General features: G+C 38.0%; 1 long non-coding RNA gene across 1 annotated transcript; it reads right to left on the bottom strand.

The window, feature by feature from the left end:
* Positions 1-61,128: 61,128 nt before the first annotated feature.
* On the bottom strand, positions 61,129-240,378 carry LOC125964781 (uncharacterized). Its single transcript, XR_007478057.1, has 8 exons — positions 239,988-240,378; positions 230,880-230,949; positions 198,612-198,682; positions 144,826-145,000; positions 132,488-132,618; positions 111,240-111,347; positions 67,611-67,747; positions 61,129-61,275 (listed from the first exon to the last, which is right to left on the bottom strand). It is a non-coding gene; the product is annotated as an uncharacterized LOC125964781 (long non-coding RNA).
* Positions 240,379-280,132: the final 39,754 nt, after the last annotated feature.

A 280,132-nucleotide genomic window follows, 5' to 3' on the forward strand; every position in this document is an offset into this window, starting at 1 on the left:
TTTGTTCCTGTCTTTGATTGTTCTTTGGTGCTGACTTAGGGGAAACCAGGAGCCTAGTCACAGATGGGGCCTTTCTGTAATAGCCTTTCAAGAGCAGAGTGAAATATAACTTTATTAAAAATGGTGAAATCAGGGCTTCCCTGGTGGCGCAGTGGTTGAGAGTCCGCCTGCCGATGCAGGGGACACGGGTTCGTGCCCCGGTCCGGGAAGATCCCACATGCCGCGGAGCGGCTGCGCCCGTGAGCCATGGCCACTGAGCCTGCGTGTCCGGAGCCTGTGCTCCGCAACGGGAGAGGCCCCAACAGTGAGAGGCCCGTGTACCGCAAAAAAAAAAAAAAAGGTGAAATCGGACACACTGAAATCACTGTCCAGGAGTGAGGATTAGCCATATTATATGAAAAGAAAAAATTACAAGATATTCCCACATAAATGTGTAAATTTTTTAAAAATTATGATAGTTAATATCAAGGTTCAAGTCCCCAAATAAGTAAAATATCGTCTTTAACTTTCAAAAACATGCACTGTGATGAGGTATGTCATGTGCCTGTGTGCAATGAAAACATGACACATAACACAGTGAGACACAATCATGATGACGGTAAATATATTTTTATAACTCCCCTCAGGCTCCCCTCAGCTGTTGGTACCCACTACAGTAATTTACTGCTCAAAGGTGATTGCCCACCTGTCTTATGAGAGCTGCTATTTGTTTTCTGCCCCCGTTGTTTTGATTTCCCAGAAAGGCTTATAAAGGGAATCATTCTTGGGCTTCCCTGGTGGCGCAGTGGTTGAGAGTCCGCCTGCCGATGCAGGAGACATGGGTTCGTGCCCCGGTCCGGGAAGATCCCACATGCCGTGGAGTGGCTGGGCCCGTGAGCCATGGCCGCTGAGCCTGCATGTCCGGAGCCTGTGCTCCGCAGCAGGAGAGGCCACAACAGCGAGAGGCCCGTGTACCGCAAAAAAATAAATAAATAAAAAATAAAGGGAATCATTCTTATATTGCTTTCTGAATCTTGCTCACCTAAATTAGCATAAAGTATTCCACAATTATCTATGTTAACTATAGCAGTACTTTATTCCTTTGTATTGACAAATAGCAGACCACTGCATAAACGTACGAGTTAGTTTATCCATCTACCCGTTGAAGGACATTGGGACTTTGAGTTTTGGGTGAACGTGAATAAAATTGCTCTAAGCATTTGTGAAAAGGTTTTCTGTGAATACGAATTTAAATTTTATTGGGATCAATACATCAGAGTGAGATTTTTGGATCATACAGCAATTGCATGCTTACTTTTATTTATTTTCTTAAAGATAATATTGTTTTATTGCCCTGTATAAAGTTAACCAATCATATATAACATGGACTTTTGTTTAGCTTTTACATGAGGTTTAACACATATATAGAAAAGAGAACTTATCATGGACAGTGAATTTTGGAAAAAGTTCAAATTTTATGAATGAGCTATGATACCACTGAATATCTGATGGACATCTGGGTACTTTCTACTTTGGGGCTATAATGCACAGAGCTTTTCTGAATATTCTTGTGCACTTGTATGAGTATCTCCACAGTTTGCCACTGGTCAAAAGCTGGGGATTGACGTTTCTGTGCTATAGGATCTACGTGTGTTCTTTGATAGCAGATACTTCCGAGAGCTTCTCAAAGTGGTTTTACTCTTATGTTCTCCCAGCAGGAACAGTTGTGAGTTTCAGTTGCTTCAAGTCTTTACCAATTTGGTATTTTCTTTTTCACTTTTATAATTTTGCTCCTTGTGTCCTGGTATCTCACTCTGCCTTCAACTGCATTTCTCTGAGTGTGTTTCCTTTTATGAGATGCTACAAATTCTTTGCTCAAATGGCTGTTCCATTTTAAATCCACACCAGCAATGGATGACTGTTCCCACTGTCTGCAGCCTCTCCAGAAATCGGTGTCTGTCATTTTCTTTACATCCCATTGTGATGGTGTGTAATAGTATCTTACCTTGGTTTTTTATTTGCATTTCCCTAGTTACCAGTGATGGTGAATACCTTTTCATATGCTTCTCTGGTGAGGTGTCAAAAACCTTATACCTATTTTTAGTCTGATATTTTACTAAAATTGAGGTTTGTAATTTCTATATTGATTCTTGATAAAAATTCTTTATCAGCTATATACTTTGCAAATATATTCTTCCAGTCTATCTTATTTTATTCCTTTCAACAATGTTTTTTTAATCATGAAAAACTTGTGATAAAGTTTTATCTTTTTTCTTTTGTAGATCACATTTTTCCTATCAAGTGTAAGAAATTTTGCCCAACCTGAGGTTCCAAGGAGTTTTCTCTTATTTTTTCTCCTGGAAGTTTTGTAGCTTTAGGTTTTCATTTAGGGTTATAATCCATTTTGAGGTAATTTTTCTATTTGATGCAAGGGATGGAGCATTTTTCATTTCTTTTTGCATATGGATTCAAATTTTTCCAGAATCATTAACAAGTTAAGAAAAATTCCTTTCCTTAAGATTACATTATAGAGAGAGAAGTCAATAAACATTAAATACAATAAATAACTGTTTTATGTGGTATATAAGATTATAAGTCCTATGGCCAAAAGAAAACTACACATAGAATAGTATAAAAATATAGAGAGTAGCAAAAAGGATTTCAGATTTGGATGAATTAATTAGATAGGTTTATAAATGATGGAATAGATATCTGACCTAGTTCATGAGAGATTTTTCACCTTCTATATTCCCTCTAGGTATCATAAAATGTAAGAGTAATACTATATTACTTCTGACAAAAAACTTTGACTGTACTAAGAAAAAAATTAAATAATGAAATGTGACTTATTACCTCATTATTAACATTGGGTGGAACCCAAGTAACAATTGTAGTTATGGGTTTACACTCATAATAATGACTTATTGAAAGTCCCTTTATGATTCATTAATATGCTATAATATTCACAATCCAAATTCCTAAGGGCATATTTAGATTCTGAAATTCCTTAAAAATTGATTTCTTCTTTTTAAATTCCAAATACATTGAAGTTTTAATAAGTAAAATAGTGATAATACTGTAGACATATAAAAACCCACCTACTAAACATTGCATCTTCTCTGGTTTTGGTATCAGAGTGATGGTGGCCTCATAGAATGAGTTTGGGAGTGTTCCTTCCTCTGCAATTTTTTGAAATAGTTTCAGAAAGATAGTTCTTAACTCTTTTCTAAACGTTTGACAGAATTTGCCTGTGAAGCCATCTGGACTTTTGTTTGTTGGGAGTTTTTTAATGACACTTTCAATTTCAGTGTTTGTGATTGGCCTGTTCATATTTTCTGCTTCTTCCTGGTTCAGTATTGGGAGATTGCACCTTTCCAAGAATTTGTCCATTTATTTTAGGTTGTCCATTTTATTGGCATAGAGTTGCTTGTAATAGTCTCTTATGATCCTTTGTATTTCTGTGATGTCAGTTGTAACTTCTTTTTCATTTCTAATTTTATTGAATTGAGCCCTCTCCCTCATTTTCTTGATGAGTCTGGCTAAAGGTTTATCAATGTTGTTTATCTTTTCAAAGAACCAGCTTTTAGTTTCATTGATCTTTTCTACTGTTTACTTAGTCTCTACTTCATTTATTTCTGCTCTGATCTTTATGATTTCTTTCCTTCTGCTAATTTTGGATTTTGTTTGTTCTTCTTTCTCTAGTTGCTTTAGGTGTAAGGTTAGGTTGTTTATTTGTGATTTTTCTTACTTCCTGATGTAAGATTATAAACTTACTTGCTATAAACTTCCCTTTTAGAATTGCTTTTGCTGCATCCCATAGGTTTTGGATTGATGCGTTTTCATTTTCATTTGTCTCTAGGTAACTTTTATTTACTCTTTCTTCAGTGATCCATTGGTTGTTTAGTAGCATATTGTTTAGCCTCCATGTATTTTCACTTTTTATAGTTTTTTCCCTTGTAGTTGACTTCTAATCTCATAGCATTGTTGTAGGAAAAGATGTTTGATACGATTTCAATTTTCTTAAATTTACCTAGGCTTGCTTTATAACCCAGCATGTGATATATCCTGGAGAATGTTCCATGTGCACTTGAAAAGTATGTGTATTCTGCTGCTTTCAGATGGAATGCTCTGTAAATATCAATTAAGTTCATCTGGTCTAATGTGTCACTTAAGGTGTGTATTTCCTTATTGAGTTTCTGTCTGCATGATCTGTCCATTGATGTAGGTGGGGTGTTAAAGTCCCTCACTATTATTGTGTTACAGTCAATTATTCCTTTTATGGCTGTTTGCATTTGCCTTATATATTGGGGTGCTCCTATGTTGAGTGTATATATATTTACAATTGTTATATCTTCTTCTTGGATTGATCCCTTGATCATTATATAGTGTCCTTCTTTGTCTTGTAACAGTCTTTAATTTAAAGTCTATTTTGTCTGATATGAGAATTGCTACTCAAGCTTCCTTTTGATTTCCATTTGCATAGAATATCTTTTCCCATCCCCTCACTTTCAGTCTGTATGTGTCCCTAGGTCTGAAGTGGGTCTCTTGTACAAAGCATATATATGGGTCTTGTTTTTGTATCCATTCAGCTAGTCTATGTCTTTTGGTTGGAGCATTTAATTCATTTACATTTAAGATAATTACTGATATGTATGTTCTTACTGCCATTTTGTTAGTTGTTTTGGATTTGTTTTTGTAGGTCTTTTTTCTTCCTTCCATTTTGTTCTCTGTTCTTGTGATCTGATGATTATCTTTAGTGTTGTGTTTGGATTCCTTTTTCTTTTTTGTGTGTATACCTATTGTACATTTTTGGTTTGTGGTTACCATCAGCTTTTGATATAGTATATATATATATACTATATATATACAAGATTGTTTTAAGTTGTTGGTCTCTTGATTTCAAATACATTTCAAATATCTTGCATTTGTGCTCTCCTCTTCTCATGATTGTTGGTTTTTATGTCATATTTGTGCATGGATAATTTCCTAACTTTACTCTATATTTGCCTTTACTGATGATACCACAAAAAAGAAAATTACAGGCCAATATCACTAATGAACTTAGATACAAAAACCCTCAAAAAAATACTAGCAAACTGAATCCAACAATATAGTAAAAGGATCATACAACATGATCAAGTGGGATTTATCCCAGGGATGCAAGCATATTTCAATATCCACAAATCAATAAGTGTGATATATCACATAAACAAACTGAAGAATAAAAACCATATGATCATTTCAAAAACTGCATAAAAACCTTTGACAAAATTCAACACCCATTTATCACAAAAACTCCCCAGAAAGAGCATAGAAGGAACATACTTCAATATAATAAAGGACCTATATGAAAAACCCACAGCTAACATCATACTCAAAAGTGAACAACTGAAAGCATTTCCTCTAATCAGGAAAAGGACAAGGATGTCCACTTTCACCACTTTTGTTCAACATAGGTTTGGAAGTCCTAGCCATGGCACCAAGAGAAGAAAAACAAATAAAAGGGACCCAAACTGTAAAAGAAGAAGTAAAGCTGTCACTGTTTGTAGATGACATGATACCATACACAGAAAATCCTAAAGATGCTACCAGAAAACTACTAGAGCTCATCAATGAATTTGGTAAAGTTGCAGGATACAAAATTAACACACAGAAACCTCTTGCATTCCTATACACTAACAACGAAAGATTAGAAAGAGAAATTCAAGAAACAATCCCATTTACCATCACATCAAAAACAATAAAATACCTAGGAATAAACCTATATAAGGAAGCAAAAGATCTGTACTCCAAAAACTGTAATATGCTGATGAAAGAAATCAAAGATGACACAAACAGATGGAAAGATATACCATGTTCTTGGATTGAAAGAATCAATATTGTCAAAAGGCTATACTACCAATCAAAAGATTCAATGCAATCCCTATCAAATTACCAATAGCATTTTTTCTTGCAGATCTAGAACAAAAAATCTTAAAATTTGTATGGAAACAGAAAAGACCCCAAATAGCCAAAGCAATCTTGGGAAAGAAAAATGGAGCTGGAGGAATCAGGCTCCCTGATTTCAGACTATACTATAAAGCTACAGTAATCAAAACAGTACAGTACTGGCACAAAGTCAGAATTATAGATCAATGGAACAGGATAGAAAGCCCAGAAATAAACCCATACACCTATGGTCAATTAAACTGATAAAAACAAATAGTAAAAAATGGGATCTAATTAAACTTAAAATCTTTTGCACAGCAAAGGTAACCATAAACCAAACAAAAAGATAACCCACAGAATGGGAAAATATATTTGTATACGATGCAACTGACAAGAGCTTACTTTCTAAAATATACAAACAGCACATGCAGCTCAATATAAAAACAAAAAACAAAACAACCAACCAAATTAAAAACTGGGCAAAAGATCTAAATAGAAATTTTTCCAAAGAACACACAGAGATGGCCAAAAATCACATGAAAAAAATGCTCAACATTGCTAATAATGAGAGAAATGCAAATCAAAACTACAATGAGGTATCACCTCACATTGGTCAGAATGGACAACATCAAAAAGTCTACAAATAGGACTTCCCTGGTGGCACAGTGGTTGAGAGTCCACCTGCCGATGCAGGGGACACGGGTTCATGCCCCAGTCCGGGAAGATCCCACATGCTGCAGAGCGGCTGGGCCCGTGAGCCATGGCCGCTGAGCCTGCGTGTCCGGAGCCTGTGCTCTGCAATGGGAGAGGCCACAACAGTGAGAGGCCCACATACCGCAAGAAAACAAAACAAAAAAGTCTACAAATAATAAATGCTGGAGAGGTTATGGAGAAAAGGTAACCCTCCTACAGTGTTGGTGGGAATGCGAATTGGTACAACCACTATGGAGAACAGTATGGAGGTTCCTTAAAACACTAAAAATAGAGCTACCATATGATCCAGCAATCCCACTCCTTGGCATATATCTATAGAAAACAGTAATCTGAAAAGATACATGCACCCCAATATTCAGTGCAGCAATATTTACAATAGCCAAGACAGGGAACAAACCTAAATGTACATTGACAGATGGATGGATAAAGAAGACATGATATATATACAATGGAATATTACAAAGCCATATAAAAAAGAATGAAATAATGCCATTTGCAGCAACATGGATGGACCTAGAGATTATCATACTAAGTGATGTAAGTCAGACAGAGAAAGGCCAATATCATATGATATTACTTATATGTGGCATCTAAAAAATGATACAAATGACTTATTTCCAAAACGAAAAGAGACTCAACAGGTACAGAAAACAAACTTATGGTTACCAGAGGGGAAAGGGAGAGGGATAAATGAGGAGTTTGGGATTAACATATACACACTACTATATATAAAATAGATAACCAATGAGGACCTACTGTATAGCACAGGGAACTATACTCAATACTCTGTTATAACCTATATGGGAAAAGAATCTGAAAAAGAATAGATGTATGTATTATTAAATCACTTTGCTGTACACCTAAAACTAACACATTTTAAATCAACTATACTCCAATATAAAATAAAAATTAAAAACATAATTTCATCTTCTTTAATGAATAGTCTCCAGGGAAAAGAGTTATTCAAAGAGACAGTCAAATTATGTTTCATATTAGAATGAAAACAAAAAGTCTGGCATGTATCTATTTTCATTTATCTATGTGAATTAATAAGAAAAGATAAAGAGTATTGTGTATATTGTTTATATGCCATCTAGGGAAAGTAACTTTGTAATTACTTGCTTATATTTTTTGAAAAAAAAAGCTAAAATATATTTGGAAAATTAAAGGCAATTACAGTAGAGGGAGTTAATATTTCACAATAAAAATATGTTGGTCTCACTAATGAAGAAAGAAAATTTTCTTGCTTCTAATTTGGACAGTAATGCATTTTGTTGTTTCTTTGAATTAATAATAATTTTGTTTATAAAGTCATTCCAATATTAGACTAAAATAGGATGATAATAATAAAAAGAGCATCATGCTCTGTTGAGAGCAAATACCTATCTCATTTTTAATTACAGATCATTGAATCAAGTTACACATTAATCAATGTCTTTCTTTTAATGATACTGTGTAACAGGTGAAAACATTTCTATTGTTTTTCCTCAGAAAATATAATAAACATTAAAAAGATTAGGACTGTAATGTTTACTGAAAATGTGATTAACAGATTTTGAATATTCAATGTCCAAACTGACAAGTCCACAGATACCAATTGAAGCCATGGTGAAGGTGCCTATTGCTAATGTTGAAACTATGTGAAAACTTTAGTTTTCTTAATTCTGTGAGATATGACAGATTGACCCTCTTTCCCTTTTCTTTGAATACCAAAAAAATTTTTAAGTCTATATTGTCACTACCCAAAGTTGATGAGGTATCTGCTGAGAAACAAGTAAAATATAATTATCAAGTAAATCATCAGAAGCAAATTAATGTAAATGTTGTAATTGACAATTAATGTGAATATCACAAATTTATACTAAATAAAACAATGCATTTGAAAATGTACTTTATTAGCCCAGACATTTGATATTTTCTTTTAATAATGAATTATTTTAATTATTTCATAAGAGTACTACTGAAAATAGAAGTTTTTTTTAAAAATTTAGGTGCATTTTACTATAGCTCTCTTCCAAAAGACTGGTAAGTATAAAGATATAAAATATACAATGAAAGGACTGAAAGCATTTATCAAAATAATTTAACAGTGATATATCCATTGAGTAAAATGCATTCATTAAATTCTAATTATCAACCTCACTAAAATATTTTGTCTAGTTTTCCACTTCAGTTTACCTATGTATGTACAGATAGCATGTATAAAAATTTCAATTCAGAAAAAAATGAAATTGGATTCTGTATCTAAGGAATCTTTTGGAACAGAGGTCAGAAGTCTGGTTAAAAAGACCATGATTTGGATCACTAGGGTAAAAAAAAAAAAAAAGCATGGACTTAGATTTATTTTTCATATGTTAATCGTGGAATACATGATTATTCTTAATGGAAAATGGTCTTGTCAGAAATTAATTTAAGAAAATATGTGAGAAACAGATTTCTGCCTTACCATGATTAGTGATGAATGATGAAAGTCTGGTATATTTACTAAAACTTTCTTGCATGAAAATACAAATTATCTACATGCAGTGCTTTCAGTGTGCATTATTTAGTGTCTCAATTTTAATCAATCAAAAACTATTATTAAATATTGTGTGTGGTGTGTGGTTGTGGAACATGGAAGGTAAGTGCAACATATCTTTAGGAGAATTAATCATTTTAGGGGAGGAGATCAAGATGGTGGAGTAGGAGGATGTGGAACTCACCTCCTCCACAAACACATCAAAAATACATCTACATGTGGAACAATTAATTCTCACTGAAAACTAACTGGAGACTGGCAGAAAGACTCTTGTCCAGCCAAGGCTATAAAAAAGATACACATGGAATTGGGTGGAAAGGGAAGAGAAGCAATCAGGTCAGGACCTGTCCACTGGGAGGAGACTCAGAAAAGGAGGAGGATTATAGGAGCAGAGACCCTCCCTGGGGAGTGAGTCGTTCCAGCCACAAACTGGGCCTCCCAGTCCTGGGGTCCAACATAGGGAAGACCAGCCCCCTTGGCTGGTTGCAGGGCCAGTGTGACCAGCAGGAGGGCTGTGGGAAGCCTTGAATCCTCTCGTGAGGAGTGTGTGCACACACTTGCTTACTCCCAAAACAGGGCAGAAGGTGGATCGAAACTACGTGGGTCTCTGGGTGGTTTCCCACAACAGCCCTATAGCACACACCCCAGCCTGAGCCGAATGATCACTTTGGCCCTGCTTGTTTCATGACACAGCTCCATGCTGGGGAGAGGACGGCAGCAGATGAAGGAGGAGCTCAGCTTTGAGGCACAAAGGTGGATCAGACTCAGAGCAGCATCTGAGAAGGGTGGGGCAGCCATTACTGGTGTTTACACAGGCAGTGCATCCCAAGTGGTCTGGGCCACTGACTGGCTGCAGCCCACATAACCTGTGCCCAAATCCATGTCAAGCACCCGCATAAGCCCCTCTTGTTCCAGCAATGCTCCCCTCTGGGGCAAGGGTTCCTGGGATTCTGGGATATGGGGACAGTTAAGGGGACAGATCCAGCTTGGACTTGACCCTCAGGGTTTCTGCGCCAGAGACAAGGAAACTGGCCCCACCCCTGATAGATTGGTGACAACCACCGAGCTGAAGAGAAGCTCTATCTCACCCCTGGCTCTGGTTCTAGCCTCTCCATCTCCAGCTTCACTTCCTACCAAGGAGACAGCTGCCAGCACACTCTGAGCAAAGCCATGACTTGTGTTCACGTCAGATCTAGGTCTCCCACCAAAGCCACTGGGCACGTGAAGACTGTATAGGCACGGTCCCCCACAAGGACACCCCTTTAAGACTTGGGTAGGTAACTGTTTCACCTAATTTCATAGAGACAGAGTGTTAGGTAAAATGAGAAGACAGAGGAATTTTTTAATTGAAAGAGCAAGAGAAAACCCCTGAAAAAATAAATAAAAAAACAGAAATCAATATTGTACCAGATAAATAGTTCAAAGCATTAGTAATAAGAATGCTGAATTAGAGAAAAGAATATATGAACTTGGTGAGAATTTTAACAAGGAACTAGAAAATATAAAAGACAATCAGAACTGAAGACTACAATAACTGAAATGAAAAACGGGAATTAACAACAAATTGGTGATAAAGAAGAATGCATAAGTGATCTGGAAGATAGAATAACAGAAATCACCCAATCAAAACAGCAAAAAGAAAAACAAATTAAAAAATGAGAACAGATTAAGGGATCTCTGGGACAAACTCAAGCATACCAACATTCACATTATAGCCAGAAGTCTAAGAGAGAGAGAAGGGGGTCGAAAATGTATTTAATGAAATTATGGCTAAAACTTCCCAAATCTGAAGAAGGAAACAGATATCCAGGTACAGGAAGCACAGACAGTCCCAAACAAGATGATCTCAACTGGACCCAAATCAAGACATATCATAATTAACATGGCAAAAATTATAAATGAAGAGAGAATTCTAAAGGCAGCAAGAGAAAAACAAAGAGTCATGTACAAGGGAACCCCCATAAGGCTATCAGGTGATTTTTCTGCAAAAACTTTGCAGCGTGAAGGGTGTAGCATGATATATTTAAGGTGCTGAAAGGGAAAAACCTGCAACCTAGCAAGCTTATGATTTAGAACTGAAGGAGAGATAATGAACTTTTAAGAAAAGGAAAAACTGAAAGAGTTCATTAATACTAAACTGACCCTAAAAGAAGTGTTAAAGGTCTTCTCTAAATGGAAAAGAAAAGGCTATAACAAGAAGTAAGGATCTATGGGAAAGGAGTGATACCACTAGTAAAGGCAAACTTTTATATAAAATATAGTAAAGGCTGAGGATCAATCACTTAAATAAGCAAGTACAAAAATTAAAAGACACAAAAAAATGTAAGACCAACTATAACTACAATACTCAGTAAAGGGATAAATATCAAGACTTAAAATATGACATCATGAACACAAAATGTCAGGGAGTTAAAAATGTAGCTCTTTCAGAATGTGTTTGAACTTAAATGGCTACCTGTTTAAAACAAGTTGATATAGTTATACATCAACATATATATGAACCCCCTCGTAAGCAAATCAAAAACCTACAATATACACAAAAAGTAGAGAAAAAGGAATACAAGTATACCACTAAAGAAAATCATCAAACCATACGGGGAGAAATTAAAGAAGAAAAGACAAAGAACTGCAAAAACATCCAGAAAACAAATAACAAAATGGCAGTAAGTACATACCTATCAATAATTACTTTAAATGTAAATAGACTAAATGCTCCAATCAAAAGACAGAGCTGCTGAAGAAATAAAAAACAAGACCGCACTTCAACAAGAGTCTCACTTCAACAAGAGTTGGACCTACAAAAGACTCCAAATTGCCAAAGCAATCTTGAGGGAAAGAAAAGAAACAAACTTGTATGTATACTCCTCCCAGATTTCAGACTATATTATGAAGCTACAATAATCAAAATAGCATGGTCCTGGCACAAAAACAGACACACAGATCAATGGAACAGCATAGACAATCCAGAAATAAACCCACACACTACAGTCAATTAATCTACAACAAAGGAGCCCAGAATATACAATGGAGAAAAGACAATCTCTGGAGTCAGTGGTGCTGGGAAAACTGGACAGCTACATGTAAAAGAATAAGATTAGAATATTTTCTCATTCAATATATAAAAATAAACTCAAAGTGGATTATAGATCTAAACGTAAGACTTGAAACCATAAAACTCCTAGAAGAGAACATAGGCAGAACACTCTCTGACATAAATCATAGCAATATTTTTTTGGATCTGTCTCCTAAGACAAAGGAAACAAAAACAAAAGAATTTTAAGCGGGACAGAATTAAACCTAAAAGATTTCGCACAGCAAAGGAAGTCATTGACAAAAGGAGAAGACCACCTACTGAATGGGAGAAAATATTTGTAAATGATATCACTAATTGATATCCAAAACATATAAACAGCTCATACAACTCAATATCAAAAAACAAACAACCCATTTAAAAGACGTAATAGACATTTTTCCAAACAAGATATTCACATGGTCAACAGGCACATGAAAAAAAGCTCAGCATCACTAATCATCACATAAATGCAGATCAAAACCACAATGAGGTATCACCTCACACCTGTCAGAATGGCCATCATCAAAAAGATCACAAATGCTGGAGAGGGTGTGGAGAAAAGGAAACCCTCCTACACTGTTGGTGGGAATATAAGTTGGTGCAGCCACTATGGAGAACAGTATGGAGGTTCCTCCAAAAACTAAAACTAGAACTACCATGTGATCTAGCAATTCCACTCCTGGGTATATATCCAAAGAAAACAAAAACACTAATACAAAAAGATATGTGCATCCCAATGTTCATAGCAATGTTATTTACAATAGCCAAGATATGGAAACAACCCTAAGTGTCCATCAACAGATGAATGGATAAGGAAGATATTACACAAACACACACACATACACACATGTATATTCACAGGATTACTCAGCCATAAGAAATGAAAGTCTGCCATTTGTAACAACATAGTTGGACCTAGAGGTTATTATGCTTAGTGAAATAAGTCAGAGAAAGACAAATACTGTACATTATCACTTAAATGTGGAATCTAAATAATAAAACAAACAAATACATATAACAAAACAGAAACAGACTCACAGATATAGAGAACAAACTAGTAGTTACCAGTGGGGAGAAGCCAGGGGGAGGGGCAAGATATGCATATGGGATTAAGAGATATAAACTACTATGTATAAAATAAATAAGATATAAGGATATATTGTCCAGCACAGGAAAATATAGCCATTATTTTGTAATAATTTTAAATGGAGTATAATCTATAAAACTATTGAATCACTGTTGTACATCTGAAGCTAATATAATATTGTAAAACAATACTACAATTAAAAAAACATTTATTATTTTATTAGAGAAACAACATGAGAAAATGTGAAGCCATTGGAATAGAAAGCAAACAGTACATAAGACAGAATTTAAGTATGTATGTTACAGAATAAATGTCATATAAATTTAAAATGAATGATTTAAAGTCTATTTTGTTATAAAATGCATCTGTAATTTCTGCTTCTTACAGTGAATAGAAAATAATCCAAGAGTCTATGATTTTGTGAATGTTTTCATTTTATTATTCAGCTATCATGGATTTTGGCACTGCCATGCGTGAAAGAAATTGGCCTGGTAAGGAGGGAACAGCTGAGTTGAATTGGAAGCTTCAAAATATTCTCCTTGAATTCCAAAGAACTCTGAAGAAAACGAGGGTACATGACAGCAACAACAGTAACAATACAAGAACAAATTCACAGACCCTTTTCAAATCAGTGCATCTTTCGAGATTATTTTAATGTCAAATTTATATATGTAAATTTTAAACAAGGTATAAATACACACGTTAGCGAGAAGATGCATGGAAAATAACACTTTTACTTTAAGTGTAGATAATATTAGGAAAGCTATATCCTAATAGTTAATTCACACTTACCTCAAATGTGTAAATTAGTTAAATTCTCAATTTAAGGATTTGTTACCCTTACATGCATAGCAGTGTAAACCGATACTTTTTCTAAAAAAAATAAGCCAGAGTGCAAAACCAATGCCAGTTGTCAGGTTACTAAAGTATAGTGGAAATTTTTATTTAAAAATTCTTTCTAGATTTTTTTTATCTTAAAAGTGTTATATCAATCAAAATATTCCACAACTGCCTGAGGAATACATCACATCCAGCAGAAGAATTCAGCACTCAGAAAATTAAATTGGAGCCAATGGGGAAGGGGATGATTTATATGCCATTTATAAATAAATTAGGCTCTTTATAAATCATGAGTACTTTAATCTAAATAGCTCCCATATATCAACAACAAAAACTAAGTCAATTTTTCATTTTGTCCCACAGCTTTGGAGCATACACAAAATTAAATTAGAAAATTTGCCATTGATAAAAAAAATAATACGACTGTTATATATTTTAAATCTTTTATATTTACACATTCTCCCATCATTTCAACAGTTTTCTGCTTTTTTGGTTTGGTTTGGTTTGGTTTTGCGGTATGCGGGTCTCTCACTGTTGTGGCCACTCCCGTTGAGGAGCACAGGCTCCGGACACGCAGGCTCAGCAGCCATGGCTCACGGGCCCAGCCGCTCCACGGCATGTGGGATCTTCCCGGACCGGGGCACGAACCCGTGTCCCCTGCATCGGCAGGCGGACTCTCAACCACTGCGCCACCAGGGAAGCCCCCAGTTTCCTGTTTTATAGGACTCCTTTTATCATGTTTGTTACCATGCCTGGGACATGAGTGCCTGAGGCATTGCAAAGTAATTAGAAGTGGCCCAAGAATACACTAAGACGCAGCTCTCTATATAGATACAATATTAGTTTTCAAAAATACTGACTATATAAAATGCAGAGGGCGTTGAAAGATACACTGAAGTCACTGTAGTTTTTTGGTTGATATGTATTTTCTTCAATAGATACAGAGTGTATAACTAATTGCCATTAATTTCATCTTCAAAAATTTTAACAGTAACTTATAAAGAGGTTCTTATACTCAAAATGGCTGAAGGCCAATATTTTAGAATTTTAAAAAATCCATTAAATGCTATAAATATTTTTACGGGAATGTGAAATTAAAGTAGCAACGGTTTCAATTAATTCAAATTTGGCACTGGTTCTCCAAATATTGCATCTTGGCAGATAAAGAAAAATTAGAAAATATTTAAACTATTTCAAAATAAATCCTTTAAGAGTTAGACCAGTCCCTATTTATCTATTTTGATTGAGAAATTTATTAATGAAGGAAATGTCAGTGCTTTCTTCTGAGTTACACAGTATATAAGCTTTGTGATAGAAAGTTTTTTTGAGTCCTCATATAATAATCTGCTTACGAAACTGTTAATTTGCCGTGCTTTTCATAAATCATAAAAATACTCTTCCCCATTCCTACTAAGCACGAATATCATTTTTTCTATCAAGTGTTGCTTCTTGATTTGGTAATGTGAAGTCTAGGAACCTGGGAGAATTCACGCTACTCCCTAAACCTTAGCTCAGGTTTGGTGGGTGGTCACTTACTGGCCTCTAGAACCTGATTCACGACATCAGATTCATCGTGTACATTATTCTGCTGTCCTCCCCATACCAACTCCAGGGACAAGAAAACACAGCATATGCATTACCTCTTACAGTCCGTCCTGCTCAGCAAAGACACACTCTGAGGTCTAGATGTTGGGATTGGAAGGAAGATCTAGATGTTTGTGGTGCCTTACCTGTTCTCGCCAGAACTTTAGTGAAGATGGCTTTAGGGTGTGCCTGCTTGATGTGTGTGTTTTGGAGATCCGGGAGAGAACATGTTTGAAATGGATTTGGAGATTAATGGAAGTTGGATTTTATTCTCTTTATTTTTGTGTGAGTTGGTATGACAAATAATTCATGCTGAACCTTTGCACAGCACTGAGCAATGTAAAAGATTTTCCTTTAACTAGGTTTTACTGTGAGATGGGAAAACTGAAGTCCCATGTTTTCCTGACGCTGTTATGGCACAAGAAAGGCTGTGCTGTCACTGGACCGTTGCTTTAAAATACTTCCTGCTTCCCATCTACAGCCCTCCTCAAAGTCTCAACCACCTCCATCAAAAAGCTGATGTTTCCTTTTTATGAAAAGAAATTTTAAAAATCACATAGTATCCAACAGGCCAAATACAGCAATAGATTAAAATATAAAGAAAGGCAGGATATATTCAGACTGTAGTCATAAAGAGCAGATGGATAATACACGAAAAGATAAAGCAGTGTGACATTTAAGACCTAGACATTTAGAACTTACCATCAAAATGGACAAAGCGAAAGAGAAGCAGAATTTAATGATATTAAGGAAGAGTTACTTTCTTTAAAGTGCATTTGATGCAACCGTGTTTAGGTTCACACTGTTTCTCAGTTTGCTTTAATCTATGCGGCATTGTGATGAGCGTGAAACCTCACATCCCCATTTAATCATATTTAACAGTTCCAAGTGAATGACATACTGTACACAAATCTTAAAAACATAAAATACTGATACTTTTTTCAAAATGATATGTGCCCCTACTTTATACTGCCTTATTTCCTTGACACAAAAAAGAACCAAACCCAAATATATCAAAATAAAAGTAAAGGGAGGGGCATGAGATAATCCCAAAGGAAGAACTATTATTTATTTATTCATTTTTAATAAAATGCAGTGTGCACATATGAATTATAGCAACCCTCTGCTCTCATTAGAGTCCTCTGGGATTTCATCTCTATCAGGAGGTGACCGCTTTGACAATTTGACACAAAAACTCAGAAAAGTGGAAATAATTATTGCAGATGTGAAGGTTAACCCTGAGGACTTGGGAAGATTATTAGAAATGAGGAAATCTGGTAAAAGCAATTATAAAAAAAAAGAAATGAAAGATACGGTATAAACTCAAACTAGCTAAAAAGAGCCTAATGATAGTAACTAACATTTAGAGTGTAGGTAGTTTGGGATTCTCCTGGTATATGAATTTTATTATTCAATCTTCAAAAGAATGCATTAAGTGAGGAATCACTCTCATTCACATTTTATTGATTGGGAAATAGTACTGAATGTAGCAGGTAATCTTCCCAAAGTATCATAGTTAGGAACTGGTAGCTTCAGAGCTCACACCAGCTTCCTCAAGCTCGGTGCAGCTCTCTGGAAGTTATAGGTTATATAGCAATTGATCAACAAGACAGAACCTCACTGGATGCACTGTGGCTTGTCTCTTACATGACATTTTATAATCATTTGATTCTTCCATGAGGTTGACGATAAGTGTTGGTGGTATACTGACACAACCACAGACTCAACATCCTGTCCACCCCCTCCTGCTATGTACACCCTGAATTAATGAAAACTTGCGTTTTTCCTTGGCATGGTTAGGCAACGGTATGCTGGCAGACGTTTAATAACCAGCTCTTCCATATGTTTTAAAAAGTCCTTACTTAGGGTATTTGCTGATTTCCATGGTGCAAAAACTCCCACAGGGGCTGCCTTCAGGCCACCAAAATTACGTAATTAAAGGCAGATTTGGGAAGCTGGTGTGAGTCAGCGTTCGCACACTACAACAACATGAGGTCTATCTGTTATCCTTCTGGTGATTATCATTCGGAAGGAGCTTCACTTGTCAGTAATGATATTGGTACCGGTGAAAGACAAGCAGGGCTTCAGGCAACAAGTCATTAATATTAACCCAGAATATCTCATCCAAAAAACTGATATGCTGATCACATGTAGAAACCATTCTAATAAAAGTGCTAAGGTAAAAATGATAACCCCAATATTTCTAATGATTTTATCATCCTAAAATATTTGAGGGAGAGTTGTCTGGTTTTGAAATTAATGCAAATGCATAATTAAGTGCAGATTTTAGTCCTAGATATTATACTTTGGATTATTCCAATTATGTTTGTAAACCACAAGATAAAATATCCATCAAAACATTGCTGGGTCCCACTGGAAAGTGATCTTCCTAAATCTATTATTCCTTCTACCAAATCTCCTCATCTAGTGGTAAAACCCATTGTGCACTGTAACAAATATATAAAAATACTCCACAGTGATTAGTAAACCACAAATCACAAAAATGAAAAATATTTTCAAATTGAGATATAGTCATACCAGTCCATCAACATCACACCAAATGTCTAAAACCTTTCATATCATGTTATTCATTTGATATAAAGCAAAGTCAAACTGCTTCACAAAAAAAGTTTGGTTCTGGTAGGAAAGGAATGGAGTTTATTAACTACAAAGTAAGGGCTATAAAAATGTTTTAAGACTCTCGGGAAAACTCAGGCAGCAAAAATATCACTGAAAAGCTTTATAAGTAATACTCTGTTTCTATCCATTTTAATTAAAATCATAAATCTTACATTTTCCTGTTTCCTAGGTGCCTAAAAATATGCTTACTAAGCCATGCTTTATTTCTAGGTTCTTTACAATTTAACTACAGCTATTGTGATAATGTAATCAAAACCTTTTTAGGACTGCCTAAATTTTAATCAGACTAAATTTGTTTTTGCAAATGATGTTACTTAGATACATAAGAGTATATATTAAGGCTTATTACAATTATATATGAGGCCACAAGCTGATTTTGTAATTCTGATGCTATTCAGCAATGCAAAGTAAAAAATAATTACTACTGGAAAACTTTCCATTGCTTATGTCTAGATATACAAGCTTCTTTTATTGTTTTAAGATATAGAGACTGTTTCCAAAACCAAATGTAAACCTGGATGAGAATGCTTATAATGCTATGTGCTTTGTTCGCTATATATACTACATCAATAATGCTTCTTTGAAACAAAAACTTACAAAACAATGGGAGTTTTACTAACTTACTGCTTAGAATACTTTAATCTTCCCAAATGTCTACTAACTCACTCCACTTAATCATGTGTTACACAGTCATACTTCAGCTCATTCTTTCACACAGATTTTGGGCAACAAAAAGCAAATATATAAACTTTTTTTTAAAGGAAGATTTTGTTTCATTCTTTTTTATGGTAGAGTAGTATTCCACCATCTATATATATGACATCTTTTTTATCCATTCGTCTCTTAATGGACACTTGGGTTGCTTCCATATCTTGGCTATTGTAAATGATGCTGAAATGAACATTGGGGTACATGTATCTTTTCAGATTAGTGTTTTTGTTTTTTTCACATATATGCCCAGGTGTGAAATTGCTGGATCATATAGTAGTTCCATTTTTAGTTTTTTGAGAAACCTCCATACTGTTTCCAACAGTGGCTGCACCAATTTACATTCCCACCAACAGTGTAGGAGGGTTCCCTTCTCTTCACATCCTCGCCCACAGTTGTTATTTGTGTTCTTTCTGATGATAGCCATTCTGACAGGTATGAGCTGGTACCTCCTCGTGGTTTTGATCTGAATTTCCCTGTGATTAACGATGTTGAGTATCTTCTCATGTGCCTGCTGGCCATCTGCATTTCACCTTCGGAAAAATGTCTATTCAGGTCTGTCCATTTTTTAATCAGGCCATTAAAAAAATGAAATTTTGCCATTTGCAGCAACATGGATAGACTTGGAGGGCATTATGCTAAGTGAAATAAGTCACACGGAAAAAGACAAATACTGTATGATATCATTTAAACGTGGAATCTAAAAAATACAACAAACCAGTGAATATAATGAAAAAGAAGCCGAATCACTGACATAGAGAATAAACTAGTGGTTACCAGAGGGGAGAGGGAACGGGGGAGGGGCAATATAGGGGTAGGGGATTAAGAGCTATAAACCATTAGGTATAAAGTAAGCTACAAGGAAGAGCTTCAAGACGGCAGAAGAGTATGACGCGGAGATTACATTCCTCCCCACAAATACACCAGAAATACATCTACACGTGGAACAACTCCTACAGAACACCTACTGAATGCTGGCAGAAGACCTCAGACCTCCCAAAAGGCAAGAAACTCCCCACGTACCTGGGTAGGGCAAAAGAGAAAAGAATAAACAGAGACAAAAGGATAGGGACGAGACCTGCACCAGTGGCAGGGAGCTGTGAAGGAGAAAAGGTTTCCACACACTAGGAAGCCCCTTCTCTGGTGGAGACTGCAGGTGGCAAAGGGGGAAAGCTTCAGAGCCGCGGAGGAGAGCACAGCAACAGGGGTGCGGAGGGCAAAGCGGGGAGATTCCCACACAGAGGGTCGGTGCCGACCAGCACTCACCAGCCCGAGTGGCTTGTCTGCTCACCCGCCGGGGCAGGCAGGGCTGGGAGCTGAGGCTCGGACTTTGGCCGGAGCGCAGGGAGAGGACTGGGGTTGGCTGTGTGAACACAGCCTGAAGGGGGTTAGTGCACCACGGCTGACCAGGAGGCAGTCCGGGAAAAAGTCTGGACCTGCCGAAGAGACAAGGGACTTTTTCTTCCCTCTTTGATTCCTGGTGCATGAGGAGAGGGGATTAAGAGCGCTGCTTAAAGGAGCTCCAGAGACGGGCACGAGCAGCAGCTAACAGCACGGACCACAGAGACGGGCATGAGACACTAAGGCCGCTGCTGCCACCACCAAGAAGCCTGTGTGCCAGCACAGGTCACTGTCCACACCTCCCCTCCCAGAAGCCTGTGCAGGCCGCCACTGTCCGGGTCCCGGGATCCAGGGACAACTTCCCCAGGAGAACACATGGCACGCCTCAGGCTGGTGCAACGTCATACTGGCCTCTGCCACCCAGGTTCACCTCGCATCCGTACCCCGCCCTCCCCCTGGCCTGACTTAGAGCCCCCGAAGTAAGCGTCTCCTTTACCCCCATCCTGTCTGGGTGGGGAACAGATGCCCTCAGGCAACCTACATGCAGAGGCAGGGCCAAATCCAAAGCTGAGCCCCTGGAGCTGTGAAAACAAAGGAGAGAAAGGGAAATCTCTCCCAGCAGCCTCAGGAGCAGCAGATTAAATCTCCACAATCAACTTGATGTACCCTGCGTCTGTGGAATACCTGAATAGACAATGAATCATCCCAAATTGAGGAGGTGGACATTGGGAGCAACGATATATATATATTTTTCCCTTTTTCTCTTCTCTTGAGTGTGTATGTGTATGCTTCTCTATGTGATCTTGTCTGTATAGCTTTGCTTTTAGCATTTGTCCTAGGGTTCTGTCTATCCATTTTCTTTTGTTATTGTTTTATTCCTTAAATTTTTTTTAATTATTTTTTTATTTTAATAATTTTATTTTACTTTATCTTATTTTATTTTATTTTATCTTCTTCTTTCTTTCTTTTTTTTCTCCCTTTTACTCTGAGCCGTGTGGAGGACAGGCTCTTGGTGCTCCAGCCAGGTATCAGGGCTGTGCCACTAAGGTGGCAGAGCCAAGTTCAGGACATCGGTCCACAAGAGACCTCCCAGCTCCACGTTATATCAAATGGTGGAGATCTCCACCTCAATGCCAAGACCCAGCCCCACTCAATGACCAGTAAGCTACAGTGATGGACACCCTATGCCAAACAACTAGCAAGATAGGATTACAGCACCATCCATTAGCACAGAGGCTGCCTAAAATCATAATAAGGCCACAGACACCACAACACACACCACCAGACATGGACCTGCCCACCAGAAAGACAAGATCCAGCCTCATCCACCAGAACACAGGCACTAGTCCCCTCCACCAGGAAGCTTACACAACCCAGTGAACCAACCTTAGCCACCGGGGACAGACACCAAAAACAACGGAAACTACGAACCTGCAGCCTGCAAAACGGAGACCCCAAACACAGTAAGTTAAGCAAAATGAGAAGACAAAAAACCATACAGCAGATGAAGGAGCAAGATAAAAACCCACCAGACCTAACAAATGAAGAGAAAATAGGCATTCTACCTGAAGAAGAATTCAGAATAATGATAGTAAAGATGATCCAAAATCTTGGAAATAGAATAGAGAAAATGCAAGAAACATTTAACAAGGAACTAGAAGAACGAAGAGCAAACAAACATTGATGAACAACAAAATAAATGAAATAAAAAATTCTCTAGAAGGGATCAATAGCAGAATAACTGAGGCAGAAGAACGGATAAGTGACCTGGAAGATAAAAGAGTGGAAATAACTACCGCAGAGCAGAATAAAGAAAACAGAATGAAAAGAATTGAGGACAGTCTCAGAGACCCCTGGGACAACATTAAATGCACCAACATTCAAATTATAGGGGTCCCAGAAGAAGAAGAGAAGAAGAAAGGGACTGAGAAAATATTTGAAGAGATTATAGTTGAAAACTTCCCTAATATGGGAAAGGAAATAGTTAATCAAGTCCAGGAAGCACAGAGAGTCTCATACAGGATAAATCCAAGGAGAAACATGCCAAAACACATATTAATCAAACTATCAAAAATTAAATACAAAGAACAAATATTAAAAGCAGCAAGGGAAAAACAACAAATAACACATAAGGGAATCCCCATAAGGTTAACAGCTGATCTTTCAGCAGAAACTCTGATAGCCAGAAGGGAATGGCAGGACATATTTAAAGTGATGAAGCAGAAAAACATACAACCAAGATTACTCTACCCAGCATGGATCTCATTCAGATTTGATGGAGAAATCAAAAGCTTTACAGACAAGCAAAAGGTAAGAGAATTCAGCACCACCAAACCAGCTTTACAACACATGTTAAAGGAACTTCTCTAGGCAGGAAACACAAGAGAAGGAAAAGGCCTACAGTAATAAACCCAAAACAATTAAGAAAATGGTAATAGGAACATACATATCGATAATTACCTTAAATGTAAATGGATTATATGCTCCAACCAAATGACAGAGACTGGCTGAATGGATGCAAAAACAAGACCTGTATCTATGCTGTCTACAAGAGACCCACTTCAGACCTAGGGACACATACAGACTGAAAGTGAGGGGATGGAAAAAGATATTCCATGCAAATGGAAATCAAAAGAAAGCTGGAGAAATAATTCCCATATCAAACAAAATAGACTTTGAAAGAAAGACTATTACAAGAGAAAGAGAAGGACACTACATAATGATCAAGGGATCAATCTAAGAAGAAGATATAACAATTGTATATATTTATGCACCCAACATAGGAGCACCTCAATACATAAGGCAAATACTAACAGCCATAAAAGGGGAAATCGACATAACACAATCATACTAGGGGACTTTAACACCCCACTTTCACCCATGGACAGATCATCCAAAATGAAAATAAACAAGGAAACACAAGCTTTAAATGATACATTAAACAAGATGGACTTAATTGATATTTATAGGACATTCCATCCAAAACCAACAGAATACACATTCTTCCCAAGTGTTCATGGAACATTCTCCAGGATAGATCATATCTTGGGTCACAAATCAAGCCTTGATAAATTTAAGAAAACTGAAATTGTATCAAGTATCTTTTCTGACCACAACGCTATGAGACTAGATATCAATACAGGAAAAAATCGGTGAGAAATACAAATACACGGAGGTAAAACAACACACTACTTAATAACCAAGAGATCACTGAAGAAGTCAAACAGGAAATTAAAAAATACCTAGAATCAGATGACAATGAAAACACCACGACCCAAAACCTATGGGATGCAACAAAAGCAGTTCTAAGAGCGAAGTTTATAGCAATACAATCCTACCTTAAAAACAAGAAACATCTCAAATAAACAACCTAGCCTTACACCTAAAGCAATTAGAGAAAGAAGAACAAAAAATCCCAAAGTTAGCAGAAGGAAAGAAATTATAAAGATCAGATCAGAAATAAATGAAAAAGAAATGAAGGAAATGATAGCAAAGATCCTTAAAACTAAGAGCTGGTTCTTTGAGAAGATGAACAAAATTGATAAACCATTAGCCAGACTCATCAAGAAAAAAAGGGAGAAGACTCAAATCAATAGAATTAGAAATGAAAAAGGAGAAGTAACAACTGACACTTCAGAAATACAAAGGATCATGAGAGATTACTACAAGCAACTTTATAACAATAAAATGGACAACCTGGAAGAAATGGACAAATTCTTAGAAATGCACAACCTTCCGAGACTGCATCAGGAAGAAATAGAAAAGGTGAACAGACCAATCACAAGCACTGAAATTGAAACTGTGATTAAAAATCTTCCAACAAACAAAAGCCCAGGACCAGAGGGCTTCACAGGCAAATTCTATCAAACATTTAGAGAAGAGCTAATACCTATCCTTCTCAAAGTCTTCCAAAATATAGCAGAGGGAGGAGCACTCCCAAACTCATTCTACGAGGCCACCATCACTCTGATATCAAAACCAGACAAAGATGTCACAAAGAAAGAAAACTACAGACTAATATCACTGATGAACATAGATGCAAAAATCCTCAACAAAATACTAGCAAACAGAATCCAGCAGCACATTAGAAGGATCATACACTATGATCAAGGGGGGTTTATCCCAGCTATGCAAGGATTCTTCAATATACGCAAATCAATCTATGTGATACACCATATTAACAAACTGAAGGATAAAAACCATATGATCATCTCAATAGATGCAGAGAAAGCTTTTGACAAAATTCACCACCCGCTTATGATAAACACCCTCCAGAAAGTAGGCATAGAGGGAACTTACCTCAACATAATAAAGGCCATATATGACAAACCCACAGCCAACACTGTCCTCAATGGTGAAAAACTGAAACCATTTCCACTAAGATCAGGAACAAGACAACGTTGCCCACTCTCACCACTATTATTCAACATAGTTTTGGAAGTTTCAGCCGCAGCAATTAGAGAAGAAAAAGAAATAAAAGGAATACAAATTGGGAAAGAAGCAGTAAAGCTGTCACTGTTTAAAGATGACATGATACTATACACAGAGAATCCCAAAGATGCTACCAGAAAACTACCAGAGCTAATCAATGAATTTGGTAAAGTAGCAGGATACAAAATTAATGCAGAGAAATCTCTGGCATTCCTATACACTAACGATGAAAAATCTGAAAGTGAAATTAAAAAAACACTCCTATTTACCACTGAAACAAAAGGAATAAAATATCTAGGAATAAACCTACCTAAGGAGACAAAAGACCTATATGCAGAAAATTATAAGACACTGATGAAAGAAATTAAAGATGATACAAATAGTTGGAGAGATATACCATGTTCTTAGATTGGAAGAAAAAACATTGTGAAAATGACTCTACTACCCAAAGCAATTTACAGATTCAATGAAATCCCTATCAAACTACCAATGGCATTTTTCACAGAACTAGAACAAAAAATTTCACAATTTGTATGGAAACACAAAAGACCCTGCATGGCCAAAGCAATCTTGAGAAAGAAAAACGGAACTAGAGGAACCAGGCTCCATGACTTCAGACTATACTACAAAGCTACTGTAATCAAGACAGTATGGTACTGGCACAAAAACAGAAATATAGATCCATGGAACACAATAGGAAGCTCAGAGATAAACCCATGCACATATGGTTACCTTATCTTTGATAAAGGAGACAGGAATATACAGTAAAGACAGCCTCTTCAATAAGTGGTGCTGGGAAAACTGGACAGCTACATGTAAAAGAATGAAATTAGAACACTCCCTAACACCATATACAAAAATAAACTCAAAATGGATTAAAGACCTAAATGTAAGGCCAGACACTATCAAACTCTTAGAGGAAAACATAGGCAGAACACTCTATGACATAAATCACAGCAAGATCCTTTTTGACCCAGCTCCTAGAGCAATGGAAATAAAAACAAAAATAAACAAATGGGACCTAATGAAACTTAAAAGCTTTTGCACAGCAAAGGAAACCATAAACAAGACCAAAAGACAATCTCAGAATGGGAGAAAATATTTGCAAACGAAGCAACTGACAATCTCCAAAACATACAAGCAACTCATGCAGCTCAATATCAAGAAAACAAACAACCCAATCCAAAAATGGGCAGAAGACCTAAATAGACATTTCTCCAGAGGAGATATACAGATTGCCAACAAACACATGAAAGAAGGCTCAACGTCATTAGTCATTAGAGAAATGCAAATCAAAACTACAATGAGATGTCATCTCACGCCGGTCAGAATGGCCATCATCAAAAAATCTACAAACAACAAATGGTGGAGAGGGTGTGGAGAAAAGGGAACCCTCTTGCACTGTAGGTGGGAATGTAAATTGATACAGCCACTATGGAGAACAGTATGGAGGTTCCTTAAAAAACTAAAAATAGAACTACCATACGACCCGGCAATCCCACTACTGGGCATATACCCTGAGAAAACCATAATTCCAAAAGAGTCATGTACCACAATGTTCATTGAAACTCTATTTTCAATAGCCAGGACATGGAAGCAACCTAAGTGTCCATCATCAGATGAATGGATAAAGAAGATGTGGACATATATACAATGGAATATTACTCAGACATAAAAAGGAACAAAACTGAGTTATTTGTAGTGAGGTGGATGGACCTAGAGACTGTCATACAGAGTGAAGTAAGTCAGAAAGAGAAAAACAAATACCGTATGCTAACACATATATATGGAATCAAAAAAAAAAAAGAAAAAAAAATGGATCTGAAGAAGCTAGGGGCAGGACTGGAACAAAGATGCAGACTTAGAGAATGGACTTGAGGTCACAGGGAGGGGGAAGGGTAAGCTGGGACGAAGTGAGAGAGTGGCATGGACACATATACACTACGAAATGTAAAATAGATAGCTAGTGGGAAGCAGCCACATAGCACAGGGAGACCAGCTCGGAGCTTTGTAACCACCTAGAGGGGTGGGATATGGAGGGTGGGAGGTAGGGAGATGCAAGAGGGAAGAGATATGGGGACATATGTATACGTATAAGTGATTCACTTTTTTATAAAGCAGAAACTAACACACCATTGTGAAGCAGTTATACTCCAATAAAGATGTTAAAAAATAAAATAAAATAAGCTACAAGGTTATACTGTACAACATAGGGAGTATAACCAATATTTTATAATAACTATAAATGGAGTATAACCTTTAAAAATTGTGAATGACTATATTGACACCTATAATATGTAACATTGTACATCAACTATACTTTAATAAAAAAGAAAAAAAGAAAAATGTTATATGCCTATTCAAAGTTTTCAGGAGTTATTAAATTTTTTTCAAGCTCCAAGTCTGATGGCCAAAGGAAGGTATCTTTGCTCACTACTCTATTTCCAATTTCACTGAGAAAGTATATTGAGAAATATTACTGCTTTATTCAAAGAAAAAAGAAAGGGACAGAACTACAACTCTGTAACTATAAAGCTCAACTCACCACTGGTGTGTAGATTGAATAATAAAAGGCCACAAGCTTCCAGAGGAAACAGCTTGTATATGGTGTTAGAATAAATCCTTGTGAGGCCTGTAGGGCAACCCAGCTACCTCCCCTCCAAAAGAACATGACACTCACACACTCACACACACACACACACACACACACACACACACACACCCCACACGTGCACCTGCCCTACTTCATAATCACACAGGAGTTCATACCTGACCTAGCCTGACATCAGCTCAAAAAATTGCAAAAAAAAGAAAGAAGAGAGAGAAGCATAAACTAAAGTTAGATGAATAAGACATAATAAATGTAGATAATCAATAAAATGCATGACTATTTCAGAGAAGAAATGTAAAATTCCAAACACTTTGACTTCTCTATGAACAACAAAAAAATGTAAAAATGAGGTACAAGGGTTGAGAGAAGAGATTATGATACAGCAAACAGAGATTAAAATGAAGTTGGTCTTACTCAGGGTAGATGAGACAAAAACAAGACATGCAGAGAAGAAAATCATCTTAGAAAAATGAAGTGCTAATAACCATGACTAAAAAGAGGCATTGTAGCCAAACTTTAAAATCCCCAGGAAACAAAATAGAAAAAAATTCATGTATAAAAATGATTTGGTAGAAGAGGATTGTTAGAAAGGCAGAAAAATGGAGTTTAACATACATAGATGCTGGTCTTCTTAAAGCAGAGATCTAAACAAATGGAACACCAGGCAAATAAATTGTGCTAAGATAAATGCAGGCATGCTTTCCTGAAATAAAGGAAAACTTAAACTTCCGGATAAAAACTGTATAATATTTGCTAGGAAAAAGTGATTTTAAAAAATGATCAACTTCAAAGCTTATACTGATGATATTACTGAACTTTATGACTAAAAGATGTTCTCTTTTAGTCATAAATAGAGATGTTCTCTCTCTATTTGCCAAACATAAAAAGGCAAATAATCTTTGAAGTTTGGATCTAAACGTCTTCACAGCAACATAAAACAACAAAATGTACGGAACAATGTCTACAGAGATGTGTGAGCAATACAGTGACTGTCCAAGGTGTCTTCAGCATGAAGCTAACAAACCAACGTTCTCAAACACATGAGAAGTCAGGGGATATACAGCACATGTGACTTTCTGAATAAAATGATCTGATAATGAAATGCAGACTGTGAGATGAAGGAAATTATACATCCTGGAAACGCAAAAATTAAACTACATTTAAATTAAATTCCTTTAAATATAGAACTGAGACTCACTGACAGAGGGGATTTATAGTAACAATACAACATTTAAAGTTTGACGTGGTAGGGCTTCCCTGGTGGCGCAATGGTTAAGAATCCGCCTGCCAATGCAGGGGACACAGGTTCGAGCCCTGGTCCAATAAGATTCCCACATGCCGCGGAGCGACTAAGCCTGTGTGCCACAACTACTGAGCCTGCACTCTAGAGCCCATAAGCCACAATTACTGAAGCCCGGGCCCCTAGAGCCCGTGCTCTGCAACAAGAGAAGCCACTGCAATGAGAAGCCTGCACACTGCAATGAAGAGTAGTCCCTGCTCACCACAACTAGAGAAAAGCCCCCGCGCAGCAATGAAGACCCAGTGCAGCCAAAATAAACAAATTAATTAAAAAAAAAAAAGTTTGACATGGTAAAATGTATAATCTAGCTTAAAAAAGACGAGAGAGATGGAGGTGGGAGCATGTATAATTGTGTCTTTGCTTATTTCATCATCTAATGAAGCAATGAGTCTGAATACACCTAAAATGGAAACATGTAGTGAATAAGAAATGTAACCTACCACCACTTAATATTTTCAGCTGTACCAGGTGAGCATATGTGCTTGTATACTCCTGTGTATGCACACACACACATACATATGCACACATGCTTGTGTGCATGTACTAGTTTTTAGTAGTTACATCTTTGTGGTAGAAAAACATTTATATGAAATTTAGCAATTCCTTCATCCTGGATTCTTTTTTAAGTTAAAATAAAGTAAAAATCATTCTCTCATTGTGGTTAAGATCTGCATCTCTCTAATGATTAGTGATGCTGAACTTCTTTTCATGTACATATAGGCCACTTATATATCTTCTTTGGATAAATGTCTATTCCAGTCCTTTGCCTACTTTTTAAATTGGGTTGTTCAGGTTTTCTTGCCTGTTGAGGTTTTTTTTTTCCTAAGATCTATTTGCCCAAGATCTGTTCTATAAGATCTATTTGCCTTGAAAGCTTTCAAATCTTGTTTTGTTGTTAATTATATGCCAATACACAAAGCAAAATGGGGTAAGAAATTTAAAGGCAGAAATTCACAAAATCCTCTAAGCAAAAGAACACACTTCATCACTTTATACATATTTTTCTCTAACAATAAATGTCTTAATTATCCAATTTTTAGAAATAAGATTTTGGGAAAAATAAATTAAGTATGAGAATAACATAAAATAAAAATCACTCTTACTAGGATCATTTAAAGTAATAGAAATACATTAATTCTGGCATAAATAAAAATATGTTTCGTGGCTGTGCAAGAAAACAATGGAATTGAAATTCTTACTACCAGTTTTGTCTGTTCTTAAAGCTCTAAAATTTTAAGTTGCAAGAGTGCTAATCTATTTTGGCAAATTTCTGAAATCAGAGATATGTTTTGAAGTTATCTCTTTTGTATTTGCTTTTAAGAAACTAATAATAATTTAGCCTCTTGTCTTCAAATAATCTTAAATTTACATTTCAACATCTGATTTTGAATGAGTATATAAAGATGTAGGTAATCTATAAGCTATGTTGAGCAATGCAAATTTACTCATCTTATTATAAAGGGACTTTGACCAAAAAAATTAATTTTACATTGGTTGCAGTTAAGTGGTATGAATGCTTTGTATTACTTTAAAGACATTAATTATTCTTTTGAAATGGTAGTTCATAATATAAGGTATATATATATATGTATATGTGTTTATATACACACATATATATGCATTTATATGTGTATATATACACAAATATATTTTTGTTATGTAACATACACAAATGTCTGTATGTGGGCATATAGAGTCTCTCATTAAGTAACTCAATCTTCTTTAAATCATTTTCATCAGCAACTGAGAGTTTACCTTCAATCATTCTCTTTTGAAAGTTGTAATTATTTTTATGTTTTTCATGTACTGGAGACTTGGGATATTTGGAGGGAACAAAACTAAAGGAGGAGGAGTTTGGCTTAGTGATCTGAACTCAACAGCTAGGCATAGGTCACTCAAGATACATGCTGAGTTTGTAAACAGTGGCTATGGATGGCATTAACCCTGCCACCCAAACCCAAAGTTACTTATAACTTGACCTTGACTTGGGAAAAACAAGTGGATGAAACGAGCTCTATCATTTGGGGATTAGCAATGGAAGAAACTCCTGATTTATCAGCAACTATATAGCAAACTTCATTGCTTTAATATCCATCTGTGCTTGCTGACTTGTAGGCAGCCCTAGTGTGGCGGTTACATCTGCAGGCTCTGCTCTTGGTGGATCCAGACTGTTTGAGTGGGAACCCAAGCCCCACCACTCACTAGCTGTGCCATCTTAAGCAAGACATCTGAACTCTCTGTGCCTCAGTTTCCTCACTTGTAATGCTGCTACAAAGAGTACTTGAAGGCTAACAACAGTGATATTCATACAGTCTCAGGATGGCATCTGGCACATAGCAAATGCTATAACGTACCTTAAATTAATGAAATAATCAACATGAAAATTATAGAAAATAATATCTTTTTAAGCCAAAACCACAAAGTTTTAACAGTAATTTTTCTGTCTCACACAACAGCACAAAAATAACTAGATAAACTCCTGCTTCGTGGTGACACCCTATCAAAGGCCCATCTGGTAATCTTCTTGTCATTGTTTGTTCTCACTTTTTAAAATTGTTGACATGTAATGGAAAGTTCAAATAGAAAGAGACTAAAATAAAAATGATCTTTCAGACTAAAAACTCTTAATATATTGAGATAAGCTGATGATTACCAAAAATATATATTCAGTAGCTCAATTTTGTATTTGTATTTTGCAAAAAATCACAAATCTATGTTATAGTGTGGTAGTCCCCTATGTAAAAATGCCCATGTCCTAATCCCCAGAACCTGTGAAAATGTTACCGTATGTGGCAAAAGGGACTTTGCAGGTGTAATCCAGTTAAAGACGTTGAAATGAGGAGATCATTCTAGATCATCTGATGTGTCCAATGTAATCACAAGGATAAACACCATCTATGGCAATATAATATTTTTGAACAGCTCTTTATAATTATTTTAGATACACAGTCATGGAAAAGACTAAGTTAATAACAATTATAAGAAATGACAAAAATGAGAAATTTAAATTTTTAAAGTTTTTTTTCATTGACTATTGGGATAATGTTCACTTCACATAGACAATAAGCCATCAGTATTATTTGATTACTATGCTCTTTTTAAGAAAAGTATTTTCATATGCAAATTATATCAATAGTTCTAGGGCTTATATATTAAATGAATTTATAATGTTACCTACTTTTATTCATGGACTTAATCTCAAATTAAAAATAAAGCAAATGCAATTGTTTTTCAGGATTGTCTACAATGTTACAAATTTGAATGTAGTCAATTTCTCATGTATTACACAACATCTCACAAATAACTAAACTCTTAAACATATTAACACTAATTTCATAAGATTACCAATCACACAGGTGTTATTAAAATTCAATATCACATTTTTAAAGCTGGTTTGTTCATATCAGGATTCACAATCCATTTACTGAATTTGCTTCCTAGATTTCTCTTTTAATCTAGATCCCCTCTTTTATTTTCTTCTTGCTATTTGTTATGGAAGAAACCAAAACATTTTCCCTGTAGAATGATTTACCATCTGGATTTTGCTGATTGGATCCCATTGTTTGCATAATATGTTCTATCCTCCAATAAAGTGACATTTCGATGGAGAGGCTCTGTCAGATTTAGGTTTGACTTTTGTCAAGGATTTATCATACATGGTGCTATATACTTCCACTTGCATCACATCAGAAGACACATAATTCAGTTCAGTTGTGGCTCTTTTCTTGCTGGTAATTTTGACCAGTGGGTTCAAGTATTTCAGTTTATTGATTGGGTTGGCCAAAAAGTTTGGTCCGTAACAGCTTACGGAAAAACCTGAAGAAACTTTTTGGCCAACCCAATATTATAAAATTCCCCTCCTATGAACACTTAATGGGGGCTTCCCTGATGGCGCAGTGGTTGAGAGTCCGCCTGACGATGTGGTGGGACACGGGTTCGTGCCCCGGTCTGGGAAGAACCCACATGCCACGGAGCGGCTGGGCCCGTCAGCCATGGCCGCTGAGCCTGCGCGTCCGGAGCCTGTGCTCCGCAAAGGGAGAGGCCACAACGGTGAGAGGCCCGCATACCGCAACAATAAAAACACTTAATGGTTTTAGAAACCATTGAAGATATATTCTATTATCTTATTCAGTGTTCTGAAAATGCTATATTCTAGTTGTATCATTTATTAACAAAATTCTCCTATAAAGAAGACATTCTCTCATCAACTTTTGTTGCCCAAGGTACAGTTCACATAGGAAAGTCAGCATAAATGCATTCTCCTTTTCCTTTATTGCATTGCCCCGTCTTTGGTGAATCAGAGCCTCTTCAACTTGACAGCTATACCCTTTTAAGATGAAATCAGTAATTTTTCAAAGATTCATTGATTTCTGAATAATAATATCACTCAGTTTCAGTTGTATATGCCTTGCTCCAGATCTGAAATCAGCCACCTATCTAAGAAATAATGGTTCCCTTGAATGAGAAATGGTCATTAGAAACCACAGTGTAGACATCTGGGGTAATCAGTGCTACTGAGTTATCATTTATTCTGGATCTTTGTAGTGGGGAGTAGAAAAGTAAGAAATGCACACATACGTATGCATATGTATATAATGAATATCATATATAATTTTACATGTTTATTTTGTTATTTTAAATGAAAATACATCATGAATTCATACTTATATGTCTAATTCAAACTTAAAATTACCACATTTTATCTATTTCAATTTTAATTAACATAATTTGTTTTTCATGTTTTTCTCTTGTAAAACTCTTATTTGCTAATGGCAGTAATATAATTACTTTTTCTTAAATTCATATATGTGTATATATGAATATGCATACGTATACACATATATATGATTCAGAGGTGTACATTTATATATAGATTAATGCACCTAATATATTCAGAGTAACATCACTATTATTACTAAAATATGGTTATAGAAAATGTGTTAGTCTTATCTTACAGTTCATTTTGTTCTTATATTCCACTAGGGATCTGCAAATTACTCAGCTTTACAATATCTGGGAACATTTACTCTGTGTGCCTAAACCATTGACTCCATACACACCTGGGGAAATGCACTTGGTTCCGTTTGCTTTGGTTTTTAGGAATCACTTTTTTAATGTTGATTTCATTTTTGTTTTGTAATTGTACAAACGTTTATTCAGTTTCAATGTCAAATAAAAATGTATATTCAAAGACACTGAGTTACCATCCCTTTTTCTTCTGTATATATAACACATTTTCAATTATTCATTTTATCCACTGCATTTCTTTTTCTATGAATGCTGTACTCCTGTTACTTTTCATTTTTCCATATGACTGCTAGTCTTTATAGTATTCTTTGTTAATAAAGTTCTTATATATTAGGAATAATAATTTTCTATGATATAAATTGCAATTATACCCAGCTTTTTCCATTTATCTCTTTTATACTACTTACGGAGTACTTTTGCTAATCAAAAATTGTGGCTGTTTTTCAATGAACTTATCTATGAAACAGAAACAGACTCATAGACATAGAGAACAGACTGTGGTTGCCAAGGGGGAGGGGGGTGGGGGAGGGATAGGTTGGGTGTTTGGGATTAGCAGATGCAAATTATTATACATAGGATAAACAAAAAGGTCCTACTGTAAAGCACAGGGAACTGTATTCAATATCCTGTAATAAACCATAATGGAAAAGAATATGAAAAAGAATATGTATGTATATCTATATATGTCTCTGAATCACTTTGCTATATGACAGAAATTAACACAACACTGTAAGTCAACTATACTCCAAAATTCAAAAATACTCATAAAACACACACAAAGTAACTTGACCTTAATTTTAGAGTGTATGTTATGATGTGGACCAGATCACTGAATCATCAAAATAATGACCAGTATGGCAGTGCCACAATGGACACGGTTAATCTCTCACTCTTGGTACATGCTTGCTGCCAAATTATTTCTGATGCTCTGCTCACCAAATCCAATTCACAGGAGAGTATGAAAATAGAGGTCCACAGTGATGCTCTCCTGGGTGACAAGGTAAGGAAGGTCCGCTCATCTAGAGAAGACAGTTAACCGCAGAGAGTGGATTTTCTGTATATCCTCCCAGGTGGATTGGAACTACTACTTTTATACTCTTTCTTTTTGGAGACTAGAAAAGAACACATTTTCCAAATGAATAAAAACTTACCAAAAGGTATACTATGTATCGATCTCTTTTACTAATGATAATTGCATCCAACACAGAACTGCAGTGAGGTTTCCATATACTTAATTTTATGGTGGTTCTCTGCCATCTGTTTACTTTTCAAAACTCCTTTAAATGAATTACATGGAGGCCATAACAGAGATCGACACCACTGAACTCTTTGTGTCTTTGAGGCAGCATTCACCTTCGGTATCCCACTCAGGAGGTCATTTTGCTTCTGACTATATTTTCTAGTTGAGGTGGATGTGGAGTTTTAGGGTTCCTCACATCTCCCTTTCTTCCATTATGATTATGCCCCAAAGATCATAAGATCATAGAACCAGTGTGAGGTTGTGCCAGCTGCTAAGTGTATTTATCCGTATTATGTACTTAAGTCCTGGGGGTCGGGGGGAGGAGGGGAAGTTAGGTAGTTTACAGACCCATTGGATCCCCTTCAAGAGGAACTTGGATCAATATTGCACTTATCATCTGGCCACCATTTACCTTCAGCCCAACAGTTAAAATATAATGGCACTTTGGTTCTCCTAGAATCATTGTCAGCTCAGGTCCTGTATCTAACAACCCTGAAAAGATCTGGGTTGTCCCCTTCCTAATACATAGTCATACAGGTCACTGGCTTTAGGTCCATTGGAAAAAGACTGGGGAAATAGTAATATACAAATCCAGAGGTATTTTAGGTTTTTTTCCACAGGAGAACTGGGTTATTCTTAAATCAACAATATCTGGGCATGAGAAATGCTCGCTCTGGATACTAGAAAACAAATTATGGTTTTCTACTGTGGAGCTGATATTGGTTTCCTGTCCGCCGGATTTTTATGATTTTTGATTATAGCCTTTGCCTCCCCATCAGTCTCATCCACAGGACACAGCAGTCTCTTAGTTATCACCACAGATTCCTGTGCATCACAAGCTACTGGTTGCCATGCAGGGCGGTGGCCCATAATGGTAAGTAATTAAATCCACCTTGTTCCTGATGCTTAGCTAGCAGCCAACCTCTCCAGTTTGATGATATCGGGGATGGTTAATTTTATGTGTTAACTTGGTTAGGCCATGGTACCCAGACATTTGGTCAAACATTATTCTAGATCTTTCTGTGAAGGTATTTTTTTAGATAAAATTAACATTTAAATCAGTAGACTCTGAATTAAGGTAATTACTCTCCATAATGTGGTTGGGTTTCACCTGATTAGGTAAAGGCCTTAAAAGAAAAATGACTGACGTTTTCCATGTTTTTTTAATAAACAGAACTGATTGTCTATCTACCTATCATCTGTCTCTCTCTCTCTATATATATATCCCATTTCTCTGTTTCTCTGGAGAACCCTAACCAATACCTAATATAATATCCTAAACTTACAATGCTAATTAGCAAAGCCTCCAGTGTTGATTAAGAAAAAAAAAGACAAAAAACAAACTAACTTCCTGGGCATATATCTAGAGAAAACCATGGTTCAAAAGGATATGTGCATTGCAGCGCTGTTTACAATAGTCAAGCCATGGAAGCAACCTAAGTGTCCATCGACAGATGAGTGAATAAAGAAGATGTGGTATATATATGTACAATGGAGTACTACTCAGCCATAAAAAGAACAAAATAATGTCCCTTGCAGCAACATGGATGGACCTAGAGATTATCATACTAAGTGAAGTCAGACAGAGAAAGACAAATATGATATCCCTTCCATATGGAATCTAATAAAAAATGATACAAATGAACTTATTTCCAAAACAGAAACAGACTCGCAGATGTCAAAATCAAACTTACGGTTACCAAAGGGTAAACGTGGGGGAAAGTGATAAATTAGGAGTTTGGGATTGACATATATACACTACCATATATAAAACAGATAACTAATAAGGACCTACTGTATAGCACAGGGAACTCTACTCAGTACTCTGTAATAACCTATACGGGAAAAGAATCTGAAAAAGAATGGATATATGTATATGTAGAACTGATTCACTTTGCTGTACATCTGAAACTAACACAACATTGTACATCAACCATACTTCACTAAAAATTAAAAAAAAAACAATGAACTTAATTGCCATTTTGGAGAGGAGCCTCATATATATGGGAGAAAAATGGCAGAATTCCTTCCATCTTGAAGTGTGTGTGTGTGTGTGTGTGTGTGTGTGTGTGTGTGTGTGTGTGCCTGTGCGTGTGGTGAAACTGGGGTGAATTTAATAGGTAAAGATGGCAGGGATTGTGGTTGTTATAAGTTCTGTCTACCATATATTTTCACTTCTTTCCTCTTCCAAAATACAGCAACAATGCACCTTCTAATCCTTTTGTGGTTGGTAGAGCTGTGACTCGTTTTGACCAGTGAGCTTGGAGCAGAAGTGACATTTCTTATTTCCAGACTGGATAGTTAACTGTCAACACAATATCCTTCTTTGTTCTCCTTTTTCCCTCTCCCGGTAGTATTTGAAACGTTCATTCCAGTTCTTCACCCTGGAAATCTGGGGACCATAACAACCACTGCTGTAGGTGATGGATACAATTTACAAGGAAGAAGTTGATGTTTGTGGATTTAAACCACAAGGACGTGGGAATTGTTTGGTACCACAACACAAAATAGAGTATCCTGACCAACATAGTATGTGCATGCCACTGCATACTTACAGAATTTCTACCTCAGGAGAGCACAGGGCAGTGTCTCCTATAGGAGACAGCCAAGCTCCAGCACCATGAAATCTTAAATGAGTGCACAATCCACACCTAACCTTTGTCCGTGAATTTCACGGGTATTCTTATAGTGCCGCACGAAATGAAGAGAACTTATATTTAAACTAGGTTGTGGACATCATACAATGATCTAAGTCAAGATCAATTCACTAAATTGTATGCATCAAACATTTTGAATAATGTTAAAGTACTTTAATTAAAAAGTGGAAATATGAAATTTATTTTGAACATGTAAATCATTTTCTTTTTGTTGGTTGAATAAAGAAGACTTGTTTGATATACCTTTATTCACTATAGAGTTCAGCCTTCACTGCATGCAGAATTGAATGTAGAATTGTGATTTCCAGGACACACAGATACCATACCTCTAAAACTCTTATTTTGTAAAGAGAAGCAATTGACAAATTATAGACATTGACAGGAACATGAAAGGTCTATGTGATTTGTACACTAAACATGTGCTAACATAAATTGAAAATAAGTCGTTATTTAAAATTCATTATCAAAGTCAAAAATAAAATTAATGATTTTACTACTGCTTATTGTATTTATCTACTCTTATTTACCACTTCAGAGCAATTGCAATAAAATACATTTTTTCTTTTTAAAAAAGTACCATTTCTTTTTTTCCATGTATCTAGCAAGGTTATTTTGAACTCAAAAGACATGCAATCCCCTGATAGAGAGCTCAATTTTGGCATCAGTTGTAATACACCAGTCCATCTATCTAAAAGAAGCTTCACATAAGAGATAAAAGTGGTTTCAATGAAATTGTTAGTGAAATCCACCACTCTAATACATATATATATATATATATTAGTCTTTAAATTTTGATGACTTAGTAAGCAATTGCTTTATGAAATTAAATTGTCACAAGACTTTTTAACTTTTCTGGAAAGCATAATATCAGGATGATAATTAAATTTGTAGTCTTTTACTTGATGGTGTGCCCTGTTATCTATATAGGAAAGATATAGATAAAATTCTCTGTGAATGAGTTTAATGATTCTGAACACTTCTCATTTTGAACTCATCAAATTTTCAATATTCTTTTTCCTTCTTGTAAGTTTTCTGGCCATCGGTTTTCTATTACAAGTAAATGAATAACAATTCTAGAAGTCATCAAAGCCATTTTAGCTGATGAAAGCAAAAATGGATCTCTTGCCTGGCTATTTCAAAGTTATTTGAGTGTTTCATTGAGATAAAATACTCATCTTTTCTGATTTTTATATTCCTATTCTATGCTATATGTTTGAAAAAAAATTTTATACACATCAGGCAATGGTTTATTGTATTGTAAAGTTTTTTAAATATAGAGAAACCATATAATAACTATTATAGATCAATATTTTGCCTGTACAAGGGTGCTACATAATTTAGTTAACCACAGCTAGGGTCCTACTTACATAGGATTATTACAATTACTTGTAGAGAGTACATAAATACTGCTAGTTTTAGGTGACCTAAGGCAAGTGTATGCCATCTGCGGACATTTAAGGGCTGAACTGCGTCCCTTCCAAAATTATCATGTCGACGTCTTAACCCCAAGTACCTCAGAAAGTGACGGTGTTTGGAGACCAGGTCTTTAAAGAGGTAATTACATTAACATGAGGTCTTTAGGGTAGGACCTAGTCCAATAATGTTGGTACCCTTATAAGAGGAGGAAATTGGCATGGACCTGGGGCTCTGCCTTTATTAGGGCCTGAAGATTTCTGTGGGTTTACTCATTGGTGAATTTAAAACATAAGAGCCGGAATTAGGGAGCAGGAAAGGAGAAGTGGGGTCACTCAAGCTGTCAGTTACACGGTTCGCCCAGGGTCTTCTAAAAGAGGACCATCATGGGTAGGGGGACCTGGTTCCATATTTCGTTGGTTCTTAGTAGCTGTGACAGTCAACTGGCAACACGTTTATTTGAGATGGATGTCTTTGAAATGGATGGCTTCGCAATCAAAAACTTAATGTCAGGCAGTTACACTACAGGAGTGCTGGCCTCATAAAATGAGTGTGTGAGTGTTCCTTCCTCCTCAACTATATAAAACAGTTTGAGAAGAATTGGTACTAATTTTTCTTTAAACGTTTGGTATATTTCACTGCTGAAGCTATCTGGTCCTGGGGTTTTGTTTGTTGGGAGATTTTTTTTTTTTTTTTTGCGGTACGCAGGCCTCTCACTGTTGTGGCCTCTCCCGTTGTGGAGCACAGGCTCCGGACGCGCAGGCTCAGCGGCCATGGCTCACGGGCCCAGCCGCTCCGCGGCATGTGGGATCTTCCCGGACCGGGGCACAAACCCGTGTCCCCTGCATGGGCAGGCGGACTCTCAACCACTGCGCCACCAGGGAAGCCCTGTTGGGAGAGTTTTGATTACTGCTTCAATCTCCTTGCTCACTATTGGTCTATTCAGACTTTTTACTACTTCAAGATACAGTCTGGGTAAGCAGTGTGTTTCTGGGAATTTATCTATTCCTTCTAAGTTACCTAAGTTGTATAATTGTCCACAGTAGTCTCTTATGATCTTTTTTTTTTTTTTAACTTCTGTGGCATCAGTCCCTTATTTTTTTATTTTTTGGTCACAGGATCTCAGTTCCCCAAACAGGGATCAAACCCGGATCCCAGCAGTGAAAATGCCAAGTCCTAAGCACTGGACCACTAGGGAATTTACCCCTTATTCCTTCCATATTTTTGTTATTAGAGTCTTTTCTATTTTTCTAGTCTACTTGAGGGTTTGTCAATTTTGTTGATCATTTCAATAAACTTCTAGTTTCATAGATATTTTCTATGATCTATTTTATTTCTGTTCTAATCTTTATTATTTCCTTCATTCTGCTAACTTTGGGTTTAGTTTGAAACTCTTTTTACAGTTCCTTGAGGTGTAAAGTTAGGTTGGTGATTTCAAATCATTTTTTTTTCTGTTTGAAATGAACATGTTATAGCAAACTTCCCTCTTAGTACTCCTTTTTGCTCTATTCCATAAATTTTCCTATAGTATGTTTTGAATTTTATTTATCTCAATATATTTTCCAATTTTAATTTCCTTTTTGACACATTGATTGTTCAAAAGTGTGTTACTTAATTTCCACATATTTGTGAATTGTCCATAGTTTTCCTTTTTCATATGATCTATCCTGGACAATGCAGTACGTGCACTTGAGTTGAATGTTTACTCTGACATTGTTGGGTGGAGTGTTCTTTGTATGTCTGTTAGGTTCAACTGATCTACAGTGTTCTATTCCCATATTGATCTTTTGTCTGGTGAATCCCATACTGAGAGTGGGGTATTGAAATTTCCAACTAGTATTATCTTACTGTCTGTTTCTCCCTTCAAGCCTGTCAATGTTTGCTTCATATATTTGTGTGCTCTGCTGTTAGGTGTAGATATGGTTATAATTCTTACATCTTTTTGGTGAGTTGACACTTTCATCATTATATAATGTCCTTCTTTGTCTCTCTGACTGTTTTTGATAGTCCATTTTGACTTGCAAATCCATAGCCACTCTGGCTCTCTTCCATTACCATTTACATGGAACATCTTTTCCCATCATTTACTTTTTTTTTAATTTTAACATCTTTATTGGAGTATAATTGCTTTACAATGGTGTGTTAGTTTCTGCTGTATAACAAAGTGAATCAGCTATACAAGTACATACATCCCCATATCTCCTCCCTCTTGCATCTCCCTCCCACCCTCCCTATCCCACCGCTCTAGGTGGTCACAAAGCACTGAGCTGGTCTCCCTGTGCTATGTGGCTGCTTCCCACTAGCTATCTGTTTTACACTTGGTAGTGTATATATGTCCATGCCACTCTCTCACTTCGTCCCAGCTTACCCTTCCCCCTCCCTGTGTCCTCAAGTTCATTCTCTATGTCTACGTCTTTATTCCTGTCCTGCCCCTAGGTTCTTCAGAACTTTTTTTTTTTTTTAGATACCCTATATATGTGTTAGCACATGGTATTTGTTTTTCTCTTTCTGACTTACTTCACTCTGTATGACAGTCTCTAGGTCCATCCACCTCACTACAAATAACTCAGTTTCATTTCCTTTTATGGCTGAGTAATATTCCATCGTATATATGTGCCACATCTTCTTTATCCATTCATCTGTCGTTGGACGCTTAGGTTGCTTCCACGTCCTGGCTATTGTAAATAGAGCTGCAGTGAACATTGTAATACATGACTCTTTTTGAATTCCCATCATTTACTTTTAGCGTATGTGTCCTTAAAGTTAAAGTGAGTGTCTTGTAGACAGCACATAGTTGGATCTTGTGGTTTTTTTCTCCATTTAACCACTCTATGTTTTTTAATTTGGTTGTTTAATCCATTTACATTTAAAGGAATTATTGATATAGGAGGACTTACTATTGTTACTTTACTCAGTGTTTTTAATGTCTTATAGGTTTTTTTGTCCCTCTTACTCTCTCTTCCTGTCTTAATTTGTGTTTTATTATTATTTTTTTTGTAGTGACATGCTCTGATGACGTTCTCATTTTCTTTTGTGTATCTTCTACAGATATTTTCTTTGTAATTATCATGGGATTACATAAAACATCTTATCACAATCTATTTCAAACTGATAACAATTTAATTTCAATCACCTGCAAAAACTCTACTTCTTTACAGCTCCCCTCACACATGCTTTGTGTTACTGATATCACAAATTACATCTTTTAATATTTCATATATATTAACATAGTCTTAGAGGTATAGTGATTGTTTGCTACTTTTTTATGGTTTTGTAGCTATTTTACCTTTTAAACTCTATTCCAGAATTATTATAAAAGCGATTTATACACCACCTAACAGTAATACAGGATCCAGTATCAGTCTGTATATTTACCTTTACCAGATAGCTTTATATTTCCATATGCTTTTGTGTTGTTGTCTAGTGGTCCTTCATTTCAATTTGAAGGGCTCCCTTTAGCATTTCTAGCGGCAATGAACTCTCTCAACTTTTTATTTATATGGGAAGGTCACTATTTCTCCTTTATTCTTGAAGGATAGTTTTGCTGACAATATCATTCTTGGTTGACACTTTTTATTTCTTTCATTACTTTGAAAGGGCTCTCATTCCACTCCCTTCTGCTGAGAAATCCACTGACAGTCTTTTGGCAGCTCCCTTGTACATGATTTGTCACTGTTCTCTCCTCACTTTTGACAGGTTAATTATAATGTGTCTATGTGTGGGACTGTTTGGGTTCACCCCCAATGGAGTCTTTTGAGCTTCCTGAATCTGGATCACCATTTTCTTCCTTTAATTTGTGAATCTTTAGGCCATTATTTCTTCAAATAGGCTCTCTGACTCTGTATGGTCAGTGCAGGCTGCTCTAATGGCATACCACAGACTGAGAGGCTAAGAAATAGCAAGAACTTATTTCTCACAGTTCTGGGAGCCAGAATTCTGACATCAGGATGCCAGCATGTTTGGGTTCCGGTGAGGGTCCTCTTCCAGTTACACACTGCAATCTTCTCATTTTATCTTCACAGGGTAGGAAAGGGTGAGAGAACTCTCTGGGTTCTTCTTTGTAAGGGCAGTAATCTCATTCGTAGGGGCTTCACTCTTATAACCCAATCTACTCCAAAGGCTCACCTCCTAATACCACTCATTGGAGGTTAGGACTTCAACATATGAATTTGGGTGGGGGCACAAACATTCAGTTTATAACAGTCCCATTTTCTGTCTCTTTTACTTTTGGGACTTCCCAAATGTATGTATTGGTCCTACAAGTCTCTCAAGCTTTCTTCATTTTTTTCCATTAATTTTTTCTTATTTTTCCTTGATATTTCAAATGACTTGCCTGCCAGTTGGCTGATCCTTTCCTCTGCTTACTGAACTCTGCCGTTGAGCCTAGCTACTGAATTTTTCAATGCAGTTATTTTATTCTTCAGCTCGAGAATTTCTATTTAGTTATTTTTATAGCTTCTGTCTCTGGACATTCTCACTTTGTTCAACCATCATTTTCCTGATTTCACTGAGTTGTCTCTCTGTGTTCTCTCAGTACCTCACTGAACTTCTCTGATTATTTTGAATTCTTTGTCAGGTAATTCACAGTTCCCCATTTTTCAGGTTGCTTTCTGGAGATTGATTTTATTTTTTTGATTAGACTATATCTCTCAGTTTCTTTGTATGCCTTGTTACAGTATTTTATTTTTGTGTTGCATTATATCGTATTGCTTGGATTTGGGCATTTGAAAAAACAGCCACCTCTCCCAGTCTTTATGGATGGGCTCCATACAGGAGAAGGCCTCCATCAGTTATCCTGGCCAACGATTCCTGGGGCTTCTCAAATATTTTTTGGGGAAGCATCATCCAGGGGGTGTGCCTGTAATTCCTCAATGAGAGGGGTCTGCAGGTTTCTTTTTCAGGAGCTCTTCATCTCTTGCCCCCTCTGGTATCTGCCTGTAGTACCACAGTTTCTCTGGTCCCTCCAGAGCTGGTGAACTGTCCTTTGCCCTAGACTGCCAGGCATGGAAGGTATGCTGTTCCCCATCAGTGCTTTGAGTTGGCAAGACAGAAATCAATCCTTTGGGAAGTCTTCCTAAAAGTGGGAATTTGGGGCACACATTCCACTCTTTTTTTCCCTTCTGTTGAGAGTCTGGCTAAGCTCTTCCATGGTATTGCTGCCTCAGCACCCATTTCATTTGGCCAAGCAGCCTGAGAAGACTTATATTGACACTAGCCCCTCACACAAACACACTCCCTAGATAAAAGCCTGCAGGTGAGTTCCTGATGTGACTCCTCGTGATAAGCAGTCCCGCCACCTCCCAGGGCCTTCCTCTTGTGCCTCTTCAATAAGACTACCACAGAGCATATCAAACCCCACTCTTCTTGGCTTGAATTGACCACTCTGGCCTTAGCCCAGGAACCCCAAAGCACTCCACTGACATACCCTAATAAAGGCATGCGCCCCAGGATCTGTCTCTTTCTGCCTGCACCAGCCTTGACCTTGACCTTCCCACATGGCCTCCCAGGAGGTGTGCCATGCATGTCCTCCAGTACCTGTGAGTAACAAACCTCTCTATTTCAATTTCCCTGTGGTCTGTTGTTGAACCACTCCTCACCATCCAGCACCCTGGTGCTCTACTTAACAAAGTTAATTTAATAAAATTTTAATACTTCCAAAGGAAGAAGATACAAATTGGGTATTTTCCCCCCACTGTACTGAGTTGTGCTGACTTTGTGGAAGGGCCACAAAAAGTGAAATACAATAACTTTTTTTTTTTTTTTTTTTGGTACGCAGGCCCGTCACCGTTGTAGCCTGTCCCATTGCGGAGCACAGGCTCCGGACACGCAGGCTCAGCGGCCATGGCTCACGGGCCCAGCCGCTCCACAGCATGTGGTATCCTCCCGGACCGGGGCACAAACCCACATCCCCTGCATCAGTAGGTGGACTCTCAACCACTGCGCCACCAGGGAAGCCCCCAAAATACAATAACTTTTATTATCCATTTCAATGCATTTATTCTGGCTTTGCACTTGCCTTGGGTACTATGACTTCGTAACTGGTTTCTGGAGTTCTCAAAAGGGTTTATGGTCATGTATTGTTGTTAAGTCAGTGTGTCTATGGGGGAATGAGGTTTGGGTCTTCTTATTCCACCACTGCTCACCTGAATTACTAATTTTTAAGGAAAAAAAAAATGTTAACAGTAGCCAGAGAGACTACCTTATGGGGAAGAACAGTTTGAATAACAGCAGACTTATTTCAGAAATGATGGAGGCCAGAAGGAAGTGGCACACTATTTTACAAATGCTATAAAAAAAATGTCAACTCAAAATTTTATATCCAGTGAAAATATTCTTCAGGAATGAAAAGAAAATCAAGACATTCTCAGTCAAAGGAAAAGTAAAAGCATTATTCACAATCAGACCTACCCTAAGAAAGTGGCTAAAGGGAATTCTTGAAACAGAGCAGAAATTATAAAAGAATAAAATTGAAAATCCAGAAAGTGAGCAAAACAGTGCAAAGAGTTCAAGTATGGGTAAATGGAATAGATCTTTCTTCTTCTCTTGAGTTTTAGTAATTATGTTTGGCAGTTAGAGCAAAAGTTAACTTTATCTCATTCGTACAGAATGTGACTAGAATATTTAAGACAATTATATTTTTACTAGAAATTGCTGTGAGAAATTCTTATTGATTTTTTAAATGCAAGGATGTAAAAGTCTATATTTAAAACGTCTGTCGTTAAAGGAAATTGAGGGTCTACAACTAGATTAAGGTTGATTTATTCTCCTGCTCTGAATGAAATGGCTATTATAGTTACATATTATATACTTGATTTGGAATTGCTCTGACTGAATATTGATTGGTCAACTACTTAATAAACATATTTCAGAAAAAATGCATGATGATTTTTAGAGAATTTTAGACTAATTTGTAGTACATTCTAATTTACCTAACTCTTTGCTTCAATTAATTCAGCAGGCTCCTTTTGTAAGGGTCATGGTAAAATGTTATGCAAAAAAAAAGAAATAATATCAGGAATATTTTTCAGTCCATTAACATGGAAAAAACTTGTAATGAATCCATGGCAGCTGAGGAAAGATGAAAAATACGAAGGCAGATACAATTTTTATGGGAAGTGAGATTATCAAAGGCCCACAAAGTGGGCGAAATGTAAATCTAGCACATGAACATTATCTGCTACCTTCCCACTTACTATCCAACTATAAACCTGTCGTTCACCATCTGTCGGACTCCATGTATGAATATTTCTTTCCATGATAAATCACTGCAGGGAGTCATCAGTATCACCATGACTTGACTTAATGAGACTCCTGTCCATGTACCTGCCTAACAGCTTGTGTCCAGATCATTCCTTACTGTCAGCCTTCAAACCAATGACAGGAGCCTGCATCTTATACAGCCATTTCTTTAGAAGATATAACAAATGCTGCTTCTGATAATTTATATAAAGAGAGTCCATTCTTCTTCCAAGCTTTCACCAATGGATATGCTGCAAAGGTTTGATAATATCACTGCAAATGTACCCTTTTACAAAACGTGATATCACAAACTGTACTTCAACTACCAGGATGATATTTATACATAAAAAGATCGACTAATCCTACAATGTGAGTCTTGTTCAAATGAACAAGATGGTTCTTCTACATTTTTTTTTCTTTTGCGGTACGCGGGCCTCTCACTGTTGTGGCCTCTCCCGTTGCGGAGCACAGGCTCCAGACGCGCAGGCTCAGCGGCCATGGCTTACGGGCCCAGCTGCTCCGCGGCATGTGGGATCTTCACGGACAGGGGCACGAACCCGTGTCCCCTGCATCGGCAGGCGGACTCTCAACCACTGCGCCACCAGGGAAGCCTGGTTCTTCTACATTTAATGTCCTGTTCTTTTCACACCCACTGATGCAAAACCTCCCATAATTCAAGCCCATATCAGATTTTAAACTCATCTTTAGTACTCATACATTATAAATGTTCAACTAATAAATAAAGAATAGCCATTTCTTTCTAATCCATGTTATTGGGCTAAAGGCTTGTGATTTCTGATATAATGTATTCTCATTGACAGGAGAGCATTCTTTGGGAACTGCTGATAAATTGTAGAGCTAAATAATTTAAGAGAAAGGGGAGATTAAGAGTAAATCACTCTCTTCATAGTGCACCAACCTCTAAAAATTAACCAATCACATTAAAGGAACATATACACCCCAATAATTCATGGGCGCTAATGGATATTCACTAAAAGTAATGAAAAAAATCAATGTCTTATAGACTGAACAATATTTTTGCTACATCAATCTCTCAATTGTCTTAGTTTCTATTAAATCTCATGACAAAATAGTGCTTTGTCCTTTTGCTCCAAGACTTGAAAGCTGAGGAATTCATAGATAAAACTTCAGTGGGAGTAGGCATGCACTGCCATGGTAAAGAATAACTTTTGAGGAATGAGCCTTTAGTGAGCTGAGGGCCTTTGTGAGTTTACATATAAGGGAGTATATGAAACAAAATAAGGAGAGCACGGGTGAAACTTGAAAGTATCTTAAGGGAGTTTTCAGAAGTAAACTCCAAAGAGGAAAGCAAGCTGCTTATATGCACTTAAAGATTGTGCTACGTCTATTGATCTTTAGTACAGGAAAAAATGAACATGAAGTAGTATTAAAGAAGGTAGATACCTGTGTCTCTATTCAGATTTTCTGCTTCAATCCAATCATTTTGTAGAGAAATTTTAAAAAATTTAATTACTTTCACCTATCAGTTAAAAAAAAAAAATGAGTGCAGACTGTATACCCGAATCTGTCCTATGTGTCTGAGAATATGAAAATTTTAGATACAGCAATATTCAAAATTCTCTGTCTAATTCTATGCTTTCACTTATTGCCATGCTGTGCCTACAGGAAAAATAAGAATTCAAAGGAGAGTACCTGGGATGTGATTTTATACTGTATGCATGCCAAGAACTAGTAAAGTATCAGTATTCAGTGATAACATAAAATGTTTGCACATTTTTAGAATTTTGGGCAAAAGATCAGGCATTTTTTTAATGCCACAGTAAATGAGGAACAGGAACATTAAAATAAAGAGTAAAAATATGTTTAAAGCAGACTGAATCCATCCATTCAACCTTTAGGAGCCCTTAGAGTAGACAACCGTGTAAAGTCTTTACTGTGTAAATGTCATCTTGAGGAAGATGAGATTTAGTCGGACAGACAAATGAAAAAGTGTAACTTGCCATGAGTACAGAAATAAGCACACTAATGCCGCTTGAGAGAACCGGCAAGGATTTCTTGGAAGATATTAATTTTGTTCTGTAACTTAAAGCATGAAAAAGTTTACTGGTTAGAAAAAAATTATTATACTACTTTTTACTTAAATTGTAAACAATATTTCTGCCCAGTGGTCTGTTACCCAAGAATTCTGGAGATCTATTTTTGTGTTCTGTAGATATAAGTTTTCTAAAATTTAAAAAACAAACATATTTATAAAATTAGAAAATAGAGTTATTATCTTATTTAACATTTCTTTATATTGAGTATTTAATGCCCATGAATTACTCATTGAATTAATATTAAATAAGCATTAAGTATTAAAAAATATTAAATTTCAAGGGAAAATTCAGATGAAAGTCTTCTTCAACGTTAGGATACCTAAAATTAATTAACTCAAGCAGGCTTCGATTTTAAAGAATATAGGATAGGTCAAGCTGTACTATAAATTGAATAAAGGGAAACATTGATTTTTGATAGAGTGCAAAATTCAGGCACGCCATCTAAATTACTATACTCCACATTGATTCTTTGTTTTTATTTATATACATGACTCAGAAATCAGAACAGTTTGATAACATATCAAAGAGAAATCAGCTCTTCGAAAATCCCTGCTGGCAAAAAATAGCCAGTAGGTAGATTTATAAAAGTATCCATCTGAAGCTACTGAACTTGGAAGATAAAGCTATTGAAGAATAAAAATAACTATTTCAGGGCTTCCCTGGTGGCTCAGTGGTTGAGAGTCGCCTGCCAATGCAGGGGACACGGGTTCGTGCCCTGGTCCAGGAAGATCCCACATGCCGCGGAGCGGCTGGGCGCATGAGTCATGGCCGCTGAGCCTGCGTATCCGGAGCCTGTGCTCCACAAGAGGAGAGGCCACAATAGTGAGAGGCCCGTGTACCGCAAAAAAAAAAAAAAAAAGAAAAAAAAGAAAACTATTTTATAAGACAAGGGTTAAGTAAAACTCTAATGTGGAAACAAAAAAAATTTTAGAGTATAAATAAAAAGAACAAAAACAATCATTAAGTAAGACGTGTGCTAAAATGCCTGTTATAGTAAGAAGCACACTGCTTACTAGGTATACAATCATACTGAATCAATTAATTTTTTTAGAAGATGCACTGTATTATCATACCCAAACTTGGTAGATTAATGCAACAAAAACATTTTGCATTGCTCACAAGTCTGTGGGTTGAGTGGGCACTGGGCACTCCTGCAAATGCAGGCCACGGTTGGTTGATCTTAGCTTGGCTCTCTAACGCACCTGTAGACGGAGGGCCGTTTGGCTGAGGGCTGGCTCCTGCAGGAGAGCCTGCTGTGTCTGGGGGTTGGCTGTCTGTCTGCTAGGACAGTGGGGGTCTCTCGGCATCCAACAAGCTAGCCTGGGCTATCCTCACAGTCCTTGGGCAGCATTCCAAGAGAATGAGGTGGAGCATGAAAGCCCTCGTGAAACATATGTCTCTCCCACTACACGCTGTTTGTTAAAAGAACTCAAAAAGCCAGCCCAGACTCAAGGAGTGGCAAACGCATGCAGACTCCATTTCTTGATAGGAAAACGTGAAAAGTCTCATTGCATCTATGAGTGATTACAGGGAAGGAAATTATTTCAGCAATGTTTTCATGTGCCCCTGGGACTCTGCTGCCTCTACAAAGCCTCATTTATCTGGTGAAGATGGGAGGAGTTGGGCAGAGCTGAGACTTTCTGACTACCTGGCTGTAGGCAGCCCAGGTCAGTGGACCATCGGTCCACCCCCAGCCTTTGGAGTGGCAGCTGTCTATCCAACCCAGCAAGCCCTAGGCATTAGGCATATTGTATGTCCCTGAGATTTTGTGATGCTCAGCTTTGCAACATTTCTATAGGAACAGCCGGTTCATCATGGCCAAATGCCCACCCAATTCAGTATTTTACTTCAGCAGGTATGGTCAGCTGAAATCATTTTATAATGTGAATTCTTCAAATTAATCCATGCAGTATGAATAGGCACATAAGCTTATAGAGACATAGAGAGCATAATACAACACTCTGCAAAGATCTGTGTTATAAAAGAGGATACTTCATTGACTTCTGAGTACTGCAAAGTACAGTATTTAAGACCCAAGCAGCAGAGTTTGGATACAACACTAAACAGTTTTTAACCTGTATCCTGTTAAAACACAGCTGATATTATTTCTGTATTTTGAAATTAGACACAAAATTGTTCTTGTATTCAAATTTCACACATAAAATCTGAGTAGAAATAAAGATATTATGATCAGAATTAATAAAGCACTGTGGTATACAGCTGCAGTTTTACTCCCTACATCTGGACCACGAATTTAAATTTCCATATGTGCTTTCACCTGGAGCTTTATCAAGGACACACAAGACATTTTTCCATAATACATTCAACTTAAAACACAGCCTTTTTTGCATTATTTATGTAGAGCACGTCATGCATGCAGAATGGAAGGCCACCTACCCAGTGTCATTTAGAGACTTGATGATGCCAGAGACTGCTCCCCCACTGTCTTATTGTAAAGATTGAAATTACACCTATTAAGAGTCACTGCTTTGGGTGAAAGCACTGTTCTTTGACAATCCCTTAACAATATGTCTGCAAGAAGAAAGCTGTGAACTCTGTTTGCATATTAACAAGCATCTCAGGGCTTCCCTGGTGGTGCAGTGGTTAAGAATCTGTCTGCCAATGCAGGGACACAGGTTCGAGCCCTGGTCCGGGAAGATCCAACATGCCACGGAGCAACTAAGCCTGTGTGCTACAACTACTGAGCCTGCGCTTCAGAGACCGCGAGCCACGACTACTGAGCCCACGTGCCACAATTCCTGAAGCCCAGGTGCCTAGAGACGGTGCTCTACAACAAGAGAAGCCACCACAATAAGCCTGTGCACTGAAATGAAGAGTAGCCTCTGCTCACCGCAACTAGAGAAAGCCCGTGCGCAGCAACAAAGACCCAATGCAACCAAAAATAAATTTAAAAAAAAAAAATCCTCAGTCTCAGCATCCCTGTCACACTCACCTCACAGTTGGGTCTCTTTAAAAAAAAAAAAAAAAAAAAAAACAAGCATCTCATCATCATCACCTGGTGCCGTGAAGCGACCCCCCCCCCCCAACCCCCCCCCCCCCCCCGGCCTCCCAAAGAGGTCCAGGTCCTCATGCCTGGAACCTGGGAATGTGATGTTCTGTGCAAAGGGGTTCAGGAAGCAGTTGATTTCAAGAGAGGGAGAATACCCTGGTCTTACCTGGCTGAGCCCAGTGTGTGTGTGTATCTACAAGGGCCCTTAAACATGGCAGAGGGAGGGAGGAGAGTCAGGGTCAGAGCAATGCACATGGGAAAGAACCAAGCAGTCCCTGATGCCCTTGGGGATGGAGGGGCAGAACCAGGAACCCAGGGGGCCTCTAGCAGATGGAGGATTCCGGGGAGCATCGCAGCTCTGCCAGCACCAGGTAGACCCACTGTGGGCTCTGACCTCCAGAACGGCAAGACAATAAACATGTGTTTTTCAAGCCCCTGGCTTTGTGAGCAGTAGTTATAACAGCGATAGGAAACTAATGCACATGCGGGAGGGGTGGAAGCCTGAGGGGCAGTTCAAGGTTCAGGTAACAGCTGAAGGAGGTGTAAGAGGGTCAGTGATATGGGCTGGAATCTGAGACAAGGTCTGCAGGTTGCTGCAGTCAAGGCCAAACCAAGAAAGGATTTTAGCACAGCTCTGGGTGGCCGTTCATGCAGTAGTTCTAGGAAGATGAACAATGAGAGAAGGAAGGGCTGATCTGAAAGGGAAAGAAGTATGAAAAAGTAGAAGTATAAAAGACTAAATGAGTTGAAACTGTAAAAGAATGAAATTATTCTTACTATGCAATATTGTTGGCGATTGAACTTAAATATACTTGTATACACGCACACAGATACCCACCAGGATTCGAAATATATTGATTAAACTAACTATGCATTTAAAAGCAAAAACAACTATAATATATATATATATATATATATATATTTTTTTTTTTTTTTTTCTTTTTTTTTGCATTACGCGGGCCTCTCACTGTTGTGGCCTCTCCCGTTGCGGAGCACAGGCTCTGGATGCGCAGGCTCAGCGGCCATGGCTCACAGGCCCAGCCTCTCCGCGGCATGTGGAATCCTCCCAGACCAGGGCACGAACCCGTGTCCCCTGCATCGGCAGGCGGACTCTCAACCACTGCGCCACCAAGGAAGCCCAAAACAACTATAATATATTTTTATAATCTAAGAAGCCTTGCAGTGTTTTCAGAGCATATATTATGTATTGCTATGAGATAGCTCAGTGACAATATAACTGAAAAATAGATATTGTTATGCTTTCTACTTCTTAGATTATAAAATTCAGTTCAGAAAGGTGGAAGGACTCTTCCAAAGTTTCACAATTATTAACTAGGAAAGCCAGGATTTCTGACTGGGAAAGGCCAGGTCTGCCAACAGCCTTGATTCATCCAAGGGAGTCTAATTATGGAAATTAGGAGTCCAGAGACAGAAATCAGTGGGCCCAGGAATGCGAATGAGAAATTGTGCCTTTGTTTTTACTAATATCTAACTGAAATTTAGTATTTTTCTATTAATGAATCCAGGCAACACATCACAGTAGTATTATGAGCACCTGTAATTTTGTCAGTAATAGAAATTACAGATAATTTTATATGACTTTTAAATTATTGCAAAAATCTCAAATATCATTTACCTTTACCACTAGTTTAAAATTATCAGAGCCATGGCTATACCTCACTGGGTAATGTATTACTAAAGATTTATATATGCTACTATACCACACATTTATGTTTTGACATTTATTTCAATAAACATAGCTGCCTTCATAATTTTATATTTTAGTTTATGCATGTATATATACATATGTTGTTGTTATTACTATTAACCACTATTCTGATTATTCTGAGATTGGTCACTAGGCTTTACCAGGTTGCCAAATGCATGAGGGCAAAAACATAAAACCATCAGGGGCCCCACTCACCAACTTATCTTTCTAGAATATTGCTTGACTATTATGCAGGTGTTACATTATACTAAGTATTTGTTTTTGGTAACTTGGTTCATTACTTTACAAAATGAAAATGTTTCCATTTAAATCATTCTTAAATGCAGTCTTAGTTCTATTTGGACAAGTTTTGTTTTGCCTTTGTTCAATTATATGCATATAAATTACCCATTCATCATTATCATGCACATGTAAAAACTGATAATCAAATATGCATCTGATAAAATAGACATTAAATAAAACCCTCCAGACTCATTTCTCCAATCTTAATAAATACAATTCATCACCATCCATTGGGAATTATAAACATATGAAGAATGACACATAGTAATAAGTTATGTCCATATCAGAGATAAAATAAATAACACATTCCACATGAGAATGACAATATTATGGAAATTTGGGAAATGGAAATTTTTTCAGATAGCTATTCAATGCAGTTGTAATCTCTTCTTATTTTCCCCAGATATGGTAAAATAAGCAAATGACTGCCTTGATTTCTTTGACATCATCCACTACCCTGACAGCAAAGGTTTAAACTTTGCTTAGTAATACAGAGCAAACATCGTTTGATAAGAGACCTAAAGCAATTTAACCACTAATCAGCCTCACATCACAGAAGCTGATCACAGAAAGGTTCCCCTTTCATTCCTCTGCTCTGTTTTAAAGCCCATTCACTGAATAACCTCATGATAAAAAGGGTCCCCTGAAACTCATTCCTGGTCACCCTCTGTCACAGGTAAGTAAAGCAGATGCTTTAATTCAGAGATCCCGATTACTGTTTCCTCCTTAACGCATAAAGAAAATGGGCAGTGCATTTCTGTTTTCCCTTGGCCAGCTGGGGCTGCTGTGAAATTGGCCAGAAATTTTATTTTGACTGTTCTTTTGTTCCTCTCTTCTTTTCCCATACTCCCATTTTAAGCTGAATGTGGAAGGAAATGTGTCCATTGTGTCCAATGAAAAGACACAAAAATGATTAAGGGAAGGATGATTTATGAGCAAAGATTAAAGAAACTGAAGGAAGGCTGAGAGAAAAGTGAATAATTGTTTTCAAGTACTCGGTGAACAATTATGTGAATACTGATCACCTGACATCAATAGACATAGATCCCTATTTCGGTATAAAAATATACTGTAAATAAAGCGACATTTACCTTCATTGCCCTCACCCCCAGTGTTAGCATGCTTCCTAAAGAGAAAACTTGTCAATGTGGACCCTTCAAGGCACCCAAGGGGATGGATTAACAGGGTATTCACACAGAGGAAAGAACTGAGGGTGTTGACTGTATCAGGTAAAATAGCTTTGGCTGCACCTCAGTTAACTTGGCATAAACAATGACAACACACCCTGTATTTTCTCAGACAACCAGGATACAGAGTGGCTGGCTACAAAGCTGTTGGGTTCAGTAGCACCAAGATGTCACCAGGGCCCCTGCTCCCTTCCATCTCTGCTGTTCTCTGCAGGCAGCTGAGTTTCTTTAAAGATTGTCAAGCACCACAGTCATATGCTTCTGAAAGCAGCAGTGCAGGGACTGCTCCATTTGGTGTCCTTCATTTCCAAGAAGGCCTTCAAAAACTTGCACCTACTTATTGGTCAGAATCGCATTGCATGCCCACATCTAAGTCAATCAATAGCAAGGAAAATGCAAATCCTATGACTCATCTAAGTCACCCTCCATGCAAGTTGTGCAGTAGAGGATAGATTCATTAAACTTTTACTTTGCTATTAGAGAGGAAAGAGAGAGTTATGACATTGAAAAACATCAGCACTGGCTAAGAAGTTGCTTATAAACAGCAACTATGGGCAAATTGGTGGCTGTAAGACCTTTCTTCTCACTAGGAACATCTTCCAATAAAATTTAGAGATATATTTAATTAATTTCCTACTAGGTGCAGGCAATGCTCTCATTATTGTGCTCACATTAACAAACTCAATCTTCACCATTACCCTTTGGAAGAAGTACCACTATTATCTCTATTTTACAAAGGAGATACTTAAAGCAGAGATGAGTTAGGTACATTTCTCAAGGTCACACATTAATAGATACAAGAACAAGAGTTTGAACCCAAGTAGTTTGCTCCATAGCCAAAGCTCTTAAAGACTCACTGGGTTATATATCAAATAGCACGTAGGTATATTTATTTACAAGTTTTATATTAAATGCAGGATTTCAAATTAAACAGTTGGGAAGATAGAGACCCTTTTGCTTTCAAAGTTTAAAGTATGGCTTACTTTGGAATAATATTTTTGCCTCCAAAAGCTAAAAATATAAGAAATGTACAAAATATAAGAAATGTCTGCTGGAGGGCATTGGAGATCCAACAAGGTAGTGATGAATTACTGATCTGGGCAGAAGGGATAAAGATGGTTGTCCAGGGCCAGATTGGGAATGTGTGGTTGAGGCACAAGAAAGATGGCACCCCAGGATGTAAGTAAAACAAGAAATTATACAAATGTTCACAGGGATTGCATTTTAGCTACAAATAATCTCAGCTCCCGAGAGTGGGAAGAGTGGGAGGAGTATTCCAGCTATTTCAGGGAGGGGGTGGGGATTTCCAGGAATTGGGCCACCACCCACTTGTTGACTTTTTATGGTTGGCCTTGGAATTGTCATGGCACCTATGGGTGTGTGATTTAGCTGATGTGTTATAATGAGTGTATACTGAGGGTCAAGGTCTAGTGGAAGTCAACTCTTCCGCCATCTTGGACCTCATTGGTTCTAATCAGTTTATGTCGTGTCCTTGGGCTATGGCATTCTTTTAAGGGTTGTGCCCTGCCCCTTTCCTGTCTCACAAGCAAAAGAAAATCTCTGGAAGATGACAAAGTCGTTCTACCTAAATTTGAAAACAAATTATTTCTATAATAATTTTGAAAAAACAATGTTTAGAAAACAATACAAACATAGAAGTGCACATAAGGAGTAAACCAACATGAAGTGGAAGGAGCAGAAACCACAGATACAGAAATTTACACACAGGGAAGCAGATGGTCACTGACACTAGGGACATGACTGATTTAACGGCAGACTATACAAATGTATCCATTTTCCACAGCTGCATAACAAATCACCACCAATTCTGTGGCTTTAATATAGCACCCACTTATGATCTGGGAGCCCTGCAGATGAGAAGTGTGGGTACCGCACGACCCAAAGGGGTCTTCTGCTTAGTCTCCAAGACCAAAATCAAGGTGTGGCTGGGCTGTGTTCCCTTATGGAAGATCTGGGGATAAACTCACTGCCAAAGTCATTCAGGTTGTTGGTCAGATTCCACTCCTTGGGGTTGTAGGACTGAAAACCCCAGTCCTTGCTGCTGTCAGAGGGCTGCTGCCCTGAGATGCTAGAGTCCTCTGTCTGGCCCATGTGGGTCCCCACATTTCAGAGTCAGCAACAGCAGGTCAAATCCTTTTTGTACCTCAAATCCCTCAACTTCCTCTGCATCAGCTTCTCTCTTCTGTCTAATCTCTCCTCTGTTAGCCAGAGAAAGTCTTCTGCTTTAAGGTCTCATGTGATGAGATTGGGCCCACCAGACAATCCAGGATAATCTTCTTATGTTAAAGTCTGTGACTTTATTTCCATTTGCGAAGCCCCTCTTGTCATGTCAGTAAAGTGTTCACAAATTCCAGGGATTAAGGCACGGACATTTGGGGGGCCATTCCTACCACAGCAACTGGAGGGAGAATTATTTTCAGTAGAAAACATCCACATGAAATTATAGAGACAACAGGAGGGAAATGGGAATCGGGGCACATGGCATAAGGCAGAGAGGACCACAAACACCTAGTCAGATGCTACAAGAAGAGGAGAGAGAAGCTGTGTTTGAAGACATGGTGTCTGAGAGCTTTCCAGAGTAGCAAAGGCATCCAGGCACTTCTCTGAGCCCCAAGAAAGGGAAAGAGAAGGGAGGTCACAGGCAGGCACAGCACAGCAAGACTGAAACCAAGAGAAAATTCTGGGGGTGTGCAGAGGAAAAAGAGATGTACATTCGGAGGGTCAACAACAATAATGAGCGTTGATTTCTCAACATAAAAAAATGGAAGCCAGTAAAACAACCGCCAACCTAGATTCTCCAACACAGCAAAAATCTTCAAAAATGAAGGTAAACATCTCATTTCAACACAAGTATAGAAGAGTGAAGCCTGATACTGGGTAAACCTCTGACATGAGGCTGACTTGCAGAATAATCTTTTTTATATTAAATCAAACCCATTCACTCACAAAGAAGGAAGGCTGAAGGAAATGAAAAAGATAAGAGAATAAAAGAATAAGATAAAAAAAATGAAATAAAGAAGACCAAAAAAGCTTAAAGTTGATTCTTGAATGTATTATATAAATTCAATAAATTATTGATGAGACTGAACAGCACAAACAAAAACGTGCACAAACAATAAACCTCACTGATAAGAGTGGAAAATCAATACAGTTTCTACGAATATTTAATGTTTATAATGTCCTTATAAAATAAGGACATTATAAACAGTTTTAAGGTAGTAAATTTGAAAAGTTAGAGGTAATGCTCAAAGGCCTAGAAAAACACATCCTATCAAAATTCAGAGCAAAAAGAGAAAAATTACACATCTTACACTTATTAAAAATATTAAATTTCACAATTATAAGCCTTCCCTTAATTTCAGGCTCACATGGCTTCACCAACAAATCTTATCACTCACCTAAGAAAGACATATTGCCGCCTTAATAATTATTTCCAGAGACTATAAAAAGTGGAAACACTTATCCATCCATTACATGAGGCAAGCAAAACTTTGGTATAAAAATCTCTTACAGTTCTAAGGAGAAAGTGACGCTCAGACAAATCTCTCTGTAGACATAGATTCAAAAATCCTAAAGAATATATTAATCAATGATGGGAAGATAAAGAGGGTTGTTTAGAAAAATCAGTTACATTTCTAAGAGGTAAAGCAAAAATAGACCTTTTATAATTGAGAGAAATGAATGTGGAGATATACTATATACCATAATTATTGATTAAAATACTTAATATTTAGAGATGTCAATTCTCCCTGAACTGATCACTGTAAGAACAACAATTCCAATCACAGTACCAGAAATGTGTTTGCTCTGGGTGGCAACTGACATGCTGATTTTAATATAATTATGGCAATACAAAGGGGAAGAGTAGATAAAACATTCTGGAAGAATAAGAGGGAGGATTGGCTATAAATGATATTGAGAGTTGTTTTAAACTTGCATAATGTAGGCAGTGGGTCCTGGCTCAGTGACGGACAGGAGAGACAGAGTAAAATAGAGCCCTGGACAAGACAGATGTGTGTATAAACCCAGGCAGCACTGCACAGCCGTGAGGAGGGACACATCTTCAAATGTTATCTTGACAATGTGATACTCCTTACCTTCTACCCTCAAAGGAGAAAGAGAAAAAAGTAAACACCCTCGACCCACCTCGACACACACAAAAACTTAATTCCAGGTGAACACAGATCTAATATAAAAGCAACACAAAGCTTTTAAAATATAATATAGGAGAATATCTTTACTATTTGGGTGGAAAATATTTTTTAAGCTAGACACAAAGTTATCAACCATAAAGGAAAATATGATTAATTATACTATATTCAAAATAATAATTTCTATTTATCAAAAGATACCAGTAGAGAAGAGGCAAGCCAAGAGTAAGAAATGATATTTCTGACACAGGTAATCAACAAATGTCATCTAAGGAAATAATTTATGAAGAACTCCTCCAAACCAACGTACCCAAAGGAAAAACGCTTAAGAGAAACGTCACTAGATGATGATTAACCCTAGCCTCTTTGTTCCTCCCCTTTAAAAAACTAAATAACAGCTACAGACCAAGGGGGAGTGGGTCTGATGCTTGTCTCTTAGTCTCTTGCTTGGCACCTGCAATAGACTCTTACTTTGCTGCAAATGCCCACTGTCAGGTTGGGTTTCTGCACCTCCAGCACATGAGCCCTTGCTTGGTTACATTAGTCAAAAAGAGATGTTCAGTCTAAATAATAATTAAGGAAATGAAAACTAAATCCATGAAGCAATCCTACTACCCATTAACCATAACTGCTGAAAGAAAGAAGTGATACAACAGAGACCCACCTACAATCCTACTGGGTAAGTAACCTAGTCTGACCGTTGTGGTGAACAGTTTGGTAATTTATATTTTCTCTATTTGGTGATACTCTTATCTTATGACCCAGAAAACCCACTCCTGACTATAGACCCATCAGAGATACTTGCACACGTGCACAGAACAAGGTGGGCAATTCTCTAAAATGTAATACTGAGCTAAGAAACAACTGCAGAATTATCCATATGCGTATAATCCCATTCATTTTAGTTTTTAGGGATACATGTTTAAGAAAAAAAGATCCTAAAAATCAGCAAGAAAGTGATTAGCATGGAAATCAGAATGAAGTTTTAGCGTAAAAAAGTAGTGTGAACAGTGATCAGAGGGAAGTAAGGGGGCACTTCCAGTATACAGGTAACTTTGTATTTTTTTTTACCTTGCTGGTGATTATGCTAATGTTGTAAGTAAGTTGGCGGGTGTACACTTTTGCAGTAGATTTTACTGGGTATACATCTCTGTATACGCCATCTATCACGATACAGGTGTGACACAGGTATCACGAAAATAGTTGGGGGGACAGCCATGTCCTATATAAATGAAGATGAATTTAAATCACAGTGGAGGTTTGGTTTATAACTGTGGGATGTCATATCTCAGCGGAATCTTGGAACTCATAAAATCAACCTCTCTTAACATTAAGAAAGTTACATGCTTTCCAGTGAGTATTGGTTCTCTATCGTTGAAGCAATTATATACAGCAAAAGTACTCCTTTTTTAGTTATCTGATTTATTTCAGGATTATTTCAATCATGTTGATTGAACCTCTGCATACATCCTAGATTAAAGAAATATTTTTCTATGACAGGATGCCAAAAACCCTGCTGTCTGCTTCGAATTCCCCATTGACCTTTTGTTTTGACTCCTTTTCCACAGTGACTACACAGCTAAATTCCGGTATTTTTATTCCAATGGAGAAAACAGGTCCTTCTAGCTGTGACTTACTGATTTTTCACCATCACTCGGTGAGTTTAACGGTTCCTGTCAGTAGAGATTTCAGTCCCTCATCTTGAAAATGTTTGACTCTATAAACGAGGAAGTGTCAACCTTGATTTGTCTGTTACCCTGAAAGGGTTTCTCCAGTTTACTTGTAACACTTGCTTCTACCCAGCCGGAATGACAGCAGCTTTGGCACGAACAACAGCTTATTTGGCATTCAAGTTGTATTAACGTAAAGTAAACACGCAGTGGGAAAGGAACAGGCAGGGACACTCAGTAAATTGTCGCAGTGTTGGCATGAAGAGATGCCTGGGTCGGCACATGGCCTGCTGAGGGAGCCTCATGGTAGACAATGACACCTCCTGCCATTTGGAAACTCTTAGGGCACCTCCATTCCCTTAGTCACTTCTAGTGCAAAGCCTTCCAGAAGGAGGCACGCCCCGCCCAGAAAATGTAATGAGCCCTGAGTCCACACACTCCGCTCTATGAACAAGACTACAGAAACAGCAGTTCGGGGGTGGCTGACACCTACAGCAGTTAGTGACGTTTGAAGAAAATGAAAAGTCTGAGAGCACATGCTTGAGTGGAACTTGACATTAGGGGAATTCCACCCTCAATTCTAGTTGAATAATAAAAAGAGCAAAGGAGACTATTATTGACTCTCGTATCACTGTTAGAGCTGCCATAACAGCATACTACAGGCTGGGTGACTTAAAAAACAGAAATGTATTTTCTTACGGTTCTGGAGGCTGGAAGTCCAAGATCAAGGTGCCTGCAGGGTTGTTCTCTGGTGAGAGCCCTCTTCTGGGCATGATGACAGCCGCTTTCTCTCCATGTCCTCACGTGGCCTCTTCTCTGTGTGAAGAGAGAGATCTCTGATGTCTCCTCCTCATTCTATCAGGACAGCAGTCCTATTGGATTAGGGTCCCACACTATGCCCTCATTTAGCTAAGGTCCAGCATCTCCTTAAAGGCCCTATCTCTAAATATAGTCACACTGGGGGTTAGGATTTCAACATATAAATGCTGGAGTGACACAGTTCAGTCCGTAACACAAGAAGAGAGGAACAAGCATGACAAGAATTTTTTATCCCCAGATTTTGATATGCATTTGAATTTTGATTAATATATTAATGGATTTTGATCTTTATTAAAATAAAAATGTTTACATTTTTGTGTGTATTTCCTAAAGAAAGGTCAATACAAATATTTCTCAAGAAAATATTTCTGCAAATAAAAAAGGAGCATTGGACTGGCTATTAACAGAACGTTGTTCACAGGTTTTCCTACCACGAACAGGGCTCAGAGAAAAATTAGAAGCAATACCGGAGTTTCCCTTTCCTGGATTGAATGACAGTTTTATGATGTGACTCAGCTACAGTCAATAAGCTGTGGTTCACCACAATATCACCCATTTCCTCATCTCTTTTTTCTTGGCTTTATAATCTAGGAGTGTGATAACCACTGATCACATCCTCCGTGCCGTCAAATCTGGCCTTTTACCAAAGCCTAAGTAGTTTAAAAAACATTGTGCTTTAATGTAGAATTTGGAAGCTGATACTAAATATGAACAAATCAGAGCATTGTTCAAATGCTCAGTGTCAGGTAGTTCTGTGGCAAATACGATTAAAAATCACCAAGTTCTTGATAAATTTTGTTTGCAAGGAAGACATATAAAATAGTGGGGTAGGGATCTATGAAATATTATTATTTACCTTGTTTTATTTTGAGTCTGGCAAACTCATCTTCATTATCAAATGTTATTCATTTTTAACAAATAGTTATTGAATACTCATTCTGTTCCAGGTACATTCTAGATACTAGAGCTAACAAAAAACGTAAAGAGAACACATTCCCTGACATCATGAGGCTAACTTCTATCTCTTGATCAGTAACTGAATGTATTATGATTGGTAACATGGAAAGATGCAATGCAACTGTAGGACCTGTTCCCTACTGTAAAGGGTCTAATATAAATGAATTATATGGAATGGAGGCAGAGGAAGGTAAATGACTTTAACAATAGTTTATGTACTGTCTAATCAAGTACTGTCTGTCCTAAATATGAATATGATTTTTTTTCTATAAGCATTGTAGGGGAGCAAATTTTGCCACCCTAAAATGTATTTCTTTGGCATGAGAATTATGTTAGGCTGATTATTTTTAAGAAACAGAACACTCAGGAAAGTTTTCTTTTTAACCTCCCCTTAACAACTTAAAATAATTTAGATAGGGGGGATGCATCAGGAAGAGAGCTGTCACCTAAGATAACTTTGTTTTACCTGAGAAAGACTTCTCCACAGGACAGGGCAACTCTTGTTGACCAAAAGTTTCCTCTTCCCTCCCCTTCAAAGAGGGTATTCCTCCCTCTTTGAAGTCCCTATTAGCTAATAGCTATAGAGTCAGTTGCCTAACTCTCCTGAGTGCTTTATATTCTAATGGAGCCCCCTTTCATATGAAATTAAATTTGATTTTCTCCCTTTAATGTCTCATGTCAATTGACTTATTAGACCAGCCAGAAGAACTGGGAAGGGTAGAGGAAAATTTTTCTTCCCTGACACCATACAAGAAATGTATACATAATGTATACTGTTTATAAACAAACCTAAATTAACTATAGACTCAGAATTTAGAATTGAATGAGTCCAGGGCTTCCCTGGTGGCGCAGTGGTTGGGAGTCCGCCTGCCGATGCAGGGGACGTGGGTTCGTCCCCCGGTCCTGGAAGATCCCACATGCCACGGAGCGGTTGGGCCCGTGAGCCATGGCCGCTGAGCCTGCGCGTCCGGAGCCTGTGCTCCACAACGGGAGAGGCCACAACAGTGAGAGGCCCGCGTAAAAAAAGAATTGAATGAATCCATAGTGGAAATCTCCTTCAACTTTTATGAAGTACGTTTTACCATTCCTAGGAAGAGATCATTCACAACTTCCTGAAAATATTATCTGACATGTAAATAACTCGTAATTCCCTGGGTAAAATTATTTCAAAGTTGTTTCTAAAATATTACAAATAGATTTTTTAGAATATTAAATGAATTCATGCTCAAAATTTAAAAGATTGTACGAAAAAGATGTGATGTAATGTACTGTGTAACAAAAAGTATTACCCATAATTCCTCCAGAAAAATACCATTAGAATTTTTTGTATATCACAATGGATCTTACATGTATGTATGTATGTATACATGTATAAATTTTATTTTTAAAAAAATTTAATCATGACATTCATATATTTTCATTTTCCTCTTATAAAATATTAAAAATTCCTAAATATCAAAGATATAACCAGATAAATATTTTGAGTGGTTTATGATTCCTTTTTCTAAAAAAAAATATTAATTAACCAAGTTCCTTTAAAAAGAAGACTTTGGGTACAATAAGCAAGTTTTTTCTATGGTCACTTTTTGTGCTTGTCTTTTTACATTTTAGCTAATAATTTTCCTGTATCATTTCTTAGAAGTGGAACTGGTCTTAATGAGACTAATTTTATTTTGGCGTTGTATTATTGATACATGTTATCAAGATTTTCTTTAGAAATATACTAGTTTTAAAAACTGTCAGTATTGTATGACAGCCTGTTTTCCCACATTGTAAAGTACACAGGGAATGAACTATTTTACATGCAGTAGATAAAAATAGTTCATTGAAATTTGTAGTTTCTCTTTGATGAACAGAAATTTTAATGATGTTTTGGCATTTTTTTCACTTGAAATGCCACTTATATGACATCAACTCACTTTACATTCCATGTGATTAATCTTACTCTCATTTTGTACTATAAGCCACTTCATTTACTTACTGTTGTTCCACAAAACACTTTACGATATGGTTGGGAAAACGTCTACTATTTTTGCCATAGAGCTGCTTTAACTATTTCTCCTTTAAAAGTTACTTTATAAATACTGAAATCCAATTGAAATTATTTTTGAGATTATATTAAACTTATGTATTTGAAGAGAGCCTACATCTGCATAATACTGAATCTTCTTACTGATAACTTGATATGTATCAAAGATTTTATGTGTCTCAAATATTTTATTTATCAAAGATATACTGCAGGAGAAATTAAGAATAAATCCAATCTGTTGAGGTAGTTCGGGAAGGAGATAAGGAGTGTTGGGCAGTGGCTGAAGTACAAAGAACTTACTTTGATAGACACGGTTAAAGGACATGGTAAATTTAAAGTATAAAAGTTATAGGGCTTCCCTGGTGGCACAGTGATTGAGAGTCCGCCTGCCGATGCAGGCGACACGGGTTCGTGCCCCGGTCCAGGAGGATCCCACATGCCGCGGAGCGGCTGGGCGCGTGAGCCATGGCTGCTGAGCCTGCGCGTCCGGAGCCTGTGCTCCGCAACGGGAGAAGCCACAACGGTGAGAGGCCCGTGTACCGCAAAAAAAAAAAAAAAAAAAAAAATTTAAAGTATAAAAGTTATAAATATATATGAAGTCCCCCTTTTTGAGTTACTTAACAAATCATTTTTTTTGTGCATGGTGTAGGCAGTAGTCAATGTAGTTAAGATTATTTAAGGATGGCTCTCCTAATGGCAAGGCTTCAGACAGACTTGGCAACTACGGTGTGTATTCCAAATGTACAGGTTCAACAAAGTAAGTTCAGCTAAAAATGGAAAATAAATGATATCCTAACGTTTAGCCTGTAGCTAAAAGTTCAAAAATATATGAATGCGAGCCCACACTTCAAGCTAAAAACCACTGATGCTAAGAGGTCAAAGGGAATGAACTAGGTCTACATAACCAAAGAAGACAGCCCAAGAGAAAAATGAGCTAAAACTTGAACAAGTAGCTTGCAGGTATCCAAAATGTCATTAAACACATGGAAATGTAAATTTAAAAAATGAGAGGTTCCAGACTTTGGTAATGGTGGAATAGATCGTCAGACTAAACCTCCTGTGGACAATAAGGATAAAGCCTAAAAAAAAAAAATCTATTTGAAAGCACTCTAGTGTCACCAAAAGAAGGGAGAAACTGAAGAGTCTACTTGTGAAAGACAGAAATGGCAGTGAAGGACATTTACGCGTTTGTAGTTTTCTGCCTGAGGGCCCTCTGCAGTGCTTACAGCTGGGGCGTCAAAGCAAGGGCCTTAAGGACTGGAGGTGTCAGTAACCAGTGGAGAAGCACAGGACAAGCACACTCTCAGTGGAGTAATCCTGCAATGAGGAGAAAGCTCCGGAGACTGTAGCCCAGAGGGATACTCACCCTTGCAGAGGCCACAGAGGTAGAGCACACACACCACAGCTGGTCTGGGCCCACTGAGAGCATGTGAATTTGCAGGGAGCCTGCATAAAAGATCAAGGAGAATGCCAGGTGAGGCACCTACTGCCTCCGATTTCCCAAAACTTCCACAGGTGTTGGGTCTCCTTCTTAGTGGTGGGGATTAAGTCTTCCCCGGACTGCTGGAGGGACCTTGCATTGGGAATCCACCCACACAGTCCCGGCGAACTTGATTTGGTGAGCAGATCTGCATTTTGTCAGGGTTTCTCAGCCACTCCTGCTGGTAGATTACGATAACATCACATCTAGACCTTAAGACTGAAGTTCTGAGTTGCTGATCGATCGGACATCACCCACACAGTGAAAATGCTGGATATCGGAAGTGTCCTATATCTTGACCCATCACTGGTGGCCAATGGCAGGGGAGAACTGCAGACATCTATTGGAGGCCATGCCACATGCATGTGAGTTAGTGTCGGTCCCTCGTTGCCAGGGGTACAGAATATAGGGCATTGGTAATGTCCAAGACAGCGACCGAGGGCCCTCACCTGTGTGATGGTTCAGCCCCACCCCCAGCATCTAGAAGAGCTGGGACACTAGGCCCAAGGAGTGAATTCAGTTCAGGATGACCCTCTGTAAGGCTGTAGATCCAGCTGCTCCTTTTGATTGGCACACAGGGCTACTGCCAGGAGATATTGTCTCTGGCATTAGGAGAGTCATCCTTAAATAATCTTAACTACATTGACTACTGCCTGCACCAAGCACAAAAAAATGATTTGTTAAGTAGCTCAAAAAGGGGGACTTCATATGTATTTACAACTTTTATACTTAAAATTTACCATGTCCTTTAACCGTGTCTATCAAAGTAAGTTCTTTGTACTTCAGCCACTGCCCAGAGATGTTATCACATCTCTTCTTAACCCTGCTGCCTTTAGGTCTTTAATTAGGGCTGTGATTCCCCATCTTTCCCAAATTGTTTCTGTTGGACCACCTAGGAGGAAACAGGAGCCAGTAAGGAACTATATGTCCCAATAGCACTTCTCAAAGGTTGCATCTAACCAATTTGGCACTTTGGGATGGAGAAGTACAAGCATATGACACATTAATTTCCAGTATATATTCAGGGGTGGAGGCAACAACAGCAGAGCACAAAACTGGCCCAAAGGGCTCCCCCTACAAGGTCACCTTATTTCTTTGAGAACCCTGAGGAAACCCCATCCCTCAAATCCAGATGAAGCAGCACCGTCCCCACCCCCTACCCGACACTGGATACAGTAGTGACTTGAGTCCCTGTACCCAGTGGAGTCATAAAAGTTTGAGTTCTCCTCTCCCCAAGTGCCTACCTATTTGGACAGGTGCATATGTCATCAGCTCCCCTTGGACACAGACAAACCTCAGCTCTGTTCCAAAATGTTCTCCCTAAAGCAGCTGAATTAAAGGCACAAGTGTTGAAAGGGATTCAGGAGGCTGAGGGAGAGAAGGGCTCCGTGTCATCAGCAAGGGAAATTACTTCCAGTTTTTTTGTTTCTGTTTTTGTTTTTTTGCGGTACGCGGGCCTCTCACTGTTGTGGCCTCTCCCGCTGCGGCGCACAGGCTCCGGACGCGCAGGCTCAGCGGCCATGGCTCACCGGCCCAGCCGCTCCGCGGCATGTGGGATCTTCCTGGACCGGGGCACAAACCCGTGTCCCCTGCATCGGCAGGCGGACTCTCAACCACTGCACCACCAGGGAAGCCCCAATGACTTCCAGTTTTGAGAGGCTCAATGGCTGCTCACAGCTCAAGAAAAATAATTTGCAATGTTTTTGGTCGACACATTTCCTGTATTCTCATTGCCAATACCATTTATTTATCTTGCTTCCTGAATTGGTTGCATTTCACTTTGTGAAAATTTATCAAGTGTATAATTTGTGAAACATCTCATTCAACCAGAAAAGTATACTTAAAAAAAAATCGATTGGTACTTACTGAGCTGTATTTCTTCCATTTGCTTCTATTCTTCTCTGTACTCTACCTTCCTATGTCCCAGGAGGCTGAGCTATAAAGGTTGTATACATGCATCCTTTATCCTCTAGCTTCCAGGTAAGTTTGGCCAGAGGTACTCACTGGTAGAAGATCCAGAGGGAAGGAAAAAATGGGAGAGTAAGGTCAGTATATGTAATACGAGTCCCTTCATGCAAAATTCCTCATGTGGTCTGTGTCCTCCACTCAAGACCAAGTCTCTGTTAGATAGGCCTTTCAACCTACTCTTTCTTTCTTTTGTGGTTACTAGCCCTGGATCGCCACCCTTTGCCATGTGGTTTTCCTAAACTCTAGCCACTTCTTTGTCAATGGTCTTTCGTAAAACCTCTTCCAATTACCCAGGTGAGAGGACTACCTCTTCTCTGCTATAACACTGAATGCTTACACTTTTCCTATGAGTAGGGCATATTTTACTCATTTATATATATAAATGTAACACCCACTGTAAAACTTTGAAGGAAGCTTGATCTCAATGTTGGTTCTAATTCTATGCCTATGTTCTTTCTACTTAATAAGTATGGTGACAGTGGATTTTTCTACCTTAGCAGCAACATGAAGTATATCAATGCCGTTACATTTAGATTTTACTTTTATTTTATAACTTCTCTGAAATACATTAATGATGAAATACCACAAATAATTATAAATTAAATATTCAAAGTATAGCATGTAGAAAATAATTCTTAAACTTTACAAACCCTAGACTATACTTGAGCCCCTTTTTTAATACTCAGAAAATTCATAAAATTACATTTCTTCTTAGATAAGAATCATTTATTTGAGATAAAGAATGTTAAACGTGTTTTTCCTTATTTGCTTTTTAAACATCCAGGTATGATATAGTGTGATTTAAAATTTTAAGCGACAGTATCGTGACAATACTATAAACTATAGAAAATGGAATGCAAATGCTGAACGATTTTGCTTTAGATTTAATCACTTTGTATATAGCTGATAATATTGTTGTTCTAACCCTGTTTAAATATCATGTTTATATCCAAGCACTTTTATTTCAATCATATATACTTTCCCCAAGGAATAGTGTTTATACTGCTATCTAGTTTCTGGTTATTATAGTTGTTTTGAATTCTGACACAAAACACTGACCTCTGAAGCCCTTTTTTTTTTTTTTTAATTAAAGATGGCTTGAAACTTCTTTCTTCCTATTAAATTAAATTAGGATTTTACGTCTTCAAATATCATACTAGTGTGTATGCCTGGCAGTAAAGTTTCTGTTCTATGCTCAAAGGATTCATAGCTTCAAAAAACGAACCTAAGAAACAAAACCAAAACTGACTGTCAAGGGGACAGTATGTGAAGCTACGAAAGGGGATTTCATTTCAATTCTTTAATGCCTCTTTCCAGCCAACCTAGTAAGCACTGAGGAATCTCAGCGGATATGATCATTCTATTTGTTCTTCCGGTAATTTAATTCATCTTCTTGAACTAGAATGAAGAGAAGTGATAAGCTAAACCATAGGGATTTTTTTAGATATCAAGTCACAAATAAAATCTGATTATGTCATCTCATCTCTGTCTTTAAAATGTATCAATGGTTCCACCGGCTCTTAGGACAAAGATAAAATAAAATCTTCCCCAAAGCTGATAAGCATCTTGGCTCTGCATTTCCCCTCCCGAGTGTTCTTCAGCTCCAGGGCTGTGCAGTGATTCTTGCTAATTCAAGGTCTTTGCATATCCTGTTTTTCCATCTGGAATTCTCCACCTGTTCTCCAGTTAAATTTTTATCATCTTCTAATTTCAACTCAAGCTTTTCTTTCAAATAGTAGTTTAGATCATAGCCCTTTGTTCTAAGCGCCTGTAAAACCACGTTTCATATTTTCAGAATACACATCTCAGTTTGTACACATTATTGGTTTAATGTCAGTTTCCCTGTCTGGTATGTAAGCTCCTTGGGAAAAGGTACGCATCATTTTTCTCTAGCCCTTTATCTCCAGAAACAATAGGCTGCTCCTTACAATGCCCTAAATGCGTTATGTTGAAACTGCACAGTCTGAGGTGAAGGGCGGGTATTTCTGAAAGCTCATTTTTCTCCTCAAAATCAGGTCTAAAATTCCCAGCTTGCCCTGATCCCTGACCTTGTTAATCAATTACAAAAAAGGGAGAGAGATATAGGAGAAGCTGCTCAGAAAATAAATTACTTGTATTGTCTCCTTACTCTGGGATGTCGTGAGAAATTCTATGAAACTATTTTATAATTATAATGCCAACGTGCTCTGGGGTGATCCAGAGAACGAACACTTGAAGGGTAAGTCATGAGAACTCCTGTTTCTCAGTTGCAGGTCAGATATATGGAGTTCATGATTGATTTCTGGGTCTAATGGGAAAAATCATTTCAGCAATAAATCTTATTTTAATTATTGTCTGTGTGCCAAATACTAGGACACTTGTTGTATAAAAGCAAATCAGAAAGACATGTTATGTTACAGCAGGAACAGGTAAATACAGATGCAGAAGTCAGTTTATTTCCTAAGGAAAGGTACAGGGTGAGGAAATGCTTTACAGGTAATGTGATATTTAAAGTGAGACCTGGAGATGTTCAGAAGATAGACCTAGGGGGAAGGCTAGGAAGGCTGGTGAAGGGTCTTCCAGGCACGGTGACTAGTATACGGTGCATCCAAATAAGAGCCTGACAGATAAAGTTTCCGGGAAAGAGCCAGGTATGTGAGGAATGTACTGGGCACAGCAGAGAGTGGCCTGAGTTGCAGCTATTAGAAACACCGGGTACATCTTTGAAATGAAAGTCTCTTAGAAGGTATTCTTGTACATTATGATAGGAGTTTGCACTCGTTCTGATGCCTAGAAAAAGGCATTGCTTTATTTTAAGCAAGAGAGTGAAGTTACTAATCCTTATTAAATATTTCACTCTGGCTGCTTTGTGAAGAATACATTAGAAAAAGCAAGACTGAGGGCAAGGAGAGCACACACAATTCTGTCACTTTCTTCCTTGCGAGATGCTTGTAACCATGGAGAAATCGTGGCAATGAGGATGGATAGTAATGTGTGTTTGTAGCAGATAATTGGGGGGTAGAAGGACAAAACTTAGTGATTGGGCAATGCTGGGTCCTCCCTGAACTTCTTTCATAGCCAAACACTGAGGAAGTTTAGGTTGCGTATAGCAGCCATCCATAACACCAAACAGCATCGTGCTAAAAAGCAAGCATTTTTATGCTATTGAATATACATTTGGGGCGGTATTGGTGGAGATCGGTTGTTGAAGAGGAAAATTTCTTTGTGGAGGAAGCATAATGATCTCTTCCCTCCAAAATAAAAAAAAAGGGAGTTGGGGAGTTGGGAAAATTATGAGCCATTATATGAAAGCACTTAGAACATCTAGACACAGTAAACAGATGGATGATTATTTCACAGACCTGTAAAAAGGTCAACTTTATTAGCTAACTTGACTCTAGTACTTCTTTCTCTCTTATTATTATTTCTACTCTTTATTGGTGACATTTGGGGTCTGGGGTGTTATTTGTCCTCTAGAATATTTATTATATTTAGCCAAAGCTGATTTTTGCCTTTCTTTGGATTTTATCTTTGCACACACTTTACCCTATTTTTTATTTTATTTATTGAAGAGGAGAAAAAACCCCACTATGTATATAACTTTATATTCCCAAACCTGATGGTTAATTTCTTCATATCTGATAAATGAGACTGTTAGTATAATTATTTTAAATGTTTATGTGTCAAATGCTTGACTGACAGACAATAATAAAGACTATTGTTGTTCAAGAAAATCCCAGGAAAGGATATAATAGGTATAGTAAAAGAATAAATAAAATACTCTGAAACTGGTGATGGGGTATTTGGGCCATATTAATACTCAGTGTTCTTACTGCTTTCATATTTAACTCACGTAAAGTTTCTAAGAATATACTGTTTTCTTCATTCAACAGCTGAAAAATCTAAGGCACAGAGATATTTGGTAAATTGTTCCAGGTCAAAACGCTAGTAGGTGATAAACTCAGCCTGCCTAATTCCAAGCCTGTATTGGCAACCTAGACTAATTTATGTTTACTACTGTTAAAAAACAAAATTCAGCTGAGTACATTTTAAAGATCTTATAGACTTTATTCACCTATTCGTGATACAGGCAGCATCCCATCTAGCAGGCAGAAAGGAGCTCCTAGGAGCTGTACAAAACAAAGACTTTTATTGGCAGAAGGGAGCAGAGGCAAGGAAGTTATACCAGCAAACAGCGGACTGGTTGTGTCAAGGTCACCCTCCTTTAGGGGATGGGAGGGGTCTCTCGGGCAGATGACCTCGCTAACTGCTGACCAGGTGATTCCTGATCGACCAGTTTCGGGTTCTATTTCTGGGAAAGCTGAAACCATAATCAAGCTTCCATCCGGTGGGGCTTAGAGAAGTGACTCCTGGGGCCTGTTGTCTTGTTTTTAACACAATATATTATAATACTATGTGTTGCAATACTATAGTTTTAGTACTGTATATCGCAGTATGTTTAAACACCTTCCTAAACGCTCCACAGAAGGTATGTGCCAACTGCTGAATTCAAGTCAATCAGTAGAAAAATGCCATAGAAAACCCTCCCAAGGGAAGATCTCTGGAAGCATTATAACATGAATTCTGTGGCAAGAAATGCATCAATGAATAATATTTCAGAAAGTAAATTAGATTTTATTTTTCTCAACTTATTATATTGTATTGTTTTGTCTCTAGTATCTATAGGAATGTAACTCAGAAAATCTGTCCTAAAGAGAATAATTAGAAAAGCTGTTCTAAGAAAACTAATATGTTTAAGAAAATATGGTTGAGGCCTCAGAGAGCTTAAAAAAAAAAAAAGCACTGGAAATGTACAAAGCAAAAACTAGAAGAAATAAAGAAGCATAAAATGCTAAAGGTCACATTTGGTGTCACTTACATCCTCGAGCCAAATCAACACTCCTCGTGAGGTGCCCAGAGAATTGAAAAGCTGTGCAGAACTACCAAGAAGTTCATCATAGGACTAGGAAGGCAAGTTGAAGTTAGGGCCCACCTACAAAAAGCACATGTAAATCACCCCGGTCTACCACCTTTGGTTTGCGACCCAGAAAGGTTGTAAGATAGGAACAAAAGTGAACTGGAAATAAATTGGCCCTTGCAAAGACTGCAGCCTGATTGGATTAACATAATCCGGAATTGTCAGTAACTCTAGTTTCTTACCTATAGCAAAGAGAAATCCTTTAAATGATAAATAACACTATACTAGGTCTCAAATGATGTCTGTATTGTTTTCACATACAACATTAGGGTTGCAACTTAAAAAACTCAGGCATATGAAATGTAACCACAAAACAAGAGACAAAAAATAACTAAAACAGACACAAACTGAACTGTATTCAGAAAAGCAAAGTGTTTAATATAGACCTTAAATATTTGTGGATATGTAAAATAAGTCCGATAATATTGGCAACTAAATAGAATATATAAAAAGCATAACACACAGGAATTCTAGAACTAAAAATTCAGAACTCTAAAATGTTCAGAAGTTATTGAGTGGGTAGAGATAGATAGGGCCTAGCCTAGTCAAAAACAAGATTAGTGAGCTTGAAGACAGATGAGAAAAATATATATTGAGAAGTCCAGAAATACAGAAAAATATAAAATACAGAAAATAACCCAAGGGACACAAGTGTCATAATATAAAAGTCAAATGTATGTGTAAAGGAAATCAAGAGTAACACGGGAGAGACAGCCGGATTCAAGCAATTGAAATGATAATGCAAAAGATAACAAAGCAGAGATTTAAGATATTCTGCAAATACCCAGCAGGAAAAAGAAAAAGAAAAAAAAAAAACAAAACACCTAGGCATATTATAATTTAAAAATATATCTAAATATATCTAAATATATATATATATATACACACAAGATAATATTTTTAAGAGAAAAAAGTATTTTTACAGAGTCAATAATGATGGATAGTACATTAAAACAATGTAAATCAGAAGATCACAAACTATTATTTTCAGTGTGCTCAAAAACTTACCTTCTAACAAGAATCTATAGCCAGCTGAAACAACCAACAAGTATTAAGGTGGAGAAAAAAAAAAGAAATGTTCAGAAAAACAAAAATGTAGAGAAGCTGTTACCAGCAAAATTTATGCTAAAGAAAATATTATAATATTCAGAAGAAAAATGATCCCAGAAGGGAGCACGGAAATGCAAGAAAGAATAAAGAATAACAAAAGTTAAATATGCATGAAATAGAAAATGCATTGTGTAGTTAACTAAAATAAAATATTTTTGTAGAGTGAGTTAACGCCAATATGTGACTATTTTTCTTCTAGCTCGCTGGAGTAATCTCTACCAAAGCAAGCTTCATGCAGATAATAACTATTCCGAACAAAATACACAAACTTGTTTATGCCTTTTAGCCTAAGGGAGGATAAAAATCCCATATTAATCAACATTTCAAGAACCAAAGAATGTGACCCATTCTCAACAGGAAATAAAATCAACAGCCCAAGATGCTAAAATTAGCAGTTAGCAGGCAAGAATTTTAAAACCACTACTAGAAGTGTGCTTGATGAGGTAAAGGACAATAACTTCTCAGTAGGACTTCTACTTCCTGAGTAGGAAGTCTCAGGAGAGAAACAGTAACTATGAAAACTATGAAAAAGAATCCAATGGAAATTCTAGAGATAAAAAGCACAATTTCTGAAATTTAAAAAATATCATTGGAAGTATATAATAATTGAAAGGAGATAACAAGAGAACAAACTTAATGAATTTGAAGAAAGACCAATAGAAATTACCTTATTTAAAGAAAAGAGAAAAATAAATGATGACTGAGGGAATTGTTGAACAATATCAAAACGGTGAACATGCATGCTTATGCACTTGGCGTTCTAGAGAGAGAACAGGGAAGAAAATTTGAAAGAAGACCACCTGAATGTTTCCAAATTTCGTGAAAAAAATAAGTATACACATTTCTAAAGGTTAGCAAACTCCAAGAATAGTAGATATGAAGAAATCCATGCTTAGTTTCACCATACTCAAATTGATAAAAACCAAAAATAAAGGGAAATTTTTAAAAAGCAGAAATAGAACACGACAGGGAAACGATAATTCCAAATATTTGCTCAATTCTCATCAAAAACTTTGGGAGCCAGAAATCGGCAGAACTACTTCTCTGAGGTGCTGAAGGAAAAAGTTTGTCAGTGTAAAATTTTATCAAGCACATATTCAAGAATTAATGCAAAGTAAAGGCATATTCAGATACACCTGTGACTAATGTAGCTATCGTCTATTCCTTTTTCCTGCCTATTGCACTGACTAGAATCATATTATAAGATTGAATAGGAGTATGAGAGCAAATGTTCTTGCCTTATTCCTGTTCTTAGGGAGAAACATATATAGTATTTTTAAAGTGTCAGCTCTGGGTTTTTGAAGGGGCCTTTGTCAGGTTGAAAAAGTTCCATTCTATTTCTAGTTTGAAAAGAGTTTCGATCAGAAATAGTTGTTGTATTTTGTTAAATGATTTTTCCATCATCTGAGATAATCCACAATTTTACTTCTTCAGTCTGTTAAAATGCTGAAAAATATTTATTGTTTTTTAGATGTAAATCATTCTTGCATTGCTAGCATAAACCCCATTTGGTCATGATATAGTATCCTTTTTACAAATGGTTGAATTACATTTACATAAGTATTCTAAATCTTTTAAGAAGCTATAAAGAATGTTTTTACTTGTGCTCATGAGGGATATTGGCCCATAGTTTTCTTTCCTTGTAATATTTTTGTCTGTTTTTTGATATCAAGGTAATGCTGGCCTCATAGATGAGTTGGAAGCATTCATTCTACTTAAATTTTCCTGAAGAGTTTGATAATATTTCATCCAAATGTTTTTGTATAATTCATCAGTAAAGCCATTTTGGTCTAAAGGATTTTTGTGGAGGGTTTTTAAAGTATTAACTATTATTTGTTAGTGAGATTTGGTTACACGTATCTTTTGAGGAACATTTTCATTTCTTCCAAGCTACTGAACTTATTTACCTAAATGTATTCATAATATTTTATTTTCCTTTTCCTATCTATAAAATCTGCGGTGATATTAACTCTCATTACTAACATTGGGGTGTCCTGACCTTTTTCTTGATCAGTCTGGCTTGCAGTTCACCAATTTTATTTATCTTCTCTAACAGCCAGCTTTTGACTTTCCTTGTTTTTCTGTTATGTTTTCTTTCATTTTTTTCTCATATCTTTATGCACTGCATTTCATTTGCTCTCAAGAAATTAGGGTGAAAATTGAGGCCATTATCTTCTTCTTTCTGCACATAAGCCGTTAAGTGCTATAATTTTCCATTTAAGTACCACTGTAGCTTCCCCCCACCACTGGAAGAAGTTCAGTAACTTCATTTAAATTATAATTGTTAGGACTCAAACTGAGAAGAAACCTGCAATCCACAGTTCTGTTTACACAGGCAACAGGGTAATGGCCCAACTCCTCTTGCTTTTCCAAATGTTACTCTTATAATTACCCTGCTGATTTTTCTTTCCTTAATTATGATTTTCTAATTTTCTGATCTTGGAGATTTTCAGGAGTTTCTGGAGAAACATACACACACAACTCATAACTTGGGCTCAGTTAGCATTCATAGCTTTGAGATGAGACTTGGAATTCGCAGAGATTCTTTTCACTAAAGTCAGAAATGGGCTTTCTTATCCACCCGTTTACATATTTTATGGTCTAGGGCAAGTATGGCTGTGTGGAAGGTCCTTGGAAGAGCAGAGATCTCTGTAGCCTCATGGTCAGTTCACTTGGAAGAGATACAAGTCATCCTCTGGTTACTCTTCACAAATTTATCAATCAAGTAACCTACTCCACTCCCTCAAATTAGTAAAAGAGTAAAGAAAAGACAGGAGTTGCACATTATTGCGTGTCACACAAAAGAAAGCATCAGGGATTGAGAAAAAACATATTTCCAAGATTTCCTAGTTGTTTTCTCTATGTACCTGTTGGGATTAAATACCCTGTACCTGTTGTGACTCTCTGGAAGCAGAGGTGGTCACTCCTGGCCTCACCTTCCTAAATCCACACTGCCAAAACCAGTAACTTCTCTTTTTATATGTCACTGAGATTATCAGTTACATTTTGCCTTAAAAATCTCCGAAATGCATCTGAACAAAATACGAATCCTATTAACCTGAAGATCACTTCATTTCCCAGCCTCTAACTTCATTTCCTGTTGTATTTCTCAACTCATATCATGTTATGCTCACGATACAGTATGTCCACCAGAGGTTTGACAATATCAAATGATATCATAAAGACACTCTAATAAAAGTGCACAATGACACTGTAGGAATACAACAGCGGCTACAAGATGCCCCAAATCCTAGAGCAAAATCAAAGCCTGAGAAGCAAACTCTTCTGCAAGTAAAATACCAAAGAAAGTAAATCCTGAGATACAGTAAGTCCCCTACATATGAACATGTTCCATTCCAAGAGCGCAGTCGTATGTCCAATTTGTTCATAAGTCCAACAAAGTTAACCTAGGTACCCCATTAACAGAATCAGCTATATGGTACTGTACTGTAAAAGGTTTATAATACTTTTCACACAAATAATACATAAAAAACAAACACAAAAAATAAACACAACATTTTTAATCTTAACAGTACAGTACCTTGAAAAGTACAGTAGTACCAGCTATTTGCATCACGGCTGCCTTTATGCTTGCTTCCAGACATCCTGGGCTTGAAATAAAGATACTGTACTACTGTACTCTACACAGTCCTGTACAGTGAAGTATACAAAAGCACAACTACTTGCAGATGATGCATGCATGTGACAATGTACACCAGACACATGAACTAACTTATGTGATTGGACATAAGAATGCAAGTTCGCATCTTTGAAAGTTCGCAACATGAAGGTTCTTATGTAGGAGACTTACTGTAAAAGATTTTCCTTTGTGAGTTAATAAGACCTTGGTCCCTTTTGCTCCCATCTCCTATTTTGCTTAGTTTCTGCTGGAGAAGTTCTGTGTCCCCAGTTAGAAGTGGGATGACTGCACCTAGGACTTCATAGATTTGGCTGTTCTTTTCAGGCAGCTCACTTCTCACTAACTCAACGTTCAGTTTCAAATGGGCTTTTATTTTAAAGACTCCAAATAACTATTAGGGTATATACAATATCAAAGTACTGAAAACTCTCAACCATGAACTTTAGAAAATAAGCCAAATGTCGATCCTTAGAATTTGTATCCAGTAATATTTTATGAACTCAGCAGTTAATGTCAGCAAAGACTGTTGCAAAAAGTCAAAGGTAAATCAGGGTAGATGGAAAATATTTTGTTTACATTCACTAGGCTCCCAGCCACTTAATGCCAGTTTTCTAGCATTAAAGCCAGTAAATATAAAATGAAATAGGAGGAAAATCCTAGAAAAAGTTTATCTTGGTATATACAAACCTTTTAATCTTCATTTCACCTTCGAAAATCTGTTTTTTTTTTTTGCACTGAGCACTAAATTCAGTATGAGATCTGCTATAATGTTTCTGCCTTACATATCCAATAGAAACCTCACGTGTGTTACAGGGAGTGGGCCAGTGGTAACTCTTGAGCTACATTGAAAAACGGAAGAATTCAAGGTTATTCCCTCCATTATTCCCCTAGTGTTCTCTGACAGCTACTCAAAACAACATAATTAGGGCAGCCTAGTAATACCTCATATATTGTTTGCCACCAAAAATGTCAAGTTAGAACTTTGCATCTCACACACTTGTGCTCTGTAATACATATATGTTGTACTTAAATACATGACTTATCTATTTAAAAAAAAACCTCTGGAAGACCTAGACAAGAAACTAATAATAGTAGCAAACGATGTTCAACCCTATAATGTCTAAATTCTTGGATACGGAAAGTCTTTTTTTCCCCTATATTTGAAATTTGTCTTTCTTATGCCTCCTTAGTCTGGACTATACAACCTCAGGATTCCTGAGGCACAAAGCCTCGAAAGTTAAAAACTAAGTAATATTAAATTTGTATAACCTAGTATGTCACAAAGGGCCACAAACATTTAGTTTCCCATCCTGACCATGCAAGAAGCCTTTTCACCTTGCTTATGTTTGCTTTCCCAAGTTTTACTCTATTTATTTCTTTCTTATGGCTGACAGGCTGATTTACTAGATATTGGGGCCTTTTATGTTAGGCTCAGAAAGCGGCGGCTTACCTGCCTTATTCCAAGGATCAGAGCATGCTGCTGCAAAATTCACTGCTTACAGGAAAGCAATGGGTATTCCATGCTGTCTCCTCTTCTTCCTTGCTTCCAAAAGAGGAGGGTTTGGCCCTCCAGCAATTCTGGCCTAGCGTTGGCTACCCCACAGTAGGGGGCCCTCTGAGACAGGGCGGTTTTATGAAGAAAGGAAACAGAGGATATACCAAGCCATTTTTTTCCCCTCCAATTTACCTACTAGAGAAGTCTACTGCTTCTGGTAGAGGAAGTGAAGGGGCCATGAAATGCTAGAAATATTGCACTAACTGAGCTTCTACAGCGTGGAAGGACAAACATCCAGAGAGAAGATGTGTTCTCTCCAACAGTGGAACGGTCTTTCGATTGAAAGTTTGGAAGCCAAAGACTAGATCAAAGATCCTAAGGCACAGACACATAACTACATCATCTGGAAGATTAAAGACCGTAGATACATCGTATCTAGCAGTGGGGGGTAGAAGGCCTTCACATACACTTTCTCTAATGCAAGGTATTAGTATATCTTGGACTGTGACTCAGTAATCAACTCTTCTTGTTCAGGATTCTTTCCACGGCACCATGCTGACTCATAACAGTTCAGCATGCCTTAGCTACACTAGAAGCGTAATGAGATTACAAAACGCCTCATCTGGTGGCGTGCTCCATCATGAAGCATGCTATAGTCAGAGTGAAGAGCATCCCCAAATTTATTAAATCCGTTGAAAACTTTCAAACGTATTTCATTCATATGATAAGAACTACCCCAAATAGTGTAGAAAACGAGACGAGTCACAAATTAGCCAATTACGAAATGATGGGAATAAATAATCTAGAAGGAATATCATGCATAACTTTAAGGTCCTTGAAGAACTGAGAGGGAACTAGAGAAACTGAGAGCCTATATCACATTTTAATCTCCTATTTTAGTTAATAAATATCTTATCTGAACAGAAAGATGTAGAAAGACACTAAATATAGATAATGGAAGATTCAAGTTCCTAAATGTATATTCATATACATATTATATATAATGATGGGATTATGTCTTCTCCTATAGAAAAGGTGATATTTTATAAATATAAGAAGACATATTTCAGGAAATTTTATCTTTATCAAGATGATTTAAATAAGAAGTTGAGAAAAATTCTGTGGGAAAACAGAACAAAATAAGTGGAAAAAATCTATCAGTAATAATTTAGTGAGTAATAATAGAATGAGCAAAGATTTGAGACAACTGATTTGATATTGACAATCGGATGAATTCGCCTTTTCCCTGAGTCCTTACTGAGCTACAGAATGAGGGATTGTGTATTCTGTTTATCATTTTTTCAGAGCAAAAGTTTACAAGTTTCTGTGTCCTGCTAGCTTCCTTCCTCAACTTCCAGAAATAACTTAGGAGAATATCTCATGGTTTTAAGCTACCTTAGGAAATGGACACATGGTTTTAAATTGGGTATATAGCAGCCCAGAATAAATATTAAATTTTACAGATTCTGTTAAAGCTAGATTTGGCAATATGACTAAGTTGGATGAAAGGGATGAAAGCATGTGTGTTCTATGCCACTTTGAAGAAGTGTCTTTAAAGGGAAAAAAAACATAAAGGGGGTCCTGGAAAGATAATATTGGTGATATAGCTTTTTAAATCTGCACAAATACAACAATAAAAACAGGAAAGGAAAACTGAATAACAAAGACAAAAGCCCATATCAAACATCCACAGAAGATTATGAAGCAAGATTTTTCCTCAAATCCCCCAATATGAGGTCATGATAATGAACCACCATTATCTTTCATGATACTGACTTTCATGATAACAGTTACAAGAGTCTATGGTAAAGAAATTGTGCAAGAAGACTCAGATACACAGTATTGAATCTGTCGGGCCTGAGAACTCAAAAAACAAACAGGCATTGAATCAAAAGTTCAGCAAAAAAAAAAAAAAAAAGCGAGGATAGCAGCTGAAACAGCAAGGAAATCATACTTAAGGTCAGTTAAGCATGACACCAATTAGCCAATGAATTCTCAAAGTCAACCAAAGTGCCATTCCAGGAGAATCTCCACAATGAGAGCAACTTCTGCTAATAGAATCCACATTGAACAGGATGAGAGCAAGAGACATAAAGGAAGGAAGGGTAAGATAAGAGTGGGGAAAGGAGCAGCTACATGAAATGTCTAAGAGTAAGCCAGCGTATTTTTGTATATCCCTTATTTTTGAAGGATAATTGCACTGGATATAAAATTGTTGGTTGGTAGTTTGTTTTTTCAACCCTTTAAACACTTCATTTCCTTCTGGTCTTGCTTGCATGATTTCTATCTAGAAGTTCACTGTAATTTTTATTCTTCTTCACTCTGTGTAAGGTGCTTCTCACCAACAAATTCAAGATTTTCTCTTTCTTTTTGGTTGTATGTGTTTTGAATAAGATATGCCTATTTTTTAATCCTATTTTATGTTCTTAAGGTTTAGGATCTGAGTTTTTGTCTCATATTTCAACTATACATGTTATATATTTTGAAATTGTCTCAAAATTTGTTCATACTCTATTCTTTTTTCCTCCATTTTTTCTTTTTGCATTTAAGTATGGGAAGTTGCTATAGACCTATCTTGAAGCTCACTGATATATATATATATATATATATATTTTTTTTTTTTTTGCACAGCTGTGTTGAGTCTACTGAAGAGCTCATCAAAGGCATCTTTCTTTTCTGTCACTCTGTTTTTTATTTCTAGCATTTCCTTTCCAAGTGGTTTTCTTGCTCTCCCCATGCCAGAGCCAGAAGGGTGCCTTTCTCAATTTTTCACCATGAGAACCTGATGCATTTCGTAGAGGGAAGGTCCATGAAAATGTATCGTGCCCCTAAGACTGGAGCTTGCAGGAGTTCACTCTCACGCTGGCTCCCACTTAGCCTTTATCATTCATCAAAATTAGTATTTAAATGTTTCCCCCATTTTAGGGCTCTGCTGCCTCCTGAGCTAGGTGAGAAGATACCTGGAAGCACCTGTCACTTCAGGTTTCAGGGAGGCAGTTTACCCTGAGACTTCAGTTCTTTTATGGGTCTAAGAAAAGTCACTGATATTTAGTTTGTCCAGCTTTTACTGGACAAAGCAATTCAGGAGTGTCGGGAGTGACGGCATCTAAGGACTTTACAGGCTGAAACTGAAACCAGAAGTTACTACCGTGTCGTTGATCTTTACAAAAATGCAGGAGAAGGAACTCTGGAGACTTTCAATTTAAAAAGAACCAACCTATCCTCTAACATGCCTCATTCAAAAAACTTAGCTTAAAAACAACAAAGAAAAAACAAAAAAAATTTAAGTTCAATCTCCAAAGGTCTGGTAAGAAAGAAGAGACTATTATAACAATAGCATTCCTATATAAGATGAAATCATTCCAGAAAGATACAGCTGAAAATAATAATCTAATATTTCAAAATGAGATTCAAAATGTTATGAAAATATTAAAAAAAAGAAACACCAAAAATGTTTTATTGCATTTTAGGAAGCAATGAGAAATGCAGGAAAAGTATCATTTCAGAACTGAAGATCAAACTCGAAGGAACCATACGAGCAAAACAAAACAAATGCTATAAAAAATTATCAAGTAATAACAAGATGAAAAGTTGATAAGTTTTAAAAAGAAGATTCAAGGATGACAAAAGATAAAAGGTAAAGAAGTTTCAATATGTGTAATTGGATTATCTTTAAAAAATCACAGCAAATGAAGAGAAGGAACACTACAGACTACAACTCAAGGATAGCTTCCTGATAGATAGATACATACATACGTACAATACATAAATACATAGCTTATATGCTACATACACACATGGTTTGAAAGGGCTCACTCTGCTAAATCTTCATAATCAGTAATGAAATCAATTCTAGCAAAATGATTTAATATTGAAGAATATAAGAATAAATCCTAAATCTTTTCATCATACAGACAGAAAAACCAAGTCATTTATAAGGGATATAAAATCGGTTTCCATTAGTCACTTTGTAAACGAAGCTTTTTTTCAGAAGAATATGGAACAATATACTTAAGATAATCAAGGACAAATTTTTAAATGAATGATTTAAAACAGTCAAACTGATTTTCAGTTCTAAAGGCTAAAGACAAAACTTCATCACTATGCGAGAACTTAGTAAATACTTTGTCCATGAATTGAACTTGTCTTTATTACCTAAATGTTTTCATACTGGATATCACACATTCAAAATAACTGGAAATGCACTGATATAGAGACTGATGGTAAGCCTCAGATATACAATTTTACACACAGAACTAAGATTACAGAGACATGTATATGGAAGGGTGTATAGTTTGTAACAGCTATCTGCTCTGACAATGTAGATGAGTACAGCTGTGAAAAAATGAAGTGAGAATGGGAAGAACATATGTCAGTCATCAAATATTGGTGTTTATGAAAGTGTTATTATCTGGAAAATTTTACCTGTAATATGAAATAAAACTTATCAGTAATTACGTGGTAGTCCAATATTCTTCTTCACAATGTTCTTTAAAAAAAACAGATGCTCTGTTTGGATTTTTAAAAAATCCAGTTTCAGGATTGAAGAAATTAAGGAAACCCCTGCAGTAGTGAATTTGAAATGGACATAAAATTTTGTTCTCATGAGGTTCCACTATAAAGACCTAGAAATTATAACTGATCCAGTAGACATCAATCCATAGTAGCCTGGTACTGATCTACAATTTCCACTTCCACTAAAGGAAATCAGGGTTTCTTGGGGAAATGACTGATTTTAGGAATAGAGCAAGGAATATACAAGACAACCTGAGTCATTTTGTGGCACCAGAGAGATAGGAAACTATCATGGAACATTGGGTGAAGGTCTGAAGGATTTGGGAATCAACTATAAGAGCTTCCACTGGCCAAAGGGTGGAAAATGTAAACATCAAAAGCTAATACCTGGATCAAAACAAGTCAAATATGCTTTAACTCATTACCCATTAACTTTTCAAAATAATACTGAATTGGTCACCTCTGTACTATGCTAGGCAACCAATTTTATTTTTTTTAACTAGTAAATAAAATTATTTAGTGTTTGTCTTGCCTTTCCTATTCAGACTTTACCTCTGGGTAACCAAATAGTGGATGAGACACAATTTCCCTTAATAGAAGTATTCTGGAAGTTAAATGAAGGTAGAACAATGGAATTGTAATACTGCCGTTGTGCAACTCCTAATACATTAATTAACTGTGTGTACCAAGCATCAACCGGCATTGTATGCTTCCTAAGGAAAATAACAGCACCTGGCCAGTCCTGGAAAACCATTATTCCCGAATCAGACTCAGCCTCTGGATTCACTTAACAATTCACATGAAACTCAGAGGATGGGGGAACATGTTAAACCGTACAAGGGAAATGCAACCCGCAAAACTTTGACTGTGAGAAACCCGACGAGACATCGATGTTCCTCAACAAATAAACTGCAGGCAAAAAAATTAAAAAGTAAGAGAAAGACAGAGGCAATTACATTGATTAAAATCAACTAATATAGTTGTAAAAGTAAATTATAATGAGTTTAGCTGTATTCATTTAAGAGTTAAATCTGTGAGGAAAAGTAAGTTTATAATAAAAGTCAGGTATAATCACTCAGAGAGGGAGGAGAGGGTTGGGATTTGAGGTGACAAGTAGAGGGCTTCTGTGACGTATGGCAAGATTATTATCTCTTAATTGGGTGATAGTTACAATGCCTTATGGTAATTTATTAGTGGTATATTTGATTTATGCAACTTTCTGTGTATCATATTAATTAAAAATAGTTTAAAAGGCAGAGAGATTTTCTTTATCCATCTTTCTTCATGTTGGCTGCCTGGAAAGCAGAGATGGCTATTACTTGAGAAGCCAAACAGAACCAAAGGATGTTACCAAGACCAGAACTATTGCAAGATAACTGCATCCCTTATCTGCCTACGTTATGACTCCTTTAGGACAGACCGGATTAAACTGATATCTTGCTTGAGCCACTGTTACGCTACATTTTCTAATTATTGAAGGCAAACCTAATTCCAACCAGTACAAGTTCTTTGACAAAATTAAATAATTGAAGGAAGGTTCTTACAGTTTGTAAAACAATTCAAGTGGGAAGAGTATAAGACATATTTAGACCCTTACTGTCTTCCTATAAGGCACAAATATGGGTTATTAAGCAATAAATGTGACACAATAGATCTCTTACCAATGTTCAGTAGAAAGGGTGTCAGAAATATGTAACTAAAGAAAGGATACATTTTGATCAGTAGAATAAGGAGGATAGGAAGAATAAAACAGTATATCAGAAGAAAAATCCATTATTCAGAATGCCTGTCTTTGAGAGTAGAACCTTGGTATAAGGGTATTTTGCTCTATCGACAAGGCGACATGGAGCAATGATAATGTTACGGGCACATACCAACATTTAGAACATTTATGATTAGAGATTACAAAAATAAATAAATGAATCCGTTTAGTAGAGCTAGGAAGATCTCAAAATATGTTCCGGCAATGCAGTCATAATTGGTCCAATTGTGAACAGTATATCAATATGGTTACTCCAGAAAGCTCTTCAGTGGGCTTTTTGTTTATTTGTTTGTTAAATGCTCACAGGGGATTAATAGGCTCTCACCACCAGAACAAACAACAAAGCCTTGAGCAGCCCTATAAGAAGACCGCCAGGCAGCTGAAAGAAGTACTTACTTAACTGAGGCTTACAAAATACTGTATCACAGAAATATTTTTATAGTGTTCTCAACTGAATCAAGTATATAGTAAGAAAGGAATAAGTTAAAATAATCTAATAATATTATACATTGCATACTACACAATACTATATTAAAATACTGAACATGTGTCTCTTCTCTGTGAAAGATGATTTTTAAACCGGGAACTATGTATCATTGTTATTATAAAGACACTGAATCCAAAGAGCAGTGAGATAATCAAGCACATTGAACATAGGTCTCTTCTGGATCCAATAACGTTCCATTTGATGGCAACTAAAGTACTTCTACGTGTGAATTCCAAATCACTGTGCTTAAACACGGGTAAAGTATGCACGCTGGTAGACATTTCAGAGCACAGATGTGGGCAATATTCACCCAAGCGCTCATCCTCAAGGATGCAGACATGCAAATGTGATGCTCATTTGCAATCGTACCACATAGAGTTTTAAGAAATTTCTTCACTTTTCATGTGCATGTCTCTATTCCATTTATTCTTCAAAAGCATTCTTTTAAAGTCTGCATTTCCCTGAATATCCATAATTTACTCAGCAATGTAGGAATCCTGTGTCGTACCATCCAGATCCCTCCTTCAGGACTAAGCACTTCGTTGCCCATCTCTGCCCATGTTCATGAAAGGAGGACCTTGAGGGGCACCTGGGTACCAAAGCCTTTCTGTGTCCCCCATTTCCTGCTGGCAGGAAATAGGCTTCATTCAGCCTCCATGACCTTCCCTGAGTTCCAAAGGTCAGGTTCAAACAGCTGCTAATCAGGGAAGGGAGAGGAGGGGCAGTCAGAAAAAACAGTAGTGCAGCCTTCAGGCAGGGTTCTGGTTCCTCACCCCACCCCCGCAAGGGATATATTTACATAACAATATCTTTGAGCTATTTTGCAGAGGCTAAAGCTCACACCAGGTGGGAGAAGTTAACTACATGCTGCCCACAAACACAGAGACCTCAGACGGGTTGGAACCAGAAGGCTGATGATGCTGACACCTGATTACCTCACCGCCAACCAATCAGAAGAATGACCAGAGCTGAACCATTACTATAAAACCTCTCACTACCCCCTCCAGGGTTGGGACAGACTGTTCTGAGGGCATTAGCCCGCTGTGGCCCCCTCTGCCTGGCAAAGCAATAAAGCTATTCTTTCCTACACCAAAAACTCTGTCTCTGAAATTCAACTCGGTACCAGGATACAGAAGCCAAATTTCGGCTACATTCGTGACTGAAGGCTCTCAGCTGTGTTCCTCTCTGGACAGTACATTCAGCCCAAGGGACTTGCTTCATCTAAATCACACCCCTCCCTCTGGGGGCAGTCTGCAGCTAACGACTGTTTAATATGCAGTATAAAGTACCGGTCCCTGACCTTGAGATGGGACAACTCAAGGGGGTCATGTGGAATAACCTCAGCCCTCGACTATGACCACCAGGATTCAGAAGCTCTCAATCTGCTTTTCCCTCTACTCTGCCCCCACCGATATCGATCCTGAAGGTACAATCAAATTTCTAAGGCTGGGCTGCCTCTGATCTCCCCGATATTCTAGGTATAGATACATGACAGAATGCCCAGTAAACGGAAGGTTTCTGGGGAAACTTTGCTTTCCCAGTAGAGATATAACCTCATAGTGTTCTACCTTCTTTCTTTTCTTTCCATACTTATGATTCAAATCCTGGAGGAAAGTAGTCACTAGCAATCATGTAGCACCAAACATATGATAGTAAAAGTGCAAAGGATGGAAGGGCTGGTTATACAAACAGCTTCGGTCCTTGTAGGACTGTTGAACTGCCTGCCTTTGGACGTCTAGTTAAGTTAGATAAAATAAGTTTATATTTGCTTAAGCCAAAGTAGTAGGGGTATTTGTTGCATACAACTATATACACTTATAATTGAAATCCTTTCGTTTCTTAGATATTGAATTTTTCTCAAGTTTTTTCATAACTAGAATTAGAAGCGTTGAATAAATCGTGGTCATAGGTCTACTTCTGAAGATGTTGTTATTTCCTCACGATACACTGTTAAGTATCAATAAATAAGTGACTAAGTTCAAGGGTGTAAACGTTTTAATGTTTCTAAATATGTACTGCCAAAAATGTCTACTGCAGCGATTCATGCTACCTCCTAAAGTTCATTAGAGTTCCGTCCCACAAAACTATTGCCAGCACTAAGTATTGCCATTAATATTGGTCATTTGATAGATGAAAAATGCTATCTCAAAACTTCAAATTGGAAAGTCTGCTCGTTGCTGAAGTTGAGAGCAAAGTTTTTGTGTGTCTTGGACTTTCCTGAGAATGAATGAATGAGTGAATGAATGTATGCCATATGTGTGGCAGGAACTGTTTTCATTTCTGGGATTATAAAATGGGCAATACAAACACAGTCCTTTCATCATGGCGTTTATATTATACTGGGACATATCCAGATAGACATAGTAACTCCAACGATGAATAAAGTAGTGGAGGGAGACAGAGTGATGACGGGGTTGCTGTATTTAGGTACAGCGATCATGGAAAGCACATCTCAGGAAGGGATATTTGCTCAGAGAGCTAACTGCAGTGAAGGAGTGAAAAAGGGAAGACAGGGGATGCACTATTCCTGGCAAAGTGAACATCGTATGTAAGACAATGAGATGGAAATGAAACTTCCGGTAAAACAAAACAACAGAGGTGGCAGCAGCGGCAGCAACAACCAAGTTCATTATGTCTAAACAGAGGGAGAAGGGGAGAAGATGGAAGGACACAGATCAGGCAGGAAGGACCAGCTGGTGTAAAACCTTATATACCATGTACTACAGGTTGAACCGTATCTCCCCGAAAAAGATTTCTAGAGTCCTAACCCCCAGTACCTCAGGAGGTGGCCTTATTTAGAGATGGGGTCTTCACAGAGGTAATCAAGTTAAAATGAGGTCATTAAGGTGGGCCCTAATCCAACATGACTGTTGGCTTTATTAAGAGAAGGAATTTGGGCACAGAGACAGACACACAGAGGGAAGATGATGGGAAGGGGCCCAGGGAGAAGATGGCCATCGACACAGCCAGGGAGAGGAACTTGGAGCATATTTTCCCCTCACAGCCCTCAGAAGGAACCAACCCTTAATTTCAGACTTCGACCCTCCAGACTGTGAGACAATCATCTTCTGTTGTTTAAGCCCCTGAGTACCCTATATGCAGTAATAAGCCGTAGGCTAACCCTGAGCAGGAGAATGATACAACCCACGTTACAAGGTAAAAATAAGGATCATTTCTGTTTGCTATTTGGAGGATTAAAACAAAAGCAGAAATTAGGAACCGAAGGAGGGGAATTATTGGGCAGGAATCGGGATAATCTCAGTGGAAGTGACGATGTCTTGAAAAGAGTGGCAGAGTTAGGAATTTGAGAAGTGGACAGATTTGAAATTGATATTTTAAGCTTGTTAATATGGGCTGTGAATAAAGTAAGGATTCAAAATTTGACAGCTACATTTTTGTTCTGAAAATTTACCGGGTTAGGAAAATTTGGGCAATTACAGATGGATAGGATCAAAGTTATTATTATTTTTGCTTGCGGTACGCAGGCCTCTCACTGCTGTGGCCTCTCCCGCTGCGGAGCACAGGTTCCGGACGCGCAGGCTCAGCGGCCATGGCTCACGGGCCCAGCCGCTCCGCGGCAAGTGGGATCCTCCCGGACCGGGGCACGAACCCGTGGCCCCTGCATCAGCAGGCGGACTCTCAACCACTGCGCCACCAGGGAAGCCCCCAAAGTTATTTTTGACATGCTATATCTTTTAAGTGTACAGATGGCTAATGGATAATGTCAAGTGGGCAATCAGATAAAAAGGTCTAGAACTCAATGACAAGGTCAGAGCTGTAGATATAAATTTCAGAGCCACCACTGTATGTAGACTTAAAAGCTATTTGACTTATATGGAATTACCTAGGAAGAGTAATTACAGCAAAAAAAAATACACAAACAAGAGCAGTGAACTACATCTTAGAGCGCTACAAAACGTAAAGACTGGTAAGAGGACACAGTAAAGAAAATTGAGAAGTAAAATAATGCTTTTGCCTCTTTAGCATATTGGGATCCAAATTGATTCCAAGGAGTCAGATCACCATCTTGCAAAGGGTAGCAGTGAAAAATAAGAGACAAAGAAACAAGTTTTTATGAAGAAGGCGATGATTCAAAACTTCAGATCCTTAAGAGATGTCAAAGAGAATGAGAGCTGAAGTAGATATTTGACTCAGCAATTAGGTGACCATGTCTTACGTAAAACAGAACAAAATCCGCCGAACGACGGGGGCAGAATCCAGTCTACTGTAGGGTGTATGAATTATGAGAGAGGTGAACGCAATTGAGGTTCACAAACCCTTCTTCAGTAAAGGAAAAAGCAATGTGTGTAAATTAGAAAGACTTTCTACTCGTGTGTGTGTCTGAAGATGTGAGCATCTTCGGAGACTGAAGGTTTCAGCAGGCGAGCACATTTACCTTTGTACAACCTTGAAAGAAACAGGATCTCATCTTTCTCTCTATGGGGCATTCATTCTCTGATTCATTTATTTATTGATTCAGAAAGCATGTAGAGGGCCCACTGTATGTCAAATATTACTTTGGGGGCTGGGGATATAAGGAAGGGAGACACGAGCTTCAATTTTGATTGAAATTGTGTGCGTGGGAGGAGGAGTACTTTTGCTTCCCTGCCACCCACACTGGAAGATGTGAACAAACACTGACATGGTTTCTAACAGCTCAAGGCTGCGTTCCTAGGATGATCCTTTTCCTTAAAAAGTACCTGCCTGAGGGCTTCCCTGGTGACGCAGTGGTTGAGAGTCTGCCTGCCGATGCAGGGGACACGGGTTCGTGCCCCGGTCTGGTAAGATCCCACATGCCGTGGAGCGGCTGTGCCCGTGAGCCATGGCCGCTGAGCCTGCGCGACCGGAGCCTGTGCTCCGCAACGGGAGAGGCCACAGCAGTGAGAGGCCTGCGTACCGCAAAAAGAAAGAAAAAAAAAAAAGTGCCTGCCTGAGAAAGCAGGCACTTTTCCAAATATGGAAAAATAAGTACCATATTTACCCTCTAGCCTATAAAAAAGAACCAGACAAAATTGATCAAGCAACAGTTTACCAGAGTCAGAAAAAACACAGCGAAACAGAAGAAATAGAGGAAACACAGGATAGGAAGCTTGTAATTGCCCACCTTACCTCTTGGAGTATCTGCGGTGCCCCAGGAAGGGTATGCCCGGGGTTAAGCCTGGTGTTCTTACAGAGTTGAGGAACAGAGTAGATACAAGGGTGCCAGGGTGGCCAGGGTGCACCAGGCAGACTGCTGGACAGGAGAAAGCTGCGGCCGGGAGAGCTCTGTAGTTCTGCTGGTAGCTCTCCCTGCATCTCCAGACAAACAAGGAAGCGGTGCATCTACGAGATGAAACCAAACGAGACTGGGGAGAGCCCCACCTGGAAGAAAAATACCCGAGGCCAAGAGTTTCTGAGCTCAAGCCCAGCTGGGAATAGTTTGCATTTCCATCAGCTGTAGAGGAAACACCTGTCATTTGAGGAGCATCAATTAAGCAGAAAGTCATTGCTAAGCTGTGGTGCAAAAAGGTAGCCTTTTCTTAAAGACTGTCCTGGCCCACACAGTAAATAAGAAACAAGAATTATCCGAAGAGGACAATTAAACAGTTATTTTAACTGTATTCCACATGTTCATGAAGCTGGAGGAGACTGGACACAGCACCAACGATAAACAAAGCCAGACACTAAAATGGTCAGGACAGATTTTAATTAGAATATTTGGTGCACTAGGTAAGAGGGTCCAGCACGAACTGAAGGCAGCCTGCATTTGTACAGAAGAGACTGGATGTTTTAAAGGGAGAGTGAGGGAGCAGGGAGTGGGAACTGCTGGGGTTTGAACAGAGTCAGGTCCACAAGAAGCCCATCTGGGTTGCAGTCCGGAGTTGATCAAAGTCAGGCCCCTCCCCACCCACAGAGGCTGGGAGAGGGGCCCTCCCTGCAGGTGTTGGCTGGAGCGTCCATTAAGTTGGCAGCTGTGAGTTTTCTCAGGCAGGCACTTTATAAGGAGAAGGATCATCTTAGGAACACAGCCTTGAGCTGTTAGAAACCATGTCAGTGTTTGTTCACGTCTTCCAGCGTGTGTGTGTGTGTGTGGTGGACAGGGAGAGATGGACAGGTCACTGGGGCTGAGGGGCTGCAGTTTCATCTGCCAAGGTGGAGGCCCAGCTAGGAGAGGACTGAGAGGGTCCTGGCAAGAGTTTGGTGAATATCGAAATGGAAGATTTTTTTTTCCTTTAGGAGCCAAATCAACTTCCTAGAAATGAAAATCACAGTGTCTGAGATTAAAAATATATATTAGATGGGATTAATGTCAAATAATACATAGACAAAAGTAAAAATGTAAAAATTTGAAGGCATCAAAATAGAAACTACACAAAATGAAACACAATGAGAAAAATGAAATAAAGCATAAGTGAGCTGTGGAACAGCCTAAAGTGGCCTAAAATATGAGAAATTTGTCTCCAAAGAAAAATAGGGAACTTGGTAGATAAAGGTATTTTTGAAAAATAATAGCAAAAATGTATCACATTTGATGAAAGAAGTTCCAAGACGTTCAATGAAACCCAAAACAAGAAATATGAAGAAAACTATAAAAAGGCACAGTATAATCAACTTCCTCAAAATCAGCAATAAATCATAAACAAGGTCATAGAAAAATGCACATGAAGTATAAAAGAACACAGTAAATCCTAACGCTGACTTCTTACCGTAATCCATGCATGAAGCAACTCTTCTAAAGTTATGAGAGAAAAACTGTCAGCCTACAATCCCATATGCACTGGAAATATCTTTCAAACATAAAGGCAAAATTAAAATTCTTTCACTGTAAAATTTGAAAGAAATGATTGTAATCAGTCCTGCAGTATGAGAAATACAAGTTCTTCAGATAAAAAGGAAATGATACCCAAAGGAAAGCTAGATCAGCTCAATGGGATGAAGAGGATGGGAAATAGTAAAAATGAAATATTTTTAATAGTTAAAAATAACTGATGGTGTAAAAAAGTAATAATGTGGCATATATAACAAAGTTAAAAGTAATTACAAGTAAAACATGACAATAACATCAAAAGGTTTAAATGGAAGAAACAGAAATATAATATTGTAAGGTTCTTATATGTAAGGCAGAATAATAATACTTGAAAGATACTATACTATAGGATACTATAAATCCTAAAGCAGGCACAAGAGAAATAAAATAGAGTTGGAACTAGTAAGCCGAAAGAAGGAGATAAACTGGAATCATAGAATGTATGTAGGAGTCACTAAATAGATATTGACTGCATAAAAAAGAATATACTAGAAAAAGAAGATACGGTATATATATACAATGGATTATTACTCAGCCATGAAAAAGAAGGAAATAATGCCATTTGCAGCAACATGCAGCAATCGTTTACTCTTTGTTCAGACTTCATGTCTGGTGCATTATTAGTCCTCATCCAATGCTGCTCTCATCACAGGCACTGTTGGCAGTTACTGAAGAGAGAGACAGACCTGGAGGGTCTCACACTGGGAATGAAATACTGAGCCTTCCACATGCAACTCTTGGTCCAGACTGCTGATAGTTAGAGCAGGTTAAGGAAAGAAGAATAAGACATTTGTTACATACGCAATGACGTATTATTACTCCATGGCCAGCATGGCGTACACAACGCAGATGGCAATGTATTGATGGAGGAGGTTATAGCCTTAGGTGTGACGATGGGAGTGATTTTTAATGTTTTCACTTTCCACGAAGTTGCATTTGTTATTCTCCTCCTCTAAAAATCTTAATTACTTGAAATGAGAAGATTGAAGAACAGTGACTTTCCATCAAGCCAGCACATGTGTGAAAAATTATAAATATTTATGTAATCATACTTATTTTTATGTAGACTATCTTTGGAAGGATAAGAAAGAAACTTTTACCGGTATTCTCTGGAAGAGGAAAAACTTGGTCAAGATTTGGGGAGAGAAAGTCTTCTTCATCACTGAATACTATTGTTAATGGTTTGAATTTTGTCTTAAGTATATATTACTGTTTGGGTTGAATTGTGTTCCTCCAAAATTCATATAGTCTTATTCATATAGTCATATAGTCTTAATTAGTCATATAGTCTTAATTCATATTAGTCTTAACCCCAGGGCCTCAGATTGTGACCTTATTTGGGAATAGGGTTGTTGTAGATGTATATGTGTCTGTGTCCCAATTTCCTCTTTTGTTGCAAGAACACCATTAATACTGGACTAGGGTCATACTTCAGTATGACCTCATGTTGCAGTACTTTGTTATGGCAGTCCTAGCAAACGAATACAATTACTCGTTAAAATAGAAGCATTAAAAAAAAAAAACAGGTGGATAATTAATGTTCAGAATCCAGCCGTACCTCAGAGGGAATAGAATCAAGAGAACATGGTGAGTTGTTCTAGGGAAGGGGATGGGGTACAAAACTTTGACAGCGATGGAAGGGAAAACTATAAGGAAGAATAAGGCAGCAAAATCGTTGGCCTTAATTGAAAGAATTTATAGCTGAACCATGAAGACACACGTTTGTCTAGACTGGGTTTTGTTGTTGGATGTGTGCTCTGTGTCAGCCATGTTACTTGATTTTTAAATTGACTGTAAACTTTCACAGGGCCATCTCTGTTCATAAATGTTAGATGTTTGGCATTCATAATTCTCCAATAGAGTTCTCAGACACAGAGGGCTCGTTGGATTCAGTGTGTGCCTGAAAGGAAAGAACTAGAACATTGGGCCGGGAGTTAGAACACCTGGATTGTGTTCTGACTTTTATCACTTGGTTGAATTATTTAAGTGTTGGAAATTGGTAACTCTTTGGAAGCTATTAAAATCTGTGCAAATATTTCTGCTTAATGCAAAGGGTTTATGGTTTTCTGTATCACTGTCATTTCTTTATTTCTCTGAGTCATTGGTCGTTGTTTCTTTATCATATTTGTGTTATCTGTGCGTGGAAGCGAGAAGATAGGGATGGAGCCACTTATGTATTTCTTAGCTACAGTGAAGTGTGCTCCTAAAATCAGCATGAACTGCTTTTTTGTTGTTACCTACTGTAAAATCGTTAGTGCTCTTCCTGGTATTAATGCAATAATATACTTTGAAACAAAACAAGATATTTCACTTCTTGGAGAACTTGACGATAAGCTCTTTGGCACTATGATAATCTCACTGTTAGCTGGATAACTGTTCCAAAGCTCATTTCATCTATTGCTTACTTGCCTCAACTATTTTAAAATTACTTTCATGCTGCAAAATTTGCTGCATGTCTGTGTTACTGCCAAGTTATGTTTGTGAAATGTTTTTTAAAAGAAGGGATAAAAGCAAAATACCCATTACTTAATGATTACTTCTCCAACTACCTATTTATTATTTTTCACAATAAATGAGGTTATACATTGAAAATGACAACTTCGTTTAACACTATTGCATAAAACACAAGGAAGTGAAGCTCACTTAGAGAGAAAACCTCTAAGCGAGCTTCAGTTAGTTCAATAATGAGTATTATTGTCAACATTTCTCCCAACTGCAGGTTTGAAGAAGAATTTGAAGAAATAGCACATGTCAAATTAAGGAGACACCTGTCCCTGGTGAATAATGGTTAAGGTAAAAAGCTTAAAAAGAAAGCAACAAATGGGGAGATACAAAGTGCAGTTCTAACGTGAAGATCTATTAAGAACAGTTATTTAAGACCGACGTGTCAGAGGAGATTTTAATTCCAAAGATTAATTTTCTTATTCCTTCAATGTGAATATGTGAGGTCAAGAAAAATGCCTGCCTTTCTCAGGAAATGGGCCTTGTTTCTGGTTTCTCTTAATATCACTGGAGAATGACCTTTCCCAGATGATTAGGTTTTCCTGTTAACTCAAGTCTAACATTTTACTGCATCTGAATGCTGTTTAATAAAATGAACTTTGAAGTTTCTTTCCTTAATAAAGTACAGCTGAAATCAACTAAAACTGCAATCCTCAGGGTCAGAATTTTGAAAGTCAGTTTGGTATTTTGCTCACTCTAAGACAGGAGATGTTGATACTATAGGACCTAAGGGTGAATGTTATCTAGTTCAAGAAGATGATCTGAAATGTTACTTCTTTAAATAAAAGGAAAATTTTTGTGAGATATTAGGACTTTTCTCATTTCTTTAATCTTTGTCACGTTAGTGTAATATTTCTCTCTGCAAAATATTGTACAAATATGTTGTTGAATTAGGAACAAAGATGGTTTTTTGCAAATTTCTGCTAGGTGCTAATATTTAATGAGACTATCACTGTCATTCTAGAATACAGTAATGACTCCTACGCTGTTGAGGCCGTGTAGGGAACTTCACCTTGGCAGGGATCTTCTGTGTTGTTCACTTGTATATCCAGAATGCGTAGAATAGTGACTAGCACACGACTGAAGTTGACCCAATATTTTTTGGACCAATGTTCTCCATAGTTTATCTGTCAGCTTCAAATTTACTGTGCCGTTTTTTTATCTGAGTGTCTATGGGTCAGGTATTTAACCTCTCTGTGTATCCCTTTCTTCATCATTAGAGTGGCGATCATGGTAGTTCCTATTTCATAGGGGTATGGAGGGGAATTATTGTGTTACACATGCATGCATTCATGCATTAGAATCCTATGTTGCAGACAGGAAGTGTTAAAATTATTAAATATTTATTCATCATTATTGAATAGCTTAGGTTTTTCTCTCAAATGTCCCAGGAGAAAGCATAATGCATGGTCCTTCTACCACTAATGTACTTTGGGGGACTGTACAGCAAAGGCTTTGGGAGGGATAGATGGTTAGAGAGTTGCCAGTGTCACAGTACTGTGGAGACATTTATCTTCTTTATCTTCACTTGGCCTTTCTCTATTCTTCTCTCATGGTTCTTGTTGCTAACTGCCCTGGCTCTGAACCGCTTTTCCATTCTTTTGGACTCCTTTCCTTGGAGTTCCTAGGGTTTGCTGTTTTTCTTTGCTTCTCATTTGTTTCTCTTCCTGACATTCTTATCACTGTTATATGTCAGTCCTATGCACTCTGATGAAGCATATTGCCAGAAAGTCAGTCTTCAGATAAGTGAGGTCTTCCTGCACATAAGTCCTTCGGGGATTCTCAGATGATGGCTCCTGGCTTTAGTTAGATGGGCTGGTAAATCATTATAGAGCTATCTGATTGTGGGCTAACATCAGGTTACTAGCATATAACATAATTAAATGGTTTCTCTGTATTTTAACAACCAGATGCCCTAATGAATCCTGAAGATGGTGCATACAGACACACTAATTTATTTCTTAATGCACTTTTTTTATGGCAGCCATTGCAGGAGGCTGGAATGGGTCCTGACTGAGTGCATTTGATGTCATTAAAACATAATAGAATTAACGAATAAGCAGTACATAAAAGTCCAAAACTCAACACGACAAAATGGAATAATATAAACATAGTATATTTGATACATTCTCATTTCTTTACTAATAATAACTCTTACCTAGTCTGCAGAATTATAGGGCCAAAAGTTTGTCTAACAAAATAAAAGTTATCGAATGCTTTGAGAGACTGATTTTCAGTAGAGATGCTCCTCTTAATCTATCTCTCCATCTTTCTCTCTCACCTAAAAGCAAAACTAATAGAAGTCAGTTGGGTAGTAAGATTTAAAGTGAGGTTTGCACACTGCAGAAAGTGCCCAAAAAATGTCCACTTGTGAGCACACAACAAAAATATCAGTAAACGTCTTATTTCATTTGAACTTATATTTTGAGGTACTTAGCACTGTGTTATATTAATGTGCTAATACATCTACATAGTTTATAAATCAAAAACATTTATGTCAGCATATATTAAATATTTCCTGGCAGCGTACACTATCAAAAAGATTCAGATATCAGTAAAGTAGGAATAATTGAGAATTACAATATGTTGTTGATATGCAGCAGTTATTTATTCCAAAATCCTTTCTGAGTTTCCATTATCATGTATATGCCCTTGTTTCTGGGCATGACTTTAATAGAGGCAAATAAGTAAAGAATCCACGTAGACCACAGGGGAGGAAGAAAAATGTAATGGGCTCATAAAAATAAAGAAGTAGCCATCTATAAATAAAACGTAGTCTGCCGAGAAATATTGACACATCAGGAAAATCAGGTTCTTTAATTTTAATATTAATATTTTTCAATGTTTTACTATGTTAACTACAAAATATGTGGATTAAAAGAGCATAATACTATCTCTTAAGAAATTCTTGTATAACACTTATTTCATATTTTTCACCAAAAATGATTGAGTAGTGGAATCCATTCATTCATTCAACTATACTTGGTGCTGGTGATAAGGATGACTAAGCCTAACTGTCTTCAATGAGTTTATAGGCTAGATACTGTGCAGTATGATGAATATAACAATGGTATTTATAAAACAATATACATATAATTTGTAAAAGAGTTATGAACAGTATTATTTACTTTTATATAATGCCAACATATAGGAAATATAAGCTTGGAAACTAAGAAGTCAAATTCGCCACCATTATAATTTTAGCAAATTCAAGAATTGGTCAGTAACCACAGAGGTGAGTAGTTAATGGATTTACCAACAAAATAAATATATGCAAATAAAAGTGCAAACTAACTGATTGCTTTTTGACAACATTTTCAAATTTTGAGATAAACCCAATTTGAAAGTAATTATATAGGAAATATGATACAACCATTTTATCTGATATTTTCTACATTATTAGAACACTTATATGTTTTTGATCACATTAAATTCTGTTTTATGATCCAGGAAACTTATAATGTTGTTTAAAAAGACAAAGACTCATGAGGAAAGTTAAAAAATCTAAGATGGGGCTTCCCTGGTGGTGCAGTGGTTGAGAGTCTGCCTGCTAATGCAGGGGACATGGGTTCGGGCCCTGGTCTGGGAAGATCCTACATGCCACGGAGCAACTAGGCCCATGAGCCACAACTACTGAGCCTGCGCGTCTGGAGCCTGTGCTCTGCAACGGGAGAGGCCGCGACAGTGAGAGGCCCGCGCAACGCGATGAAGACTGGCCCCCGCTTGCCACAACTAGAGAAAGCCCTCGCACAGAAACGAAGACCCAGCACAGCAAAAATAAATAAATAAATTACTAAACTCCTACTCCCAACATCTTCAAAAAAAATCTAAGATGACTATTACCAAAAAAAAAGACAAAGAGTGTAGATGAGGATGCAGAGGAAAAGGGAATCCTTGTTCACTGTTAGTAAGAATGCAAAATGGTGCAGCCACTATGGACAACAATACGGAAGTTCCTCAAAAACTACAAATACAGCTACTATATGATCCAGCAATCCCATTTGTGGGTACTTATCCAAAAGGATTGAAATCACGGTCTCAGAGAAATATTAGCACTCCCATGCTCATTGTGCAGTATTCACAGCAGCCAAAAGGTGAAACAACTTAAATATCCACTGGCAGATGGATAAAGAATATGTGGTCTATACATACAATGGAATCTTACTCAGCCTTAAGAAAGGAGGAAATTATGCAATATGCCACAACATGAATGTACCTGAGGACATTACATTATGCTAAGCAAAATAAACCAGTCCCAGAAGTACAAATACTGCCTGATTCTACTTACAGGAGGTACCTAAACTAGCCAAACTCATGGATCCACAGAGTAGGAAGGTGCTTACCAGGGGCTGAGGGGAGGAGGACATGGGGAGTTGCTAGTCAAGGGGCATGTGGTTGCAGTTCATGTGAGATGCATAAGAGTGCTCCAGGGAAACAATCAATAGTAAGATAGATGATCGATAGAGAGATAGATAGATAATAAATAGATGAGTAGATAGATGATTCATAGATAGATGGATAGATAATTAGATGATTGATAAATAGAAAGATATATGATAGATATATAGATGATAGATAATAGATGAGTAGATAGATGATTCATAGATCAATGGATAATTAGATGATTGATAAATAAATAGATAGATGATAGATATATAGATATAGATTTACTATAGGAACCGGCTCACATGATTATGACAGACGGATGGATAGACAGATGATTCATAAATATTAGATGAGCCAAAAAGTGCCTTTGTTTTTTAAGTAAAAATAAAAGACACATTTTTCATTTTCACCCAGAACTTTATTGAACAACGTATTCACCCTTTTGTTCCACTACCTTTTGCCATTTTTCAGGCAACTGCATAATTCCATCTTCCCAAAACTTTTAATCTTTTTGAGCAAAGAACTGTTCCAGGTGCCTTTTACAGTCTTCCAGGGAATTGAAATTTTTTCCATTAAGAGAATTCTGTAAAGACCAAAATAAAAGGAAATCCGAAGATGCAATGCCTGATGAATACAACGGATGAATCAGAACTTCCCAGTCAAGCTGTAACAGTTTTTGCCTGGTCATCAAAGAAACATGCGGTCTTGTGGTATCCTAATGGAAGATTATGCAGTTTCTGTTGACTAATTCTGGACACTTTTCGTTGAGTGCTGCTTTCAGTTGGTCTAATTGGGAGCAGTACTTGTTGGAATGAATCATTTGGTTTTCCAGAAGGAGCTCATAATAGAGGACTTCCTTCCAATCCCACCATATACACAACATCACCTTCTTTGGATAAGACCGGCCTTTGATGTGGTGGTTCATTTCACTAGCCCCACGATCTCTTCCATTCCACATTGTTGTACAGTATCCACTTTTCATCACCTGTCACAATTTGTTTTAAAAACGTATGTTTTAGTTATGTTTCAGTAGAGAATCGCATGTGGAAATATGGTCAAGAAGGTTTTTTTTGCTTAACTTATGTGAAACCCAAACATCAAAGTGATTCACATAACCAAGTTGGTGCAAATGATTTTCAACACTTGATTTGGATATTTTGAGTATGTCGGCTATCTCCTACTTAGTATAACGTTGATTGTTCTCAATTATTGTTTTGATTCGATAGCTATCAACTTCAACTGGTCTACCCAAGCGTGGACCATCGTCCAGCGAGAAATCTCCAGCACGAAACTTCGCAAACCACTTTTGACATGTTCAATCAGTCACAGCACTTTCTCCATACACTGCACAAATCATTTTTTGCATTTCAGTTGCATTTTTACCTTTCTTGAAATCATAAAACATAATACACCGAAAATGTTGCTTTTTTCTTCTGTCTTCAATATTAAAATGGCTACACAAAAATTCACCAATTTTGATGTCTTTTTTTAAATGCACGCTGATATGACAGCTGTCACACACAATCTAACAAAATTGTTTTGAATGAAGTTAAAGACAACTAAGTGCTACCAGAGCCACCTTACGGAGAAAACCGAACAGGGACTTCCCTGGTGGCGCAGTAGTTAAGAATCCGCCTGCCAATGCAGCAGACATGGGTTCGAGCCCTGGTCTGGGAAGATCTCACATGCCATGGAGCAACTAAGCCCATGCACCACAACTATTGAGCCTGAACTCTCGAGCCCACGAGCCACAACTACTGAGCCCACCTGCTGCAACCACTGATGCCCATGCACCTAGAGCCCCGTGTTCCGCAACAAGAGAAGCCACCGCAATGAGAAGCACGTGTCCTGCAACGAAGAGTAGCTCCCGCTAGCCACAACTAGAGAAAGCCCGTGCGCAGCAATGCAGCCAAAAATAAATAATAAATAAAATTAAAAAAATTTTTAAATATTTAAAAAAATACATGAACAAACCTTTTGGCCCACCCAATAGATAGATGACTGATAAATAGATGGATAGATAGATACATAGATGATTGACAGATAGACGATAGATAAATAGACAGAGTTATAGATTTACTATAGGAATTAGCTCACCTGGTTGTGGACGGCGAGAAGTCCCACAGTCTGCCATTTTCAAGCTGGAGGTGTAATTCATTCTGAGTCTGAAGGCCTGAGAATCTGGGGGTCAATAGTGTCTAAGTCCCAGTTTGAGTCCCAAAGCCTGAGACCAGTAGCAGTGATGTCTGAGCATAGAAGTTGGATGACTCAGTTCAAGCAGAGTGAATTTGCCCTTCCTCCTGCCTTTTGTTCTGTTCACCCTCAGCAGATTGGATGATACCCTGCTGCATTGCTGAAGACCATCTACTTTACTCAGCCTGCTGACTCAATGCTAACCCCTTCCAGCGCTGCCCTCACAGACACAGCAGGAACGATGCTTCACCAGCTATCTGGTGTCAAGTTGATATGTAAAATGGACCACACACTGGATGGCTAAATTCTAAAAATCTGCTGTACAATATTGTGCTTACTGTACTGTACACTTAAATCTGATGAGAGAGTAGACCTCATGCTAAATGTCCTTACAATAATATAATAAAATAATTTTTAAAATATAACACAACTTTACAAATGAAACCAAAAATTTCAATGGCTTATCAATATATATGTATATGTATTTTTAATAGAAAAATCTAAATGAGATAATCTGACTGAAGGCAAGTTGCCTCTAAGAAAGATTTTGTGGACCAGACACCTATTTTCATCTTGTAGAATTGTTGTTTCCAAGATGGGCCCTCAAGTTTGCCCTGCTCATCTGTATCCATCCAGCAGAGGCAGTTAAGGACAGGGTGGGCTGGGCATGGGTGGATTTCATTGGCCAGCCCTGGGTCCAGGACCTAACTAAGTCCCTGGCCACGTCTAACTGAGGGGTTGGCAGGGAAATGCTGTCTGGTTCTGTGTCAAAGAAATAGATGGACAGGGAGCCCATCTCTGTCACAAACCTTTCTCAGTACAATTAAAATTCAATGTAGGTTTTCATGGGATTGATTTTGTAAGATTAAACTTATCATAGGACATAAAGGTTGCCTAAATACGAAGTAATTCTCCATAACCATTTTAATGTATCTGATAGCATTTTTATAGTTCCTGACCTTTTAACTCTGGGCGAAGCAAGAGCAATATTGGGATTATTTGTGATTGTTAGTAACTGATACAACATCCTCCTTGGACATATTAATACTTTAGGGAGTGAGGTGTACTGTACAAAGGATTGACTATTTACAATAATAAGGATGTTTTGATTTACTTAAAAAATATGAATATAACATTAAGTTGGTGATAGAATCATGAACCTTTTATTTAGGTAAATATTTTCTTCCGTTGTTCAAACTCCCTCTGACTTGCTTGGCTTATTTTCATATGATGCACATTTCTCTAGTTGAATCACAAGGTGGCGTTAAAACTCATATTGATAACTACATTAGGAAGAAAATGGAATTTAGTCAAAATTAGGAATTTCTCAGGGAAAATAATTAAAATCACTCTGAAAAGAACAAGGGCAAGTGCTACTAAATTTGAAAAAAAGGGGTGCATTTCAAAATAAAATATGAAGCACAGATTCTAGATTATGAGAAACGAGTTAGGGAAATTCATGGGACTGTCTCTGACTACTGAAAATGGAATAGAATATTTTAGAGATCTCTATTGAAATAAGAATAAAACCCAGATAACACTTAAACCTCATTTAGCTCAAATGCAGTTCCTGAATGTATTACCTTTTTTTTTCAGAAAACGTTGAACTAGTGGTAGTAAAAAATGTCCAGTTCTAACCCATAATTCTAAAGCATGCTACAAGAGAACACCTTTGCATTTGGATAGCAAAACAGATTACAATATCCCAGCTTTGTTTAAGAAAAAGTAATGGCAAGTTCCACAACAGGTTATTCGTTGCTTCTCTTACAGAAAAAAATACAATATAGTCGCAACCTACTACTTTAATCATCTATAAGGGATATAATACTTTTAATAAAGATTCACTTGTATTTTGGGGGTATTTGGTGGTGCTGATAAGGAAGAGAATAATAAACATTTTTAAGATACCTGCTTTTCTTTCTAAATATGGGAAAATGTAAAAGGAGGAACAAATACTTGACTATATGCTTTTAGTCATTTACATTAAAAGAATTACCTTGAATATCTATAATTGAACTCACATGGTTTCTTGAATCCCTGACTCATGAAATATTTTAATTTTAGGGTGTCTAATGACAATTCACTGAATCTGTGAATTCCTTAGTAATTATACAGTTAAATATTTTTGACATGATTTATATGTAAGAGTTGGATTTTTAGCTCACAAAATTTTTTTATAAACAACAGAATACCTATCATCTTCTTTAAGATTCCTCCTAAAATTTAACCCCTCTTGGGACCCTTACCAACCAACCCATCCATCTGAGAATTAATCCATTTCCATTCTACTCATCAATGTTTAAAGTAATTTGACCAATAAATCAAGGAATCGTGCCTTGTTCTACCTGTCATAATAGTCTTTAATAATTTCCCATTAATATCCATCACCTTTATAACGTAAGGACTAGGGCAACAAGGCATATGAGATACAGTGCAATAATCGGAGTCTATTTTTATTTTGTTTTATTTTATGTTGGTATGAACACAACATGAGATCTACCCTCCTAGGTTTTTAAGCGTACGATACAATACTGATAGTTACTGGCACAATTGCCACTCAGCAGGGTCAGCGACTGATAACGTCCCACGTCCCAGCAGCAGGGAGAGTACAAAAATGCCCAGCAGTAACAAACCGGATACTGTTCAACACACTGCTTCACAACTGCCTCCCCTCCTATAAGAAAAGTATTCTTTGGGATATTGGGAAAAAAAAAAAAGCTGTTCTCACTTCCCACACAGGAATATGGGATGTCAAATGATTCCCCAGTTGCTTCTATCATATCTGAATGCATAGCTCTTTAAAAAAAGAACACCATGTGATAATCTTCTGCCTCTACTTACCCCTTCCTCCTGGGAACACTCTTCCCTTGAGTGTCATAATTCCACAATTTGCTGTATTCCCTGTGTCTCTCCGCAGGTTCCTCATCTCCCCCTTGATCTTTCAATATTGGAGTTTCTTGGAGGTTTGTCTGTCATCGTAATACATCTTCTACCTTTGATATGTCATCTACTGCTAGGGATTCACGGCTCTCCTCAAAATGTATCTAGACGCTTACTCTCACGATCTCCAGGGTAGCACATCAAATGGCCTACTAAACATCTCCGCTTGAATTTCTCATTTGCATTTATAAAGAAACCTAACCAGATAGAAATCGTGCTCTTTCCCAAAGCTTTTCCATAAATGAGCAGTGGTGCCCCATCAGCCCCATACAACAACAGCCAGGACTCTCGGCTGGCATCTCTCTCTCTCTCTCTAAGACAACTGGCTTAATTTTATTTTATTCATTTTAGTCTCTCTCTCTCTCTCTCTCTCTCTCTCTCGCTCAGACAACTGGCTTAATTTTATTTTATTCATTTTAGTGTCTCTCTCTCTCTCTCTCTCTCTCAGACAACTGGCTTAATTTTATTTTATTCATTTTAGTGCCAATCCTCTTACCCCACAAACCAGATAAACCCCCGATGTACCCCTTTTCCTCTCCTTCTCTCTTCTTTCTTGTCTCGGGAAGGAGAACCACGAGAGCGATTTATAGAAAAGCACTTATATTGAAAGCGGCCTTAAGATAGTTGAAATCCTAGAGGTGGATTTAAATCTCCCCACTTCACAAAAGCCCACTACGAAAACCCAAGAATAAAGTCAAATTGTAAAGGGAGAAGACAGGGACGGCCACTCTCTACCCTGGTCTCCCCTCCACCCCCTTTATTACCATCATGTCACATCCCTGCTGGTCAAACAGTTTTAGAAGCTGAGTTAACCTAGTCTTACACATAATGTTCAAATTACATGGACCCGCGTGTTTTATCAGTTTCTTCTTCCCTAAGAAGATAGTCAAGTAACAGCCTTGCTACTCCTCTGACCTAAATTATCACTGTCCTGAGGTTGATGATTGCTAGCAGGCCCAGGTAAGAAGTCTGAGTCCTGACCACTTGGTTCCAAACAAGGAGAAAATAGATCCCCCCAACCCCACTACCAAATGAATCAGGTGCTCAAGGTAAATTAAAAACAGGACAAAATCATTCTGAAAGATATATGTTGAGAAGTATTACTTCCGTCTCAGTTCTGGTCCCCCCTTTAGGCCCCCAGTCCCTTGTTAACACCATTCAATAGTGTTTCATATATCTGTACAGTGTTTACGTAAATGCAAGCACGTGTGAATATATGTTCTTATCCTCCCTCTTACTCATTTATACAAAAGGCAGCACATTATATAAGCTGTTCTGTGACTTGCCTTTTGTCCTTAAGAATATGTCCTAGGGATCTTTCCATGTGGGTACAGAGAAAGATTCCTCATTCTTTTATCACAGCTTTGTAGTAATCCATCATATGGATGGCTGCTTCCTAGTTTATTGAACCATTATTGTCCTTTACAAAAGGACTTGAGTCGTTTCCAGTAATTTTTTTAACCTATATTATAAATATGTGTAAGAAACAAGACCCAAGATGATGCACAGGTAAAATCAATTATGATAAAGATGAAAAGAGAATCAGCAGTTTTTTCCTAATTCACCACTGTTTCTTTTATCTTTTGATCCCCTTCACCCATTTCTCCCCCGCACCCCACCACACACACACCCCTTGCCTATGACAACCGCCCATTTGTTCACTTTTATCTGTGCGCTTTGAGCTTGGGCTTTTTTGTTCTTGTTGTTGTTTGTTTTGTTGTTGTTGTTTTTCAGATCCGACATGTAGGTGAGATCACACAGTATTTGCCTTTGTCTCACTTATCTCACTTAGCAAAGTGCCCTTAAGGTCCATTCATGTTGTTGCAAATGGAAGCACTTTGTTATTTTTATGGACAAATAATATTCCATTGTGTGTGTGTGTGTGTGTGTATCTGTGTGTATGTACCACATTTTCTTTATCCATTCATCTGTCAATGGACACTTAAGTAGCTTCTATGTCTTGGATATTGTAATAGTGCTGCAATGAGCATGGGGGTGCATGTATCTCTTCCACTCTCTTATAATCTCTACAGTTGACCAAATCGTGTCATTCTGACAATGTTACCAAATATATCTTGACTTGTCAACAATTTACATTTCAACTGCCTCCACCCTGGTCCAAACTCTCACAGGTTCTTGCTTCCTTGCTTTATACTATTCAGTTGATTCAAAATGAACTTAGAATAAAGTAAAAAAATAAATCCTTAAGGAGACGTACTCAGCTCTGCAGTTTGACTCTGCTTATCTCTCGCCTAATCATATGTTTTTCTCCTTCACTCACTATGTTTAGTCATACTGGTTTCAATTCAATCATAAAGACAAATTTCTCTTTACCTTGGCTCTGGGCTATCAAAAATGTGCAAATCAGAGAAATGCAAATCAAAAGGACAATGAGGTATCACCTCACAGCAGTCAGAACGGCCATCATCAAAAAATCTAGAAACAATAAATGCTGGAGAGGGTGTGGAGAAAAGGGAACCCTCTTGCACTGTTGGTGGGAATGTAAATTGATACAGCCAGCACTATCAATGGCCAAGACATGGAAGCAACCTAAATGTCCACTGATGGATGAATGGATAAAGAAGATGTGGTACATATATACAATGGAATATTATTCAGCCATAAAAAAGAATGAAATAATACCATTTGCAGCAACATGGATGGACCTAGAGATCATCATACTAAGTGAAGTAAGTCAGACAGAGAAAGGCAAATATCACATGATATCACTTATATGTGGAATCTAGAAAAATGATACAAATGAACTTATTTACAAAACAGAAACAGACTTAGAAAACAAACTTATGGTTACCAAAGGGGAAACGTGAGGGGGAGTGATAAATCAGGAGCTTGGGATTAACATACACACACTACTATATACAAGATAGACAACCAGCAGGGACCTACTGTATAGCACAGGGAACCCTACTCAATATTTTGAGATAATCTATATGAGAAAAGAATCTGAAAAAGAATGAATATATGCATATGTCTAACTGAATCACTTTGCTGTACACCTGAAATTAACACAACATTGTAAATCAACTATACTCCAATAAAATTTAAAAATACATTAAGAATAGAAACAAAAATAAAGGATTAAAAAAATGTGCTTTGCATCTATACCTGGAAAAATGCAATCTTCAAATCCTTATATGTCATTTACTCAAGGAAATCTTCCTTAATCCCCTAATTTAGACTATTTATTTTATCCTCAATACAGACTCTCCTGTCAACGTGCCCATCTTCATTTCTAGCTTTTAATATAATTGTTTAATGACACTTTTCCCACCCAGGTTTAAATATGTATCAATATCTACTATAGTATCTGATTTTATAGTAGATGCTCAATAAACAGTTGTGGGATGAATTAACTGATGGACAGCTAAATAAATGTGCCAGCCACACAATGAACCCTCATGCTGTTAAAAAGGTTCGTTTCTTCTCACACGACCCAGGTCTTTTCCCTTTTGCAGGGGTCAAGGTGAGTGATTCTGTAATGGAATGCTCTGAGATTTTGATTGAGATCTTTGCTTGTGCCAGAAGTTTCTGAATGGTGCAAAGATGACTACAGAGATAGAGCTCTGGTGAAAATAATATTACAAAGTTCTCCAGGGATAGTTCAAAGAAAAGCTCTTTCTAAGCCTGAGAGCCCGGTGGGACACCTGGGTAAAGGTTCTTAGATCTGCCGGCATGTTAGAGTCATCTGGGGAGCTCTGAAAAAACACCAGTACTAGGCTCCACTAGACTCTTTAAATCACAATACCTCGGGGCAGGATTTGGCCATCAGGCTTGTTTGCTGGTTTTTATTTTTCCAGGTAATACTACTCTGCATCCTATTTTGAGAAATATAGCAGTGGGTTCCAAATATGACTTATCATCAGAATATTTTGGAGTCATTTAAATAAACAGAAAAATTTCAGACACACCCCTGGAGTTACTGATTTAGTTGGACAGGAATGAAGCTAAACAATCTGTATTTTAAAAGCTTCCCTAGTGATTTTGTTATTCAGAAAAGATTTATAAATCACTGATCTATAACAACGGACCCAGTATTAAATAGTATCAATAAATTCCTCGGAATCCATTTTCTTGAAAAGGCAAAAATAGAAATAATGGCATAGGACATAAAAGCTTTGCTAAAAGAAACATATTCTTTACCAAAGGTATCTCTTCCACATACTTGTTTTAAATTTAAAAACAAGTAAAGAAGCTAATTTAGGTTGGGCAAGTTTTTAAGAATTTTCTCTCAAAAACATGTTCATTGATGGTATTAGTAGGTAGCTTTGATTAAATATACTAGCGATTTATTATATACGAATGAGGAAGTGTAGAATGATGGTCAGAAGTTCCATCTTGACTTGTCATTTTTGTAAGATGTACATATGATTAAAATAGTTAAAGTGAACAAGGTATTTCACCCAAGAACCATTTGTTGTAAGAAACAGAAATATACTCAAAGCAACTTACATCTAACATGGGATGGGAGGCAAAGAGGAGACAACCATTACAGAAATGAAAGGGTTGAGAACAAATAGGGTCCAATTTAAAGATGATAAATGGGAGGGAAATGATTAAGGTTAATCTCTCAGTCTTTCTGGAGTCTCTTGGATTCTCTTCTCACTGCTTCCCTTTGTGTGTCTGACTCTCTCCTTGTCTCTTTCTCTCCCTCCTTCCCTCGTCTCTGGGTTTGCTCTTTATTCTTTCCTTGGACAGAACCTAGCTCTAGTTACCACTGGGTACCAGGTCACATCATTAAGAGAACATCCTGATCAACTATGGGTCAGAATGGGTTGGTCTTGATCTACAGCAAGTCCCATACATATGAATGAGTTCTGTTCCGAGAGTGCATCCGTAAGTCCAATTTGTTCATAAGTCCAATAAAGTTAGCCTAGGTACCCAACTAACACAATCGGCTATATAGTACTGTCCTGTAATGGATTTATAATACTTTTCACACAAATAATACATAAAAAACAAACAAAAAATAAAGAAACCATTTTTAATCTTACAGTATAGTACCTTGAAAAGTACAGTAGTGCAGTACAACAGCTGGCATCCAGGGGCTGGCATCGAGGGAACAGGCAAGAAGAGTTACTGACTGGAGCGGGGAGAGGAGGTGGGAGATGGTAGAGCTGAAGGATCGCCAGCAACAGGAGACGGAGGGTAAGCTGCAGTTTCACTCATGCCTGACGTGGATGGCACAGGTTCTGGCTCCTTGCTGGAACTAGATGCACGTTCGCATCTTTGAAAGTTCGTGACTTGAAGATTTGTATGTAGGGGACTTACTGTATTTCAGTAAGATGTGGCCTAAAGGGGCAGAATTTCATCTCCTAGGCTTTTCAGGAGTGCCAACACACCATTTACACACAGGAGAGAAGAAGCTATCTCTCCCTCCCCACCAAGGAGAAAGGTAAAAACTGTTCCTCTGACATGGGACGGAAGGACCCTGGGTTCTCACCTAACCTTTTGGAATATACACATGCCTTTCCACGGCCTGGATAAACCCTGGGTGTCTTCCACTTCCATGAGCCAGACAAGTCTTCAAGTCTGGGCTTTATGTCTTTGAAACATAAATACCACAGGAGAGAGAACTCCATTTTCCCCAGTGCCTCAGCAGCTTAACCCAGGGTAAAGAAACATTTTGCACCAGACACATGGTAAAAATAGCAAAACAGATTTATTTGGAGTCACTGCAGTAGGGGAAAAAGACCTTAGTATGTGACTGAGCTCAATTCCAAAGACAGCAAAGACAGCTGGTGATTTAGAGCCAACAAGCAGAGTGAGGGAGTCAGTGCGCGGAAAGTTAACAAGAACTCGATTAGGTATCAAGGGCAGGGAGATTCTTCCTAAAATAACTTAACAGGATCTTGCTAAAGGCAGGCCAAGGGTGGAAATTGATCAGCTATAAAAGGTGGAAGTATTCTTGCTAACCTGGATTAGTGGGATTCTTTGCTAAAATTGGACAGGCCACGAACAGGGCAGCAGACCAAGATCCAGGTCTAGTTAAGAAGGCTCAGAGAAGCCTGATTAAAATGTGGGTAAGGAGAGAGTCTTTGCTACCAGGAAACTACTCTGACTGGAATCATTTAGCCTTATTGGAAGTTAACAGAAACTTTATTATTCTTTCATATCAGAGCAATATATTAGATAAACGGATACTGGACGAATTATCATGACATATGAATAGTAAGATGTTTCTAGGGAAATTGGAAGCAAACACTCCCTCTATCAGTATGCGGTATAAATTTCTGTGTCTAAGGAGTACCAGGAAATCCAGGGAGGTTCTATTTCTCCACAGTACGGAGATGAATTCGGTGGGCTGATCCAGGGTGATACTCGATCCAGTGCCAACTCAAAAACAAACAACGCCTTTAATTTTCTACAACCTAAAGGAGTGACTTAGACATTTTGCAGCTATATTTTCATAAAATCAAAATAACACGTTATTTCAGAAGAGCTACCAATTGGATGGATTCAGTTTTGAACATCAAAAATAGCCTTTGCTTTTCATATTCCATTTCTGGCTTATAAAAGGGATAAATATATTTTTGCCCAATCAGTTTCTTAGAAGTAAAGTTTGATGATATCAAGTTTAATCAATTAAGATGCTTTTGACTGCAAGCAACACATTATCCATCCAAAGTAGTTTAAGCACTAAAGTGTTTTCTTTGACTCATATAAGAAAAATCGAGCATCGGTAGTTCTATGATTGGCGTGACAGTTCGGCAATATTATCCAGAACCCAGATACCTTTTAATCTCTGCTCTGCCATCTCCAAGGTGGTGGGTTTCCATCCTCAGGCTTGTCAATGCACAGGAGCAACACGAGTGCTTCAGATCTAATGATCCATTTTCAAACCTGCTGAAGAGAACAAAATCTTTTCCTGAGGATTCCCAGCAGATATCTCCTTTTGGACAACTTAGTCCCATATCCAGTAAAAGAGAATGAAATTGCAATTACTGGTTTAGGCTAGTCATGCTTCGTCACCTTCACTTGGGCACATTGGGTTTTCTAAACTAAGGGAAAATGAGGAAAGGCCTTTAGAACAAAAAGGGAAACAACAGTGCCTGCCACACCAGTGTCAGTTAGGGTATGGAGAAATAGCTATTCTCATGAAATCTCAGAACACTACTCACCGATGTTTCTAACAGTTGAAAATGTAGCCGATGTCATGGGAAATAAAGTTAATTGTTGGTGATAGCAACAAAAAGGGAATAATAAAATCAATTTATTGGATACGATCATAGTTTGAAATGAATAGACGGGTATTACACAGAGTATGGCCCAGATGAAGTGGCCTGAGGCTGTAAAGAGAAGAAGGGTAGAGGGCTCTGAAAATCAGTGAATCAAAAAACACAAGACTTCTGCCACATGAGTGTTGGCAAGGGGATGTTTCAGAGCTGGCCTGAGAGTCTCACCTGGAAAGAGAAGGCCTCCACTGAAAGAGGCTGGGGATTTACCAGCAGATGGCCATTGACCGAGAGCAACCGTCTAGAGAAATGCATGCAACTCAAGAGAAGTGCAGGCAAGAAATGTCTAGCGACGTGGAGGACTTCTGTAGAACAAAACCACAGCTACCATGGTCAATGTCAACTTCTGCTCAGCTTAGCGAACAGAGATGCTGGTTAGCAAGAGGGTCCATCAAGTAACACCTTTCCAGCTTCCTTAAGTCTTCCACCTTCCTATATGATTTTGACCCTATCGGGTTCCAAAACCACGCTTAAGAAGCTGGAGAGAAGAAGAGGAATGAGGTGAAAAGATAAAAGGATGAAGGGGGCTGACTACCCCCTTTCCCACTGTTAGCAACTAACCTGCAGCCAGCCCAAACCAGGGGAAAAGATATATTTTCAATGGGAGTAAAATAACACTGAAATGAAACTGTTTGGAGGACTGGCTGTTGCTAGGTGACTTTTTGTTACCTGAAACTGACTAGAAAATTCATGAGATTTGCAGAAGATTGCAGTGAGAAAAGGGAAAAGTTCCACAGATGTTTAGAAGGACAGAGGAGGAAAAGAAATTAGAGACTTAATGATTGTACCTAGGAGTCTACATAGTTTTTATTCTCCCATTTAATATATATGTGATATAAGCTATATCACATATATATGATATATTCATATGCACATACGTAGAAACATATAAAGAGACACATGATTTTTTCCCTGCAGTAATCATAAAAAAGCTTTTCAAATCTGTTGCCTTGAATGAGTATAGAGTTGTTTTGCTTAATTTTGGAAATTGTTTTTTTCACTATATTAATATATATGCATACTATATTTTTATATTATACATACACATTTATTCAAACTCACACACATTGTTATATATGTACAATACATACAATGTATGTATATATACACATAGTGCATATGTGTATATGAGCATATATGTGTATATATGCCAGTTTTTCAAGGATTAAGAAGACAAAGTGTTTGTGGTCAATTTGGGGAATATTTTCCTATTTTATGTTTCCAAATTAAAGAAGAAAACTAACAAATAATGTTTTCAAAAATGAAAAAGGAGATGGAAATAGAAGATACTCTTCTTTGGCATATGAAGAGTCAATAAAATAGAAAGGGAATTAAATAATTCTCCCTCATTCATGGAGTAAAAGATATAAAATATCCATTGGATTTGTCAAAGATAAAGCTTAATTATACATATTTTACTTGGTTGAGGATCCAAAGAAATTATATACTTTTCCAGCATCAGATCATGAGGGCAGGAGAGAGATATCACAATTTAAATATCAGAATATGAGATTGCAATATTTTAAAGATGGAAGCATTCTTTGCTGTTTATACACAGAGGAATTTAATTATTCAGTACCTCAATAGATGACTAAAGAAAGACATATTAAAAATATGCTCTCATGGCTGTGAAGAAAATAATGCAATTCAAATAATAGAGGAAATACAACTTCTGTTCCTGGCATTGGTATCATACGTGTTTGAAAAACAGAAAGATAATTTTATACATATTGTATAACATATGTGATTGTAATTCTTCAAGCCAGATACATTGCCAATCTGTCTGCAAACACATTTTTTTTTTAATCCTGAAAAAGAAATGTGTTAGGAATTTTAAGTTGCATATAAATGGATACAGAAGAGTAAAAGTCATTTCTGACATTTTGCTTTTCCTTTGCTTCAAACTTTTACCTAAATAAATGGGCATCTAATCCAACAGTTCTATACATTTTTGGGTTCCATATCTTGTCAGTAGTATGCCCATTATATTTGTGCCATGATGATATCATACATAGTAATATGTAGCATTCAAATTAAATAATATTTTGCATGTTAACTAGCCAGACTCAGTCATGATAGGTGGAAAAATTAAACCAAGAGAAATTAAGTGATTGCCTCCAACTGTCATAGTTAGTTAAAAGCATATCTACAACCTCAATCAAGTTTCTTTCTCCCATCACTGTGTAGCTTTAATTAAAAAAAATATGCATATATCAATGTCTCTTTGTCCATATGCATTGTTTTACATGCCCCATCATCCTAGTTTTCTTTTCTTCTGTCCTTTTTAAAGTTTGTTTCAGTTTAATATGCATAGAGAAATCATAAGCATACATATCAAAACATTTTCACAGAGTGAATACACCTGTTAAGCAGCATTCACATTAAGAGATTCAGTAACACTAGCACCTGAGAAGACGTGTCTTGTCTCCCAGTCACTAAACACCTACAGTAAATCACTGGCCTGAGTACTAACAGCAGAGATTATTTTTTCCTGTTTTTGAACTTCATGTAAATGGAATAATTTACATGCACTATTTGTGTCTGGCTTCTTTAATGCAACATAATGTCTGTGAGATTCATACATATTATGGTGTGTAATTATAGATAATTCATTTAAACTGCCATCCAGTTTTTATTTTATGAAAATATCACAATTTATTTATCCACTCTACTCCTGACAGCCATTTGAGTTGATTCCAGTGTTTGTTAACTTGAGCATTCTTGTGTGTGCCTCTTGCTACACATACATTTATGCACACATTTTTACTCAGTCTATTCCAAGGAATGAGATTTCTGGACTGAGGAGACAGTGTTGAGTTTTACTAGATGCTGCCAGTCTTCCAACATGATTGCACGAATTTAACACTGTTTAGTAGTGAGCTACAACTCACGTTTATCATTTGATTATTGCCATTCTGCAAGTTGGTTGTTCCACCATCTAATAAAAGAGTAGTGTTAAATTTCCAATACAGGCATACTTTGTTTTGCCATACTTCACTTTATTGTGCTTTGCAGACATTATAGTTTTTACAAATTCAAGATTTGTGACAACCCTGTGTCAATCAAGTCTATGGATGTCCTTTTCAAATTTTCAATTCTTTCAGCTCTTGCTTTATAGACTTTGTTTTTTGGGTTTTTTTGTGGTTTTTTTTTTGCGGTACGCAGGCCTCTCACTGCCGTGGCCTCTCCTGCTGTGGAGCACAGGCTCCGGACACACAGGCTCAGCGACCATGGCTCACGGGCCCAGCCGCTCCGCGGCATGCGGTATCTTCCCGGACCGGGGCACGAACCTGTGTCCCCTCCATCGGCAGGCAGACTCTCAACCACTGCGCCACCAGAGAAGCCTGCTTCATAGACTTTGAAGTGCTGATGTTCGGTGCCATCTCAAGACTGTTGTGTCTTCTTGATAAATTGACTCCTTTCTCATTACAAAATACCCTCCTATGCCCCTGGCAATATTTCTTGTTCTGAAGTCTACTTCCTGTGATTTAACACAGTCACTCGCAATTCTTGTGCTTAGGATGTGTGTGGTGTATCTTTTGTCACTTTATCTTCAGCCCATGTGTTTTTACGTTTAATTGTGCTTCTTGGAGACAACATATAATCGGGCCCTGGTTTTCTATCCCACCTGAAAATCTATGCCTTTTAAGAGAATTGTTTAATCATTCACATTTAATATAACTATTGATTTCTTGGTTTCTATACCTGTCATCTTGATATTTGTTTCTGTTTTCTCACATTTTCTTTATTGCCCTTTCCCTTCTCTTTTCCTGTCTTACTTTTGATCCATGTGTACTTTTAAGTTCCATTTTACCTTTACTATTGATTTTTTTTTTTTTAATTTATTTATTTATTTATTTATTTTTTGCGGTACGCAGGCCTCTCACTGCTGCGGCCTCTCCCGTTGCGGAGCACAGGCTCTGGACGCGCAGGCTCAGCGGCCATGGCTCACGGGCCCAGCCGCTCCGCGGCATGTGGGATCTTCCCAGACCGGGGCACGAACCCGTGTCTCCTGCATCGGCAGGCGGACTCTCAACCACTGCGCCACCAGGGAAGCCCCTACTATTGATTTTGTAGATACAATTTTTTATTGTTTTAATGGTTGCTTGGGTTTAAAATATGCATTTTTTTTTTTTTTTTTGGCGGTATGCAGGCCTCTCACTGTTGTGGCCTCTCCCGATGTGGAGCACAGGCTCCGGACGCGCAGGCTCAGCAGCCATGGCTCATGGGCCCAGCCGCTCCACAGCACGTGGGATCCTCCCAGACCGGGGCACGAACCCACGTCCCCTGCATCGGCAGGCGGACCCTCAACCACTGCGCCACCAGGGAAGCCCTAAAATATGCATTTTTATTACAGTCAAGTTTCAAACAAGTGTATACTACATGTATAATGTAAGAATCTATAATAGTACACACTGTTTCCCCACAACCCAATTTTGTGCTATATTTGTATACATTATACCACTACATATGTTATAAAATCCAAAAGAAATGGTTATTAATTTTGCTTTGAAAAGTTGAAAGAAAGGAATTAAAGTAAGTTGTCTGTGATCCATTTACTCTTTTTACTTGGTAGAAGTTCCTGGTAGGAAGAAAAGAAGGGTAAGTTCCTGGAAATGTCTTTTTGCTAAGTGGATCTCAGGTAGATTAATGATATTATTAAGAGTAAGGGACCCAATCTCTGAAATATCCCTAGCTGGAGATCCCATACTAAATAGAACCTAGTGTGTATGAGAAATGTCCCCACAAATGTCCCAAAGGCTGTACAACCCTTTAGGCTCTTTCATAACATAAATTCTTACCTCTTTGTGAGGAATCCCATGAACCTTACTTAAAGCCCCCCAATATTCTAGGCCAAAGGGGCATGTCTGACATGGGAAGAAAGGCACCAACCCCCCTCTGACCCCCCAGGTCCCATATCTCTTTCTTCTTCATCTAAGCCTCTTTCTGAATTGTTTTTAAATTATTTAGTAAAACCTGATCCTGGGTACGATCTATGGTTCTGTGAGTCTGACTTTACCTTCTGATCCTGTCTGGTAACTCAAGAGTCAATTATATTTCATAGCAATTTAAACGTGATACAAAACCCCTTTATACATACCTACCTACTTACCATATACAGTAATCTTAATCCCTGTGTGTAGCCCTAAACTTTCATCTTGTAGTGCAGGTCTGTCATTGAGAAATCCTCTAAACTTCTGTTTATTTTAAAAAGTTTTTAATTTGCCATCAGTTTTGCAAGAATTTTTTTTATTCAATAGATATAACTTATTAAAAATTTAGCATTACTACAACTTCTCAGGTTCCCTCCCACATGGCTTGAAACATCTATTATTATTCATCCTCTCCTCCCAATTAGTAGCAACATTGCCTAGGGAACAACAACAACAACAATAACAACAACAAAACAGCAGTTACTTCACTTAAAGGGAATAGTTAACCCATTTTTGCAAGATTTTTTTTCTGTGTATAAAGTTCTGGGTTGTAAGGGTTTTTAAAATATGTTTTTCAACACCTTATAGATTTTTTTTTTTTATTGTTTTCTGGTTTGCCTAGTTTCTGATGAGGTCTGTTGTCATTCTTGTACTTTTCCCTCTAAACTTACTAATGTGCTGCTTACCTCTGGCTGCCTTTATACTTTTCTCCTTAACACTATTTTTCATTAATTTGAATATACTCTGGATTGGTGTAGTTTTCTTGGTGTGTATCTTGTTGGAATTGCTTGGGGTGTTTTGGACCAACACTCTCATAGTTTTCATCAGCTTTGGGATGTGTTCAGTCATTTTTCCTTTATAGATTTTACCCTCTATTCTCTCTTTCTGAGACTCCAATTACACCTATATTAGACTACTTGTCATCAGTTCATGTATCACTGAGTCTGCTAATTTTCTTGGTCTGTTATTCTTTCTTTTTATATTTGTCTCTATCTTGTTGTTTCAATTTGGATAGTTTATACTATTTTCTATGTCTTCAGCTTCAATGATCTTTGCTTTGTCTGCATTTAATCTACTATTAATTCTATCAGTGGATTTTTCATTTCAGTTATTATGCTTTTCACGGGACACTTCATTTCATTTGGTTTGTTTTTGCATTTTCAATTTCCCTTCTTATTACATCCATTTTTCCTTTAAACACTTGAAATAGCTATTTTAGTGATTATATCTTCTACTTTCACCTTTCTTTATTCCTTCCTTCCCTTTCCTTCCTTCCTTCCTTCCTTCCTTCCTTCCTCCCTCCCTCCCTCCCTCCCTCTCTCTCTCTCTCTCTCTCTTTCTTTCTTTCTTTCTTTCTTTCACACAGGGTGATTCAATCTCAGTAGGAGCAAAACAGACATGAGAGTGATTCTCCCAATTTACAGTTGTTGCTTGTTCCACAGGGACCACCCTGCTTCCCCTCTGAGAATAAGAGACAATTCAAAATGGAAGATTAGGCTTCTAAGTGTGTAGTAGGTGTCCACTTCATCATAATTTTTAACAACACACTGGAGTTGGAAGACAGACCTTCCTGTCTGTAGTTCTCAGCTCTCCTCTGTGGTCCTTGTCAGCCCAAGTCTGTCTGGAAATCTGACACTCCAGTGGCATGTGGCTATTTGCAGCTGCAAGGTTACACTTTGGCCAAGAGCTTCACAAGTTCATCCTAGAGTTTCTTCAGACCCTTGGTCGGTGCCATCTACTGCTGGTAAATGATTTGTTTCTAAATTTGTCAAATAGGTCTAAAGAATCTTGTGCTTTACCACCACATTTCCCCCCTCTAATTCCTAGGTTCTGAAAGATTATTTGTGGCTAGGAATTTCTTTAGCATATTTTTCAGTAAGCACTTTATGAATATAGTTGGGGGTTATGTAGGACCAAGACTGAATTTATACTGGCTAAAGACTCAGAATATTTATCTGTTGTAGTTTATATCCAGATAGGAAGTGGGAAGAAATATTCCTTTTCTCCCACCAAGGGTTTCAGTCAAGAGGGACTGCATAGAAATAAAGGGATCTCTTACTCATGGGTGATATTTATCACCCCTCCCCAACTCATCAGCCCTGTTATCCCCACTCTTCTACTGAAACTATTATGAAAAAATTGTTTTATTTTTGCATATGATCATAGCAACTGATTATTTTCCTAGTTATGGGTCATGTTTCCTGGCTTTTCCTAATCTCTAATATATATTTTTAAAATTATTGGTTACTGGATGCTATGATGCTTACGTTGATGAGTACTGCAAACCAGGAAGGGTCCCTCACCTGATCTGTCAGTACCTGGAACTTGGACTAAAGCTCCAGAACTGTGAGAAACAAATGTTTGCTGTTTAAGCCACCCAATCTGTGGTATTTTGTTACAGCATCCTGGACTGACTAAGACAGGATGGAATTAGTTTTGAGTGCAGCAACAGAAAAAAATCCCCAATGTCCAAATACTTTTCAAAACACTTGTTCATTACCTTTGCTATTATCCCATTCACCAACCAAAGAAGTCACACAGCCAAGCCCAGAAGGGGAAGATGATTACACAGGAAGGATGATCAAATTAGAGGCCATTCTTGATCAGATGGTGTTTGGATTACTAATATATTCAAGGACTTCTGAGATACTCTTTTTTTCTTAGAGGAAATTGGAATTGAGTAATCTAGAGCATGCAATGATAGGACTCAAATCGATCAACACAAAAATTAACCTCAAATTTGTCTTATTTGCGAAAACAATGTGTTTCAAAAGTGTTCATTAAATTTTTTAAACACTTTTTCCTCTTGTAATTCTAAAACTTATGTAAAGACTGCAATGATCATACAGTTAAACAAAGAAAACTACAAAAATCACCAATGTCTAAAGGGAGAGGATAAAAGTGCGTCATTTTCATAAATAAGAAGATCGTGTCAGTAAACAATAGAGAGTTGGATTTAACAGAAAACTTGAGTAGCCACTAGCCTAAAACAACAATTTGCTTTAGGATCTAGTTGACAGGAATTTGCATGTGTGTGTGTGTTTGTGTGTGTGTAGGGGGGATGGTGATTAGAATTATGTAGTTTCTTATATAATTCAAACCTAATTCCATTTTATATTGCATAGAAAGTTTTCATCTGAATTTTTTTTAATGAGGCAACAGTGAATTATCTCATGGTTACTAGAAACTCGTATCACTGAAACTATTTCTGCTGATTATTTTATACATCAAAAATATAATGTCAAGTATTTTTCTAGACAGTCTTTTCAAAAATATGAAAGGCAATTTTCAGTATTTATGGGAAGTATATAAACTTTATAGCTGAAACTCAAGACCAGTAATCTTTAATTATCCCTTGACCCTGGGGAATGTCCATTCTCATACAATACAGCATATAGGAAAATTCTTAATATGTCACGCTCAAAATCTGCCCAGGTCCTTCTGCCTTTTGTATTAAAACAAGAGACAAGCATTCTCAAAACTCCACTAGTTAGTAATTAAGGTGCTTGTCGGTAACAGTGCCTTTCCCAATACCAGACACAGAGGTTTACACAGCTTATAACAACAAAAGCAACAGGAACAACTAACATTTACTAACAAGGTTTTATATTCTGGGCATTTTTTCTAAGTTATTTGCATGTATCAGTGATTTCAATACCCATAATTGTCCCATAACATAGGTATATGTTCACCTTTTTTAAAAATAAGAGACAGAAGGTTACTTATTTTGCTCGGTTTTATAAAAATATATAACTCATATATACATGCATATGTGTGCATGTGTGTGTGTGTGTATGTATGTGTGTATATATATATATATATATATGTATATATATATTTAACCCTTGGTCTAATCTAATATATTTATTTCCAACACAGTATTGATCCTCCCAGAGTTGGTACTTTCTAACATTGTCTGAGGGAGCATTTGACATCTTTTATAATTGAACAGCATATATCTAACCATATGCCCTATACAATAAACCCCTACTTTGGCTTATTCCAATTACAGGCTAAGGTGTTAACATATTTATAACACATTTGTCATTTAAGCCTTTTGTCCCATGTAAATATTACTAATGTACTTTAGGATTAGAGGAAATAAAGTTTTCTAGATCAACCTCTGCTAATGTAAGGGAGGCAGATGTGTAGAAAGGCATATCTTTCTTTAGTGCTGGGGAGACTCATTCTGTAGTCTTAATGTGTTTGATTTTATTATGACTCATTTCTATGACAATAATAAACTCTCCTCCCGGTGACTAAAGATCAGTTTTTTATACTTGCCAAGCTCTTTTCTGACTTATCTACATGTGCCCCTGCCTGAACTTCTCTTCCCTGGATCATTGCAACTCCAACCACTTCTAATTCTTTAAGTCTCATCTTGACAATTATCTACTCGGAGAATGAAGACTAGAAAAATCCATCTCAAAGGAAAGTAATAATTTGTTTCTTTTCAATTTCCCCCAAAGAAAATGAATATCACAGTATGATATTGCCATCAATAAATTTCATTTATTTCATTACCAGAAGGCTGACTGCAAGTTCAAAAATAATAGAGCATGAGCTTAATGAATGGAGGAAAAAATCAGAATTCATGGAAGTTTGATGCCAATTAAGTTTCTAGCTTCATTGTTTAATTAAATGGAACTACTAAAAATAAAATCAATCTGAAAGAAAGCCCAATAAGCACTGGTTAATCCAGTGCATCTTGTACATTATAAGGCTAAGCATCCATTGGTCATTGACCTGTTCCAGTAGTAGAACCTCTGTTGTCAAAGAAATATGTCAGCGTGAGAGTTCAATCAATAATGAGATGATAGAAACCAGATATTAATATATTTGACATCTCTGAAATAGGCTGCTAAGATGATCCCTGTTTCCCCTCACAAAATCGATCTAAATATCTGACATAGCTACTACCTCTGCTACTTCTCTTTAAAGTTTTTTCCTGAAGAATGGGTTATAAATAGGCTTGAGACGGCATAAAAGAGTCACTAAATAAAAGGACTAACAAGCCCTTGGGTCCTGCTTACATTTGTCCTTGATGAATCTCTTCTACTCGGTGATACAGAATCTCGGAATTGTTCATATAGGGTAATTTACAGAGATCATCAGACATAGAAATAATGATTAAAAAGAGTTTGGTATCTGATTGTTTTTCCCATCTCTAAAGTTTCTCTCTCTTTTAGAGATACCATATTCAGGCATAAGGAATCAGTTTGTAAGAATAAAATTTGTTTTGAGAGAATGAACAACAACATCTGGAAGACCCAATTCAGCATTAAAAGGGAACATACTATTGACATTCAACACAACAAAGTTGGACTTCACAGACGTGGTGCTCTCTGAGGGAAATCAACACAAAACAGGTAAAACTATACGAAACGACTGTCATCACGCAATGAGCAAAGTAACTGATGGTGACAGAAATCAGAACAGAGGTTCCTTGAGGAGCGAGCTTGACTGAGAAGGAGTAGCAGGTGGTTCTCTGGGGTGGTCGAAATGTTAATATCTCGATGGGACTGTGGGTGAAAAGAGCGTCTGCATTTGTCAGAACTGATTAGATTTATGATCTGTGCGTGACCATGTATGTTCACCATCCCTCCATGTGTAACATAAACTTTGGATACACCACAGAATGCTGGGTGCTTTTCGTTTCGACAGCCTCTGATTGAGGAAGCCAGCCATCTGGAATAGAGGTTTGCAGAGGAAAGGCTCCATCCACGCCGGTTCTGGATTAACTACGCTGGTCTGTGTTCATCTTTTATTTCCATTTGGCCAGGATCGTCCACCTCTATGTAGACTTTCCGGATGGATTCATTAATTTTAACCTTTGTTCGCTCTCAAAAGTGTCCAAGTATGGAAGATAAATAACATGGGCACACTAGAAGGAATTAACCACAAGAGGAAGCAAAGCCCTAGCTGGACTGACAGCAATAGTTGGCTTGGCAAGGTCCTCGGCCCGCGTAAGGCGGTTTGCACAACAGTCTTCTTCCCATTTGCTGACTCTTAATGCCCAGTGATCATTATCAGAAAGCACGTCTTGAGACATTCTCTCTTACACTTTACCCCAGTCACCCCTCTATTTGCATCTTTTAATGTGTACTTTCAAATCTTTATTCACTCGAAATGAGCTTCCTGAAAATCTGAACTTGGCCTTCAGATAATTACAGGAGGCTAATCAGGTTGTTTAAACTCAATCAATGCAAAACACCGTTAACACCTTCCTTCACGAACCAGCTGCTCCTATGATAGCCAATATCGTACCTGGTTGACAGTATATTAGACTAGCTTACCAAAGTGACCCAAAATGTAAGGGCTCAACAAACATACAAGTGTGTTTCTTGCTTGTTTCTTGTTTTTTGATTCCTGGTTAAGGGGGAAAAGCTCTGCTACTTCATCTAACCCAGGCCGAAGGTGGCTCTGTCAGCTTCAGGGGGTCCAAAGACCCCCCCCCTCCTTGGGCATTCCCATGCCAGGCTGCCAAGGGAGGGAGCCAGCATGGAGTAAGACAGATGGGCGTCGATGGAACTTACATAGTAGGTAACGGCAGGGCAGACATTACTTCTGCTCACTTTCTATTGCCTGGAACTCAACACCATGACCAATGTAACTGCAAGAGAGGGTGGATAATATAGTCCAGATGTGTGCCAGGAAGAAGGAAAGAACATGGATTTTAACAGAGAACAGTCTCTGTCACATGTAGTAATAGGCTCTTTTTTATTGAGGTATAATTGACATATAGCATTATGTTAGTTTCAGATGTACAACAAGACAATGTTTGTATATGTTGCTAAATGATCACCACAGTAAGTCTAGTTAATATTTATCACCACACATAGTTATAAATTTTTTCTTTCTTGTGATGGGAGATTTTAAAATCTATTCTCTTAGCAACTTTAAAATATACAATACAGTACCGTTAACTATAGTCACCATGCTATGCGTGACCTCCCAGAACTTATTTATTTTACAACTGGGAGTTTGTACCTTTTAAAAAACTAGCTCATAGATATTTTTAAAATTCGTATCCCTAAATCTCCTTTTCCCTGTAGCACATTATTCATATCACAGACAGGGTAGAATTTTAGTAAAACATATCACGTTATGTTACTTTGCTTCTTAAAGCTCTTCTTAGATTCCCACTAGGTTTATGATCTACTCCAAATTCTGACTGACAGAATAAGACCCTGGATCGGTCCTGACCAACTGCTCACACTTTATGCTCCAATGGCACTGGCCTTCTCCACATGCCTTAAACTAACCCAGTTGGTTCCCAGTGTAAGGTCGTCTTCATCCGTCAGTGATAATTGTTTTAAGTGTCATAACTGCGCTCAACAAGGAGTCATCAACATTTCCATCAAATTGTTTTTAAAAGAATAAAGAGGTTTATTTCTCTCACAACAAAAATTCAAGGGTAGGATATCTAGGAATGACGTGATGGCTCAATCATATCCAAAAATATTTAGGATCCTTTCAGCTCTGCAGGACTATGTTTTATGTCTCTCTTTTAGCCTTATGGAAGAAAAACAGTTGCTCTAATTTCAGGCAACACATCCATGTACAAGCAGGAGGAAGGGACCAAAGTCTCTTCCCTGGGAGCATTTGCCCATATATTATGGTAGAAAAACCCCACTTTCATATTTCCCCGTTTACCACACTGGTCATAAATACATCACATTGACACTGCTAGATGAAAAGAAGGTTGGGCTTTTTAGCTTTTGTAATAGTAGAAAGAGGAAGAAGACATGGAAGCATTGTAAGTGTCCATTGACAGAGGAATGGATAGAGATGTGGTCCACGTACACAGTGGAACACTACTCAGCCATAAAAAAACAAAAATGAAACAATGCCATTTGCAGCAACATGGATGGACCTAGAGATGATCATACTAAGTGAAGTAAGTCAGATAGAGAAAGACAAATATCATATGATATCGCTTATATGTGGAATCTAAACAATGATACAAATGAGCTTATATGCAAAACAGTAATAGACTCACAGACAGAGAAAATAAACTGGGAGTTGGAGGAGGGATAAATTAGGATTTGGGGGTTAGCAGATACAAACTACTATACATAAAATAGAAAACCAACAAGGACCTATTGTATAGCACAGGGAACTACATTCAATATCTTGTAACAACCTGTAAGGGAAAAGAATATATATACATATCTGTGTATATGAGTAACTTCATCACTTTGCTGTACACCTGAAACATTGTAAATCAACTACGCTTCCATTAATTTTTTTTTTTTTTTTAAGAAGAAGTGTTGTAAATAGTTTTGGGGTCGCCAGCTCACAACGCCTTCCCTTCCCAGGCCTTTACACCCATATTTTCTGCTAGGCGTTCAGCTTTAGACTACATGTCGCCTGTTGAGAAAGGCCTTCTGTGCTGCCACTCTGTGCCAGGCTCCACTTGCTCTGCCCCTCAGAGACTGACTGTGTGCATTGCCTCCGGTGATGCCTTGCCCTATGACCTGGGCAGTGAGAGATTCAGGAGTAGGACAAAAGGGCTGCCCTTGGGTGCTTCCTCTCCCATGTCCCTCCTTGCCTCTCCCCAGGTGTTCTCTTTCCCCAAGTCCTTCAGCTCAAGCCACTCCTGCCCCAGAGTTACTCTGCCTGGGATTCTCTGACTGCGCCCTCTACATGCCTCTTCAGACTTGGAGTGCTAATGGTCCCTCAGTTCTCAGCCCAAGGAACTCACCCAGCTTTTCTTACCCCTACCCACATCTTTCTTTATAAAAACTCTCCCTTATGAAACGTTCTCAATGGCCCTGTTGCAGCAGACCATTTGTTTCTTGACAGCATCCTGGCTAGCATACTTTTAAAGCTACCGTATCTAAAACAGGTCTCAAGTAGCTTTCAGTGTCATTACCCTATCTTAATTACCTGCATAGCATTGACATCTTTTTTTTTTTTTTTTCCAGTACGTGGGCCTCTCACTCTTGTGGCCTCTCCCGTTGCGGAGCACAGGCTCCGGACGCGCAGGCTCAGCGGCCATGGCTCGCGGGCCCAGCCGCTCCGCGGCATGTGGGATCTTCCCGGACCGGGGCACGAACCTGTGTCCCCTGCATCGGCAGGCGGACTCTCAACCACTGCGCCACCAGGGAAGCCCCACTGACATCTTTTGATATGTATATACTTTCCCCTGGTAAAAAGCTGGCTCCTTGAGAGTAGGTCCTGTGTCTACTTTGTGCATTGTTTTGTTTCTAGTACCTAGAATACTGACTGCCACAATTCAAGATGTGTTGAACGGATAGTAAGTGCTCAGTTGATGTTTGTGGACTAAAGTTGCCCGGAATGAGTCTTTCTCCACTGACGCCAGCCCTCCCACACCTGGAGCTCGCCTTCATGGACCTGAAGTTTCACCAAGAGCATCTCTATACACCAAATGTCTCTGCAGTTGAGGCCAGACCCTTTCCTGGACTTCCAAACTCCTGCTTATCAAAAAGTTTTATGACGGCTTCTGATTTCTATTTAAATCCTCTAGTGAAGATTTCTGAATTAATTCCTTTGGTCTTTACTCTCTTCAGATTGAATTATCTTTGGCCATGTAAACTATCATCAAGCAGAGAGTCTATTTTAGAGTGAAAGGAAAAGCCATGCATTAGTCATACGATTGCAGATGATAAATGACACAGGAATACCAGTACCTTTACTTCTTACCTGTGGGCAAACTGATACATTTTATTGTTATCAGAGAACATCCTTGCTAATATGGTTTTATATATGTCAAAGTTCCAAATACCCTGCTTCTTACATGTCCAAGAATGAATTAAACATTCCATCATACTTTTAGTAGTATTAATTGATGCATTTTCTGCTCAGGGCAGTTTCTTAATAACTATCTTTCATTGAAATACTCTAATGTCCAGAAATTAAGATTTCAGAGAGATTAAACTATGCTCTGAAGAATGAACATTCAAACCACAAAACAAGAAAATTTCAGCATTTAGGATTGAGTGTGTGTGTATCTGTTGGAAAAGACATAAGCAAAATGTAATCTGACCTAGTTATAACATTTGGGATAATTGTAATTTAGTTTAAGTCTGCCAGATGAGGATTTATCTACCTTGTAATGCTGTTACATTTTATACATTTATTATTTTATGTTTATTATATATATTTATACATTGTATTAATATATTTTATTACCTCATGTTTTGGGTGGAATGCTTTACTTCCCTTTAATAGTTAAAAGTGTGACCATGGATGATAACTTAAAAATGTGTGTGTGTGTGTGTGTGTGTGTGTGTGTGTGTGTATATGTTTCTGATATATATATATATATCAGAAACATTTTTATGCATAATCAGGACTTTTTCCTAACATATGTTGGGAAAGAAAATACATAGAAGGGATAAGTATTAGAGGGATCATACTCAGCATGAAGTTACTGGAAAAAATAGGCAAATAAGAAATGATATGTTGAATGTACGTTTGTATCCATAAGGTGATAAACATTAAAGAGAGTTCTAAATAGCCCAAGTTTAAGTTAAAAATGACAAGTAGCTTCTGAGAAGAGTCATCATGGAAGGATAAGAGCGATTTTTATAAAATATTTAAGGGATTGGTCCCTCCATGACCAGAAGCTTCATTGCTTGCTGTGTGTCATTCTCTTTAATTCTTTCCTCCACAATTGCATGTCACTTTTCAAGGGAGGAATCACCAATTACACAAAGGTGGGCAGAGGGTTAAGTTGTTGTCTGCTCACCCGCTGCTACAGTGCAACTTCCAGCGAGGGGCTCTCTGCCTTTGGTCCCACTGTAATTTCAAAACAAGAGATTAAAAAAAAAAAAAAAAAAAAAAAAGACCAGGGAAACGTATGTGAAAGGATACTGAAGAGGTAGAAAGAGATAAAATTAAAGCAAGAGCATGATATTGGTAAGTTCGTTTTTAGGTTAGGTGCAGTCTAGTGTATTTAAAACCAAAATATATTAAATTGGGGGTAAATGGTTAGTTTCAAAATGACCTAACAGTTCCATTCAATTTAAAATGAAAATTGGGTCTTTCTATTTTTTTTAGATTCTCTCCACATCTCTTTTATTTGATTACTGTTTTCCTTGTTGTGTGTCTCTTCTTTGCTGCTGCCATAAGCCTATAAACTGAATGCACATGGAATTCCACAGCTCGCTGAGGTTTACACCAGGGAACTTTGCAGGAGGTCATGGGCAGTATTATGGACCAACTAAAGGATGGCTTTTTTGCAGGTAGGGCAGCTCATCATGTCTCCCCCTCCTTTCTGATTCACTTCAAGTCAAGACCATGGGATTTGCACATGTGTATTCAGTGTTCCAAATAGAGCTCATGCACCCAACCAGCTGCATGGAGCTCATGGCAGTCACCACATTCCTGGTGTGCCACGTTCAGGAAGGAGAAAGATAGAGTCCTTCTATGTGCAGGGGCCATGACATCTTTAAATTAAGCCGAGGAAGAAATGGAGACCAAAGGATGCAGAGTTTGCAGTCTCAGTAAGCATGTAAATGACCCCATGCAGAAGAGCCAAGTAGAGAGCACAGTAGATTTCTTCCCAAATTTCTCACAACATGGAAGTTCCTGTTTTGTAAAATAATGCAGGAACTTGAAACTGTGGGAACACATGTCTCGCTACATAACTTTTTGAAAACAGCTTTTGGATGTGTAGAAAATTATAATTATTTATAGTATTTATCATGTGCATATCATTTACATATTTTTAAAGTAAATTGTAATACAAAACTACATACGATAGGCAAAAACAGCTAAGCAATAGCAGCCCATCACCCAAATATTATCCTTTTGAGTATTTTGACAAGTATGCTTCCTTATCAGTCCTGTATCTATCTACTTAGCCACTAATTTATCTCCTGGTGTCAGAGGGCTTTTTCCCTGCTGGAGGTACGCCTAGCTAAGCTGTGGAGTTAGAGGGGGGGAATAATCAGAGCTACGGAGCCATAGCGGACGATGCCATATCTGACATAATATAACTGTACCTCCTGCTTTGCCAGGTCTCCCCAGCCTAACAGCCAATTCTGAGTGTCAGTGAAAGAATGTTGCTGCCACATCAGTAAACACAGGACGCTGCAGCCGTCAAGCCATCACATTGCAGCCTCCGCAACAGGGAGCCTGAGGGGACTCAGGATGGAGACAGAATGCCCCCGCCTTCTAGCCCTAAGCCACTGCAGCCCACCCCTGACGACGGTACACCCGTAGTAGACCCAGGATGAGAAAGCAAAGGACACTGGCCCCAGAGAGCTGAGGTGCATATCAAAGGAATGATTTCAGTGAGTCCAGACTCTTGCACCTTTATACATAAAAAAGCACTAAATTCCTTAACTTGAGATGTCTGGTTTTCTTTAATTAACAGTAAACTTTTTGGGGGGAGTTTACGCGGGCCTCTCACCGTTGTGGCCTCTCCCGTTGCGGAGCACAGGCTCCGGTCGCGCAGGCTCAGCGGCCATGGCTCACGGGCCCAGCCGCTCCGCGGCACGTGGGATCTGACTACCCGGTGTTTGTTGCAAAACCCCCTATAATCCTCGCTCCTCCCTGACCTCTTCAGATCAGTCCCTCAGAGCTGTTTGAGATGCTGTGTCCTGGGTTTAAGTGCTCAGTTTTGTCCGCCAAATAAAACATAACCCTCAACTTTTAGGCTGTGCATTTTTTAAAGTCAACATGAGGATGATGTAGTTTTTTTTTTTTTTTTTTTTTAACTGAAAGATCACGAAGCTCTCCCAGAGCATTGTAGGGAAGGAGGCTAACTTGCAAACTCTCTTGTCCTCCAGAGAGTGGAGACTGCACAGCCTCCTTCAGTGACCAATTTCAAGTCCTCCGTTTTGGTGGTGTACTGATTTCACTCAGGACATTTTGCAGAAAGAAGAAACTGAGCCCTTGAGTCCAGCACTTCAGGCAACAGCCAAATGCAAAAGTAGACCTTGTCTGTCTGGGCATCACAAACTCTGGAGGAGGAGGGATTACCTCTGTGGGAGAAACGATGTTGACTCCAAGCCCTTTTCAGCTTCCATGGAGGGAGTGTGCTCAGTGAAGGATGCAGGTGACAGACGCTGTACCTGCAGGTACCGTGAGACCAATGTCGCCGGGATAAACAGAATATTTCTTTTTTCTTTTTTTTTTTTTGGCTGCGTTGGGTCCTTGTTGCTGCACTTGGGCTTTCTCTAGTTGCGGCGAGCGGGGGCTACTCTTCGTTGCGGTGCACGGGCTTCTCATTGCGGTGGCTTCCCTTGCTGCAGAGCCTGGGCTCTAGGCGCGTGGGCTTCAATAGTTATGGCACACGGGCTCAGTAGTTGTGGTTCGCGGGCTCTAGAGTGCAGACTCAGTAGTTGTGGCGCACGGGCTTAGTTGCTCCACGGCATGTGGGATCTTCCCGGACCAGGGCTCGAACCCATGTCCCTTGCATTGGCAGGCGGATTCTTAACCACTGCGCCACCAGGGAAGTCCCCAGAATATTTCTTTAGAATTTCACAAGATGCCTGGTTTCCTGTGGGTCTTTGAAACATGTAAACGACTGAGCAGTGGTCTGAGAGGCACCGTAGAGCAACAGGGAAGGATATGGACTCTGGCGGCAGGCTGTCTGGTGCCTCCCAGGTCCACCATTTCTTGGACATATAGCTTTAGGGTTTTGACCAGGCTCTGTGCCCAGGCTCTTCTTACTGTAAACTGGATGTTAGATTAATTGTCCCAAAGGGAGAAGATGGTCCACAGTGCCCCTCCACTGGACATTTTCACTTCCTTATTGCTGTATCCCTTCCCCCAAATGTAGTCCTAGACACAGAGTGTAGACTCAATAGATATCTGTTATATGACGAAACAAAGAGAACGTAGTAAAGGAAAAGAAAGTGTCTATTAGATACACCATCAGCCCTCCATATCTGCAGGTCCTGCATCTGCAGATTTAACCAACTGCAGATCACAAATAGTAAAACTAAAATTCCAGAAGGCTCCAAAAAGTAAAACTTGGATTTGCTCTGGGCTGGCCACTATTTACATAGCACATACACGGTCTTTACAACTATTTACATAGCATTTGCATGGAATTAGGTATTATAAGTAATACAGAGATGATTTAAAGTGTATGGGAGGATGTACAAAGTTTTATTTGCAAATAGGAGGAGAATGGTTATCAAGAAGTCAGGGGAAAATGGATCCGGCAGATCAGCTTTAGGACCAAGTACATGTGGAAGGTGACGATCTAAAACTGATTCCCGTTAAGACCATCTCTGCCTCAGTCACAAGCAGAATGTATCTGTGCTCCTAGGATGGTCCAGACTCCAGTGTCAAGACTGCAGCGAAATATCCCTTTTCCCCTTTGCACGCCTCACACTCTTCTCTGTCTTCAGTCTTTGTCTGCTTTACTGATTTTTCAATAAAGTCAGGCTTCTGTATCCGAGGGTCTGGCATATGTGGATTCAAGCAACTCTGATCAAAAATATTTGAAAAAAAAATTCCAAGAAGCTCCAAAAAGCAAAACTTGGATTTGCTACATGCCGGCAACTAGTTACATAGTATATACATTGTCTTGACAACCATTTGCATAGCATTTACATTGTATTAGCTATCATAAGTTATCCAGAGACGATTTAAAGTCTATGGGAAGATGTGCGTAGGTTACATGCAAATACGCACCATTTCATATAAGGGACTTGAGCATCTGTATAACTACGTGCATAAGGAGGTCATTGGTGCTGCTAATAAACATAATGTCAATGTCCTAGAGAGACTAGTAACTAGAAAACAGGTGAAGTGGATGTAAGGTAATAAAATCAAATTTGAAGTAATATATTTTTTTAATTTGTTAAAAGAGGTAGGAAAGTGACTACAGTGGGATATAGCTCAGGAGGATGTTTTATGCAGGAGAAATCAAGCAATTTTACATACAGTAGTCCCTCCAAGAATTGGTCAGGAACCCCATGGATACCAATCCACAGACACTCAAGTCTGTTGTATAAAACAGTGTATATTTTGGATGGAGAGGTTCATCAGAACCTTTTTTTTTTTTTTTAGATTCCATATATATGTGTTAGAATATGGTATTTGATTTTCTCTTCTGACTTACTTCACTCTGTATGACAGTTTCCAGGTCCGTCCACCTCACTACAAATAATTCAATTTCGTTTCTTTTTATGGCTGAGTAATATTCCATTGTATATATGTGCCACATCTTCTTTATCCATTCCCCTGTCGATGGACACTTAGGTTGCTTCCATGTCCTGGCTATTGTACATAGTGCTGCAGTGAACACTAGGGTACATGACTCTTTTTGAATTATGGTTTTCTCAGGGTATATGCCCAGTAGTGGGACTGCTGGGTCACATGGTAGTTCTATTTTTAGTTTTTTAAGGAACCTCCATACTGTTCTGTCTCCAAAGAGCTCATCGTCAAAGTTGTGAGTACTCGAGGTGTAAGTACTTTATAGCAAGCTTGTAAAACTAGCGTTTCAGAATCCACAAAGGAATGACCCCCCGGAAGAGAAGCCAAGGGGGAGGGACATCTGTGACTCCTCTCCGTGAAATGAGGGAAACTGAACAAGGGAAGAAAATCGACACTGCTGAGCGCCTACTGTGCGCCAAACACCAGGCAAAGTGCTTAATGTTCAGTGTCTTATCTAATTCACAAGTGAACTGATGAGGTACCACTGCCCATTCCCCAGATCCCCCAATGGTTTGGTAGCTTCCCCAGCACCGCACAGGCAGTGTGAAACAGCACTGAGTCTCAACCCGAGACCTTCTGATTCCTTCATCAAGCCTATGCAATTAAAGATAGAAAATAAAACCATTGGAATAAACTACTAAGTCAGGTGGGGGGAATCCATTCATACCTGAATCATGAGGACGGTCTTCATTATCTCTGTCATCTGGGTTGAGAAGCGGGCAGCTGTGAAGTATTCAGAGCTCAATTGCTGATGGCATTTTGTTTTTCCTCTCAAATGTTCAGAGTTTAAAATTACTACTGCAGAGTTATAGACAAAAAGGAACATTATTTTCCTTTCTTGATTATGAGAAATGCAGTGCATTATTTTAGTTCCCGTCAATTAAATATAAATGAAGCCATGGTCTTTAAATCTGCAAAATCACATTCTTAATTGGGATACTGGCTTACTTATTGTATTCTCACCCTTGACATACTCTAATTGATACACAACAAAATTAAAATATATCTGTGGGGCATAGGGAAGTGAGCTGTTAGTTAATTGTAAAAATGAAATATCTTTCTCATTGAGTCTCTCTTGTAATAGACTTGATGACAAGGAGAGTACTTTATTAACGTCACGGATGTGTACAGAGTAAAACCAATAATTAAAATGCTCATTCACAGAAACAACTTATTTATATGCAGTTCTGGCTGTCAAGCTGAACTGCATTAAATTGAGAATCATACATAGGAGTATTACAGCAGGGTTCACAGCATCACTCAAAAACTCCCATGGGATTATATAGTCATATTTAGAGGGTTTTAGATAAAACTGAGAGAAGATGATTCTGGCAATGTATTTTATACTTTAATCACGTCTGAAGAGAAGCATTGTCACATAACAATTCCTCCAATAGCAGATATATTTTGGAGGTTGACACAGTAAGTGCAATGTATTTTCTAAAGTAATTATATTTAAACCTGTTTTAATATGGTTATATACTTATATTAGTGTCTTAAACCCAAAACAGAGGCTGAATAATTATTTTCCTATAGAAACTGTACTGCTGTTGTATGGTTTTTAGAAGACAGAAGAGGAAAATCTTCACAAATTAAAGAAAATGAAGATGTGTGTTTTTACTAATCTAATATTTGATAATTTACCCTACCTTTGGTACTGTGTTCATCTTTGATCGGTATTTTCTAGGCAGCCCGTGATCCTGAAGAAACTACAGTTCAACTACTATTCTAAGACTACTGAAAGAAGCATTTTTCAATTCCTTCGTGATGAAATGCATGTACTTTGACATACTAGTGCATGTTACATATTTAATTAATAGAATAACAACTATTTTTCCGAATACAACACAGGTAGGTCCCTCTTTGCTTTAGGACAACTACCTGTAGTTTGATTTTCCGTAGGGATTTTAGACTCAAACATGGGGTTGTATTGCTTGACTGCAAATACTCAGTGTTGTCATGTAGTCATTTTTTTATTCCTGCCATTCATGTTCAAGATTTATATAGCCAGAAGGCTGCCAGTACATATTTACTGGTCGGATGATGTAATAAATGGGCTCCCCAATCAGCTCCCCAATCAAATCTTTAAATAAAACAATTTTTTGAAATGAACCTTAGTATATACATACAAATAACAACAAAAACCCCACACTGCTGGTAGAGAATACTACTTGTATTTTCACTCATTAAAAACTATTTATTACATTTAGTAATGTGAAAAAAACTTGCTGATCAATACACCTGTAAGATATAATTCCAGCTGGAAGGAAGTTCCTCCCAGAAGGTCTGAGAACCTGTTTTAAGTAATCATCTTGCAAATATTCCTGGTAAGGTTAGAGAATTATTTCCCTCACCTCTATGCACTTTCTATATTTTAAAACCTTTTTTGTGCTTTAAGAATATCTCAAAAAGAGAGCACACATTTCTTCAAGGATTAGGAGGAATACTTTTTGGAATGAATGTTTTTCAATCTCTGTTGAATTAGCATAGCAAATTCATTTACATTGTAGCATTTTCAGCAATTGGAAAAATAAGTACCCTTCAATGATATCTAAATAGCACATAAAATTAGCAGTTGAAGATAAACTGGGTGGTATCTAAAAAACTGCAAAACAGGATCTGGGAAACAAATGAGAAAACAAGGCATACAAAAAAATAGGTGAAAAAAATATCCTTTAACCTTTCAAATCTCATCGCTCTCCAATCCTATTGCTCGAGAAGGAGCCACTGTTACAAACACAGAGGTTCTCAAACTTTGAGGGCTAAGGAATCCTTTAAATTAGTCAATTTTATTAAGGTCCCCCTAGAGCTTTTGCTTATGTGGGTTACATCTATTGATATTTATCATTTTTATAATTTAAAATAATAATAAAAAAAAATCTAATAGTATATTTAAAATAACATTAATAAACTCATTAAAAGTTAACATAAATAAATTTTCATGGAATAGAATAATATTCCTCAAAACCACACATAAATTTGATTAGAAGTGAGATTGTTTCACATTTTGCAAATCTCATTAATGTCTAATTTGACAAAATACAGCTGCATTCTCAAATCTACTTATTTGTCCCCTCAAAAATTTTATAAAATCCTTTAGACAAGAGACCATATTTTCAAGTTATATCCCCAGAGCCAGGCATAGACTAGATTATCAGTATCTCTTTAATAAATGAATCAATTAAATCATCTAGTCAAGCATGGGTTTTGTCCTTGAAAAGGTTATTCAATGCACCTTTCAGTTTTTTTGCCTCTTCAACTGCACTCCCCTGCTTTGAAATCTGACACTAGCATAACAAAAGCAAAAGCATTCTTGGATTTGTGGATTTTCTAAAATACTCTGTTAGATTTTAACATCACGTGGGAAGAAGTGAGTGAGCTGGGTAGGCACAAAATGATCATCAGTGTATTCGTAATGATTTAGCAGGAAGAAGTCTTGTGCTAACCGTGTTTCCTAATCACATGCCAGGTGTCACTTAGTAAAGTGATCTTCTTACCCCTTAGCCCTGGAGAACTGGTTAATTACAGTAAAAATGCTCATACATTCCTGTATATTGTCAAACATATGTAACACATTACAAGTGTGTCATTAAGCATCTTATCCATTTCATCCTTAGATTTTTTTTTGTTCTAAACTGGAAATGAACCAAAAGATCATCTATCCAACCCCACTCACTCTTCACATAAGGAAAAGACTATATTTTTCGTCAGAAAATAAGATCTTAATAGAAGTTAACAGCATTTTACATACGTATTTATCAAGTTGCTAAGAGATTACTGTAGACAGAATTCAATTTGGTGTTTTATTACCATTACTTTTTCATGTAAAAGAATGATTTCCTAAGGGTTATTCTGCTTTGTTTTTTACAACATTCGGCTGAGGAGTATGCCCGTGGACGTTTAGAGACTTGTTTATTCCTTTTAGAAATCCTGTTCGTGCTTAGTTAGTTTAGTACTATTTTACTTAAAATTAAATGAATGTTTTTTGAGCAATGAGATACCATTTACTGAATTACAGCTGCATTACATCAAGCCAGCAAGCGATCCTCCTGAAACTTCAGCTCCCAGGGCTCACAGACGAAATCCAGACTCTGCATTTCCTAAATTAAGGTGGAAAACTTCATTACTCTACCCAGTGCCGGCAGATGTGTGGAGAGCAGGCAGACTTTTTAGAGAGCAAATAAGTAAAGGAAGGCAAGGCTTCCTTGTTATTTTCATCTTTTCATTTGGGAGTGAGAATGTGAGCAGAGGGGAATTTACAATCCCACTGTCATTTCATCTGTTTCTGAAATGTCCTTTTGCCATATTTACCCAAAGAAAGATGTATGGGTAGTTTATTTTTAACATAACATGAAGATTTTCCTTATGAGCTATTCAACCCTATACAAATATTTTTCACTGAAATGTCCGATTTCATTTTAAAACAAGTATCAGTAGTCTTCTTAAATGAATCTTAATTTTTAAGAATTGTTATCTTTAGGTTACTATCGCAGAATAACATAGAACTCAAAATCTAGTACATAAGATAGTACTGTATTTTGTAATATGCCAAAAGATTAAGTAAGAGTTACTGATTATTATACAGAAGTTTCTGAAGATGGTCTTACCTGAATTCATCCTAACATTCATTTGGCCCTTCTTTTCCACGGAAATACAATAATTTTTATTTATTTAATTATAACAAATATATAAAATTATATTTCATTATTCTGAGCTCTTCAGCAAATTTTTATGAGAAAAAATAGTCACTCAAAACCATATACTATAACCTTACCTCACCTAGGCCATAAAGTTTGTATTTGTGTTTATGTATAGATGTGTATTATATTATTTATATCATATCATATATTAGAAGATTGATAAATCACTTTATCTCCTTAAACTGTGATTTCTTCAATGGGTACCACAAAAATGTAATCAGTTGTATGTGTTAGAAAAATTTTAAATAAAAGCATATTGCTTCCATTTTATGAATTGAACTTCACAGCAAATTAATAAGGACTATGACAAAATTTCCACTATTATCTCTGGATTTAGACTTAATATTCTAAAACTTATTTTAATTAACCAAAACTATATTCATCGGGCATGATCTAAATTTAACTTTATTTGAAAAATAAAGTTAAACTTCAAAGTCAAGTTTGCCAACATTGATATTTTTAAAAATAAGATTTTCCAAAAAGTGAGGGTTAGAAGTGTAAAAATATGTTGAGAATTGATGCTGTCATCCTTACACATACTGATTTTTATTAAACCTACTTTTAAAAGCATAGATGGACTTGGCTATCAGAGTTTGCCAGGAATATTAACATGATAATCAACTACATAAAAGCCAAAACTCTATTAAAAGCTGATCAGTATTCTAGGAAGTTAGCAAAGATTTTTTTCATTTTCCTACCTCTCAGAAACACTGTAAAAACAGAAATTACTGCTAGCATAGGAAAAAGAAGCATTAGAAAAGTTTGCATACCTACAGTCCTTAAACCCTTCCTTTACTTTGTCTGGCTGGAGGATTAGGAAATGGCGGGGAAAGCTCTAGGGGCGTAAGAGGCAGGTGACCCGATTTACCCTTCTTGTAAACATACTAGTGGCAGGCTTCTTTGGGAACAGACTACAGCTGACCCTTGAGCACCACATTGGGGATTAGGGACATGGACCGTGCCTGCACTTGCTGTACACGAGGCGGTGCACAGGCCCCCCACGGGGCACCCGAACTCCCCCCTACAAGGGACGGCACCACACCACCACCACACACCAAGCGCCCCCCTCCCCAGCTGTACCCTAGGGGGTGCTTGGGAGCACTCCCTTTGATTCAATCTGCCTTCTTACATATGGTGACCCTAATTCAATCAATCGTCCTTCTTAATGGGTGTCAGGAGACTTCAGACGGCCTATTCATTTAATGGGGGTCAGGAAACCTAAGGGGGTTGATTGAATCGGGCTCAGGAGACCTAGGGTGTTTGGTTGGTTTAATGAACGTCAATAGATTTAAGAAGGATGATTGATTTAATGGGGGTCACGATATTTAAGGGTGCTGATTTAACTTAGAGTTGGTCCTGTGTATCTGTGGTTCCTGCATATCAGCAGTTCCTCATCCACAGATTCAATCGGCCTTGCATCTTGCGGTACTGTAACATTTACTATGGAAAAAAATCTGTATGTAAATGGACCCACCCAGTTCAAACTCCTGTCGTTCAAGGGTCAACAGTAAATGGTTTCTGTTGGCAGGAGAGTCATTATCTCTGAAACGCTTATAGCAGAATCTGTCTGTCTTATGGTAAATATATATATATATATATTTATATGTATAATTTAAATAATAGAAATCTATGAATTATGGCTGTCCCTGGAACATGCCATGTGACCTATGTTATTGTCTCCAAAAATACTGGGGTGCTTTATGACTGATACAGCATCTTCTGTGTATTTGCTTAGAAGATGCATGATATGAAAGAAAAACTTGGGAGCTAAGCTGCTTCATATGGGCATCTCCATTACTAGTACCCTAGAAATTCTTAAGAGAGCTTGATATTGGAAAAGATCTTATAATTTGTGTAACTCTGATTTGATGTTCTGATCCTTGGAGTTATATCAGGCTGATACTGGAAGCAAGACTGCCTTTCAGACTTTGAAGGCATAATGGCTGAGACACCAAGGTGTTTCCTCTGAATTCTCCACTGTAACCATGGCGATGAAGACGACTTAGGAAGAACAACGGCTGAAGGTGAGCTCGTATTACATTACAGACCTGGGTTCCTCTTCTGTGTGATTCCAGTTTTGAAGGTCAGGCAGGCAAAAGTTGTATTCTTATGGAATGGAAGTCCCAGTATACGTTTACTGGGTGACAAAAGTATATCTAAATGTCATGGTATGTTGGCATAATCTTTGAGTTAGAACTGAAAACCCTTGAGGACAAGTCAGTATAGGACATTAACGATATCATGGTAACTGCTTCTCAGAAGAAGTGTTTTGGGGGGAGGGGGTAAGGACCACTGGTGTGACACCTTAGTGACGAATGGTGTCTCGTGCATAAACCCTGATGAAATTCATGGACCAAGTGATTCTGTAATATTCCCAGAAGTTAAAAGGGCCAGAGCAACCAAATATAACAATCTAATCATGAGAAGTTAATCATTATTTCTCAAGGGCGTGCTAATAAAGAACTTCAGAGACTAGCGAGTCTGTTTGTTTTTGGTAAGATTATCATTCTCATCTAGGGATTTTATTGTGCCCGCTTCTCAAAATCAAGATGAAGAGGCCTGAATTTGCATGTGGTCTGAGCAGAAACAACTGAACGTTTTACGGGGGTAAACGGCACAGGCACTCCTAGGAGGTACTTATGACCTATCTGCTCAGGTAATAGCAGACCACGTGTGCAGACAGGAGCCTTTGTCCCAAACTGACACATGCCACCCAGTGGTGACTGGTTGGGTTTGAGATTCTTTAGGGGTAGGTCTAACTTCTTCCTCTGTAGGTAAATTTAACAAGCTCTGAATGCATCTCCACTCCTCAGTGGGAAGGAAAATCTTGATTCCTCTCCTGTCTGAACTTATAATATCTGCCTTGAAGTGGGGCTCGGGAGAAGTGCGAGCTAGTCTGCTGTTATTATCATCTTTGTGGGTAAGTAGTATTTCTGCTGATCTGGAAAGCTCAACCACAGAGAAGGGGAGGTTAAGAGAGGTAGTAAATGGAAAAAGCAGGAGATCATAGCATAGGGAAGAGGCTCTTAGAATTCTATTACAGTTGAGGATGGGCAAACCATCCCACTTCCCCCAAGTGTATGAAGTACTAGAACAACACTCCTACCTGTCTCAGATCTGGTGCTAATGACCAATGTTGGGAAAAACTTCTGGGAGCTGTCCTCTCTGGAGAAGAAAAAATAGACTATTGCTGAATTACAACCTCCACCTAAAGGGTTCATCTCAATAATCTTGAGCAAAGGAGTGAGAGGGTGCCCTCGGGTGATGCAACTTACAGGAGTCAAATACAGCTGGTTCCCAGTGCATCAGCCACATGAATCTGTCTGGTTGATTGTCAGATTAGATGGAGGAAATAGTACCAACACACTGGACAGAGCAGAAGGCTGAACAACAGAGATTCTGCACTCCGGGTGACCATAAATAAAGCTTGAACATGGAACTGCTAAGACAGCAGCCTTAATGTGATGAAAAGCAGAATGTAGCTGCCTGGCCACTGTGTCACCACTGGTCTGTGAAGGAAACATAGAATTCGCTTAAAGACAGTGGAAATGGACTGTAGACAGTCACCAAAAAGACGGATGTGGGTGTGATTTGGTGGCTAAAATTATGGTTAGGTCACCTCCATTCCACTGGAATGGGAAGACTAATGGCCTTCCCAGCTAGAGCTGTTACGGGGTTAGAAAAGCCCCAGATGACAGTCTCATGGGACACACAATGTTTGTTTGGTGCAGGGCACTTTTTCAAACAGTACGAGATTCGTTAGTGTGTAAAGCAGTGGCATAGGGATGGCTTGATTAGCACTGGACCCACCGTGACCCAGGGGTGTTAGGAACTGCTCTTAGGGTATGATCAGTTATTTTATGTTTTTCATCATGATGTAATGGACTTGCAAATTCTCATAATGACACAGAGGAAGTTCTCTTCCAGGAAGCAGGCCACGTTTAGAAAGTTGGTCTGGAGGGACAATGAATATCTAATTGGATGAATTAACAGGATGATGACTCTATGGGAACCTCCCCTCTGTCAACAATGCTGAGAGCAGGATGGAGTGTATCTGAAGTGACTGGAGTCCTGGAGAGTCAGGCTAAGGAAGACCAACAATGGGAAATCTAAGGTAAACCCAACTTAGGGCAGGTTGTCACTGGACAGTGTGGTTTGCATTGTCTTCCGGATGAAAGTAAAATTTACCTCACCAATGGTACAATTGGCTGGGAATGGACAAATAAAGGAAAAACACCTCTTAGAAATATTAGGGGATGCAGATGGTGTTATAACATAATGACGACTGAAAGCTGTCAATTGTAAAAACTTGTTTTACAATGTAGTTATATTTGCAAAGCAGATGGAATCCAGAATTGACAAAATAATATCAATTCTAGTCACCATTGTCATCACTGAGACTGTGTGGTATGTTGGAAAGAAAAAGACTCCTTAAATACACGCTGTATGGTGTGGCAGATAAGATGTTAATATCTCCAGTACGGTTATGTGGTGTAACAAAGGATTTGTACATCCATAAACAGAATTAAATAAAAACCAGACTTGTGTAGACCAGTGGCCAGTAAACTAATGCCCTTAGGCCAGATTTGGCCTGTAATGTATTTTTATATGGCCCATGAGTTAAGTATGGTTTTAAGATTTTTAAAGGGTTACAAACAAGTAAACAAATAAAACAAAGAAGAATATGTGATAAAGACTGTGGCCTGCAAAGCCTTAAGCATTTACGATCTGGCTGTGTTAGGCTGATTAATACCCCACCCCCCCATTCCCCCAAATGTCCATATCCTAATCCCCAGAACCTGAGAATGTTTCCTTATATGGCAAAAGGGACATTGCAGATGTGATTAAGGATGTTAAAATGGAGAGAGTATCTGGGGGTATCCAGGTGGGTCCCAAGTAATCACAAGGGTCCTGATGAGAGGGAAGCAGGAGATGAGAGACTACAGGATATATGAAGATGAAAGCAGGAGACCATAGTGTCCATGTGGCCTCTAGCAGCTGAAAAAGGCAAGTGGATGAACTCTCCCCTCAGGGTCTCCAGAGGACCAGCCCTGATGACTCCCTGAGGTCAGCTCTGCTAGACTCAATTTAGACTTTTGTCTACCAGGACTGTAGCAGAAAAAGAAATGTGTGTTCTTTTAAACCACTAAGTTAGCAGTAATTTGTTACTGCAGCAGCGAGAAAGCAAACACAGAAGCCCTTTTTAGAAGTAGCTTGCTAGCCCCTGTGGCAGATGAATGTGCCCAGGATAAGAAAATATTCTGGGGGAGTCTGATGTAAACCCTCAAGTAATAGAATGCCTACGGAAACAGATGTCCCAGAAAAACATTTAAATTTGGCTCCAGGAAAAATACACACTCAATTAAATGCCTCCGTTATCACATGTATAAATTTCTAAATCATTACAGATAATAGGAAAAAAAAAAGGATTTCTGCTGGTAAAAGAACATCAAAAGACCTGTGAGGGGATATGGTCAAGATTAACAAACTTCTTAGAGGGAAATCCTACTCATGACAGAATTGCTCAAATTATGGTGATCACTGGGGTGTTAGCAGGCATATTTTTTAATAAAGTACTAGAGGAAATGTTGAAAACTAATAATGAGAAATATTTTGCAAGGAGATATTGAGCACAGTGGAAAAAGGACTGTCAAGTGAGTTCTTAAGCAGCGTGCCTACAAACGATTTTCCCCTTTTACTGTGGAATTGTCCCGGCAAACCAACCAACCTGGATTATTTCAAGTGGAGCCTGTGTTCTTCCAAATACTGGTGCCCAAAAATGGATGAACAGAGGAAAGAGAAATGTGTGGCAGGTGTTTCACTGGTCTCTGGCTGAAAATACATCAGGTATGTCTACAAAATGTTGAAAATAAGAAATACATACACACACATACACATACCTTCAATGGGCAATCTCTAACCCCATGCCTCTAGTTCCATAAAAGGTTCAGAAAAACTGTTTTCATAGCTTACTGCATGCATACCCGTAATTATTATAGAGGACTCTCAGAGACCATTCAGTACAAAGCAGGAATAAGACGTATTATGTCAAAACCAGTTTTATTTCCATCAGTAGCACTGGCCCTAATGGTAATACAAGGGTTAACAAATCAATTTAACCTTTCTAAATTGATTTCTTATATTACCTTCCATTGATTTTTCTAACGCAAATGTATTGCTGGCAAAATAGTGGAGATTTGTTTGACCTCTTTATTGTTGTAGGATATGGCAATAAATTTTTTAACTGAGATTCCAATTAGCTTTCTGCTCTTACAATATTTTACCTAAATCTTCCTTTTAAGTTCCCCTAAGGTTACCAGAAAAAATCGTCTAAGCATGACTGTATGAAAAAGGTAGAAGTAAAGAAAGATTTCTTATGTCATGTACAAAATTGAGGTTACTCTAGGTTAACTGAATCTGATTCCTTGAAGAGATAAAGATGCTCTAAATCACGAAGAATTAATCAGAAAATTCTAATTGAAAAACAGGACCTCAGTACTCTATTATAAAAGAGGAGAAAGTGCCAAATTAGCACAACAGAGCAGGGAAAGATGAAAGACATTTTATAGATCATCGCCTTCCTGACCCTTGTAAAAGTGCTGTTACAGAGAAAAAACAAAGAAGAGAGCCCCAAAGAGCAAGGTGACAGGATTAGGGCCTCCCAAGGAGAGCCTCTAACAAAAGGAATTTGAGTTTCATAATTGGAGGTGGTCTGCATGTGAAATTTTCAGATGTCCCTGCAGATACTAAGACAGGGGGTGATGTCTCAGTAATTCCTGAAGGGCAACTGAGAGGGAGGTTACAGGACGATATTACGGACACAAGAGTGGAGAGAGAAAAGCTTTCCAGGACAGGTCTGGAACAATCCCGTCTATGCCAACCACTCAGGTTAGACATTTAAATGTACATTAAAAAGCTGTCTTCTTGCACTGCTGATCTACCTGGCTTTTACTGACCTTGAATAAGAGAAGGATGAGAGAGTGGCGGGAAAATAAGAAGAAAAAGGTAGGGCAATCTGGAAATGCCCCTGGCAGCCACAAATACAACCACAGGACAGTTACAGGAGACAGAACACTGATACGGGGAGACTCGGTCTTTCAAATATCTGAATCCCTCAGTTCGGAGGGTTTGGAACAGAGAAGGGAAATAAGAAGGGTGGGGTGTGCAAGTCCAAGGGTACCCCACTTTCACACCTCAACATCTACCTGCGGTTATTTATACTTACAAAATGAAGGAAAGGAATTGGATTCGAGGATAAATTCAAGTTTTCATTAATTTGATATCTCTAAATCTACAAATTCTAGGCAAGTTTACTTGCAGTGAAAGGCATTAAGAGTATATTATTTAAACATTTACTTTAGAAAAGGAAAAAAATCTGACATAATTTAGTGTTTAGATTGCCAGCATATCTTTGATTATTCCTTTATAGATGTTCTTCTTACACCAGGCGTATTGAGGTTGCAGACATATAAAAAATTGTGTGCTTTGGACCAGACTACATATTAATCTTAGCTATGATTCAAACATCAAAACTTATTGTACAAAAGGTTAATAATTTCACAGCAGTTAGGCATTCACTATTGTCACTGAGGCATTAAGGTAATCCTGAATTACTATATTTCATCACTACACTGAACTGCTTTTTGGTATATTCCTAATTCATGCCAGTTTTTATTTCTTTTAAATCTACTTAGCTATACCCTCGAGAAAGTTCTGAAATCCTCAGATTCTTCCATTTCTAAATATGAATTAGCACAGGTTAATTTAGCATGTTTCAAGGCTGCCATATAATTCATAGGAATAGTTTTATCTCTCAGAAACTGTCAAGCTAATCTTAACAGTAGAAGATATTTACTTTATCAGGAAAAAGGATTTGAAAGCAATATGACTAGTTCATATTTCCTGGAGAAGATAGAAGTTTTAATTTACATATATTTTTATGAGACAATATTTGAAGAGGGATTTAAATGGAAAATGCCATGACCTAGCAGAAGACCCAGCTCCCCTTTCTTTTCTTCAGTCATTCTCATAATACTTATTTCACTTTGGGCAGATAGAATACAGTCCAGTACTGGGAGCCGTCTTACACACGTGTTAGCTGTGGCTTTACAACTAAATCATAAATTCCTTACATTAGGATTTGCAGCAAGATCTCTTTATAAATTCCAGCATGTCACACAAAGTGTGTTTACTTTAAATTTACTTTACTTTTTACTTTAAATTTAAAGTAAATTTACTTTACTTTAAATTTACTTTAAATTTAAGCTCTTTATTTTATTTTTAGACTATACTGTATAATAGTTACCTGAAGACGTGAAGGTATCTTCATGTGCTTTCATGGGAGCCTTTAGTTGAGTAAGAAAACTCATCAAGTAGTATGATCAGTATAAACCTCCTTCTGAGTGTTCATTCTTCCAGGAATTTCTGCAGACTGAGATGATGCATCTCTCTACTCAGGACCTTGCCATCTAGAAGTAAGCCTAAAAGAAAACACAAAATGCAGACACGTGAACACACACGTAAACCACTGGATTAGCATGTAGATTTAAGTGTGATGCAATTTAGGAAACAAAAATTGGAATACACAGGAGATGACACATGGACTTTTCAAAGAGGGACAGGGAGATTATTTAAAACAAAGTTGTCCACTTAGGAAAAATAATACTGGTCATGTTCGGATTGTAGTAAAGGACACAGAGTTTCTTAGCTTGAAACGCAATGCTGAAGTACGTTGAACTCTTAGGGCAACTAAGGTAAAAGGAAGGTGACTAAGAAGGAATAGTGAAGTCATGAATTAAGGTTTTCAGAGGTGATTAGGAGTCACTCTAGATTCCAAAAAAGGAGAATGACTAGGTGATATAAGCACACTTATGCCTGATAATTATTGTTACTGTGTACTATAAAATTCAGGCAAAAATAACAAAAATGCCCTTTATGGATGCCATCTATAATTAAAAGTTTTAAGCATGCAAAGGATATATTGTATCTGAGACTGAAAAGAATAAATGTGAAGTTGCCTAACTGGTGATGCCAACATTCAAACGGATAGATATACTACATATATAACACATGTATGTGTGTACATTTATAAGATATATGCATATATCTTGTATGAAGTATATAATAAAATAAAACAAAAACTATTTCAAAAGATAAGAATTTTATCATTTTAACTGAAAATTAAAGCATAATCATAATGTGAAGAAAACATATAAATCTGAGAAAGTACTCAGAATATTCTCATATGGTTATTATAAATGATGACTATGAATGTTGATATCTCAACATACTTTTTGGGGGGATGTGGGAAAACCAAAGAAGTGGAATAAGTACTATAGAACAGATGCTGTGGGATTCCCAGGGGCACTGAATAGTTTTATTCTGATTTGTTCTTAGTTGCAAATATTCATCTTAAAGTTAAAGGTCTCTAATTAGAATACAACAGGAAAACAGGTTATTTTCTCTATAACCCAAGAGAAAATCTTTCTAGCAGATAGCTGTTGAGAAATATCACTGTAACAAACATGGTAAGGCTGTAAAAGAGAAATAGTGGGCAAAAAGTAGTCAATATCTGTATTTTTAAGTTTGAAGGTTTGCAATCTTTCTGCAGGAATCCTTAAACATATCTAATATTATTGTTTTATAATATTATAAAGTAAAATTTTCTTTTTGGGGACTAGGTACTCTTTATATAATGTAAATAATACTCCCTTTTAAATAATTTTTATTACCTGGTAGATATATAACTAGGCTTGGTATTAAAACTGTAATCCCAAGAGATGCATTGCTTTCATCTGTAATTTGTTCATGAGTTTTCAAACTCATTATGTGACTACATAATATACTAAATGAGGAAAGTATCAATTATAAAAAGAAAATGCCCTCTAAGAATTCTGTCTAAAATTACAAGGTATGCTAGAGTCTGTCAAACGCACGAATTTTAACATTTAAATTGGACATTAATTTAAATTAAATATCTTTATCTTAAAAATATTTGAGTTGTTTAAAAGACAGTATAGGAAATTATTGGCTAGGGAAGTTTTACTTAAATCCCACACTGTTACTTTTTTTCAAAGCATAGTCTGCCCTCTTATAGTAATTTTCTGAGTGACTCACCATGACAATATAATAAAGAAATAAATATATGTTGGTATTAGATGTTTTTAAAATATTGCTTTAGCAATTTAAATAATTTCCTTAGCATATTAATTTTATATGCCTGAAATCTCGGTAGCCATGTTTTAGGTCAAAAGCTTCATAATATTAATTAGATATTGAAGGGAATCAGAATTTGCTGCCCCCAAATATTCCACTTTGGCATAAGGATTGTTTCAAGCTGAAAGAAATTAGCTTTCTGCCCTCACCCTTTCCGTCTAAAAGCAGGACATAAATTCCCCTTTGCAAAGGTGTCACTTTTCCCAGAACCAGGAAGAGGAGGGTGACTCAACTGACGACAACTCTCATCACTGAAAAAGGAATCAACTTGAGTCTGCATAACACACCTTACTAAATAACCCTTATCTTGCACTAGTTTCCCCCATATATTTTATCTATCCCAATTTACTGCCCTAGAAACACAACCTTCCCTTCCTTTGTTGAGTTACTTCACAGTTTATTGCCCTTTGTTAAAATGATATATAAGCCTCTAGATCTAACCACTTTTTTGTGGTTTCCACTTCTTTTCTGCGAGGCTCCCCGTATGCATGCAAAATGAACCTTTCTCCTATTAATCTGTCTTTTGTCAGTTTGATTTGCAGGCTCCAGTTACTGAACCTAAGAGGATATACAGGAAAGGTTTCATTGTTGTTGGTGTTGTTTTACTTCCTCTACATTATTAAAGCGTGGTGAAAAAACTATTATTTGAGTGGGAAATAAGGTTGGGAAACCCAAGACAAACCTGATTCACGCTTCTCTATTTTCATATCTTGACATGTATATTTAATCTCTTATTTGAAAAGAACAAGTCCTCATTTTCGATTTCATCAACACATAATGAGAATGAACCCTCCCTGGGACTATAACGGGTCAGAAGAGAGGCATCTGGGATCTAGGGAATAAGCAGACCACAGAGGGCAGGCCAAACAATCGAGGTTCAAGCAGAAGGTAATAAAAAGGGTCCCCAAAGTGCAATTATGACATAATGTAGAGAGGGGACTTTTTATTCACAGTGTACTGACTAAACCAGTTATAATCTATGTGACCTCACTTCCTTTGCCTGTTCACTGGGCATTTGCAATTGCCAGACATCTCTGTGGATGTTACAGGTACATTTGTAAACACTTAATTTCTGTATATCTTGATCATGTAAGTAAACTTTCATAAGCTTCAGTTACCTCATCTGTAAATATGTTAATAATAGTAAGTAGCTCTTAACATTGCTGTAAGAATCAAGAGATCATGAACGCAATAAAGAAGATGTGGTACATATATACAATGGAATATTACTCAGCCATAAAAAGGAATGAAGTTGTGTCATTTGCAGAGACATGGATGGACCTAGAGACTGTGATACAGAGTGAAGGAAGTCAGAAAGAGAAAAATAAATATTGTATATTAACGCATATATGTGGAATCTAGAAAAATGGTACAGATGATCTTATTTGCAAAGCAGAAATACAGACACAGACATAGAGAACAAACGTATGGATACCAAGGGGGAAAGGGGGCGCTGGGATGAACTGGGAGATTGGGATTGACATATATACACTACTATGTATAAAATAGATAACTAATGAGAACCTGTTGTATATTACAGGGAATGCTACTCGGTGCTCTGTGGTAACCTAAATGAGAAGGAAATCCAAAAAGAGTGGATATATGTATACGTATGGCTGATTCACTTTACTGTACAGCAGAAACTGACACAGCAGTGTAAAGCAGCTATACTCCAATTTAAAAAAAAAGAGATCAGGAATGCAAATGTAATATGTATATGAGGCCCACAATGAACAGTAAATATTATTATTATTACCATCAATAAATTGTTTGGGCAAGTGTTATAGTGCTCCTATTACTGGATTGTGCAGTTTGAAAGGAACTGGCACACTCTGAATGGTATTGAGATAGTGACCTTGTCGCTGGAACTTAGGTCTGGAGATTTAAACACAAGGAATAGAGAGGTAGTTAACTTATTAATCACTCAGACCAGACTCCTGAACCTCTAATTTACCCTTCAGTAAAATGATTACAAACATAAGTTTGGAACCAACCTGGTTGAGTTTAAATCCCAGCTCTAATTCTCAGTAGCATTTTAAACTTTTGGAAAATTTCTAATGTAGTGAGCCCCAAATCTCTTATCTGCAAGAGGGAAATGATGACACTACACTTGAGTTAAGGCACACAAAGCACTTTTTAAGAGTTCCTTGCACTAGTGCTCAACAAGTGTTTGTGACTATCTTTAGATTTGTCAGTGGTTCGCCACCTTTGAAAATTATGTGCCACCATTTGCATCTGCAGGGATACTGAAATCCACAGGATCTATGAAAAAGCAATAGAGAGACAGCATGAGTTGACTTCTAACTTGCAAAGAGATTAGGGTACTGATAACAGCCCTTGCAGTTTCAATTCAGATGCTCTCAGGTTCCCTCCTTAACCATAAACTACCAAACTAGGTTTTGTTAAACAATCCTTGACTAGAACCAAGATTGGTCCCAAACTATGCAATGGTACTAAGATTAACGAGAATTCAAGTGACAGCAGTTATAGCAATTATTACAAATTTTGTGAAGGAATGCATTGATATCGATTAAAAAATGGAAAATTTCCATTTTCCAAGTGGCTAAAAAAATTGCCTGATTTTGTCTTCTATGTGTTTGTCTTTTTTTTTTTTAACATCTTTATTGGATTATAATTGCTTTACAATGTTGTGTTAGTTTCTGCTGTATAACAAAGTGGATCAGCTATACATATCCCGTATCTCCTCCCTCTCGCATCTCCCTCCCTCCCCCCCTCCCTATCCCACCCCTCCAGGCGGTCACAAAGCATGGAGCTGATCTCCCTGTGCTATGCGGCCGCTTCCCACTAGCTAGCTCTTTTACATTTGGTAGTGTATATATGTCCATGCCACTCTCTCACTTTGTCCCAGCTTACCCTTCCCCCTCCCCGTGTCCTCAAGTCCATTCTCTATGTCTGTCACTTTGTGGAGCGGAGGGTGGGTGGCCGGCTGTGTATTTGCCTTGTAGTTTTAAAAGTGTTTGTTGTTAGTACAGATACATTAGCATTTTCTTTGTTGGCTGACCTTTTCATTTGTTAGTTTCTTCTTTTTAAATTATACTTCTAACTTTTATAGCAAAATAAACTTTCTTCCCTTTGTATTGAAATTTTATTATTTTTAATGAATGTGAAATCAAGCAAGTGAACAGGAATACTGGCTAACTAAATATGGACCTCTAAATACCCAATGGGATCCATATAATGGTCATTGTATTGGAAACTGAAGAACTGCATTCTAGTTGTGTCCAGTCGTAATTAACCATGTGAACTGTGAACCTTATCATAAATCCTAGGTATTCTTCCTGGGTAAGCAAGCAGGCTGAAATAAGGGCTTTTTTTCTGCTGCTTGCTCAGGAAGGAAGATTCTGAGGGCTGTTCTCCATCTAGGCAGTGGGTTCCAGGGCTTTGTGCTAGCAACCACCAAGGTGCGCCTCTGTTTAGGGTCCTCTGACTCTGAATAGATGATTTGTCACGTTGCTTTCTGTTTACTGAGGTTGCCAGTCCCTGGAGATAAAATAATCACCTAAGTTGCAACTGCCACAGGAGAACAAAAATGATGCATGTACTTGTAATGCTTCTGATGATGACAAGGTTCTGATTGAATTTTTAGAGAACATGACAATGAATCAGAATCTTTTATTGAGCCAATCACAGCTCAAACAGCAACCCAAACAAAACAAACACGAACAGTGAAAGCAAGGAAGCATTTTCAGGAAACAATTTAAGTAGTTTATGAAGTCTCAAAACACTACTCAGAGTTTTCAGTAAGAAAAGAGACTTAGAGAATTTCTGTAAGAGAATAATAATTTCCATACATTCTGGAGGATAATACATCTGTCTTGGAACTTTTTCCCCTAACATTTTACTATGAAACTTTTCAAACAGAGAAAAATTGGGAAAATTGTTACAGTGAAGACTTCCTATTCCCACCAACCAGATTCTACGATCACATTTTAACGTTTGCTTCTCACATACCTATCCTTTATCCATACCTCTATACATCCACTCCTCTATCGTATTTTCTGTTACATTTCAAATCTCAGACATCAGTAGATTTCCTCTGAATACTTCAGCATGCGTGCCATTACAACAGTTTAATGATAGTTTTGATATAACATTTACATACAATAAAATAAACAAATATTAACTGTATTCACTGAGCTTTGACAATTACACACACATGTGTGCCTTAGAACTTATCATGAGCAAACAGGGAGAGTGAAGTTCAGATTTTCAATGTTTAGGAAAAACACTAAGATGAATAATGGAATTTCAGAAGCAATATTCCAAGGTTGAAATTTTATCAGAAAATATCTCTGAAGGATTTTCTGCATCTCTGAAATTACTTAAACAACTCAACATAACCTAGAAAGGAAGCAGTTGGGAGAATAAGAGGAAGAATTTCATGTGCATATTGACCAATTACCAAAATGGCAGCAGTAATGAGGGAAACCATTGGAATCCATGAGCTGCAAAATAACAAGGACAAAATATTTTTCAACTTGCAAAGTAACGTAACTCTTTGAGAGAAATTCCGTGGATAAGAGAAGAATCATTCCTGAACCTCAGAAATATGATTCAACATAGCTCAACCTTGCCAGAATTGGTAACTAAAAATAATATGTGTCTTAGGAAGACGATGGGAAACTTTGGACTCCCTGAACTTTACTGTATGACTCCAAGCAATTCAGAGAAGTTCTCCCTGGAAAGCAAGCTCTATATATTGATTAGGTGTGATTTATATCATCCTAGTTATCACAGGCAACTTTTGACAATGTTTTTTAAAATTTTATTTTTTTAGAGCAGCTTTAGGTTCACAGCAAAGTTGAAGCAAAGGTACAGAGATTTCCCATATACTCCCTGACCCCCTAAGGGCACAGACCTCCCCCGCATTATCAACATTCCCCCAACAGATGGTACCCTGGTTACCAATCAGTGAACTTTCACTGACATGTCATAACCACCCAGATTCCATAGTTTGCCTTATGGCTCACTCTTGGTGTTGTACATTCTGTGGGTTTAGACAATTTATAATGACATGTATCCCTCATTATAGCATCACACAGTGTATTCTCACTGCACAAAAAATCCTCTGTGCTCTGCCTATTCATCCTTCCCCTCAACCCTTGGCAACTACCGACCGTTTTACTGTTTCCATAGTTTTGCCTTTTCCAGAAGGTCATATAGTTGGAATCATATAGTATGTAGCCTTTGCAGCTCCTTTCACTTAGTAATAGGTATTTAAGGTTCCTCTGTGTCTTTTCATGGCTTGAGAGCTCATTTCTTTTTAGTGCTGAATAATATTCCATTGTCTGGATGGACCACAGTTTACTTATCCATTCACTTTCTGAAGTACATCTTCTAAATTTTGGCAATTTTGAATAAAGTTGCTATAAACATCCTTGTGCATTTGTTTTCATGTGGATATAAGTTTTGAATTCCTTTGGATAAATACCAAGTACAATTTCTGGATTATATGATAAAAGCATGTTTAGTTTTATAATAAACCACCAAACTGGCTGTACCATTTTAAGTTCCCACAATTGTGAATGAAAGTTCCTATTGTTCAACATCCTTGCCAACATTTGGTGTTGCCTGTGCTCCAGATTTTGGCTATTCTAATAGGTGTGCCATGGTATCTCACTGTTGACTTATTTTGCATTTTCCTAATCTTTATGACATATGATGTGGATTTTTTCATATGCTTATTCAGTATCTGTATATATTCTTTAGTGAGATGTCTTTGGACCATATTTTAATCGGTTGTTTTCTTATAGTTGAATTATCGACACAAGAGTTCTTTGTATATTTGGGATATCAGTCCTTCATCAGATGTGTCTTTTGCAAGTATCTTCTCCCAGTCTGTTACTTGTCTTCTCATTCTCTTGACATTATCTTTTACGGAGCAGAAGCTTTTAATTTTAATGAAGTCTAGCTTATCCATTATTTCTTTCATGGATAGTGCCTTTGGTGTTAAAACTAAAAGGGCATCGTTATATGTCAAAGTTTTCTCCTATGTTATCTTCTGTAAGTTTTAGAGTTTTGCATTTTTATTTATGTCTATGATCCATTTTCAGTTAACTTTTGTGAAGACTATAAGATCTGTGTCTAGTTTCTTTTTTTGCATGGGGATGTCCAGTTATCTCAGCATCATTTATTGAAAAAACTTTCTTTGCTTCATTGGCTCCACTGCGTTGCTTTTGTTCCTTTGTCAAAGATCAGTTGCCTGTACTTCGGTGGGTGGACAATTGTTTTTAAAGTACATGAGTCATCATCTTCCAGTCTCCAGTAGCTGTTCCCTCATTGCTTTTTCAGTATAGGCTCTTTATTTGCCACCTTCACCAACCATTTCCTTGTGCCTCCCCAGAATGCACCTCCCACCCAGTCTCACAGAATCTACCATATGCTTTATATTTTTGTTATAGTCGCAATTCCAGCCACCAACTTCCCTACTGATTATCGAATTCTCCCTAATAAACCACCCCCAAATTCAGGAACCTTAAATAATCATTCACTTAATTATAGCTCTGATGGTTAACACTTTGGACTGTGTTCAGTTGAGTTGCTTCCTCTCTTTCACATGGTACTGGCTGGGCTCTTCATGGCTTTGGGCTTTCACTGGAATGGTGGGCTGGCTGGAAGTACTGGCACGTTTTTCCATATGCTCTCATCTCATAAGAGCCTAACCTCATTTCTTTTTTTTTTTTTTTTTTTTTTTTGCGGTACGCGGGCCTCTCACTGTTGTGGCCTCTGCCGTTGCGGAGCACAGGCTCCGGACGCGCAGGCTCAGCGGCCATGGCCCACGGGCCTAGCCGCTCTGCGGCATGTGGGATCTTCCTGGACCGGGGCACGAACCCGCGTCCCCCGCATTGGCAGGCGGACTCCCAACCACTGTGCCACCAGGGAAGCCCTAACCTCATTTTTTAACATGGTCCTGGAAAAGTTTCTAGAAATAAGAGGGCGAGACCTAAAGCTCAGGGGATTTTCAAGTCTCTGCTTGTCATATATGCTAATATACCAATGGCCAGACAAGGGGGGCTCATAATCAAGCCCAGGGTCAATCTGGAAGGGTATAAAAGAAGGGTGTGGATATAGGAGGTGTGACCTACTGGGGGCTATTACCATGACGATGTACTACAGATAACATTCAGAAATGGCATATGCCAATGCAGCCCTGTAAAAGAGGAAAGGTCATCATGGTTACTTTAACAGGTTATGGATATAAACCTTCACTGTTGTTTCTTAGGGTAAGTCAAAATTCTAAATTTATTACTACATTGTTTCTGAAAAATGTTGACCATCCCACAATCATCACAATGTTTCACAGTGTTGACTGCAGTTTGTTCAGAAGCTTCAGTGATGCAGGAAGTAGCAGGTTATCCACCTATCTTAGTAAGAAATATGAATGCCAGAAAATAGGGAATTAACCTCAGAAGCATTGAGGGGCTTGTCATCTCAGTGAATTTTCTGGAGGTCCTACATCAGGCTATTCTCTCAGAAGTTAAAGATGAGGTTCTGTCTCCTGTGCTGACTACCAATAGGAAATAGCACGTCATTTGCTGGTCCTTTTTAGAGGCTTTTGGTGAGACATTTACCATATTGGTTGTGTTGCCCCCTCTTTATCTACTGAAGAACCTGTCAGGCTGCCTGCTTCATGTGGTTCCCGGGACAAAAGAATGCTGCCTTTTTCCTACTGCAGGAGAGGCTGCACTGCCACTTGAACTTCAGTTTCACTTCTCAGCAGATATAATAGAGTTCAGACTATCCGTGGTAGGTTTGTAAGAATAACAGTGCCTGTGATATGCTCAGGAGAAGAAATACCATGCAGTGTTTTGTCAAAAGCAATGTTCTCTTTAGCGATAATTATTCAAGTTTTGAGACACAGCTCCTTGCTGAGTCCAACAAGAATGACTTGACCGTAGGACACCAACTGATGAGTGAACTGACCAGCCCAAAAGAATGTGGATATTATCTTATCTGTCAAGTCCTACAGCTCTGTGAATGCAGCACAATTCCATCATGAAATGAAGGTGGTATATTTCAAAAGTGGTAGACAGCAGGTCCTGACAGCAGTGTAACAGCACAAGAGAGATGCACTGGCTGCTCATACTTGCGATAGACCTATTTCCACTTATAACCTCTAGTGCTGTTTCATATGATGGTTGTCCAAAAAAATAATATTCATGTCTGGTTTATAGATAGTTATGCAATAGAATCTGCTATTTTTCAGAATTGGACGGTAAAATTACCACCCAGGAGAAGCCCCAAACAACAGTAGGGAGGAATATCACCCTGGCAGGTAGAACTTCCAATCAAGGTTTTTACTTTGCTTGAAAAGTTATATGGACAGAGGTATATTTATAGGCTTTTAATGATCAATGACAAGTCAGGTCGCAAGATGGTGAGAAGCTTGAGAGAAACAAGATTGGAAGTTTGGACATGAGGAGCCCTTATGTGGAGGTAAGAAAGAAGTCCTCTCAGAGTATACCCAGACTTGAGCAGTATTTCTAAGCCACGTGGGGGCTCAAAAGGACTCCTCCTTTAAAAAAAAAAATCTCAAAATAAAATAGAATAGGTAACATGCTGTGGATTTACATCAGCCATTTTTTGAAACCATGCGAGTGTCAGCTAAAGAGATCATGGGTACAATCATGAATCGTGAAATGCCCTACATCACCTTTCTGCCTAAAACACCTAAAGTGAATTGTTCCCTTCACTGTCACATAATCGATATACCTTAATTTTGAATTAAAGAACTTCTATCATCCCACAATTTTCTCACTTTAAATCAGCTCTCCAAATAAATGCTTAATATTTACTAGCCTTTTTCATTTACTCTCCCCTAAACAGATCTTACGTTGACTTACTTTCATGTTAGTCTTTGAAAGCTGCTGCCATGAAAACCAAATAAAACTGCCACCTACTTTGGCAAAGCTGTTTCCAGCCAATGATGTTTCCTCAAGATCCCAGCATCTTCAGCTCGTTAGTTGTCTCTAGTTATCAAATACAGCTTTCCCTTCCATGCAATATTTAATAGATTTTTCACATGGTCCTAGCATAAAAAAAATCAACGAAATTCTCTCGTTTTGATTTTTCTCTTGTATACAAATGGAGCATAGTAATAGGTTCTTAGTGCATGTGTTCAGTAAATATTTGTGGAATGTTTTAATTAATTTTGAAAACTACAGTTTGAGCTATCAATCTCATGCTATGTACGTCTTAGGTTATAGCATAAAATCTAGCCTCATAGTTACGATTAGAGTAAAAATTATATACCTAAACTACAAACACATATTCACCCATATCTTTCAATAAAATTTAAAACTCCAATGTATATGATGCTGAAATCGTGTCGTTTGCAAAAGCTTGTACAAATATTTGCACTAGAAATATACAGATTTATGTACATTAATAGTCATATGTATAATTCACATACCGTATAGTAACAGAGGTAGATATCAGAAAACGTTTAAGGATTCAAATAAACCAAGTGCAAAAATAGTATTTTTGATACATGGGAGAATTTGAACATGGACTGGATAATAGTTTATATTGAAGAATTTTTTTAATGGGTAAGAATACCATTACGGTTATATTAAAAAAGAATAATATCTCATGAGAAGTACATATTGGGCTACTTAAGTGTAAAATGAGTTGTTTTCTTGAATTTGCTTTAAAATTTTCAAACAATAATGGATCAACACAGTATTGGTTTGACTGTAGCAATTGCTACAGTTCAGAGATGGTAACAAAGGGGAACACTGGCTATTCTCTCTCTAGTCATGGGAGTGTGTGTGTGTGTGTGTGTGTGTGTGTGTGTGTGTGAACATTTCTGTAATACAATCACTCATACACAATTTATAGTAGTTTAGTATGAGAACACAAAACAATCATTAAAAAACCCTGAGTGGACAGGTGATTTTACAAAAGTCTATTTGATTTACAATTCAGTAAAAAGATATTTATTATATAAGGACTATAAAAACACCAAGGCCCGTATGGTTGTTTTTATATATGTTAAGGAGAAGAAAACAAATGAACGCAGGAGGAGAGAAATGAATTATATAATAAAAAGGTCTCCTTTTTTATGCTGGAACAATTAGATGTTTGTGTTGAATTGCAATGTTTTCCTATTCTCTCACTCAAGTTAAAGAAAAGGTCAGTTCAGTTCAGTTCCCTTGAACTTGGGTTTTCATGGACTAGCATATTAATAAGCACATTAACTCTTACATTTCAATTGTTCATTACTAAAAATGACCTTGCTGCCTGCTCAATATCCTTTTTGTTCATTAATAACGGTAACATTTATATATTTTCTCATATTTATCTTTTTTCATATTTACCCTGCTCAACAGTAAGATTTTATAAGTGCAAGTCAAAATTATGTTTACTTCAGTTTATATGCAAGTCTTATCCTGAAGCTTTTGCTTTGCTCTCAAAATTTAGATTTACTATTTAGCAGAAATGCCTATTTTTATCTAGAAATAAAGAGATTTGGTAGTTTTTTTGGATATTTCTAACACTGTCTTTGACATATTGTGTGTGCATGTTCTGCATTTTGAAGAAATTCACAACTTAATAAAGAGAAAAGAAAAGATTACATCAAGCCTTTTGAAATTTAAAAAGTACCACAGTGGTAGTTCTTTCTGTCCTATGCTCAACTGAGTTACCATGGGGGAGTAGGGAGTGAGACGAGATTAACGATCTCTTGCTTTTCTTAGCAACAAAATTTTAGCAACAACACATTTGTCATACTTCTTCCTTGAATAAGCTGTAAATAACCAGGCTCACTTCCACAACAGAGAAGGGAAATAAACATGAATTATATATCACATCTGAAAAGATTTAGATGCCTACCAACATACTGTTAATTTTATAGTCAAGATGCAGTCTTTCAATGATTCAGATGTCACCAGAGAAAAGGAAAACTCATCCTGGAAAAACATCAAAGTGAAGCAAGTTTCATCAGCCGGAGATGTAATACTAGGGAAAATTACCTAATTTCTTGTTTAGAAAGTACTTACAATTAAACTTTTAAAAATATTAGGACAGGTAGCAGAGAATTATGAGGTAAATATTCTCACATATGAATATATTCTCATATAATGTCTTACGTTAATAGAGTATCTTTAAAATTTAATTTTTGTCTTTAAGTTAAGAAAAATAAAATAGAGTACTGAGATAGTTTTCTTGAATTTGGAGCACTTGTTTTAGTTGAGCAATTTCTTAAGCCTAAAATGATTTAATGGTATGTTGATTGGTTTTAACATTTACTCCACTTTCTATTCCTCTTTTGTTTCTTTTAAATGAGTTCCCTGTTCTTGCTTCCCTATTTCTGTTATGATAACATCATTTTTTTAATTGAAGTATAGTTGATTTACAATGTTGTGTTAGTTTCAGGTGTACAGCACAGTGATTCAGTTATCCATATATGTGTATATATTCTTTTTCATATCCTTTTCCATTATAGATGAACGGATAAAGAAGATGTGGTATATATATACTATGGAATATTACTCAGCTATAAAAAAGAATGAAATCATGCCATTTGCAGCAACAAAGATGGACCTAGAGCTTATCATACTAAGTGAAGTAAGTCAGACAGAGAATGTCAAATATCATATGATATCACTTATATGTGGAATCTAAAAAAAAAGATACAAATGAACTTATTTACAAAACGGCAACATCATTTTAGTGCCACTCAGGTGGAAAGCTCTGTATCATCTTAATCCCTCCAGCTTCCTTCACTCCCAGTCAGCCTTCGCCAGCCACAATCTTTGCTCCTTCGTCCTTCAACATGTTTCTTGAATCTTCCTCTGCTTTTAACCTCCGTGCCTAGTAGTCTTGTTCACCCCCTCACAAGAGAGGAGCTGGCACTGACTGTCACTCAACTCTGCACTGTTAAAGTTTCCACTAATCCCGTTGATATTGCATCCTCGCCTACCATCCTGCCTGCTTGTCGTCATGAGAAACATTCTCAGTGCCCACGCCTGCCCCCTCTTCTGTCCAGGATCCAACGTCCACACAGCTCCACCTACCTGGCCCAGAATATTACTCAGAGTCCGTGTAGCAGCAGCGGCTGAATAGTGTTTCTGTCACCTAAACAGGGGAAGTTTTTTGTTTTGTTTTTACATTCCTCCTCAAAGGTTCTGTTATTACCTTGGCTCAAATTCACTCTCACCTCTCCTTTTACTGGGCATGTCCTTTTTTTTTTCTTCTCTGCTACCAATGACTGTTTCCATAGATCTAAGTCTTCTTTATCCTCTTTCTAGTATAATTCACTTCTTTAAAGTACCATGTTAGAAAACTAAAATATATTCAGTCAATTTTAGTTTCTGAAGATTTACAGCATTCTTTTTTTTTTTTTTTGCTGTACGCGGACCTCTCACTGTTGTGGCCTCTCCCGTTGCGGAGCACAGGCTCCGGACGCGCAGGCTCACCGGCCATGGCTCACCGGCCCAGCCACTCCGCGGCATGTGGGATCCTCCCGGACTGGGGCACGAACCCGTGTCCCCTGCATCGGCAGGCGGACCCTCAACCACTGCGCCACCAGGGAAGCCCTAGAGCATTCTTAACCTGAACACTAAGTGAATTAAACAGTAGACTTGTTTATTTTACAATATAAGGAAAAAGTTGTGTTTACTCACTGGATCACATTCAATAGACATGTATATATGTGCATAATGTTGGATTTTCATTATTGCAGCACACTCAGGGAAACTGATATTTAGTTTTTTAATATCACTGTGATATTTGAGTCAATGCAATTGTCACTTCCATAAAAGTAGTACATCATCCTGAATTTAGTTTCATGTGTTTTCTGTTCCCTTAGTATCCTCTGACTAATACACTAGTAACATTCATCAATCATGCTCTCTGTTATCTATTTCATTGCCTAATATCATTAGTGTAAAATATTTGAAATTAGAAAAAAGTGGATTTGCTTTTGTTTTTTTGTTTGTTTTACATTTTAAATCTCATATAGTAGAGTGGCAGATGCCCCACATACATTTGTCAGATGAATGGAAGCATGTATGAACAAATATTAATGTAGCTAATTTTTCCTCTGCTGAAAGTAGATATTGTTTCTGGGCCATGTGGTTGCATTTTGATGAAAGAAACAGAAAACAAAGCTACATCACACATTAGCAAAGGCAGTGTTTAATAGTCTCTCTTATCATCCGTAGTTTTGTTTGCTTGTTTATTTATTGATCAAGGAAATATTTACATAACTTAGAAAAGTCTAGAATGAGCAACGGTTTCTGCCCGAGATCTTCCGACCTTTAATTTTTAATTATAACTTTCCAGGACTAACTACTTTATCATTAACCTGATTTAGTTACTGTAGTCTTTACCCTTATACCTGTGAATAATTTGCTTACACTTCTTGTTGATTTTTAAATATGTCGAGTTTTACACTTTTGACCCAATCTATTATGTTCTGCTTTGATAGGTGAGATTTACCTCATTCACACAACACTGCATCTCTCCTCACCCTCCTTTTTCTCAATATTATTACAATATTATTCTCGGTTCTTCCGGTGATCATCACTAAAACTTCAAACTACACATTTTTATTTCTGCTTTCTGTGCCATCTTTTCTTGGCTAAGATATAGCCTATTCCCATGGTTTTCTGAACCAACAACCTTATTGTTCATTCTACTGACTCCCCTGTCTAATCCTGAAGTCTTTCAAAGTTTTGTCCCCTGTGTTCTAAACTGTGATGCTTGCTCTCTCTCCTGTCACCCAGATGACGCCTGAAGGCTTCTCTCTCTCTCCTGTGGATCCACAGTTCTGGGATCGCATATGTAATCCTTGATACACTCAATGTTTTGGAAAAAATCCTTAAGTAACCCCTTAAAAAGTAGTACATAGCAGAAAACTTTGTCTTCTGACACTTCTGAAAATGCTTTTATTCTGTTCTCACACTGGTTAATGAAATACAATTCTAAGCTCAACACAAATTTCCATAGAAATTGTGAACACATAGCTCTGTTTTCCAGTGTTCAATTTTACTAATGAGATTCTGATGCCTGTCTTACTCTCATTATTTTTCAGTGTGTCCATTTTTTTTCCTCTGAATACCTTGAGGATGTTCTTTAATTTAGTATAACCTTTCCCCTTAATTTTTACTAGGGTTGGATTTGTTAAGACTTAAATATAATAGTTTCACATAATTAAAGGTTACAAGGATTTTGGTTTCAAAAATACAAGGTTTGATGAAGGGTGACTATATAAATTTTAGGACAAACTGCGACATTTGAGAGAATAAAAAGAAGCACTCTTACTAATTATGTTAGGATAACCAGGTCAACCAGGACAGTGCTAAGCAAAGCAGAATATATGTTTGTCCTAATTATAAGACACATGAATGCTATCTCCTATATTTGAAGATTTCTTGTAAAAAAGAAGGAATAATTTAAGCCATAATTTAAGATTACAGGTACTTTTTGTTTGAAAAAATTCCTCCCTTTTCTCTTCACTATACTTCTGGAGTCCTTTTGTTGGTGCTGATATCCTGGAATCTTTCTTATCATCTATTTCCTTATATTTTCTATCTTTTTGGTTTTTTCTACATAATTTACTGGATAGTGAGGGGCAAATGATGGATTTGAACAGGGTAGTGATACTATTAGTGATGTGTTTAGGGAATATTATTATTTCATAATAATAATAAGATGAATTGGAGGAGGCCAATAGGCACATGATAACCTTAAATCATTCAAGCACACATGGTAAGATATGAATGCAGTTGGCAGCAGTGGAAATGAAGAGAAAATTGGAGTGGGCTGTTATGGGACAGAGTAGATAATGCTTAGGAAAGAGTTTCAATGTTATTAAGCACTCACCTTGCAATTGGAGAGACCAGGGTTTAAATATTTGCACTGGCAAACACTTTTTCCATATTTTCATGCAAATGATACAGTGATAATATTCTGAGAAACTTGTATTCTGTGTGTGTTCCTTTCCCCAGTGACAAATGCTGTCAATAATTTTATATTTATCCTTTTAGTTAAATTATTATTTTCACTACCTCTTGATTATATTAATGAAGAACACGGGGAATTATTCTGTGCATTATTTATTTATATAAATGTAATTTATGTAATTTATGTAAATGATAACCATATCTGTTACTCTGCATATTGCTTTTAGTATTCAATTTCACATTGTTTGAGAACTGTTCACATTGATATCTGAAGACCTACTTCTACTGATTTTACTGTTCAACATTATTGTCTCTTCCTCTCTATCGTATTTATATCCCCCATTGATGTGGATTTATGTTGTTTCCACCTTTAAGATTTACAATGTTTCATCAGGTTTTCATTTCTTAGGACTGAGGCACTCATCCGCTGACCTTCCAGGCGTGCTGGTGCTCGCCAGCCTTCACCCAAGTCCCTCTCTGAGATCTGCCATCAGGAGAAGAGAGCTTTCTCATTGAGGAACATCTCCCACTCTATGACCGGTCAACGGGGCTGGGGGGGGGGGTGCCCCAATTACAAAGGACATTCAAGAGCTACTTCAACGAAAGGTCATCATTCACTTTGTCCTTCTGCAGAAGAAAACCTCATTTAAAATGCAGTCAGGAAGCCCTGAGGGAGAGTTCTCAGGCATGGACCTTCTTTGCAGCCTGCATAACTGGCAGGAAGAAGGAAGATAAGAATTACTTTAACAGGGCTTGTTTGTGTAGAAGTCTTTTCATGGGTTGGCCAAAAAGTTTGCTTGGGTTTTTCCATTGAGATCTTACAGAAAACCCTCACAAACTTTTTGGCCAACCCAATATGAGATGCCCTCTGTCTCAACATCTTAACCATTTCTTCTGGTGCAAGGCGAGAACATTTTTCACGTGGGAGTTTCCTCTCCTGCTTTTAAGAAAAGGAAGATCCCTCCTGCCTCAACAACAACCCTCTCACGACCTCTTGCAGCCAATGAGAAGCCACCAAACCTCCAACTCTTGTTCTTCTCCAAAGAACTTTTACTCAGAACAACCCTCCCCAGTTTCCCCCTGAAACCTAATGAAAGCTGGCCTTCCCTTTGTCTCCTCGGACTTGCCTATGATTCACCATAGCTTGCCTGTCCTGAATTGCAATTCTCTGTTCTTCCCGAATAAACCCATTTTGCTGATGGAGTAACGAGATATTTTATTTTCTGAGGTTGACAGTGCACTGGTATTGACCCTGAAATTCTGCTCAATCAAAGGTGCACACAAATCTCCCTCTCACAGTGCTTCTCAAGGGACCTCAACAGCATTGGTTGGCACCAGAAGTGGTTTAAGACTGTAGACCCTGACATAGGGTTTTGGAACTGGATCATCCATCAGCTGCCTGTTAATAAAACCCCATCATCTGTGATAGTTTGAGAACACATAGGCTCCAGCACATGCAATTGGTGCAAGTGTTAAAATTTACTGGAAGTGAACTATTTTGGTAGAAGAAAGTGAAACCCAGCAGAACCCTGTGGGGCTCCTGGGCACAAAAGCCTTTCTGTGTCTCCTTCCCTGAGTTCCAAAGGGCAGGTTCAAACAGCTGCTAATCAGGGAAGGGAGGGGATGCAGAGACAAGGGAGGAGCAGTCAAGAAACAGTAGTGCAGCCTTGGGGCAGGGTCCTGGTTTGCCTCAAGGGACACACATAACAATATCTTTGATCTCTTCTGCAGAACTAAAACCCCCACCAAATGGAAAATGTTAACTACCTGATGAAGCATTCTTCATTTCCATAGAAGGTCACAGCTGCCTATCATCACCTGCTGCCAGATATCTCTGGATTGAAGGAATGTGGGCCGTGCGTGAACTCTGATCCTTATCAGCAACCCAGCCCCTTGACTATAAAACTGCTTACAACCCTCCCCCCTCCCCCCGGGTTGGGACACAGAGTTTTGAGGGCATTAGCCCACTGTGGCCCTCTTTGCCTGGAAAAAGCAATAAAGCTATTCTTTTCTACTTCACCCAAAACTGTCTCCAAGATTTAATTCAGTGCTGGGGTACAGAGGCTGGATTCAGCTTCAGAAGTGCCCTGATGCAGGCCATTTATCAGGCATTTGAGAAATACTAGAGAAACAATAATTACAAAGACTAGAGAATGAAGTGGTCTTGTTGGGTACTAATGAGGAATTAGAAAAAGAAAGATAATGAAAGGATGAGAATGATGAATCATTAATTTATTGCAAAATGGGAAAACCAGAGGGTCTTCTTGATATCATAGGAAGGGAATCTCATCACCTGCTATAGAGGTCAGAAAAAAGCTCCAAGCCCAGCACTTGCTTGCAAGGGGAGTGTTGCTCCAGAGAAAGTTGAACTCTCATCACTGATAATTATACTATACAAAAGTCAGGACCCTGATTGGGAAAGGTTGGAATCACTAGACAGGGGATTGGGAAATCTGGGTAAATGAACAACAACAATAACAAAAGTCTAGGCTTCCTCTTTGTGAAACACTAGTGATTCCAGCTTCTTTGAAGATGATACAGATGCCTCTGTCTATCAAGCCAGCAATGTTTCTCTCCAATCTTCTCACACCCTTTCTCTGGTCTACTAGACCAATGACAAGGAATAAGTCACAATATAATATAAGCAGGTAAGTGCTGGGTTTGCTAAGAGGAAAGAAGGGCTAACCTCTGACAGATCTGTGAGAGCTTGACAAAATGTCCTGGGAGGAACAGGAGAATGAACAAGGGACTGGGGAGGTAAATATAAATTTTGGGAAAGGAGATTCTGTCAATATGCAAGTCTTTTCCCGTGATACAGAATGTAACATCCTAGCAAGGGATTCCAGGAAACCGCAAAAGCCTGAAGAAAGTTACTGCCCATGGTATATGGAGTAGAAATGCCAAATCTACCATGAGAGAGTTTGAAGGAAGGAAGAGAAAGACTCAAAGAAGTGGCCACGCTAGAGAACATATACTACATAAAGTCAGAAAACCCACCAGATGAATACTATGCATGAGTGGAGTGGTCCCAGAAGACGCTTCATTTATCAAAGCAGTAAGGGATGTCCTGGTGACTCTGAAAAGATCAGTGGTGACTGCTCTCTTTAGGGTATAAGTGACAGTGTAATAAGCCATTATAGAACTGAGCTTTCTGGTAACAATGGGATGGACCAATCTGGAAAAAATAAAGGCCAAGTGGATGTTCTTCACCATCAGAAATGAAAGGTGGGCAGGACTGTTATAATGCAGAGGGGAGGTTTCTAGTTTCAATCCATATCGTTATAGAGAGCAAAGGAGATGGTTAATAAAACAACAATCTTGTGGCATAATTAATGAGTATCTGGCTAGAGTGCGTTTCAAAAGAACTCAAGGATGGATAGTCGGGAAACCGTGGCCAGCCTCTCCAAATAAAAGTTGTTATCCTTTGCCAATTTCCTGGGTCTGAGCCAGTTTTCAGACCTGGAAACTATGGAGTGTAAGGGAGGCCTGGTTCCAAGATGCAAGGATCATTCAATACCATGGCAACGGCATTTGATAATGAGCTCTGAATCCTTTCCAAATGGATATATGGACTTTTACTTTGGTATTAACATCCTGGGAAGGAGGAATGCCAAAACATTTGAAGACTATTGGACGTGGGGTCTAAATTAACACTGATACCAGAAGACCCAAAGCATTTTACGGATTTCTGTCGAGTGGGTGTGTATGGGGAGGTTGTAATAAATTCAGTCTGTGATCAAGCCTGGCCCACAGTACATTCAATAAGTCTATAGAGCCCCTAGTGGTAATTCTGTGATGGCCAAATGTATAATTGAAATGGATATATTCCACAAAAGTTCAAAATTTCACATCAGTTTTTTGTTCTCTGGTATATGAGCTATCATAGGCGAAGGTCAGTTAGAAGTCTCTGACACCATCTCCCTCTCATTCACAAAGAAAATAAATCAAAAGAATGCCATATTCTGAGGCAGTAGCAGAGATTAGTACCAACCTTAAAGACATAAAAAACAGCATTAAATCCACTAGTGTTGCCCATCAAAAGCCAGTTAGGTCTAGGCTGACACTGAAGTGGCTCTACCACATGGACAACGTGACCTAGCTGAATAAATGGTATTATACATATCTGTAAAGGGGAAGGATGCCGTGTGGAGCTTACAGCAAGCCCCAATAGAATCAATCTACAGAATCACAAGTAGACCTCTAAGGTGATGGGTCAAGGTCACGCCAGCTGCAGTAGACATCTATAAACTTTTTGCAAAACAGATCCTGTCCTATTACTGAGCCCTGAGATATCAAGAGAACTCACGGTCAGAACTACCCTCTGTGAACTAGGTCCTGTCATATCAAACAAATCCAGATTGGACCAGTAGCAATCCATCATAAGATGTGAGTGACATATTTTATGTCAAGCATGAACACAACCAAGGGGTAGACTTTGCATAAGATGGTGGTCCAGACTCATATGTTATCGACCACTATTACACTGGCACCTCTCCCTCAGCTCAGCTCTGGATATGGGTGTGGACATTAGCCCCACCTAGAGGGGCCTGAAAAACAGTATAGAGGGAAATTCTCCAAATGGGCATGCAGGACTGACTACCCCCATGTCTGGGAAAAATAATGGCCACAGATTAGAAAATACAGTACTAGTGGGCAGTGGTAAGTATCTTGACTATTTGATCAGCAACCTGAAAAGGGAAATACGGGAATATAAGGGACAAGGAGATTAGGTGAAATAACCTATGGGAGTGAACATAGAGCTGGAAAGTCTTTGTGTATCCTATCAGTGCTCACCAGACAGCACTTAGCACAGAAGAGGCACTAAATACCCAGTACACAGAATGATTCAGCCATGATGGCAGATCCTGAATCTAAGCTTGGGGTTGATGACACAGGCTCCCGCTCATGAAAGCTGAAACCTAGTTACTGCCAGTGCTGAGTCCAACTTGCCAGCAGCTGAGAACAATGGTACTCCCCCAATACAGCACCTCTCCTCTCAGAGACTAATTACTTGATGTCAAGCTATTTTTTAAATCCTATTAAACCTGGAAGAGGCAGCAATTAAAATTGGCTGGAACCTACATTTATTTTAGACATAAGTTTGCATTTCTCTGTCCTGGCGCTTGATCATGGTGCTTTCCGAGGGCTTAAGAGTTTCAATCTGTTTGTTTTTCTACCAGCACAGGATCCCAACCTTTAAATTACATGAAACTATGGAAGCTACTTTCCAGAAAAGGAGCTACAGCAGGGGGCACATGGTATGTGATCTTCTGGTCTCTTAACCAGAAGCTGCTGGCCTCCTGGAGCAGTGGAATGGCTTCTTGGCCAATAGGTAGAAGGATGAAAGCAGGAGTGGCCCCCCGCCACCATCAATTCCAGTCACCCTCTTAGGGAATGTGTCTTCGTCACCATCACTCTGAGCCCTTTGGGTTCAGAGGTACTGTTTCCTAGGGTGTGGCTGCTTCTAGCGAGGGGCAGAGCAACAGTTCCATTAAACCATTAAGTAAGCCACATCTGATCATTTCAGATTCCTGATGCTAGAAGATCAGCAAACATGAAGAGTCAGAATCTCAGCAGGAATAACTAACGCTGATCATCAGGAAAAGTTAGAGCTTCTTTAACCTATGTGTGATATGCAATATTTCAAAGATACACAAATGACCACATAGACTAGAAACATGACAAAGATAGCAAATGATTAATTAAAATGATACTACAATTAAAGTATTTAAAGAAGATTCTTGTGCTATATCTGGGTCATAGTATATTAATGTCTATGATATTATTTTCTGTAATTGCGTGTTTTAATAGAAGTTTATAATTAAAATTTTTGAAAATTTCTCAATACATGAAACAGTGATGCTGTCTCTAATATGACCAATGTTTTCATGAAGAAATTAGTCTCACAGGCCTTTAATTTCCGTCTAATTTTATATTTTACAGTATTTCTGCTAATATTTTTTCACTTGTAGTTTCATTTGTGACCATTTGTGGTTTCACTTAAGAGACCACAGCATTGCATTTTGTAGGGAATATTCCAAGTGCACCATTTTTTTCCTGTTAAATTAACTTTAAGGTATCTGAACTACTATATGAAAACATGTAATTTAGTATGTATACTACTGTGTTCCATCTGGTCCAAAAGACTCTGCTTCTGTTTTATTAGCTGGAATCTGAAATGTCACATGTCTTTTCTTCAGAGCCAATTTTTCACCTATATTCTCAAATACCTATTTTTTTTGAAAAGTGCTTGCTGTGCATTTCTATTCTCTCTTTCTCTCTCTCTTAGTCTTTCTCTTTGAAGCATGTTGCAATCGCATAAATCATAAAATCCTTGCCTTGTCTCTGGGTTCCCTAATCTATGTACTGTTTTTTAAAACCTACTTGAAAAATAGCCCATAAACATGTTCAGCTCTCTCATAGTACAGACACCTTAATCTAATCAAAATGCTAAATCTTCAGCGCTGCCCTGAAATTGGCCACTATGGTCAAAATGTTTTGGTAAAGATGTATTAATTGTGCTCTATTCTAGAGAGATCCACAAAAACCAGAGCTATCAGGACCTCCTTCCAATCTTATGAAGGCTGTCACCAAGTGTAGTTCTGCAGTGCCACTTTGTCATAAATCAAATGTTCACGTATATGTGTCTGTAGGTGAATTCTCTCTTCTGTTCCCACTGTCTATTGTTCATCTTTATGGCAGGAGAGCACTGACTTAAGTGACATAGCTTTATAATAAGTTTTTATATTTGATCATATAAGTACCACAAAAAAGTTCTTCATTTTCAAGAGTGTCTTCGTTATGGTTTTTGCTGTGTATTGCCATATAAAGTTTAAAATCAAGTCATTAATTTCAACAATAATAAGAATATCAAAATGATTTCAACTTAACTTTATCTTGTAAATAAATGGTGCCAGTCGATAAAAATTCATAATGAAAAAAATCTCTTGTTTCAAAGATTATGCTATACATAAAAATCAATTTTAGGTAGATGATAAATGTAAACATTTAAGATAAAATAAATCTTGTAGAAGAAAAACATTACATATAAATAAATATATAATGAGTACCAATATTGATAAATTAGACTACATTAAAATTAAGAATTTTGTTTATCATTGAGACACCCTGAGAGATAACAAGGCAAGAGGAAAAAAAAGCATGAAGGAAAATATATGAAATCCATAATATTAACAAACTACTCCTCTAGAATATATAAGTACAATTAAAAAGATCTAGTAATATGACCATGCAGTTCAAAGAAAATATTCAAATGACTAATAAATTTCAGAAACAGTAGTCAAGCTCATTATTTATCAGAAAAGAAAAAAAATCAATTAAAACCATAACGTAATCTCACTATATACACAATAATCAAAACTTCTACACAAAACAATTCTGTGAAGCCAGCATCGACTTGACTGCAAAATTGTAATAAAATACTACTAGGCATGAAACCTAAAGTTCAATAACACATGGAACTAGCACAATTAATAAACTTTTAGAAAATTAATTTTGACAAAACATAAGAGAATAATATAACCTGACCAAGAATGGTCTCATCTATGGAGGTCCATGCTGTTTTAACATTCAAAAATTAACCAATGCCAAGAAAAACTAAACAGTGAAGAGAAAGTCTATGTTCATGGAAAAGAAGACTCACTACTCTCAAGATGTCAGTTCTTCCCAACTTGATATATGGATTCAATGCAATCCCAATCAAAATCCCAGCAAGTGATTTTGTGGATATTGACAAACTGATTCTAAAGTTTATATGGAGTGAAAAAGAGCTAGAATAGCCAACAAAATATTGAAGGAAAAGTACAAAGGTGGAAGGCACTGTTCAACTTTAAGATTCAGTATAAAGATACAATAATTGAGATAGTATGGTATTGATCAAAGAACAAACAGATAAACAGGACAGACTAGAGAGCTCAGAAACAGATGCACATAAACAAAGCCAACTGAACTTTTACAAAGAAGTAAATGTCATAGAACGATGCAACAATAGTCCTTTAAAAATAATGATGCAGGAACAATTGGACATCCACATGTAAAAAAATGAATCTAGACACAGATCTTACCCCCTTTACAAAAGCTAACTCAAAATGCATCATAGACCTAAATAAAAATGTGAAACCGTAAAGCTAGAAGATAACATAAGAGAAAACATAGATGACCATGGGTATGGTGATGACATTTTAGATATAACACCAAGAGCACAATCTATGAAAGACACAACTGATAAACTGAACTTAATTAAAATTAAGAACTGCTATACAAAAGATAATGTCAAGAGAATAAGACAAGTCATAGACTAGGAAAAGATATTTGCAAAAGACACATTTTATAAAGAACTGTTATCCAAAATACACAACTCTTATATACAACTCTTGAATCTCAACAATGAGAAAACAACCCAATTTAAAAATTGGTCAAGGATCTTAAGACATGTTATCAAAGAAGATACACGAACAGTAAAGAAGCATATGAAAAGATGATGCAGGGGAGAGATTCAAGATGGCAGAGGAGTAAGACGTGGAGATCACCTTCCTCCCCACAAATACATCAGAAAGACATCTACATGTGGAACAACTCCTACAGAACACCTACTGAACGCTGGGAGAAGACCTCAGATTTCCCAAAAGGCAAGAAACTCCCCTAGGTAGGGCAAAAGAAAAAAAGAAAAAAACAGAGAAAAAAGAATAGGGATGGGACTTGCACTTCGGGGAGGGAGCTGTGAGGGAGGAAAAGTTTCCATATACTAGGAAGCCCCTTCACTGGTTGAGACAGGGGTGGCGGGGAGGGGGGGAGCTTAGGAGCCACAGAGGAGAGAGCAAAGGGGTGCAGAGGGCAAAGTGGAGAGATTCCTGCACAGAGGATCGGTGCCAACCAGCACTCACCAGCCCGAGAGGCTTGTCTGCTCACCTGCCGGGATGGGTGGGGGCTGGGAGCTGAGGCTATGGCTTTGGTTAGATCCCAGGGAGAGGACTGGGGTTGGCTGCGTGAACACAGCCTAAAGGGGGCTAGTGTGCCACAGCTAGCCAGGAGGGAGTCTGGAAAAAGTCTGGACCTGCCTAAGAGGCAAGAGACCGTTGTTTCAGGGTGCGTGAGGAGAGGGGATTCAGAGCACCGCCTAAACGAGCTCCAGAGACGGACGTGAGCCGCGGCTATCAGCGCAGACACCAGAGACGGACATGAAACGCTAAGGCTGCTGCTGCAGCCACCAAGAAGCCCAGGTCACTGTCCACACCGCCCCTCCTGGGAGCCTGTGCAGCCCGCCAGTGCCAGGGTCCCATGATCCAGGGACAACTTCCCTAGGAGAACACACAGTGCACCTCAGGCTGGTGCAACCTCACGCCGGCCTCTGCCCCCGCAGGCTCACCCCGCATCTGTACCCCTCCCTCCCCCCGGCCTGAGTGAGCCAGAGCCCCCAAATCAGCTGCTACTTTAACCCCGTCCTGTCTGAGCAAAGAACAGACGCCCTCAGGCGACCTACACACAGAGGCGGGTCCAAATCCAAAGCTGGATCCCGGGAAGCTGTGCGGACAAAGAAGAGAAAGGGAAATCTCTCCCAGCAGCCACAGGAGCAGCGGATTAAATCTCCACCATCAACTTGATGTACCTGCATCTGTGGAATACCTGAATAGACAACGAATCATCCCCAAACTGAGGGGGTGGACTTTGGGAGCAACTGTAGACTTGGGGTTTGCTGTATGTGACTGACTGGTTTCTGGTTTTATGTTTATCTTGGTTTAGTATTTAGAGTTTATTATCATTGGTAGATTTGTTTCTTGATTTGGTTGCTCTCTTCCTTTATATATATATATAGAGAGATATAGATATAGATGTAGATATAGATAGATACAGATATCGATATAGTTTTTTTTTTCCTTTTTCTCCTTTTGTGAGTGTGTATGTCTATGTTTCTTTGTGTGATTTTGTCCGTATAGCTTTGCTTTTACCATTTGTCCTAGGGTTCTAACTGTCCATTTTTTTTTTTTAGTATAGTTTTTGCACTTGTTATCATTGGTGGATTTGTTTATTGGTATGGTTGCTCTCTTCTTTTTTTATTACTTTTTAATTTTTTATTTTCAATAATTAAAAAAAATATTTTAATAACTTTATTTCTTTTTATTTTTTTCTTTCTTTGTTTTTTCCTCCCTTTTCTTCTGAGCTGTGTGGCTGAAAGGGTCTTGGTGCTCCTGCTGGGTGTTAGGCCTGTGCCTCTGAGGTGGGAGAGCCGAGTAGAGGACATTGGTCCATGAGAGACCTCCTGGCTCCATGTAATATCGAACAGCTAAAGCTCTTGCAGAGATCCATCTCAACGTTAAGACCCAGATCCACTCAACAACCAGAAAGCTGGATACCCTATGCCAAACAACTAGAAAGGCAGGAACCCAACCCAACCCATTAGCAGAGAGGCTGCCTAAAATCATAATAAGGTCACAGACACCCCAAAACACACAACCGGATGTGGTCCTGCCCATCAGAAAGATAAGATCCAGCCTCATCCACCAGAACACAGGCACTAGTCCCCTCCACCAGAAAGCATACACAACCCACTGAACCAACCTTAGACACTGGAAGCAGACATCAAAAACAATGGAAACTACAAACCTGCAGCCTGTGAGAAGGAGACCAGAACACAGTAAGTTAAACAAAATGAGAAGACAGAGAAACATACAGCAGATGAAGGAGCAAGGTAAAACCCACCAGACCAAACAAATGAAGAGGAAATAGGCAGTCTACCGGAAAAAGAATTCAGAGTAATGATAGTAAAGATGATCCAAAATCTTGGAAATAGAATGGAGAAAATACAAGAAATGTTTAACAAGGACCTGGAAGAACTAAAGAGCTAACAAACAATGATGAACAACACAATAAATGAAATTAAGAATTCTCTAGAAGGAATCAATAGCAGAATAACTGAGGCAGAAGAACCGAGAAGTGACCTGGAAGATAAAATAGTGGAAATAACTACCGCAGAGCAGAATAAAGAAAAAAGAATGAAAAGAATTGAGGACAGTCTCAGAGACCTCTGGGATAACATGAAACACAGCAACATTCGAATTATAGGGGTCCCAGAAGAAGAAGAGAAAAAGAAAGGGACTGAGAAAATATTTGAAGACATTATAGCTGAAAACTTCCCTAATATGGGAAAGGCAATAGTCAATCAAGTCCAGGAAGCGCAGAGGGTCCCATACAGGATAAATCCAAGGAGAAACACGCCAAAACACATATTACTCAAACTATCCAAAATTAAATACAAAGAGGGCTTCCCTGGTGGCGCAGTGGTTGGGAGTCTGCCTGCCAATGCAGGGGACAAGGGTTCGTGCCCCGGTCCGGGAGGATCCCGCATGCTGCGGAGCGGCTGGGCCCGTGGGCTGTGGCCACTGGGCCTGCGCGTCCTGAGCCTGTGCTCCATGGCGGGGGAGGCCGCAGTGGTGGGAGGCCTGCGTTCCACCAAAAAAAAAAAAAAAAATTAAATACAAAGAAAAAAAATGAAAGTAGCAAGGGAAAAACAACAAATACCATACAAGGGAATCTCCATAAGGTTAACAGCTGATCTTTCAGCAGAAACTCTGCAAGCCAGAAGGGAGTGGCAGGACATATTTAAAGTGATGAAAGGGAAAAACCTACAACCAAGATTACTCTACCTAGCAATGATCTCATTCAGATTTGATGGAGAAATTAAAACCTTTATAGACAAGCAAAAGCTAAGAGAATTCAGCACCACCAAACCAGCTTTACAACAAATGCTAAAGGATCTTCTCTAGCCGGAAAACACAAGAGAAGGAAAAGACCTACAATAATAAACACAAAACAATTAAGATAATGGTAATAGGAACATATATATTGATAATTACCTTAAATGTAGATGGATTAAATGCTCCCACCAAAAGACATGGACTAGCTGTATGGATACAAAAACAAGATCTGTATATATGCTGTCTACAAGAGACCCACTTCAGATCTAGGGACACATACAGACTGAGAGTGAGGGGATGGAATAAGATATTCCATGAAAATGGAAATCAAAAGAAAGCTAGAGTAGCAAATGTCATATCACAGAAAATAGACTTTAAAATAAAGAATATTACAAGAGACAAGGAAGGACTGTACATAATGATCAAGGGATCAATCCAAAAAGAAGAATAACAATTGTAAATATTTACACACCCAACATAGGAGCACCTCAATACATAAGGCAAATGCTAACAGCCATAAAATGGGAAATCGACAGTAACACAAACAAAGTGGGGGACTTTAACACCTCACTTTCACCAATGGACAGATCATCCAAAATGAAAATAAATAAGGAAACACAAGCTCAAAATGATACATTAAACAAGATGGACTTAATCGATATTTATAGGAAATTCCATCCAAAAACCACAGAATACACTTTCTTCTCAAGTGCTCATGGAACATTCTCCAGGATAGATCATATCTTGGGTCACAAATCAAGCCCTGGTAATTTTAAGAAAATTGAAATCGTAACAAGCATCTCTTCTGACCACAATGCTATGAGACTAGATATCAATTACAGGAAAAAAATTGTAAAAAATACAAACACATGGAGGCTAAACAATACACTACTTAATAACCAAGAGATCACTGAAGAAATCAAACAGGAAATAAAAAAATACCTAGAAACAAATGACGATGAGAACATGACGACCCAAAACCTATGGGATGCAGCAAAAGCAGTTCTAAGAGGGACGTTTATAGCAATACAATCTTACCTTAAGAAACAAGAAACATCTCATATAAATAACTTAAAGTTACATCTAAAGCAATTAGAGAAAGAAGAACAAAAAGAACCCAAAGTTAGCAGAAGGAAAGAAATCATTTTAAAGATGAGATCAGAAATAAATGAAAAAGAAATGAAGAAAACGATAGCAAAGATCAATAAAATTAAAACTCAGTTCTTTGAGAAGATAAACAAAATTGATAAACCATTAGGCAGACTCATCAAGCAAAAAAGGCAGAAGACTCCAATCAATAGAATTAGAAATGAAAAAGGAGAAGTAAATCTGGCACTGCAGAAATACAAAGGATCATGAGAGATTACTACAAGCAACTCTATGACAATAAAATGGACAACCTGGAATAAATGGACAAATTCTTAGAAAAGCAAAACCTTCTGAGACTGAACCAGGAAGAAACAGAAAATATAAACAGACCAATCATGAGCACTGAAATTGAGACTGTGATTAAAAATTTTCCAACAAAAGCCCAGGACCAGATGGCTTCACAGGTGAATTCTATCAAACATTTAGAGAAGAGCTAACACCTATCCTTTTCAAACTCTTCCAAAATATAGCAGAGGGAGGAACACTCCCAAACTCATTCTACAAGGCCACCATCACCCTGATACCAAAACCAGACAAAGATGTCACAAAGAAAGAAAACTACAGGCCAGTGTCACTGATGAACATAGATGCAAAAATCCTCAACAAAATACTAGCAAACAGAATCCAACAGCACATTAAAAGGATCATACACCATGATCAAGTGGGGTTTATCCCAGGAATGCAAGGATTCTTCAATATACACAAATCAATCAGTGTGATAAACCATATTGACAAATTGAAGGAGAAAAACCATATGATCATCCCAAGAGATGGAGAAAAAGCTTTTGCCAAATTCAACACCCATTTATGATAAAAACCCTCCACAAAGTAGGCATAGTGGGAAGTTACCTCAACATAATAAAGGCCATGTGTGACAAATCCACAGCCAACATCATTCTCAATGGTGAAGAACTGAAACCATTTCCTCTAAGATCAGGAACAAAACAAGGCTGTCTACTCTCACCACTATTATGCAACATAGTTTTGGCAGTTTTAGCCACAGCAATCAGAGAAGAAAAGGAAATAAAAGGAATCCAAATCGGAAAAGAAGAAGTAAAGCTCTCACTGTTTGTAGATGACATGATACTATACATAGAGAATCCTAAAGATGATAACAGAAAACTAGTAGAACTAATCAATGAATTTGGTAAAGTAGCAGGATACAAAATCAATGCACAGAAATCTCTTGCATTCCTATACATTAATGATGAAAAATCTGAAAGAGAAATGAAGGAAAAGCTCCCATTTATCACTGCAACAAAAAGAATAAAATACCTAGGAATAATTACCTCCTACCTAAGGAGACAAAAGACCTCTATGCAGAAAACTATAAGACACTGATGAAAGAAATTAAAGATGATACAAACAGATGGAGAGATATACCATGTACTTGGATTGGAAGAATCAACATTGTGAAAATGACTCTACTACCCAAAGCAATCTACAGATTCAATGCAATCCCTATCAAACTACTACTGGCATTTTTCACAGAACTAGAACAAAAATTTTCACAATTTAAATGGAAACACAAAAGACGCCGAATAGGCAAAGCAATCTTGAGAAAGAAAATTAGAGCTGGAGGAATCAGGCTCCTGGACTTCAGTGTATACTACAAAGCTACAGGAATCAAGACAATATGGTATTGGCAGAAAAACAGAAATATAGTTCAGTGGAACAGTATAGAAAGCCCAGAGATAAACTCACGCACATATGGTCACCGTATCTTTGATAAAGGAAGCAAGAATATACAATGGAGAAAAGACAGCCTCTTCAATAAGTGGTGCTGGAAAAACTGGACAGCTATATGTAAAAGAATGAAACTGGAACACTCCCTAACACCATACACAAAAATAAACTCCAAATGGACTAAAGACCTAAATGTAAAGCCAGACACTGTAAAATTCTTAGAGGAAAACACAGGCAGAACACTCTATGACATAAATCACAGCAAGGTCCTTTTTGACCCACCTCCTACAGAAATGGAAGGAAAAACAAAAATAAACAAATGGGACCTAATGAAACTTAAAATCTTTTGCACAGCAAAGAAAACCATACACAAGATGAAAAGACAACCCTCAGAATGGGACAAAATATTTGCAAATGAAGCAACTGACAAAGGATTAATCTCCAAAATTTACAAGCAGCTCATGCAGCTCAATATCAAAAAAAGAAACAGCCCAATCCAAAAATGGGTAGAAGACCTAAATAGACATTTCCCCAAAGAAGACATACAGATTGCCAACAAACACCCGAAAGGATGCTCAACATCACTAATCATTAGAAAAATGCAAATCAAAACTACAATGAGGTATCACCTCACACAAGTCAGAATGGACATCATCAAAAAGTCTACAAACAATAAATGCTGGAGAGGGTGTGGAGAAACCTTTGCACTGTTGGTGGGAATGTAAACTGATACAGTCACTATTGAGAGCAGTATGGAAGTTCTTTAAAAAACTAAAAAGAGAACTACCATACGACCCAGCAATCCCACTACTGGGCATATACCCTGAGAAAACCATAATTCAGAAAGTGTTATGTACCACAATGTTCACTGCAGCACTATTTACAATAGCCAGGAGATGGAAGCAACCTAAGTGTCCATCGACAGAGGAATGGATAAAGAAGGTGTGGCACATATATACAATGGAATATTAGCCATAGAAAGAAACGAAACTGAGTTATTTGTAGTGAGGTGGATGGAGCTACAGTCTGTCATACAGGGTGAAGTAAGTCAGAAGGAGAAAAATAAATACTGTATGCTAACTCATATATATGGAATCTAAAAAAAAAAAAGGTTCTGAAGAACCTAGGGACAGGACAGGAATAAAGATGCATATGTAGAGAATGGACTTGAGGACACGGGGAGAGGGAAGTGTAAGCTGGGATGAAGTGAGAGAGTGGCATGGACATATATTCACTACCAAATGTAAAATAGATAGCTAGTGGAAGGCAGCCACATAGCACAGGGAGATCAGCTCGGTGTTTTGTGACCACCTAGAGGGGTGGGATAGGGAGGGTGGGAGGGAGAGGCAAGAGGCAGGAGATATGGGGATATATGTGTATGTATAGCTGAGTCACTTTGTTATAAAGCAGAAACTAACACACCATTGTAAAGCAATTATACTCCAATAAAGATGTTAAAAAATAAAATAAAACAAATTAAAAGAAAAGATGATGCACATTATATGTCATCAGATCAGGAAAATGCAAATTGAAGCAATGAGATACCAGTACACACCTATTAGAAAGACAAAATCTGAAACATGGACACCACCGAACGCTGGCAATGTTACGGAGCAAAAGGAACTCTCATTTATTTCTGATAGGAATACAAAATGGTATAGCAAGTTTGGAAGGCAGTTTTGTGGTTTCTTACAAAACTAAACATACATGGATCTTTACGGCAGCTCTATTCATAATTGTCTAACTTGGAAGCAACCAAGATGTCCTTCAGTAGATGAATGGATGGTATAAGTGAAAGAAGCCAATCTGAAAAGGCTACATACCCTATGATTTCAACTATATGACATTCTACAAAAATCAAAACCATGGAGACAGTAAAAGGCTCAGTGGTTGCTAAGGGCTGGGGGTGAGAGGAGAGGAATGAATAGGTTAGGTGGAGCACAGAAGAATTTTAGGGCAGTGAAAATACTCTATATGGTGACCATAATGACAGATACATGTCATTTTACATTTCTCCAAACCCACGGAATATAAATCACCAAGAGTGAGCCCTAATGTAAACTACTGACTTTGCGTGATCATGTTGTGTCCATGCAGGTTCATCACTTGTAACACATGGACCATCTGGTGGGGGATGTTGATAAGGGGGGAGGCCGTGCATATGTGGGGTTGTTGAGTATATGGGAATAACTTCCCCTCAATTTTACTGTGAACCTAAAACTGCTCTAAAAAATAAAGTCTAAATTAAACATCAATTAATCATTAACTAATTATTAAAAGCTATACTGCCATCCAGGAAAATAATTTGGCAAAATCTAACATCAATTCCTGATAAAAAAACTCAGCAAATTAGGAACAGTAGAGAACTTCCCATCATAATGGAGCATCTATGACCAGCATACAAATGATATAAAGGTAGCAATCTAACTCCTTCCCCAGTATAATTGTTTTTCATTTAAAAGTGTTATTGGTGTGTAATGGACATATGCAAAACTGTACTTATTTAGAGTGGACAGTTTGATGAGTGTTGACATACATATAATACATCTGTGAAGTCTCATCACAGCCAAGAAACTGAGTATGTATGTGACCCACCCGCTAATTTCTTCATTCATTAAAGGTCAATTTTCAATTCACATTTTCTAGAACTTTATAAAATCAAATAATTGAATAAATTATGTTTTGTTGTTTGGCTTTTTTTGTCACTCAGCACAATTATTTTGAGATTTTTTTCATGTAAGGCTACCCATGTTCCATTACTCTTTTATTAATAATTCTCCAACTGCATAATACAGGTACACCAAGCATACTGCAATTTGTGGAGAACTTTATTTGTATTTTCTATTTCCTATTTTGCACAGTCTGTTTTACCTGGTCTTGAAAGTTCTTCTTTAGCTCTCCAGAAAAATACTAAAATTCTTAGAAACCTAGTAAATATTACTTACATGTGATGCCTCCCTATGCTTGTTCTTAAAGTAAGACCTCCCTTCTCTAAGTGTCTCTGCCTCTTATGAACTTCTATTTTAAAATTAATGTGACAGTAATTCACACATCTATTTTTCTTAATTCACAGTAATTTCATTGAAGGCAGAATCCAATTGTTTTCTCATTTTTCCATTCTCAGTATTTATTATAGTTCTCTTCATGCAAGTAAACCCAGATCTTTTCAAATCGAACAAGATATTATTAAAAGGAAATAAGGGTTTTTTTCTTTTATAGAGAGTCATGATTTACATTGGTTCCCTTAAAATTTATATGTTGAAGTTCTAATCCCTAGTACATCAGAATATGACTGTATTTGAACACAGGTTCTCTAAAGAGGTAATTAAGTTAAAATGAGGTCTTAGGGTGGACACTAATCTAATATGACTGGTGTCCTTGGAAGAAGAGGGATTAACACATAGAGAAGAAAGACCATATGAGGACACAGGGAGAAGGTGATCACCTACCAGCCAAGAGAAGAGTCCTCAGACCTTGCTGAGACCTTGATTTCAGACCCTGAGTCTCCAGAATTGTGAAAACAATAAATTTCTGTTGTTTAAGCCACCCAGTGTATAGTACTTTGTTATGACAGCCCTAGCAAAATGAAGCAGGAAAGTTCTACCGTGGACCAGGAATCAAGAGATTTATTCTGTTTTGTCAATATTTAGCAGTGAAAATTTATCCATAGCCTCAAAAGTGTCTGCCTCCCCTTTTCTTGACAGTTTTGCTCTAGCCATCCATATCGCATAGACTTTTGCATATACTCTCCCATTCGATATTCCACGGAAGCCTTACATTTCATTAAGTTTAATGGGAACAACTGGACAGATTATTGTTTTGTTAACCTTCCCATTACAAGTATTCATAAAACCAGTGCTACATGCTTCTGTCGCAACTTTTACAAATTTAGACAATCTCATTTACATTCACTAACAATGTCTGAATGAACATATCTGGTCGGGTTTATTTTCGGCTCCAAATACCTTCATTTTTCTCTTTCAAAATAAAACCTGCCTAGTGTTTTGGGAGTTTGCTTCTAATCATACTTACTTCCCTTACCTCATAAAAATTAATCTTCCCTTAGTCAAGGGCAGTAATTAAACACATGAACTAGAGGAGCTCCAACTTGACGGTCATCACCCCATTCAAACATTACTATGAGCACATGAACTCAGGATTTATAATAACCATAAATTAATCATTGTGCACAATGGAGATTCATTCCTGGTAGAGTCCTTGGACCGGCATCCTTTCCCTTCTCTCAGCTCAGGGCTCTGGGAGAATCACTGCGAAGAGATTTCACCCAACACCTTCACACCTCTGTCTCTGAGGGACTCAGGTGGTGCCTGGTCAGCAGCCTGGCCTCAGGTTGACTCTGTTCTCATTTCACTCTCCCAAACATTAATGGACACGAAAGTATTTCCAGTGCTTCCTGTCCATGGGCTACTGGCCTTTTTTGATTAAATGTATGTTTAATTCACTTTCAGTATATCTAATATATAGAATTGATATTAAATATCAACATCAGCAAAGAGGTATAACAGGATACACAGGGGAGAAAAAACTTTTTCTCCAATACAACAATATATAATATTAAAAATTTGCAAGTTCGTTTTCTCTTGACAGACGTCTATAGCGACCATAATTGATAGAGGTAATGGAGAAACTGAGAACATGAACCACGGTCAAAAGTAAAAATTAGGAAGTGACCAAGGAGTGCCCCCAAATTGGCGAGTGCCTCAGGAATGAGTGCCTGTGACCTGGGAGCAGAAGGAAAGTCATGTGTGGATGTTTTAAGTTAGAACAGAACAAGAACAAGGAATGATAAGTCACCAGAATCGCACAGCTGAGGAATGTGTCAGGGACCTGGGTATCAGCTGCTGCACATCTGGTGATCAGGTGACCCACTTTAAGCCTGATTTAAATATGACAGCATCCCTTCCCCCAACGAATTACACTTACCATTAACAGAACAATTATTTCAATTCCAGTTAAATAACCTGGGAAGTCCACAAAACTAGAAAGTCACAAAGCCTGCACTTAATGTCTGCTCTCCTAGTTTTTAGGTTTTGATATTTTTACTTTGCTACAATTGTCACACTCTGACCATATTTTAAAATATTTTTTTTTCTGAGGCTGACCAGACAGCATGCACTTCCTAGGTAGCTTACGGATGGAAGATACATGATAAAATGTGATTCCAGGGTGGGGAATCATGGCAGATTTTGACAGGCTTTTATGTGTATGTCTAATATGTTTTATGATAATGTTTCTTGAGGATATGCCCTTAAGAATAATAACGCTTGTGAAAATTTGAAGATTTTAATGTTTCTGTTAAGAATAGATGTGAGTATATGACTGCAATATCAATACAAACACATTATATCTAATTAAATTTTTATTGCGATTGAGGGATGGGCTATTTCGTACCTTTTGGAGTTAAAGATAGATGTCAGGGTTAGCAAAAGCAGCAGATTCTAAGTCATGACTGACAACCTAGGTCTAGTTTTGTATGGAGGAAGGAGTAAAAGCAAAGGCTCAAGTGACCATCAGAATACTTTAAGCTTAGTAACAGCAGTGAATGGCTACGAGGGACAAGGAGGTCAGCTCTAGGAAGGAGAGATGTGGAAGTTGATATATGAAAGACGGAGCTGGAAGTCACTAAAAGTCTTTGCAGCAAGCCCTAATGGCAGTGAAAAATGTCAGGCATACATCATTCAGAAATAGTAGGTGAAATTAAAAAACAAAGAAACAGGGGCTTCCCTGGTGGCACAGTGGTTGAGAATCTTCCTGCTAATGCAGGGGACACGGGTTTGAGCCCTGGTCTGGGAAGATCCCACATGCCGTGGAGCAACTGGGCCCGTGAGCCACAACTACTGAGCCTGAGCGTCTGGAGCCTGTGCTCTGCAACAAGAGAGGCCGCGATAGTGAAAGGCCCGCGCATCGCGATGAAGAGTGGCCCCCCGCTTGCCACAATTAGAGAAAGCCCTCCCACAGAAACGAAGACTCAACACAGCAAGAATAAATAATTAATTAAAAAAAAAAAACTCCATTTTTTAAAAAAAAAAAGAAACAAAAAGATTTCTCAGTTAACACATCAAGTGCAGCTTAAATGTTATTGTACCGATATTTATCTTATAAAAATGGCATCTCAAATTAATAACTACAGCTGAATAAAATATATGTGTTACTAGTAACAATATTTTAAATTCCTGGATTTTAATTTTTAAGGAAAAAAACATAAATAATAGATGCATTTTTTTAAGAGTCAAAGACACTGAAAACTAACTGGAAGAAACACTCGACACCCCACCTTCTAGAACTAGCCTTAGGTAATATTTGCTGAACATCATCCTGATCTTCATATGTATGCAGACAGAAGGGTCATTACAATGACAGATGAGTGGAGAGAGAGAATTTGGCAGGACTTTTGTCCTCAAATGAACATTTCTCAATATGTCATGGCAACCAAAATATGAAACACAAATCTATTTGAATTTGTCAGAGACAACAAAAATAGAAGTAAAACTGAAGGAATGACTGAATTTTAAATGAATGTTTCCTAAAAAACAAAACTATTACTTTACAAAAGACATCTTCAACATAAAAAACATGAAGAAAACATTTTTTTTTCTGCAATAAATTTCAGTTCTAGACATTGGCTATAAACTTACTGCAATGAAATATGAGGACATGTGTACTCTACCCAACTCACCTAAACTATAAATACTGACTGCTTATTAGAAAATATTTTCACAGTCACCAAGATTTTGTCTCCATTTTTGTAACTACATAGATTTTTTTTCATCTTTATTGTAGATTTTAAAACTCAATGACCCTAGTCACTGCTTTTACCATATTTTCCTATTCCAGAGTTGATTCATCTCTTGTTTGGCTAGATTTCATTATCAAGAAAGGGTTTGTTTATTTTCAAGAAGGGCTTAAATGTGCTATATTTCTTGGATTAGTAGAAGCCTAAATACCTGTTTGTTATCTCTTACTTGAAAGAAATTCTTGGATCATTTTCTCTTTCATCCAGAACTTTGTAGATGTTTTTACATAATCTTTCATAAAATCTTGTTAAGGCGAAAATCGAGGTCAGCCTGAATTTTTCTCATTTATAGGTTAGTAGTTAGTTTCCCTTGGATTTCTTTAGAGTTTCTTTCTTATTATATTTCAGCAAATTTACCTGTATATACCGATCATTCTGTACTGTTTTTTCCTAAGACAGAGGTTATTCTTTTGATCCACAGTTTCAAATATTCCTGTTTTGGAAAAGCTGAGGCACACTTTCTTCTATGTTCTTGTAGAAGAATAATTCCTATAAGATTTTTGAATACACTTTTTGTTCTATTCCTCTGAACATAATTTGTGTGTATATCAGACCTTTTTCACCTTTCATATTTATTATATTCTATCATATTATTTATTTTTTATTATCTAATGTTTCTTAGTTCATATTTTCAAAATTTTTCTTTTTAAATGTTTGCTACAGAGAATTCCAACCATATACAAAGTAGAAATTATAATATCATGACCCCCATCTTGTCACTGAGCTGTAATAATTACCAACTTGTGGCCTATATGTTCTATTTATGCAATTACCAACCCAAATTGGATCATTTGGAAGTAAATTCACGAATCAGGACCGGCTTCACAAGTGTATAACCTGTGTCATCATACAAGTTCTCATGCTTGAAGGGTCCATGCTTGGCTTAATGCTTTGCTATCACAAGATGGAAATTTGTAATAGTTTTTGAGGGATGAACCCTAAAATAAAGCAGCCAGTCCTGGTTCCCATTAACTCTGATCTGAGATTCCTCGGCCATTTTAGAGCCTACAAGTGATCTCAAAATACGATTTAGTCCTTTAAGATAAACTGATGAGTTTATTACTAATGATAACATGGAATTTGGAAATGAGTTCCAAGATTTCAACTTGTCACATCTTCACACACACTGCCTTTAATTTGGACTTGTGCTCCAAAAGGAGAGACAAAATTAAATATGCTTGCAAAATTTAGGGGGAAAAAGATGATATAGTTTAAATTATGTTGAATTACGGTGAGAAAACTCTAGTTTACATTCTGGCATTGTCATTTATCTGTGAGTCTTAGCAAATCACGTCCTTCTGTTCTATATCCTTATTTGTAAATTGAGGAACATAACATATATCACATAAAATTATTAGAAGACATAGTATATAAACAATCTTGAACAGTGCCTCATATGTAGTAAATGTCTGACCTTCTTCATCTCCCTTTTCTTTGTGTCTTTTTATCACAGGAAATGTTTTGTGGTTTGGATGTTTCGAGTACTAAGAAGGACAGGGCTTTTTAATAGGTGTTGAACATGAAACAGAGTTTGGAATGTTGCTCATATGTGCTGTGTTAGTGACAGGAAACCACAGTAACAAGAGAGGAATGGAATGCATGGGAGGAAGAAGTGGTCTGAAGTATTCTCCTGTCCTTTCCATTTTCTCCCACTCTAAACAAACACTGAACTGAGAAGCCAGAAAAGAACAGAAACAAACTGAGAAAGTACAAGCATACTGAAGTAACTGGTTATAAGTCAGTTTTATTGGTTACAAGAAAAACTTTCTTTGGTTTATTTGAGCAGAAAAGTACTCCATTATTGGAAAGACATTTAAAGTGTATAGCATCTTATATGAGACCAACAAGTTAGTTTCAGAAAACAGCCAGGAATCAAAAGAGGCTTTCCAGTGGATAGTCAAGGTCACATGGGAAGAAGAATTTGCTAAAGATGCCATTTCTGGCACATACTGTCAACACTAATTTTGGATTTTTCTGTTAGGAAGTATTCAAAGCCATGACCAGGGACTGTCACAATCATTACCAAAAAGAATTATCTTCTTATAAAACAAACAAAAATATTTGTCTATATCTATCCATCTACTCGTGTATATGTATCAAAAGAATTACCTTTTAATAAAATAAACAAAAATATGTATTGATACCTATAACTATGCATCTATTTGTGTGTATGTAAAAATATACATATATACATATGTGTGTAAGAGTATACATATTTTTTTTTTTTTTTTGAGATACGCAGGCCTCTTACTGTTGTGGCCTCTCCTATTGTGGAGCACAGGCTCTGGACGTGCAGGCCCAGCGGCCATGGCTCACGGGCTCAGCCACTCCACGGCATATGGGATCTTCCCGGACCGGGGCACGAAACCTGTGGCCCCTGCATCGGCAGGCGGACTCTCAACAACTGCGCCACCAGGGAAGCCCGTATTTTTAAATAAATACATGATAGAAGATGAATCAAGATGTTAATGGATTTTATCCTTAAATGGTAGAATTTCACCCTTCTTCAGTATATTTATCTGTAGTGCTAAATGATAAGAAATAGGTAACACTTACAATTAGTGAATGCATATTAGTACAATAATATTTAGGCTGCATTTGATGTGTTAACTGAGAAATTTTTTGTTTCTTTGTTTTTTAATTTCACCTGCTATTTCTGAATGGTGTATGCCTGACATTTTTCACTGCCATTAGGGCTTGCTGCAAAGATTTTTAGTGATTTCCAGCTCCGTCTTTCATATATCAACATCCACATCTCCCCTTCCTAGAGCTGACCTCCTTGTCCCTCGTAGCCATTCACTGCTGTTACTAAGCTTAAAGTATTCTGATGGTCACTTGAGCCTTTGCTTTTACTCCTTCCTCCATACAAAACTAGACCTAGGTTGTCAGTCATGACTTAGAATCTGCTGCTTTTGCTAACCCTGACATCCATCTTCAACTCTAAGAGGTACAAAACAGCTCATCCCTCAAGCACAATAGAAACTTAATCTAATACCTACAATTAGAACATCAAGGATATTCATTTCACTGTGAAAAAAAATAATTTATTGTTCTAAAACTGGCCATTTTAACAAGGACTAAGCATACTTACTACATTTGGAAGTTGACAATGACAACTTATAAGTGTCTAGATACTATGGGTCAGCAGAGTATGGTTCCACTGTTAGATATAACTTAGAATGATTTATAGCTCAAGAACAAAGATGAAAATGACTTTTCCCACTGTTCCCATGGGTAGAAAAATAAAACTCTTTTGGTGCAAAAGATGAAGAAAATTTGGGACTCCATAGGCAGGTAAAACTTGTAGGAGGATATTTTAATTAGTTTATTCCAGCTGACTCCAAGGTGTCACTGCTAATACTTGTCACTCATATTACATTAGCCAAATAGCCTCATGTAGCCATGAGGTTTTGGGAAGTTGACAAAGGGAGGCTAAGTGGGAAGACTACAGGGTTCACAGAATCCAGTTACTGTCCAAGGAACTCACTAGAATTCATTAAAAATCGTAGGCTGATCTAGTTCTCTGAAAAATGCCATTGGTAATTTGATAGGGATTGCAATGAATCTGTAGATTGCCTTGGATAGTATCAAAGACCCCAAATAGACAAAGAAATGTTGAGAGAAAAACAAAATGGAGCTGGAGGAATCAGACTCCCTGACTTCAGACTATACTACAAAGCAACAGTAATCAAAACAGTATGGTACTGGCACAAAAACAGAAATATAGATCACTGGAACAAGATAGAAAGTCCAGAGATAAACCCAAGCACCTATAGTCACCTAATCTGTGACAAAGGAGGCAAGAATATGCAATGGAGAAAAGACAGCCTCTTCAATAAGTGGTGCTGGGAAAACTGGACAGCTACATATAAAAGAATGAAATTAGAACATTCTCTAACACCATACACAAAAATAAACTCAAAATGGATTAAAGACCTAAATGTAAGACAAGATACTATAAAACTCCTAGAGGAAAACATAGGCAGAACACCCTTTGACATAAATCGCAGCAAAATCTTTTAGGATCCATCTCCTAGAGTGATGGAAATAAAAACCAAACTTAATAAAATGGTACCTAATTAAAGTCTTTTTCACAGTGAAGGAAACCATTAACAAAATGAAAAGACAACCTACAGAATGGGAGAAAATATTTGCAAATGATGTGACCGACAAGGGCTTAATTTCCAAAACATATAAACAGCTCATGCAGCTCAACATCAGAAAAACAAACAACCTAATCAAAAAATGGGCAGAAGACCTAAATAGACATTTCTTCAAAGAAGATATACAGATTGCCAACAAACACATGAAAGGATGCTCAACATCACTAATCATTAGAGAAGTGCAACTCAAAACTACAATGAGGTATCACCTCACACTGGTCAGGATGGCCATCATCAAAAAATCTACAAACCATAAATGCTGGAGAGGGCTGGAGAAAAAAGACCCCTCCTACACTTCTACATCGGTACAGCCACTACGGAGAACAGTACGGAGGTTCCTAAAAAAAACAAAAATAGAGCTATCGTATGATCCTGCAATCCCACTCCTGGTCGTATATCTGGAGAAAACATACTTTGAAAAGATACATGCACCCCAATGTTCACTGCAACAATATTTACAATAGCCAAGACATGGAAACAACCTAAATGTCCATCGACAGAAGAATAGATAGAAAAGATGTGGCATATATATATATATATATATATATACACACACACACACAGACACACACAATGAAATATCACTCAGCCATAAAAAAGGAATGAAATAATGCCATTTGAAGCAACATGGATGAATCTAGGGATTATCATACTAAGCGAAGTAAGCCAGCCAGAGAAAGACAAATATTATATGATATCCCTTATATGTGGAATCTTAAAAAAAATGATACAAATGAACTTATATACAAAACAAAAATAGACCCACAGACATAGAAAACAAACTTATGGTTACCAAAAGGGAAAAGGGGGTAGGAATAAATCAGTAGTTTGGGATTAGCAGATACACACTACTATGTGTAAAATAGATAACCAACAAGGACCTACGCTATAGCACAGCGAACTATACTCAATATTTTGTAATAACCTATAAAGAAAAAAATCTGAAAAAAAATACATATAACTGAATCACTTTGCTGTACACCTGAAACTATCACAACATTGTAAATCAACTATACTTCAATTAAAAAAAAAGCTTCCTGACATACTATTAAAAAAAAAAATGTGGGCTGAGAATTGCACTGCTTTCTTTGAAGAACACTTTTGAGAAAAACATATGGTGACATAAGTCCTGTGGGAAGTGAAAGAACTTGAGAATTAATCAGAGCCTTAGGCTTTATTTGACCCATGGGGATGTGTTCATTCCAAACCTGTGCCCACCCTTGGAGCAGAATCGGGCAGATTCCTGCAAAAACACTCAGAGCCATAAGCTTTGCGGAATAATCGACATTATCTTCCTGCCATTAGAAACTGAAGGCCACAGTCCAGAGGAAGTAGTAGTCATGTCTGGTAGCTTCACTGGTGAAGAAGAGGTTTATATGCCATGGGAGCAATTTCTCAGGCACTTTGGAAGTGATCATTTTACTATGCATTCAGAATTCACAGCAACTTCCACCACAGTATTGGTTTTGGCTTCTGAAGGGAAGAAATTCAGTATTATGTCAGCAGTGTCCAAAGGGAGACACTCAAAAGGACCCAGGAGTTTAATGGGACTTTACTTAATGTGCTGGGAAGACTTTTTCCCAGAGGGGAGGAGAGACCCCGGAACCAATATGCAGACCTCCCACTGCAGGCCCGTGATGCATTCTGAACGCAGCCATTGATTTTCTTTCTTGTTTCTTAATGTTCACGCAGGAATCCAGGCTATATATTGACCACTGATTCAAGCTGGTTGACAGAAGTAAGGCACTGAGAAACTTTACTCTGAATGGAGCTAACCAGAGGGGAAACTTGCAGGAATTATTCTGGTTAACTATTGACATTATCTACAGCAATATTAGGATAAAAAAAGCAATGGGAGGAGGTCAGACGAACACGAGAAGCACCAAAAGAACTTTGATTAGTTGGGATGGTCTCTAGGGCATGCTGTGCAAACAACAGACTCAAAATCTCAGGAGCATAAAGCAACAGTATTTTATTTCTGACTCAGGACATGTGTTCATCATGCTGCCTATTGGCTTTACTCTGGTCCATTGTCCTCCCGTTACACAGGCTGATAAAATGGCCACTGTGGGGAACACTACCCATCACCATGATAGAGGAAGAGAGAGGACCACGCCTGAAATATTTCACATCCCTTCATGGGCCAAAGACAGTCACACGGCTGTGACCAGCTTCTCTGTGTCACGTCAGTGCATTTCTGCCTCATGCTCGGGGGGAGAAATGGGATTTTTGAAACAGCCCCCAGGACTACCAACAAAAGGAGCTACTTTCAACTATAATACTGTAAACTTTCAGGCAAAAGAAACAAAAATATTGGAAAAAAAATCTCTTTTTTTTTTTTTACCTTTTTTTCCTTTTTTTGGCGTGCCGCACAGCTTATGGGATCTCAGTTCCCCGACCAGGGACTGAACCTGGGCCACGGCAATGAAAGTGCCAAGTCCTAACCACTGGACCACCAGGGAATTCCCTCTTTCTTGTATTACTTGTAGACAACATAATAAAGTTGGAGACAGGCTAGTTGGTTATCTACAGAAGAATCTGTTGGTAGATTGCCAGATCAATTCAAAGGTAATGTTCTCTCTCAGTTCATCCCAGCTTACCCTTCCCCCTCCCCGTGAGAGAGTGGCATGGACATACATACACCACCAAACGTAAGGTAGATAGCTAGTGGGAAGCAGCCGCATAGCACAGGGAGATCAGCTCGGTGCTCTGTGACCACCTAGAAGGGTGGGATAGGGAGGGTGGGAGGGAGACACAAGAGGGAGGAGATATGGGGATATATGTATACGTATAGCTGATTCACTTTGTTATACAGCAGAAACTAACACACCACTGTAAAGCAATTATACTCCAATAAAGATGTTAAAATAAATAAATAAATAACACTAAACCCCACCCCTCCACACACAAAAAAACAAAGTAATGTTTTCTCTTCCATCCTGTGCAGAGAGGATATATGTGCCCAGGAGAGGGGCTAGTTTCTCAAAGACAAAGTGTATGCTTTATCTCCTAATCTGTCAGGGCTAGGGAAGGATGGAACGATGGGTTTACTGTGGCAAAGACGGAGGTGATGTTTTGTTAAATTGGAGAGAATTTAAGGCTCAGGGCTAGACTGTTCTTAATATTTGGAGGCAAGATACACATCTAATGATAAGCCAGAGGTGTATGGGGTTCCCAGTAGAGTTAAAATATTTGAGACTCATGAATAAGCCTAACCATAGTTGAAGAGTCAAGAAATAGTCAGTATACAGGTTCACTTCTACTACACTTGCAAAGCTTGTAAAATATTATTGACACAGCCGCTGCTGCATGATGTGTAAACACTACTGCTCTGAAGAAATATGTCTAAATATGAGAGCCCCTTTATCTTCAGCAGGGCAGGGAGAAAACAGGCAGGATGGCAAAGAGCCTCGTGAGAAAAACAGTGCTCTAAAAGTCAATAAATAGAGTGTAACAAACATAACCACTTAAGTATTGTTGAAGGAAGAGGCATAGTCAATAAGTGTATTTGATGTTTTCCGAAAAAAGAAAAAACATTGATATACCAGATGTTCAAAGACACACACAAAATAAATGTTCCTTTTTAACTGAAGTCTAGTTAATGTACAAAAAATGTACAAAAATGTACAGGTCTCAAATGATCAGTTCAATGAGTTTTGGCAATTGTATATACCCATGAAGCCATTATCCGAAATAAGATACAGAATATTTCCATTACCATGGAGAGCTCCCTCACTCTTAGCAGTAAATATTGTCCCCTCCACCCAAAGGAACAACTTACTTCTATCACCACTGGTAAGTTGGCATGTCCTTGCCCTTACCTTCCTTCCTTCCTCCCTCCCTCCCTTCTTTCCTTCCTTCCTTCCCTCTCTTCTATCTATCTATGTATCTATCTATGTATCTACCTATTATTTGTGCTTGGCTCCATTTTTCAATGACATTTATTCACATTACTGAGTGTATCAGTACTTTGTTTCTTTTACTACTGAATAATGTTTCATTGTATCATTATGCCGCAGGGTGTTTATCCATTTCCTCGTACTGGGCATTTGAGCTGTTTTCTGCGTAGGGATAATATGAATTAACTGCGATGATAATTCTCATACAGTGCTTTTTGTGTACATATGTTTGTATTTGTTATGGAAAAGTATTTAGGAGTGGCACGGTGGGTCACAGTGCAGATGTGTATATACTTCGTAAGAAACTTTCCGATTTCTAACTTTTAAAAATAGGTTCAAAACTCCACACTGACTTACACGTTTCATTTGCATAAGGAGTTTTGTTGAGAGAAAAAAGAGTAATGAGTATTAAAAAGTAACCTCCCCCAAAGGAGGTCATTTAGTCCCTTCCATAATAAGATAGAGAATAGAGGAGCATTCCATTCAGCCCATTTCTGCGGACAACAGAGGAGAGTCATCTGGTTTGAAAAACGGGAAGAAAGCTCTGTGAGATAGTGTTTCTAGTAAAGGTTATGAGGATGGAGAAAGAAGGGCTTATTTCTTTTCGAGGTGGACCACGTGGGGAAAAAAAGTGTGAAGGGCAAAAGACAGCTAAGCCCAACCAGTGCCTGTCGACTGTCTGTGGTTTTGGTCAGCCTAGTGACTTCCTGGCACCACCTAAGACGCCCATAGGTTTTTAGTTCTTCTCTCTGGCGAAGGGATACACTTTACTAACCCCCCACCTGGCACACCGCCCCTCAGTCATTGAGCAGGACTGACTGTGCTTGTCATCTGTGCTCTGAAATTTTCTGATCCTGAGTAAAAGTGAACTGTAGGAGCTTTCATCTTTCACCGGTTTAGGAATTCATAATCTTCCTAATTTCCAAAACAGAAAGAGAGGGTGTGGACTCTGAAAGGAGCAGTGGTGGTCTGAAAAGGAAACTCCGTCATGTGTACTCACTGGGAACCCACTGCGGTAAATACTTCACCCCATTACACAGAGCTTTGATACCTGGCTGGTATTTCTGGGTCCTATAGGTAAATACACAAGCTTTTGAATGAGTGTCATAATGTAGCCTTAATTACACTGTGATTCTTTCCTCAATTACAGTACAGAGCTGAATTGTTTGCTCTAGGGTTTACAGCCACTCCTGCTTTCTTTCTTTCTGATCGTACAGAAATAGCCAAAAGTATATGACTGGAATGTGAACATGTTTTATAGCCAACTGAGAGATTTTGTTTAAAATTTCCAGCTAACAGTTGGTTTCTCAGTATTACTTTGACAATGGAATATAGCTAATTTTAAAAATTTAAATCAGGGGCTTCCCTGGTGGTGCAGTGGTTGAGAGTCTGCCTGCCGATGCAGGGGACACAGGTTCGTGCCCCGGTCTGGGAAGATCCCACATGCCGTGGAGCAGCTGGGCCCGTGAGCCATGGCTGCTGAGCCTACGCGTCCGGAGCCTGTGCTCCGCAACAGGAGAGGCCACAGCAGTGAGAGGCCCGCGTACCGCAAAAAAAAAAAAAAAAAAAAATTTAGATCAGTAAATGATGTAGTCAATAACTAATTTTTATTTTGTAAGAGGCTTCCATCCAAACTGAAAATATTTGGTCTATGTCATGCAAAGTTCCTGATGTAGGAATAACTTCAAAGCAAGTTAAGGTAACATTTCTTGGGTATACACTAACAAATTAGGTGCACTAATACCACTACTGGGTTTTTGCCAAAACAACGAAATTCAACGAGGCATCATTATTCACTTATAAGGTAAGGACATTTAACACCAGAGGGATCATTTAACAAGAGGACACTTTAACTCTCCAATCTCGGGTGTGTGAACAGAGCTGAATGAAAATCAAGAGCGTCCTCTGTGCACGGCAGTCTGCAGTCATGGTTGGTTTCATTTTACAGCCATAGATACTGTCCCTGAATTGAAATGGCTCTGACAAATCTCCTGGTGATGCCTTGCTACACAGCTTCTCAGTAGCCATGTTGGATTTGGTCCAGCACTTCACCCTCAAACCACTCTCCTCCTTGGCCTCTGACCTCCCACTCCTGTCCTTTCCCTATGACTTTATCAGTCCACATCTTGGCCCAAAACATGCAAAACAGAACCAAAGCAAAGATTATGTGCTAATGTATTAGGGGACGCATTCCAAGAAAGCAAGAGTGAAGGGAACTGAAAGTGAGATTGTGAGAAGGGAAGCAAATACAAGGAGGTGAATTACTAAGCTGGACACAGTTTGTGTAGAAACACAGACCCTTTTTAATTTACTTATGTTCCCCCAGTAAGGACATTGCAGAAGAAGCGTTTTATCTGACTTCAGAGCATCTAGTAGGAAGAGAGAGCAATTTATCTAGAAATGTATCAAGAATCCTGTCTCTGTTGAAAGTCTGCCCTAAGGGCAATCTCCTCACCTCCCGGCTGCACTTACGGCGGGTGTCATGCAGCCTTCTCTGAGCAGCGTTGGAGAAGACAGAGCTTCTGTGGGCTCGGTCACGTTTCACAAGCTCACTAGGGTTGCTCAGGTCCCAAGCTTACCGCGTACAATGGGAACGGCGCTGCAGTCAGCCCTGGCCTCTGAGCATGGATAGAGGAATGTGAGGTTTGCTGTGGTGGCCGTGGCCAGGGTTTATGTTCTTAGGATACAGGCAAGGCGAGCATCCAAGGCCAGGGAGGTGGACAGAGGCAGAATGGATTAAAGTGACAAGCAAATGATATATACAAACATATGTTTACATGTGTGTATATAGTAAATACGTGCATGTATGTAATTCTATAAATATATAATGTACACAGTAAATACATATACATTCTTTTTTTTTTTTTTGGAGTCTCCTAACTTTGTTGGGTTTTTTTGGCCATGCCATGTGGCATGCGGGGATCTTAGCTCCCTGACCAGGGACTGAACCCATGCCCCCTGCATTGGGAGCACAGAGTCTTAACCACTGGGCTGCCAGGGAAGTCCTATACATTCTATTCTATTCTACCCTATCGTATCCTATCCTAATTCCTCCACTGGGTTTCTAACTATCGCTCATATTCATTTTTTACTAGAGTACTTGATCTAAGGATGCAAATGTGCATCCTGGACTTCTTAGCATTTCCCTTGGAGATGCAGGCGCTGTAGCGCTTGCCAAGGTTTTAAGGATGGAGAATCTTCACTTGAGCGCTAAGCTTTGGGTGGATAAAAGGCGTTGACTGGAGGCCGCTAGTAGGCAGACCTGAAACCCACTCACACTCCAGACCATCTGATACACAGCTGAAGGCACCTGTCCTGGGAGGAAGGCCAGGAAATATGCTCCCTCCTGGGAAGTGACGCTGCTGTGACAGGGAAGCTGTATATGAGGATATATGTATACGTACAGCTGATTCACTTTGTTATACAGCAGAAACTAACACACCATTGTAAAGCAATTATACTCCAATAAGGATGTTAAAAAAAAAAAGAAGAAGTGTGGAGAATTCTCCCTTTTCAGTCCTGGGCAAGACTGTTGTACTGGCTTTAGTGACAGTCACAACCTGCTGGGAGATGGGCAAGAACCCACATCCTGATGGGGATCTTTTACTAGAACAAAGGAGGGCTGCGCTGGCCCTGTAGGAGGCGAGGGGACCCACGCTGAATAGGAAGGGCAGGGTTTCGGCTTAAGAAAGAAGGGCAGCACCTCAGAGAAACTCTCACACCTGAGGGTCAGGCTTCCAGGGACGTCTTAGCCTGAGTCTGGAGCAGGCTCCAGGGGATGCTGAGAGGTCCCATTCCCCACAGGCCATGCCTAGAGGAGCAGCATCTGCCATCCACCCCGAGAGGGGCAGGAGTGTGGAGAGAAACGCTGTCTATGACCCAGGGAGATGGGGTCTGCTGAGAGCTACGGGTGGGGCAGGAAAACCGGAGTGCAGGAATTTTAATCTCCCTTCTTATGAGGACAGGGTCACATTCAATTAGAGCCCACCCATATGACCTCATCTGACTTAAAAACCTCTTTCAAGGCCCAGTCTCCAAATACACTAACACGCTGAGCTACTGTGAATCCGGACTTCAGCATATGAATTTTGGGGAAACAGAAATCAGCACATAATAGAAGGGGTGTAAAAATGATCCATTCAAGCGATGAAATATGCTAGGTATTTCACTGATGGAAAGACTTCAAAGAAAAGTTACCTCGGTTTACTCTCCTCAGAAAGAACCTTTCCTAAGAACTGATTTTCCTCAAGCCCAGCACTCATTTTTCTTGTCCTTCTCTGTTCTTTTTCCTCCCAGTTTTATTGAGGTATACGTGACATAGAGCATCGCGCTAGTTTAAGGTGTAGTTTTGATGTGATGATTTGATATGTGTATCTGTCACAAATTGTTTACCATAATAATGCTAGTTATCACATCCTTCACCTCACATAATTACCATTTTTTTTTGTCGTTGTTATGGGAAGAACGTTTTAGATTTATTCTCTTAGCAACTTTCAGGTATATAATACAGTACTGTTAACCAGAGTCCCCATGCTGTACATTAGATGCTCAGAACTTATTCCTCTTATGACTGAAAGTTTGTATCTTTGGACCAGCATCTTCTCGTTTCTTCCCACGACTCAACCTCTGGCAGCCACCGTTCTCCTCACTGTGTCCAGGAGTAGGGCTTTTTTTTTTTTTAGATTCCACATATATGTGAGAGTATACAGCACTTGTCTTACTCTGACTTAGTTCATTTAGTATATGTCCTTAAACGGCAGGATTTCCTTCTTTATTCATGAGGCTGAAGAGTATTTCATTGTGTGTGTGCAATATTATTCAGCCAGGAGAAGGAAACCCAGCCATTTGTGACAACATATATATATATATAATTATACATATAATAAGACATATATGTATATTTCTTTCTCCATGTATATATAATAAAAAATATATAGAGAAATATTAGTCAATATATTATATAAGCATATATAAGTATTATATGCTCATAATAATATTTTAATATATATATTTTAAATTACAAAATTCTCTTTATCCATTCCTCCGTTGATGGACACTTAGGCTGTTTTCATATCTCGGCTGTTTTCATATCTCAGCTCTTGGGAATAAAGCTGCTATAAACATGGGGGTGCAGATGTATCTTCAAGATAGTGATTTCACTTCCTTCTGAAGTGTACTCAGAAATGGAATTGTAGATCGCATGGTAGTTTTAATTTTTGAGTAACTTCCACAATGATTTCCAGTGGCTGTATCACTTTACATTCCCACCAACAGTGCACAAGGGTTCCCTTTTCTCCACACCCTCTCTAGCATTTATTACTTCTTGCCTTTTTGATAATAGCCATACTGAAGGTGTGAGGAGTTTTACAGTTTCAGGTCTGACACACAAGTCCTTATTCCATTTCTAGTTAACTTCTGTGAGTGGAGTGGGCTTGGAGAAGTTCTCTTTCAGTTGAATTGTTTGGGAACCTATGAGGTTCATAGGTTCGTGAACTTGGGAGTTCAAATCTCTCCGCAGTTTTGGTAAGTTCTCCGACATTGTTTCTTTAAATCAGCTTTCCACCCCTTTCTCCCTCTCTTCTCCTTCTGGGCCTCCAACAATGTGCTGTTTCTTTTCTTTTCTTTTTTTTTTTTTTTTCGCGGTACACGGGCCTCTCACCGCTGTGGCCTCTCCCGTTGCGGAGCACAGGCTCCGGACACGCAGGCTCAGCGGCCATGGCTCACGGGTCCAGCCACTCCGCGGCATGTGGGATCTTCCCATACCGGGGCACGAACCCACGTCCCCTGCATCGGCAGGCGAACTCTCAACCAGGGCGCCACCAGGGAAGCCCTATTTTCTTAATGACGTCCCTTAAGTCCCGTGGGTCTTCTTCATTCCTCTGCATTCTTTTTCTTTCTGCTCCTCTGACTGAATGATTTCAGATGATGTGTCTTCAAGTCATTTGTACTTTCTTCTGCTTGGTCCAGGCTCTGGTTCCAGACAGGATGTCCCTGGGGGTCCACGACATCAACAACTGCCCGAACCTTTGCGAGTGCTCTGGGGGATCTGCAGGGCCTGCAAGGACTGCCGACGTCTTCAGTGTTACATCCAGGTCCAGCGGGCAGGGTCCAGGCAGCGACGGCGGGAGCCAGAGCCGTTGGTGCGCGCCCACTTGGCGGCAGGGGCTGGCTGCGCACGCCTGTACACACTGTACACACACGTTGTGGCAAAGCTCAGTGGCAGCGGCAGGGACCGGGACCCACGGCAGGCACACTTGCAGCTGCGAGGGCCTTGGTTGTCGGGGTGCGATCCTGTGTCTGCAGGGTCTCACCACAGGCGTGCACACAGCCGCGGAGGCCAGTCCAGCCGTCAAGGTGGTGGGTGCAGCTGCACCGCTGCAGGGACTAGCTGCACGTAAGCCCCGCGAGGCAGGCCAGCGACCGGAGGTAGGGACAGATCTAGGCCCACGGGCAGCTGTGGGGACCTTGACTGTCAGCCTGCACTCTTGTGGCTGCAGGGTCTTGTCGCAGGTCCTCACATGGCCGTGGAGGCCAGGGATGGGATAACCAAACCTGAAGTCTTGGAGCAGTTGAATCTGGAGCAATGCATACAAGAAATGTGCTATTTTCTGCTTTTCAGCCATCTTTGGGAGCTACTTCCACATTACCTGGCGAGGCCATTGCTCAGCGTCATGGGACTTCTAATTCCATCTGAAGGTTTATGACTCCCAAATTGTTTTTCTTTCTTTCTTTTTTATTGAAGTATAGTTGGATTACAATATTGTGTTAATTAGTGTTGTACAGCAAAGTCACTCAGTTATACACATACATACAATCCTTTTCATATTGTTTTCCATTATGGTTTATCACAGGATATTGAATACATTTCCCCGTGCTATACAGTAGGACCTAGTTGTTTATCCATCCTGTATGTAATAGTTTGCATCTGCTAATCCCAAACTCCCAGTCCCTCTCTCCCCCACCTCCCCGACCCTTTGGCAACCACCAGTCTGTTCTCTATGGCTGTGAGTCTGTTTGTGTTTCGTAGATACGTTCATTTGTGTCATATTTGAGATTCCACATGCAAATGATAGCATATGGTATTTGTCTTCCTCTGTCTGGCTTACCTCACTTAGTGTGATCATCTCTGGTTGCATCCCAGTTGCTGCAAATGGCACTATTTCGTTCTTTTTTACAGCTGAGACGAATTCTTATCTCTAGTCCTGACCTTGCTTTTATATGCCAGTCTTCCATATCTAATTGCTTATTCAGAATCCCCACTTAATCGAAGATACCTCAAAATTATCAGTCTGAAGTAGGTTTTATTTTTCTTAACTAGCTCCTTAACGTGCTATTTCTCCAATCTTTTTTACCTCAGTTAATAGCACTCCTTTCTATCATCCAGCTACAAAAGTCAACCCACAGGACGCACCCTTCACTCTTGTCTTTGTACCGCTCCTTACTCCATCCATCAGAATATCTTGCAGATTCCAGCTCGAACCATATTGCAAGTTAACTTCTCCTTATTTTCACCATTACTCTCACCTGGACAGATGCAGTAGTAAAACGTGTCTGCTTCTTTCTCTGTGTGCCTCATTCATCCGTGCTCCAAATGCCTGCAAGAGTAATTTATGAAATATATGAGTGAAAGCATGCAGCTCTCCTGATTAAAATCCTCTCTTTGCTCCTTCCCCAAAAGAGAAGACGTATAAATCCAAATTCGGCACCCAGGCTTCACAGCACACAGATCTGAGGCATGCCCAGGACTCCAACCTTATGTGTTTACTTGCTCTCTGGGATTCAGTCACACTTTTCTGCGTTTCCCAAAATTACCAAGTCATTTCCAGTTTAGAGGCTGTTTAGCTCTTTACTTCACCCACCAGGCTGCTCTTCCTGTATTTTGTGTTGTTTTGTTTTTGTTTGTTTAATTTTGGAAGTTGCCTTTTTTTAGTTAAAGATACTGGAAGGTCTTTACTAATCACCGAAGTAAAGCTGTTCTTTTATCACTGCTGTTTGACATTACTAACTACATCACTAATATTTCTCTTTAAATGATAGCACTTACCCGTATTTTCCATGTTCTTTTAAAGTTATTTATCTAACTGTTTATCCTCTGCTACCCTGCCATTGTGGGTAAAAGTTAAATAAATACCAGAGTCTTCTGTGGACTTTCAAATATATGTCCCCAGGAGTTAGAACAGCCCCTGACACACAGGAGTACTCAATATATGTTTGTGTAGTCGCTAGATTTCAATTGTTTGAGAGTCAACCCCCCATCCTGGAATCTTTGACATAACTGCTGCTTCATAAAGTTGCTCCCACATTGCTTTATTTCCTTTAAATATTCCTCCAAAGCATCACTGGTTTTTAAAAATGGTACAGATTTTCAAGTCTTCAGAGGAGGCTCTAGGAACAATTTATTTTCCCAGCTTGACAATAACCTCCTTCAACATATAAAGTGTGCAACTCTGGGATGAGTACAATGACAAAAAATAGGATATAAGCCATTAGTAAGTTAGGAACTTATTTATTAAGCATGTGGAACATTTATGGACATCAGTAAACATATTTTGTTGCTGTTATCTGAGCTCACATCAAGGTGGCTATTTTTTTAAATTTATTTTATTTTTTTATACAGCAAGTCCTTATTAGTTATCCATTTTATACATATTAGTGTATATATGTCAATCCCAATCTCCCAATTCATCACACGACCACTTTCGCATCAAGGTGGCTTTGATTCAGTATATTTTTATCCTAACAGTCTCAAGTCGAATACCAACACATGGATATAGAGTAACATTATTGGCAAACTTTAAATTATATTAATGACAAGATTTTCTCCATAAAGACCAGGAATTGGGTTATTACACTTCATATTAAGCAGGAGAAACTTCATTTTCTCATAAGAATGTTTCACCCTTCAAAAAGAAAAATAAGGAATGATCCTCAAAGAAAGGAACATCTCTTCAATCTCTGGGACCCCCAGAACACGTATCTTAGTGCCTTGCATTTTGTCAATGTTTAAATGTCACAAATATTGCTATAGTATCTCATACCATTTTCTTTTGTTCTATGATTCATTTAAAATCTTGAAATATATTTGCATGCATTTAAAATATACTTAATTTAATTTATGTATATTATCAAGAGACTAGATCAACTATATAGACAATTTTAGTGCAGAATTCATTAAGCATATAATTGTAGATTTGAAACACAGCCAATTCTTAAAAGTTACAATTCACTGTCCAAAAAAAAGGTCTCAAAATCATTGTCAGGACGTGTCCTGTCCTCTGAGTACAACCATTAGCTTGTTTGTGCTGTCTGCTAGGATTATAAACATCAAACAAGTGGCAAGTAAAGAATAAAACCAGATAACTTGATATAAGAATTGTGATAGTCTTCTTAGGGGAAACTTCAGTTGTTCCTTTAAATCTTGATTATCTTTTATTCTTTATACCATTTTAACATTCTCCATTATGAACCTTAATTCATTGTTATCCTATTTAATGCCAAGACTGTTCTCCTTAGCCATGGAGATCATGGCCATTTGTAGTCTTTATTTAGTTCAAGAAATGGAGAGCAATTTTCATATTATAAGCAGCTTATAGTATATCAGGAAAGGAAATATGTTGAAAAATGCTCTTAAAAAGCAAATATAAATATGTTATTAATATCCATGTTTTTAGTCAATGGTCCTCCCCAAGGGGCTTTAGAGCCTTAGAGAAATAAGAATACTTAATGTGCTTTTCACGTTTCCTACCTTTGCCCTCATCATTTTGTAAATATTTGAATCAAGAAGAAATTGAAGAGGAAGTGGGAAAAAAGAAAGAAATCTCTCCATAGCAGTATTGTGATAAATACAGACAGACACAGAAGCTTTGCTAGCAATATTTCTGGTTTGGAATGTGTAGGAAAATTGTTAAATGTAGTAACTTTAAGTTATTCTAACAGTAAATTATGGAGCCCTGGACCCTAAACATTTCCTTGGCTATTTCTATAAATTTCTCCCCATCCCAGTATCACACTGTTTGCCACGTCATGGAACCTTGAGCCCTTTCTCTGTTTTGTTTTTTTCTTTCTTTCTTTTTTTGGCTGTGTCAGGTCTTAGCTGAGGCATGTGGGATCTTCTTGTGGCGCGGGCTCTTCGCTGCAGCCCACGGGCTTCTCTCTAGTTGTTGCATGCGGATTTTCTCTCTCTAGTTGTGGTGCACGGGCTCCAGAGAGCGTGGGCTCTGTAGATTGCGACACATGGGCTCTAGCTGAGGCAGGCAGGCTTAGTTGCCACACGGCATGGGGAATCTTAGTTCCCCGACCAGGGGTCGAACCTGCGTTCCCTGCATTGTAAGGTGGATTCTTTACCACTGGACCACCAGGGAAGTCCCTCTGTTTTACTAAGTGAGAAATTACTCAGAAATGATAAGAGGCAGAGCCTTTCTCTCTTCATGCAGAAACACACTTTATTTAGTAATTGTTGCATATGAATGTGCTTCTTTATTTTGCAGGGTATCCAAATGAGGAAAACTACATATTGTAAATTATTTGCCTATGTTTTAATGCCAAAATTTGGAAGAGATAGTAAGCAAAAGGATGGGAAGACTAAGAGAAATGAGGTGGGAATGAGTTGAATTTATTTCCCATTTTAGGTTTAAGGGTCTTCCAAAGATAGGTTTTAATTATTATACCAAAATAATTTTTGATAGAAGATTATAAACTTTAAGTACAGGAGAATTTTTACAATGTATAATACTAAGAATTTCAATAATCATTTCCAAAGTTTCTTTTTACTAAGTAAACTCTATGGTTAGTTGCAAGGATTTTATGCTTTTGATGAATTAGTTGTTTAAAAGCCCAGCAAGATTAAAGTGGTATTAACATACCACTACTAGTGGAATGGTCTGAGTTCATTTAACATACATTAAATTGTCCCAGTCAAGTAAATTATAAACTGAAGATATGATACTAGTACATACACAAAGGTTTCAGTGTGATGTAAGGGCAGTGCCTCTGAAGCACCCCCATCTGCAGGATTGAGGAATGTTCATCATGGAAATATTCTGCATCATTTTGAAACAGTTTTGTTTCTAGGAATTGCATTGCTTCCTTATGTTCTAGTCTTCATATATACTTTTAGCATAACATTCGCACACTTCTCTTTCTTAACACACACCACAGGGTTCCAAGTGTTCTTTGGAATAGAACTAAAATCAGCACAACTTTTCTAAGCCCCTACACCTGGCTATGAGCTCTCAGTTTTATTCTGTTTTGTTTTTCAAACCCACTAGTCCCTTTTTCCAGGAAGATTTATTCTTTACATTCTTACTCTGTCCCTATGCCCACTTTGATGCCAAGGTGTTCTCACAAATGTCAAGATACACTTATCACTGATCTACCTTTTGAGATTCAGCTCACAATTTTTTCTTCTACTAAGCAACAGTGATCACAGTATTTTATTTGGTGAAAAAATGAAGTTATTGATCACTCATTTATCCTAGTAATCATATAAATTTATACAAAAATTAATCTTTCACTCAATTAATATATGCTTGATATTTTAATTTGTATATACAAATACACATTTGTCTATGTTTCACTATATTGTAGTTTAAATGCACAACTAGGAATATATTACAAATAAGATATGTAAATGCAAACAGCATATAAACATATGGAACAGAATTTGTAAAATGATGGAGAAAAGGAGGACTTTGAAATATCTATAAGAATTTTCTATTAGAATTATCTATAAACCTTTAAAATGGGAAATTTTCAGTAAAATTGCTGTGTATCTATTTCCTCTAAAACTCAAAAGTGCTGACCATATTTTTACATATGTATGTGTATATATGTATGTTCTTGTCTCTAATATCCAAAGAACATTTTAAATATATTACATACATTTTAGTTACTTCTATTTTTTGTGATCATTTAAATTTGTGATCTGTGATCTAAACAATGGTGGAAATATTTTTGCAAGGAGTAGATAGGTAAAGTGTTCCACAGAATATATCTCTATAAAAAAGTACCAGATGAGAAAAAGTGATGAGATTTTAGCTCTCTCTTCACCTGATTTATTTTTAACTGTAAATTCCCCTAGTTTTCTACAGAGACTGAAATTAATCCTCTTATTATGAGGACATGTTTGAGTTTGTTTAATACGAAATAATAATTCTCTGTAACTTTCTTCAAGAGTTCAAATGAGCATAAATCATTTGTGTTTCAATAATCCTATCACATTAGAAAACTTCCAATATAATATCACTGTCCAGCATTTTTACAGTGTGAATATCTACTAATATTTTAGCAGGGGTAAGAGGATTCTATTCTGCATAAGTTTTTTAAGGGTAATCACCTTTCTTCTCTAATGCAGCACCAGGCTGTAGAATTTAGAATGTGCCTCAGACCTTTGCAGTTAGAATTCTTTATTCTTTGGCCATCTATATTTTTTTTTTTTTTTTTTTTGGCCGTGCTGCATGGCATGTGGGATCTTAGTTCCCAGACCAGGAACCAAACCCGTGCCCCCTGCAGTGGAAGAGTGGAGTCTTAACCACTGGACCACAGGGAAATCCCTCCTTTGGCCATCTTGACTATTTTAGGTGCATTTGAACTGAGTCAGGCAAGCGGTCCTTATCTGGAGTCTTTTTATCTGGTGCCATTAGGAAGGGAACTTTCACTCTTTTCTTGGGTTGCTAACTAAAGGCTAATATGAGCTGAGAGGTTCTGGTCACCATTTTCTAAAGCCAACACAGCGAAAGGCAGAACCTGCTTCTGTGGCCCACGTTCCACCCAAGCCTGATCCAACTAAAATACGGTTATTCCATGTAGATGGGATGCGTTAGTACTCTTCTGGCTGCCCTAACAAGTGGTCACAGACTGGGTGGCTTAAGACGACAGCAATTTATTGTCTCACAGGTCTGGAGGCTGGAAGTCTGAGATCAAGGTGTCAGCAGGCATGGTTCCTTCCAGGAGCCCTAAGGGAGAATCTATTCCTCGCCTCTCTCCTAGCTTCTGGTGGCTGCTGGCAATCCTTGGCGCTTTGGTTTGGAGGTGCATCACACCCATCTCTGCATCCATCAGCACACTGCATTCCCCCTGTGTGTGTCTCTGTGTCTGTCTCTCCTCATCTTCTTAGAAGGACACCAGGCATATTGATTTAGGGCCTGCCCTGCTCCAGTAGGACCTCATCTTAACTAGTTACATCTGTAAAGACTGTTTCCAAATAAAGTCACATCCACAAGTTCCAGGTGGACATGAATAGTTGGGGGACACATGGACAGTTACATTTCATTCCACTGTTTTTTCTACGTAGCTTATTTTGACTTTCTAAACTTTAAAACAAAAGTGTATAAACCTCCATTCACAAACCATCTCTTGCATTTTAAGAAATAGCTATACTGCATATTTTTTCACATATCTCTCTATATGTTAATCATAAACTGAGTACCACTTTTGATCATTCTTTGAAGTTTCCTGCTCAGATATCCTAATGGTTCATATTTATTATAAATCATTAAAGTACTATTATATGCCTCACAGATTATATTAATTTATAAAATCTTTCATGATCTCTATTAGATTCAGTTGAATCTATGAGTTAGATGAACTTATCACAAACAAAACTCTTTCAGTGGGGCTTCCCTGGTGGCGCAGTGGTTAAGAATCCGCCTGCCAGTGCAGGGTACACGGGTTCGAGCCCTGGTCCGGGAAGATCTCACATGCCTGCCACGGAGCAGCTAAGCCTGTGAGCCACAACTACTGAAGCCCGCGCGCCTAGAGCCCATGCTCAGCAACAAGAGAAGCCCCCACCCACCGCAACTAGAGAAAGCCCATGTGCAGCAACAAAGACCCAATGCAGCCCAAAATAAATAAATAAAATTAAAAAAAGAAAAAACTCTTTCAGTATCATGCATGATTCCTTATTCTTTAATTAGGTCTTTCAGTTCAGGCTGAGATACAATACAAAACAAACAAAAATCATTTCATTCCTATTAAATCATATGCCTATTGTGCAGCTGGAGAATTTCATTCTCCATTAGTGTGACTCTTAATTAATTTCTATTTATCTAAAATGCCCAATGGAATGATTACAAATGTTTGAAATATGTTTGCAGTGAATGTCATTTTCCCCAAGTGTTCTTAGGTCTTAATTAGTTGATCCTGAGACTACTTCCCTTTCATTTTGTATTTGAATAAAGTAGAATAAGTCAAAATTGTAAGTTTGAAAGTTTTGATTTTAGTTTTAAAATCTGTTCATCATGAATAAAAATAACGAATTATTAATAATTACCCCAACTGAATGTAGAGATAAGTAATTATACTTTCCTTTGCTTCCTAATATAAGTTTGTTAATAAAGTATTGAAAACAGAAGATACTAAGGTGTCAAAAACAGCTGTATTCAAGAGAGCGTTGATTGATTAATGAAAGTGGGAGCCCTATTATTGATTAAATGTATTTCTTTTACTTAATAGCTCTGTTATATAATAACTTGTTAATTTTAATACGCTTGGAAAATGGAGTGTTCAGAAATCTTATTTCTATTTACTGCTGTAAAAAAGTGTTCATTAGAAGGAAGAAAGCATCAGTCTTTTATTTATTCTGTTTTGTTTTCTCAACAGGATCAGACATGAAACAGCAATTACAGCATCAATATATAAGCTATTTGTTTTTTAAAAAAAGGGAAACAGCATTGTGGGGAAATTCAAGACAAATGATACATCTTTTTGTTTGAGGAAATATAAAAATATATTTGGTAAGGTCTGTAACATGTTTGGTTATGAAAAGAAATAACGTCTTTGGGCAAGTGGTAGGGGAACGTATCTTTGCCACAGAAAGACTGTGGAAATAGTGGTATCAAGGAATGAACATTCATATTAGACCAACAGCAACTGGACATGATTTAAGCATTCCTAGGCATTAAAAATTACCAGTGTGCATTTTAAAATTTCTTTTCTGGTAAATTCCTCATGGTACTATCATATCGTTGCCATCTGACATTCCTGAGATATGCTTTGCCTGTACTCTGCGTGGTACGCACAAGCTGTCAATATCGGCTCTTCCGCATGTAAGAGCAGGGGCACAATTAACAGTAAGTTTCTTGGGCCAAGTGAGAAAATGTCTTCCAGCTGGTCTTAGTGAATGCACTTCACACCTACTACAAAATTTCATTTGGTTGGGTAACAAGTAGAACACAGAGATTTGTATTTTCTTAGAGAAAAATTTAATTCCTATGTGCACTGAAAACTACAACCAAATGCTTCTGCTTCTGTTTGAATTTACAAGTCTATTTACAATGCTAGAAGTTTTAGTACTTTAGCACATTGATAACATTTGTATCATTTGCAGAGTAGAATATGCTAGTTCACAAGTATTAAGTGCAGTAAACTGTTTTTCAAAGCAAATAAATGGCTATTTATCCTAAGCATATATCCGTGTTGATTCATTCATGCCTAAGTTTTGCTTCTAGCTCTATTATGCTTTTGAGCGACATTCTTTCAGGCGTGTCTCATTAATCATTTATTAGTTCATAAAACACTTTACTTTCTTGTCATAGTGAGTATGAGATTAAAAAGGATTTTAATTGATGACAGGATAATTTTTTAAAGTTTAGTTTAAAAAGTGGTTTAGGGAAGTGGGAGCAAGAATGAAAAAGAAAATTCCCCCCCAAAAAAAACCTCAAAGGAAATGGAGACGAGAAAAATCTAAATTAGGTGTTAATAAGACTAAGATTTCAGTAGCTTTGTTTTTTCCAAGTTCTCAGTTTTCATTATTGGTACTGAAAATAGTGCATGATAAGGAAATCAGAAGGTTATTTCACGTAAACTCAGAATTTTAATGATTGGTAATGTTAATGTAAAGAATAAATTTTTGAGGGGCATATTTATAACGCGTGAATTTAAATATTTTTCTTGTTGGTGAGACTTTCAAAGTTATTGCTGAAATCAGGAAAACCTCTATAAAATATGATATTGAGTTAAGGCTCAGCATAGTATACTGATTTCATGTATAATTCATTGCATCTTTATGTTTTAGTTCAGTGTGAGGCTTTTTGTAGTAGGGAAGTCTGACAGAACTAAATTTGTGGTTTCATGACATGCAACTTTGGGAAAATTATTTCAGATTTCTAAGTCACGGGCTCATCACCTGCAATATGGGAATGATACCCGTCCCACCTCATAGAGCTGGGGTCAGTACTGTTGAAAGCAGAATAATGACATGATTCATGGGAGCAAAATGAAGCACTGTAGCATCTGGCAAACGTCTAACCTGATTACCCTATAAAACTGAAGCTCTCCCCAGCATGCCCCAACACACTGCTGACTGCACAGGAATCCAGTGCTCAGGGAATTCTTAGGAAAAAGAGAAAGATAAGAGAAGCTAGGACATATGAACCTGACGTTGGTTCAGTTTTCTCCTCGAGTCAATATTTTATGAAGCAAAAAACAGAGTTGGGAAAATGAGAGGCTGAGCTGAGGGGGCAAACATTAACTTTTAGAAACTGTAAGACGTTAGAAAGCTTAGTAAGGAACCCAGGGTTTTGATGAGAAAACTGAGGAGCTATGCCATAGGCTGAATTGTGTCCTCGCAAAATTCATATGCTAGAGCCCTAACTCCCAACATGATGGTATTTGGAGATGGGCCTTTGGGGAGATACGTTTAAATGAGGTCATGAGCATGGGGCCCTGTAGATGGGTTCAGTGCCCTCACAGAGCTTTCTCTCTCTTTCTCCCCGCCACCTCTCCCTGCATGCATGTAGAGAAGCGGTCATGTGAGCACATGGCAAGAAGTCACCATCTGCAAGCCAGGAAGAGGGCCCTCACCCAGGACCAAATCTTCTGGCGCTTTTATGGTGGACTTCTCAGCCTCTAGAACTATGAGAAATAAATCTCTCTTGTTTAAGCCACCAAGTCTATGGTATTTTGTTTCAGCAGCCTATGCACACTAAGATATCCTCAGAGTAATATGACCTCAAATAACAACATTCAAATAATTTCATTTCCTGATTCAATTAAATTGATCTTTCCTAGATTTGTTCCTGCCAGAAGCAAAGGAAAACCACATCCGGAGCCTCAAATTAATCCTTATTTCTTTAAAATATAATGTCAGCACTCAATTAAATGTAACTAAGCACATAAAAAGATAACAGTTTATTGGGAACTGAGAGAAAAACAGACAATACACATAGAAACATGACATGTAGATACTGGTTCTATGATATGTGAAATCTTATATAAGTATGATTAATATGTTGAAGGAATTAAATAAGATTTAAAATTTCAGCAAGAAACCAGATACAATAAAAGGAGCAAATTAAAATTCTAAAATGAAAATGACAGTAACTGAAGTTAAGTAATCAGTTGAAATGGTTAACAGCATATTAGGCATTGCTGAAAAAATAAAGTAGTGAACTCAATGATAGGTCAGGTGCTGCCTGCATACTGCTGTACTGTGGTATGGGGAGAAAAATGGTGCAGAAAAAAGATAAATCAGAAAGGAGTGTAAGAAACACACAAAGGCTAAGAATTTTCATGAACTGATCAAGGATCCACAGATTTCAGCGTTACTGAGATAACTAAAGATAAATGTCTTGGTCGGCTCCAACTCCCGTAACAAAATACCCTAGACTGGGTGGCTTAAAGACAGACATTTATTTTCTCAGGGTTCTGGAGACTAGGAAGCCCAAGATCAAGGTACCAGAAGACTTAGTTCCCTGTGAGCGTTCTCTTCCTGGCTTGTAGAAAGCTGCCTTTTTGCTGTGACCTCACAAGGCAGGAAGCGAGAGAGCAAACTCTATGGTGTCTTTTCCTACAGGATCACTGATTCTGAAGAGCTTATCCTAACCCTTATTGCCTCCAAAAGCTTCATCCTCAAACACCCACACTGGGGGTTAGGGCTTCAATATATGGATTTGGGGGGGGGGGCAGGGATACAACCCAATCCATAGCAATATGATTGTACAGTCAGATTCATGTGATCAGAGATCTCATCCATCACTCAAGCTTTACAACTAATTTCCCAGGTGCACACGGCCACAGGCAGGCTCACAAGAGCAGAAAGTGATCTGAGACATTACGTTTGGGTTTCAGGTTCTTCATTCCCACAACAGAAAGGGCTTGCTTACCTCAAATAGACAATGTTTCTATTCAGGTACATGGCATAGGGCTTCACCTCACCTAGTGGAGAATGATTATCTCATGAATATCTCCATTTTACACCGCAGCATTTTTGACATTTTTCAAGGGGTTAAGCCAAATAAACTATAGATTCGGGGTTTATTTACTCGCCACAATCTTTCATCAGATATACCCTATTAGGAGGGAACTAAGATCCCACAAGCTAAAAGCCACACAGCGCAGCCAGAAAAAAAAAGGTTTCCATAAATAAGGACCCTTCTCCTGGCAAACATCCTCAGACTACTAGTCCTTAGGTTCCTTTATGATGTTGTCAGTGAGATTAAATTGGATCACATTCCTCCTCTTTTTCACTCTGGAAGCATCCTTCCTATAATGGCATAACATAAGGGTCATCACCAGAATTTGTTTTCCAAAGGGGAGCAGGAATTTCCTCTACAAAACATGTGAACTGTTATTTATATTTCTTCATAGGTGTACTGATATTCTTTAATCAGCTGAATTACTGTTTATCCTCTCTTATCCACATTTACTGAATCTTTCTATTATTGGAGGCATTTGATTGTATAATCTTCCTAAAGCTACATGCATTTCAACTGGTTTCCATAGGTATTGTATCAATTCAAGACTTCATCTCAGCTTCCAAAAATATTTTCTCATCCTGGGATCATGGTGTGCAGAAATCAGGTTTCCAAGTAAGAGAACTTAAAACTCTTTGTTAACATGTTGCTATAACAAATAAAGTCGTATTTTTACACTGTATGTAAATTAGGATTACAGTCATATATTCCATCCTTTCACAACCGAAGCAACTTTTTCCATATTAGAAATAACTGGGGTGGTGACTACAGGCAACCTTCCAGTCAAGTCTGTATTCTCTGTGGTTTGTGGTCATAACTATTTTGCAGGTAACACTGTAGGGTTTTAACAGATAGCAGCTTCCTCCTGTCATTATATAGCATGGCGCATCTATCCCCCATAAGGATATGCTGTATTGTGCCCTTTTCTTTCACTCCTAACCTGTTGCCTCACCAGGTCCAGGATATACATAATGGAAAGGCTCAAATGAACAAGAAAGGGAAGATGAATATCATTCTTATCTGTGGCACTTGGGCCATTAGAGCACCACGAAAGCCACACTGTACAATGATGATCTATAATTTAACCTTATCAATTTTTTTCTTTATTGGAGTATAATTGCTTTACAATGGTGTGTTAGTTTCTGCTTTATAACAAAGCGAATCAGTTATACATATACATATGTTCCCATATCTCTTCCCTCTTGTGTCCCCCTCCCTCACACCCTCCCTATCCCACCCCTCCAGGCGGTCACAAAGCACCGAGCTGATATCCCTGTGCTATGCGGCTGCTTCCCACTAGCTATCTATTTTACATTTGGTATTGTATAAATGTCCATGTTGCTCTCTCACTTTGTCTCAGTTTACCCTTCCCCCTCCCCATATCCTCAAGTCTGTTCTCTAGTAGGTCTGTGTCTTTACTCCTGTCTTACCGCTAGGTTCTTCATGACATTTTTTTTTTCTTAAATTCCATATATATGTGTTAGCATACGGTATTTGTCTTTCTCTTTCTGACTTACTTCACTCTGTATGACAGACTCTAGGTCTATCCACCTCATTACAAATAGCTCAATTTCCTTTCTTTTTATGGGCGAGTAATATTCCATTGTATATATGTGCCACATCTTCTTTATCCATTTATCCGATGATGGACACTTAGGTTGTTTCCATCTCCAGGCTATTGTAAATAGAGCTGCAATGAACATTTTGGTACATGACTCTTTAACCTTATCAAAATTTGCCCATAGCTACATACACGCCTTTACTGGGTTCTATAAGATGCAGAACTTTGCAAACATCAGACTTTGTTGTGATTCCAGTATTTAACGGTTCTTCCTGGGAGAGTTTAGGAGCTCCTCCCAGAATTTCTGCCGTGTATGAATATGGTCGTCATTGATCCTTCCATTTAATGAGAACTGTGCAGTCTCTCCATTCTTAAAGAGGGCTCCTTCTGATGGCCCTGTTTAGACTAAAATGTCTTTTTCTTCATGATAAAAAGTCTTTAGTAACATTTTGCAGCATCACTTAGTATACAACGACCAGCTCCTAACACCTCCACCAAGCATTTGGCCCTCTGAGGCAGATGCCAATCACAATACCACATACTTTGTCCCACCGTACATTTAAGAAATTGTAAAATATGGGAAAATGGTCTGTACTCCCAAATAGTGGGTACCCAACAAAACTTCATTTGGGTATATCTTACCTCTGAATACGGCTTCATCTGGATATACTAAAAGTCTTCCATAAAAGTCCTTTGTGTACTTCTGAGGGGAGACATCTATACTGTAAGACCATACGATCATGTCCAGACCTGACACTTTTGAGACTACCCAGGTTCCATTTCCATTTTCTTTAAATACATTCCATGCAAATTCAAGTCTGACTTAAAGAATCATAGTAAACTCTGACATACTGGGCAGGCAGCCTTAACCTGAGTTCTGTCACACCAAGGCAGCTGTTTTAGCAACATTGTATCTTGACTTACCGCCTGAAGGATAAAGAGGTTCTGCTCTATTGCATCCTCTACTTTATCCCATTCACTTGACTTTCCATTGTCAGATGTGCTGCCTCACATCTTCTCCTCAGACTCACCAGGTAGAACCTTTAAGAAGTGCTTAAAATCGGTAGAAATCCACTCTTCTTCCACCAGACGGAAATCCAACCAGGGTTTCTCCCAACACTGGCTATTAGTCAATACTCAATATAAGAGACAGAAATAGGGTTTATTCCCTCACTCTGAAGTGCTGATGTGGAAAGAGTGTGATTGCATCCTTTTGGGGGATTTCAATCTCCTTGTGACTATCTTTGTTGTTAGTATGCTCTTTCCCTTTATTTCACACTTATTACCTTTTTTTTTTTTTTTCGGTACACGGGCCTCTCACTGTTGTGGCCTCTCCCGCTGCGGAGCACAGGCTCCGGACGCGCAGGCTCAGAGGCCATGGCTCACGGGCCCAGCCGCTCCGCGGCATGTGGGATCTTCCCGGACCGGGGCACGAACCCGCGTTCCCTGCATCGGCAGGCGGACTCTCAACCACTGCGCCACCAGGGAAGCCTTCCATAAATTTCTTAATGCTTTTTCACTTCCGGACCCCTGAAGAGTTATTTTGGGTTGTTTTTGTTATTGTTGCTTTGTCAGATTCTTTTCCTACTGACTTTGTGTATAGAGCTTAAAAGGATTCTTGTATGAAGAGTATGATTTCTTCAAAACCTGAGTAGTATCTGGGCTTCTTGCTTGTTGGCAGGGTCTGGGACAGAGAACAAAGTATTTTTCACAATTGGAAGATGATGTCCATTTGATCTAGTCCATGTAATTCCCAGAAAGTTCACAGGTTGGGCTGGGCCTTCCATTTTACTTGGATTCATCAACCAGCCTTACATATGTCATACGGGTACCTACGGTCCTTAACTCCTCTTGAACTGAGGAGGCCAATCATCAACTCATTTCCATTCCACGAGAATGCAAACTGTGCTTGGCTGCACACCTAAATCACAGCGGAAGAGAAGGTTTATCCAGTTCTCGATGGCGCATCCGTGCTCCTCGAGCTTTTGCTGTTCCTCTTCAGCTTTACCACATCAAATACATCGGAGGCAACAAGAACCATACGTTTACTCTTCAACGGTCTATTAATCCCTAGAAAACATCTAGGAACGTCATAAAGAAAAGTGAACATCAAACTTGTGTCTGAGCCCTTTCTCTTGTTATCCTGGAATTCTGTAGTGTTTGATGGTTACAACAGAGGGGGGCTCAGGCAATCCCAAATTTTCACTTAGCATGGCCAATTAAAACTGGAAGAAAAGCAGACTTAGTTGATACCCATGTAATTACCAAACGCAACACCTGCATTCGATTCCTATTGCTGATATATTAAAAAAAGCCACAAACTCAGTGACTTAAAACAACACAAACTTATTATTTTATGGTCCGGGAGGTCAAAAGCCTTGCTGGCAAGGCTCTGTCCCTTCTGAGGCTCTGGGGGAAAGTTTGCTTCTTTACCTTTTCCCAGGTTCTAGAGGCTGCCTCATTCCTGGTTTCTGGCAACTACCATCTCCACTGCTTGTCATTGCATCACAAGGACTCTGCTTTCCTCACGACGGCTCCTTCTTTGACTCCCTCTTACAAAGACCCTCATGACTATATTACCTCCTCTCACTCCGAAAATCCAGGATAAGCTCTGCATCCTAACACCCTTAACTTAACCACATATGCAAACTCCCTTCTGCCACATAAGGTGAGATATTAACAAAGAATTAAACTGCAAAATAAGACGTGAATCAGAAATCTAATCTAGGGTAGATCTTTACGAACCACTTCAATGACATAAGGCACAAGAGGCAGTGAAAAAGCAGAAGGGGGTCTGGGTTACAGCACGTGGCTTCTGGTTCCCTTTCTTCCTTCATCAGATGCACCCCACGGTGGTAGACACGATCTCTAAGTGAGGTTTCTCAGACACCACACAAAGAGAATTCAGGTTATGAAACACCTCATTTTTATACCCAGGTTTCTATATACCTTACTTGAGATTTTCTGGAGTATGATGACCCATAAATCCACAGATTCTAGGATTGTTTGTCATAAGCAATTACAAACCAGGGACATTCTATTAGGAGGTTTCCACAGATAAGTGTTCTCCTAACCAATATCATTAGTGTTTCTATCAGGAGGTCAGTTATCAGCATGTTTATAAGGACATTAGACTGGAACCCCTCATTCTTTCCCCAATAGCACCCCTTCCCCAGATTACAAGCCAGCTGCTTTAATTTCTTTCTCCACAAGGGCATTATATTGTAATTGGTAAGATTGGAAACCCTAGAACAAGAAACGTTTAATTCATATCCCAGTCTATTTATTAGTTATCTGGCTTTGAAAGTTATTTATAATTTTTTTGGAGTCAGTTTTCTGATATGTGAAATATGAATAATAATAATACAGAGTGCATAGATTTAACTTATTTAAAATGCTTTTGACAGAGTTTGAAAATAGAGATATAATAAAAAAGTATAGCCTTTAAGAAATTATAATAATTCATTAAAAATTTTTAAGGGGAAGACAGTTTCTTAAACTGTCAAAGATCCCCAAAGTAAAACCAGCAAAATTAAACACACTAATCTAATTATGATAAGTAGGCGTTGGCTTGCCCATAGTATCTTAAATTTGAACTGAAAGAGTCCTAATACAAAGTAAGAGTTTAATTTCTAGAAGAGCTTTTGAAGACAGTAGGGGATATTTATGAATTTATAGCATCCTGTGGAGTGAAATGTTGCTGCACATGTCTGTTTGTTACATAAATATATTGGACATTAATTACAGAATCATGCACACAAAATTTTGAGACATTTGAGTCCTTATTTGAAACAGATTTACAGTTATTGGAATCATCAGGTCTGTACAGGTTCTTCTCAGGGTGTATTAGTATGTCTGTGTTCTGGTTAAAATCACTCATAAGTTATATTCTTCAATGGTAAATAAGTGTTATGACCAAGGAGAATCAGATAATATCTAATATATAATTGAAATATCACAAGGGGGTAAGAGAAACAAAATGGAAGCTCAATAAAGCCAAAGCCCACTAAATATTAACTACATCTAAGTACATACTAATCAAACTTCAAGGATAGAGAGGAAGTCTTGCTTGGAGAGAGAGGAAATTTTGAAGTGTGCCAAAGGGGAGAAAACACATCACCTACATAAATATAATAATATGAATGACCACTGATGTCTCATCAGAGACTATGGAGGCTAAAACATCATTAAATGACATCTCTAAAGTGCAGGAAAAAAAATTGGAAGAATAATCTTAAGTATTTGGCTGAAATAATGAGATTTTCAGACAAATGAAACTTAAGAGAATTTGCTGCTAGTCTGTCTACACTAAAAGGAATGCTAAATGTGGTTGCTTAGACTGAAGTGAAATGACACAAAATGGAAATCAGCTTTTACAAAAGGAATGATGAGAATGAGAAATAATAAGTTGATAAAATATAAAGTGCATATACACACAATTTTACAATTATTTCCTTAAAAGGCAACTGACTACTTAAGACAAAAATAATGCTATTGCAATACAAGTTTTATAATGTATGGATAAGTAAAAGATATGATGACAATAGTTAAAGGATGAGAGAATGAATTAAAAGTTTTTAAACTGAAAGTTTATTACATTGTGAAGATGGAGTAGCAAATGGGAAGAGCACATTTAAAAGTACTCCAAGTGAAGAAAGTCAAATAAAAAAGTGAGTATACAAATAGATTTCAAAGCAATGAGATTATTTCAGATTTAAGGGTAACTACAGTATGATACATTGCAAATAAATAGATGAATTTAAATTTTATCATATTAAAAACATGTTGACATTGTCTGAAATGGTTGAAAATATTAAATATTTCTATAATTTGTATATTTTCTTTGAAAATGTGTAAATGCTTAACACAATTATAAAAATAGTATAAGAAGAATAAACAATTTATATAGAAAAAAGGAAACAAACTGGTATTGACTGGGGGCATTACTATAAAGAGATAAAACATATCAAGTGAATTTGAAACAATAATTTGTTCATACTTAGAGTGTTTTGTAAACCAGGACATACTAACTTAGACTTAATAAAAGGAAATGCCTTTGTAAGGACAAGAAAATCTGAAAAATATTATAACCATTTTTCACAATATTGCTGGTACTGTTATTCTGAAAATATGCATTTTTATATATATAAGCTATCAAAAACTATTGAAATTATATCAACCAGATTCAAAAGCCAATTAGAGCAGGCTCTCATTGAACATAAAGGTTACAATTTTGGCACTGATAATCAATATTTCAATAGCTAAAATATATGAAATAGATTAAAGCCAGGAGATCAGAAAGATAGTTTTAAATAGTAAACTTTTGAAGATTTAGGGAAAGCATTCACTACTATAAAACTTTGTGAATAAAGAAAAACAATAAAGCATTTCACCTACTACTCTTATACATTTCAGAGTGAAATAGTTCATGAGAGACATTTTCTCTTTATGAAATTATATGATCTACTAAATATCTATAAAATAATTAGGTTTTGCAAACTCCTGATAAAATAATAGATATAGGTAATAATTATGAATGGCTACTAACATCACAATAGTACATTATGTGTCCCCAGGTACTCACAACACCATTTATAAATATTCTAGACAAATGATTGAGCCTCTACCAGATCAAGGCTCTTGATCTAAAAATCATGAGATACTGGGTACAAATTACTATGTTCTATCCATCCCTAGACATCATATACCTATATGTACACATGTATATATATGTAAATATATGCATATATATTTAATTGTATGTGTGTGTAGTTATGGCATATCCATTTTTTAAAATTCAATTGAAAATCCAAATACTTTATCTAGCTTCCATTTTGCACAGTATATCTTTATTATAAGAACAATTTACACAGCCAGCACGTGCTGACCCTCAAGGGTTCTGCTCCAGCAACTTGGGATCAGACCCCACCCCTGATAGGGTGGTGACAGCCACTGAGCAGAGGGGAAGTCCCATCCCTCACCCAACTCCATCTCTAGCCCCTCCATCTCCAGCCCCACCCCTTAACCCAGGAGATAGCTGCCAGTGCCCCTTGAGGAAAGATGTGACTGTGTCCATGTCAAATCCAGCCCTGCACCAAAGGCACTGGGCACATGAGTCTGTATAGAGATGCTTCCACATAAGAACACCCCTTCAAGACTGCAATAGGTGACTATTGCGCCTAAATTCATAGAGGCTGAGAAAGTTAGGCAAAATGAAAAGGCAGAGGAACTGGTCAAAATTGAAAAAGCAAGAGGAAATCCCTGAAAAAATAAATAATGAAAACAAAAATAATTTACCAGATTAAGAACTCAAAGCATTGGTTATAAGAATGTTAACTGAGTTAGGGAAAAGAATAGATGAACACGGTGAGGATTTTAACAAGAAACTAGAAAACATAAAAAAGACCAACACAGAAATGAGGAATTGAGTAACTGAGATTGAAAACACACTAGAAGAAATTAATAGCAGACTAAGTGATACAGAAGAACACATAAGTGACCTGGAAGATAGAATATTGGAAATTACCCAATAAGAACTGCAAAAGAAAAGTTGACCATGTGTGCATGGGTTTACTTCTGGGCTCTCTATTCTATTCCATTGATCTATATGTCTGATTTTGTGCCAGTACCATACAGTTCTGATGACTGTAGCTTTGTAGTATTGTTGGAATTCTGGGTGGGTTATGTCTCCAATCTTTTCCCTCAGGATTGCTTTTGAAATTTTGTGCCTTTTTTGTTTCCATATAAATTTTAGGATTATTTGTTCTAGTTCTGTGTAAAATGGCATGTGTATTTTGATAGGGATTGCATTAAATCTGCAGATTGCTCTGAGTAGTAGGGACATTTTGACAATATTAATTCTTCTAATCCATGATCATGGGATATCTTTCCATTTCTTTCTATCATTTTCAAATTTCTTCATCAATGTTTTATAGTTTTCAGAGTATAGATCTTTCACATTCCCAGTTAAGTTTATGCCTAGATATTTTATTCATTTTTTGTATGTGATTTAAACTGTATCATTTTCTTGCTTTCTGTTTCTGATAGTTCATTATTAGTGTATAGAAAAGCAACAGATTTATGTATAGTAATCTTATATTCTGCAAGATTACTGAATTCATTTATTAGTTCTAATAGTTTTTTTGGTGGAGACTTTAGGGTTTTCTATATATAGTATCATGTCATCTGCAAATAGTGACACTTTTACCTCTTCCCTTCCAATTTGGATGCCTTTTACTTATTTTTCTTGCTGACCGCTGTGAACAAAAGATGCAACTTTCCGTTGAAAGGTACTGAGATATTGTGGCCATTGTTACTGTAGTGGTACTGATTAATACATCATGCCTATGATAAATTTCAAAGTACATGGAGAACAAAAGCTCACATTTCTGGGGACTAAAAGTTTTCCTGAGTTCTTCTAATCTATCAGTTGCATTGATGGGCCACGTGTCTTATCTCTCTTGATTACAGTGATGCTATTTTCTATTGTAACAAATACCCATAAACGTGGTGACTTTAAAAAGCACAAATTAATTATCTTACAGTCTGTATATTAGAAGTCCAACAGGGATTTCACTGGGTTAAGATATCAGCAGACTGCATTCCTTCCTGGATACTTCAGACAAATCCATTTCCTTGCATTTTCCTTCTCCTAAAGGCTGCCTGTTTTCCTTGGATCATGGTTTCCTTGCTCAACTTCAAAGCCAGCAATGTTGAGCTGAGTACTTTTCATGCTGCCGTTTCTGTGATTCTCTACCTTCCTCTTCTACTTTTAAGGCCCCTTGTGATTCACTGTGTCTTCCAGGATAACCCAGGATAATCTCCCATCTAAATGCATTTAATTTAAAGCCACAAATTCCCTTTTGCCACGTAAGGTAACCTATTTCCAGGTTCAAGGATTAGGAAGTGTACTTATTTGAAGGATCACTATTCTGCCTACCACAATACTATTGTCTCATTTTTTGTCTTTCATTAGTGTAAAGTAGTTATCAATATATAGCTCTAAATCATAAGGAGGATCAGTAAAGTATGTGAATTAAATGATTTGGAAATCTGACCTTCTATGCAAAACTTTCTGCTTTCTTTGTCCAACTTCTAAAAGGCACAATTAGTTAATCTAGTCTATGCTCTAGCTGGAAAACTGACTCTGACTCATCCTTGTTTGAGTTTGCATTTTAAACAATTTTAAATCATGAATTTGCCTTAACTGTCCCAATCCAAATTTAAAAGTTTTGTGAGTTATGAAACCCCATTTTTCTCAAGAAAAGTCTACCACCATTCTTTTCATAAGTCTACAATAAATCAATATTTGACTAAACAGGTTTTCGTGTTTTATATAACATTATATTATATACACATTTCTAAATATCCACCACTCTCTGCTACTGATACCCTTTGCGCTGCTTCTCTGTGCTATGCTTTAATAATAATAACCCCCCATGAGTTCATCCTGCAGCTTCCTCAGCCAGTGTCCTTGGCACTGAGGGCTTACCTATCAGCAGTACAGGGAAACAACGGACAGGCTTAAACACTTGTGGACTGTGACAAATACAACACACTCCATAAGAGCCAAACTGCTAATAAAGGTGGCATTATGTAATAATGCGTAAATCTATTCAATGCAACATAGCTTTTCACATTTTATGTTGAGACAGAGGCCGCTGACGCCAGTGGAACTGGCTTGAGAAACTCATTGAAATTAGAAGGATTAGCAATTAATTACCGGAAGGAAATGGAACAGATCCATTGTAATCACTTGCTGGTACCCCTGCTTTAACCAAACTGTCTTTTCTCCTCAACTCAAACACATATATATTTACAACATAGTTATAATGATGCTTTTATGTACCATAGGAATTTTCGAATGACTTGTAAATAAAAGTCTGCCTTTTCCTCAATACCCCTTTTGAAAACTAATTGATGTGCATTACATTAGCTGACCTCCCACAAACTGAGTCCTAGATAAATTAGTTATTATTGTTACTATCTCTTCCTCTCCCATTGATAATTCTTCTATGATATCATGACTATGTTATTATGTCTTTTCATCTTCACGCTACAAGACTCAATGCTTTTCCTTCTCCCTATAAATCCCCACTTGTTTCTTTAATGACAATGGGAAGAAAGAAGGGGGGCAGGAAGGAATGACTTCTACTTCTGCCCATTAAGGGTTAACTGCTATAAAACCTGCCATTTGGCCAGAAGCAAATGGAGAAAACCAACAAAAACTTAAGCAAGGATTTTCAAACATTAGACAACAGGCAGTGACGGGCTATAAACCCTGACAGAAAGGAGACAATGAAATGAGCCCTATTACTCCACCAGATTACTTCCCAGTGAGTTATCCCTCAGAGCTGGGAAATCATGACAGCCTGAGGGCCTTGCTGAATTACAGAGACAGAAATCCTTTGGAGAGGCTGGCCCTGTTGGAATTCCCAGGTGAGAACTGGAGATTTGCAGCGGCAGGCCTGAGTCTCTGGATGCTGGGGGGTGCAGGTGGGAGATGACAGGACAGAAGCACTAAAAGCAGCGGACTGTACAATTCCAATGGGGCTGGAAGTTATCTTCCCAACAGCAAAACGGGATACTGGTTTCACACGGTGATTGGGTAGAGTTCTCATAATGGACGTACCTTCGTAGAGAGACCAAGTAGCCCTCGACTAACTACCCTGGGTCTGCCATAGAAAAAGACTGAAAGCAGGCATCTAATGGGAAAATCCAATCCTCACACTACCTAAGAGCATTGTAATTGAAATTCAGAAGTATTTTATAAAATCCAACAAAATGCAGCACTCAACAATATAAAATCTACAAGGGAGACATCTATCAAAAATCACACCTCGCTATCCATTATATCTTAATAAAGCTGGAAAAAGAAGAAATATAATAAAAGAGTTAATTATTCCTTGTAGAGCAATTACATAATGATAACAAGCCTAGCTAGCAACATATCAATGATTCAGTAACATTGAAAAATAAACTTTTTAAGTAACCGAGGATATTCTGCTGACAAAAAGACCTGCGGAAATTACTGATTTTTTAAAATGCTGATGGAAAATTTGACTAAGATGGGTATAAGGTTACTTTCAGGAAAACGCAAACTGGAAATGCACTATGTCATTATTTAATATGCAATGTAACTCTATAAAAGAATCTACCTTGGATCCACTTCTAGTTGAATTTTCATTTTTGCAAAATCAGAAACAGTTTTTGCTGCGAGTCTCTTTTCCCTAGCACATAATCTGATGGCACAGCTCATAAGGTATCAAGAATTTGTTACCTTCACAGTGCTAATGAAACAAAGACCAAGGCCGCGTAACCTTCTTGTGACTGCCAACCTAGACAATGACAGGCCACTCATCGCGAGAGCAGTTCAAACTCATGCTCGCTACTGAAAATGGCTTGACCTGTATGTCTTTCTGCTGATGCGCTAGCAGCATCACTTTTGATAAAGGTAGAATAATTGTAAACAAGGGATATAATTTGTATTTTGTAATTTTAATCTTAAGAATATTAGTGATACTCGAGAGTTATTTAGACACCAGGTTGAAAACTCTAAGACTGGAGATGAGAGCAGTGAATGCCAGCAGGGAAAAGACCCTGGTTAGGTGGTAGGTCTGGGAAGTAGCAAAGACCTGGTGACAGGTGGACCTTACACTCATATTCAACAGCTCAGTCAAGCCCAGGCTGGAGGTCAGTTTTGGAAGAGCAGTAAGGCAGCCTCTTGTAAGTGAGACTCCCTGAACCACTCTGTGTAGTCAAAAACAGGCAGATTGGCATGGGAAGTGGAAAGTTGTTTCTAGGTAGCAGAGGTCTCGAGTGGAGGGAACTGAACACACACAGAGCGTCAGTAGGTATTTTCCCAGTCGTAGCATGGATTTGAGGCCTTCCAGAGCCTACTGGCCCTGGCATCAGGCAGTGCACACTGCCACAGGGGAAGTACACTTAACTGTGCACATCTTTCCTTTGGCACTAGAGGTGTGGCAGGATATTGTCGCTGCTAGGGACCCCATGACACTTCCTCCATTTGTACAGCTTGACTGAAAGCTCTTCCTGGCCTTGGAGAAAGACCCCTACACCGGAAAGCAGAGGAAAGGCTCTAGAGCCTCAGGTCCACACTCTGTGCTATAAGGGGACTTACTGCAGAGATAAAAAATGACTAAGAGCAAGGGCTTCATGCCCCTGAGATTAAGGAAACAACCTCCTGTTTGGGCTATGGAGAAGAGGATAGGAGGAGACATGAGGAGACCTCAAACTCCAGTGGAATTCTACAAGGGGTCTCAGTGATCACCTTCTGTAACTTGGAAAGAGGGAATGACAGAAGCCTAAAAGGTTTCAGAGATCCTAGAGCAATGGGGACTGCAGCTCCTGTCAACCAGGGAGAGCTCAAGGAGGTATAAATAATCAAGTTCCGTACTGCCCAGCATGAGGTGGGGGCAGAAGAAGGACCACCCATGACTGAGCTCAGCTTGACGTGGAAGGGCCAACAAGACGCCCTTAGACCTAGAGGGGTCTTTTGGACAGAGATGGAAGATAAGGCCAGAACAAGAATGGCTCAGAGGTTGCTAGCATGGACAGATGACCCTCAAGGACGGAACTCTCATGCCCTCACCAAGGAGTTGGAATTAGGTATAACTTCAGGGAAAAGCTTTGTAGCAGAGGGGAAACAATGAATTAATTAACTGAGATTATGTTAGGGGCTCAGTGTAGAAAGAAAACTGAGTCATAGGTCACCTGAGATTGTGGACTGAGGTTTGTTTCTGCTATAGATGTTGAATTTCTTGAAGCAGAAACTGTCTTCCCCATCTTTTCTATCATCACACCACCCAGCATATTTTCACCAACTTAATCGATTTTTGTTGAGCACCTGCTAAGTGCTAGCGACATTAGAATTAACTCTTCCACATTCTAACTAGAATTCTAATTAGAATTAGCTTTAAGTGCATAGGAAATCCCCATTAGACTACAAGGCATTGAAGACATGGCAAATATTTGCAATATGGTGTGATAAGCACCATAAAAATATGTGTTCAAGGAGTGATGGTGGCACAAAAGATGTGATGATTTAATCTGTGGGCGGGAGGCAAGTCAGAGGGGACTTTAAAGAAGACAGTTTCTAAGACTTTTTTAAAGATAAATAGGAATTTACCAAATGCTCCAGCAGAGAAAAGGTTTTTCAGGGCTGAGAAACAACACTGACAAAGGCAGAGTCATGAATAGAAATGTTTTTTTTCAAAAAGAACAAATGCAAAAATTACTGATTTACATATGATGAAATCTTCCTATTTGAGCTTAAATTGTGGAATGGTGGTAAAACCCAAAGGAAATAATGTTGGTAAAACTCACCAGAAGCTACAATTATTTAATGAAATATTCACTTTACAAAGGTCAGAAAAAAATATAGCCCAGTAAGCTGAAGGAAAAAGTTACCAAACAGTCCAATAGATAGAAATATATAACCTATTATCAAAAGAAAACTCAATCAATAGAATCTGATGTAGGAATAACAGGGATCATAGTATAAAAACACAATTATTTTAAAACAGCTATCGTAAATGTTTTACATGTTCAAGAAGATGGAGGAATACATGAGCGTGCTGAGAAGAAAAACAGGTACAGCACTGATTTCCTGAGGCTGCTGAAACCAAGTACCACAAACTGGTGACTTAAAACAACTGGAAAGCATTTTCTCACAGAAGTCTGAAATCAGTTTCACTGACGCCAAAATCAAGGTGGGCTGTGCTCCCTGGGCAAGCTCTGTGGGAAGGCCTGTTGCTGCCACTCGTAGTGACTTCTGACACTTCCTGACTCGTGGACACACTGCCCCAGCCTCTGTCTCAGTGGCCACACTGCCTATTCTTTTCTGAGCGTGGAGCACGTGCCCGTGCCTCTCTCTTCCCAGACACGTGCTGCCAGAGTAACCCTGATAATAAGAGGAGCCTCACAGGGTAACACCCCCAATTACATCCGCAGAGACCCTTTTACCTTACAAGGTACCGTGAAGAGTGCAGGAATAAGGGCCTGGGGTCTCTAGGGGTCATTATTCTGTTGACCACAGATGATAAGCTTAAGAGCCACCTGAAACTTCTAGAAATTAAACATAAAATATAGAAAGTGGAAAATACACTGGGAATAAGAGCAGACTGTATACAACTGAAGAGAACACCAGAGAAGTTGAAGGCATAACAATCAAGTAAATTCAAAATGAAACATAGAAAAAAGAAGAATGATAAAACCTCAGTGAAGCACTGGGTAATACAGAACAGTCTATCATACTTTAGAGTCCCAGAAGTTGAGGGGCAGGTAGACAGAAGAAAAACTGTGTAAATAATGTGCACAGATTTCCAAATCTGATCAAAACTCTGGACTAATAATGCAAGAAGCTCAATGAAATCCAAATAGATGTAACATTAAAAATAAACTGACATTATATAAAATTGGTGAAAATGAAGAAAAAATACTAAAGTGCAGCACAAAAAAAAGAGATTCCAAAAAACAAAGAGAGAGAAAGAAAGAGGCCATTCTAGAATTCTAAATCCCAGAGAAAATGCCTTTCCAAAAATGAAGATAAAATGAAAACGTGTTCAGGAAATCAGAAGCTGAAAGAATTCACACCAGCAGTACTGCACAATAAGGAAGGTTAAAGGAAGTTTTTTTTCAGCTAAAGGAAAAGGATGCCAGTTAAAAATGTCTAAATTTAAAAATTGCAGATAAATGTAAAATACATTATTTGTTAATATGTTAAATTGTTTAAAGCAAAGGAAAAACACATATTTATAATACATATGTTGAAGTGAATGTATGACAATAATATACCAAAGGGTATGAGAAATGGAGAAATGGATGTATATGGTCTTAAGGTTCTTACGCTATTGACGAAATGGAGCGCTATTAATTGAATGCAGACTAGGATGAGCTAAAGTTGTAAAGTGTCAACCCTAGGCAGCCACTAAAAAAGTAAAAGAATGAGCTATAGTTAAGGCACTAATAGTGGAGATACAACAAAATTATACAAATATTGAACCCAAAGTGGGCATGAAAAAAGAAACAAAAAAGAAAACTTAAAAATGGGACAAATACAAAATAAAGAGAAAGTTGGTACTTTTACACCCAAACGTATCAATAATTACATTTAACTACATTTAATTAGAAGATAGAGGGGGTCAAACTGAACTAAAAGAGCATGACCCAACTGCATATTGTACACTAGATATATAAACATAGATAAAACATACACAGGAAGTGACTTAAAAATAAGAAAGGAAAACACTGAAACACACTGTTGAAAAATTAATCAAAATTAAGTGGAGTTCTTATACTAATTAAAGGAAAATTGGACTTCATAGTAAGAAATATTACAAGAGATGAAAAGGTATTTTTATAATTAAAAGTGTACCAATTTATCAAAATGAAGAAAGAAGACACTAAATATTTGTATACCTAAAAATGCTGCTCAAGATACATGAAGCAAAAAATGACAGAACTAAAAGTAAAAATATCAATTGACGCACAGTTAAAGAATAAACGTTTTTTTTTTTTTAAAAAAGAGGGATATAAAAGACCTTGAAAAACTATCTTCACTGTGTTGTAATTAATATTTATGGAACACTACTCCCCAAATCAGAGGAATACACATTCTTTTTAAGTGTACGTGAAATAGTCACCAAGATAGAACATGTTCTGTCTATGAAATAAGTGCCACAATACTTGAAAGGTTTTCATTAAATAGAATATGTTGTCTCATCACAAAGAAACTATATATCAACTATGTATCCCTATGTTATATCTATCTATGTTACATCTATGTATTCTCACACACACACACACACACACACACACACACACACACACACATCTGGAAACCCCCCAAATATCTGAATATTAAATGACAAGTTTCTAAATAACCCATGAGGAAAAAAGTCATCAAAAGAGAAATTGGAAAATATTTTGAACTGAATAAAAATGAAAGTACCAAACATAAAAATGTGTGGCATGCAAGCTAAAGCAGTGCTTGGAGACAAATGGAGAGAATTAAACACATACTAAAAGGGAAGAGCATCCTAAAATCAATATCAGCTTTTAGCTGAAAAAAAAACTAACAAAAGAAGAGGAAAGGAAATATAAATAACCAGAGGAAAAAATAATGAAGACACAAAAGTAATGAAACAGAAAACATGAAAAACAATAGAAAAACCAATGAAGACAAAAGCTTTTTCTTTGAAAAGATTAATAAATTTTATAAATCTCTAGCCAGACTTATCAAGATAAAATAATAGAAGAAAAAGATTAGCAATATCAGAATGAAAAAGTCACCATGGCAGAGCCTACAGACATTAGAAAGACAGTAAAGATGATTATGAACAACTTTATTCATATTTATCCAACTTTATTCACTATTCACAACTTTATTGTGACAACTTAGATGAGGTGGTCAAATTTCTTGAATGACACAAACGACCACAGTTCACACAAGAGGAAAAAGATGATGTGAAGAAGCCTGTAACTATAGACAAAACACAATTTTTAATTTAAAACCTTCTTACACAGAAAACTTCATGCCCAGTTATTTGCCCCTGGTGAATTCCACCAAATATTTAAAGAAGAAAAGTTACCAATGACAAACACAATCATCCAAAAATTGAAGATGAAGGAATACATTCCAACTCATCTTATCAGGCCAGTACTAGACATCAAAATCAGACAAAAACTTACAAGAAAAGTAAATTACTTCCCAATAACTCCTATGAACATGGAAACACAAAAGCTTAATAAAATAATGGCAAACTGAATCCAGTGACTTATAAAAGAATAGTGCATCATGACTAAATGGGATTTATCTCATGAATACTAGATTAATATTTGAAAATCAATCAATGTAATCCATTATGTTATAGGGTAAAGTAGAAGAATCTCTGATTTTTATCAAAAACTGCAAAAACAAATAGACAAAATTTAATATTCATTATGGCATTTACTCAGTGAACTATGTACAGAAGAAATCTTCCTCTACTTGAAAAATGACAACTATGATAAACTAATAGCTTATACTATACTTTATGATGAAAAAAATAAATATTCCTCTCCTAAGGTCCAACTCAAAGACAAGTATACCTGTTCTCACTGCTTATATTTTTAAGGCATTCAAAATAAATACAAATCACGCAATTTTTCTTGTTTGGAGATGACAACCTTCCATATAATAAATCATGAGAAATCTACAAAGAAGCTATTAGAACTAATAAGCAAGTTATGATAACTTTTGCTTTTTAAAAGACGTTGTTAAGGAAAATTAAGAACATGGGCAAGACACAGACTGGGCTAAATATTTGTGAAATATATATCTGATACTTTGTATCCAAAAATGTATTAAACACCTGCAATTCAAAAACAAGACAAACCATTCAATCAAAAATTTGTAAAAATATTTGAATTTTTTCAAGGAAAATATACCAATAATTTCATAACATATTAACAGATGCACAATATCTTAACTCATTAGATAAATGCATATTCATGCTACAATGAGATAATACTACACACCCAATACAATGCCTAAAAATAGGAAGACTCTCACTACCAACTGTTGATGAGGATACAGGGCAAGAACTCACACATTTCTCTTAGGTATTCATCACAAAGAATTGAAACGGGTATGTCCACAAAAACACTTGCAAGTGAGTATTTGTGTCAGCTTTATTAAAACAGCATCAGAATGGAAACAACCCAGATGTCCACCTTCAAGTGAATGCATGAATAATTGTACAAAATTGTATATGACCAGGCAATAAAAATAAATGTAGTTTATTCACAAGATGGATGAACTGCAAATTTACCATGAGATGGACTCCAGAGAGAGAAGGCTGGTTACGATTCCCTATGGTTCAAGAAATAGGAAAGTTATAGTGACAGAAAGCAAACCAGTGCTTTCCTAATTTGGTAGGAGATGGGAATTATCCACAATGGTTAGGAAGGAATTTTTGAGGTTGTGAAAATGGTCTATAGCCTAATTGTGCTGGCATCACACAACTACATGTATTTGTTAAGATTCATCAAGCCGTACATTTAAAATTGATTCATTTTACTGTATGTTACACATTCTACTCTTCAAAAGATAGTGTTATGAAAATTAATAAAAGTATACCTCAATAAAGCAGAAAGAGGAGAGGGAGAGGGAGAGAGAGAGAGAGAGAGACAGAGAGAGAGAAGGAGGAAGGGAGAAAAAGAAAAAGTAAAGAACCCTGTCTATGTTACCCTCAGTTGCTAAAACCCTACTGTCTTTCTCCTCTTCATAAGAATAATGAAAAATATATAATTCTACTTTTTTCCTAAAATATTTAAAGCATATACTTAGCAAAATATGGCTTTGCCATTTGCTACAATGATGACATTGACTCTTGAATGTTCCCATTATTAACTGCTAATTCTAGTATTTTTATCTAAATCCACAGGCATTTGGTCATCACTGCCTCACAAGATATAGCTGACCACTGTTTTCTCTTTCAAAATTCTTGGGCACATGGTTTTTGAAACACAACACTATTCTGGTTCCCCTTCAACTGCTGTTTCTAAGGCTGACTTCTGCTATGCTTTTAAATTGAAGTATAGTTGATTTACAATGTTGTGTTATTTTCTGCTCTGTATAGCAAAGTGATTCAGTTATACACATATATACTTTTTTAATATTCTTTTCCATTATAGTTTATCATACTGAATATAGTTCTTTGTGCTACACAGTAGGACGCTGAATAAAAATCATTTTGCAAAAACACAATTGAAAGTTAACATGTATTGAGCAACTAAATTCTCAAAACTCTTTACTTTGTAAGGCACTATTGACTATTTGCTTTTTTCTCACTGTCACCACTCAGTAGAATAAAATGTTTTGCATTTATCTTACGTTTTGACAAGATGGTATTCACTGAACTAACTTTTGATTAAAACTACTATGAATTTTCTGTTATTTTTATTGATACAATATTATGAATTGACTTTTTTCCACTGTTTCTTTTCACTTTTTTTTTAAACTGAAGTATAGTTGATTTACAGTGTTGTGCTAATTACTGCTCTGTACAGCAAAGTGATTCAGTTATATACACATATACATTCTTTTCCATTATAGTTTATCATAAGATACTGAATATAGTTCTCTGTGCTACACAGTAGGACACTGTTGTTCATCAGAGGCAAAATATTCTCTGACATAAATCATACTAATATTCTTAGGTCAGTCTCCCAAGGCATAGAAATAAAAACAAAAATAAACAAATGGGACCTAATCGAACTTACAAGCTTTGCACAGCAAAGGAAACCACAAACAAAATGAAAAGACAACCTATGTAATGGAAGAAAATATTTGCAAATGATGTAACCGACAAGGGCTTAATTTCCAAAATATAAAAACAGGTCATACAACTCAGCAACAAAAAAACAAACAACCCAATCAAAACATGGGCAGAACACCTAAACAGACATTTCTCCAAAGAAGAAATGCAAATGGCCAATAGGAACATGAAAAGATGCTCAACATCACTAATTATTAGACAAATGCAAATCAAAACTACAATGAGGTATCACCTCACACCAGTCAGGATGCCCATCATTAAAAATTCTACAAATAACAAATGCTGGAGAGGGTGTGGAGAAAAGGGAACCCTCCTACACTGTTGGTGGGAATGTAAATTGGTGCACCCACCATGGAGAACAGTATGGAGGTTCCTCAGAAAACTAAAAACAGAATTACCATATGATCCAGCAATCCCACTCCTGGGCATATATCCAGACAATAATCCAAAAATATACATGCACCGCTATGTTCACAGCAGCACTATTCACAATAGACAAGACAAGGTAGCAACCTCAATGTCCATGGACAGAATTGACTGTTTTTTGCTGCTTCTTAAGTGTGTCATTTATTCAAGCTAACATGTGTTATTTCTACTTGATTGCTAAACATAATTTTAGTACTAAATTTTTCTGTTTATAACTAGTAGATAAACAACAGGTCAACACTGAGTAGTGGATGTTTGGGGGATTCAAGGGAAAGACAATATGGGTAAAAATCCTCACTGTACAATTTCCTATTTAGAGAGAAATAATAGGATTGGATTTAAACAATAGATTATTCATAGGATGCTACGTAATTTAATACTTTAAGTAGTTATATGATTAAATTTCAATCATATAATGTCTCTAAAATGCATAGAAAAGTGTCTATGTCTATCCCAGGACACGTATTCAAGATATATTTACATATTTGATTTTGGGCACTGAAAAAAATGTTAGAAATACAAAAACATCTTTAGGAAAATAGTGAAATTATCTGTATCCCCACTATCCTTTGATATATTTTCTCCACAGCTTAGAACACTTAATTCTACTCATTTATTTTTTTTTGGAAATTATAAAATTAACTATGGATTTAAATACATGCAATATCAAAATTATTTGATTTTATGTACCTTATTTATTTTATGTATGAGTAACCTTCTCCATGTAATTAAGTAATCTGCAAACTCCAAATCCCCAAACTTCATCTACTGTGAATATTATACTTCTCTAAAAAAGATTGAGAGTTCATAAATTTCCTAAAAATTTGAAAATATCTTTAAACTCAAATTCATTTTCTAAGTGAAAAAATATTTAACCTTTTGTATTCTATTTTAGGAGGAAAAATATTGGTGTGATCACATACTATTGAATAGAATCTACTAAAGCATAAACATTAATTATAACCGTTACAATTGTGGAAATGTTTTAACTCTGACAGTCATTTTAGTCAGTAAGGAATGGAAAATTATCAAATTCAGTGGCATTTTATTTATTGACTTCATGCCATCTTAAAAAAATCAATTTGTAGAGAATAACTGGAAATTGTAAAATGAGAATATGCCATAATGGAAATAATAGATATGCAAGGAAATTATATAATCAACATCAGGAAAAAATGCAATTCCAAAAAGTTCACAAAAATTACATTTAGTATTAAATGAATACATATTAGTATTTAACATAATACAGTAATTATGTCATGTATTTCCAAACCTGATACATGAAGGAAACAGGAACATGTCTTCCTAGTACTTGGAAGTGAAACTTCTTTCTGACTTTCTTCCTGGAAATTGTAAAATCAAAATCAGCACATAGTAGATCTGGTTATAAATTTATAAAATAACACTAAAAACTGAAAGAGTCAGTGGTTTCTAACTAGGCTGTAAATGATGATACCGTATTTTAAGAAAACACGTATCCATGGGAATGATTTGAATCAAACTGAAAGGGTCTTGATTGAACATGGTTCATCTGAGCTCCCACCAAGAGTGAGAATCTCATTGGCTTCAGACTCAGATTCAGAATCCTGGGCAAATGTTTCCCTTTTCTAAAGATTGTATAATATTTATAGACTTTATAATATGTTGTTCCTAATTTTTGAAACATCCAATTTACATTCTTTTCAGTAGAATATAATCTCCACGAATGCAAGATTTTTGTCTATGGTGTTAACTACTGTATTCTCAGTATCCAGACCAGTGCCTGGCCTAGACTAAGCTCTCAAACATGCACTGTTGATGGACTGAAAGACTTCCATGCATATGTCAACAGCTGTCAAGTTTTTGTTTTACAAGGAGACAATATACTGATCTGCTCCCCTTAATATTTTAATTTGGTTGATAATTGCATTTCTCAATGCTCATGACAGCGGAAAAAGTTGACAAAGAAATGCGCCCTTAAAAAATATGCCAGGCTTAAAAAATATATATATACATATGCCAGGCTCATGTTATATAGCTAAAGAGGTACTTTTTTTCAAACTTTCAAAACCAGTAATTAAAATGATCCCTAAACAATTCCAAAACTACACAAAATGAAAGCTTCTGATGTCCAGCCTTATCACAATTTAAAAAATGCAAACTACTATAATGGGTAATGTTTGTTAAGTACTAATTCAGAAAATATTTAAAATATTGACAACAGCCAGTATTGATGAGGATGCAAGAACACTGTTTTCCTTAGGCTGTTGGTATGAATGTTCATGAGCACAATTTCTTGAATATCAGTTTGGCAATGTTTATATATATACATGAATTCCTGCCCCAGGAATTTAACATCCTAGAATTTATTCTACAAGATGTATCCATCCATGTTTATAATGATATATATATACATATATATGTATGTATATATATACACTAAGATGCTGATTGTAGAATATTTGTTGCACTAAAATTTGTAATAAACTCAATAATGATTTCAAGTGTATTGGTACATATGTTATAATAAACAGTGTGGGAATATGTACATGGTTACCTGGTAAGTAAAAATAAGTTTCAGAAAAATATATGCAATACAAATTTTGGGGGGAAAATATACATGTGTGCATGCATACACATACATGCACAAATATACATATATAGAAAATATATGTATATATTTGTATAATATATATTATACATACATTTGTGTGTATCGGTGGATGTGTGAGATACACGTGCATAAGTGCACTCATATATATGTATTTGTGTGTGTGTTTATTTAGGTAGGTGTTCCTTAGAAAGTGGTACCTCTGGGAAATTGAATGAGGAAAGATATGCACACAAGTTATTTTTACAAAAAAATCTCAGTTATAAATGAAATACCTTAAATTTTTAAAAAAATGACTTGAATATGAAGTCAGTTTAAGAAAATCAGAGCAAAGAAAAGTCAACTTCAATTTAACAGCTACTGGACTATATTATGGCTGTTCGCCTGACCTTATCAGGATAGAAGGAGATTGAAAACATATGTTTAAATGAACTTGTACTTTTGTGTTCATGTTTCCATTTGAATTTCAACAAACTCAGTTGTAAAAATAAGAGTTTTACTTAAAAAGTAAAGGAAACTTCTTTGCTCTCCACTTTTAATTTTTCTTATTTTAACAATTTCAAGCTTACAGAAAAATTGAGACTACGGTAAAAATAAGTCTCTTCTGAACCACTTGGGAGTAATTTGCTGACCTGATGTCTCATCTTTCCTCTTTACTTCAGTATATATTTCTGACAAACAGGACATTTTCCTAAACAACTAAAATTCACTGTCAAAATCAGCTAATTAACATAAATACCATCTGATCCCGGGATGAATTCATGTCTCGGTAATGCCTTTTAGTTCAAAAGGTTCCAGCTGAGGGTCATGGAGCACATTGCTGCCTTGTCTCTTAGTTTTATTCAGTCTAGATGAGTTCCTCAGGCTTCTCTTGATTTTTGTGACCTCGAGTTTTTGAAGATTCCTGGGTATTTATTTTGTAACGTCTCTCTAATCACATTTGCCTGTTTCACCATAACTAGATTCAAGCTATGTATCTTAGGCAGGAATGTCAGAGGACTCTCATTCCAAACGTTGCTGTAGCCTCATTGCATGTACAGGTTGGCACAATATTTCAATTTACTGATGAAATCCACCTGCTCACTTTATTAAATAAGGTACTTACTGTCTGCCAGACTTCTCCACTAGAAAGTTATGCCTCCCATCACAATTAACAAGCATTTTTCTGGGAGATGCATCGTAATTCTCCATACTTCATTAAAATTTCAATTTACTCAACTATTTATGTCTATATGTGATCGTGATTTCCTCTTTTGTTTAATGGGCTATTTTTAATTACTATCATTATTTATTTTGATCCTCAAATTGTCCCAGTTTTGGGCAGGGAATCCTATCATTTTGTGTCCTTTGTCATATTCCCTTTTTTTCATTTAGCAATGCCTTTCTTTCTGGCAGAAGATATTCCATGTTCTTTTGTATTTTCTTTGTCCTATAGTCCATGAATCACCAGTTTCTCCAAATAGCTCTGTTTTGTTTTTGTTCTGGGGGATAATGTGAAGTAGAAACCAAGTTATGGCCACTAGATGTGCTGATTTTTATTCCATACACCAAGCCATCTCAGTGGGTATTAGAGGCTGTACATGTATGTATTCACACACACTTATAGATATATGCACATCCATGTTAATCTCCATATTTATTTCTACATCCATTTCTATGCATTAAAGGCCATGAGTTCACAGTGAAATATCCCATTTAGATCCAAACCACAAGGTTCAGTCTAGTTTTTCCTGTCTCCGTGTTTCTCCTCCTACATGCGGTCTCCTCACCGCACTTCGGTTTGGCTCTACATGGGAGAATGTCCTCGTTACCCTGCCTGGGCCCGGATGCCCGGGTGAGGATGCCCCCGCGCGTGCCTCTCCCGCGGTGACCTGGCCCTGGGGCCCGCGTTCAGGGCTGCTGTCTTCATGGTAACCGGGCTGTCTGTCTCCTCAGAAGACCTCCTCACACCGCTCACCCTCCATGACCGAGTCGCCCTCCTGCATGGGGGCCCTGCTGACCTTTTTGTGGCTCTGACTCTAAACGTGACTCTAAGGGCCATGCCCTCCCCCTCGCCGAGATGGGTGCACTCCTCCCCCCATCAGATTCCTGCTGAGTACAGGCCCTTCCCTCCTGTGATTTCCCTGGCCTCACTCCACACCTGGCCTCCGCTGTCCCCATGGAAACTAGCCCCAGCCCACCTGGTCTCTGCCCCGCACGCACCCTGAGCCACCGTGCCCCCGGCCTTCCCTGCTTTGTCCCATCTAAGAGTCCTACGCCTGAATTTCTCAGGAAAGGAAGGGAAGAACGCAAAGGAGAGAAAGAGCTGGGTGAAGAGGAGTATTTGCGGTCTTGAATCCTAGACTCGTTACTCTGTGTGCTGCGCTTCCTATAAATTGATCGAGGCTCCCCAGTTCCTCAGAAGTCCATTTATCTGTTCAATAAATACACACTGAATCCTTATCAGTCACATAGCATTATAGATTAGTTTTTTTTTAAGTTCATACATTTGCTCATTTAAACAAAGAGAACTATTTCCCTTAGATATAAGATTTAGAATCTCATGCCACGCTAAGAATAATTCCATAATTTGATGCACTGAGAGTAGGATGCGCTATTTCATTGATAACTGATCACTATGAATAACATTTATTAAATTAACATCCATCCATTGTATCTCTCTCTGCTTGTACATACATGTTGTAGAAAATCGGGTGTTAATCATGAGAATAATTTTGAGCCAGAAGCTATTTGAAATGAAGTGATTTCCTACCTAATCCTTCATCAGATCACTGTCCTTGAGCTTGAAATTGACTTTCAACATCATGACAATAATGGTATACACCTGTATCATTAAATGCAAGCAAAGTTAACCTCGTTTGCCTATTAACCCTATTAAGTAGGTATTTTTATTATCATTGTTAACAGATGGAAAAACTGAAGTGTTGGTGTTGTGATTTTTTCTAAGCTCTCTGATCTTGTAAGTGATGGAGCATGGAATTAAATTTGACTTGTTATAGTTACTTGAAATTCTTAATCTTAACTTTTCATGTTCTGACCCCCAATCCAGTTCTCTTCAGAAATTATATTTCATCACTTTTCTTTATTATATATCTCAAACATATCAAATGATACAACTCCTTTTATATGGAGCTGTCCCCACTGTTTTGAACTTTGACATTGCACACCCCACCTCCATAATTTCTGTCATCGAAGATCTAGAACAGGAACCACCACTTCATTTTAAGAAACAACATTGACAAATTGTCCCCCTCCAGACTTGTAACTTATATTTCCTATATATTCAAGTATAAAATATTCAAATGAAGTTGAATATCTTTAATATAATTACTGCTTACTGAGGGTTTTTTGTGAATTGTCTCTTTATAGCCTTTGTAACTCTACACTATGATTCTTATCATTTTGGAGGTAAATGCCAGTTCACCTTAACTTCTTCTAGGCTATTCCAATGACAGCACTTTAGAATGATCAGATGGTTATTTACTGCACAGCAGAGTAAAAAATGACTGAGTTTAACTTTTGGAAGGACACCATCTATAAACCTGTACAACAGAATAGTCATTCTGTAAGAATACCTGTCAGCAGTTAGAAGAAAAAGTTTGCTCCAACTGACATACTTTAGATTATGTTTATCTATAATGAGTGAATTTTGAGCATTTTGGCACAGATATTCTAAGTATTCCATATCTGAGGGACAGAGTTCCTCTCCTTGGATGAGTAAAGACAGACAGTTAACCTGTGGGTAACTCATTTTTTTGGTGCACTGTGGAATACAAAATAGTCTATGGTTTATGACTGATTCTAATGTACAGTTGAGCAATTAATATACATAAAAATGACATCACAGTACATTAAATCTGTGTTCACTCCAGAACAATGAACGTGCCCTTTGCTTGGGAATATAGCCTAAAATATAGGAAGAGAGCACCAGCTTGCAGTCAGCAAAGAATATGCCAAAATAACAATGGACTAAATTGACAATCTATGTGGATAGCCAGACCACTTCAATTATTTTCTCAAGGGATTCTAATGTCCTTGTGATCAAAAAAGGAAAATCCCTTTTTTATCACATATGTCAGAAAGGAATTTTTTTAAACAACCTAGATTAGAAACCGTTTTAATAAGCACTGTGGTAACAGCAGGGAATCTGTTTCCATGCAAGTTTTCAAATATTTGTAGAAAACATGACAATATTACTGATAGTAATTTAACACACAGTAATTTGTATTCTACATGCATAGGCTACCCATAAATAGAAGTTAGTATAAATATTTGACATTTCACTTTCTATACGTCACTGGGTTTTCAATTTGAATACCACCTTTACTTCTGCTCCTCAGCTATAATCTTTTTGAATTTACATTTTCCCTTCTGAAGGAATAAATGCTGTTCACTGATGATTTGCTTCAAAATGGCAATGATGTATTAATGAAAATGGAACTCTGTATGTATGACTGGATACCATGTAGGCACTTTATTTATACTACTTACCTGGAAACAAGATTTTTAAATGTTTGCCATTAATTTCAGGATTATGATAATCATCTTTTTACATTCTATCATAAGCAAGATTTAGCCACAATGGGCTAGAAGTAGACCTTTACGGCCTGTTCCTATGTTTATGTTTAAGAAAAACTTCTACAATATTTGCTTTAATGTTTTTAAGGATAATCCATATTTATATAACTTAAAATGTTCATTACATTCACTACACTTTTATTTTTGTTAGTTTTTAAAGAATTCATTTTTTAGAGCAGTTTTAGGTTCACAGCAAAATTCAGGGGAAGGTACAGAAATTTCCCATCTACCCTCTGCCCCACAAATGCATAACGTCCCCCGTTATCAACATCCCTCACCAGAGTGATACGTTCTTACAGCCAGTGAACCTATATGGACACCTCATAATCACCCAGAGTCCATAGTTTGCTCTTGGTGTTATACATTCTATCGGTTAGGACAATATATAATGACATGTATCCATCATTATAGCCTCATACAGAGTATTTTCACGGCTCAAAAAAATCCTGTGCTCCCCCTATTCATCCATCACCCCTCCAAGCCTTGGCAACCTCTGATCCTGTCACCATAGTTATAGTTTTGGCTCTTCCAGAGTACCATGTAGTTGGAATCATAGAGTATGTAGCCTTTCAGATTGGCTTCTTTTACTTGGTAATATGCATTTAAGGTTCCTCCATTTCTTTTCAAGGCTTGATAGCTTATTTCTTTTTATTGCTGAATAATATTCCATTGTCTGGATGTATCATAAACTTTAAAAAATTTCATATTTTGAAATAATTTATATTATTTATAGGAGAAATGGAAAAAATAATGCAAAATATTCCCAGTGAAACCTCACCCAGTCTCCTAATGTTAATATCTCATCTTCTTAGTTTTGATAAATGTAACCTTGGTACAGTTATGAAAACTAAGCAAATAACGTTAGGACAATGCACTTAACTAAACCACATCTAATATTTGATGCCAACTGTTTTCTCACTAATGTCTGTCTTCGAGTCAGAATCCCACCTATGACATCACACTGCATTTAGTCAATCCTCTCCTTATTCTTCTCCAATCTATGACATTTCCTGCTGTTTCCTTACCTTTCATGGCCTTGACATATTTGAAGGTATTTTGTAGAATGTCCCACAGTTTCAGTTTATCTGATGTTTTCTCATGAATAGAGCAGGGTTATGAAATGGAATACAGAATACCCTAAAATCATTATTTTTCCCTTTCCATGCTCTATTTTCTAAGGTGTGAGTCATTAAGTTCAGCCTACATTCAAGGAAAAGGGAGTTAAGTTTCAAACCCTGGAAGAAATATCAAAGAATTTGTGGACATATGTTAAATACACCACAGTAATTAATACATATTTGGGGGAAGATCATTTGAGGCTATGCAACTATTCTATTTCTTATTTTTTTTAAATTTTATTTATTTAGTTAGTTTTGGCTGCGTTGAGTCTTCATTGCTGTGCGCTGGCTTTCCCTAGTTGTGGCGAGTAGGGGCTACTCTTCGTTGTGGTACGTGGGCTTCTCATTGCAGTGGCTTCTCTTGTTGTGGAGCACGGGCTCTAGGTGCACGGACTCAGTAGTTGTGGCATGCAGGCTCAGTAGTTGTGGCTCACAGGCTTAGTTGCTCCGCGGCATGTGGGATCTTCCTGGACCAGGGCTCGAACCCGTGTCCCTTGCATAGGCAGGCGGATTCTTAACCACTGCACCACCAGGGAAGTCCCTCTGTTTCTTCTTAAAGTCGGCTAATTTTAGCAACCATCAGTGGATTTTGCCTACTGCAATTATTACTCAAATGGTGATTATTTTCCTCATTACTTTTACATTTATTAATTGGAATTCTTTGATAAAGTAGATTTATCTCTTCTTCTCTATTTATTTATTCTATCACTTTACTATCAGGATGGCCTTGCCTGGTTTTTAAAATCATTCTTTTGGTTATAATTCAATACAATCAAATTTATTTTGTTGCTCATATTTTTCTTGCTTTGGTTATTGGGAGATCTTCCAGGGACGCCCCTCCCCCTTTTATTTTTAGCAATTCCTTATTTTTGCAACTACAAGATGTTCCAGACCTACTTTGTATTTTTGCTGCCTAGAATCAGCCACTTCTTCAAAGAACCATGGTTTCTTTTACTGGGGAATAGTATGTACCGCTTATTGCAACTATATAGTTCTCAGAGGACAGAAATAGGAAACTCATGTATCTATATTGCTAACAATGTGGATATTTGTACTAACTAACCCATACACGTATCTATATTTACTTCTACTTCTCTTAAAATAAACAGGAGTTCATAGTGGTATCTCTCTCTCATTCGGCACAAGGTTTGATCACCATTTCCTCTCTTGCTTACTTGTAACTTGTTTCCCTGGCAGCGAGAGATCTGGTTCCTATTATTGACAAAGTATCGCTTTAACCCTAGTATGTGTTTGAAGGCTTTTCAGAATTGGTGACCATACCAATGAGAAACAAATTTACCAACTACATCACAGTATTTTTATACATTTTTCCTCCTTTGCTTTGAGCTTTACAATATTCGATCAAACTTTGCTTTCCAAAGTTACTTAGTTCTTCCCCTTTTCCTTGCTGTCTTTATGTGAGGTATATTATAGTAATTGTACCGCAGTTAAATTAGTTTGTTGGGGACTGAATTTCACTCTGGTTTTCCTAATACCCTGATTGATGTTTTTGTTGTTACTACTGTTGCTGTTTGTTTCTAAAGGAGGCCCTGGCGCCCAGGGGGTGACCGCGGAGTGCAGAGCTGGGGAGGCGGGAGGGAGCTGGTGGGGCACAGGGTCGTCCAGGGGGCCCGAGACACGGGGGGGTTTGCTGGGCAGGACGGAGGTCCCTCCCTGCTGCTGACCAGGGACGTCAAGTGGCGCTGAGGCTGGGGTGGCCCTGCGTCCTCCAGAGGCCGCGCCCTCGCCAGCCTTCTGAGGACCCGCCCGCCACACACAGGGGAGCAGGCTGGCCACCGCCCCGCTGAGGTCCACCCACTGCCCCTCCCGGGACCGATAGAAGGGTCACTCTTCTCTTTCCCTCCCTCTGTCCCAGTCCCGTGGACACAACTGGCTCAGGCAGGGCCTGCGGCGGCAGGGACAGTCAGGGCTTCGGGTTGACGCATGCCGCCGGGCCACCAGCGAGACTCCGAGCCGGAATGGGAGGCTGAGGCCTAGGGTCCCGAGTCCTCCTAAGTGGGGTCCGGGGGTGGGAAGGACGAAGACAGACGAGGCCAAGAGGCGGGGTTGGGGGGGGGGTCCCAGACGCACTCACCTGTAGGCGCCCGGGTCCCGGAAGGCCCTGTTCCGCCCTCTGCTCGCCGGCCTCGGGGCCTCGCCCCCGTGGGAGGGGTCACGCTCCGCACACGGCTCCTCCGCACGTTTTGCGCGCGCGGCGCACGGGCTCCCTGAGGCGCGGGGAGCGGCGCGCCGAGTCCAGTCAACGCCGCGAGCGCAGTTGGAGCTCCGACTGCGAGCTGAAGGCCAGGCGACGCTGTCACCTTCTTGGAACTGTGCGCGTTCGTCAAGCTGCGCTGCCGCGGCCTGGGGCGATGGAAAAAAGCCGCCCGCCCGCCTCGGCCTCGCGCTCCTTCAGGGCTGGGCCGCGGCGCAGGATGCCGGGGCCCCCGCCCCCTCGGTTCAACACCAGGAGGACGGCAGCCAAACCGCCAGGGTGCCGGAGGTGGCCCCGCGGGGACCATGGGGTCGTCTAGGCCCCCCTTTGGTGGCCTCGCCCCCCGGTCCTGCCCACTTCCCGGAACCACGTAGGTCCCCAGCACCTCGGAGGTACCGTTCCGCACCTGGACCTTCTGGTCACGGACACTGTCCCAGTCGGTGGAGGCGGGCTTCTCAGTGGCCCAGACACAGTGTCTGCAGGAGGTGGTTCTACATCACGTCCAGAATGTCCCCAAGTTCGTCGAAGTAGCACCCGAGGGCCTCAGGGCTCCTTGAAGGTAAGGGTTGACACAGGTGATGTCCAGGTTCCAGATGGGCCATGGATCCTGTTGGCAAGCCTCAGCACACACGGTTCTGGCCCATCTCCCTGTCCAGGTGGTGGCCCATGTGGTCCGTCTGGTCCTGGCGGACCCGGGAAGACATGAGCTTGGACAGCCGGCCTGAGCCCCGCAGGGCCCTCCGTGGCCACTCCGAGGTGACGCGGTCCCAGCCTGTCTGGCTCGGACAGGACTCAGGGATGTTCTTGGTGACAGCCTCACAGAGGGTGGAGACAAGGCCTGTAGAAGAAGCAGGTGGCCTGTGGCCCCCTGGTGCGGGGCGTTCACGTGGCTCTGAGACCCCCCCCCCCCCCCCCCCACGTGGTCTTGTGCAGGTGTTCTGGGCAAAGAACTCCAGCTCGGGCTTCTCCTCCGCGTGGCTCTGAACAAGGGCTGCATTAGAGGCTTAATGAACATCACATGGCCCTGGCGGTAGTTGTTTGGAATTTCTTATTATTTTCCCTGTGACGGCAGTTCCCTGATAGTTTAAATCAAAGTTGTTAATTTGGAGATCTCTAGCTTTTTCCTTCTTGTAAAGTTAGAAGCAATGCTTATTCCTACTTTTACCATGTTAGCTGAAACTGGAATTCTTATTTTTTATAAGGTTTGAACGATTTTTCAGGTGACAAGTATTGTGAAATCAGACTAGTGAAATTCTCATATTTATACAAATTGGCTGTTGGCATTCGTAATGTTATATGATTATATTTTTATAATTTTCAGTTACTATTGGAGAATGTATGCCATTCTTATTCTCTTAATACCATGAATAACTCGAGCTCAAAATTATTTCTGATACTTCTGGTGCATCATACTTAGCGTTAGATTGTGTTTGACCTCTGAGAGGAAACTTGGCCGTAAGTGTCTTATGGCATCAGTTGAAAATTATGAGCAGAAATTTGAGAGGAGATAGAGAAGTTACAGAAGTAGATGGCATGGCAGGCAAGCAGTGACTGAAATTGGGAAAATGGAGGTGCGTATGGAAGGGATACATTTTAAATCTAACTTGGACGGGTTAAAGTGTTTGCACTGGGGAGGCCTGAACATTCTTAGGAGAAGGAAATAAAAATTTTAAAGAATGCAGGAGAGTGGTTAAGTGTTAGATGTCATGTAATTTCCATGGAATGACCTTCTTACAGGGAGGAAGAATTGTTGGGGGACGCTGAATATGCACATTAAATGACGGTTTAATTTAACAAGAAGTTGTGGAAACCTTAGGTAATTTGGGGGGGTGGATTTCATAGACGGCTTTGGACACAAGCTTCTATGTAAAATTAGGCAAGTTTTAGCTATGTTATGAACTTTATCTAGTATTAATTTCTTCTTATTCCAAATTTTAGTGAATCCCAGGTTGAGTGATGGTTTGTCATATTATTCTAAAGTACATTTGATAGCTTTCTAATTTTGGCTCAACAACCATTTGCCTCATTTTACAGTCATGAGCTGGTATGTTACACAAAGCCAGGAAGCTATTTTATCTGTATAGAAAGCATGTAAGCTCTAATCTAAAATATTTTGGGGAAAAGTATGTGACCAATATTTAATAGTCATTTAAAATGTCAGAGTTAAAGTAACATCTTATACACTTGATGTGACTAGAAGTTACATTGTCTAGTCTCCTTTTTAATTTGTTTATTTAAAAAACATTAGATATGATAAATATTATGCACAAAATCTGTCTTACAAATTCAATTTGAGAAAATTATATTCCAATTATCATTTTCAGAAAATATCTATGTAAACCAAGAAGATGCCCTTTCTCTCTAATAGCCCAGAAAATACCCTTTCTCTGCAATAAACCAAAAGTCCATTCTACTCTTTTAATAAGACTTAAAAGACAAAGATACTGATTTTATGTATATATATATATATATACGTAAAATTTATGTCTATCTATCTGTATCTGTCTATATCTATATCTATATATCAATGTAAGAGAACGAATACCACCAATCGTTTTTTACAGAGAGTGGAGTATTAATCTGAGAGCCTATCCTGAGTCACAGAGTTCATTTTCTTTGAGGTTTTTATACTGATTACTGCTAATTGTTAGGAAAAATTATTCTCTCCATCTTCACTTAAATGTCTGCTACTCTTAGGCCTAAGGATCATCTACCACAGAAACATATCTGAAAATCTGCTCTAGCAAACCAAGCCATGGTGACTGGCTTTGCCATTGTTCACTCACATTTTAGAGATATCTGATGGCAGGAGAAAGCGTGGTGAAGGGGAGGCAAGGGTTCCGTGGCAGTCAATGTAAGGAAGATAACGTAGGAGCTTTAGGAATGTGACACTGATCACATCCTGCATCTGAGGTGTGCGTGCAGCTGTGCTGTATTGTGGGGAGTGGGTTTGTTTGCTGGGGTTACCGTAACAAACGTTACAGACTAGGTGACTTAACAGAAATTTGTTTCTCACCATTCTGGCGGCTGGAAGTCCTAGATGGAGGTGTGGGCAGGGCTGCTGTCTCCTGACGCTGCTCTCCTTTTGTGGACGGCTGTATTCTCTTTGCTTCTTCACGCGGTCGTCCTTCTGTGACTCTGTGTCTTTTCTTAGAATGACACCAGTCATATCAGATTAAGAGAAAACCCTAGTTGCCTCATTAGAAGTTAATTACCTCTTTAAAGAATGTATCTTGATCACATTCTGAGGTACTAGGGATTAAGACTTCAACATATGAAATTTGGGGAGACAATTCAGCCCATAACAGGGTGATCTGTTAGTGTTTTAGAATGATTATCACAAAGCGACTGCCATTTACTTGTAGGACCTATGGGAATGGTATAAAAATTTAGTTTCCAAAGATAAACTTGTGCTGTAAAATACATTTATTTACTTATACAGAGTATTTCTACGTTGTATACCAGATAATTTTGCTCAGAAAAATAGGTCTGAAAAAGAAAATTAATCTGTATAGCTGGGGAGAAAACGTTTTTTATGGGTGAGAATGCTTGCAGTTTTCACATGTTGCAAGTTGTTTCATATCCTATGCACTTAAATACAATGTGAAGTCTGGCATTTCTAAAGTTTTCTCACTTAGCAGTTGGTAAAAACAACCTTGCTTAATAGTAGACTTAGAAATCATACATGTAGTGAAAAGAACAAGAGTTTGACTATTTTATTTAGTAGTTGTGTAACTGGAGATCATAAATTAACTTCTCAGAGCCACGGTTTAACTATCCCTAAATTCGGAATAATTACATCACCCTTGTAAGCATCTAGGTTGTGATTTTGGACAGGATAATTCTTGTTCTGGGGGCTGTCCTTTGCATGGTGTGACGTTTAGCAGCCCCTCTGTCCTCTACCATCTCTATGCAAACAGCACTACCCTCTCACCCCCATTTGTGACCATCAGAGCTGTCTGCAGGTAATGCCAAATGTCCCCCGGGAGGTAAAGGCAGCCCTCAGTGAGAGCCACTGATGAGCCTCTGTGGCGGAAACAAACATCCCCATCTGATGAAAAAGGCAATGGTTGCACCTGAAGTCATACACCTGAGATAGTTTAAGGTCAGCTCCCCTGAAGCTTTAAAAAAGTTAAAATTGTTCTTTCTTAAACCTCTGTAACTGAGGTAAAAGCCTAAACTTTTCAAGAAAATTATTAGAGTGTGTTATTTAGAAAGCATTCGAGGTTTTGACCAGAAGTCTTTCGAGGACTCTAGATAAACTCTTGGGTTTCCAGTGAGGAGCAGATCTGTCACCTCCTTCCACTGTTTTCCTCATCCTCAGAGATGCCTCCAATTCAGTCATTCAAAGAAAAGTACAGGATAGTTGTGTAACTGTATAGATCGTTGAGGCACCTAAGAGAGAAAAGCCACAGTCACGCTATTTGTTAGAGGGATAAGGACCTTAGCATAGTAAAGGAGAGGTTTGCATGGCCTTTGCAGGTACTGATGGAACAGACACCAGTGGTCTCGGTCAGAAGCATGGAAGCAGCTGTGCTCTAGAGCCATCTGGAGAGCCCCAGAGTTCCAGCATCTGCTCTCACATCAGTGTGCACCTGCTTCCAGGACAGTAGCTTCCCTCCTGCAGTCACTGCCTTCCAGATGTTACGTGGCTGCCTCTCAGTATCAGACTCTGACCAGAGACCTTCTGGGGAAAAGCACACTGGTGACCAGATTCCCAGCTTCTCTTATGAAATGTGGAGAGCATGGAAGGGGGTAAGATGGAATATGATTCAATAACAGGCAAAGAACCCCATCCAGTTCTTGGAAACAACCTAAATGTCCATCAACAGAGGAATGGATAAAGAAGATGTGGTACATATATACAACAGACTGTTACTCAGCCATTAAAAGGAATGAAATTGGGTCATTTGTATAGACGTGGATGGACCTAGAGACTGTCGTACAGAGTGAATTAAGTCAGAAAGAGAAGAAGAAGTATCGTATATTAACGCATACATGTGGAATCTGAACAAATTGGTATAGACGATCTTATTTACAAAGCAGAAATAGAGACACAAATGTAGAGAACAAACGTATGGATACCTAGGGGGAAAGCGGGGGTGGGATGAATTGGGAGATTGGGACTGACATATACATACTACCATGTATAAAATAGGTAACTAATGAAAACCTGCTGTTTAGCACAGGGAACTCTACTCAGTGCTCTGTGGTGACCTACATGGGAAGGAAACCCAAAAAAGGGGATAGATGTATACGTATGGCTGATTCACTGTGCTGTACAGCGGAAACTAACACAACATTGTAAAGCAACTAGACTCCAATAACATTTTTTAAAAAGTCAGATCCCAAACTTGCCACTTTTCCCATTGAATTCAGTGTTTAAGAGGGTGTGCCAACCTTCTGCCTTCAACATGTAGCTCACCCTTGTGCAGACGAAGACCTACCTGGTCTCAAAGTGTTGCCACACAGCTGGCAACATGACTGGACTTCACTGGGCTCTTCCATGGTTATGCCCCTCATCTGGGGTAAGGGGACATTAATAAGATTAGGAATTAGTGAGCATGAGTCCATTGTCATATTCCTTCATTATGAAATGAGTTCCTTGGTTAGAAATGATGCTGTTTAGAAAACAACATTGATAAACAAAGCATTCTTTAAACACAGGATGGGCAGAAAGGAAAATGCCTATTTACAGAAGGTGTTTATTCCAGTGAGGATCAACTGCTGCCTATTCTGTTACGAAGAGCTTAAATTTGATAAACTTGTCACCAGTGACTGCTCTTTGCTTATGTTGCCCTATTGGGGCCCATCTTACGCACAAGATTACGAGAGTCTTCTCTGCAGGGTTGCTGTTTTGGGTGATTGTGGGGACACAAATTCTTTGGTATATGTTCTTAAAAGTCTATCAACATCTCTGCCTCAGACCTGCTTGTTACCAGATTTTCCTGTTTGTTTTTCTTCCCCCCGTTTACTTTTATTGCGATATAATTGACATAACAGCACTCTGTAAGTTTAAGGTGTACTTATATCAGTGACCACATTTTCAATTGTCACTTATTTGTCTCTCACTTTGATGGTTAATTTTATGTGTTAGGTTGGCTGGGCCACAGCACGCCAGTGTCTGGGAGGGAGTTTTTTTGATGAGATAAAATCAGTGGACTTTGCGTAAAGTGGATTACCCTCCATAATATGGGTGGGTCTCACTCAATCAGTTGAAGGCCTTAATAGAACAAAGACTGACTCCTCGCAAATAAGAAGGAATTCTGACAGCAGACAGCCTTTCCAACTGAACTGCAAAATTGATTCTTCCTGTACATCCACCCTGCAGATTTTTGGACGTGTCTGCTCCATAATTGCATGAACCAATTGCTTAAAATCAGTTAATATCCCCCCTCCCCTCCCCCTCCCCCTCCCCTCCCCTCCCCCTCCCCCTCCCCCTCCCCTCCCCTCCCCCTCCCCTCCCCTTCCCCTCCCCTCCCCTCCCCTCCCCCTCCCCCTCCCCCTCCTCTCCCCTCCCCTCCCCCTCCCTCTCCCTCTCCCTCCTATTTCTCTGGGGAGCCCTGACTAATACAATTACTATCAAGATGGTGAATCACTGTAGATTGGGACCTCTAGCCATTTCACCTTAAAGGCAAAACATACCACCCAGGTGTGATTCTCAAAGTGCTGCACACAGCGGGGATTTCCTCCTTCTGTGTCCTTCAGGGACATGCTGATGGGGCTGTGCTGTTACAACTGTTCCCTTCCCGCTGGTGCCATACAAGACAGAACTGCATTTGAGTAAGTTCTTGGTTGAATATGTTTCATGTATTCTCTCGTTTGCATTCTGAGTGATATCTATTAATGAACAAAAATTCTTAAATTTAAAGTAGTCAAATTTATTATTTTTCATTTATGTTTCATATATATATATTTCATATATTTTTTTTCAGTCTTTTTTTCTATTTAATAAATCTTTACCTATCTTGGATTCATGAATATTTTTCTCTACATTTTATTAAAAATGTTTTGAAGTCCTGGTAATGGGAGTGTGGGAAAGTCAAGCAGATCCCTCAAAACAAGTATGCAACTGGGCAGAATTATTTTTAAAAATTTCAGTGCAGTAGAAATCAACCAAAGGCAATGAGAAGTTGAGAAGTGCATATACGTGAAAACTTCTAGTGGAAAGATTGTGGCTTTCTTGCTTGGATGCTGTCCCATCTTGCTACCTCACCCTCACTCCCAGCTCAGGCTAGACACCTGCCCTCTTTCTGGCTGGGAAGGATAGACTCACTTCAGTGTGGCTGATAGAGCAACTAAAAAGTTATTTGGGGAGTGAGAAGGCCATACATAGACTGAGTTTACAAACCTTCTATGCCTCCCTGCTGACTACTAACCAGTGCCTATTGGACACCTCAGATAACCTAGAGAAAAATTATTATTATTTTTTTTTTGGCCCTACACTGGCCTCTCACTGTTGTGGCCTCTCCCGTTGCGGAGCACAAGCTCCGGACGCGCATGCTCAGCAGCCATGGCTCATGGGCCCAGCCGCTCCGCAGCACGTGGGATCTTCCCGGACCGGGGCACGAACCCGTGTCCCCTGCATCGGCAGGCGGACTCTCAACCACTGCACCACCAGGGAAACCCCTTAGAGAAAATTTGAAGCCTGAAGAAATTTGTAAACTTGCTGAACCATTCAATGTGACCCTCAATCCACAATCTACTGAGAAGGCAAAGGGTAGAAGCCTCGTTGGCATAGAATGCCTTAGCATACCGAACACTCAAATCACTGCCTGCTAAACTGTGAAGACACAGGGGAAGCAGCTAGGGGTGCTGGGCTTAAACAAATCAATATGAAACAGAGTAGAGATATCAGGGGTTGTACATTGTGGGGTAAGATATTTCACATTTGGAATTCAGGCAAGGTTATTGCTTACTAAAACCAACAGCATTTAGAAGAACAAAACAAAATCCAGAGATGCTACAAAACAAAGGTATACATGTGGACCCTTTTGATTCAGTGATTTTACTAGAAATCTTAGTGCAAGAAGGCAAAAAGGGAAAAGGACTTGATTTTAGCAAGGTAGTATATTTCTAAAAGGTACAGTTTGATATACAGAGAGTCAATTGTATTTCTGTCTATCATATACTAAAAATCCAAAAAGAATATTTTAATTGTTCATTTACAATAGTGTATAAATATTTAGAAATAAATTTGACACAAGAAACACAAGATCTGCACACTGAAAACTACAATTCATTGCTAAGAGACATTGTACAAAATAAAACAATATCAGAAACTTATAAGATTCCTTGCCTACAGAAAGTTGATGGGAATGGGGTAGAAATCATGGGAAATACGAATGAGGTAATTGGTATGAGAGGGGAGACACTACTTGGAGTTTAGCTTTTTTCATTTCTCTGACTATTAGAACCATGGCATTTTGTCATATATCCTAAGGAAATAGTTAATGAAAATCAAACAGTTACGGGAAGCTCGAAGTGGAATGCACTCAGTAGCACGTAAATCTATCTTCTAAATGAATAACGTAACTACACTCGAGGTTGAAGAAGGAAAGAACTAACTTAAGTGATGTTGGGAAACAATGTTTTGACTATATATTGTAAAGTCAAGGAGAAATGAACCATAAACAAATATATACTGTAGTGAGCTCTGAATCCAATTTATGTGCACACTAGTGTTAAACTAATAAGAAACATGTATACTGGATAATGGCACCCAGTTTTCTCACTGCCAGGGAACAAGTGGAAAGAGGGAAGATTAGAACAAACCCTAGTGTTGGATTGGGATTGGAGGTATTGCTATGAATGTAAGGTTTTTTGTTAGTTTGTTTCTAATAAAAAACAATATCACACAGATACAGAAATAAAACATGTATACACGTGTGTGTTAGTATATACATTGATTTCCTAGCTTTATCTGCTGAGACTAAAAGCAATAGCACCCAGCAGCAACAGGTAAATCCAGGACCCAGGTTGGATTTCTAAACACCATTATCCAATTAGACATGCCAGAGCTCCTTAAGGAAATTCTTAAATGCAGTGATGGGGCAGAGAAAGTCTAGGGTGAAACTGGACTTAGGGTGCCAGCAGGCAAAGAAGTGCTTAGAAATGATGGTGACAGGTTGAAGGGACACAAGAGGCACCTGGAAGAGTTCCCAATGACCAAAGCTGGAATAATGTGAACAAAACATTAATAATGATAATACTCACCTATTACCTATAAAATAAGATAAATATCAGTTAGTTCATGTTTATATAAGTGAACTAATAAACTAAATGGGGAAGAAAGAACAACTCTTCCCTACAGTAGAATTCTAATAATTCTAATAATTGAAGGTAGAAGTAATGAGGGTACTTAGAAAATCACCATGAGGCAAACGTCATAGACAAGGTTGATTGATGGTTGCTAAGATTACCTGGAAAAAGTGTGATGAAAAATAAAATAATTGCATAGTCTACAAGTATCTCCCCACAAGGGACTTGTTAAAGGCAAACCTATGTAACTTTACAGTGGAGAATCTCAGGCAGAGAGCAGTTACACCGACTGATCAAGGTGGTGAGAAGTAAGGGCATTGGTACCTCCTGACAGAACACACTGAGAGAGCACAGCTCCATTTCCATGGCATTGCTGCCAGGATGTCTAAGGGCAATCCAACGGTGAGAAAAACTGCAGGCCACCCTAGACTGAATATCCAGGTATTTCAGCACTGTCAGAAAAGAATATCTTTTTCCTATTAAATTGCCTTGATTTTGTTGAAAATGGACCACGCATATGCGTGCATCTGTTTCTGGGCTCTGCTCTATTATTTTGATGTAAATGTCTACCCATGTGTCATTAGCATGCTGTCTGGATTATTGTAGTTTTAAAGTAAGTCTTGAAATCATTTTAACAATATTGATTCTTTAATCCAAGGACATGGTATATCTTTACATCTGATTGTGTCGTCTTCAGTTTGTCATCAGAGTCATAGTTTTAGGAGTACAGGAGTACCCTTTAGGAGTACCCTTAGGTAGGTTTGTTCCTAGGTATTTTATTCTTTTTGATGTGATGGTAAATGGGATTGTTTCCTTAATTTCTTGTTCTGATATTTCATTGTTAATGTATAGAAATGCAACAGATTTCTGGGTATTAATTTTGTATCCTGCAACTTTACTGAATCCATTGATGAGCTCTAGTAGTTTTCTGCTACTGTCGTTAGGATTTTCTGTTTATAGCATCATGTCATTTGCAAACAGTGACAGTTTTACTTCTTCTTTTCCAATTAGGATTCCTTTTATTTCTTTCTCTTCTCTGAGTGCCATGGCTGGGACTTTCAAAACTATGTTGAATTATAATGGTGAGAGTGGACATCCTTGTCTTGTTCCTGATCTTATTGGAAATGCTTTCAGTTTTTCACTGTTGTGTATGATGTTAGCTGTGGGTTTGTCATGTGCGGCCTTTATTATGTTGAGGTATGCTCCCTCTATGGCCACTTGTTGGAGAGTTTTTTAACATAAATGGATGTTGAATTTTTTCAGTTGGTTAAAGTACTCTATTTGTTCTTTATTTTCTAAATTGTATTAGCCAGTCTCAGTCCTTTGGATTTCCCTGTAAATGGTAGAATCAGCTGGTCAGTGTCACATTCAGATGGAAATATGATAGGAATTGGCATGGAAACTAGAGACATCTGAAGAGTACATACCTTTAGAATACTGTCTTTCAATATGTGAAAGACATCTCTTTCTTTTTTTAGGTCTTGAATTCCCCTTCCCAGTGGTTTGCTCTTCTCAATATACAGGTCTTGAAAATACTGTGTTATCACTAAGATTTTCATGGTTTGGAGGTGGCTCTTTGTCACTTTGAACTCATGGAGCATCTTCAGAACTAAAATTCCTAGCCTGCTCTGCTAGCAGAGTTCTTCTTGTTCCTGTCAAAAAGGATGGTGTTTATTAGAAAGATATGCTATTACAGTGTGTATCTCTTTGTGCAGCGGTGACTAAAATGAGGGCTGAAGCAACAAGGCATCTGTCTCCTTCAGCGTCCCCATCCTGAGAAAGAACAGGCTGCCACTTTTCTGTTTGAATGACCAAGCAGGGGGCCTTTGTTGTATGACTTAAAAACTGTGCAGCCATGTGGGAGATCCCAATATATTTCTCAGTTTCCAACTCAGCCCCACTGTGTTTATATTTATAATTGCTGGAAACTCCTTCCAAATTCTGAAAGGATATCTTATTAGAATTTTAGCTTTTCATTATGTTGTGAGTTTTGTCTTTTAATATTTTCTTCATGTGTTTTACTGAGAAGGTGGTAGAGAGAGTTTTGGTTTCTGGTTTAGAAATGTGTGTGGTAAAGGGGAAAGGTGGGGGGAGGGATAGGTTGGGAGCTTGGGTTTTACTTATACTCACTACTATATTTAAAATAGATAACCAACAAGGACTAACTGTATACCACAGGGAACTCTGCTGAATATTCTGTAATAACCTAAATGGGAAAAGAATTTGAAAAAGAATAGGTACATGTACATGTATAACTAAATCACTTTGCTGTACACCTGAAACTAACACCACATTATAAATCAACTATAGTCCAATATAAAATAAAAATTAAAAAAAAAAGAAATATATGTGGTGCCCAGGACAAGGTGAGCTACCAAACCTTGACTGCAAGCTGAAGGGTGAATAGAAGTTACAGGTAAGAGGAGGAAGGAATAAAGCAGAATGAGGGAAAACATGCACAAAGTCAAAGGACATTTTAACTAAAACTTTCTGTCTTCTAATTAGTGTCTTTCATGTATCTGTGTGTGTCCCTTAAAATCACTTTTATGAGAAAAACGTAAATATGGAAATAAAATTATAGTATATAAATTTTAGCCATTAAAGAAAGCAATAACAATTGTATTTTATTTGAATTTTGGCACATACTTTTTCATATAAAATTGCTAAATTATGGTTTATTGGTCATTTAATATTTTATATAATATATAATTAATATTTTATATAAAATATAAGGTACTTGAAAACTAAGCTATAAAATAGAACCAAGTAATACTATTGCTGATGTATGATATTTCAGTTTTTTATGGATTAAATATGTTTTTATAATACTTATCTGGGACCCTGAGCTCTGTAATCTGTTTTTAGGGAGAATGTATTAGGTTTTTTTTTTTTTTTTTTTTTCCCGGTGCGCGGGTCTCTCACTGTTGTGGCCCCTCCCGTTGTGGCCTCTCCCGTTGCAGAGCACAGGCTCCGGACGCGCAGGCTCAGCGGCCATGGCTCACGGGCCCAGCCGCTCCGCGGCATGTGGGATCTTCCCGGACCGGGGCACAAACCCACGTCCCCTGCATCGGCAGGCGGACTCTCAACCACTGCGCCACCAGGGAAGCCCTAGGTTTTTTTTTTTAACCTACCAACAGAGCATGCAAGAAACACATTTCCCCATGATGGACCCACTAGTGTTAAGAAAGTAGTGTCGACTGAAAAAAACGCACAACCTAACAGTTGAGAATTATGGTTTATCTGACAGACAAAACTGAGGACTTAAGCCGGGGATGCAGCATCTCAGACAGCTCTGAGGGACTGCTCCCAAGAGGTAAGCGAGGAGCGAGGAGCGAGGATCTATAGGGGTTTTTGCAAAAAAGACCAGGTAGTTGGAACATCAAAAGATTACTGATAATTAAAGAAAGCCAGCTATCTGAAGTTAAGGAATTTAGCAGTTTTCTATGTATGGGAAGATGCAAGAGTCTGGGCTGATTGAAATTATTCCTTTGATATGCACCTCAGCTCTCTGGGGCCTGTGTCCTGTGCTTTCCCATCCTGAGTCCCCTCGAGGTGCACCATGGTGGGGGGCTGCAGTGGCTGAGGCCTTGATGGCAGGCATCCTGTTTCCATCCTGAGTCCCCTCAGGGCTCACCGTTTGGGGCAGCTGCAGTGGCTTGATGGCTGCAACAGCCTTTGTTTACTGATATGGCAGGTGACCTTTTTCATTCACAATAAGTATGTCTTTGCTGTTGTCTTGTTGGTCCTGAGATGAGGAGAGAATCTGGTCTCAGTAGTTCTTAACCTGATGTGATACATTCAGGTATTCATTATGCATTTCTCAGAGACCTCTACGTGGTTGTATCAGAACTTACTATTTTGTTTTTAAAAGAAAAAGCAAACCAAACAGTACAGTGGGGTGCATCTTGATCATGATCACCCCTGGAAGGTTTATCTCTGGATAAACAGCCTATACCTTGGGTCTGACCCACCCGGCTGAGGTCCAGTTGTCTGCCTGATCCCTTCAGCCACAGCACAGCCAAGTCCTGACAGGGTCCTCACTACATGTGGGCCCATCTCACCCCACTGGATGTCCTCCTCATTTTACAGGATACGGAGCATGTGTGCAGGGAGGTTCGTGGTTCACACTGATGGCTGTGAATCTGGGACAAGACCATCTCGGCGGGGATCCAGTGTCTACACCTGTAGCCTCTCCGCTGCTCTGTCCTGGAGCCTCCTAACGGCCTTCTCTCAGTTTGAACCCTCTGTCAGTGAGAAAAAATACATCTTCCCAAGAAGCTTATTATTTTCAACTCAAATGCAGGTCTGTTGTAGAGGATGGTGAACATACACTGAAGTTTTGTACGTTTTCACTTATTGTTACAGGCGTGACACCCCTCAGAGAATTCTCAGAGATACATTGTCTGCCTTTGGAGGAAGAGAGTTTTTAAATATTGTAAGGCTCAGAGAGAGGTCCTAACATTTTCAACTGGAGAATTTCAGGCTTAGGACATAAAATCCTAATCAAGTTTCAATTCATCTGTTTTTCATTCTTGCGTTAATTAAGTTAAGAAATAAGTAATGCTTTTTGAAACTGGGAGAATTTGTTAGTTCCTTTTTTCCTGTGCTCAGTGATTAATCCTTTGCCAGAGTACTCTAGAAATCTTATATCTCATAATCTCCTGACAATTAGATTACAGATGGAATGTTCTTTGCTAGATGTCTTATTTCACAAAAATGCTCTACTCCCCTGGTCTTGCTTTTCATAGCATCTGTTTTCCCAGGATGGGTAATAAGCTTCTTGTGATTATCTCTGTATGGTGATAAAAATTGATTTGGAGAAAGAACATTTTAAATGAAATATATTTGACAGACACATTTGCTAATACTGACTTTCTTTGAGTTTACAAACTGGACTTATTAATGTCTGATATCTGTGCAGGCCATTGCATAGGGCCACTGCCAGTCACTCTAAAACTTTTTACATTGATCCCTACCACATTCCCCAAATAAATGGTGAAATTTGGTAGCAAAAAAAAAAAAAAGAAATATATTACTTATCCTTTCCTGTTACTTCTTTGAAATCAACTCGTGTGATCATTAGGTGTAAGATTTTATGCTAAGCAAACAAAAATCATGTTTGCTAACTAGGGAATTATGTGTATTCAAAAGTAAGTTTGTACAAGGCAAAAAATGTGGTGTATGTACCTCAAAGAGTTGTGAGAATTTAATAGGAAAATGAGAAAAGATCGTAATTCAAGAAAAGAGTACAAGTGTCAGTTGGGGCTTGGAAAAAGATATGATTTGTACCAATCCATTTAGTTAAAAGAAAATATTTACTACATCCAGGCATTTCTCTAGGACTTGGAAGAAAATGCTAAACGAGGCACAGTCCTTATCTAAAGTAATTGTCAGCTTACTGGAGAAAACGGAGACATAAATAGAAAAATATAGAACAGCTCATACAATTAGAGTAAGGAGGTTAAGGGCTCCTCAGGAGATTGCTCTAAGTAGGAAACAAGGAATGGATCAGGTTCCTCCCATATGTGACATATTAGGAGAGTCCTATAGCAAGATTTTCATGTTCTTATAGTAATAATTGATGGGTAATTAGGTTAAATAACTAAGTTAAAAGATGCAGGAATTAGTAACTTCAAAAAACCATGATGGACAAGAAGGAAAATGTAATCATACAGTATCGGTCAGCATTGAACAACTTTTATTAATAAAATGTTGCAAATCCTGAAAATGGATTTAACCATAAATTTTAAACTAACATTAGGGGAGGAGAGCAGAGGGATTATGTGTTTTGGGGAAAAGGGGACAATGATATAAGAGACCTAAATTTCCCTCTTTTGTATTTTGGAAGGTATTCTATACTGTCTAATATTGGAAAATGAAGTAGCAGTTATTATGTAGCAGTAAGAATTAAATAACAGGAGAAACATCTTGAGAATGCCCAGAGGTTGACTCTGGATGGTGAACTTTTCAGGTGGAGAGGGTGGGGTATGGAACTGAACGTTTTTTTGATGCCACGTAGAACTGTTTGGCTTTTTGAACTTGGTATTATTGATACAATGATAAAAAATAAAAATTTAAAAAATTAAAAATAAAGGATTTTTAGGCATGAGTGATAAGTAACATTCTGGAAAGTTTAGTAGCAAAGGATTAAAAATGGAGAAAATAGCTTGAAATGATTACACGTTATTAAAAACATTTTTTTTTGGATTTGAATATCTGACTGTATTTGGAGGCAGAAGAAAAGGAAACAGTGGTGTTGGAAATATTAAGATGGAAAGGAAATTCAGGCTAATTGATTGAACAAGTTCCTGGATAGCAGGAAAGACTAGAATATGCATATGTGTCCATTTAATCCTAGATCTCTGCTTCCTTCAACTACTGGTTAATAACAGTAAAGAAAAAATCTGCCACCCTCCTTTTTTTCCCCCATTCCACTTCTGTTTGTGAATTAACAGCCTTTCAACACACCATTGGGTTTGCATATAGTTGAAGAAAAGTTACTGGTTGAGGTGGGAGAAGTTGTAGGAGCCCAGACTATCATCTGAAGTGTTGAAGGGAGTTAGGAAGACGATTCTAAATGAGTGTGTAGAGTGCATATGGAAGAGGAAGGAGGTTCAGAGAGATTGTTCTGAATTCTGGGGAGAAGGCTCTCCCCGACATCATTGAGGGGAAGAGACTTGGAGAAACTAAGGGTGACGGATAACACCTGTGTATTATAGAAGAAGGAAGAAAAAAGATTGCAGGAGAAAAGGGAACGCTTCCGAAGGAAGGTTCATGCATTATTTTTCTTCTTTGGATCTTTAGTTGTCCTGGAAAGCTTCATGGTTTGCTTATAGGAAAGGGGGTTCACAAGAGAATCAGCGTTTCAGTTTTCCTGCAGAAGTTCTTCATTTTGTGAACTCAGAAAAATCAAACATTTTGCCTATCCTTTTCTTCATCAACCTCCCTTGAGGAAACCATCTTTTACCCTCTTTTTTCTCTAGAAGTATCAATACTAAAAGAATCTACTATTGCATGTCTGGTTATTTCCTTCTTTCAAAACAAAATGGATTTCCCCCCAAATCACAGAAAATGGCTGTACTTTTTAAATTAAGATACATCTCACTTACTTTCTTCAGCAATTTCATTGCTAATCAATCTGTTAGCTATTTTTCAAAATCCTACACTTCGTATATTTGGACCAAAATGTATTTACTTCCCGTAACCCGTGCATTAAATTAGAGTCTGTCTTGTTTTCTTTCGGAAGATTTCTATTGGATAAAGCAGGGCAGAGTCATTGGCTTGTGTGTTTCTGCAGGTGCAGGAAAATGAGTTACAAAACACAGGTTTGTTGGCACAGACATACCTGGTTCCCAGCGTGGCCTTGCCACTTATTAACTGTGGCCTCAGGATGTCGTTTGTTTTCCACGAGGATGTAATGTTGCCTGCCCCAAAAGAGTATTGTGAAGACTGCTCTCCCTGAAAGTGGGTGTGCCATCTCATTTATTTTTTCTTTCCCACACCTGACGTGGACCTCACACCTCCTAAGCAAGTCAGTCAGTGTCTCTCCCCAACTGGCTCATCATGCTTGGTGATATCTAAGTGTGGCGTGTGGCACAATTTGGAGGCTACCGAAGAAGTGTGCCTTCCTTTCCCCCTGGAATCATCTTCTGTGAAAAGGCTACTGTATTCTATTTTATTTATTTGGAAATATAGGTTATCCCTCTGTGGCCTGCCCCAACAAACTTTAGAGATTCTGTTCTTTCTCTTAAGGAATAAAAAATGGATTTTAAAGTGCTGTCTTGTATAGTTTCAAAAAGATGTGATTCTGGGCTTCCCTGGTGGTGCAGTGGTTGGGGGTCCGCCTGCTGATGCGGGGGACGTGGGTTCGTGCCCCGGTCCAGGAGGATCCCACATGCCGCGGAGTGGCTGGGCCCGTGAGCCATGGTCGCTGAGCCTGTGCGTCCGGAGCCTGTGCTCCGCAATGGGAGAGGCCACAACAGGAAAAAGATGTGATTCTGTTTATAAACTGGAGACTGTATACTCACGTAGCCTTTGAAGGCTGGATTGTTGTAACCATGCAGGGTGGTGGACCAAGCTGAGGTTAGGATAGGGCAGTCTGACAAGTCAAATAAAGGGAAAACATAAAGATGAGAAATACAGATACAGTTTATTTTAAAACTCTTGACTACTTGCTCTGTGCCAGGCACTCTGGGGGTTATTAGACCAGGCGGGCAGTCCTCATTTCAGTGAGCTCACATCTAGCTCGGGGACAGAGGGATTGGGACGGTGTGTTACAAAAAGTGCTTCTGCAGAACATTTTTATAAGAGTTCTGTCTGAGGAAATCCCTAGTCTTGAAGAATTTAATGAGATTTCACTGAGTGGCAGTTCCTGGAAGAAGAAAGAACGCCTGCAACCATACAGGTACCTCAAAAGATAAAGCAAGAAATATGAGCAGTGCTCAGTGGGAAGTGACCCTATATGCCCTGCAAAGGAATCTGGATGTTAATTTATTGAAATTGGGAAATCTGGCCAAACGGTGGTATATGGATTCAAGAGAGGTTGGAATGAAGCCATGAAGGTACATTACTAGGCTATAATATTATTAATTAATTCTTTTGTCAAACAGTTATTGATAGCTTTCAATGTGCTGCCTACCAGGTGAGGTAAAAAAAAAAAAAAAATTTTAGGACTTTAATAAAAGCAGTTACAGTGAATCACAGGGTTACCGAACATTTAGAAGGTAGAGTTAACAAGACTGTGTCATCATTTGTATCTGAGGTGTGCCGGAGGAACGTCAGGTTTTCAGAGGTTTGAGGCGGGTTGGTTAGGATGGTTGGGGTGTCGTGATGAGGTCTCCAAGTCGGCATCTGAATCTTGGGTTAATTCAGAGAGGCAACTGGTACAGTCAGAGTGGGCAAGCCAAGATGGACAGCTCAGGACACAACCGGGAAATCCAGCCAGAAAATGCATGGTAGGAGTTTTCAGTCTGAGACCCGTCCTAATAGATACAGAGTGAGCTGAGTGTCCTGCATATAACACAAGGCCTGCTCTACAGAAGAGAAGTACTTGAGCACTCAGTCTAGGGTAAGGGCCCTTGTAAGAGATTGGAGCAGAGAGGAAATTAAGAAGAGCAGGTCAGAATCAGGTGCCACAGGACAGCCCTATGGCAGCACACAGCCATCTCTGTAAACTTCCTTCTCGAGACAGTGAATGAGAGCTGACATGCCTGCAGGGGCCGTGTGTGTGTGTGTGTGTGTGTGTGTGTGTGTGTGTGTGTGTGTGTGAGAGAGAGAGAGAGAGAGAGAGAGAGAGAGAGAGAGAGAGAGATGATTGCGCACAGACAAGAGGCTAGTCCCTCTGAAGTATCCTTGCTGTTCTTAACACCAGATGGCCATAGGCGTGCATTGCTCAGAAGATTAAAAAACATGGCCAGGAGACCCTTCTATGTGTGCATAGAACCTTTAGTTCCAAGCGGCCTGCTGTCCCGTTAATCCCTGTCCCAGAATGGTGGCTGGAGTTTCCCATGCTGACCATCTCTTCCACTGTGTAGAGAATTTGGAAATGCAGAGGGTGACTTTCTTTACTGCTGAGGCCAGAAGAATGTTTTGTGGGACCTTCTTGAGACAAAAGTTTGAAAGACTTAAAAATGTGTCTGAATGAGGTAGTCACATCCACGGATCCCATCTGCGACCACTGGGTGTTTAGGGGGAAGTTTAAGGCATTTTTCTTCTTTTCTGCCCTTCCATCCTCCCTCGCTGTCTCATTCACTCTCTTCCTCCTTTCCTTCCTTTTTATCAAGAGATGGATTTTCCCTATGAGTTAGCATAATGTTAAGGATATCAGGATAAGTGTATTCTGGCCTCAGGAAGTTCTCAGACTTGTGGAAAAAATGGCATGTGAGGATCACAGAAAAGAGGAGACTTATATGATAGGAAAGTCACAAGTGGCCTCAGTTACTGTTCCTAAAGAAATAAAAGAAGAGTTCACAAAGAAACTTAACTTTTAACCTAGATTCTTCAGTAGTGTTTTTCACACTGAGAAAGGAGAGAAAAACATTGTGGGCAGTGAACAGCAAGGGAGAGAAATGTGAAAACATGATGCTTTTGAAAAGGATTTGCTAGTTTCGTGGTGTTGGGACGTAGAAGGGTAGTAATATGATTTGAGAGGATGCTATAGGTTATTCCCAGATTGTGAATGACCTCATTTACCAGGCAAAGTAGTTGATATTTCCTACTGAAAATAAGAAGGAGCCTACAGCCTATTTTACAGACAGGCAACATGGTCCAATTCTGTGCATATGATTTTGTTTCCTATTTCTTTTCTGACCCTTGGAATTTAGATTTGATGGCAAATCCAAACAGCATGGCAGGGAGTGTACTACAAGGTAAGGAAGGGGATTGAGTAAGAAGGTACTTAAATAGAATGGCCAGGAAAAGAAGGATGCAGGATGTGACAGGACTAGTTTGGGTATCTGGGAAGATGAGTTACTTCATTTGTGTGTTCTTTAATGAACTCTTACCTGTCTACTGAGTCCCCAGAACCAGAAGACACTGAGAATAAAATGCTGATAAGAAACAATACTACTCTAGTAACCAAGCCAGCCTAAAAGCTGAGTCGGTTGTATGTGAAGCCAGGAAAGGCCATTCCCAGTGAATTGAATGCCCTGGGAGCTCTCATGCATCTCTGATTTCAGCTGTGGCTGCAAGGGAATGGTGTTTAAGCCTCTCACTTCAGCATATGCCATGTGGAGCTTCACCTCTTCTGGGGTTTCTCATATGGTACAGACACCTGCAGGAGTCCTACATCAGACATTCATGGCTGAGAGTAAGGACAGTCTAGCCTGCATGGCAGAAGATGGAGAAGGTGAATGTCAAGGATATGTGTGGTACCAGTGACAGCCAGATTATTTCATGAACTTAGTAACGTAATAGAGGTTCTATTACGTTACTAAGTCTTCTGTAGAAACCGTGACTTCTCTGCCTCCTGTACTTCTGTACATCTGTGCCTGAGCTGTCACCTCTGGCAGATCTCAGGCAGAGGGAAGATGGTCTCGTGGTAACCACTTCTCAAGGTCCTTCCCCAGGCTGATGTTTCTGAGAAGCATCTTACTGTCCTCTGAAGCTCCGCACAGGAAAGAGCACCTGTTGGTTTCCGTGTTGATGTCAATAATCACTCTTACAGTAGCTTTTCTTTCTTTCTTTATTCTCAGACTCTGCTTTCACATGGATCCCTAAAAAACACCAATATATAAAAGGCAGTATTTATGTTGAACTCCAAAATGCTACAAGGCTACAGACAGAATTGAAAAGAGGGGATTTTATGAGCAGGAAGCTCAGAGTGACTGCAGTTGCAGGTGGTTTTGTTACCCAGGGCAGTCTGCTCAGGTGGATTTATTTCTAGAACCTTCTAACTTAGGGTGTTTGTACTCCCAGTTTCCCTCCGTTCTTAATTTTATATCATCAACAGTTTTCCCTGCTAAAAATAAAGATTCTACACTTAAACTATTTATTTAACTTTCATTTGCAAGTTATTTTCTTATGACTTTGATAAAGATCTTTACATTTATATAACCCAGACTAATTGAACTAGAAAAAGTAATTTGTTGTCATAAAGGTGCCATTGACAGTGAGTCTCCTTCCACTATGAATTACATCACAGCAGCCTTATAGAGAATTTTCCCAGATGTAGATATTCCTTTGGAACGTTCCAAGAAGTATGAATATCAAAAATGTATGCAGGTATATAGTCCCACATATTTGGCCTCCTTGATAAGCCTCTACCTTTAAAAGTAAATAAGTAAGCAAAACATAGTATAGCAAAATATTAAAGCTACCCAGCAGACTTTAAATTATTGGATTATATTTGTTTGTTGGTGGTTTCTCTCTCAGAGTATTTCAGAGATTGAATGTAAAAAGGAAGATTGGCACTTTCACACATTTTCTGTTGTGGAGAAAATGATGGTATTATAGACCATGAAAAATGATTTTCATATGGATGATTTTTACGATGATACTGGATAAAATCTGAGCACTTAATGCTGAGTTACAACACAGTAAATTCCATAGAAAATGCATTGAATTGTAAGACAGACTATAAATGGACCATATTTAGCAGGCAAGGCAATCATCATATCCACATTATTTTCATACTGTGCATATTCCATCGTGCTTTGGAATCCACATTTAAAATGCAGAACAGAAATGAGATATAATATTTGGAAGCAGTACAAGACCTTCTTATAATTTAGTCATTAGATTTCTTTTCCTTTTTAAAAGAACTTGATTATATTCTATACAATGAATTATTACTCCCAGTAGAATTTATGGTAACAATATCTATGCCAATTGTGGAGTGAAAATATCAATTACAATAGAATCAAAATCTAAGAAAGCACTCAAAATATATATAGATTTGATTGGTATGAAAACATGAAGGTTACAGGACTCTTAGATAGCTGCATCCACCAGAGGGCAGACAGCAGAAGCAAGAAGAACTACAATCCTGCAGCCTGTGGAACAAAAACCACATTCACAGAAAGATAGACAAGATGAAAAAGGCAGAGGGCTATGTACCAGGTGAAGGAACAAGATAAAACCCCAGAAAAACAACTAAATGAAGTGGAGATAGGCAAACTTCCAGAAAAAGAATTCAGAATAATGATAGTAAAGATGATCCAGGACCTCAGAAAAAGAATGGAGGCAAAGATCGAGAAGATGCAAGAAATGGTTAACAAAGACCTAGAAGAATTAAAGAACAAACAAACAGAGATGAACAATACAATAACTGAACTGAAAACTACATTAGAAGGAATCAATAGCAGAATAACTGAGGCAGAAGAACGGGTAAGTGACGTGGAAGACAGAATGGTGGAATTCACTGCTGCGGAACAGGATAAAGAAAAAAGAATGAGAAGAAATGAAGACAGCCTAAGAGACCTCTGGGACAACATTAAACACAACAACATTCACATTATAGGGGTCCCAGAAGGAGAAGAGAGAGAGAAAGGACCCAAGAAAATATTTGTAGAGATTATAGTTGAAAATTTCCCTAACGTGGGAAAGGAAATAGCCACCCAAGTCCAGGAAGCACAGGGAGTCCCATACAGGATAAACCCAAGGAGAAACACGCCGAGACACATGGTAATCAAATTGGCAAAAATTAAAGACAAAGAAAAATTATTGAAAGCAGCAAGGGAAAAACGACAAGTAACATACAAGGGAACTCGCATAAGGTTAACAGCTGATTTCTCAGCAGAAACTCTACAAGCCAGAAGGGAGTGGCATGATATACTTAAAGCAATGAAAGGGAAGAACCTACAACCAAGATTACTCTACCCAGCAAGGATCTCATTCAAATTTTATGGAGAAATTAAAATCATTACAAGCAAAAGCTAAGAGAATTCAGCACAAACAAACCGGCTGTACAACAAATGCTAAAGGAACTTCTCTAGGCAGGAAAAACAAGAGAAGGAAAAGACCTACAATAACAAACCCAAAACAATTAAGAAAATGGTGATACGAACATACATATCGATAGTACCTTAAATGTAAATGGAATAAATGCTCCAACCAAAAGACAGAGACTGGCTGAATGGATACAAAAACAATCCCGTATATACGCTGTCTACAAGAGACCCACTTCAGACCTAGGGACACATACAGACTGAAAGTGAGGGGATGGCAAAAGATATTCCATGCAAATGGAAATCAAAAGAAAGCTGGAGTAGCAATTCTCATATCAGACAAATTAGACTTTAGAATAAAGACTATTACAAGAGACAAAGAAGGACACTACATAATGATCAAGGGATCAATCCAAGAAGAAGATATAACAATTGTAAATATTTATGCACCCAACATAGGAGCACCTCAATATATAAGGCAAATACTAACAACCATAAAAGGAGAAATCGACAGTAACACAACCATAGAAGGGGACTTTAACACCCCACTTTCACCAATGGACAGATCATCCAAACTGGAAATAAATAAGGACACACAAGCTTTAAATGATACATTAAACAAGAGGGACTTAATTGATATTTATAGGACATTCCATCCAAAAACAACAGAATACACATTCTTCACAAGTGCTCATGGAACATTCTCCACGATAGATCATATCTTGGGTCACAAATCAGGCCTTGGTAAATTTAAGAAAATTGAAATAATATCAAGTATCTTTTCCGACCACAATGCTATGAGACTGGATATCAATTACAGGAAAAAATCTGTAAAAAATACAAACACATGGAGGCTAAACAATAAACTACTTAATAACCAGGAGATCACGGAAAAAATCAGAGGAAATCAAAAAATACCTAGAAAAAAATGACAGTGAAAACACGACAACCCAAAACCTATGAGATGCATCAAAAGCAGTTCTAAGAGGGAAGTTTATAGCAATACAATCATACCTTAAGAAACAAGAAACATCTCAAATAAACAACCTAACCTTACACCTAAAGCAATTAGAGAAAAAAGAACAAAACAACCCCAAAGTTAGCCGAAGGAAAGAAATCGTAAAGATCAGATCAGAAATAAATGAAAAAGAAATGAAAGAAACGATAGCAAAGATCAACAAAACTAAAACCTGGTTCTTTGAGAAGATAAACAAAGTTGATAAACCATTAGCCAGACTCATCAAGAAAAAAAGGGAGAAGACTCAAATCAATAGAATTAGAAATGAAAAAGGAGAAGTAACAACTGATGCTGCAGAAATACAAAGGATCATGAGAGATTACTACAAGCAACTATATGCCAATAAAAAGAACAACCTGGAAGAAATGGACAAATTCTTAGAAATGCACAACCTGCTGAGAGTGAACCAGGAACAAATAGAAAATATGAACAGACCAATCACAAGCACTGAAATTGAAACTGTCATTAAAAATCTTCCAACAAACAAAAGCCCAGGACCAGATCACTTCACAGGGGAATTATATCAAACATTTAGGGAAGAGAAAACACCTATCCTTCTCAAACTCTTCCAAAATATAGCAGAGGGAGGAACACTCCCAAACTCATTCTACGAGGCCACCATCACCCTGATACCAAAACCAAAGATGTCACAAAGAAAGAAAACTACAGGCCAATATCACTGATGAACATAGATGCAAAAATCCTCAACAAAATACTAGCAAACAGAATCCATCAGCACATTAAAAGGTTGATACAGCATGATCAAGTGTGGTTTATCCAAGGAATGCAAGGATTCTTCAACATATGCAAATCAATCAATGTAATATACCATATTAATGAATTGAAGGAGGAAAACCATACGATCATCTCAATAGATGCAAAGAAAGCTTTCAACAAAATTAAACACCCATTTATGGTAAAAATCCTCCAGAAAGTAGGCATAGAGGGAACTTTCCTCAACATAATAAAGGCCATCTATGACAAACCCACAGCCAACCTCGTCCTCAATGGTGAAAAACTGAAACCATTTCCACTAGGATCAGGAACAAGACAAGGTTGCCCAGTCTCACTGCTCTTATTCAAGATAGTTTTGGAAGTTTTAACCACAGCAATTAGAGAAGAAAAAGAAATAAAAGGAATCCAAATCGGAAAAGAAGAAGTAAAGCTGTCACTCTTTGCAGACGACATGATACGATACATAGAGAATCCTAAAGATGCTACCAGAAAACTAGTAGAGCTAATAAATGAATTTGGTAAAGTAGAAGGATACAAAATTAATGCACAGTAATCTCTTGCATTCCTATACACTAATGATGAAAAATCTGAACGAGAAATTATGGAAACACTCCCATTTACCATTGCAACAAAAAGAATAAAATATCTAGGAATAAACCTACCTAAGGAGACAAAGACCTGTATGCAGAAAATTATAAGACACTGATGATGATACATCAGTTTGTATTAAAGATGATACAAACAGATGGAGAGATATATACCATGTTCTTCGATTGGAAGAATCAGCATTGTGAAAATGACTATACTACCCAAAGCAATCTACAGATTCAATGCAATCCCTATCAAATTGCCACTGGCGTTTTCCACAGAACTAGAACAAAAAAAATTCACAATTTGTATGGAAACACAAAAGACCCCGAATAGCCAAAGCAATCTTGAGAAAGAAAAATGGAGCTGGAGGAATCAGGCTCCCTAACTTCAGACTATACTACAAAGCTACAGTAATCAAGACAGTATGGTACTGGCACAAAAACAGAAATATAGATAAATGGAACAGGATAGAAAGCCCAGAGATAAACCCAAACACATATGGTCACCTTATCTTTGATAAAGGAGGCACGAATATGCAATGGAGAAAAGACAGCCTCTTCAATAAGTGGTGCTGGGAAAACTGGACAGTTACATGTAAAAGTATGAAATTAGAACACTCCCTAACACCTTACACAAAAATAAACTCAGAAGATCTAAATGTAAGGCCAGACACTATCAAAGTCTTAGAGGAAACATAGGCAGAACACTCTATGACATAAACCACAGCAAGATCCTTTTTGACCCAGCTCCTAGAGAAATGGAAATAAACCCAAAAATAAACAAATGGGACCTAATGAAACTTCAAAGCTTTTGCACAGCAAAGGAAACATAAACAAGACGAAAAGACAACCTCAGAATGGGAGAAAATATTTGCAAATGAAGCAACTGAGAAAGGATTAATCTACAAAATTTATGAGGAGCTCATGCATCTCAATATCAAAAAAACAAACAACCCAATCCAAAAATGGGCAGAAGAGCTAAATAGACATTTCTCCAAAGAAGATATACAGATTGCCAACAAACACATGAAAGAATGCTCAACATCATTAATCATTAGAGAAATGCAAATCAAAACTACAATGCGAGATCATCTCACACCAGTCAGAATGACCATCATCAAAAAATCTAGAAACAATAAATGCTGGAGAGGGTGTGGAGAAAAGGGAACTCTCCTGCACTGTTGGTGGGAATGTAAATTGATACAGCCACTATGGAGAACAGTATGGAGGTTCTTTAAAAAACTAAAAATAAAACTTCCATACAACCCGGCAATCCCACTGCTGGGCATATACCCTGAGAAAACCATAATTCAAAAAGAGACATGTACCAAAATGTTCATTGCAGCTCTGTTTACAATATTCAGGACATGGAAGCAACCTAAGTGTCCATCAGCAGATGAATGGATAAAGAAGATGTGGCACATATATACAATGGAATATTACTCAGCCATAAGAAGAAACAAAATTGAGTTATTTGTTGTGAGGTGATTGGACCTAGAGTCTGTCATACAGAGTGAAGTAAGTCAGAAAGAGAAAAACAAATACCGTATGCTAACACATATATATGGAATTTAAGGGAAAAAAATGTCATGAAGAACCTAGGGGTAAGACAGGAATAAAGACACAGACCTACTAGAGAGTGGACTTGAGGATACGGGGAGGGAGAAGGGTAAGCTGTGACAAAGTGAGAGAGTGGCATGGACATATATACACTACCAAACGTAAAATAGCTAGCTAGTGGGAAGCAGCCGCATAGCACAGGGAGATCAGCTCGGTGCTTTGTGACCACCTAGAGGGGTGGGATAGGGAGGGTGGGAGGGAGGGAGATGCAAGAGGGAGGAGATATGGGAACATATGTATATGTATAACTGATTTACTTTGTTATAAAGCAGAAACTAACACACTGTTGTAAAGCAATTATACTGCAATAAAGATGTTAAAAAAAAAGACAGTATGTTATTGGCATAAAACAGATACTAGATCAATGGAACAGAATAGAAAGCCCAGATATAAACCCACACATATACAATCAATTAATTTACAATAGCGGAATCAATAATATGCAATGGGGAGAAAATAACCTCTTCAATAAATTGTGTTGGGGAAAGTGGGCAGCCACTTGCAAAAGAATGAAACTGGACCCTTATCCACACCACACACAAAAATCAACTCAAAATGCATTAAAAACTTGAACGTAAGACCTGAAACCATAAAACTCCTGAAGGAAAACATAGTGGGAAAGCTCTTTGACATCATTCTTGGAAATGAATTTGGATTTGGCACCAAAAGCAACGGTAACAAAAGCAAAAATGAACAAGTGGAACTGAATCAGACTAAAATGCTTCTGCAAGCCATCAACACAATGCAAAGGAAACCTACAGAATGGGAGATAATATTTGTAATTCATATATATGATAAAGGTTTAATATCCAAAATGTATGAGGAATTCAAGAGAACTAAATAGCAAAAAAAAAACCTCTGATTAAAGAATGAGCAATGGAACTGAATAAAACTTTCAAAACAAGACATACAGATGGCCTACAGGTACATGAAAATGTTCCACATGTCACTAATCATCAGGGAAATACAGATCAAAACCATGAGATGTTATGTCACACCTATTAGAATGGCTTTTATCAAGAAGGAGAAAAGATAACAAGTGTTGGTAAAGGTGTGGAGAAAAGAGAACCCTTGTAAATTTGTACAGCCACCATGCAAAATAGTATGAAGGTTCCTCAGAAAATTAGAAATAGAACTAACATATGATTTAGTAATCCCACTTCTGGGTATAAATCCAAAGGAAATAAAAGCAAGACCTTGAAGAGATACTTGCTCTCCACTTTTACTGAAGCATTATTCACAATACCAAGATATGGAAACAACCTAACTGTCCATCAATGGATGAATTGATAAAGAAGATGTAGCGTGTGTGTGTGCGCGCGCGCGCACACACACACATACATACACACACACACACACACAATGGAATGTTATTCAGCCATGAGAAAAAAAAGGAAATCCTCCCATTTGTGACAACGTAGATGGACCTTGAGGACGTTAATCTAAGGGAAATATGTCAGTGAGAGAACTACAAATACTGTATGGTATCCCTTATGTATGGAATCTAAAAAAGCTGAACTTGCAGAAACAGAGACTAGAATGGTAAAGGCTGGAGAATGGGGGAAATGGAGAGATGTTGGTCAAAGTGCACAAACTTCGTTATAAGATGAATAGCTTCAGGGGATCTAATTTACAGCATGTGATTATAGTTAATAATACTGTATTATATACTTGAAAACTGTTAAGAGAGGAGACCTTAAATGTTCTTACCACAAAAAGACATGATAATTATGTGATGGAGGTGTGAGCTAATGCTATGGTGGTAATCATTTTGCAATATAGAAGTATAGCAAAACGACACATTGTACACCTTAAACTTATACAATGTTATATGTCAATTATATCTTAAATAAAGGTGGTAAGATAATTAATGATTTATTCATCTTTATTAAGTATCTGCATCCCAATTTTTCACCGCTGATATGTTTATTTCATCTATTGATCACACTGAGAAAGGAAACTTGTTTATCTTGTACAACAGTATATTCCCAGTATATAATAGGCGTGTACAAACATTGATATTTGTAGATTGAGTCTATGAATACATTTCTATCTAGCTCTTATCTTCATTAAATTCTTTCTTCATGGAAAACAAAGAACCTGTACTATGTCTCACAATGTGGAAAGCTGTTTATTAGGAAGTATGAATTGCCAACCTAAGCATAGAATCTTCCACCTGAATTTATAAATTTGTTCACATAGGGGATGGAGTGTTGATTCAACATAAATCCCAGCATGACTGGAAATTCAGTTTGAGTTCTATAGACTGTTAAAGTCATTTAATTTCCAAATCAGTTATTTGTTATGAATGTCACATACCATTTATTAATTGCACAATAATGAGTGCTTTTGAAATAAAATGCTTAAAATACCAAAAAGAGAAAAAATCAGTTTGAAATTTGGCTATGAAGAGAGGCCAAAAGAGGACAAAGCAAAAAAGGCATAAAACTCTGTCCAGGGATCAATTTCCTTGGGGAAATAGGTGAAAACTGAGCATGAGGGGGCTGTAAGTTGGGACCTGTTAATGTCTTTTTTCATTTAGCTTATTTTTTTTCCTCTAAATAACTCGGGATCTCTTAACTTCCAGTAGAAGCCTTTCAGTCCTATGACATCAGAGAAACAAATTATATGGTTTTCTTTTCACTTTTTATTGGGCATTATATAGCATCATGAATTAAGTGACAATGAATATACCATAATATAATCTATAAAAACAAGGTTCGTTCAATTTTCTGCCTCTGAATTTTAAATAAGCAATTAAATGAACAGGTCCATTCAAATACTACCTGATATGCTTAAAAAAAAAAAAACCTTTCTTAAACAGAATAGATTTTCCATCTTTATGCCACGTTAATACTTTGGCTGCTTTGGCAATTAACATTTTTTTGCTTTTAGATGTTTGTGTACTTTTCTTATAATTAGATTATAAGTCCCTTAAGGTCTTACTTTTAAGCATTTCCCCTCCCTACTATGTATTGTATCCTATGTTTAGCAATTGTTCAGTAAATATCTGTGTTTAATCATTGTGGTTAAATAAGATTCAAACAGTTTTAAATAATGTAACTATATCAATATTTTCATTCATTAACTTGCCTAGATTCTGATGAATACCAAAAAGAAAAATTTGTCATGGTTACCACTGTTTTTAAACAGCTATCATTCTGATTTTAATTACTGTGAGAAATATAAGCAGCAGACATATCCATTTATCATAAAACACTATTTACATCTTTATAATTAAGTTGAATGAACAGATACATTTATAGAGTAAAATGTATATTTCCCTTCATTTAAATATCAAAATGTCATCAATCTATTATTTAAATTGTAAACTATTAAAGATGTTTGTGCTTTCTTTCTCTTGCTTAAGTATGAGATGATATCAACATCTTAATAACATGTTGGCTTATTGTTTGCTATTTGAAGGAGGAACATGGAAACACTTCATTTCTGCAAAATATAGAATAATTGTTTGGCAAATGAGAGAAATGCTTTAGAGAATGAAATTTATTTCTAGGTGAATTACCTAAATTCAGCTAGCATATAGCTTTGCATGCTTCCTCAGTATTTAACAGGCACAGGGAAGGATACAAGATATGTTCAGTAAATTTTACATTTCAGCTAATCTTTCATAAAGGAGTAACGTTTTGGCATTTTCATTTGCCCGTGTATTTTGTGTCCTCTTGCACTAGTCTGGCAAGTAACTCAAAGCAGTTTTATCTTCGCTGAAGACAGTTTAAATGTTTGCCTTGCTCAGCTTCCCTACAATTGTCTAAATGCAAGGGAGGCAATTAGCAGCAATTTCCTGAACACATACACATATGTGAGCAGTGATCTAGAGGTCACAGTGCTTGACCTCATGAAGTTTATAATATAATCTGAAAATTCAGAAATGCCCAATGCAGGGTAGCAGAATATTTCAGCTTCTTGGGGGATTTTTATCCTGAAACAGGAAGGATATTGGTGAGGCATGAGATCATCCTTTGGGGACATGTACATCATTATTTGCTTATATGACTGCATCTTCCAGATGTCATAAGGATATACCACATTTTATTTATCTATTCATCAGTTCATGAGTATTTGGGTTGTTCCTACTTCTCAGCTACTGTGAGCAGTGCTGATATGAACATGTGTGTACTAGTTTTAGTGTGGATGTATGTTCTGGGATTATTTTGGTTTTTTTTTAACATTTTTGTTGGAGTATAATTGCTTTACAATGGTGTGCCAGTTTCTGCTTTATAACAATGTGAATCAGTTATACATATATCCCCATATCTCTTCCCTCTTGCATATCCCTCCCTCCCACACTCCCTATCTCACCCTGCTAGCTGGTCACGAAGCACCGAGCTGATCTTCTGGTGCAATGCGACTGCTTCCCACTAGCTATCTATTTTATATTTGGTAGTGTATATATGTCCATATATACACTACCACTCTCTCACTTTGTCCCAGCCTACTCTTCCCCTTCCCTGTGTCCTCAAGTCCATTCTCTAGTAGATCTGCATCTTTATTCCTGTCTTGCCCCTAGGTTCTTCATGACCTTTGTTTTCTTTTTTTTTTTAGATTCCAAATATATGTATTAGCATACAGTATTTGTTTTTCTCTTTCTCACTTAATTCACTCTGTATGACAGACTCTAGGTCCATCCACCTCACGACAAATAACTCAATTTTGTTGCTTTTTATGGCTGAGTAATATTCCATTGTATATATGGGCCACATCTTCTTTATCCATTCATCTGTTGATGGACACTTAGGCTGCTTCCATGTCCTGGCTGTTGTAAATAGAGCTGCAATGAACATTGTGGTACATAACTCTTTGAATAATGGTTTCCTCAGGGTATATGCTGAGTAGTGGGATTGCTGGGTCATATGGTAGTTCTAATTTTAGTTTTTTAAGGAACCTCCATACTATTCTCCATACTGGCTGTATCAATTTACATCCCCACCAACAGTGCAGGAGGGTTCCCTTTTCTCCACACCCTCTCCACCATTTATTGTTTGTAGATTTTTTGATGATGGCGATTCTGAGCAGTGTGAGATGATATCACATTGTAGTTTTGATTTGCATTTCTCTAATGATTAATGATGTTGAGCATTCTTTCATGTGTTTGTTAGCAATCTGTATATCTTCTTTGGAGAAATGTCTATTTAGCTCTTCTGCCCATTTTTGGATTGGGTGGTTTGTTTTTTTTATATTGAGATGCATGAGCTCCTTATAAATTCTGTAGATTAATCCTTTGTCAGTTGCTTCATTTGCAAATATTTTCTCCCATTCTGAGGGTTGTCTTTTGGTTTTGTTTATGGTTTCCTTTGCTGTGCAAAAGCTTTGAAGTTTCATTAGGTCCCATTTGTTTATTTTTGGGTTTATTTCCATTTCTCTAGGAGCTGGGTCAAAAAGGATCTTGCTGTGATTTATATCATACACTGTTCTGCCTATGTTTTCCTCTCAGGGTTTGATAGTGTCTGGAATTACATTTAGGTCTTTAATCCATTTTGAGTTTATTTTTGTGTATGGTGTTAGGAAGTGTTCTAATTTCATCCTTTTACATGTAGCTGTCCAGTTTTCTCAGCACTACTTATTTAAGAGGCTGTCTTTTCTCCATTTTATATTCTTGCCTCCTTTATCGAAGATAAGGTGACCACATGCGCATGAGTTTACCTCTGGGCTTTCTATCCTGTTCCATTGATATATATTTCTCTTTTTGTGCCAATACCATACTGTACGGATTACTGTAGCTTTATAGTATAGTCTGAAGTCCAGGAGCCTAATTCTTGCAGCTCCGTTTTTCTTTTTCAAGATAGCTTTGGCTCTTTGGGGTCTTTTGTGTTTCCATACAAATTGTGCAATTTTTTGTTCTAGTTCTGTGAAAAATGCCCGTGGTAGTTTGATAGGGATTGCATTGAATCTGTAGATTGCTTTGGGTAGTATAGTCATTTTCACAATGTTGATTTTTCCAATCCAAGAACATGGTATATCTCTCCATCTATTTTTGTCATCTTTAATTTCTTTCATCAGTGTCTTATAATTTTCTGCATACAGGTCTCTTGTCTCCTTAGGTAGGTTTATTCCTAGGTAGTTTATTCTTTTTGTTGCAATGGTAAATGGGAGTGTTTCCGTAATTTCTCGTTCAGATTTTTCATCATTAGTGTAAAGGAATGCAAGAGATTTCTGTGCATTAATTTTGTATCCTTCTACATTCCCAAATTCATTGATTAGCTCTACTAGTTTTCTATTATCATCTTTAGGATTCTCTGTGTATAGTATCATGTCATCTGCAAACAGTGACAGCTTTACTTCTTCTTTTCCGATTTGAATTCCTTTTACTTCTTTTTCTTCTCTGACTGCTGTGGCTAAAACTTCCGAAAATATGTTGAATAATAGTGGGCAACCTTGTCTTGTTCCTGATCTTAGTGGAAATGGTTTCAGTTTTTCACCATTGAGGACGAGGTTGGCTGTGGGTTTGTCATAGATGGTCTTTATTATGTTGAGGAAAGTTCCCTCTGTGCCTACTTTCTGGAGGATTTTTACCATAAATGGGTGTTGAATTTTGTTGAAAGCTTTCTCAGCATCTATTGAGATGATCATATGGTTTTTCTCCTTCAAGTTATTAATATGGTGTATCACATTGATTGATTTGCATATGTTGAAGAATCCTTGCATTCCTTGGATAATCCACACTTGATCATGGTGTATGATCATTTTAATGTGCTGTTGGATTCTGTTTGCTAGTATTTTGTTGAGTAGTTTTGCATCTATGTTCATCAGTGATATTGGCCTGTAGTTTCTTTGTGACATCTTTGCCTGGTTTTGGTATCAAGGTGATGTTGGCCTCGTAGAATGAGTTTGGGAGTGTTCCTCCCTCTGCTATATTTTGGAAGAGTTTGAGAAGGATAGGTGTTAGCTCTTCTCTAAATGTTTGATATAATTCCCCTGTGAAGTGATCTGGTCCTGGGCTTTTGTTTGTTGGAAGATTTTTAATGACAGTTACAATTTCAGTGCTTGTGATTGTTTGGTTCATATTTTCTATTTCTTCCTGGTTCACTCTCAGCAGGTTGTGCATTTCTAAGAATTTGTCCATTTCTCCAGGTTGTCCATTTTATTGGCATATAGTTGCTTGTAGTAATCTCTCATGATCCTTTGTACTTCTGCAGCGTCTGTTGTTACTTCTCCTTTTTCATTTCTAATTCTGTTGAATTGAGTCTTCTCCCTTTTTTTCTTGATGAGACTGTCTAATGGTTTATCACCTTTGTTTATCTTCTGAAAGAACCAGCTTTTAGTTTTATTGATCTTTGCTATCATTTTCTTCATTTCTTTTTCATTTATTTCTGATCTGATCTTTATGATTTCTTTTCTTCTGCTAACTTTAGGTTTTTTTTGTTCTTCTTCCTCTAATTGCTTTAGGTGTAAGGTTAGGTTGTTTATTTCTGATGTCTCCTGTTTCTTGAGGTAGGATTATATTGCTCTAAACTTCTCTCTTAGAACTTCTTTTGCTGCATCCCATAGGTTTTGGGTCGTCGTGTTCTCATTGTCATTTGTTTCTAGGTATTTTTTGATTTCCTCTTTGATTTCCTCAGTGATCTCTTGGTGATTAAGTAGACTATTGTTTAGCCTCCATGTGTTTGTGTTTTTTAAAGATTTTTTCCTGTAATTGATATCTAGTCTCATAGCATTGTGGTCAGAAAAGATACTTGATATTATTTCAATGTTCTTAAATTTACCAAGGCTTGATTTGTGACCCAGGATTTGATCTATCCTGGAGAATGTTCCATGAGCACTTGAGAAGAATGTGTATTCTGTTGTTTTTGGATGGAATGTCCTATAAATATCAATTAAGTCCTTCTTGTTTAATGTGTCATTTAAAGCTTGTGTTTCCTTATTTATTTTCATTTTGGATGATCTGTCCATTGGTGCAAGTGGGGTGTTAAAGTCCCCTACTATGAATGTGTTACTGTCGATTTCCCCTTTTATGGCTGTTAGTATTTGCCTTCTGTATTGAGGTGTTCCTGTGTTGGGTGCATAAATATTTACAATTGTTATATCTTCTTGGATCAATCCCTTGATCATTATATAGTGTCCTTCTTTGTCTCTTGTAATAGTCTTTGTTTTAAAGTCTAATTTATCTGATAAGAGAATGGCTACTCCAGCTTTCTTTTGATTTCCATTTGCATAGAATATCTTTTGCCATCCCCTCACTTTCAGTCTGTATGTGTCCCTAGGTCTGAAGTGGGTCTCTTGTAGACAGCATATATACGGATCTTGTTTTTGTATCCATTCAGCCAGTCTCTGTCTTTTGGTTGGAGCATTTAATCCATTTACATTTCAGGTAAATATCAATATGTATGTTCCTATTACCATTTTCTTAATTGTTTTGGGTGTGTTATTGTAGGTCTTCTCCTTCTATTGTGTTTCCTGCCTAGAGACGTGCCTTTAGCATTTGTTGTAAAGCTGGTTTGGTGGTGCTGAATTCTCTTAGCTTTTGCTTGTCTGTAAAGGTTTTAATTTCTCCATCAAATCTGAATGAAAGCCTTGCTGGGTAGAGTAATCTTGGTTGCAGGTTTTTCCCTTTCATCACTTTAAATATGTCCTGCCACTCCCTTGTGGCTTTCAGAGTGTCTTCTGAAAGATCTGCTGTTAACCTTATGGGGATTCCCTTGTATGTTATTTGTTGTTTTTCCCTTGCTTCTTTTAGTATTTTTCTTTGTATTTAATTTTTGATAGTTTGATTAATATGTCTCTTGGGTTGTTTCTCCTTGGATTTATCCTGTATGGGACTCTCTGTGCTTCCTGGACTTGATTAACTATTTCCTTTCCCATATTAGGGAAGTTTTCAACTATAATCTCTTCAACTATTTTCTCAGTCCCTTTCTTTTTCTCTTCTTCTTCTGGGGCCCCTATAATTCGAATGTTGCTGTGTTTCATGTTATCCCAGAGGTCTCTGAGACTGTCCTCAATTCTTTTCATTCTTTTTTCTTTATTCTGTCCTGCAGTAGTTATTTCCACTATTTTATCTTCCAGGTCACTTATCCATTCTTCTTCCTCAGTTATTCTGCTATTGATCCCTTCTAGAGAATTATTAATTTCTTTTATTGTGTTTTTCATGATTGTTTGTTCTCTGTTTAGTTCTTCTAGGTCCTTGTTAAATGTTTCTTGTATTTTCTCCATTCTGTTTCCAAGATTTTGGATCATCTTTACTATTATTATTCTGAATTCTTTCTCAGGTGGACTGCGTATTTCCTCTTCATTTGTTGGGTTTGGTGGATTTTCACCTTGCTCCTTCATCTGCTGTGTGTTTCCTTTTCTTCTCATTTTGCTTAACTTACTGTTTTTAGGGTCTCCTTTTTGCAGGGTGCAGGTTCTTATTTTTCGTTGTTTTTCATGTCTGCCCCCAGTCGCTAAGGTTGGTTCAGCGGCTTGTGTTGGCTTCCTTGTGGAAGGGACTGGTTCCTGTGTTCTGGTGGATGAGGCTGGATCTTGTCTTTGTGGTGGGCAGGTCCACGTCTGGTGGTGGTTTTTCGGCTGTCTGTGACCTTATTATGATTTTTGGCTGCCTCTCTGCTAATGGGTTGGTGTTGTGTTCCTGTCTTGCTAGTTGTTTGGCATAGGGTGTCCTGCACTGTAGTTTGCTGGTCGTTGAGTGGAGCTGGGTCTTGGTGTTGAGATGGAGATCTCTGGGAGATTTTCACCGTTTGATATTATGTGGAGCTGGGAGGTCTCTTGTGGACCAATGTCTTGAACTTGGCTCTCCCACCTGAGAGGCACAGCACTGACGCCTGGCTGGAGCACCAAGAGCTTGTCATCCACACGGCTCAGAATAAAAGGGAGAAAAAAAGAAAGAAAGAAAGGAAAAGATAAAATAAAATAAAAAACAAAAAATAGTTATTAAAAGAAATTTTTTAAGTAATTAAAAATAAAGAAGGAAAGAAAGAAGAGAACAGCCAAACCAAAAAACAAATCCACCAATGATAACAAGCACTGAAAACTATACTAAAAAAAGAAAAAAAAAAGAACCCTGGGACAAATGGTAAAAGCAAAGCTATACAGACAGAATCACACACAGAAGCATACGCATACATACTCAGAAAATGAGAAAAAGGGAAAAAAATATATATTGTTGCTCTCAAAGTCCACCTCTATTTGGGATGATTCGTTGTCTATTCAGGTATTCCACAGATGCAGGGTACATCAAGTTGAGTGTGGAGATTTAATCTGCTGCTCCTGAGGCTGCTGGGAGAGGTTTCCCTTTCTCTTCTTTGTTCACACAGCTCCTGGGGTTCAGCTTTGGATCTGGACCCGCCTGCGCGTGTAGATCGCCTAAGGGTGTCTGTTCTTTGCTCAGACAGGACAGGGTTAAAGGAGCAGCTGATTCGGGGGCTCTGGCTCATTCAGGCCACAGGGAGGGAGGGGTACGGATGCTGGGTGAGCCTGCGGCGGCAGAGGCCGTCGTGACGTTGCACCAGCCTGAGGCGCGCCATTCATTCTCCCGGGGAAGTTGTCCCTGGATCCCGGGACCCTGGCAGTGGCAGGCTGTACAGGCTCCTGGGAGTGGAGGTGTGGACGGTGACCTGTGCTTGCACACAGGCTTCTTGGTGGCTGCAGCAGCAGCCTTAGCGTCTCATGCTTGTCTCTGGGGTCCGCGCTGATAGCCGGGCTCGCACCCGTCTCTGGAGCTCCTTTCAGCAGCGCTGTTTAATCCCCTCTCCTCGCGCACCGGGAAACGAAGAGGGAAGAAAAAGTCTCTCGTCTCTTTGGCAGGTCCAGACTTTTCCCCGGGCTCCCTCCCGGCCAGCCGTGGTGCACTAACCCCCTGCAGGCTATGTTCACGCCGGCAACCCCAGTCCTCTCCCTGGGATCTTACCTCCGAAGCCCGAGCCTCACCTCCCAGGCCCACCCGCCCCGGTGGGTGAGCAGACAAGCCTCTCAGGCTGGTGAGTGCCGGTCGGCACCGATCCTCTGTGCAGGACTCTCTCTGCTTTGCTCTCCACACCCCTGTTGCTGTGCTCTCCTCCGCGCCTCCGAAGCTCCCACCTCCACCACCCACAGTCTCCACCCGCGAAGGGGCTTCCTAGTGTGTGGAAACCTTTCCTCCTTCACAGCTCCCTCCCACTGGTGCAGGTACTGTCCCTATCCTTTTGTCTCTGTTTTTTTTGTTTTTTATTTTGCCCTACCCAGGTACGTGGGGAGTTTCTTGCCTTTTGTGAGGTCTGAGGTCTTCAGCCAGCGTTCAGTAGGTGTTCTGTAGGAGTTGTTCCGCATGTAGATGTATTTCTGATGTATTTGTGGGGAGGAAGGTTATCTGCACGTCTTACTCTTCCCCATCTTGGAGCTCCCCCTGGATGTATGTTTTAATTTAATTATCTTTCAAGGAATGAATTTGTGAATTCATATGGTAGTTCTGTTTAACATCTTGAGGAACTGACAAATTTTTCCAAAGTGGCTGCACAATTATATCTCTCCACCAACATTGTCTGAGGGGTCCAATTTCTACATGTCTTCACAAACCCTTGTTATTGTCATTTTGGTTATAGTCATTCTACTGAAAGGGAAGTGGTATATCCTTTCTGTTTTCATGTGGATTTCCAAGATAACAAATGTTGAACATATTTTTACACAGTTATTGTCTCTTTATGTGTCTTATTTGAAGCACTATTAAAATATTTTGCACATTTTTAACTGTTTTTTAAATTTTTTAGTTTAAGGGTACTGTTGTTTATATTCGAGGTAAAAGTCTTTTAAAATATGTCTTCTGCAAACATTTTCTCCTATTCTATGGCCTGCATTTTTCACTTTCATGACAGTATTGTTTACAGCACAAAGTTTTTAAATTTTGATGTAGTCCATTTTACCTGTTTTACTTGTGCTGTTTGTGGTTTTCTTATTGTATTTAGAAAGGCTTTGCCTAACCCACAGTCACAAAGATTTACTCCTATATTTTTTTCTAAAAGTTTTATAGTGCTAACTTGTACGTATAATCTGTAGTTTATTTTGAGTTAGTTTTTGTGTATGGTGTAAAGAAGAGGGCCACCTGTATTCTTTGGCATGTTTGGTATACAGTTGTCCCAGCAAGATTTGTTTAAAAGATTATCCTTTTTCTATTAAAATTTCCTGACCTCCTTGTCAAAATCAATTGACAAAAAATGTACAGGTTTATTTCTGGACTCACAGTTTCACTCCATTGAGCTATGTGTTGACCTGTCTGCCAACTCCACACTGACTTGCTGACTCTTGTTTGTAGTAAGTTTTGAAATTGGGAAGCATGAATTCTATGACTTTTTTATTGTTTCTTAAGATGGCTTTGCTGTTCTGCGTTCTTGCAATTCTTCATGAATTTTCAGATAAAGTTGTCATTTTCTGAAAAAAAGGAAGAAAAAAGCTAGGACTTTGATAAGCTTTCTGTTGACTTGATAGATTAATTTAAAAAGTATTGACATCTTAACAGTATCAAGTCTTCCAGTCAATGGATGTGGAATGTCCTTTCATTTACTTATATCTTATATCTTTAATTTCTTTCAGTAGTGTTTTACAGACTTTAGTTTGTCTTACACTGTTAAATTTATTCCTGTGTGTTTTGGTATTTTGATGATATTATAAATGGAATTGTCTTATTCTGGAATTTTTCACTGTTGTATAGAAATAAAATCAATTTTTTGTATATTGATCTCAATATATACATGTATCCTTTAGATTTTTACATATAGTTTATTTAAAGTGTATTTATGTCTCTCTTACTTGAAGTCTGTTACGTTGGTTTTCATCCGCAATTATTTTCTAAGTGACTATAATGTATCTTAGTTATTCAAGCCTGTAGATATTGAAAATAAATACTTTAATGTAACAAATACACAGTGAGGCATTCAGAAAACATGTTTGAGTGAAATAGACTACATAAACTACAATAGAGAACAAAATATATAAAGAAGTGCTCAGTTACCTGGATTACCTACACAGCTGGCACAGGTGGACAAACTGGACAAGATTTATTTGTACTAAAAATTCCAAAGATGTCTTTAGTGGGCTATGCCGTCAGTCTCTGTGCAAAACCCTAACCATTTAGCCCCGGCCTCATCCTGGAGCAGTGCTTCTCCAGAGTATTTAGTCACGTTAAACTGTAGATCTCGTGTGCTTCCCCCAGTGTAAGAGCAAAAAACCCCAGTTGTTCAAACATTGAAGAAAGAAAACAGTGCTTACAAATCTGATTGTTTTTTCCTTAATTTACCAACATCCCTGCTGCATACATAGACCTGCTCATGCCTTCCTAAATCTGCCGAACTTTCGAACTCAATTTGCCTGTATTCTGGACACAGGACCTAGGAGGTAGGAGGAGTCTAAAAGCCAATTTTCATCCCTTCTCTAGTAAAATAGAGGGTGTCCCCTTGGCTTTATGAATAGGTGGGCCATATTTAAGCTGTAGGA

The sequence above is a fragment of the Orcinus orca genome, chromosome 6 (genome assembly GCF_937001465.1).
Source record: "Orcinus orca chromosome 6, mOrcOrc1.1, whole genome shotgun sequence".
Classification (NCBI taxonomy): domain Eukaryota; kingdom Metazoa; phylum Chordata; class Mammalia; order Artiodactyla; family Delphinidae; genus Orcinus; species Orcinus orca.